At 44.7% G+C, this 265,724-nt stretch overlaps 4 protein-coding genes, 1 long non-coding RNA gene and 2 pseudogenes across 15 annotated transcripts; 5 read left to right on the top strand and 2 right to left on the bottom strand.

Annotated features, from left to right (window-relative positions):
* Positions 1–22,850: 22,850 nt before the first annotated feature.
* On the bottom strand, positions 22,851–37,383 carry LOC132239964 (uncharacterized). Of its 4 annotated transcripts, XR_009454200.1 has the most exons (4): positions 37,251–37,383; positions 34,242–34,320; positions 25,094–25,192; positions 22,851–24,625 (listed from the first exon to the last, which is right to left on the bottom strand). It is a non-coding gene; the product is annotated as an uncharacterized LOC132239964 (long non-coding RNA). The 4 variants fall into 4 exon arrangements; XR_009454201.1 differs by having other exon boundaries at positions 22,851–25,192; XR_009454199.1 differs by lacking the exons at positions 22,851–24,625; positions 25,094–25,192 and adding an exon at positions 27,224–27,527.
* INO80C (INO80 complex subunit C) lies at positions 37,124–51,689 on the top strand. 4 transcript variants are annotated; one of them, XM_059707094.1, is made up of 5 exons: positions 37,143–37,484; positions 43,807–43,917; positions 45,340–45,451; positions 46,289–46,356; positions 51,314–51,689. In XM_059707094.1, exons 1-5 carry the CDS (start codon positions 37,326–37,328, stop codon positions 51,443–51,445), a joined length of 582 nt encoding a protein of 193 aa, XP_059563077.1. In that variant the 5' UTR covers positions 37,143–37,325; the 3' UTR covers positions 51,446–51,689. The 4 variants fall into 4 exon arrangements, with proteins under 4 accessions (XP_059563079.1, XP_059563077.1, XP_059563078.1 ...); XM_059707095.1 differs by lacking the exon at positions 37,143–37,484 and adding an exon at positions 37,643–37,776; XM_059707097.1 differs by lacking the exon at positions 37,143–37,484 and adding an exon at positions 37,827–38,391.
* A 12,978-nt stretch (positions 51,690–64,667) lies between these two features.
* Positions 64,668–196,304, top strand: RALGAPB (Ral GTPase activating protein non-catalytic subunit beta). Of its 4 annotated transcripts, none has more exons than XM_059707091.1 (30): positions 64,668–64,900; positions 113,397–113,612; positions 117,692–117,894; positions 122,906–123,069; positions 123,998–124,184; positions 129,292–129,423; positions 131,682–131,860; positions 133,045–133,193; positions 133,318–133,534; positions 137,002–137,203; positions 139,899–140,066; positions 140,590–140,704; positions 141,087–141,234; positions 142,922–142,986; positions 144,173–144,302; positions 146,669–146,802; positions 153,334–153,516; positions 154,777–154,928; positions 160,172–160,359; positions 162,895–163,001; positions 164,780–164,932; positions 167,664–167,873; positions 171,167–171,325; positions 176,822–176,987; positions 179,695–179,817; positions 181,610–181,746; positions 186,107–186,215; positions 187,017–187,095; positions 191,596–191,744; positions 192,213–196,304. In XM_059707091.1, exons 2-30 carry the CDS (start codon positions 113,427–113,429, stop codon positions 192,404–192,406), a joined length of 4,488 nt encoding a protein of 1,495 aa, XP_059563074.1. In that variant the 5' UTR covers positions 64,668–64,900; positions 113,397–113,426; the 3' UTR covers positions 192,407–196,304. The 4 variants fall into 4 exon arrangements, with proteins under 4 accessions (XP_059563074.1, XP_059563075.1, XP_059563072.1 ...); XM_059707092.1 differs by lacking the exon at positions 64,668–64,900 and adding an exon at positions 105,295–105,565 and having other exon boundaries at positions 146,681–146,802; XM_059707089.1 differs by lacking the exon at positions 64,668–64,900 and adding an exon at positions 105,296–105,565.
* Positions 122,596–122,739, bottom strand: LOC132240391 (small nucleolar RNA SNORA48; annotated as a pseudogene).
* On the top strand, positions 149,645–151,335 carry LOC132239057 (small ribosomal subunit protein uS3-like; annotated as a pseudogene).
* A 2,127-nt stretch (positions 196,305–198,431) lies between the features above and the next one.
* Positions 198,432–206,525, top strand: ADIG (adipogenin). The gene is made up of 3 exons (XM_059707088.1): positions 198,432–198,960; positions 202,705–202,831; positions 206,180–206,525. Exons 1-2 carry the CDS (start codon positions 198,834–198,836, stop codon positions 202,815–202,817), a joined length of 240 nt encoding a protein of 79 aa, XP_059563071.1. The 5' UTR covers positions 198,432–198,833; the 3' UTR covers positions 202,818–202,831; positions 206,180–206,525.
* Positions 206,526–211,812: 5,287 nt separating this feature from the next.
* Positions 211,813–241,264, top strand: ARHGAP40 (Rho GTPase activating protein 40). 2 transcript variants are annotated; one of them, XM_059707086.1, is made up of 15 exons: positions 211,813–212,045; positions 221,929–222,104; positions 224,610–224,830; positions 225,368–225,443; positions 226,055–226,203; positions 227,876–228,041; positions 229,121–229,212; positions 229,626–229,703; positions 230,055–230,214; positions 230,968–231,050; positions 232,691–232,897; positions 237,039–237,179; positions 237,953–238,122; positions 239,296–239,351; positions 240,567–241,264. In XM_059707086.1, the coding sequence occupies exons 1-15, from the start codon at positions 211,900–211,902 to the stop codon at positions 240,656–240,658; spliced, it is 2,013 nt and encodes a 670-aa protein (XP_059563069.1). In that variant the 5' UTR covers positions 211,813–211,899; the 3' UTR covers positions 240,659–241,264. The 2 variants fall into 2 exon arrangements, with proteins under 2 accessions (XP_059563069.1, XP_059563070.1); XM_059707087.1 differs by lacking the exon at positions 211,813–212,045 and having other exon boundaries at positions 221,999–222,104; positions 239,299–239,351.
* Positions 241,265–265,724: the final 24,460 nt, after the last annotated feature.

Genomic DNA, 265,724 nt, shown 5'->3' with positions numbered 1-265,724 from the left:
ATCTGTGCCCTGACTAGGGATCGAACCTGCAACCTTGGCGTGTGAAGAGGACACTCTAACCAATTGAACTACTGAGCCAGGGCTTGTGAGGCTTTTTTACTGCAAGTTCTGTGATGCATTTATAAATACAGTGGGGCCTTGACTTACGAGTGTCCCGACTAACGAGTTTTTCGAGATACGAGCAGTCTCTCTGCCAATTTTTTGCTTTGAGTTGCGAGCTAAAATTCAGATTACGAGCCAGCTTCAGATACCCCACCGCTAGTTGGCGCAGCGAACATCACAGTGAATGCCACAACATCAGCCCAGAATCACGTATCTCACTCGGTCACTTCTTTATTTGACATACGAGTAATCTGAGTTACTAGCTCCGTCACAGAGCGAATTAAACTCGTAAGTCAAGGCCCCACTGTACATGTATTTTAAATTTGTATTCAGCAGGTTTAGTTTGTTTCTTTAGGAGAGTTATTTAAGGTATGTAGTAAATCATACTGCTCATTTTGCCCATTCGTTCTCAGAAGCACAGCAACTTCTACAATTCAGAGAAAAGAACATATTAAAAAGTTGCTACTTTTGACTACTTTCTTGATGCATCTCACAATCTGAACAGATATGTCTTTAAGAGGAAGTGCTTGTGATTCTCACCCTTAGTTCCTCCACTTTTTTGTCCACCCAGTCTCCCTGACATCAAGGTCTCAGGTCAGCAAGACAGAGTTCCAAAAGCAGGGAGCAGCAGGAAGAACCAATACGTAAGAGTAAGTAACAGGAACAGAGTGGCATGCGAAAAGTCAGAAGCAGGAGGCTAGCCAGATAAGACAGAGGAGTGAAAGGTGAGCATCAGGGACTGTGGCTGCGTAGAGTGCCACAGGATGGCCGTCCAGTGCTTGAGGTCAGTTTCATGTCCCCACTTCTTTAAGCTGTGCCTCTGTATCTTTCACATTGCGTCATGAGAACCGCCACTTTGAATGTTGCCAGCAGAGCCATACCTCCCATGGCTAACACTGTCCTCCATTAATGCAGCCAGTCAGAGCTGCTTCAGCTTTGCCCTGTTGACTCATTTTGAGTCATCATCTTAAACGTCACCATTCTCCTCCATACCTAATACTAATTCATATCTCCCCCCTTTCTTATCTTACTGGATGCGTGTGGGGGTTTTTAAATCTGAGTGCATGAACACACATTTATCACTTTACTTTGTTAGTTTCATCTGGCCATTCTAGCCCACAAGAACTTTTAGTCCTGATTCTGTCCACATTAGAATTTACTGGTTTTTCTTGTCGTCTGACAACTTGATGAGTACTTCACTATCTATTCATCCAAATCACAGATAAAATATTTAGCTAGATCAGGCTTACCTCTTGAAATGTGCTTCCACGCTGATGTTGATGCATTACCCAATACCCTATGGGTATGATTGTTCAACCAGTTATTAATGAACCTTGTTGTACTTGTACCAAGAACAAATCTGCATGGATGTCATGTATGTTCTTGTCGGTAGCCTTGTTACAAGTGCATGTTTTGTTGACCCACCAGTATAGCAACCTTCTCAAAAGAGTGAATCCAAGACCAGTTCAACAAGACTTGTTCTCAGTACAACCATTTTAAAGCCTAGCAATCTCTGCAGCCTTTTTCAAGTGACTCACCAACATCCTTTTATTAACCCTAGAAAATGACCCAAGAGTGCCATGAAACTCACCAGTTTGGCGCTTATGGACCATTCCTTCTTTCCTCTTTTGAAGATAAAAAATATTTAATCTATTGAAATCATGTAGCCTACCTGGTTGAGCTCTTAAATACTACATTAGGTAGGCAGCTGTAAAAGGAGGCCTAAAATACAGGGTCTTAAGCAAATTAAGTCTATTTCTCTCTCAAATAAAAACTGGGTAACCACATCTGGTTGTTACGACAGCTTTATAATAACCAGGAACTCCATGTCCTTCTCTCCTGTTGCTCTGGCATTCTTAATGGGCTGCTTCTATCTGACATTTAAGATGGCTTCTCTCACTTCTTCACTGGAGCTAGTGGAAAGACAGAAAAGGGAGAGCATGTTCTTTTTTTAAAAGATTTTTTATTATTGATTTTGAGAGAAAGGGGAAGAGAGAGGGAGAGAGAGAGAGAAACCATTGATGTGAAACATCAATCTGCTGCCTCCTGCACGCCCCTTACCAGGGATCAAGCCCACAACCCGGGCATGTGCCCTTACCAGGAATCGAACCAACAACCTTTGGGTACACATGATGGTGCCCAACCAACTGAGCCACACTGGCCAAAGCATGTTCTTTTGTTTAATGTGAACAACCCAGAAAGTTCAGACATCACTTTGGCTTTTATTTCATTGGTCATGACTTAATCACATTGCCACATCTAGCTGAAAGGGAGGCTGGGAAATAACCATCTTCATTTTGGGTAACCAAGGACCTAGAGTGACCAACTCATCCTGGTTTACCCAGGTCTTTTCCAGTAGCAGTACTGAAAGCCCTGCATCCTGGGCAAACAGGGAGGTTGGTTTCCCTATATCTAGCTAAGATTTGGAAGTTCTAAAGAAAAAAAGAGGGAAATGGTTATTGGTAGACCACTAGGTCATTTCCTCACTTTCCATTTTGTCTTATGGATCCGCTATTTCTTCCTATATGTGAGACCACCTTTCCTCCTTTGTGCCTGAAGAGTTTTCTCCTTGAAATAGAGGACTAAAGCAAAGTAGGTGTTACAGAATCTGCATTGTCCTTATTATCAGTCAACACTGTATCTATTATCCACTCTTCCTTCTCTTGCCTCTGAACATCTATTTGTCTCTTTTGCTGATCTTGGATTTTTTTTTTAAGGTCACTCAGAAAAGAATATATGAAAATGGCTCTGAAGCACATGAATAAGTGCTTAACATCACTAGTAATCAGAAAAATGAATCCCTCAATGACATTCCTATACATCCACTAGAATAATTGAACTCTAAAAGACTGATAATAGCAAGTATGGGTGAGAATGTGGTGCAACTGCCACCTCCCATACACTGCTGTTGAGAATATAAATGGTACACTACTTTGGAAGACAGTTTGACAGTATCTTTAAAAGTTAAACACACCTACAATATGACCCAGCCATTACCCTCTTAGGAATTTGCCCAAGAAAAATGAAAGCTTATATTTCTACAAAGACTTGGTCATGAATACTCATAGCAGATTTATTTGCAATACCCATAAGCCTGTAAACAAACCAAATGTCCCTCAACATGTGAATGGATAAACAAATTGTGCTATATCCATACCATAGGATACTCCTCATCAATACAAAGCAACAAACCATTGATTTACAAAACAACATAGATTAATTTTAAAATATTACATTGAGTAAAAGAAGCCAAACCCCTCCCCCCCCCCCAAAAAAAAGAGTATACAATCCCATGTTGCCCCATGATGCCATTTACAATTCTGCAAAATGTAAACTAACATATACTGACAGAAACAGATCAGAGGTCACCTGGGGACAGGGGAAGAAGGAGAGCTGGATTATAAAAGGACACAGGACATTTTTAAGGATGATAGAAATAAATGGTCAGTACCTGGACTTGATGGTGCTTAATTTTACACATTAAATATGTCTAGGTTACACCTAAGCAAAGTAGTTTTAAGAAAGTGAACTGTTTTGGGCAAAACTAAGATATAGTGTTAGAAATCAAGATAGTAGCCTTGGCCAGGGGTGGGGTTCGGGGTATGCAATGATTAAAAGGAGCCATGACGTTTTTGGAGATGCTGGCTGTGTCCTGTTTTTTTGATCTGGGTGCTTATTATATAGGTGTGTTCCTTTTGTGAAAATGAGTTGAGCAATAGAATTGTGATTGTTGTGCTCTGGAGTATGTATGCTGTAGTTAAAGAGTGTTTACCAAGAAAAAAATCAAGCCCCTTTTGGGCTCTATTCTTCTTGATGTGTTCTTTCACATCTGTCTAACTGTGCAAAGTCACCCCTGGTTCTGCTCCCTTCTTTCCCTCTTCTGTGTGTGTTCTCAAAAAGACTGTGCTTTCAGAGAATAGCAGCTTTCTCCTAGGTATGTCCTTATTTAGTCACTGGAACAATTTGAGGTGGTTAAAATCGAAAAGCCATTTGAGATTGTAGACTCTAAGCTCCTTGAGAGCATGTGTTGGATTCCAACATCTAGACCAGTTTCTAACACATTTTATGTGCTTGATAAATATACTCACTTCATGACGGTCACTGCACATTTTCTTGATATGTTACCTGATATATGTTTCTTTTGAATAAAGCAAGCTCTTCCATCATATTCTGTTTTTAAATTTTATCATACCACCCTGGCTGGGTAGCTCAGTTGGTTGGAGTGTCATCCGATACACCAAGGTTCAAGGGTTCAATCCCCAGTCAGGCCACATACAAGAATCAACCAACGAATGTATAAATAAGTGGAACAACAAATTGATGATTCTCTCTCTCTTTCTCTTTCTAAAAATCAAATAAATAAAAAGGTAAAATATATTTTATCATATCTGTCTTATTTTATTAAAACTGTACATTTCCCTTATTGGTTTTTCCCTGACTGTTAGGGAAACTGAGGCTGTAATAATTTTGTTTCTCAACTACTTTCCTCATGAGAATCATTGGGAACCTCCCGCCCTCTTATTTTTCTTTCTATGCCATATTTGCTTTTTTCTCTCCATCCTCATCCATATTTTGTCTAAAAATCTCTAAGGTACTGTTTAAACTTTTCTCACAAGTGTCTAGGTTACTTTATTGTTTAACATTAAGATTTATTCTACACAGTAGACTTTTGAATCACTTTAGTTTTCATCTTTGTAAATCTCTTTATTTAAAAAAACACAACAAAAAATAGACTTTATTTTATTTTATTTTTCAATGTAGATTGAGTAATATATTTATACCAGGCATGTCAAAGGCAGTCACAGGGTATAAAATAACTACATACAAATGAAAGGATACCAAATCAGATTATACAGATGAATAGGCTCAAAGTTAGGAACTTGGCACAGAGCATCATTATTCACTGTAAAAGCTACAGAGCGAATGCTGAATGTTCAAATCCAAATGATGGCACTTCCCCTTAAAGTAGCCTGTCCACATGACGTCATCATTTTAAGCACAGCAAAACACATTTAAGTTACAAAAGGTGTTTGGAGTGTCCAACCCAAAGCCATCCCCTCCACCATCCCCCACAGCACAATTCCAACGGAGGCCATCATCCCTCAAGAGAAAGACCACAAGACGTCAAGCCGACTTCCCTCCTGAGAAAAACGACACCAGCTTTTTTTTTTTTTTTAATATGTTTTATTGATTTTTTACGGAGAGGAATAGAGAGTTAGAAACATCGATCAGTAGCCTTCTGCACACTCCCCACTGGGGATGTGCCCGCAACCAAGGTACATGCCCCTGGCCGGAATCGAACCCGGGACCCTTGAGTCCGCAGGGCAACGCTCCATCCACTGAGCCAAACCAGTTAGGGCGACACCGGCTTTTTAAATGAGCATTTGGACAACAAAAAGTTGTTCTCAAAATGGAACGAGCATAGAACAAGGTCCCTGCCAGCAAGCGAGAACCGGTAATGGGTCTGACTCTTCATCCAGCGCCATCAGAATCCTGCCGTCTGTCCGTACAGCCACCCTGACCCGGGTCACGCACCCTGTCGTGGTCCCGGGGAGGGGGAGGCCCGCCCTGGAGGACAGGGGCCGGGCTCACTCCCATCCCCATGGCTGGAGGTAGGGCTCTCCTCCTCCTCCTCGCCTAACCCAGCGAGGCCGAGGATGACGACTGCAAGGTCTCCCGTCCAGCCGGCACCGACCACCGCGCGGGGAGCAGGGCCTGCGCGGGGCCCGGGGTGCCCACTGCCCGCTGCGGGCCCCGGGCATAAAGGGCAGGAGGCGCCGGCTCCCTGCCGCGGCCCCGGGAGGGGAGAGACCTCACCTGGCCCAGCCCGCGCCACGCTCTCGCTCTCGGGTTGGCTCCGCTGAGGACAGCGGGGAGGGAGCCGGGCCGGGCAGAGCAGAAGCGCTCCGCTCAGGGCGTGCTTGCCGCACTCGGGGTTCCTCACAGCCGGCCGGACCCCGAGCTGCCCGGAGCCGCCATCTTCCTCCACTCAAACCAAAAATACACTTTATTTTAAAAATTCTCCTGAGAAGCTCAACTAATCTCTGTTCTGCCCTATCTTTGCGGGATCCACTTCCTCTCTAGTTAGGAAGTTCTCATTCTGGCCCTTTATGTTAAGGTCCAGAATGATCAATGCCCCCGTGCCATCTGTTTTAAAACCAGTCCCCAACTTTATTTCTTTCCCAGAGTCCCATAGACAGCTTGCAAGAAGCAGCAACAATGCCATGTATACTCCTTAGGGCTTCTGTCTCCTGCCTAATAATTTACAAACAGTAAAAAATGTTTCTGTTCTCTTTTAAGCAGGGCCACTTGTCTTCCTGTAAGTCAGCACCTGGGGACATCTGTGAGTGGGTTTGAGATAATGTTCACTCAACTCTGCCATATAAGAAGGCAGCACAGGCCATTGATCATGCCTGGATCCACTAATTCAGTCTGTCTGTCTGTCTGTCTATCTATCTACCTACCTACCTACCTACCTACCTACCTACCTACCTATCCCATCCATCCATCCATCCATCCATCCATCCATCCATCCATCCATCCATCCATGTTTCTATTCCAGAAGGTTGTATAGATTCTCATTCAGTTGTATTTCTCCAATACTACACTGGTTCTTCACTTTTTCTTCTCTGCTACTTTTTTGTTCTAGTCAACAACATTTTGATTCAAGGTTTATTTCTATTCACCTCCTCAGAATTTTTCATTTCCTACTTTCTTTTCTTTCTGGAGTGTATATTATTTCTTCCAATGGGTCTAGGAATTTTACCTCATCTGTCAAGTGGCATCAGAATACTATTAAATCATTCTTTAATAGTGGGCAGGGAAAATATGAATTTGGAAACATGAGTATGCCTATTAAGAAAGGAATCAACCTCTGATGGAGGGGAAATGAGGAAGCGATCTCATGACTCTGTTTATTCAGGTGCAGTAAAAAAAAAAAAAAAATGCCTCAGCTCCAGAGTATGTCCAATATTTGTGAGTTAGCTCATTTCAAAGCTGGCCCAGGTGGATTAGGATCAAAGGTCCATGCAGACGGTATTCTGCTGTACTCTGCGTTTCCTTCCGACGTCATTCACACTTCGCTTATTGTCACTCAAGGTCCAAGGAGATAAGCGCTCTCTCAGAAGCATTACAGAGCTGGTCTTTGTCTTTTAAAATGAACCACTGAGTCCTAGCTGGTTTTGCCCCGTGGGTAGAGCGCTGGCCTGTGGACTGGAGGGTCCCGGGTTCAATTCCAGTCAAGGGCACATGCCGGGGTTGTGGGCTCGATCCCCAGTGGAGGGCATGCAGGAGGCAGCTGATCAATGATTCTCTCTCATTATTGATGTTTCTATCTCTCTCCCCCTCCTCTCTGAAATCAAATATATATATATATATAAAATAAAATGAACCACTAATCCTCATGTATGTATATACCTCTAGGTTTGTGAACAATAGCTTAGATACCTTCACAAAGCCAAAGACATATTGTGTAGAAGACAGTGCAATGGCTGCTTTGCTTGGGTTCTGACACTGTGGGCCACAGCCTCTGGCGTGTGCATGCGTGTGAGAGAATGAGAGCCCTGTGCAGGCAGAAACTGAGACATGGCCCTAGCCAGTTTGGCTCAGTGGATAGAGTGCCAGCCTGCAGACTGAAAGGTCCTGGGTTCAATTCCAGTCAAGGGCACATGCCCAGGTTGCAGGCTCATCCCCAGTAGGAGGCGTGCAGTAGGCAGTCGATCAATGATTCGCTCTCATCATTGATGTTTCTCTCTCTCCCTCCCTCTCCCTTCCTCTCTGAAGTCAATAAAAATATATTTAAAAAAGAAAGAAAGAAGGAAGGAAGGAAGGAAAGAAAGAAAGAAAGAAAGAAAGGAAGGAAGGAAGGAAGGAAGGAAGGAAGGAAGGAAGGAAGGAAGGAAGAAAGAAAGAAAGAAAGAAAGAAAGAAAGAAAGAAAGAAAGAAAGAAAGAAAGAAAGAAAGAAAGAAAGAAAGAAAGAAAGAAAGAAAGGATGGAAGGAAGAAAGAAGAAAGAAACCAAAACATGAATGGAGAGAATGCATTGTTACTGTCTCTTAGGTCTGCTCTACTTGCCTTGTCATGGCTTATTGACCTTAGCCAAGACTTCCTTGCTTAACCTTCTATTGTCTGGGTTTCTGTCATGAGTGCCCAAAAGGCCTGGAGCAGCTTGTGTGCCCCTTCTCCCAGTGGGTTCCCAGTCACTGACAGCCCTTGTTAGTAATGGGACTCCTGGGAAGGTGGGTTCAGATCTGGGGCCTCCAAACCTGCAGGCCTGAATTTGGCAGCTCAGACAGAAGGGAGGAGAGGAAAGTAGGCGGCTCACCAAACAGTTCAGACACAGAAATAGTGGCTGCTTCTCCAGCCTCCCGGCCAAGGTCAACTTGGTAAACAAAGCAGTCAGCAGCTATAAAAAGCAAAGTGAGAGCAGTTCACAAGCTTTAAGCAGATCCCTACATGAAGGAGGGTTGTGGTGACAAACCCAGCTGAAAAATGTATTCATCTCATACCTGCACCTTTGTAGCCTTTGACCAACATCTTCCCATTTTCTCCATGAAATTCTTACTAATTTTTGAGCAAGGGCCTCTGCAGATTTCACCCTGGGTCCCACAAATGATGTAGCTGGTCTTGTGAAGGCTCAGATGTAGCGATTTGGGGTGCAGTGGTGCCTGGAAGTGAAGCACAGGCCTGGCAATAGGGAAAGTAAGTGACCAGCATAGGCTGAGCTGTAGGCCCTTTCCCCTCTGCCCTGCCCTGTCTCCACAACACAAGTAACCTCACATTTAATACCGCTCCATGCCCCAGTTTTGTTTTGTTTTTAATACATTTTTATTGATTTCAAAAAGGAAGGGGGAGAGAGAGAGAGAGAGAGAGAGAGAGAGAGAGAGAGAGAGAGAGAGAAGCATCAATTGATCGGCTGCCTACTGGAGACTGAGCCTGCAACCAGGCATGTGACCTGACTGGGAATGGAACTGTGACCTCCTGGTTCATAGGTCGACCCTCAACCACTGAGCCATGCCAGCCTGGCCATACCCCAGTTTTTATACTAACTTTTCCCAACTTTTATCACTTTATTTGGGTTGAAGAAATTCCTACCCTCTACCATTCACTCCACCATGTTCTTTGATTCCAATAATCCTGTTATTGCATGTCCCCCCTTCCAACGCCATTCTTTTCGTATGGGTTGGGTTTGTCACCACTCCTCTCCTTCATGCTTATTGATGGAGTCACTTCTGGACAACCTGAATGGTTCAAAGAAAAGGGGTCTAGAAATTTCTAGAAAATGTTGAAAGTAACCCACAGAAAGGCCAACGGCACTCTATAATAAAGCCCATCTTTCCAGGACTCTGAAGTTTTAGTTAGCTCTTAAATAGAAATAGTCCCTTCCAGTCAAGGAAGGTCTCATGAAAGTCAGATTGCAAAACAAATAGGAGGGGAGGAAAGGAACCCAGAGAAAACAGAGACAATAAAGGAAACTGTAGAAGCTTAAACAAAAATAACATTCTCAAAAAGTTAGAAGAGGACATCTCACTCTGAAATAAAAACAGGAGTCTATAAAAAAGGAATAATCAGGGAACAAGAAAGGGCATTTATAAATTTAAAATATGGTATAACTATAATATAAAAATGTAATAGACTGCATAGAAGATAAAATTGAAAAAATCTCCAAGAAGGTAAATTAAAAAGATGGAAATCAGAAATGTAGGAGAAATAATATGAGAAAAATAGAGGATCAACATAAGAATCCAAGATCTTCTAATAAAAATTCTAGGTGGCTCAATTGGTTGGAGCACCATCTGATACACCAAAAGGTTGTGGATTCGATTTCCAGTCAGGGCACATACCTAGGTTGCAGGTTCGATCCCTGGAGGTGTGCATGGGAGGCAACCAATCAATGTTTCTCTTTCAGATTGATGGTTCTCTCTCTCTCTTTCCCCCTTCCTCTCTTTCTAAAATCAATAAAAAACATATCCTTAGATGAAGACTTAAAAAAATGTAGTGGTTGAAAAAAAAAAATATATATATATATAATAAAAGGGTACTATGCTAATTAGACCAGACATCATTCTGGACATCCTTCCGGACAAAGCTGGGGCCGCAGCGAAGCCTGGGTCCTGGGGCCTGCCGGTGGCTGAAGGGAAGCCCAGGTTCTGGGTTCCAGAGGGATGCCAGTGCCGGCAGTAGGGGGAAGGAAGCCTACTCTTGCATGAATTTCGTGCATCGGGCCTCTAGTATACTAGTATATATATATTTTCATGTTTTTCCTCCCACCCTTTACGTTATTTTGTCACATGTTTTGTTTTACATATACTTTAAACATATAATAAATACATTACTACTATTTTGCTTTATTTGTGTAGATCCAAGTTTCTGTCTGTTGTATTTGCTTGGCTTGAAGAACTACCTTTAATGTGTCTTGTAGAGTAGTTCTGCTGGCAATGAATTTCTGCAGTGCATGTTATCTGAGAAAGTATTTCTTTCTTTTCTTTTTCTCCCACTTCTAATAAAGATATTCTTGCTGAGTATAGGATTCTGGGTTGAAAGCTTTCTCTTTCAGCACTTTAAAGCTGTCACTCCATTATCTTATGAGAAATCTGCTTTAAAACTTATTTTTGTTCTTCTGTATGTAATGTTGACTTTAAGATTTCCTCTTTCTTTTGTTTGAATATGCTATGCCCCTCTCTCTCTCTCTCTCTCTCTCTCTCTCTCTCTCTCTCTCTCTCTCTGTTTGTTTTGGTATGTATCTAGCTTGGTGTTTTCTGAGTTTCTTAGATCCGTGAGCTAGCGTTAGTGCGGGGGTTGGAAGTAACATACATAGACATTGGACTGGGTTTGAGGTGAACTGTGACTATAGTTACCTTCGGTGTACCAAAGCTTCAATTTCCAGTAAGGACACTTTGTGTTTAGGATGAGGGTTGGTTTATCAGAGCAATATCTGTTCAATCCTGAGCTTTAGGTCAGTTGACCATTTCATTTCTCTCCTATTCCTCTCCTAATATTCTGCTACTTATTATTTAAAACCTTTACTGTGGTAGTGGGGGGCATTGAGCCTCAGATTTAGGCATGCACCATGTCTCTGGTATAGGGGTGAGGTGAAGAGCTTTCCCAGTTTTCCACCTGGCCTTTTCCAGCTGCAGTTGTGGGCTCTGCACAATCCTGTCCCTCCCCAGGCAGGGATTTCTTTCCCAGCGGTAGTGGGTTTTCACAATGCCCTAAGGAAGCAGTGCTTGTTGTCTTCATCCCCTTCCCCCACTACACACACACACACACACACACACACACACACACACACACACACACACATTAAGGCTTCTATTTCATCTGAGAGATTGAGGGGGAAAAGATCTAGGCCAAATGTCTTGCCTCTCTCACAAGGGCTGCTATAGCAGACAGAGTTGTGATATGTACTATAGATTAGATAAAGGTATTGTGCTAATATTAAATATCCTGAACTCGATAGCTACAGTAATTATATAAGAAAATAACCCTATTCTTAGGAAATCAACACCAAAAAATTAACGGGTAAAGGGGCAAGAGGCATGTGGCCTACTCTCAAATGATTCAGAATAGAAATAGCTAGATAGAGAATAACAAAACAAATGTCACCAAATGTTAAGAGTACAAAAGAGTTTTCTGCATCATATAATTGCAACGTTTCTGAAAAACTGAAGCTATGTCAGAATAAAACATTTGTTCCATCCAGGATGTAGAGGGCTGGAAGGAGCATCACTCTTGTTCTTAAAACAAGAAGAGGCTAACTAACTTCAAAGTCAAAGCTTTTCTGAAGCCAATTGGAGAGCCCAAGTTGCACAGTAACCAAATAGGAGAGACAAGCACCTGCAGGGAGAGGGCCACTCCCTTGCCTGGGGTGGGTGGACCGAGTACACACCTGGAAGAAGAATTCAGCTGAAGTAGTTGATGTATTGGTGAGTTGATGGGACAGTGTTGAAACTTGCTATCATTCAGGTGATTCTTTCAGCCAAGGTCCCAATTAAACTACAAAGAATCTAGAATTCTGGCTAGAATCAGCAGGCACATCACTCCACTAAAGGGACAAAAGGAGAGCTTAATTGTCAGAACCTGGCTGTGAGGAGAGAGCTCCAGGCAGGAACTGAGACTTTCTGTCAGGAGGTACATAGGGAGGAGAAAAAATACCTGGAATTCACACTCTTCCTTCCTCATTCTAATCTCTTGCTGGTCCCTCCCCTTTGGCTGAGCTCTGAAAGCCAGGGAGCTGGTTGACTTGGGTTGCCTGGTGAGGGGGGAGGAAAGGGAGCAGGGAGAGAAAGGGGAGGACACACAGCAGGGGGACAGAAGGGACAGGCTGGAGAAAGGAGCCAGCAGAAGCTTTCTATTACACCTACCAAGCTGGCAGGTGGGAACAGCTGAAAAGCACAGGAATTAGGTGGTGTTTTGAGTCTGCTTCTTTTTAGCCATATGCCTTTGGGCAAACTCCTTTTTCTTTCTGACCCTATTTGTGCATTTATAAATGCTAAGAGCAGGATGGTTGTGGGTTTTTAATGAGAAAAAAACATGTATGTAAAGTGACTGGTCCAGACTTAACCTCCAAAAACTGGAAACTTAAGAAAAATCACAGTAACCATTACTCTGAGTATACCTCACCCGGCCAGCATGGCTCAGTGGTTGGGTGTTGACCTATGAATCAGGAGGTCAAGGTTGAGTTCCTGGTCATGGCACATGGCCCAGTCGTGGGCTCCATCCCCAGCATGGGGCATGCATGAGGTCGCCGATCATTGAGTATTTACATGGTCTTACCTTTCAACCCAGTAAATTTCATTTCTAGGAATTTATCTTGAGGAGATAATCATTTTAAGAGTAGATAATGAGGTGGTTTATAAACTTGGCTCTGCAGTCAGAGTTTGAAACTGAAATTCCAGCTCTGTCACTATACAGTGGGGCCTTGACTTACGAGTTTAATTCGTTCCGTGACCGAGCTCGTAACTCAAATTACTCATATGTCAAATCAAAAAGTGAACGAGTGAAACACGTGATGCTGGGCTGATGTTGTGGCGTTCGCTGTGACGTTCGCTGCGCCAACTAGCGGTGGGGTATCTGAAGCTGGCTCGTAACCCGAATTTTAGCTCGCAACTCAAAGCAAAAAATCGGCCGAGAGACGGCTCGTATCTCGAAAAACTCGTTAGTCGGGACACTTGTAAGTCAAGGCCCCACTGTATAATAATATTCATATGACTTTGGGAAGTTACTTAACTTCTCTCAGCCTCCCTTTATCCTTCTATGAAATAGGAATGAAAATGTTCCCTGCTTGATAGTTCTTATGAGAACATATGTGAAAACACTGACCCACATGAATACATAACAAAAAGTATCAGTATTTTATTTACAATAGTAAAAAATAGGGTACAACCTAAATATCTAAAAATAGAAAATGGTACACTTATTAAAATAGTATGCACTCATTAAAAATGTTTTAGGAGACTATCTTCATGACCCAAGGTTTTTAAAAACAGGACACAAAAAGCTCAAACCAGAAAAGAAAAGATGAATATATTGAACTTCATTAAAATTAAGAATGCTCATTCATAAAAAATACACCATTAAGAAAGTGAAACAGCAACTACAGATGGGAGACCTGTGTCCAGGATATAACATCAAGAACTACAAATAAATAAGAAGAAGGTAGACAACCCATAGAAAAATAGTCAAAAGATCCAAATAGACACTTCACAAAAAGGATATCCAAGTTGAAAAGTTGCTCAACATCTTTAGTCACCAGGAAAATGCAAACTAAAACCACAATGGGAAACCACTACATACTCAGGAGAATTATTCAAATGAAAAGATCGACAATACCAAATATTGCTGAGAACGGGAATAACTGGAACTTTCATATGATGCTGGTGGGAGGGTAAATTGATTACCACTTTGCATAATGATTTGGCAATATCTACCAAAGTTAAACATAGATTTATCAGATAATTAAGCAAATCTACTCTTGGATATATACCCAACAGACATGCATGCTTATGTCTGAAAAGAGGTACAAAAATGCTAGTAGCTTTACTCATAATAGCCCCAAATTAAAAAGCACACACACATATGCCTCTCCATAATAAAAATAAGTGTTGATACAATGAGATACTGGAACACTCAAAAATGTGGATAAATCTCATAGAGCTAATATTTAGTGAAGGAAGTCAGCTATGAAAAAGCACTTGCGATATGGCTCCTCTGAAATCAAGCTCAAGAATAGGCAAAACTGGAGGGGGCAAAAGGGAGCCTTCTGAAGTTTGCAAATATTTATTTATACATCTGGATGGTGGTTATGTGGGTGTATACCTATGCCAAAGCTCATCAATCTGTACCCTTAAGTTTTGTGTACTCACTGAATATAAGAAACACCCCCCAAAAGAAGTATTTTTTAAAGAAGTAAATAAGAAAAAATGATGTTTACAAGGAATTTTAATACCATGCAGAAAAGATTGGTATGATGCCAAGTCAGAATCAAAATACTATATAGAGAATAATTGCAACATTACCTTAAACATGTAAATGAAAGACTGGAAGAAAATACACTGGAAGGTTAATAATGGGTCTTTCTGAGGGTGGGATTATGTGTTTTCTTTATGTTTTTCTGTGTCTTTAAAACTTTCTTCAATGAACATGTATTACCTTTATAATTAGGAAAAATTATCTCAAAATATTAAAATGCCTTTTTAAAATTTGAAAGCCAGAAATTAGAAGGAAAGAATAGCCTGGCAAAACAGCATTTATCCTAAATGTTTACTGTTTCTGTAATTGCCTCATTTTGAGGCTTTAGATAGAAATTAAAACTAGGTCATATATTCAACAACTTTGAATTGGTTAATTTTCTCTCATTCTTTTACATCGTAGGCAGAAATCATAGGAATAAATGGATCTATAGTTAAGTAGTTAAATATATTTGAGACCAAAAGGATTTTATTTTGCATTTTTTATTAGATGTGCTCTTGTTTCATTTTGGTTATTAATGTGTAAAGCTGAATTAAAGAGGCCTTCTTGGCTTTTAAACATTTCAATGGAGTTCCCATCTGTTAATGAAAACTCGTGTCTCCCCCTTACTTTTGAGGGCCTGAGTTCTGAGTACTCATTACTTTGAGGTTAAGTGAAAATTGTGGCTGGAGGACGCACCCTATCTGAGGAATGCCCAGCCTGCCAGGTCCCAGTGGACCCTGCCTGGGGCAATGTACTCATACTTATCTGATTGTCTTACTTCTAACTATGCTCCAATAAATCAGGGCTTATAACAGAGTCTGCCAGACCTGTGGTGGCCATAAAACCCAACTCTAGGCTGGTCTGTCTTGCATTGTTTCTCTGCTAACTATCTCTCCACAGCCACAAACTCAGCCCCCGCCCCCTCCCCCACTAGAGAAAAAGGACTTCCATCACTAAAACTATAGCAAGAAGACATTAAGGAGAGTGGAGGGTTCAGGCAGCAGTCTTGCTGTCCAGCTGCTGTCTTCTAACAGTCTTTGATACATTTAATGAGCAGTTATTGGGCCCTGTTTTTCCAGGCACTGTACCAGATCAGTGTCATCGACTAAAATTCCCAAAATTCATATCCTCCCAAAATTCATATTAAAGTCCTAACTCCCAGTACCTCAGAATATGGCTGTATTTAGAGTAAAAATTACTTTATGGAGGTAATTAAGTTAAAAGAGGTCATTAGTGTGGGCTCTAATCCAATACTACTGGTGTCCTTGGAAGAAAAGGAAGATTTGGATATAAACACCAACAGAGGGAAGATGATGTGAAGACACTGGAAGGAAACAACCATATATACCAACCAAGGAGTGGCCTGGGACAGATCTTTCTTTATGACCCTTCGAAGGAACCAATCCTGCTGACACCTTGACCCTGGGCTTTCAGATTCCAGAACTGTGAGAAAAATAGACATTCATCCATCTTTATTTCTTAGATTTATAGCCATTAAAATTGTTGTGTGCAAGTGTATACAGTTCTATGAGTTTTAACACATGTACAGATTCATATAACCACCGAAACAATCATAATACAAATAGTTCCATCATCCCGGAGAATGTGCTCGGCTGCTCCTTTGTAGTCAAATCTTCCCTTACCCCTAACTTCTTGCAACCACTTCTCTCTTCTCCTGGTAGGTATAAATTTAACAAGGTCCTCATGACCTTTGTCCTCTGGTGTTACACCCTAAATCATCTTCTCCATCTTGGGTGTGGGCATGACCTGTGACTTCTAGCCAACAGAATATGGCCAACGTATACAGTGTCACTTTCTTGGGTAGGTTGTGTTACATAGCAAAGGTCAGTCGACTGATTAGACTATCCTATATAATAAAAGGCCAATATGCAAATTGTCCCCTCAGGAGTTTGACCGGGAGTCCGACCACTCGATATGACATGTGCTGACCACCAGGGGCGATACGGAACAAAGGAAGGCCCCAGCCAGCAGCCAGCAGTCAGGGGAAGGAAGGCCTCGATCGGCCCTGATCACCAGCCAGGCCTAGGGACCCTACCTGTGTATGAATTTCATGCACCAGGCCTCTAGACCTAGCAGATACTCTCCTGCTGGCCTGGAAGAAGCAAACAATTGTGTGAAACTGCCTAGGAAAAGGCCATGTGGCAGAAAACTGGGCAGCCCTCTAGAACCTGAGGCTGGCCTCCAGCCAATAGCCAGTAAGAAGCCAGGCACTCAATCATAGAGCTGCAAATGAATTCTGCCAACAACTTGGATGAGATTCTTCCCTGGTTGAGCCTTCAGATGAGAGCAGCCTGGCTGACACATTGATTGTAGCTTGTGAGATCCTAGCCATGTGTATTGTTTTAAGCTACTAAGTTTGTGGAACTTTATTATGAAGCAATAGAAAACGAATATACCTCCTTATAGTGTTGCCTTTTCCAGATGCCGTATTAATGGACTCGTGCACCATGTAAACTTTTGAGATTGGCTCTTTTCACTTAGCATAATACCTTTGTAAGTAAATTCATATATATCAAAAGCCATTACTCATTCTGGTTTCGATGAAAATGGCATAAGTACCCTTTACCCTGTTCTTCCCATTTTTGACTAAAAATGACAGCCAAAATATCTGAAGGTGCTATTAAGGACTTTAGAGTGGGGGGGGGGGGGGGGGGAAGAGGGATGGTAGCAGGAAGATTGGAGAGGAAAGCCAAAAGTCCAAATAAGATTGATTCATGGGTGAATTTCCCATGTTTCCCCCCCCCCCCCTTACAATGTCCCCCCCAGGGTCTATAATCAAAATGAGACTGAAACCCAGAACTGTGCTCCGGGGGTGGAGAGAAAGAACTCCAAGAGAAACACTCTCTTTCTGGTCTGAGAATGGAAAGGGGAACCACAAACATCGGAAAGAATAGAGGAACTTCTTGTTTTCAGTTATTTCCATTCTCTTCACCTAACCTTCCAGGCAGCCCTATGGCAGTGGTAGTGACAGCAATGTCAGCAGAAGCTGAACAGGCACCTAAAACTCTGAGGGAAGGGAACCCTTCTCTCTGACCAAAGAGACTATGGTCCAAGAGGTATGGAGAATTTGCATTCCTTTTTTTTATCTCTGTCTGTCCTCCACCTGCCTGGCTTTGGAGATAGACACAGCAATATGCCACAGAGTAGGAAACTGCAGCTTCAGCTTTCTAGCCAGCAGGCTAGAACAGGTCCCCAGGGCCAGAAAATGTCACAGTGATCATGGTATAAAGGAAACTCAAAGAGCAATACAATAAAGTTACATGTGAACACCTTGGTTCATTCCTGAGCTACAGATTCATAGATCTGACCCTAGACAGCATAGCAAAAGCTTTGAGGATTAAACTATAGCCCAGATCTCAGGCTGGCCACTGGAAGGTAGGTTCATAAAACATCTGAATAGCACTTTAAAAACTGGAAAAACTACCCTGACTGGGTGGCTCAGTTGATAGGAGCATTGCCTCGTACACCAAAAGGTTTTCATTTTGATTCCTAGTCAGGGCACATACCTAGGTTGTGGGTTCAATCCCTGGTTGGGGCACATATGAGAGGCAACTGATCAATGTTTCTCACATCAATGTTTCTCTCTTCCCCTTCCTCTCTTTCTAAAGTCAATAAAAACATATCCTTGGGTGAAGATAAAAAATTTTTTTAAACCCCCTAAACTGAAAACTGAGCTGACATAAAAGCACAACTCACTGAAGGTAGCCATTGCCTGCTGAAACAAACAAACAAACAAAATCAATACTCTCCCTAGGAATTAAAGAAGACCCAGAGTCTCAAAACAATATTTAAGATGCCCCAAATGAAAAAGCAGGAAAATCTCGACAACTCACAACGATAAAGATAATCAACCCCAAGAGGACACATAGGATTTGTGACCTTCTGCTCAGCCAGGGCCTGGAGGGGATGCTGCGTTCTGGGTGTCTTATGGAAGGAGTTTTCACAAGCTCCTGCCTGACCCATGTGGCCGGTTCCCTGGGGCAGGTTTCTGGTTTGCTCCTGGGGAACTAATGGTCCCACCTGAAACATTTTCCTCCTCAGTAGTCACAGTTCAGCTGCTGTCAGGGCCTCTCTGCATAAGTACAAATTCAACTTGCCTAACCCCTCACTAAATAGGACAGGTACACTCCATGGAGAAAGCTGTCCTAATATATTTGGAATTAACTAAAGTGATGACATTATATCTAAAATTATTCAAAATAGATCAAAATAGTTTAAAAGAGATATGGCTGTTTTAACACATTTAAGGCTCTGGCCAGTGTTGCTCGGTGACTAGAGTGTTGGCTGATACACCAAAGGAGTCATGGGTTTGATTCCCAGTCAAGGGCACACATCTGGGTTGCTGGTTCGATCCCCAGCCTACTCAGGGTGCATGCAGGAGGCCACCAATTGATGTGTCTCTCGCACATCGATGTTTCTCTTTCTCTCTTTCTTTTCTTCTCCCTCCCTTCCTCCCTCCCTTACACTCTCTAAAAATCAGTGGAAAAAATATCCTTAAGTGAAGATTAACAAAAACAAAACAAAAACACATTTAAGGATATAAGACAGGGGTGGGCAAACTTTTTGACTCGAGGGCCACAATGGGTTCTTAAACTGGACTGGAGGGCCAGAACAAAAGCATGGATGGAGTGTTTGTGTGAACTAATATAAATTCAAAGTAAACATCATTACATAAAAGGGTACGGTCTTTTTTTTTTTTTAGTTTTATTCATTTCAAACGGGCTGGATCCGGCCGGCGGGCTGTAGTTTGCCCACGGCTGATATAAGAGAACCTGGAGTGGGAGTTTTGCTCACACTGACAGTGGTAAGTGATGAAGGACAAGGTGTAGAATGCAGCTTTCCTATTAAAAATACAGGGGAGAAGTGACTCTGAACCACCTTAGTAGCAGTGGGTTGCCATGGTAACGCAGGAAAACTAATCTGAATTAGGAGGCAGTCATACAGGTTGGACCTTACCAGAGGAAAAGGAGATCAGTGGGTGAAGGGAAAGGGGGAGAGGAGGGAGGTATAGGGCTGGGAAGGAGAGGAGGTGGGGGGATGGGTCCTCATAAAGGGAGGAGGAAAGGAAGGGAGAGGAGGAGTTCAGGACCCTATCTAGGTAGCAAGAGCTCCCTCCAGGTTTTTCTCTTCTTCATCATCTTTTTTTCTTTTTAATTCTCTCACTAAGACCGGTACTGAACTGGCAGGTGAGGTTGTTCTCTGTGTCTTGGATTCAGTCCTTCACTCACTCAGCCAGTAGTGACTGCTGTGGCAGTCAGGGCTGCTGCCAGGGCCTGGGACAGGAGTGCCCGTCAGCCTCTCAGATTCTCCCCGGAGTCACTGGCAGCCTGGATCTGGGCTGGTATCAGCTAAGTGCTAGCCCCCAGTTCTGGAAGGCTCTCATTCAGAAGCCGCCTGAGGGCGTAGGTCGGGCTCTCTCTTGTTTGTTTTCAGCTTTAGAAAAGATAAACCAAACAAGAAGTAGAGAGATGTGGTAAAAGTATTTCCAATCTTCTAAAAGCAAAAAGAACATAAGGCCAGTCACCACCGAAATCGCTGCTGGGCTGAGGGGGACATAGAGTAGGAGGAAAGGAAAGGAGATAAAACAGTCTTTCAAGCATGCTATTGCCAGGTCAGGTCTAAAGTGGTGAAAGACAAAAACCAGATCACTTATGTTCAAGACCCGGATCTGCTACTTGCTAGCAAGGTGGGACCTTGGCAAGTTACTTAATTCTTGATGCTTCAGTTTTCTCATCTGTAAAAAAGGAGTAGTAGTAGTTCTATCTTACAGAGTTGCTGAGAGGTTTAAAAAGGATAAAGTGTTAAAATATAATAAGCACTCACTACCCAATAACCCATGACTGGGTATGTTATTGCCGTAATCCATCCAGGGAGCCACAATCAGGCCCTTGGCGATCAGGCAGGATGTCACTGAGCCTATAGAGGAGGCCAGGGGTCACTGCCTTTTGTCTTTCAACTACAAAGGCTGATGTACAGATGGTGAAATATACGGTACTTAGCATCTGGCTGCATAGAGTTTTGTTACCTCTGATGGAGTTAAATGATTATACCATTTATTTATTCTTGTTTTCTTAACAAAAGATCAATCTGTTTAAGAAAACATGAACTTATAGCCTTGGAAAATTATAAATTCCTGCAAGTGGAAGAGGTCAAAATGTAACTTAGTGAATTTATTCAGGAAAATAATTTCTAGGACATGTGTCTTAGCACCAAGGTGCTCTCCAACTAATCTCTCTTCTTTGTGAATTTAAGTCAAAAGATGGTCAGATATGTTCTGATGCTTGTCACTGCTCCAGACCAGAGCCCTCTGAGCACCAGGATCAGGGCTTGACTCCTAGTCCCCAGCACACCACCAGGCATATGTTAGGTGTTCACTAAAAATTCAATACATGGATAACGAAATGATCAAATGTGCAAGATTTCACCTCCATAGAGTGCATCTCTTTAATATTGGCATTAGGGTTCTCAGGTTCCCCAAGATAGAAATCAAAAGGGAACCCCAGCCCTAGCTGGTATAGCTCAGTGGATAGAGAGTCGGCCTGTGGACTGAAGGGTCCGGGGTTCAATTCCAGTCAAGGGCACATGTCTAGGTTGCAGGCTCAATCCCTGGTAGGGGGCATGCAGGAGGCAGCCAATGAATGATTCTCTCTCATCATTGATGTTTCTATCTCTCCCTCTCCTTTCCTCTCTGAAGTCAATAAAAATATATTTTTAAAAAAAGGAACCCCAGATAAATTTCCAGACAGATTTTATTAAGCTTACTAGAGGCCTGATGCACAAAATTCTGCAAGAGTAGGCCTTCCTTCTGGCTGCCGGCACCGGCTTCCCCCTGGGACCAGGAACCCAGGCTTCCCTCTGGCCACCGGCAGGTACCTGGAACCTGGGCTTCCCTCAAAGCCCTGGCTTCGTCCAGAAGGTCATCTGGAAGGACATGTGGTCTAATTAGCATATTAAGCTTTTATTATTATAGATGCTCAAGCTGTTCCAAAGCAGTGCTATTTTCACAGCCATGCTGTGTTACCATTGAGCTGTTGGTACTAAATAAAGTTTCCTTCTTTACTGCACCCACAATTGGACATTCCTGTTGGCATTAAATTGGTACCAATGACCATCGGTTGACACTATTGACAGATAAAAAAAATAAACATTTATTTTAGATAGATGATAGACAGATTTATTATAAGGAATTGGCTCCTGAGGTTATGGAGCTGAAAAGCCTCAAGATCTCCAGTCAGCTGGGACTCAGGAGAGCGGATGGTGTAGGCGCCAGTCTGATGGTGGAAGCTGCAGTCTGAAAGCCTGCAGGCTTGGAGACCCAAGAGCCGATGTTTCTGTTTGAGTCCAAAGGCAGGTGAAGACCAATGTGCCCGGTGTTGTTGGTTTTTCCCCCCTAGTCACTGGCGGGTTATCCTTTTTGTTCTATTCAGGCCTTCAACTGATTGGATGATGCCCACCCTCATGGGGGAGGAGGAGCCATCTGCTTTACTCAGTCTGCAGATTCAAACGTTAATCTTACTCAGAAACACCCTCACAGACACACCCAGAATTATGTTTGATCAAATATCTAGGCATCCATGGCCCACTCAAACTGACACATAGAATTAATCATCACACGGGGTTTAGGCTAAAGACTAAAGAAAGGCCCGGATGCAGCCAGCGACGGAAGGTGTAGACCAGTGAAAAACAGATGTCGAAACAGGAAGGACCCAGCGTGGCCACTGCAGCCCTGTGTCTATTGCCTTTGGCCTGGAGCACTGTGTTCCTATTTTTGAAAGTTCTTAATGGGGGAAGTTCTGTGCAGGACCACATGAGAGGCGGAACCTAAGTGCTGGGTTAAAGCACTCTCTGCTCGGCCAGCTAGATATGGGGCCTTGGAAGCAGAGGGAGTCTTTGAGGCCAGGAACCAGAGGCGCCTTTCTTAAGGGCTCTTTGCCCAGTCCACACAATGGAAAGAGGCTAAAGGAAGTCACTTGGAAAATCTGCACAGGAATTGGGACATGACCCAGGAGGGTCAAGGTCGTCCAGGCTGGTTGGTGCCACATTCAGGGCTGGCCTCAGTGGTCTGCGACCTGGGCAGTAAACACAGGGTCCGTGCATAAGTGGCTAATGTTTGATTGAAAACTCTGCTGTCACTCAAGTCTTAGTAGTTCTGAACAAGAGGGTCTGCATTGTCATTTTGTACTGAGCCTCACATAGGATGTAGCCTGTCCCGGCCATGTGGTCTGCAGCCCTAGCTGGGGAAACCCATGCTAGACTTAAAGAAACAGACGGAGTCCCCTTGGTCCGGACCCATTGCCGGCACAGCACACCTGATCAGGCTGGCTTAGAACTGGGCAATTAAGGACTTCTTCTGCAATTAGATTATGCTAGTAAATTTTAAAATAGAAAGATCAGCCTCTCCTTCCCCTAAACATGAACCTTGTGTGTGGCTCTCCTCCATGCTAGAGTTGGGGGAGACACATGGGGGGATGTGTTGTGGGTGGCGTGGAGCCAGAAGGTGGTCCCTGGACAGAGGCAGGGAGGAAACTGGCTCCAGGAAGTCCTAGAGGAGAAACGTGTGGGTTGCTCTGACTTGCCAGGAATTCCATTATAATTTTCCATATCCTCGCTCCCCCGTGTTCTACTTGCTTTATGCCCAGCGTAAGTCTTCAAGCTGCAAGAAATAGCAGCATTCAAGCATTAATGGAGAAGTTTAAAGTACCTGTATTAAATAGTGAATGTACTATTACTTGGCCACTCTTAAGATATATTTTTCCTGTTTGGCTTCGTGCTTTGTAACATTATTGTTTTCTACTGGTTTGCATATGTATAACAGATTCCTTTTAACATGGTTTTTATGTAAAACGAATCTCTAGCCTACCTGCAAATCTGCTTTTGAAACACAACTTGTTGGTAAGCTGTGCATGCTTAAATTTAGTAGAATACTGGGTTTTTTGCAGTCCCCAAAATAGTCACAAAACAAGAATAGCCTAAATATATCCTTAGGAGAATTACAGAGGTAACCAGTCTCCAGAGGGGCCTCAGTAATTAGCAGATGACGACTGGGAATATTCTGGGTAGAGTGGCTTTATGCAGTTTTCAGAGTTTCTGTTTCATTTCAGGCCATGCAATCACATTTGACTCCATGCCACTTGTGTGAGGTTGCTGGAACAAGCTACTGGTGTCTATTTTGACAGTCAGGAAAACCAAAGCCTTGGATAGATGTGCCCTGACTAGTCTAAGGCCATATATGAGCTGAAGGGATTGTCTGACCCCTGTTCGCCTGAGGATGTGAGGAAGCTAATGTTGCCTTCTGGCTCAAGTAGCCCTCCTCTTTACCATTCTGATCTCTGATTATTTTTGGTTTTGACCTCTTTATCTGGGCTAAGGTTTTGCAAGAATAGTCTCTACACATTTTTTCCTTCCTGCGTTTTCCATTTTTTCAGTCTCCTGTCTGGGCTGGGGTTGGCCCTGGTTCATTTCCCCTTGGGAAGGATGAGCGGGCGGTTGAGTAGCGTAACCTCTAAGTCAGACTGACTCTATCCTCCCAAAGTCTGTGTTCTTAGGTCAGATAGATAGTCTGGAATAAACACGGAGTAAGAAGCATCCCTCAGGATAGGCAGTCTCCTGGGGCTGAAGAAAATTGAGTAGGTCTATTGAGCAGGCTGGCCTGCTGGGGTTCAAACAGGGAATGGCTTTATTTTACTGAAGTTGCATTGCCATTTCTGACTCATCAACATCTCAGCCTCACTTTTACTTTGAGAGCTTTAAAACACCCAGTGCCATGTAATTTAAAATATCACCCTCCTCCCATTCTAATCCTCAAGCTCTCCCCTTCTCTCTGCTCAGGGCAGCTTTGCAGCATCTCAGGAGGAGAGGGTGTGGTGGTCCCCTTGCTCTCCCTCCTCCTCCATCTCTCAGTCTGCTCCAGCAACAAGGAAAGGTTACCTCTCTCTCTGGTCACTGAAAACTCTTCTCTTCCAATGAACTCTCCCGTTTAAGTCTGTCCTCCTCTTCCATCTGGACATGAAGCTGAAGGCTCCTCTCAGACCGAGTTGATTGTGTACGTGTCCTGTAGCAGAGGTTGGGGGAAGAACTTTCATGAAAGAATGAGGCAACTTTGCCAGAGGAAGCACACCAGGGGGAAAGGTGAGAATGGGAAGAAGAAGGCCAGAGTTGCTATTTCACAGTCTTCCAGGTGAGGACTCAGCAGTAAAAAAGCCAGCTCCTCTGGCCAGCCACAGGGGAGTGGCCAGGAGGGCTGAGGGCTAAGGATGATGGCACTGGGTCATCATTAAGGCATGTGTTCATTGGTTCGTGCACAGCTGTAAACCAGGGCAGGTGGGAGTGAGATTTCCATTGTTCTGAGAAAAAGTACCCGGTCAGGTCTTTGAAGGAGACAAACCTTTAATTGAGGAATCACGAGCCATTATATTCCAGGTCTGGGAACAAACACTGGTCCTGTTAGCTGCTTCAGATAATGGGGAGCTGCGGTGGCTGGTTGAGTCCACCCCTCCGTTTGACCAGTCCTCCTGCATACCTGGCATGGTTTTAAGAAGGTGTGTCACTTCCGAACTTGTGACAGTTGTGCCCTTTAGGGTGAGGTGGATCTAAGATGTGAATCTTGAGAACTTTAACTCTAGAAAACAATGAAGAATAAAACAATGTTTTGATGTTCATTAGTTGTGGTTTTAAATAAAAATCCAGCAAGGATGAACAAATGGTAATTGCCTTAGCTCTTGTTATTAGCAACCATAGCCCTAGTGGTCTCCTATCTGAACCCTTTCTTGGGTTTTGGGGTCCCCTTCTCTCTAAAGAAGCTGAAAATGCCAGATCGGCATTCTCCAAGTCTCTTTTGTGCTTGGGCCTGAGCACGGGTCACAGGCTCTATCGCCCACGGCCCAGCCCAGACTTTGATGTAGTGGAGTGTTGCAGGCAGGAGGCTGGCAGAGGCGGTAGGTGTGTGTTGCCAAGCAGCGAGGTGGCTTGCCCACAGTGGCCCAAGCACTGCCTTGCCCTTGGCTCCTTTTGGATCAGGACTGTTCTGCCAGCTCAGCCTTGCTGCCTGGAACAAAATAACACCACTCTGGGGCCAAGAACTCTTCTTGCACATCTTGCTCACTCATTTCCCACGCCCTCTTCCTAAGCCTTTAGCTGGTCAGAGTCCTTGCTCTCGTCAACCTCAGCACTGAAAGCAGTGCATCCATGGCACACGTGTGTGCATCTTGGTGTTTTGTGTCACCCACGGCTGGTCCTGCGCCTGGCACAGGGAGACACCAGAAAGTATGTGATGAATGGAGCACTTCTCATGAAAATCACAAAATGAGCCAAGACCGAGATGGAAGTGTTCTTGGAGATCAGCACTGTTTCTATAATGAGGACTTCATTCCAGAACGAGGGCACGCTTCACTTGGGGTTTCACGTGAGTGTGATTTCTGCCATAGTCCACTGCCTCGCCGTTTGCTCGGGGCATTCATTTGGCAAACACATTATTCACTAGACAGTTCAATGAAAATTTCCCTGATCATTTAGAATATTTGGAACGTTCATTTGCTGCTGGTAGGAAGATGAATTGATACAATCACTTAGCAAAACTTTGGCAATATCTAGTAAGCCATAGCCTATGACCCAGCAATTCCATTCTTGGCATTACCCAACAAGTGTGTACATATGTGCACCAAAAGATAGTAAAATTTTCAATGCTGCTTAATTCAACAGAGCCAAAAGACCCCGGGGACAACCTGAATGTTGAGCAGAAGAATGGACACATTATGGTACACTGTCCCAGTGAAAAACTATACAGCAATAAAAATGAAGCAGTATCACATGACACAAAGCTGAGTCTCACCAAAGAAGAGAGACACAAAAGGAACACAGTGTGCATGACTGCATTTTAGAAACTTCAGAACACATCTCTAATGTTGGAAGCCAGGACTGTGGTAAACTTTGGGGAGTAGAAGGATTGGCAATGGGCTTAAAACAGGGGCTTTTAAGGTGCTGATGGCGTTCTGTTTCTTGACCTGGGTTACCAATGTGCTTACTTTGTAAAATTCATCTGATGGTACACTTATGATTTGTGTACTCTTTGTATGTGAACTATGCTTTAAAAAAAACACACATTTTTTATTTTATTTTTTAAATTTCTTTATTGATTAAGTTATTACATGTGTGTCCTTATTGCCCCATTACCCTTTTAACCCCCCCCCACTCATGCCCTCACCCCCCTGTTGTCTGTGTCCATTGGTTAGGCTTATATGCATGCATAAAAGTCCTTTGGTTGATCTCTCCCCCTTACCCCCACCCTCTCCTACCTTCCCTCTGAGGTTTGATGGTCTGATTGATGCTTCTCTGTCTCTGGATCTGTTTTTGTTCATCAGCGTATGTTGTTCATTATATTCCATAAATGAGTGAGATCATGTGATATTTATCTTTCTCTGACTGGGCTTATTTCACTTAGCATAATGCTCTCCAGTTCCATCCATGCTGTTGCAAATGGTAAGAATTCCTTCTTTTTTACCGCAGCATAGTATTCCATTAACACATTTATTTTTTAAAAATCTCTGAAAACTCCTATAAACAAGATAGTTAACTCTTTTATTTTCTTTTTTCTTTTTTTTACACATAGATTTTATTATGATGGGATTTACTCTGAATCCCCTTAAAACTGATACACTTGGGTCACAAAGAGTCTATAAAAATCAGTGCATGTACTTAATTTTATCCACTTCACCATATTGTCGGACATTTTAAGTGATTTCATTAGTCAAAGAATCCTCTCCAAATTATTTTATAATGTGAACAAGTAAGTCCCTTCTTAAAATTGCATTTTCAAGTGTGAGGCTTCCTCCAAGCAGGGATTCTTAAGCTTTGGGGAGGTTTTTAGTCTTTTGAGAATCTGGTGACAGCCACGTGGGCTCTCCCCGGAAGAGTGCACAGATTCACATATGCACAGAAGATGGCATCAAATTCAAGGTCTGTGAACCGAAGAGAAAGATCAGAAAAGAAACTAGCCCCTGATGAGGCTTTGCTGCCATAGTAAGGGCTTTGATGTCCACTCTGAGTCAGAGAGGAGGCCACGGAAGGTTTTTGTTTGTTTGTTTGTTTTGTTTTTAAATTTTTATTGAATTTATTGGGGTGACTAGTTAATAAGATATGTTTCAAGTATACAATTCCATAATACATCATCTGTATATTGTATTGTGTGTTCACTACTCAAAGTCAAGTCTCCTTCTGTCACTCTCTATCCCCCTTTACCCTCTCCCATCTCCCCCACTGTCCTCCTCCTCTGGTAATCACCACACTGTTGTCTGTGTCTATGTTTTTGTTGTTTTGCTTTATCCCTTCACCTTTTTCACCCAGCCCCCCAACACCCTTTCCCTCAGTCTGTTTGGATAATTCATTTTAGAGATTAAAAAACCAAGGCTAATAAGAGTTTAAAAAAAAAAAAGTCCTTGATCACCCAACGAAATCTCCCAAAGCCCAAACACATACCCTGACCCCTGGACACCAACCCTGTTCCCCTAGGGCCTCACTCCTGGGCACCTGTGATGATTTTAGCTATACTTCTAATATCTTTGGGGATCTGTCACTTTTGTTCTACAGCATATTAAAAACAGACACCTGCTCAGTACATATAAGGGAGAGATACCTAAAGCCAACTCTTTAATGACAAAAATGAAAATCAGAAGGCAGTAACTCAAACTACCTATTGGTCCAGGGCCACGTAGTGCAGAAAAATGCCATAGACACGGCCATAACTCATGAGAACCTCCTTGTATTCGAGCCGAGTACAAATGCTCGGATTCCCAGTCCTTACAGAAAGTTCAGCTCCTTGCTGTAGGCAGGTGGAGAACCAAATAGGTCACTTCAGATAGAGCTCCACCATGAGGTCAGAGTTGCAAAAGTGAACAAAAGCAAAGGTGAGAGGCCAGAAGCCACTCTGCACACAGATCCAGGGGCTGGGCTCAGAGGAGCTCTGGCAGGCGCCAGGCCAGGCTGAGGCACAGCGCCCCCAGGAGCCCTGAGAGAAGTGGGATGGAAATCGGGCAGCTGGACTTGGTCAGAACCCACTCAATATTCAAGTGACCCAGTAAGAGTTAAAAAGGACAGATAAAGAGATCAGTCACAGGGCATCATAAGGAGTTTGGGACTTCATAGAATGAATACTTTTCTAAACTTTAGTGAGCAAAATCACACATTCCATGTCTTGCCTTTCCAAACAATGGCAGGCAGAGCCCCGTCACCAAGCTGGGCTTCCTTAGACAAGGCAGAGGGTGGGGCTTCTGTGTCCCACGGGCCGCTGGGCCTCTCTGATGTCCTACCAGGAAAGAAGGTGGCTGACACTATCCCTTTTGCTCAAAATGGGTCACCCTCCCTCTGTCCCACCCCTGTCCCCTGGGATGGGCGCGCTCTGGGAGCTGGACTGGTCTGTTCAGCTGCCTCTGGGCAGGACCAGCAAGGTCTTGTGAGGACATGGAGTGAAGGGTGCTCTAGAGGAGGCCTCAGCTTCTCAGAGTCTTTTGAGGATTTCTTTGTGAGCTTAGAAAGCAAAGCCTCCATATCACCCCTGTTTTATTCCACAACAATACTGACCCCGAAGCTTTTGGACTGACTTTCTCCAGTACCATCTCAAAGGACAAGCACAGCTGATGGGATCAAAATGTCACGTGTGAATAGAATCAAAGGCAAATCAACAACATAGCAGCCGAGTTAGGACCCACGACCCAGGAGGAAAAAATGGAAGCAGGCTGGTCATTGAAGAAGGCAGGTGTTGTCCCAGCCTGGGGATTAGCAAATTTGAGGTTTGGGGAGAGCAAAATAGGGCGGGAATCTCAGAGAATGGAGAATTATAGTAATTATTCTTGTTTCCTTTCTTTATGGTATGCACAATGAGTAAGTATTAAAATGGTCATTCGTTTTAAGTAATGGGTGGGGCCTCTGGTAAGAGAGGAGGGAAAGAGTGCTAGGAGGGGGGTTCCCCAGGAGGGTAACAAGGATGAGGAAAATACCATCCTGGAAGCAAAATTTTGGCTCTCAGAATGAAAGGTAAGGACACCATTATTTGGGAAGACCGTTGTCAGCATTTTGGGGCCATATTCATAATGTTAATTTAGTGTTTACATAACAGACATAACAGACAGGGTTTAACAAGTGATTCCAGTAAACAAGAGGGTCCTTAACACTAGTTTCTCTCACTCAGACTTTGCAAAGCAATAGTAACTGTTGAGGTCAAAATTCAGAGAGAAGACTGCATGAGCCTGGCCCCAGGTGTGGGTGTGCAAGAGGCTCAATGCCAACACGAGGGGCTACCATCATGCTGTCAACACTGCTTCCTGGATTGAGCTTTGCCCAACCCACCCAAGTGCCCACAGGCAGCCATGGCAGGCCATCAGCACTGCCAGTATGTTTCTCGCAGGTGCCTTCTTAGCCCTCTCTCACGCTACTGGTAAACGTTGGCTTTTCCAAGCTTACCTATGACCCTTCCCAAACCTCTGCCCCCTTTCCTCCACCTAGCAGGTGATCCTCCCTCTACCTTTAGTTAGAAAATCAGGTTCACATAAACCTCCTGCCACCTCATCAAAAAATGGGCCTTCACCTGGACCCACCTTTCCCTGTCCCACCCCAGCTTCTAGGGAAGCAGGATCTCCCTGCCCCTCACTCATGCTCTTCATAGGATGCCTTCTCAGGACTCGATCCCAGTAACAGATGGGTCCCTCGCCTGCACAAAAGGGCCCTCTTCTGTCATGCCCTTCTGCACCAAGCAAGGGGTCTGTGGTGACAAGAACACATGACCATCTGGTACCCCAACCCTTCCTTCTAGAACAGCGGTTCTCAACCTGTGGGTCGCGACCCCTTTGGGGGTCGAACGACCCTTTGACAGGGGTCGCCTAAGACCATCAGAAAACACATATATAATTACATATTGTTTTTGTGATTAATCACTATGCTTTAATTATGTTCAATTTGTAACAATGAAAATACATCCTGCATATCAGATATTTACATTACAATTCTTAACTGCCGGGAGCCGGTCCATCCTTGCTGTTTCAAGGGACCTGGCATATATGGCATACTGTTCTTAATATGTTTGCTCACCTTCTTGGCGCTGTGTTTTAACCAAAGTCACCTCTCCGAGAAAGGTTGAATCCCCAGGTAGGGATTTTCCCCTGAAGTTAGGGAGGGAATAAAACCCCTCAACTAAGTGCCAGGCGGGTGGTTAATCCCTTTAACTATGAACAATCATGCTTAAACTACATAATCTTTTCTCCCTGGAATGGAGATAAGAAACGCCCTAACCTTTGTAATAGAGATTGATAGGATTGAATCAACTGGTATAAATACAGTTGTAACAAGACAGAAAGACTCAGAACTTAGAAGAGAATCAAGAAGACAGAAACTCCACGGAGCCTAGAGACAGAAGAACTTCGCTGGAGAGAGCATGCCGGAGGATCCTGGAGAGGGACTGGCCTCGGAGCCTAGAGACAGAGCCTAGCGGGAGAACATGGCAAGGGATCCTGGACTGAACCTGACTACAGAGATTGGCAGGAGAACCTGACTGGAACCTGGACACTGAACCTGACTGGAGAGCCTGGACAGAACCTGGCTGGAGAACCTAGCGAGGGAACATGGCTACAGAACCTCGTTGGAGATCCGAAGCAGAACCTCTCTGGAGATCCGGGCTAGAGATCCTGGCTAGGCTGCTGATCAACTGAACGCTGTCTCCGTGTCATTCCTTCTTCGCCGACTCCGTCCACACCTTTGGGGACCCCTGGACCCGCTGGGGTTGGACCCCGGCACTTAACAGTAGCAAAATTACAGTTATGAAGTAGCAACAAAAATAATTTTATGGTTGGGGGTCACCACAACATGAGGAACTGTATTAAAGGGTCGCGGCATTAGGAAGGTTGAGAATCACTGTTCTAGAACATCCTCTGGGTACTGGGGACTCCAGAATCTCCTGCCCAAATGGCTCTGTGCCTGCTTTCAGAGTCTCTGTGGGCCTTGTCTCTGGGTTTGATGTGTACACCCCTAGACCCAAGATGTGGTAAAGAGGAGGCTGTTTGTAAGGGTTGGGTAGAAGATGGATGAAGTTGGATATTTGGGTTGGGGTGCCCACACATGTACAAACGTGTCACTTCATGATGTGCAGTGGAGCAAGGGGTGAACGAGAGGGTGGCCAGGCACTGGAATGGCTCTCCCATGCTACCACATCTGGAGCAGAACTCCAGGGATTCTGAGAATTCTTAATCCAACTCTGGCCTTCTGCATTATGGGGGTACGTCTGCCAAGATAGAAAGGTAGAACCTATTTTATTTTACAGTCTAATAGCTTGATTTGTACATTTAAATATTAAGGCACATAAGTATTTTTGGCCTGGGCCCTGCAAATACTAGTATTAGGGCTCGGGCCAGCCCCCACTGGCCCAAGCTCTCCCCTTCCAGACAAGGATTGTTTAAATAACGAGGCACTCAGCAGATCATCTTTTTTTTTTTTTTTATTGCTTAAAGTATTACAAAGGGTATTACATATGTATCCATTTTATCCCCCCGCCCTAGACAGTCCCCTAGCCTCCCCTATCACCCAGTGTCTTATGTCCATTGGTTATGCTTATATGCATGCATACAAGTCCTTTAGTTGATCTCTTACCCCCCTACCTCCTGCCCCCCAACCCTCCCCGGCCTTCCCACTGCAGTTTGACAATCTGTTTGAGGCAGCTCTGCCTCTGTATCTATTATTGTTCAAAAGTTTATAATGGTCTCTATTGTCCATGAATGAGTGAGATCATGTGGTATTTTTCCTTTATTGACTGGCTTATTTCACTTAGCATAATGCTCTCCAGTTCCATCCATGACGTTGCAAATGGTAAGAGTTCCTTCCTTTTTACAGCAGCATAGTATTCCATCGTATAGATGTACCACAGTTTTCTAATCCATTCATCTACTGATGGGCACTTAGGCTGTTTCCAGATCTTAGCTATGGTGAATTGTGCTGCTATGAACATAGGGGTGCATATATCCTTTCTGATTGGTGTTTCTGGTTTCTTGGGATATATTCCTAGAAGTGGGATCACAGGGTCAAATGGGAGTTCCATTTTCAGTTTTTTAAGGAAACTCCATACTGTCTTCCATAGTGGCTGCACCAGTCTGCATTCCCACCAGTGTTAGCCATTGCAATTCGGCAAGAAGAAGAAATAAAAGGCATCCAAATTGGAAAAGAGGAAGTAAAACTGTCCTTATTTGCAGACGACATGATATTAGACATACAAAACCCTAGAGATTCCATCAAAAAGCTACTAGACTTAATACATGAATTTGGCAATGTAGCAGGATACAAAATTAACCCCAAGAAATCTGAGGCATTTCTATACACCAATAGTGAACTTTCAGAAAGAGAGATTATAAAAACAATCCCGTTTACCATTGCACCGAAAAAACTAAGCTACCTAGGAATAAACTTAACTAAAGAGGTAAAAGACCTCTACTCAGAAAACTACAGGACGTTGAAAAAAGACATAGAGGAAGACATAAACAGATGGAAGAACATACCGTGTTCATGGATTGGTAGAATCAACATCATTAAAATGTCCATACTACCCAAAGCAATCTATAAATTCAACGCACTTCCCATTAAAGTACCAACAGCATACTTCAGAGATCTAGAACGAACTTTCCAAAAATTCATCTGGAATAAAAAAAGACCCCGAATAGCTGCAGCAATCCTGAAAAAGAACAAAGTAGGTGGGATCTCAATACCAGATATCAAGTTGTATTACAAAGCCACTGTTCTCAAAACTGCCTGGTACTGGCACAAGAATAGGCATATAGATCAATGGAATAGAATAGAGAGCCCAGAAATCGGCCCGAACCAATATGCTCAATTAATATTTGACAAAGGAGGCAAGAACATACAATGGAGCCAAGATAGTCTCTTCAATAAATGGTGTTGGGAAAATTGGACAGATATATGCAAGAAAATGAAACTAGACCACCAACTTACACCATACACAAAAATAAACTCAAAATGGATAAAGGACTTAAATGTACGACAGGAAACCATAAAAATTCTAGAAGAATCCAAAGGCAACAAAATCTCAGACATATGCCGAAGCAATTTCTTCACTGATACAGCTCCTAGGGCACTTGAAACTAAAGAAAAAATGAACAAATGGGACTACATCAAAATAAAAAGCTTCTGCACAGCAAAAGAAACCATCAACAAAACAACGAGAAAACCCACTGTGTGGGAAAACATATTTGCCAATGACATATCTGATAAGGGCCTAATCTCCAAAATTTATAGGGAACTCATACAACTTAACAAAAGGAAGATAAACAATCCAATCAAAAAATGGGCAAAGGACCTAAATAGACACCTTTCAAAAGAGGACATTCAGAAAGCCAAGAGACATATGAAAACATGCTCAAAGTCACTAATCATCCGAGAGATGCAAATCAAAACAGCAATGAGGTACCATCTCACACCTGTCAGACTGGCTATCATCAACAAATCGACAAACGACAAGTGCTGGAGAGGATGTGGAGAAAAAGGAACACTTGTGCACTGCTGGTGGGAATGCAGACTGGTGCAGCAGATCATCAATGAGTGCTTAAAATGCCCCCAAAACTGTGACAAATTTGGGCAAAGAAACTGTCTCTGCCCAAATGAGCCTACTATCCACAGGTACTTACCACATGGCATAGAAAGGTCTGGGATGGAAGAAATAGGCTGCTGTGAGCACCTCCTTCTAGGGACATTTCACTGGGCTGCCTGTGGGAACAGAGACCAGAGAAGGTTCCCGAGAGATGATATCTAAAGAACAAGGAGGGGTTAGCCCCTCCACACCCCCCAGGACAAGTGCTGCTCTCATACTCTGGAGAGGATGCAATGATCTCCTAGGGCAGTGGTTCTCAACCTTGGCTGCACATTAGAATCACCTGGGAATCTTTTTAAAATCCTGATTTCTGGGCCTCATCCTCTGGAAATTCTGTTTCTTTGTTATGGGGTGAGGCCACAACATTAGTAACAAAGAAACAGAATTTCCGGAGGATGAGGCCCAGAAATCAGGATTTTAAAAAGATTCCCAGGTGATTTTAATGTGCAGCCAAGGTTGAGAACCACTGTGCTGGGGGAATGTGACTACATAACCTATATTTTAACCTGTAGTATGATAAGAAACCCTGTGGTAGAAGAAGAAGACTATCACAGAGAGGACAACTGGTTAGGAAAAAGGAAAAGAAAAGGATGGTGGTGTTCCAGATCCCAAGGGAAGGATTTCAGGAAGAAAGGGATCAGACAGGACCAGGACTGAATTTAGCAATGGGAATCCAGATGGTATTTGATTCCTTAACAGTGGTCAGCAAACTCATTAGTCAACAGAGCCAAATATCAACAGTACAACGATTGAAATTTCTTTTGAGAGCCAAATGTTTTAAACTTAAACTATATAGGTAGGTACATCGTTATTAACTTAATTAGGGTACTCCTAAGGCTTAGGAAGAGCCACACTGAAGAGGCCAAAGAGCCGCATGTGGCTCTTGAGCCGCAGTTTGCCGACCATGGCAGGCTTAACACATTAAGCGCCCAGCCTGTTTTGTCTTCCAGACAGAAAGTATAGTGTCAGTCACCGGTGACTGACAGGGCGCTTAGCGTGTTAAAAGTAGGGAACTGGGCCCTAACCGGTTTGGCTCAGTGGATAGAGTGTCCACCTGAGGACTCAAGGATCCCAGGTTCGATTCCGGTCAAGGGCATGTACCTTGGTTGCGGGCACATCCCCAGTTAGGGGGTGTGCAAGAGGCAGCTGATCGATGTTTCTAACTCTCTATCCCTCTCCCTTCCTCTCTGTAAAAAATCAATAAAATATATTAAAAAAAAAAAGTAAGGAACTGGTGTTTGAACTCAATAAACATTTACTAAGGGATTATAGGAAGGTGCTCAACAGAGCACCCTGTATACTCAATGCCCTCAGAGCCATACGCAGGGTGGGAATAGGAAAGAAGGAAGGGAAGGAGGATACATCAGATGGCAAAAAGCTTTTCATTGGAAGCAGCATCTAAATTGTCGCAAAGGAGCTAAGCAATCCTAAGAGAGGAAATAATGGAAACAAAAATATGATGAGTTAAGAGAACAATGTGTAGTCTCAGAAATAGTTAGTCCCTGGCTGGAGCAGAGGAAATGAAGTGTTGGGAATAAAGGAAGAGAAGTGGGCAGAGCCCAGTTATTAAGGACCTTATATGCCAAGGCGAAGGGCTCTGGTGAATATCAGTAAGTGGTATGATTAGATTTGTGATTTAACCCATTTTGGCAGACAGTGTGACGGATGGCCTAGGGCCGGGGAGGATTAGGAAAAGATGGAAATCCAAACTTCCATCAGGAAGCTATTGTAGGGATCCAGGTGGGAGGAGATGGATTCACTAGGGCAGGTGTTGTGCGGGAGAGGAGTGAGGTGAAAGGGTGGCTGTCTGGAATGGGATAAGGATGGGCCCAGGAAGCCAGGGTCAGCGCCTAGATCAGTGATGGCGAACCTATGAACTCATTTTTTGGGTTGATTTTTCTTTGTTAAATGGCATTTAAATATATAAAATAAATATCAAAAATATAAATCTTTGTTTTACTATGGTTGCAAATATCAAAACATTTCCATATGTGACACGGCACCAGAGTTAAGTTAGGGTTTTTCAAAATGCTGACACGCCGAGCTCAAAAGGTTCGCCATCACTGATTTAGTAACTATTTCATTAGAAACAATTATAATGTACTGATGACTTTCAAGGTACTGTGAGCTGGGAAAGATAAATGAATGAAACATAACTTCAGAGCTTACATTCTACCAGAAGCCAAAAGACATTAAACAACCAAATATAAATCATACAGTTTAAGTCATCAATAACAAGGGGGAGGGTATGTTCCACTGAAGTTCATAAATAGGTTTTAGCAAATCTGTGAACTCCCTGAAATCGTATGTAATATTTTGTCTAGGCCTGTATACATTTGGTGGGGAGTGGGAGAGGGAGGGTAGCCTAGCTTACATGCTCAAAGAGGTCTGTGACCTCTAAAAGGTTAAGAACCAGTCTACCCTTCAAGTCCATTTGGGCTCTACTGACACACAAACTTCTTCCCTGCGAGAAGGCAGTGATCAATGGGAAGGCTAGTAGCTGTCTAATCCACCCAGAATGACCCTACTTTCACCTCTACATACATCAAAAGTGACCCATCTATTTAAAAAAATATATGTATATTTTTAGGGAGAGGGAGAGAGCGATAGAAACATCAATGATGAGAGAGAATAATTGCAGACCCCACACTGGGGATTGAGCCTGCAACCCAGGCATGTGCCCTGAGGGGGAATTGACTGTGATCGCCTGGTTCATAGGTCCACGCTTAACCACTGAGCCACGCCCCCAGGGCAAAAGTTATCCATCTTCTGACTTTACGTCAGAAAAGTCAACAGGGTTATTTTTAAAAACCTATTTTTAAAAATAAAGATGGCGAGATGTTCTATTCCTTGATCGCTGGGGATCTGCGAGCACGTGCCCTTTTGGGGAGTAGCAGGACGCCGCCCGCAGACACCTTCCGGTCCCCACGGAATTGGCTGCACCGAGCTCCGCCTTTTGGATTCCGCCTTTTGGATTCGGTAGAGAGAAGTCAGCGGATGTTCTGCGAATCCAGGCCGGGTTTTCCGGTACTAAGACGGAACTAACCTCGAGCCGGAAGTCCCAGGACCTTTGCAGAGAAAGCAAGGGGGGTTGGGGGGGGGGAGAAGACTCAGGATAGGAATGGCGGCTCAAATTCCAATTGTGGCCACCACGGCCGCTCCGGGGATATCCCGGAACAGCAAGAAGAGGCCAGCCAGTCCTTCCCACAACGGCAGCAGCGGCGGCGGGGGATATGGCCCGGGTAAGAAGAAAAGAGTGTCCGCCTCCAGCTTTGCACAGGTACGTTGCACTCCGACTAGCCTGCGCATGCGCGGTGGCCGAGCGGGGCGGGGCGGGGCGAAGGGAGAGCGCTTGCGCGGGGCCGGGTGAGACGCAGTGAGGGCGCTTTAGCCGGGCAGAGCGAGTCAGGGCGCATGCGCCGGTTCTGGTGGCGTCAGCTCTTTGGCAGGGTTGTTCCCTGGTGCAGATGAAACACTTTCTTTCCTTAGTGTGGACATGTGGGAATTGGGTAAACCTTCGTCCATTGACAGACATTTACCGAGTGTCTGTGAGGGCCAGAGCGCCCCTACTAGTAAGTGTTACATGGAGGAATACTGGGATGTATTGATAAGGGGGGTTTCCCTCGTCCTTGGAAAAGAGCTTTTTGGTCCCCAGCGTCCCGTCCCAAAGTGTGTTTGGTTTTACCGCACGGGGTTGTCAGAGGATTTAGTGAGATCCTGGTCGGAAAGCCCAGAGCACAGCGCCGGCTACAGACTCCCCCGCAGCACGACGATCCAGGCTCTAGAATCCCAGCAGAGAACTCGCGGAGGAGTGGCTTGCGTGGAAGAGTGTGTGTCCTGGCTCCTGCATTTTACTTAAAGCAACTGGAGCGCAGCGAAGGAGTGTGCTACTGTGCCCTCTCCAGCACGTAGTGTGGCATCCTGCACCCGGAAGGATGCACTAGAGATGTTAACTGCCTCTCATTTCTTCCATTGATAGTTAATAGTGCTCCCCTTTAACAATACTTTATTAAGGTATGATTTTTCATACAGTAAAGTGCACAAATTTTAAGAGGTACAGATGAGTGACTTTTTGCATATGTGGCCACCACCCAGATGAAGATCGAGAATATTATTAAGAGCCCGAGAAAATTCCCTGATGACCCTTTCAAGGCATTAATTACTACTGTCTTCCCTGCCTGCCAGAGGTAACCACTATTCTGACCTCTCTCACCATAGATTGACTTTGCGTTTTTGAACAGAATATAAATGGAATTATACAGAACATACCCTTTTGTGTCTGGGTTTCTCTGTGAAACAGTGTTTTTGAGTTATTCATGTTATTTTATCTGTATCCATATACCTGGTATATTGTGTAAACTATCACAACTGATGGACATTTGAGTTATTTACCGTTTTTAAGTTCCTTTGAACATTTCTATACAAGTAGGTAAAGGCTTTCATTTCTCTTGGGTAAATGGGTAGAAGTGTAATCGCCGGGTCATAAGGTAGACATACATTTAACTCAGTTAGAAATTGTTAAACAGTATTTCCCTAAGTGGTTGCACTATTGTGCATTCTCAGCAGCAAAGTATGACTGTTCCAGTTGCTCTGCATCCTCCACCTTTCCTTTTAGCCATTCTGATGGCTGTGTAGTACTATCTCATTTTTTTTGTTTCTCTGATTACTAATTACTAATTATATCAATCCCCCTTTCATATGCTTATCGACCATTCCAATATCAATTGTTTCTAATTGGGTTTTTAAAAATTATTAATATTCAGGAGTTCTTTATATATTCTTGATTGGAGTCCTTTGCCAGATATATGCAGTGCAAGTATTTGCTCCCAGTATGTCCATGGAGCACACTGTGCTAAAGTGAAAGAAATCATGATGAGTAATAATAATTAATATTTGTGGGGCATTTAATATATACTAGGCATGTTCCAATCACTTTCTAAGTACTAACTCATCTAATCCTCAAAACAACCCCTGTGAATTGTTATTCTACAGATAAAAAGACTGGGGCATAGAGAGGTTAAATAACTTTCCCAAGGTCACACAGCTACCAAGTGGTAGAGTCAGGATTGTAACCCAAGACTGTCCAGAGTCCACATTCTTTTTTCATGCTGCCTCTCTTGATATCACTCTTATTCGCTACCTTAAGAAGATATAACTAGATATCTGATATAACCAAATCCATGTGCAGAGAAATGCTTTGGGGGGGGGCGGGGATTTTGTGAGGTCAACGTTTTAGACTTTCCAAATGCCTATTCAAGTTGATAAAATCTACAGAGACCTAATTGACCTACATACTGAGTGTTACATAATAGGCTGATTTGTGGTGGTTAAGCAGTCAACAAAACACGTAAATGGGAGGCAGCTGTGCTTTAGAAGGTTCATGTAGACTGGATGACGATAGACCAGTGGTTCTCAACCTTGGCTGCACATTAGAATCACCTGGGAATCTTTTTAAAATCCTGATTTCTGGGCCTCATCCTCCAGAAATTCTGTTTCTTTGTTATGGTGTGAGGCCACAACATTAATAACAAAGAAACAGAATTTCTGGAGAATGAGGCCCAGAAATCAGGATTTTAAAAAGATTCCCAGGTGATTCTAATGTGCAGCCAAGGTTGAGAACCACTGTGATAGATTCTTCTGTAATTGGAGGCAGCCAGACAATGCTGGACTGATTTGATTTATTCATTTTAAAAAATCATGCTACCCCAGCTTTTAAGAAAAATCATGATAATGTTAAGTTTTAGAAGTTCCTCCTCCCCCTCCTCCCATTTTTAAAGTGGATATAAAAAGTCACCCAATCTTCCCTAGCAACTATAATAATTTGTGTTTTCTATGTATAAATGTAGTTTTTCAGCATTGTATTTGGTGTATCCTGCTTTTCACTTAGCATTATTTCATAAGCCCGTCTCTATGTTGATAGACTTCTCAAGGAATTAAATGCTCTTATTTAATGGATGTTACTGAATATTTAGGTTGCATCTCAGTTTTTTTGTTTTAAGTAACCCTGTAGTTGTAGACTGGGGTCAGCTTTTGAATCTAGAATACTATTAGATAGATGTAAGTAGACATTTGATTTTTTTTTTTTAAGTGATAAGACAAAGAACGTTTGTTTCTCTTTTTGTAGCCACAGACAGAGTGCCCAAGTTATCCTTAAGTCTGAGTCAGTCATGCAGTCATGCTGTCTGGAGAGATGAAGCCATTTATTTGGGCTCTGCAGTTGGGCACAGCTGAGGCCTCACTGACTTGCCTCAGTTGGGGGCCGGCATGGGCTCTTCTTTGATAGCAGGCCAGGTTTCTCTTCCCTGGGACTTACATCAGCTCTTTCAGTGCTGCGTGCTCTTTCTTTCCTCTTAGGGTTCATGTCTCAGGGCGGGACAGCTCATCTCGTAAAGTCTCTTACTGGGATAGTGGTTTATTTTTATGGAAACTATACATCATATTAAATTATATTTTATTGCATCCCTGCCTGACAGACTTGATCTTCCCTTTGACTGAAGGTGTCTCACTCATCCCGTCACTAATAGACACAGGAGTCTCAGCCAAGCCCCAGCCCAGGAGAAGGGAAGAATGAGGGCGTAGTAACGTGGAGGGCGGAGTTAATGAGGAAAGGAAAGAGAAAACCCAATTCTGAGCCGGAGTGGGGTATTCTTTTGGAGCCTGGTCGGAGAGGGAAGTGGAGGCAGGATGCAGGTCTGGAGTGATGAGCTCAGTGCACCTCAGGATGGCTTCCTTTCTCTGCCCCTTCTTCCGCTCGACTCCGTGGTGGAGGGCTGGCCTGCTGACCAGGACCAGCAGGGGAGGGAGTAGCCAAATGAGCAGGAGGGGTCGGTTTGGAAAATCAGTGCATGAGGACATCATCTTCATTCCCTTTTTGACCCTTCGCAAGCGTGCCATTCGGAATGGTGATGCCAACCTCTAGCCCTCTCTTCCCACCACCTTCCCTTCCTCTCAGCAGATGCACCTGTCCACAGGTGCATCCTCTCCCCTGGCAGCGCTCCCAGACCTGCCAGCCCACATGGACTTGCTGAGGTCCCTGCTGTTCTTAGTGGCCTCTGGGGTAGCACTACCTGCCTGGGTCTCAGTGAGGCATTCCTGCCTGTCAGTGTCCTCCCGGGACCCTCTGGGCCTGGAAACAGCCTATCCCTGTATTCCGTCCAGGGCTTCGCTGTGCCTTTGACCTTACCTCTAGGAATCCGGGAAGAGGCATGAACAGAAAGGGACAATGCAGTCATTCAACAGTTCTGGAGAAGGAGATAAAGCTAAGGCCACGGCTTGAGGAGGGCAGCACTGTGAGCTGGGCCTGTTCTATGGAGGTTCTGTAATCACCATTGGAGGCTTGGGGCCTGTCTCTTCATTTCCCTTTAGGATCTCCTCTTTGCCTCTGTAGCACTTCTGTTTGCTTATCTTCTCCCCGATGGAAACAACGTTATATAAGTAGTCATTTTCTTTATGAAAAACGCAATAAAGTTGAAACTTAAAGTGTATCTGGCCCCAGGAGACCTCTTTTATATTCAGCCTGTTTTCCTAAGTGGTCCCTAGCTGCCATGGTTTTCTATTCACTGCATAGTTCTTATGGTAATTTTTCTCTCTCTCACTTAATTTAGGCCACTCTGTAGGCCCAGCCTCCTGACAACCCGCGTCCATTGGTCTTTGCTCGCCGGGTAGTCTCCTGGTGCATCCTTAATGAACTGTTACAGTCCTCAGGAGAATGGCTCCTTGCCTCCTTCTGACACTGGCGGGTGACCTGCTTACCGCATGTGTCTTCAGCCAGTGGACCAAGCTTCCTCCTTTTCCCTTGGACCACCACCTCTTCAAAGAGCAGATGACTGTCACTCTCTTTGACCTGCATGCCAGCTACAGCTTCCTCCTCAGGTTCCATGAAGTCCCTGGCTCATTCGCTGTTAGGTTGGCCTCTAATACCAGGTAGCCAAACTGTTATCAAAGCGATTGCACTTTTTTACATTTTCACAAGCAATGTATGTAAAGATTCTAGTTTCTCTGCATTCTCGCCAACACGTCATTATGTTTTTGATGACATTCATCCTAGCAGGTGGAAATAATATCTTTTGTGGTTTTGATTTTCTAATCGCTAATAATGTTGAGCATCTTTTCATGCGCTTACTGGCCTATGGGAGGAACCCTGGAGAGGAGTCTGGGCAGGTGTTTGAGAAGAGACAGTTCAGAGAACTATTGCAGCAGAGTGACTGGTCCTGTCTCCCCCATGCCAACTTCCTCCCATATGGATGCCATTGCAGAAAGTGCTAGGGGTCGTGGGGTTGGTGAGATGGAATATATATTTATACATCAGAACTCTTACACTGCTGCTAGAATGTAAGAGTGCAACCATTTAAGGAAATGATTTGGCAGTTTCTTACAAGGTTAAACATATATTTACCCTATAACCCAACCATTCCACTCCTAGGTATTTAACCAGGAGAAGTAAAAACACATGTCCTCACGAAGGCTTGGACAGATATTTCATAGCAGCTTTATTTCATCAACAGGAAAATGGATAAACAAATTGTGGTATGTCCATATAGTAGAGCACTACTCTGCTAAGTAGTGTACAAATTCAGAGACATGAACTAATCCATGCAGCAGCATGGATAAATCTCAGAAGCATTATGCTGAGAGCTAAGGAAGCCAAACACAACAGTACATATGTCAGATTCCACTCATGAAGTTCTAGAACAGGCAAAAGTAATGTGGAAATCAGAACAGAGGTTGCCCCTGAGGGTGGAAGGTACTGGCTAAGAAGAGGCATGAGGGAACTTTCTGGGATGATGGAAATGCTCTCTTATCTCCTTGGGGGCATGGCTTACACAAGTGTAATCATTTGGCAAAACCTAGGAAACTACACTTAAGATCTGTGCATTTCGCTCTATGTAAATTATATATCAAAAAACAATTTATTGCCATTTGGAAGATTGGAAATTGCATTACAAATCAGAAGTTATTTTTTACTTGGTCTTGTTTTTTTTCTTTGTGATTCGTAGCTTAAAAGTCTTTTTGTTTTAAAGCACATTGGCCTGCCTGTCAGGGCACTCTGGCCACAGCCAGCTGAGCAACTAGCCTCCTCTCCCTCTATTCTCCTTCCTTAGAATGCCCACGTCCTGCTGTGGCCCTTAAGCATACCAGCCCTAGCCTGGGATCTGGCTGATGAGACCCTTAAAGGGACTGGACCTTTTTTGTCTTAATATTTCAAGACATAGTTTGACATAATCAGCAGGAGTAGGGGCCATGTGGTGTCATGGAGAGCCTGAGTTTTTCTGTATACTGGGAATAATAGCACAACCTTGTAGTTAGTTGTTGTCTGAGTTAAATGAGGCATCGTGGGCAGGACACCCATCCCTGTGCTTGGCACATGGGGGGCCAGAAAGTGTGGCAGCTGGGGTCCTGGCTTCCCCTGGTCTCCTGTGGCTTCTGAACAGCAGGTGCAGCGGGCAGTCTAGCATGTCTTCTGCTGCTGCAGGCCACCTTCTGGGGCTCTGGGCACACCGTCTTCCCCGCATGTCCTGTGATGCCATCTTATGTCTTGTTGAGAGCTGTGGTAGGGAACTCAGCTAAAAGATACTGACCTACTATTCTTACTGTGTTTTAAGGGTATCAGCATGGAAGCCATGAATGAGAATAAAATGGTGCCCTCTGACTTTAGCACAGGACCTATGGAAAAAACTTCCAAACCTTTGCCATTTAAGGATCCCAACTTTGTGGTAAGCATCTAAGGCAGCGGTTCTCAACCTGTGGGTCGTGACCCCTTTCACAGGGGTCGCCTGAGACAATCGGAAAACACATGTATAATTACATATTGTTTTTGTGTTTAATCACTATGCTTTAATTATATTCAATTTGTAACAATGAAAGTACATCCTGCATATCAGATACTTACATTACGATTCATAACAGTAGCAAAATTACAGTTATGAAGTAGCAATGAAAGTAATTTTATGGTTGGGGGTCACCACAACATGAGGAACTGTATTAAAGGGTTGTGGCATTAGGAAGGTTAAGAACCACTGATCTAAGGTATTTGATAAATTACAGTGGGAGGCTGGGGAGTGTTGGGGGTGGGTGGGTGTAAGAGATCAACCGAAGGACTTGTATGTATGCATATAAGCATAACCAATGGACACAAGAAACGGGGGCGACGGGGGGTGAGGGCATGTGCGGGGGAGGGGGGAGGGGGGATAGGGGCGGCCGGGGGAAGGTCAATGGGGGAAAAAAAGGAGACATATATGTACTACTATCTGTAATACTTTAAACAATAAAATAAAATAAAAATATATGTCACACACACAAAAACAAAAAACCAAGCACCCATACTTTGGCTTCTGATCGTGCTGGGCCTGCAGCCCAGGTGGCACTGGTGTCCCCTTCTCTCCAGGTTGCCACCTTCCCTGCCTTGGGCTTTGTGGGAAGGGTGGAGGCAGGAGAAGAAGGGCCCATCCTTTAAGCAAATCTAAGCTATTGTATTGTAAAGTAGAAACTGGCTACTTTTCCTGTCGTTCTCAGGGGACTTACACTGATTCAGCTTATACATAAAAGTTTTTTTTTTTTTTAAATACTGTTTTTAAAATACAGTATTGCCAGTGCCTGCAACAGATTTTGCTCTCCTTTTCCATTTTATTTTGTCATCTTCATCGGACAAAAAGAAGAAACATTTCCAGAAGGTGTGCTATGCCGTGCTTGAGGCATAATTGCATTTTCCAGCATCCCCAGTAATTTGCAAGGCAGAGACTTGTCCTCAGAAGGGAGATTAGAGATGTGGTCATGAGTTTGAATCTAACTTTGTAGTAAATTTATTTTAAAATAATGGGAAATCCCTGAGTGAAGTCTATAAAGTTAGACCCAACAAAGGATGTGATTTTCTGTGTGCATGTAAAAAACATAACCTCTTAGTAGTATTTCTACTTCATCATCAACTAACTCATGGATTTTGACAATCCAAAAGCATTGTTTTTTATAAGGAAGATTAAAGTGCACAATGTAATACTTAAAAAAAAAGGCTTAGGGGTACAAATGATTGCTGACAGAATGAGGGGTATATTACAGTTATGAATAAGCATAAATGTCACATTCTGAAATGGTACTTTCCACTGATTTTTGTTTCTCCTTGTCCATGCTTCTGATCCCAGCACTCTGGCCATGGTGGTGCAGTAGCTGGCAAGAAGAATAGAACCTGGAAGAACCTGAAACAAATCCTCGCTTCTGAAAGGGCATTGCCGTGGCAACTGAATGATCCTAACTGTGAGCTGTTTAGCACCTTCTTTGAGTGTATAATGTTTCCACTGGGAATTTTCTTACCACAAACCTACGTTATTGTGTTTGCATAAGTGGAGGAAACAGTTTTTAGCTTAGGAATTTTATAGTGGTGTCAATATAGGGAGGTTATGTGTACATTTCCTCATAACTGCATCTGTACTCTGTTGTCATGGGTGTGTGGTTTTTAATGTCACTGTTAGCATGTCAATCTGGAGAAACAAGTCCTGATATAATAATATTGGTTTGACAAACCAATAAGAAGTTTAGCAAACTTCTCATTCAGAAGTCTACTCTTAAAATTTATTTGCAAGAACAAGGTTGCCCCAGATTTGGTAGGTTTCCTAACAACCAGCTTAAAGGCAAGCTTTGTTTTACTGTCTGAGCCAGTGTTTTTCAGAGTAAATGCTTTGGGCTACAGCATTTCCAAATCTATGTAAAGTGCTCTTTTACATTCTGTTCAGCTTCATTGGAAAGTACAGGTAAAAGTTTCCTCCAGCTCCTGTCCCACTGCACATCTTTCATGGGCGGGGGTAGGGGGTGGGGGGATGTGACTCAGATGGATGACAAGTGAGCTAGTCAGTTGTCTGGGTGTGGACATTCCAGTATCTGGATGCTGAGACCCAAGCAGTGGGTCATCTGGCACCTCATTACCCTCAGCTCATGTCGCCCAAGACGGTGAAAATGGTTGTGGGCAGACGAGCTTTCCCTGCAGTTCTGCTAGAGTGGATGGTCCCTGGGGGCAGGGCAAAGCTAGCCCTTGGGCTAGAAGGGAGCTGAATGTTTGAAAATCAGTTTAGTTATCTTCTTTTTCTTTTTTTGCAGACTTCAGTATTGATGCTCCTCCATCCTTCAAACCAGCTAAGAAGTATTCTGATGTTTCAGGTCTTCTTGTGAGTATAATTATATCTCTATGCCTCATAACATGGAATTGAAGGGAAGGTTTCACAGTATTGTCTACTTATACAGTGTTCAATATTGACCACCACTGGTCCTGCCCGGAGCCCATATAATTTGAATGGGTAATGGGTTTGTGCTGGAGTGTTCACTTGTTTGTTTCAGAGTGGCTGTCACCTGGGCGTCATGTGGGCAGTCTGGCGAGAGGATTGCTCCAGAAAGGAGACCAAGTTTCACTTCCCTGTACTTATATGAAAGATGCTTCATATATTCTCATGTTAACTACATGAAAAAAAAACACACCCACAAACTTTTATAGTACTCAAGTTTAAAAAGTCTGCATTTTTGAGGGATTGTACTCTTTAAAAAATATTTAAACTTCTCAAAAGAGGCACTATGGTAAAGATAGTGGTTTTCAAACATATTTTTAAGCACCAGAAACTCCTTTCCAAGTGAAATCCTTTACAGAATCCCCTGGAGCCCACCTACCCACTGTGTGGGTCTGGTCCTCTGTCCTCCCCACTGCCCACCACAGTGACCCCTAAAGTGCTTCTAGGAACACAGTTTGAAAACCGTGGTAGGATGAGTGGGACTTCGGCAAGTTGCTGACCCTCAGGAACCTCAGGGAGCCTTGTCTCCTTTTCAGAATGTAGACGAAGGGTGGAACTGTCAGCTCACCTTCATCCTTTTTCATCACTATTCAACTCGGAAAATGGGCTTTTCTTCCTGACTGTAGAACTAATAGGTCACTGCACTTTTAAAAACTCATCCGCTTCATTTAAATGCTTTACATTTTTATGAAAATGTATGGCTCCAACTTCTATAACAAACTGACTAAATGGTACACAGTTTACATCGGTAAGGATTTGAGTTGTTTTTGTAATTTTGAAAATAATATTATTTGTACTCTGAATTTGTCATATGTTTTAGCTTTCCTCCAGAGAGCACACACTCCTCAGTGTATTACAAACTTTTTAATATAGGAACTTAAATATAGTGATTCTTAAAAAACGATAGAAGTGCTGTAAAATGGAACATACCTGCTTGAGTGTACATGTGGGGGGGGGGGTGCGTGCATGTGTGTGCATGCATGTATGCTGGGTTCTTTTTGTATCCACTCATGGCATGTATCTCCTCCTAAAGGTCCCCTGAGAGAAATGTTGTAGCCTTATGCTGTCTCTTGTCTACAGCCTGAAAATAGTTGCCTCATATACTTGACCCTTTTTATTTTTTTTAAAATATATTTTATTGATTTTTCACAGAGAGGAAGGGAGAGGGATAGAGAGCCAGAAACATCGATAAGAGAGAGACATCGATCAGCTGCCTCCTGCACACCCTGTACTGGGGATGTGCCCGCAACCAAGGTACATGCCCTTGACCGGAATCGAACCCGGGACCCCTCAGTCCGCAGGCCGACGCTCCATCCACTGAGCCAAACCGGTCAGGGAAACCCTTTTTAATAGTTGTTTATGGCAGAAGAACTAGCTTGGCACCAGTTACTCTGTTATGGCCCCAAATTTCTCCCTGTACCATTTTGTGCTGAGCTTGTAGAAGCCATGGGTCATGGCCAGACTTGGAGGGTGGTCTTTAAAAATGTAGCTTTATCCTCAGCATTATCAGGCAGTTCATCTGCTGTACAATGATTTTCACACATTAGGAGGCATGAAAGTCATTGTGAGAACCATTGTTCCAGACCCCTTTATGCCACTGGCAAAGGACTTGTCATGTTACATAAAACCTAACACCTCTTGCCCCAATGCATGTAAGATTCAAGAAATTCTGAACATACAAAAACTCTACCATATCATTGAAAGACAAACATAGAAGAATTGGCTAAAAGACAATTACAAGGAGGAGATACACATGACCAATAAGTGGATATTCATGCTCACTGATAATGAGGAAAAGACTCATCAGGTAGGGAAGAAGTGAATATCCTCATACATTGCTATTTGAGGTGGGAACCGACATTGGTACGGAGTCTATGGACGTCAGTTTGGCACTACCTACTGAGACAAGCAAAAGCCTGTGATCCGGCATTGCCTCCCAGACGGCTCCCTTAGAAACAGTGTGCCCAAGGAGCTGTGTGCAGAAATGTTTGGGAGGAAATGGATTAGCAGAATATTGGAGACAACATAAAGGTCAATCAGTGGGAGAAAGGGGAGTGTTTTCATACTAGTCTGTGAGCTTGATATGTATGTAACAACGAGGATTAACTTCCAAGATATATTGTTTACTGAAAGGTACAAAGCAATGTAGGCTGCATAGTACCACCTAAGTAAAAATCAGCACATGCTTACAAAAAAAATGTGAGTAATTTCTCTGGTGTGTTTATGTTTGTGTGAGGTATATGGACACAGACTGGAAAGTACCCACCTAGCAGTGGTATCCTCAGGGGAAGGCAAAAGACTTGGGATGGTAGAAGGGGACTTTAGTCTTATTCGAAATGTTGTCTTTTTTCTTTTCTCTTTTAGAGGAAAATATGTTCATCTGTTACTTGTATAAATTAAAGTTACATAATTAAAAAATAAGCCCAGCTCATGTTTATACTGACCCACCTTTTCCCAGCCAGCCAAGCAACTGTTTCCCTGTGTGTGGGCATGGCAGGGAGGCATGCAGGGTCACATCTGTGTTTAGCTAGCTGTTGTTACACAGCTATGGAAAGCACTAGGCTCTGGGCGAGATGGGGGGCAGTGAGCACCGCGGTCACCCTGCAGCGGGGGAGGCCCGAAATCTGTTTGCTGCCTGCCCTCTTTGCCGGAGGCGGCGGGGGGGGGGGGGGGGGGGGGGTGGCGTCCGGGGTAGATGGCCTTTGTTTCATTCGGGCGCCCTGGATGGAATCCGGAGGAGGTTCTAACTAGGAGTGCAGTTCTTTACTGGTTCAGCTGTGCTGTGTACTTGGCACCCTCCCTTCTGTTCAGAACTCTAGGTCAGGTGCCGTCTGTGCAAGTTCTCATTGGTGACCTTTTTGTTGGTGCCACAGTATCTGTGCATTTTGCATTAGTTATTCAGCAGCCTTCTTGGCAGTGAGGTCTGAACTTGGGCGGGCCGGCTCAGCACAGTTTGGTGGTAGGAGTGAGGTGGCCACAGGAATGGAGCCAGGCCAGGCTGGTTCTCGTATGGAGGCCGGATGATCAAAGCCAGATGCACACGCCTGCACCCCTGCTGGGAACTGCAGGCAGCCTCCCCTGCCAGTCAGATCATCTCACTGCTCATGGCCAGAAGCCTCAGAAGGGGCTTGTTGCTGCCTTTCTGTTTAAGCCTTCCTGTATATTACTGTCTTCATTACATTACTTTCTAGTGTTACAGAAAGGCAGTATCTAGATCAGTGATGGCGAACCTATGACACGCGTGTCAGAGGTGACACACGTGTCATAGGTTCGCCATCACTGATCTAGATCAAGCCAAAGGATCAGAGCTTTGTTTCTTACAGAGCTTTAATTAATCTTAGTTTTTTAGAAATAATCTCGTTTTCCTGACGGGAAGCCGTTAAGTACCTAAGGAGATCCCAGTGGCAGAATTGGAGACTTAGCGAATGAGAAACCTATGACTCAGTTCCCCACAGCTGTTGCTCCTTCACGCCCTCCCTGATTAAAGCAGCATTGCTGCTTCCAGGCCCACAGAGATGAGCATACCATCCACACTTGAGTAACTGGATGTTATGCGTCTAGACTTTAACGGCATCTCATAGTTTTCTGAAAGGAGCTCCAGATGACTCACCTTCATGTCTTCTGTTTCAAAATCTAAGAAGCCATGTGCCTTGAGATGCATAGTGGGTGAACTAGATTGTCCACTCTGCACATGGGAAAACAGAACAAAAGAGAATGTTGGTATGTCAGTGGGAAACAGGTTCTCTTTTCTGTGATGGTCCTAAGTGTTCATTTAGTAGTTCATTCATTCATCTATCATTTGCTGTACAAACACTGCCTGAAGGCCTACTGTGCTCTGCATTGCACTAGGAGCCAGGATTCAGTGATAAGCACAGCACAGGGTTCCTGCCTCAGGGAGCCTCAGAGCTTGGGCGTTAATCAGAGGCTCTTGCAGATAATATACGTAAAAGCAACAGCGATAAGCATCCCATAGGGGACACATGTGGTGAGGTGAGAGGGTGGGGTCCTGACCTCCTGTCGGGGGCAGATAAGGCTTCCCTGATGACAAGACTTTGGGGGCTGAGTCCTATGGGATGAACGGGTGATTACTGAGCATAGTGAGCCAAGGAAAGGGAAAATGGAGCGTAACCAGAGGGAGAGACTTGGAGCCTGGGAATTGGGACAGCGAGTGCGGACATGTAGCTGAGGAAGAGCTGGCAGGGACATAGGAGCCATGCTGAGGACTGGGGCCTTTGTCCCGGAAACAGAGAAGAGCCACTGAGAGGTTTCATAAAGGACACGACCAGAATTGCAAGTTGCAAAGATGAGCCTTACTGTAGTTGCAAGTTGTAGGATGGCTGTCCCTCCTGGTGGAAGAGTGGGTGTTGGTGGCTAGCCCAGCACTGCTATGGAGCCCTGGGAGCCGTGGAAGTGGTACAGGGAGGGTGAGGATGGGTAGGAGAGGGATGCCCTGGAGTAGGAGGAAGGCAGCAGGGAGGGGCATGGAGGTGCTGCTCCCTGCCTTGGGAACAGATCTGCAACATTTGTTTGAAGCAGGTGGGAGATTGAAGGCAGGGATGATCATCATGAATTCAGTTTTGTAGCCCTTGAGGCACCAACCAGAAGAGTCCTAGAATCTGATGTGGTTATTCCTCTTCCTCCCATTCATTCCCTGAAGTCTTAAGTCTGGGAAGATTAACACGTCTTCACCAAAGTGCGCAATTTAGTGTTCTTGGCAACAGAGTAAGACATGATGAAGATGTATTTCACTTTCAGTAAAATAGAAGAAAAAAAATTAAACTTGAACTTAAAATAGTCACCACCAACAGCTCTCTGCCCTTCTCTGTGCCTGCTTCCCACCCAGGCCAACTACACTGACCCCCAGAGCAAGCTGCGGTTCAGCACCATCGAGGAGTTTTCCTACATTCGGAGGCTGCCCTCTGACGTTGTCACTGGCTACCTGGCCCTGCGGAAGGCCACAAGCATCGTGCCCTGAGCCTTGAGAAGTGGCGATGAAGTGGAAAACTTTCCAAGCCAGACTTGGATGCACAGTTTTGTTTCATGGAAACGCTCATTCTGCTGTCAGTCTGGAAATGTCAGCGCTGGGCCTTGGAAAGAATGTTTGGCTTTAAGGTGTGTGTTTTTTCTGTGTTTTCCCTCCAAGTGTGATATTTCCTGTTGAGTTAAATTATATTTCACTTGTTGCCCCAAGTAAAGGCATTTGACAAGAAAATAGGAAATTGTGCTTTTAATTTAACCTAAGTACGCCCCCAAAGTTTTGCTTCAGTGTTGTGAACTCTCTTGTAACACATTTAAAGACTATAGTGAACCCCGACAACAGGGCTGGATTAGGCCGGATCCCAGTGACTCCCTCTTTAGAGCACATTAGTGCTGCTGTTTGATCAGAATGTTGGGAGGAGGTCCAACATTGGGCCTGGAGAAGGGAGGAGGGCTGGGTAACTCGCCTGTCCCCCTTGGGCCCGTCCTCGCCCTGGGCCTCAGCCTCCGACTCAGCCTCTCTCCAGCCAACAACCGAGAGAGACACATGCCTGTTACTTAGCCACCCAGCCTGGCATTTCATTGTAGCAGCCGGGCTGGCCAGAACCCATCCTGAGGTGTGGGTACGAACTGGGACTCCCCTTCAAAGAAGGTCTTTTGTCCTGGTGAGGACCAGCCCCTTTGACTGAAGCCCGCCCCAGAGCGGCAGTGTTTGCTCGCCCATCTTAAGAGAAAAGGACGCACTGGGCCGGGAGGAGGGCAGTGTGGAGACGTGTCCTGAGCCTGAGTCCTGCTCCCGTATCTCTAGGGAGGACAGAGGAACCAGGCCTGGGGCGTCTGGACCAGCGTTGCCTCAACTTTGGGGGGTTAGGCAGGCACGCAGGGAGAGCTCCTCCTGCACCCCTCTCCGGGCTTAGGAAAGAAAAACAAAGCCGAGAGTCAGCTGGGAGAGCAGCCAGTGGGGCAGGTGGCAGCTGCCCGGAACCTGGCTTCCTTTTCTCTGGCCCATGTGGCCTGTGTGTCACTCAGCACCTTCTCAGTAACTAGTGGAGAGAGGGGAGGGGTGCTGTGCGACTTCTCCCTGTCCCCACGGGAAGGGAATGAGAGGTGGGGAACCTTCCCTAAGCCCACGAGCATGAAGCATCTGAGCCTCCCGTGAGGGTCCTCAACCCTGGACAGCATCAGCACCACCCGAGGCCTTGTTCTAACACAGACTGAGGGCCCCACTCCCAGAGAGTCTGGTCCAGTATGTAGGGTGTGGGGCCCAGGAATTTGCATTCTCACAAGTGATGCTGATGCTGGTCCTTAGACCTCACACGGAAACTCACCAGAAACTGAAGTCCTGAAAGGCCAGAGGCTGCTGCTTCGGCTCCTCCAGCTCCTCATTTCCGGCCCCCAGTCAGGCTAGGAAAACCCCAGCTTCCCTTTTGGTGAAACGGAGTAAGCAAGCCAAGGGCCCTTCCTGCTTCGCTTCCACCTTCTGTTATACAATGAAAACTTGGGGCAGGTGCCCTTTTCCCCCCTGGAAGCCCCCCCCCCCCCTTGGATAGAGCCGCACTAATCTTCTAACACTGACCACTGGCCGCTACCTCAGACCTGCCGATTCAGTCTCCTGGGCCCGGAGCCAGGATGGGGAGGGGAGGGGAATCTGCCCTGCTCACGTCCACTGTGGCCCCCCCTGCAGGCCTCTCAGCTTCGGGGTTTGTGCCATGACCCTCTGACAGTCACCTGGGAACGACTAACGTGCAGATTCCTGGGCCATGCACCCTGGACCTGACTAATGCCGGGAGTGGGCCCAGGCACCTGCCTTTAACAATGATCCCAGCTTGACTGTGACGCACAGGAGTGTGAAAACCCCGGCCTCCGCACGCAGGCGGAGGGGAAGCACGTGTGCTGGACACCTGGCTCCCTCCTTTCCTGTTCCCCACCAGGCTGTCCTTGCCTCATTTTGCCAGAGAGCTGAGTTTCAAAGGTCAGGTCGTTTCTCTCACCCCAAGCAATGGGGGAGGGGGGCGGTTTGGGGGGGCAATTGGGGGGCATGGGGGGCAAGCTGAGCCAAACTAAAATTCAGCCTGTGAACAGTTCCAACAATGACCCCTCCTGCAGGTGGGCAGCTCTGTGCCAGTAGCCCTGCTGTCCGTGGTTCTCAGCCCTGGCTGCACATTAGCATCACCTGTGCTTGGGGGAAGGCGAAGGGAGATAGAAAAATACCCAGGGATTCTGATTCAACTCGCCTGAGCTGGGGCCTGGGCGTAGTCGTTGTTAAACTCCCCAGATGATTCTCACGTGCAGCCAGTGTTGAGAACCCTTGCTAAGGGTAACTACAGAGTATTTCACGCGGGGTACATTTTCTTCACGGATCAGCTGTCTGTTTCCATCCTGGGGCCATGGACAATTTGGAAAGGGTTTCCGTGTGTGTGTGTGTGTGTGTGTGTGTGTGTGTATGTGTGTGTTTAAAATGCGTTTTCACACAGCCTCCCAGAACTGGACTTGGAAACATGAATGTCACTAAGGACTCCTCCCTCTTCCATCTTTACCCGCCACATTCAGTCAGTCCCCAGATTTGCTCTTTTCTTACATTCCTCTTCTGTCTGCACCCTTCCTCCCTGACTTAGCACATCACTTTCTGCCTGGACATTCTAGTGCAGTGGTTCTCAACCTTGGCTGCACATTAGAATCACCTGGGAATCTTCTTAAAATCCTGATTTCTGGGCCTCATATTAGAATCACCTGGGAATCTTTTTAAAGGAATGAGGCCCAGAAATCAGGATTTTAAAAAGATTCCCAGGTGATTCTAATGTGCAGCCAAGGTTGAGAACCACTGTTCTAGTGCCTCCTAACTGCTCTTTCTGATGGTCTGACCCCACTCCTCCACCCTCTCCTCTGCCATCAGAGGGCCTTCCCACAATTTTGGGTGAGAACTTGTCTTTGCCCGTCATGGCATGTCCACTGGTGGTTTGCCACAGAGACCTTGTTAATTCTGGCATTGGCCTATAGGATACAAAGGCTAAACTCAGCCTCTTAAAAGAGAAAACAATTAGCTGAAAAATCAGATTGTTTTCTTTTTTAAAAAATTCTTTACTGTTTAAAGTACTACATATAGTATTACATATGTCTCCTTTTCCCCCCATTGACTTCTTCCCAGCCACCCCACACATGCATATAAGCATAACCAATGGACACAGATTGTTGTCTTAAGGCCAAACTGAGGCCCAATCTGCTCTGAGTGGAGCTGGGCTCTTCCAATAACCGATACTTGTCTTCGCTGGAGGAGGAGAGCAGGGTGTTATTGGGCACAGTTAGAGCTACCTGTAATGTTGGACAAGTGCTTTCCAGAGCTGGGAGCAGTCCATGTGGATGAGGGGGACCCATTTTGCCCCCACCTCCCAAGTTAAAGCATGCATCCACCTGGATTTTGAGTATATTTTGTAATTGTGCCAAATGTGTTTTCATTGAGAAATCTCTCATTTCTGAATCCCTAGCCACTGGAAAGAGACATCAGACACTTGATGCTGTTTCCAGTGACCTAGAATCGCTTAGTGTAGTAGAAATAAAGGGCAAGGAGAGAAACTAATGGTGTGTGGAGTAAAGAAACCTGACCAAATAGGACAGATACCTTGGGAAGAGATTGGAAACAATGTCCTCTTACAAATGCATGAAATTACTATTGTTATTTAAAGTAATGACCTGACAGGAATGTGTGGGCCCTATTTGGGTTCTTATTCAAACAAACAAACAAACAAACAAACAAAAAGAAAAAAACATTTTTGAGACAATTGGCAGTTTGATATTTTGATGATACTTAGGAATTCTTATATTTTTAGTTGTGGCAATGGTCTTGCAATGTTAAAAGATTCATATCTTTTAGAAGCACATCCTGAAATATTTATGGATGGAATGATATGATATCTGGGTTTGTTTCAGGATAACACGAGAGAGAGGAAGTGGATAGGAGTAGTGTTGAAACAGATTGGCCATGAGTCAGTAATTGTTGAAATTGAGTGATGAGTACATAGAGGTTCATTATACTATTCTACTTGCATGTGTTTGAATTTCTCCATAATAAAAAGTTTTTTAAAAGCACATGACGTTTTTATTACTAAAAATTGTGATAATTTTTACCTAAAATTGGTGGTCTGCATTAGCTTGACGCGGCTTGTGGATGCTGAACTTTGAGAAATGCTGCCTGAATGGTAGGAGGTCTTAAATAGAGGGGACACCCAGTTCCTAAGGCATTTCACAAAGACTAGGATAGAAGGAAAGGACCACAGGCAGGTGAAGCTGTTCTCTGGGTGTTCTTCACAGAGGTCTTCCTTGTGTGTTCTGTTGGCTGTATTTCCTGGGTAGAGGTTGGCATGGGAGTAGAGAGACCAAAGACATCAGCTTCGAGTTTCTCCTGGGGTATAAATAGACGATACTGGAATGGGTTTGGGATGCATTAGAATGACGCACTGTGGTTTGAGAAAATACCTGTCGATCTAGTTCCTGGTAGAACTTGCAATGTTTGTACATCTACACAAAGAAGGAAATTGGATCACCGAAGAACTTAGCACATGGACAAACTTTTAGTTCAAGGAATTGCTTTCAACTGTTTATGCTTTTAAATTAAATTTTAACTGCTTATATGTTTATGCCTATATTAAGGAATTGCATTGAAAGAGGCGAGGAGACTCAGCCCTATAAAAATACCCCATGGGCCCCCCACTGCTCCGCAGGGTGCACTTCTTGGTTGGCACACAGAGCCCGATAGCCTGGGTTTGACTCCCCTGTCTACGATTGACTAACTCCGTGTGGTCTTGGGAAAATTACTAACTTGCTCCAAAATTCTCAGATTCCTTATCTGTAAATGAACATCATCATGGTATCCACCCCCCATGATCGCCAGGATCAAATGAGAAAATGTCAGAAGAGCATTTAATCAGTCCCTTGCCCACATGCCCAGCCAGTAAGAAGTATGATCACTCATCTTCGTCTGGTCTCGGCATTAGAAAGGCGGATCTTTTCCTGACTCACCAGTCGATGCGCACCTTCTGCCTCTCAGTTCTTCCTTTTCTGTGGCTCCTAGGACTCTTGGCTCCAAATTGGCAGCCCACGTGTAGTAACTAAGCAACATCGTAGGATCGCCATTTCTGTGTGTTCCTCTCATGGCCGGCTCTACCTGCTTCCCCTTGTCGCCATTGCCTATCTTGGTCATTTGGTCCACCTTTTATCCTGTGTATTTTTATAAGCTGGCTTAGTGTGTTTATGGAGCAGGGGAAGGAGTAAATAACTAGCTAAATAAATAAGTGATCTGTGACTAAGGCCAAGGGAAGGAAGGAGTCACGGGGTGGAGTGTAGAGGGCTCGGATGAATGAATGAATGAATAAGAGAGGAGGACCTAATAGAAGCCACCCACTGGGCCTCTTCAAAATCATTATTGCTTTTTGCCTTCCTTGGTGTTCATCATGTCTGCGACTGTTGTTTTCCTGTAATACGGGGCCATAAAACCCTTAAAAACAGAAAAGGGGCAAGATGTCTGTTTTAGTGGCAGGGTTGGGTGTGAAAATGGGGCACCTTTCTTCCCCCTGCAAACACAGAACCTCTGGGTTCAGCCTGGTTTTCTTCCATGACTCAGTGGCCTCCATCCACTGGTGTTTCTGTCCCAGCTGCAGACAAAGCCTTTCCCGGGAAGAGGCAGTGTTTTCCTGGCCAACAGGATGCTGACTGCTGACAAGCGCACAGAATGCACCTAACACGCCACCGTCCTCTACTCAGGGTCAGGAAGATGAGTCACCTGCACCAGCCTGGGCTCCTCCGGTCCTCAGATCTTTCCAGTGTGGATGTAAAGGGCACGGCCTGGGGATTGGCAATGTGGAAGAATGCAAGAGCTTTTTTCAGGGACCTGAGGCCTCAGTGACTGATATCTCCCCTCATAACAACTGGGGAGGAAACTGCTAACTAGAGATAAAGATGAGAGTTTCTGGTCTTTTCAAAGGAAAAGTCCCTTTAGAGACAATATCAGAGCTTGAAAATGAGGTGTCTGGAAAGTACACATTAGTGCAGTTCCCCCAAACTTCTTGCTTGCCTGTCTGGAAGGTTTTGTAAAGAAACAAAGTCCTAAGTGTCTGGGGACACTTGTTACCTTTTTTCTCTGAAATTCGATGCTGCCATTTCTTTGCTTATGGAGTGGCAGAGGGCCAATAGCTTTTGCCTCAGCCTCAGGGGTAACCATGGCTATAGGAGCCAAGGAGCAAGGCAAGACAGAGCATTCTAGGAATGGACTGTGCAGGTGGGGACGTCCAGACGGACGCTGGGCCTGGGAGAGCAGGGGCAGGTCCTCATGGCGGCGCTGCCTGGGCCAGGGGAAGGGGGGCTGAACCACCTGGACATGCTCTCAGAAAGCTGATTCCCTAGGCCTACAGTGAGGTTCAGCTTTTATTTGTAGAAAGCCTTTTGTTTCTTTGTTTTCCTCGTTAATCTTTTTTCTCTAATTTAAGTGAGTAGGAAAAACCCCCACTATACAAAAAAGTCAGACTTACACATTAAAAACCATTGCTAAGTGAATAAAAAAAATCACAAAACCATAGGTGGACCCCATTTTTATAGTAACAAAAAAATCAATAAGAAAGGAGTGGAATTGGGGTAGGAGTGATGAATAAGGGAACTTAAACTTTTTACTCTGAAACCTGGAATTTTTGGAAAGAGCACATAAAAGTTTTAAAGGGGCAGAAAACTCAACCTAGAGTTCTGGGGTGGGAATCTTTCCTCTGGAACTCAGGCTTGTCCTGGAGGCCCAGGCTCCTTCCTGGGCTGCCCCAGTCCCCAAGGAACACCCACGCCCTGGCCCGTCCATCAGGATGGGGCCCTCCCTACCCCACCGGGTCAGGCATGCCAGCCTCCTGATGGCGCAGTGGCTGCACATCACGCATGGAAAGCACTGCTCCCCACCCTCCACAGTCTATTCCGTGTGATGCTCACTACAGGCCCGTGAGGTAGGTATGGCAGCATGTCCATTTCACACCCGAGGAACCTGAAGTTCAAGGAATGAACTGCTCAGCTCCAAGGAGGCATGGAGGGCAGTGAGCCAGGCCCCCTCCTGCCACACACAGGGTTCCTTTCAGTCCTTGCTTCCTTTGGCAAGACAGGTTGGCACTGAGCTACCTGAGGAGGGTGGGAAGGAGCGCAGGGACCCTGCCTGGCGGTAACGCGAGAACGCCGGAATTGGCCTGCAAGCGTATATTCCCATGGAGCCTTCTGCAGTGGTTGACTCCATGTGCAACTTGGCTCGGCCACAGTACCCAGATTTTGAGTCAAATACCAATCTAGATGTTGCTGAGAGGGTTTTGGATTTTTCTTTTAGATTAGATTAATATTTAAACCAGTAAACTTTGAATAAAGCAGATTACCGTGACATGAGTGGGCCTCATCCAATCAGTTGAAGGCCTTACTAGAAAAACACTGAGGTTGTATGTCTCTGGAGAACCCTGACCAATACACTTTCTCTAAAGATGATTGGGTGAACACGTTTATTTTAAACTACCTTTCCTGACATTTCCACACCTAGCGGTGAGGCTTGCACATCTTACATGCTTCATAAATACTTGAGTGAAAACCAATTGCTAGACTAAAAATGCTCGATGGCCTTGCCAGATATTTAAACTATTATTTTGTTCCCTTATGAGTCATTGAATCTAATGGAAAGGAATAGAAATTGTCTTGATTAAATCAGGAGAGGGAGGGTAGGAGCAATGAATGGTGAGGTGCCTTCTATTTCTGAAGATTCTGTTACCTACCCTCACTCCAGAAACCGTAGGTTTGGTTTCCTCTTTTAAATCAGAGAAAATGGGGACTGGCAAAGCCAGAAGAAGGCACCATTGCCTTTCACTCCCTCCGCTCCCTCCCCAGGGTACCCTGCACCTCTCGCTGTGCAGGCCCCTTCTGTAAGGAGGGGCCCAATCTCATTCTGTCCACCCACCGCCTCACCATGAACAGATACTCCCTTGTTACCATCTGAGACCAGCATGAATGTACTGAGTGCTTTGCCTAGCAGTATTTGCATTGGGAGAAGAGCCCAAAGAAACAGCTCCCAATAGGGAGCATCATTGCTTCCATTTTAACCATGAGGGAAACTGAGGCTCAGGGATGTTGGACGGTCTTCCCAGAGGTCATGGGCTGAGCAGTCCAGAGGCTGTTGGAAGGAGAAAGGCGCCTGGAAGGTGTGCGTGGGCTTCTCTGGAGTCCCCATTCCCCGCGTCTCATCACTTCTTGAAGAGCAGATCCTCGTGAAGGGATTGAGACTTTGCATCCTGGCTTCACCATCCTCACAGCTACATCCTGAATAGGAAAAACTGCTTCTTAATTCCCATTTAAATTTCTGGCCTAATATCTCCTTTCAAATAACTTGTGTCTAACACAACATTTCATTTCCCACTATGCGGTCAGCTCATTTATTCCCTGTCCCGTGTCACTTGGAGAGTCCCCTTATCCCTCAGCACTTAGCAGTCACCTCCTCCAGAAAGCTTCTCTGTCCCTTCCCTGCCCTGCACTCCCCCAAGCACTGCTAATGGGGCCCTGGCAGTCTGCAGGCTCCATGTGCTCTTTGCATGGTCACCAGGCTGAGGGAGCTCAGAGCAGGGAGTCTGACCCCGAGCAGTGGGACAGCTTGGTAAACGTGTGTTGACTAAACCAGGGAGATAGTAGAAATTAGTAAACTAGGGAATATTCCTTTGTAGAGGGGGACATGACTAGAAATTTCTAATCATCTTGCCTGATACATAATGGATATTAAGTGTTTATAGAATAATACTTAGAAGTGAGAGCGTTGTACTTAGAATAAATACCTTCTTACCTGAGTTATACAGTAGGAATATGTGTCAGTGTCACTGTCATTTCTGAGTAAAAATGTTAATAGCCGTGAAGAGAATGTTTTCAACCTAAAAATTTTCTCCCATAAATTTTATAACACCGTTGGCATTCTTGTTGCTTATCTCGATTCTCATAATTAGTATGAATTTTAGCCCCAAATTATGCATTGTAGGTATTTTCAACTTAAAATTCCATATGACATTATTCCAAGGGTTTGCCAGTCACTTAAGATAAACTAGAGCAGCGGTCGCCAACCTTTCAGACCTCACAGACCACCGGTTGGCAACTGCTGAACTAGAGGCCTGGTGCACGAAATTCATGCACAGGTAGGGTCCCTTGGCCTGGCCGGTGATCAGGGCCAATTGGGGCCTTCCTTTGTTCCGCGCCACCCCTGGTGATCAGCGTACGTCATAGTGAGCAATCGAACTCCCAGTCTCCTGGTTGAACTCCCGAGGGGACACTATGTATATTAGCCTTTTATATATCTACTAGAGGCCTGGTGCACAAAAATTTGTGCACTCGGGAGGGTCCCTCAGCCTGGCCTGTGCCCTCTCGCAGTCTGGGACCCCTTGGGGGATGACCACCTGCTGGTTTAGGCCCCCTCCCTGGGGAATTGGGCCTAAGCTGGCAGTCAGACATCATTCTGGCAGCCTGGGAGCCCCCAGGGGATGTCCACTTGCCAGTGGGGAGCATGCCTAAACTGCAGTCGGACATCCTTAGCGCTGTTGAGGAGGCGGGAGAGGCTCCCACCACCACCGCTGTGGCTGACAGCCGTCAGCCTGGCTTGTGGCTGAGCAGAGCTCCCCCTGTGGGAGCGCATTGACCACCAGGGGGAAGCTCCTGCATTGAGCGCCTGCCCCCTGGTAGTCAGTGTGTGTCATAGTGACCAGTCTTTCCCAGTCTTTCTGCTGTTAGAATATGCTGTTTGCATATTACCCTTTTATTATATAGATAGAGGCCTGGTGCATGGGTGGGGGCCGGCTGGTTTGCCCTGAAGGGTGTCCTGGATCAGGGTGGGGGTCCCGGTGGGGTGCCTGGCCAGCCTGGGTGAGAGGCTGATGGCTGTTTGCAGCTGGTCACACCCCCTTCAGGTCTGGGGTCCCCACTGGGGTGCCTGGCCAGTCTGGGTGAGGGGCTGACGGCCATTTTCAGGCTGGCCAAGCCCCCGGCAATGGAAGCTCCCAAACTCTCCTTTTTTTCTTTTTCTTTTTTTTTATTCTGGGATTTATTTACCTTCTATAATTGAAACTTTGTTGCCTTCAGTGGAGCTGAGAGCCGGCTCCTGCTCGCTCCAGCTCCGTGGCCACAGCCGGCTGAAAGCAGGTATCTGGGGTTTATTTATCTTCTATAATTGAAACTTGTTGCCTTCAGTGGAGTTCAGAGCCAGCCAGGAAGCTTGGCTTCCTCCATCACTGGAGCAACCAAGCCTCCTGCTTGCTTCAGCTCCATGGCTGCTGGCCGCCATCTTGGTTGGGTTAATTTGCATATAGTTGCTCTGATTGGCTGGTGGGTGTGGCTTAAGGCATAGCAAAGTTACGGTCAATTTGCATCTTTGTCTTTAATTAGACTAGATACTAATAAAAGGGTGATATACAAATTGGTCACAACGCCCTCATAGTCACAGCCGGATATGCTAATTAGTCATGACCAGTATGCAAATTGACCATCACTCCAACACAATAAGAGAGGGATATGCTAATTAGCCCTGGTATGCTAATTAGCCATGGCCAGTATGCAAATTGACCATCACTCCAACACACAAGATAGCCGCCCCTATGTGGCCACAAGATGACCGCCATAAGATGGCCTGCAGGGGAAGGCAGTTGGGGTAAATCAGGCCGGCAGGGGAACGGTTAGGCATTGATCAGACTGGCAGGCAGAAGCGGTTAGGGGCAATCAGGCAGGCAGGCAGGCGAGTGGTTGGGAGCCACTCCCTGGATTGTGAGAGGGATCCCAGATTGGAGAGGGTGCAGGCTGGGCTGAGGGACACCCTCCCCCAGTGCATAAATGTTGTGCACCGGGCCTCTACTATAGAAGATAAGATCCACCTGATTGGCCTCAAAATTTCTGGTCAGTTCAACAAATTCAAAATTGCTGCGTTTAGACATTTGGCACTACCCTGTTCATTTTTCATTCATTCATCCATTCATGTGGAAATGGAAGTTCCTATCATAGGAGTGTTAGTAAGGTGGTCAAGGAGATAATCAATAAGCAAGAAAAAGAAGGTCGGTAGTGTACCGATTGGTGGACAGTAGTGCAGGGACGAAACCTAAATGCACAGTTGACTTGTGTCGAAATGGTGTTGTAATAGTTAAGGAAAACTAGGTAAAAAGGAGTGGGGCCCAGCTGGGCTGGATCTTGAGCAGAGTGCAGAAAAGGAAAGGGGCTAATTTAAGTATGGAAATTTTCTTTGGATAATAACTAGCCATTCCATGTAGGCAATACAAATAAATCTGTAGTAATTTTGAAAAGTAAAGGGACAGCAACAAGATGGCATGGTGAGTGGCTGGTCCCTCAGCCGGCGGAGCTGGAGGAAAGGCAGCCTGCGGCCTCTAGCAGTGACTCAGGCAGGAGGAATGTAGCCAGGCTGCCTGCAGCTGCGATAAGGAGGACAGGATGGGGCGCTGCTGGGACATCCTGGATCAGCCTGGGGATTTTCCATGTAGGAGCACTTATGGAGGCCAGAGCCAGAGCCCAGGAGAATTCTGGCCTGCATGCCAGGCAGATCCTCGAGTGTGCGCCAGGAGAGAGGAGAATTGCTAACCTCCATCACCAAGGCACAGCAGAGACTGGGAAGGACACATAGCTGAGGTCCAGGGTGCTGTGCCTGGCTCACATTTTAAACGTAGCCTCTGTCACTCGGCAGATCTCAGCGTTCATAAATGACTGCCACCTGAACCAGCAACACCCCCTCAGGATCCCTGGGCTCCTTTGCACCACGGGCAAACCCTTCCTGGGCATCCACTCACCGGGCTCCGGTGGGACCAGGCACAAGGCACCGTCTTCCCCTCAGAAGCAATCTCGTTCCCCGGGAAACAATCTTGACTGTTTCTCTGGAGGCACAGGTTCCTGCCTCCTCTTTGCTTCTTTTTATTCCGTAATGGAGTCTGCAGCTCCCTACAACCTAAAACTGTTCTAAGATTTTTAAAGTATATTTAAAATATAAAGGCTTTAAAAAAAAAAAAAAAAAAGAAGAAGTCATTCTACAACCCCCAGTGGAACAGCAGCGGCTGAATCACATATGATTGAAGAAAATCTTACAGATCCTAAATGCTGCTTTTCAAATTTTAGGCACAATGAAGTATCAACTAGTTATTAAGTAAAAACACGTCTGCTTTAGCCTTCTTTACTGCTACTTTCAATATCTAGTGTATGATCCACAAGAATTGCTATTAACACGTACTTTAAACATTCTGATTTGACTCATTTCTAATTCAGAGTAATATGTTCCTTGGTGTGACTTGAAAAGAAGAAATGGTTTTTAACATTGTTTCTCCCTTAAGAAGTAATATTATTTGCAGAATTTCCCTTAAAAGCATTTTTGGAAATGACTCAGAATGCTCACTGACTCCACTTCATTCTACCTTGCAGAAATTGTGATAATGAAGCAGCAATTTCCCGTAATAGCTAGGTGCAGCAAACCCCCAAACAAGTAGATTGCGTATCTTATTGTGCATATGCAAAGTCTGGCCAGTTCTTAGAGTAATTTGTGAGGCTATAAATATGTTTTACTCTAATTTTATCCATCATGTGTTTTGTGTGCTGTTGTTTAGGGGGATGGGAAGATTTGAGAAGGGGAGAGAGATGCTGTTGAGGGGAAGTTTGGGGAAAAGCTCTTCTTGTTCTCAGTAGAAATATCTCAGATACAATGTCAGTGCCTTGATTGGCCTATTAGTGGCACATGGATGATGATACCTTCATGTAATCAAGTTATGAAAGACTTCCTGTTGAATGGAAAATAAGTGGGCCAGGGAATGCCTTTGGAAAATTAAAATATGCACCATGAGCCCTGTCACTGCTGAAATCCTAACATCTCACTTTGTTTTACCTGCCATCTCTCTGGCTCTCTTGTTTCCATAGTTTCTCATACTTCTTCACACCACAGTCTGCACTCTGTTGCCCACCCTTTGCCACTTTCTTCCTGGTTTCATTTTCTTTCCTGCCCAGCCCATACCACTCACCATGCATGAACCAGGACAGAAATAAGGGAGATGTGCTCCTCGTTGAGTTAGCAATGGCTTTGGCCTCTCCAAATGAAAGGATCAAGAAGCTCATGAAACAATCAGCCAATCAAAAAGCTGCAGAGCACCTGGTGACCTCACCGTCTGAAAGCTCATTTCCGAGCATGGCCCGCACCAGAGCAATGGCCTGATGAGATTCCTTTTGGGGGCAGTTTGCTCACTTCCCCTCCACTGGTAATCAGTGATGGAAGGATTCTCAGTGTGAGCGAAACCTGGCTGGAGGCCCACGTGCTGCTCAGGCCCATGAAACAAAACCTTCGTTTCCCAGAGCCATCGCCTCACAGCCAGGCCTCACGGGGAAGTAGGGAATGCTGGATTTGGAGTCTGAGGATCTGGGATGGAGCTCCAGACATTTACTTATTAGACAGGTAAAGGGTGGTTACAAAAATACTCAGAACTTTTCATGGGCTCATCTGAAAATGAAGGTCATAATAACCGCGGGGTGTGGAGCATATGGAAAATTTCATGTAAATGTGCTTTGTGAGATGATACAGACATGAAGTACCTTGGTAGTCAGATTACTAAATACTAGAGGCCTTCCTTCCCCTGGCTGCCGGCACCAGCTTCCCTCGCAGCCCCGGCTTTGTCCGGAAGGTCATCCGGTCTAATTAGCATATTACGCTTTTATTATAATAGATTACAAAAGATGCTTCTTGAGCAAGCGGAGGTATTATGCAGGCAGTTTCAGAGCTGCCTGTTTCATTGCCACATTCACAATGTGATTCTTAAGGCCTTTTATACCTGGAACTTGGCTACCAATTGAATATTTAAAAGAAGTTTGAGAAAACCATGGCCAATTGGTATTTAGAGAAATGTTATTAGAGGTGTAGGCTTTGTTGACAGACAGGAAAGCTCTTGAATTGGTCAGGGCCTGAAACATCCTTCCCAACCTGTCAGTCCAGTGGTTCTCAACCTTCTGGCCCTTTAAATACAGTTCCTCATGTTGTGACCCAACCATGAAATTATTTTCGTTGCTACTTCATAACTGTAATGTTGCTACTGTTATGAATCGTAATGTAAATATCTGTTATGCAGGATGGTCTTAGGCAACCCCTGTGAAAGGGTCGTTCGACCACCAAAGGGGTCGCGACCCACAGGTTGAGAACCGCTGTGTCAGTCTATCATTCTAAGTGAGAGAAAAGAGAGGTAAGAGTTGATCAGGTGTTTTAAACAGCAGGAGTGGGAAGCTAGTAAATGCTGGGGACCGCTGCTGTTACTCAGGCTGTGGTAGTCATCAGGGCTGTTCATTCTTTCATTCTCTAAATGGTGTACTTTGATGAGCTTGAGTTTTAATTCTGATGCCCTTTTTCTTGCACAGTTAGTATTTTTTGTGTTCTAAGAAATCTTTGCCTACGTTAAGGTCATGAAAATATGCTACAGTTTCTTCTAGATTCTAGAAGCATTATAGCTTCCCTTTTCTACTTAAGTTTATTGTCCATCTTGAATTATTTTGAGTATGATGCCAGGGTTTGGATAAATGCATAATGACCAATATTCATCATTATGGTACCATTCAGGGTATTTTCAATGCCCTGAAAATCCTCTGTGTGCTGCTTATCCCTTCGTTCCTCTCAACTCCTGGCAATGTACAAGTCTTTTGCCTCCTTGGTTAAATTTATTCCTCGGTATGTTGCTTTTTATGCTATTGTAAAGGAATTGGTTTCTTAATTTTATTTTCAGATCGTCCATTAGCACCAACATAAACATGATTCCTCTACCCCAAAGTGTTCCCCCAATCTGACCCATTTTGTCAAGTAGTATTTTTAAATTTTAATTTTTCAATTGTTTGCCACAAGTGTATTGAAATACAATTTATAATTGTATATTGACGTTGTATTCTGAGACCTGCTAAATTCACTTAGTATTTCTAAGTTGCTTTAATTTTTCTTCCCATTCTTTATGCCTATTATTTTCTTTTTGCCCCATGGTCCCAATAAATAGTGAACTTCAATGCATGTTGAATAGAAGTGGTGAGAGTGGGTAGCCTTGCCTTGGTCTTCATCTTAAGGTGAAACTTCCAATACTTCGACCATTATGTATGATGTTAGTTGTAGGGTGTGTTTTCTTTGAAATGCCCTCTATCAGGTTGAGTTAGTCTCCTTTTATTCTTTGTGTGCTGAGAGTTTTTATCACGAAGTGTTGAAATTTGTAAAATGTTTTTCCTGTATCTATTGGTGATATGATATGATTTTTCTCTTTTATTCTGTTAATGCGATGAATTATATCGATTGATATAAAACAACCTTACATTCCTCGGGAAAATTCCCAAGTTTTGGTCATGTTGTATTCTCCTTAAAAAAAAAATGCTGGGTTCAATTTGCTAATATTTTGTTAAGGATGTTTGTGTCTGTTCATAAGGGATACTGGTCTGTGGTTTTCTCTTCTCATAATGTCTGTCTGGTTTTGGTATTAGGATTGGATTGGCCATTTTTTAAAAACTGGGAAGTGGTTTCCTCCTCTCTTCTTTGAAATAGTTTGTATACAATGGATATAATTTTTTCTTGCAAGTTTGATATAATTTGCCAGTGAAACCATCTGTGACTGAGGTTTTCTTTGCAAAAGGTTTTTGTTGTTGTTGTTATTAATCCTCACCAGAGGATCTTTTTCCATGGATTTTTAGAGAGACTGGAAGGGCGGGGGAGAGACAGAGACATCAATGTGAGAGAGACAGACACATTGATTGGTTGCCTCCCGCACAGGGCTGGGGATCGAGCCTGCAATTGAGGTATGTGCCTTTGACCAGAATCAAACCCGGGACCCTTCAGTCCAAGGGCCAACACTCTATCCATTGAGCCAAACCAGCTTAGGCTGAAAAAGGTTTTTAATTACACATTCAATTTTTAAAATCAGCATGGGGATTTTCTATTTTTAAATCTTCAGATTTTCTATGTCTTCCTGTGTCAGTTTTGGTAAGTTGTGTCCCCCCTCCTCCCCCAAAGAATTTGTCCATTTTATCTAACTTTCAATATTTTTAGCATAAAATTGTTCAAGAACCCTTATTAACCTTTATTAATCCTTTCTGTTTTCAGGATGGGTATTAACAATCCCCTTTTATTCCTGATGTTTGAAATTTGTGTTTTCCCCCTTGTTAACTTAATATGATGTCCTATTCTATTTAGAACCTTTTCTTTTTTTAGCATTCCTTGTAGTGTGAATTTGCTAGAGATGACTTTCAGCTTTGTTTATCCAAAAATGTCTTTATTTGTCTTAATTTTTATAAGATATTTTTTAGTTTATAGATTCTAAATTTCAGGTGTTTGGTGGGTATTTTTTTTTCAGCACTTAAAACATATTGTTTTATTCTGTCCATTGTTTCTGATGAGATGTCAGGTTTAATTTTGTATGAACATGACATGTTTTTCTTCTGACTCCTATTAAGATTATTTTTCTTTAACTTCATTGTCAGCATTTTGACTATACAGTGCCTGAGTGTGATTTTTCTTTATATTAATTCTATTTGTGACTTGCTCAGCTTCTTGGGTTTGTGGGTTTATATTTGTTTTACTTTGTTTAATCATAACCTGTCATTTAAAGCTTGGCTGCCTCCCACCAACCTTGTCTTCCTCTATAGCAGGCCTGCTCTTCTACCTACCGCTCCAGACCAGGTGCTTGCCTCAGCTGGGACTGTTGGTTCAACCATGAGGGGCTCATCCCTGCCTGAATTTCAGTTAATCAGGGCTGCCTTGCATCCACAACTCATTCACTAAATAGAAAAGCATGATTCTTAGTTCATCTAGACCAGTGATTCTCAACCTTCTGGCTCTTTAAATACAGTTCCTCATGTGGTGACCCCCAACCATAACATTATTTTTGTTGCTACTTCATAACTGTAATGTTGCTCCTGTTATGAATCATAATGTAAATATCTGATATGCAGGATGGTCTTAGGTGACCCCTGTGAAAGGGTCATTCGACCGCCAAAGGGGTCGCGACCCACAGGTTGAGAACCGCCGATCTAGACTTATCTTGCTGCTACCATATTAATGAAGGCCTTTTGTATCTAATTCATCCTAATCTTGAAGAAGAATTCAATGGTAGTATCATGAAAAAGTGAGGACAGTAATCTCTTGCCTCTTCTCCTGAGAGCTCATGCAAGTGCCACACAGCCCCGCATATGCATAGTGTTCACTATTATCTCCCCTGCCCAGGTGAGGGAAGTGGGCAGAGGATGCCTGGCCTTCTCACATGCAGGCCAATGGCTGTCTATGCTGCACCATGGCCTACCCTTCCTTCCCGCCCAGATCTTGAGATGGAGGGCCAACACACAGCTCCTGTACTGGCACATCAGCTCAATTTGGAAAGAACGTATGTATCATAACATTCCCCATTCTCAACTGAGCTTCTGCCAGGGCAGGGGCACTCAGAATGCTCTGCCCCCTTTATGGCCTCAGCCCCACCCAGAGCAGTAGACATACTTGATGAGCAGACTAGAACCAAATTGATGCTAGGGGATCCCCTGACTTTTCCTAATTAGGGAAGTGGCACACCAGTTTCTGGGGAGCTGCTATGGACTGAACTGTGTTGAAGCCCTAAGGCCATGTGACTGTACTTGGAGATGGGGTACATACGGAGGTAATCAAGGTTACATGAAGTCATAAGGATGGGGCCCTGATCCCATAGGATTAATGCCCTTATATGAAGAGACACCAGAAAGCATGCATGTTCTCTCTCTCTCTCTCTCTCTCTCTCTCTCTCTCTCTCTCTCTCCTCCACCCCTCTCTCTGTCTCTGTATGGCAATGAGGAAAGGCCATGTGAGGACATAGTGAGAAGGTAGCTGTCTGCATGCCAGGACGAGAGTCATCACCAGTAACTGATCCTGCTGAACTTTTTCTTTTCTTTTTTAATTTTTTGAGAAAGAGAGAGAAACATTGATGTGAGAGAAAACGTTGATCAGTTGCCTCCTGCACATGCCCCAGCCAGGGATCGAACCTGCAACCTGAATATGTGCCCTGACCTGGAATCAAACCCACCACCTTTTGGTGTATGGGATGTCGCTCCAACCAACTAGGCCACACTGGCCAGGACAGCTGAACCTTGATCTTGGACTTCCAGCCTCCAGAACTGTGAGAAAATAAATTACTGTTGTTTAAGGCCCCAGTTTACAGTCTTCTGTTATGTTTCAGGAGCCACTATGAGACTGGCCAATATAGCCTGGCCCCTGCATGGATTCAGGCTCTGAGGCCTCCAATTCTGAGAACAGTGGTCCCTTCTGCGGTTCCTTGACCCAGGGCTGCAGGCCTGGGTAGGCACCTCTCCATGGCCTGCAGTGCTGACTGAGCACCTATAGTTGGGTTTTTTGAAGACCCTCTGAAAATGGGTTCTACTTTCCCCCCGCAAGTTGATAATCTTCCCCAGAGACTGCGCTGAAGTCTGCAATGACACTTCCTTCCTCAGGCCCCTCTCCTCACCTGAGAGCACTGTGAGGAGACGGTGGTGATCCTGTCCTGTGGTCCCCTGGGACACTGAGGAAGCCCAGGGAACCAGGACCAAGTCTGAGCAGGGGCCCACTGGTCACTGCTTGGGGAGGAGCACTGAGGCCTGCCCACGCACACGTCACGCCCTCTCCCAGTTTCTAGTTGCTGAGGCTGAGAACCTCTGGGCTGGGAGACGCGGTTCCTGGCTGAGGGTGGCGGTCTATGGCACCGAGATGGAAGCTGTATTTCCATTATGGACGCTGAGGCCTAGTTGGTTTAGCTGGCTTAGCTTGGGCGGGGAGGGGGGGTGAAGAGGGAAAAAAGGATGAAGTGGAGGAGAAAAAAGGGTCAGGAAGATGAGTAGGAAACAAAGCACAGGAACTCCTGTCCCACAGAGCCAGGCTGGGAGGGGACATAGGTGGCACGGAGTCATCTCTCTGGATGATGCTTCAGATGGTGGGACATGTGAGTTCTCAACATCCAGTGCCTCGGTCTCCCAACATCCTCACCGGTTTTGGTGTTGGGCTCAAATCACAGAGGAGAGTGTTCATGGAGAAAAGTCTTTAGGGCCTTGACTCATTTTGGATTGTTTGGGAAGGTTTTTCAGCCCCTTGTGTTTTTTGAAAAAACAGCACAATAGTCAGGCTGACATCATCTGGTGTTAACGGGAACGCTCTAAACATTTCCACATTGAGTCAGGCCAGAACATCATTTTACAATGTTATTTCATCGTTGCTTCCAGCATTCACCTAATCAGAACAAATGTCAAGCAAATGTTCAAAGTAAAAGAAACCAATGTATTAAGAAATAAATGCATTTATGGTAATGATAATAACAACAACACCCTCCTTCCCTCCCCCCCAACCCCTGCCCCCGGGGCAGGCTAAGTACACAAGGCTCTGGCCTTCTTCCAGGGCCTTCCACAGGGCTCAGGAATGTTTGTGCTGTTCACTTACACAGCTGAGCTGGCCAGATGCCATGACTGGCAGCTTTGTTTATTTGGTTTTCACTTTTCATCATGAAATACAGTCCTGTCTTGATTCTCTTGCCTCTGGGGCTCTCTGAATGTTTCTAACTAGAATCCTTTCAATTCATTTGCAAAAAGGCTCCGTCCCCTGGGACTGGTGGGTGCCTGGAAGCACTGTATGTGTGTTGGGGGGCGGAGGGGGGGGCAGTCTTTGTGGACTGTGGCTCTGCTTCCTTAGGTCATGAATCAACAGAGTTTCTGAGTTAAAACTCTCCGGCACTGTAAGTTTTATTTAGGGGCAGCACTCATTTGGTTTTTGAACTCAATGTGTTTGCTTGTGAACCTAGCAGATGGCTTCGTCTGTTGAACTTGTGCACAGGCTGTGTCTCACTATCACAATCACATTGTGCAGTTCATGGGCACGTTGGCCTTTGTGTGATCTCAGGATCCCTGCAAGCTTTCCCCTGTGGAGGCTGTTGGTCAGAGCCTGACTTCAAGTCTGGAGCCCGCTTTGGTGCTCCTTATGCCGGGTCTGGCCCAAATCAGGAGGACAGCAAACACAGTACACCAAAAAAATAAATAAGCCCATTGTACAGTATATTAGAAGGTAAAATGCTGTGGGAAAGATCAAAGTAGAGCAGGGTAAAAGGCGTTGGATGGTTTTGAGTGTGTGGGGGAGAGTTTACCGTTCAAAATAGAATGGCCAGACTTTCTTTAAAAATGAAACATGCAATTATCATGTGACCTAGCAGCTGTACTCTTGGCTGTTTATCCTAGAGAAATGAAAACTGTGTTCATACAAAAACGTATACATGAATTTCCATAGCAGCTCTATTTGTAATAGCTCCAAATTGGAAACAACCCATCTTTCATTGGGTAAATGATCAAACAAATTAGCAGTTCCTCACCGTGGAATACTACTCAGCAATGAAAAAGAATGCACTATTAATATACCCAACAATCTGGATGAATCTCCAGATAATGATTCTGAGTGTAAAAAGTCAGTCCCCAAAAGGTTACATACTATATGATTCCATGTATTTAACATTATTGAAATGACAACATTACAGAAACGGACCACAGAGGACCACAGAGGTTGCCCAGGTACTGGAGGGAGTGAGGCCAGAGGGAAGAGGGTGTGGCTATAAGAGGGCAGGCTGAGGGATCCTCGTGGGGATGGAAATGTTCTGTCTCTTGGCTGTATCATTGCCAGCATGCTGGTTGTGCTATTGTATTACAGGTTTGCAAGATGTTCCCACTAGGGGAAGCTGGCTAGAGGCCAAGGAGATCTTTCTGTATTATTTCTTGCAACTACATGTGAATCTACATTTGTGTCATGATTTAAAAGTTTAATGAAAAAATAGGGTGGCCCAGTTGGGCCCATTGAAGTGACATTTTGAACTCAGACTTGAAAAAGGTGGAAGAGACAGACGTGCATTTATTTGGGTAGACAGTGTTCCCTGGTAAAGGTCCTATTGCAGAAGAGCATGTGGCATGTTCAAGGGGCACCAAGGGACAGTGTGAGTGAAGAGGAGGGCATAGGAGGTGAGTCAGAGGGGTAGCTGGGGCCAGACCCCAAAGGCTCTGGTGGGCACAATAAGGACCTGGGCTTTGACTTTGGTGGTCAGGGGAATGATCTGAGAATAACAGAGTAACATGGGCCAACTTCTGCTTAACAGAGTCTGTGACTTTACTAGGTGTGTGTACACTTAGATCGTTGGTAGAGTGTGCAGGAGCTTCTCTAAGAGGCATGGGTCACTCAAGCCTACACTGGCCACCTATGGAAAGCATAGAACACAGTTGAGGATGAGGGTCATAAAGATGAAGACTGAGGAGCTGCCCAATGATAGTGACCTTAAGCTGCAACGTACTCATAAAAATGACCTTGATGGTGTCCAGAGTGTTTGCATGTATGTCATTGAGGCTTTCATGTAGCAGTGCATTCTGTAGAGGTTTTAAGCACTTGGTCAGGTATTGGGGACCAGTGTCTAGAATCAGCAGTACATGGGGAATAAGACTGGCATAGTTCTTATACTCAAAGAGCTCACCATGACAAAAAACAAGTGGGCAAACAAATAAAATAGTGACATCATAGTGAAGGTTATGAAGCAAGCAAAGAATGGGCTGGGGATGGTGTATAAGGGGAGGGGAACAATAATGCTCCCTTAGGTAAGGTGACCCTTAGGTTGAAACATAAAGTGGGAGGAGTCAGGTTGAGCAGAGGAAACAGCCTGTACAAAGGCCCTGAACTGGGGAGGAGATGGGACAGGGTACAGAGACACAGGCAATGCCCCCATCACACCATGTATCCCATTTCCCACGTGGCCTCCTCCAAGGACAACCCTTGGTGTCTAAGACACCCACCTCACACTCCTGTCATTTTTCTTACTCAGAGTCAGAGAGTCAGGCTTGGCTAGTTCTTCAATAGTGCCCAAGAAATAGCGGTGATTGCACATATTTTCCTCTGTAACATACCAGATGCTAGTAAGTATGAGAAATTGTGGGACATATAAAAAGACTGTCTTTTTTAGTCCAGGTCTATAAAATGTGCCTGCTTCCCAAAGCTGCTGACCCACGCATGGTATGACTATAGACCAGAAGAGGATATAGCAGCCAGGTTGGTGTCCCAAGCCATGGGAAGCGTGATGATGGAGTGAACCAGCTTTGACAAAACATGCATACCGTATTTGTTAGCTTCCTAGGGCTACCATAGCAAAGTACCACAAACTAGTGGCCTAAAACAACAAAAATGTATTCTCTCACAATACTGGAGTCCAGAAGTCTGGAATCAAGGTGTCATCAATGACATGTTCTCTCCAAAGTCTCTAGAGGTGGATCCTTCCTTGCTTCTCCCAGATCCTGATAGCCCCAGGCAAACCTTGGCTTCTGGCTTCACTTCAGTCTCTGCCTCCATCTCCACATGGCCATCTTCCCTCTGCTTCTGTGTGTCCCTGTGTCTTCCTATGGTGCTTTCCCCATGTCTGTCTTCACATTGTATCCCTCTTCTTATAAGGACACCCGTCATATTGGATTAGGACCCCCCCCTAAATGACCTCATCCTAACTAATTATATCTGCAGTAATCCTATATCCAAATAGGTCACAATCTGAAGTATTTGGGGTAGGACTTCAACATATCTTTTGGGGGGAACACAATTCATCCTGTAACAGGAAAGAAATAGTGGTTGGAAAGGACTGGGCAGCTGTGGAATCAAGCCGCAGATCTTACCCAAGAGAAGCCTTTCTGATCTCTTGCCCACAACCTGGATCTGCTAACTCTGACTCACTCCCACTAATATCTTTTAAAACATGCTTTATTCTGAGTGCTTCTATTTATTATTGATTTAATGTAAAACGCACTTGTATGCTCCCAAAGCTAGGATGTTTTTATTAATGGTTGCAGTCATTTATGGTCGCACAGGCCTGAATGACTGGTCTCCCCATCCCTCACTCCATGGCCATCACACTTTCCAACTGGGAAGTAAGACAGGTAAGGCCAGGCCAGATCATGAAAGACCAAGGGAGCCGGCAGGACCTGGACTGGCCTGGGAAATAAATAAATAAATGTAAAACTTTTAGTTCACAGAAAGCATGATCCAGAATGTAGAGAAATCTCAGAATAAAAGATCAATACAAAATATCAATTTTTTCCTATGTAATTGCAATGAACTGTCCAAAAAACACATTTTAAAAAAAAAAAAATCCCAATACTATCCAAAAGGATAAAATACTTAGAAATAAATTTAACTTAATAAGTGCAAACCTTGTACACTAAAAAGTACAAAACATTATAAGAGAAATTAAAGATTTAAATAAATGTATGTGTGTTTTATCTTTATGGATTAAAAGAAACAATATTTTAAGATGGCAGTCCTCTCCGAATTGACAAATGGAATCCCTATCAAAATCCCAGCAGAATTTCTTGTGGTAATTGACAAGACAATTCTAAAATGTATATGAAAATGCAAAAGACCTAGAATAGCCAAGACATTTTTTTAAAAGAACAAATTTGAACTTACTTACTCAAAGCCATGGTAATGAAGACAAGGTGGGCCTGGCACAAAGATAAACATACAGATTAATGGAGCAGAACTGAGATTTCAGAAATAAGCCCTTATAGTTATGGTCAATTGATTTTTAACAAAGGTATTAGTTCAGTTGAAAAAGAATGGTCTTCAACAAATGTTGCTGGAATAGTTGGATATCCACACACAGAAAAATGAACTCAGACCCTTACTTCACAACATACACAAAAATTAACCCAAAATAAACCATCGGCTTACAAGTAAGAGCAAAAACTATAAAACTTCTAGAAGAAAACATTGCAGAAAAATCTTTGTGACCTTAGGTCAGATAAAGCGTTCTTAGGTATGGGACGTAAAGCACAGTATGATACCAAAAGAAGTAATTTATAAATTGGACTTCATCAAAATTAAAAACTTTTGCTCTTCAAAAGATAAAAGATGTACCACAGTCTATGAGAAAATATTTGTAAATCTGTGTCTGAAAAGGGATTTGTATCTAGAATATGTAAAGCACTCTTACAATTCAATAATAAGTCAAAGAGCTCAATTAAAAATGGGCAAAAAACTTTAATAGCTATTTTACCAAGAAGATATTCAAGTGACTAATAAGGGCACAAAAGTACATGTCTACACAAAGACTTGTCTGTGAATATTTATAACTGAACACTGGGGGCTGACTCTATACCTGTTCTTGCTTCTACCTATACTACCTAGCGCAGCCTGATAGGTACATTTTGGCTGGTTAAGACTGAGCACTCCTACTTCTCATTTCTGTCTCTTTGAAACAGAAAAATATGCTTTGTCACCCTTGAACTGTCTTATAAAGAGAAGGAGAGAGAAATGAGAGCATTTACTATGACTGAGCTCCATTCCTGGGACTATTAAAAATCAGTGCAAAACCACAGTAGCTTAGGAGGAGGGAGAAATGTGGTTTACTAAGCTTTGCTGAAAAGAAGGAATTTCTCTCATGGGACAACTTGCTTGGAAATGGAAGGAACTGCAGTTAAGACATGTGATTCTCATTACCAGCTACATCCTTTCAGACAGGAGGCAGATATAATTGGAGCCATTTCTATTTTAATTATAATTCTTTGGCTTTAAAAAAATTGCCAATGGAAATCTGCAAGCCACCACAAATGCCACCATTGCAAATTCCCTGGATTTTAATGTGGCCTGGATTTCCTTCAGGAAGGCTGAGGCCACCGGCCACAATTGATATTTGTTGTTGTTACAGACCTAAAGTTTTCCCCAAACAAAGAATGACTGAGCCCTTCTCTCTCTCTTCCTCCTTCTATTTTCCTTTTGAAACAAGGAGGCAGATCTTTTAGATTTTGCCACCCTTCCCCTACAGAACACAATAGAAGGAAGCCTTTCGTGCTGAAGGACAAGAGAGTGCAGGCTCACAGGTCTTCCTTTTGTTCCCCCACTATCTGCCCAGAGGGAGTCTCCAACCTCTCCAGAGTCCCAGGTTCAGGTATAGTCCTGAAAAGTGCTGGAAATTCAGAGACAGGCTCCTTATAAAGTCAAAGAGCACAACCAACACCTGTAAAACCTCTGGAGTTAAACCTCATCTGAGCTGTTTCCCACTCACTACCTTTTAAGTGTCTCCTGTTAAATATGAATGAGAAACCAAGAATCACCTGACAATAGAAGAAAGCCTTTAACATGAAATCTGAAAGTCAAATAAATAAATTGAAAAATGAAATTTGGAAACAAAGACCATGCAGAGAACAGAATAATATTATAAAAATATAATTAATACCCAAGATAGAGGAGATATCACATTTATTAAATAAGACCAGAAGGCTTTAAAAAAGAAGCATTCAAAAGATAAGAAAGAGTTCTTAAAAATTTAAAATATGATATCAGAAATTAAAAATTCAGCAGAATATTGAAAAGATAAAGTTAAGGACATTTCCAAGAAAGAATAAAAGATAGACAGATAGATGACAGACAGAAACAGGAGAAAAAATAATAAAATTAGGGGATTAGTCCTGGAGATCCAATATCCAAATAACAAAAACTCCTGAAAGAGAAAACATAAGGAAGAGATCTCTTAAAGACAAAATCCAAGAGGACATACAGATGGCCAATAGACATGAAAAGATGCTCAAAGTCACTAATCATCAGAGAAAGGCAAATTAAAACCACAATGAGATATCACCTCACACCTGTCAGAGTGGCTATCTATAATAATAGAAGCATAATATGCTAATTAGACCTGTTGGTCCGGACAAAGCTGGGGCTTGGAGGAAAGCCCCAGTCCTGGGTACCAGAGGGGGAAGCCAGGGTACCAGAGGGGGAAGCCAGTGCCAGCAGCTGGGGGGAAGGAAGACCTACTCTTGCACGAATTTCGTGCATCAGGCCTCTAGTCATTAATAAATCAACAAATGACAAGTGCTGGCGAGGATGTGGGGAAGAGGGAAACCTTGTGCACTGTTGGTGGGAATGCAGACTGGTGCAGCCACTGTGGAAAACAGTATGGAGTTATCTCAAAAAGTTAAAAATGGAACTGCCTTGCCCTAGCCCCATGGTTGGCAAACTGTGGCTCGAGAGCCACATGCAGCTCTTTGGCCCCTTGAGTGTGGCTCTTCCTAAGCCTTAGGAGCACCCTAATTAAGTTAATAACAATGTACCTACCTATATAGTTTAAGTTTAAAAAATTTGGCTCTCAAAAGAAATTTCAATCGTTGTACTGTTGATGTTTGGCTCTGTTGACTAATGAGTTTGCCGACCACTGCCCTAGCCAGTTTGGCTCATTGGATAGATCGTTGGCCTGCAGACCAAAGGTCCCAGGTTCGAGTCAAGGGCCCGTACCTCAGTTGCAGGCTCCTCCCCGGCCCAGGCCCTGGTCAGGGCTTGCACAGGAAGCAACCAATCGATGTGTTTCTCTCACATCGATGTTTCTCTCTGTCTTTCCCTTTCTCTTCCACTCTCCCTTAAAAAAAAATTAATGGAAAAATATCCTCGGGTGAGGATATTAAAAAAAAAAATGGAACTGCCTTATGATCCAGCAATTCCACTTCTGGGAATTTATCCTAAAAACCCAAAACACTCTTTCAAAAGAATATTTGCACCCCTATGTTCATTGCAATGATATTTATAGTAGCCAAGATTTGGAAGCAGCCCAAGCGCCTATTGGTAGATGAGTGGATAAAAAAAGCAGTGGTAGCCCTGGCCAGTGATCTCAGTGGTTAGGGCATTGGCCCACACAAGGAAGGGTTTCAGGTTCAATTCCCAGTCAAGGGCACATAACTGGGTTGCGGGTTCACTCTCCATTTCCAGTCAGGGTGTGTTTGGGAGCAACCAGTCAATATCTCTCTCTCACATCGATGTTTCTCTGTCTCTCTCTTTCTGCCCCCCTGACCAGGAATGGGAACTGGCAGCCTTTTGGTGCACAAGACAACCATTGACCAACAAACTGAGCCACACCAGCCAGGGCATGAGAAAATCTTAAAGGCAGCTGGGGTGGGGGGTGGAGGGATAGTATGAACAGAGAGACAAAGATAAAAATGGCAGACTTCTCACTAAACACAATAGAAGTGAGATGACAAGGAGCATCTTTCAGCCTTAAATTCTGTACCCAATGAAAATATCTTTCAAAAACGAGGGGGAAATAGCCCGGCCAGTGTGGCTCAGTGGTTGAGCATCAACTATGAACCAGGAGGTCATGTTCGATTCCCAGTCAGGGCACCTACCCAGGTTGTGGGCTTGATCCCCAGTAGGGGGCGTGTAAGAGGAAGCCAATCAGTTATTCTCTCTCATCACTGATGTTTCTGTCTCTCTCCCTCTCCCTTCCTCCCTGAAATCAATAAGAAAATATTTTTTAAAATGAGGGGAAATTAAAGGTACATCATCAGACCTGCACTATAAAAAATGTTAAAGGACATCCTTCAGGAGGAAGGAAAAATAATGTCAGAGGTAAATCTGGATCTATGCAAAGGAGTAAAAAGCATGGGTAAATATATGAGTATAGTGTAAGGGCCTGACAGGTTGTTTTTCTTATTGCAATGCAAGTGCCTGAATTAAACTCTGTATTGCTGAAACATCCACTTTGCAGATAATAATCTCGAATAAACACATTGCCAACCACAGGACTAGATAAAGAGCCAGCCCACAGCACCCCAAATTTTCTTTGTTTTAGAGCTCTGGTTGATTTAGACAACTGATTGTTTGGCTGCTTGTTTTTCACTTCCTGCGCTTTAATTTCCACTTTTATGTTTTAAATTCACCAATAAAGAGTGAACACTTTGAAACCCTAGGCCCTCTACCTTTGGCTTCAATGAAACAGAACCCAAGTCTCACGTTCTCTCTCTACCTGCGGCATTGCTGTGTGACCCCGGGTGTGCCCTGGTACCCTTCAGGATTTGTGAGTAACAAACCTGTCTTTCAAAGTTTCCTGATGATTATTGATGAGTGCATCTTGCAGTCATAATAAGAACCACAGGGCCGGTCCAGCCATAACATTGGTTCCAAAGGGGAGATGTCTGCGGGGTGTTCACTGCGCCAGGGTGAGTGCCGCAAGCATTGCTGACTGATAACATCACTATCCAGAGGCTGACACTGGCAAGAAACAAAATGATTTTACTATATATGTATTCGTATTTACATCTCTTTTTAAAATAAATGATGATTTAACAAAAGTAAGAGCATTGTATGATAGGATTTATAAAAAATGTATAAAATGGCCCTAGCCTGTTTGGCTCAGTGGATAGAGCGTCAGCCTGGGGACTGAAGGGTCCTTGATTTGATTCTGGTCAAGGGCATGTACCTCGGTTGCAGGCTCCTCCCCAGCCTGGGCCCTGGTCAGGGAAAACAAAATAAAGCAGGAGGCAACCAATTGAAGTGTTTCTCTCACATTGATGTTTCTCTCTGCCTTTCCCTCTCTCTTCCACTTTAAAAAAGATCAATGGAAAAATATCCTCGGGTGAGGATTAACAAAAAAACAAAATAAAACAGAGAAGTATAAAATGGATGTCATAACTGCTAGCAGGGAGAAATGTAAGTAAAGTATTGTGAGATTCTTATACTATATGTTGTCACAGAATTCACCAGGCGACCTAAAAATACACAGGAGCACCTGGAAATACAGGAAAAACCCACTATTTCCAGATGTACCGTGACTCAGGGGAGCCTGTTTCCAAATCCTGAGCAAACCGATATGGAGGAAGCTCTCTCTTTATGCCCTTCGGTTTCTTTGTCCCCCAAATAAGGATCAGACTTCCGGACCTTTCATGGGCTTTGCAAGAAGCCCTGTGTGTTGGGATGGGGGCCACGAGACCACACGTAAAGGCCTGGCCTGGTGCCAGCGCTGATAACCCCTCCAGGGGTTGTGTATTGTTCATGGTTTATGGCCTCTGTAAAATGGGAGTATTTAGGTAAACAGGTCTTGCAAGACCAGATAACTAAGGAAGGGGTAATGCCTAGACTATAGGCTAACAGGAATGTGCATTAGGGATACTGATTAACTAGGTAGAGAGTCAGGCTGCTAGCCACCCCCCCCCCCCCGCCCCCCAAATGTCTTATTTTCCTCATCATTGTGAGGTAATATAATATCACTTGAAAGTAGATTGTGATAGTTAAAGATGCATAATATAAATCCTAAAACAACTACTAGATATTAAATTTAAAAAAATTCATGAACTTGAAGACACAACAATAGAAACTGTCCAAAATAAAACACAGAGGAAAAAGACTGAGATAGGTGAACAAAGCATCAAAACTGTGGGATAATTTCAAGTGACCAAATAGACCCACAGTTGGAGTCCCTGAAAAAAAAGGGATAGAAAAAAAATCTGTAAAAATAATGGCCAAAATTTTTCTGAATTTGATAAAATGTACAGACCCACAGGTCTAAAAAACTCAATAAAATCCATGCACAGACACACACAAAAAATTACAGCAAGGCACATCATAATCAAATTTCTCAAAACCAATGACAAAGACAAAATCTTAAAGATGGCTGGAAGAAAAAAAGACATTACATAAGACAAAAATTGATGCCAGATTTCTCATTGGAAAAATGCAGGCTAGAAGACATTACAGTAACATCTTTAAAGTATTGGGGGGAAATCTGTCAACCTAAAATTCTTCATTCAAAAGCAAAATAGAGCTTTTCCAGACAAACAAAAATGGAAAGAATCCATCTTTAGTTGCACATACTAAAGAAATGTTTAAGGAAGTCCTTTAGGAAGAAATACGATAACAACAGATGGAAAACTGGATTTACTTGAAGAAATGAAGAACATAAAAACAGTAATTGCATGAGTAAATATAAAGAATGTTTTAATCTTTTAAATCACATTACAAGATAATCGACTCCTTAAGCAAAAATAATAACGATAGGAGAAGTCATGTGAGGATGGAGGAGGGGCCACATGAAGATTGAAGGGATGTGGCCAGGAGCCCTCGGAAGCTGAAGAGGCAGGAAGGACCCTGGCCTGGAGCTCTTCGAGGGAGCACAGCCCCAGACACCCTGATTTCAGATTCTGGCCCCAGAACGGGGAGAGCACATGTTCCTGTTTGTTTAGGCCAGTCTGTAGTTATTGCAGCAGCAGCCTCAGGAAATAGACCCCTCCTTGCCCCTCCTTTTGTGGCTTTGACCGGATTCTGGGAACAGCTGAGCCCTGTAGACTCACAGGGGAGAACCCCTAGCCAGTGATGGCGAACCTATGACACTCATTTTTTTGGTTGATTTTTCTTTGTTAAATGGCATTTCAATATATAAAGTAAATATCAAAAATATAAGTCTTTGTTTTACTATGGTTGCAAAAATCAAAAAATTTCTATATGTGACACGGCACCAGAGTTAAGTTAGGGTTTTTCTTTTTTTTTTAAGTTAGGGTTTTTCAAAATGCTGACACGCCGAGCTCAAAAGGTTCGCCATCACTGCGCCTAGACCTGTCACTGCAGGGGCTCACAGGGAGATCCATCCCTGTGTCTGTGCCATGGCCCTGTCTCCCGCTCCCCCAGGAGCATCTCGGTAGTGACATGCAGTGGGCACACCAGGGCAGGCTGCTTGGTGGGAAGTGCAGGCTACATGGCTCAGGGACTCCTCATCCAAGCCCCCAGCTGCAGGATGATGCAGGGCGCTCCCCAGCCCCGCCCTTACCTCCCAGGCCCTCCCCCAGATGAGTCCAGCCTGGGCCTCCACTTCCTGGAGCACCTGGGTTGACAGGAGCCAGCAACTGGGTTGTTGTGCCCATATTCTAGATGCTAAAACTGAGGCTCAGAGAAGGGGACCAGAGGTCTCTACCCCCAGCCTACCTCCCCCTAAACTCAGCCCAGCTCACAGGTGGCTCCCCCAGCTGCCATGGTGTCCAAAAAGGAGGAGGAGGAGGAGGAGGAGAAGGAGGAGGAAGAGACTTCTGAGAAGCAATCCAAAAATACACACCAACTGGCCCCTCCTTTCTCACTCCCTCTCTCCAGCTTCAAAGCCTCTTTTTGTGCAGGTCGGTGGGGGCCTCTTCCTGGCCAGGCAGCCGAGAGCAAAGGAGGTCAAGGAGGCAGAGGGTCCAGGGAGTGGGTTCTGGGATCCCAACCTCACCCAGCAGATTTCCTGGACCTGGGCTCCGTCGCCCTCCCACAGTTCCTAGACCAGGCAGGCTGTGTCCTGCCTCCCTGCCTTCGCACATGCAGTTCCCTCCACCTTGAATGCCCTTCCTTGCCGGAAGCCGGTCCATCCTTGCTGCTTGACACAGTCGCTGCAGGAAAGAAACATCTGCACAGCATATGTTTCAAGGGACCTGGCGTATATAGCATACTGTTCTTAATATGTTTGCTCCCCTTAGCGCTGTGTGTTTTAACCAAGGTCACCTCCCCGAGAAAGGTTGTTTCCCCAGGTAGGGATTTTTCCCTGAAGTCAGGGAGGGGATGAAACTCCTTAACTAAGTGCCAGGCGGGTAGTTAATCACTTTACAAACAATCATGCTTAAGCTACATAATCTTTACTCCCTGGGATGGAGATAAGAAACACCCTAACCTTTGTAATAGAAATTGACAGGATTAAAATCAACTGGTATAAATACGGATGTAACAAGACAATAAACAGCAGAACCTCTCTGGAGATCCAGACCAGAACTTGGCTGGAGATCCTGGCTAGGCTGCTGATCAACTGAACACTGTCTCCGTGTCCTTCCTTCTTCGCCGACTCCGTCTACGCCTTTGGGAACCCCTGGACCTGCTGGGGTTGGACCCCGACACTTCCTCATCCTTCAAATCTCAGCTCGGCTTTAACTCCACTGGAGAACCTTCCCCGAGTCACTTGGGGCTCCCCCTGCATCCTGCACCCACCCCAGTCACAGCCGTTTTCTGGATGATGCTCTCACGGGGCAGTGAGGTCTTGGGGATGCTAGCTTTGCCTTTGTACCCCAGCCCCTGGCACAGACAGGTGCTCATAAATCTGGAAGGAAGGGAAGGAGGGAGGGAGGGAAGGGAGCAAAGAAACACCTCTCATAGGATTGTAGAGGATCTGGACTGTGAGCACCTGGTACAGCTGGGCACGGAGTGAAACCCACTCCCTTATTGCCTCTTCCACTTGAACATGGGCTCTAGCACCTTCTGCCTCATCTGATTTGGAGCCGGCTCAGCGGTCATCTCCATACCCGCAGGTTTGTGTCTGTTGCCCATTTGGATGCAAGGTAATGACACCAGGATGCAGACGTGCACTAGTGTGTTAGGGAGACAGGCCTCCATTCTCGGAAATCCAGAACTGTAAACTTGCAAGGGCCTGAGAGCTGATCTTAAGCAGGGATTTTCAAACTGAATACTTTCTGCACACAAAGCCTTACCTGAAGGCCATTATATAAAACAGAAGGAAACTAAACAACAACAACAAAAACACACCATATATTGTGAAGTTTAGAAGTAAAACATATGACAATAAGACACAAAGACCTGGAGGGGAGAGATAGAACTATACTGTTGTAAGGCCCTTATAATGTCTTTGAAGTAGTATAATATCCCTTGATACATTAAAGATGTATATGGTAAACACTAAATAAAGCACTAAAATAATATAAGAGTTACAGCTACTAAGGCAACAAATGAGATAAGATGGAATAAAGAAATACTCAACCCTAAAGAAAGCAGAAAAAGAGAGAGGTGAAAGTCCAAAGAAACAATGGGACAAATAGAAAACAAATATCAAAATGAGAGACTTAACTATAACCAACCAATAATCACATTACATGTAAATGTTCAGATTGTAAAAAAAAAAAAAAAAAAAAGCAAGTCTCAACTATAATTGATTAGAATGCAATAGCAAAATGATCTCTGGAAAACCCCAGATATTTGAAAATTGAATATTTGAAAACTGGCAAATATGCACATGAAAAGATGCCCAACACCATTAGCAAGTTAATTAAAGAAATGCAATTAAAATCACAAGATACCTCTACACTTATTAGAATGGCTAATGATTACAAAGATTGACCGTACTAACTATTGGTGAGAATCAGACTAACTGGAACTCTTGTGGGAATATAGAATGGTACAAACACTTTGAAAAATAGTTCAGCAGTTTCTTAAAAAATTAAACATAAACCTACCACATGACCCAACCATTTCATTACTACATATTTACCCAAAGGTAAATAAAAAAATGCACGTGCCAAAACTTTTACGCAAATGTTTATGGCAGCTTCAGTTGTGATAATCCTAAACTGGAAACAAATAAATTGTCCACCAACAGGTGAATGGATAAACAAATCATGGTATATCCATAAGGTGGAATATTACTCAGCAATAAAAAGGAATAAACTGTGGATTCATGCTACAAGATGGATGAATCTCAGAATTAGTATAGTAAGTGAAAGAAACCAGACCCTTCCCCAAAAAAGTATCAATTGTGTGATTCCATTCATTAAAAATTTTAGAAAATGAAAACAACTCTATCTGTAGTGATAGAAAGCAATCATTTATTGCATGAAGAAAAGGATGTAGGTGTGGGCTTAACTCTATAGGGTTAAGCCTCAGACTGACCTGTTGGCAAAGTCACAAACAAGTCCCAGCTTAGAGGGCACAGTCCTCTTAGCATAATTAGGCTTGACCTTATAACTGCTCCCTAGATCTTACCTGGGAAGCTAATGGACTGAGGGAAGTGCAGCAAGAACAAGAACAAAAACAAGTGAAACTCACAAGAACAGTGTAAACAAGTGAAACTCACAAGAACAGTGTAACTTTGGTAACCACTATCTGACTATAAAATAAAGGCTCAGTTTGCCTCAGGATCTTTCTCTGTGGCCTCAGCCAGGCACAGGAAGATCCACGGAGACTAAAGAGTTCTGAACGCTGTCTCCATGTAAAACATTCTTCGCCGACTCCGTCCACACCTTTGGGAACCCCTGGACCGCCGGGGCTGGACCCCGGTATGTAGGGAGGGTAGGAGAAAAGTATTACAAAAGGACATAAAGAAATTTGAAGGGATGACAAATTTTTCACTATTTATTGATGATTGTTTACAGCTTCATCCATATGCCAAAGCTTACCAATTTTTACACTTTAAATGTGTGCAGGATCTTGTGTGGCATCTTTATTTCTATAAAACTGTTAAATATGAAATACAGGAAGATTTGCATAAATATACATGGATGTAATGACAACACTTTGAGAAGTTGTTTCTTAAAAAGGAAGAAAGTAATTTAAAAAGCCATCTATGGGAAAAAACCTTTGAAAGGGAACTTCTTTATTTTCCCTTCCATTTCCAATTTACTGTCTCACTCCGGCTCCAGAGAAACAGATCACAAAGAGGAAATAAGATTGGTTGCAATTGGATTTTTTTAAAATGATAATTCAATAATATTACCTCTCAAGGGATTGAAAGTACAGTGCCCACTGAAGCTGCCTGGCACTTATCTAAATTTCATTTCACTCATTGTTAAGTAGCAGGAGACAGCATGATTTATACCCCTGTCAGGAGAACGAGGAAGACTTGTAGTAGTAGTATCCTACTAAGGAACAAGTCAGAGATGTTACAAAACACATTCAGTATTTCCCATCACCTGTAGGATGAGATCATTCACTATCTTGCTCCTACTGACCATTTCCAGCCTCAATTTTCATTCCATCCTTAGTAATTATTGCTTAGCTTCATCCAAACAGATTGACTCATTGTTCCACCAGTAGACCTTGAGATTTCCCTACCACCTGCCTGGGAAACATCCCTTGCTAATGCCTCTTTACTGTTCTGCTCAACCCTTACCCATCTGCTGTGATCCTATTATATCTCTTATCCTCCCACTTATGAATGGCTAGAGCATTTGTTGTCTATACCATCATTGGCTGATAGTTATTTTCTTTCAGCATGTTGAAGATATCATTCCATTATCTTCCAGATTCCATTGTTTCTACTTAGAAGTTGGCTGTAAATCTATGGCTTAATATCGTTAATCAATTTTTGAACATTCTCAATTATGAACTCTTCAAATACTTAGTGTTTTTTGAAGCATGGTGTCATTTGATCACATTTTAACCAAGACATTCACCATCCTGAAATCCTTCCCTGGGAGTCTCTATTCTATAAAATATGCTCATTTCTTCCAAATTAACCTCCTTTGTCTGTAATCAGCAAGTGCCAGACTCCAGATCCTCTGTGCCCTGGGAGCTGGTGTGAACTGCTGATGGTGTCCCTAACCAACAGATACACTGCCTATAGCTAGCTTCTCTACTCAAACTGGGATCATCACACCCACTGACCCATTAGGATGTGCATAGAACCCTTGGCTCTTTGCAAGCTTCTTAGAGCTCTAGGGTGTTTCATGTTTTTAAATCCAACACAGTTAACTTTTAGATGTTGCTAAATTTTTAAAAAGATTTTTCAATTCCATTAAGATTTTTTTGAGTTATTGTCTCCTCTTTCCTTGTTCTTGATTTTATTTTTTGCCATTAGCCTGCATTGCTTTTAAACAATCCAGATGCTGTCCTCTCCTAACCCAGACTGTCCTGGGTGGAACTTTGTCTGAGAACCACTGGTGCTGTGATATGTATGTGATCAGGTGCCATTATGGTCTTATCTGAGGCAGAACTCTGTGCGAGTTCCCACCCATGGCCTGATTTGTTGTCACGTTGGCTTTAACAGCTATAACCATGGAGCATTTAACAAAAAGTGGGCTTTTTGTCATGCCCAAACCTCACCCGTTATAAAAACACCTTCCCTGCAGTTATTCCTTCATCTCTCCCTGCCCTTTCTCAGCCAGACTTCTTGAAAGAATTGTCAGCATGTACTTCTTCCATTTCTTCACACCTGGCCTGATTGCAATCTGCTTTCTGTACCCCACGCTAGACTCCCTAAACGTCTTTCACCAGCTCCTGCACTTGCCCCCTCTGGTCTCCTCCAGCATGCAGGGACAGCATCCCATACCACAGACCCACCCCTTCTCTTCCCCTGCTTCTCTGCGGTCCCTCCACTCTTTCCACCCCCTCCTTTTGTTCCCTCCCAGTTTTGTTGATGGTCCTGAGGGCTTTGTCCCCACTCATTCTTCAGACTCTTATGGCTTTGCTGATCCCCCTCGTGGGGGAGAGCTGGGGATGAAGAGGAATGCATAGGTCGGTAGAGTGGGCCAGGCCTTGGATCAGACCCTAAGCAGATTGCTGGGGGAAATGAAGGCAGCTAGAGGAGAGTGGGGACACTAAGAACAAGCCTGCCGCTTCCAGATGTGATGCCCAAATACTGATGGGTCAGTTTGGCTTGCGGATCCAGAATAGGAGAAATGTAAAGTATACAAGGCAAATGTTCCCACAGATCAGTGGTTATAACATCTGATATTGCATGCAAGCACAGAGCAATATATCAACCTGGAACGCTGAGTAAGGCTTTGCTGTCTTGAAGTGCCATGAGGAGTGCAATTTATATGTTGAGACGTCCCCTCTGGGGGAAAGAACCATGCAGATGTGTTTGTTCCAGTTTGCTTTATACATGCGTATGTGTATGTACAGAGGAGGGACAAAGGCCACTGCCCTTCTGTGGCTGCTGGTTCCAACACCAGGACCTAATAACCACGACGATGTCCAATTGCCAGTCTCAGCCTGGAAATCTTCTCCCTTCCTGTCACAACTTGCCCTCCTCCCCGGCAGAGCTTGCAGCTGCCTTTCCCAGCAAGTCTCCCACCACCTGGTGCTTGCCCCTTGTGCAGGAACATCTGGTAATTCCCACTTCCTTCTGCGGTGGCTCATACAAACCCCCTTTCTTCAGCCAGTCTGTAGGCGTTTTGAAGACAGGGCTTGATCCTCAAGGCATCCAGCAAAGCACCCCACCTGCTTCGAGCACTGGGTATTTGTGAACCGAAGTTTGCCTGTCAGTTCCTTTAGGAGGGCAAGGATTCCTGCAGAAGGTTGGCCGCTCACCCCAACCTCAGCCACCCGGTCAGTAAGAAGAGCCACTTGAGAGCACTGATGTGGCTCCTTACCAGCCCCATACCAGGCAAGTAATTCTCTGCTCCAAATGCAGGAGAAAGGAGAGAGGGGAGCACTTAGGCCATCCTATCTCTTGCTCTGCAGCACATCCAGCCCACGGGAATGTGGGGGCCAAGCTGTTCTGGACTGGGGCCATGTAATGGTCCAACCGCGGCCAGCTTAGGCTGGGCATGTGTGTGTATGTGTGTGTGTGCGCTGGGGGCAGGGGAAGAGTTACTATAAAATACCATTTTCCCATTGAGTTCTTCACCCCACTTTCCAGAGAGTACCCTTTGTGCTCATGTAAGAACTTTGAGTTTTTAGGGTGATGGTTACTTAACTTTGATAAATAAAAGAAAAAATATTTTTTAAGCTCTCTTAGCAGATTCCTTGTATCTTCTAGCGGTTCTGATTCAATAGGGTTTGGGTAGCCCTAATATGTTGTAAATGTTTCCCCCCACGTCCCGTGTGGTTCAGGGTTCAGGATCTGGAAGAGGAGCCGCACACAAATGAAAAAGAAGAGATAAGAGATAATTGGGAAATATTGAGGGGCCAGGTGAGTAAGTCCAACTCAAGGGGAAGGACTTCCACTGGTGCTCAGGCCTCACCAACCTTTTATTGGTTTGGGATACACCCATAGCCCTTAGGCAGGCAATTTCCAGTAACAGGCAGACTAGCCCATCAGCAAGGATTTACATAATAGTAAATGGGGAAGTTGCTTCAGCTACCATTGTCTGGACTAACAGTGGGTGCACAGCCCTGACCTTTGCAAGGGCTTCAAGGATCACCAGCCTTCTGGGTTCCTTGTCCACACCTCTCTGCCAGTGAAGACAATAGGCGGCTTCCCACACTAATATATGAATTTTAATAAAGCACCAGATTATTCTGATGAGGGGAGATCATACTCTGAGAAAATTTGTTCTAGCAATTCCAAAAAATTTTACCGCAAGAGTCTAAGCTATGGCGTGGGCCAGGGATGCAACCTGTACAGGGAACTAGAAGTGTGACTTGTCCAGTTCTGACATTTGCATTCTAGTGTCCTCAGGCAACTCACTTCTTTGTGTTAAAGATCCAGTGCTTAATCACTGGATATTACCCTACAGCATTCCAGTCATTCCTACCATCCAAATTCATTTCTAATCCATTTCTTCTCCCTTGAAGTTAAGCTCCCTTAAAGTTCAAGCCCCACGGACTTTACCACCCGTGACCCTGCTTGTAGCCAACTTCTACTTACCTCCTCATCCCACAGTGACTTTAGCACGTAACTGACCTGGTCCTCTGTACACCCTCCTCCTGTTGCTCTGCATCAAGATGAGCCACCACACTCTGGTTTCTCAGTTTTTCATCATCTCAACAACCATCTTCTCCCTCCTCACACGTCAGTGGCCCAACTCCAGATCTTTCCCAAATGAACGCACCGCCTTCAGAAGCTTGCTTGGCACCTCCATCTCCCATGCTTCCCAGTCTCTACAGAATCCCAGCTCCAGAATAGAAATAAATACATTTTTATCCACCGGGTGGTTTGTCATAGCAACCAATACAACATGCTTTGACCCATATTCATATCTAGAAACCCGAGTGTGAGCAGGAGTGGCAGCGACTCCTCTGGCTTGGCCTGTGTGCTCACGTGTCTGGGGCTGACTCCCTAGATGGTGAAGCCACTGCATGCAGAAAGGAAACCACTCGCTGTTTCAAGCAGAGAGGAGCCGTGTACCAAGGTGTTGCAAGAGCTGGGGTTGGGCAGGGGTTGCCAGCTGAGAAAAACAAATTAGGGAACCTCTAAGGGCTGAGTTATAAAACATGATCAGCATGCATAGCCAATCACATTTGACAATCTCAGAGGAAAGACCTTGAAGGAGCCACCCAGAGACCATTCAGTGCTCACTTGGCAATCCCACTTGAGTTTCATAGATAAAGAAATAATAGTGATAGGAATAATGATAACAATTAGTGTTTCCTTTTAATGTAAAAGGTTTCCTAGATACTTCGGAAACACAACCACACTTATTCCTCAGGACAAACCTATGAAGGTAATTACTGTTATTACCTTCACTTTCCAGAAGAGAAAACAGACTCACGCGGTAAACTCACCTGCGCTAGGCGCCTGGCCAGGACGGGCAGTGCCAGGAGGAGGGCCTGTGCATTATGCTCCTGGCCCAATGTGATTTCCATTCCACTCCACCACACAGCAGATAAGCTCAGTCAGAAATGCTCTAGTAAAATGAGATTTAAGATCAGAAAGAATGGTGCATATCTTTTCCCCTTTTCAAGTTCAGAGTCCAAGAGCAGAGCCTTTGCTTTGAAAAGACTTGTGGTGTTAGATTGAAATGCCAAGGAGAGAGGGTGAAGAGCAGACCACAAATGGAAAAACAGAAGCTGTGAAAACAGTGTCCGCCAGGGCATCTAGGCTCAGACAGAGGCAAGCTGACGGGCCAACAGATGCGAGACCCTGGGGAAAGGAGAGTGGCAGTTCCCGCATTGGGAGACAATGGGTCCTGGGGAAGAAAAGAGACCTAGAGACCAGGGAGGCCAAGTGATAAAACGAGCTGAGACCAGGGAGAGAAGTCAGAGTTTAGAGGTCCTGGGCAAGAAGGCAGCCTGGGCTTGATATTGGAGAACGAACCCTCAGATAAAGGGGAAAGGGCTGAAGGAGAACACCAGCCTCTTAGCGGAAAGGGCCTTGGAAAAGCCAATGGCTCCAGGACAAGAGGGTGAAGTACAGCTGCAGAAGGCCATGGGGATGAGGCCGGTGACTATCACGAGACTTGAGGGACAGAGCAAGCTGCAAGGGGTGAAGTAGGGAGAACAAAGTGCTAAGCGAATTTGAAAGGGATGCTCAGGAACTTAAAGAGAGACCTCCATGTCTGCCCAGTGTCTGCAGGCAGAGTCTCGGCTAAGAAACCTTCTCCTCTTCATCATCACTCTGAGTCTTCTGGTGTCCTACTTCCTGCATCCCCACAGCTCCCCTGGGCTGTGCTCCCACTCTTCATCTCCCATGTGCATGCAGCCTATCGCATCCCCACTGCTCATCCAAAAGCATTACTGACCGTGCTGCTGGGTGTGCTGCCACCCCGCGTCCCCCAAATCCCCTCACAGCACCCTCCCCCACCATTCCACCCTCCCAGCAGGAACACCCCCAACTCATTATCTGTGGATTCCTTGGGTCCTTGGAATGTCCTTCAAATATATGATTGTTGAACCCAGTGTGACACCACTAGATTGTGAGTGCTCTGAATCATGTCTTATTCATCTTGCACGGTGCCCTGGACCGCAAAGATGGTCATTTAGATGCTAACAATAGCAGTTTATCAACTCTACCAAAACGGAAATAGCTGATAGTAGTCTGTTAATTGCCAAAAGCCAGTGCTGAAACAATCAGTTAAAAATCATATTCATCTTGTGCCCTCTTGTGGAGAAGAAGGCAAAGAACATTTAGTTCTTTCCTTACCACCTTGTTAGAACTCAAGAGGTATAATTCTTATGGAAAATATGGGTATAGCCAAAATCTATTCCTGGGAGTCACTAATGCACTTTTTTGAAATTGCTATACCTCGGAATGTTCTAAGTGCCCCTCCAAAGCCAACAGTGCCATCTTGCTAAGGAGCCCCAAGTCCAGACCAAGCCCCATGTGGGTCCTGTTAGCCAGCAATTTCTACCTTAACATTTTATAAGTCGGCTGAGGGATGTGGGGGCCAGGGCTCTGGAAGAGGATGATGGTGGGATAAACATAGGGACAGAGTCGGGCTGAAGTCTTGAGGAATGCCAGAGTGCCTTGAGCTCTGAGGGGGAAAGTACACCTGGTCAATTTAGGAAGATGGTCTTGAGTCGGGGTGGGAGTGGGGTGTTTGAGGAACAGATGCTCTTGGGCGAACTGGGGTGGGGGGCTGGGGAGGGAAGGGAGGGGGTTAGGCAAAGGCTAGGTGTTGGGTTATGGCTACTGTTACCATGAGGTAGATGTGGTAACAGTAAAGGCAGATGGGCTAACCATGCACATGCTTCCCTACCCTGTGGATATGCGTTACTCTGTCCTCATTTTTCAGGTACAGTCTACACAGAGGACCTCCCCCAAAGGCCATGGGAAGCGGGGAGTTGATTGCCTGTCTATTCCATCCATTGAAACAGAAATCACCTTGAGTGGGCTGAGGTGGAAGCTAGGTGGTCAGGCCTGTCTTTGTGAATTCAAGACCTTGGTGGACTCTGTCAGTGGGAGGCCTTCTTGGTGTCTAGAGCAGCCGTGGGCAAACTACGGCCCGCGGGCCGGATCCGGCCCGTTTGAAATGAATAAAACTAAAAAAAAAAAAAAGACCGTACCCTTTTATGTAATGATGTTTACTTTGAATTTATATTAGTTCACACAAACACTCCATCCATGCTTTTGTTCCGGCCCTCCGGTCCAGTTTAAGAACCCATTGTGGCCCTCGAGTCAAAAAGTTTGCCCACCCCTGGTCTAGAGGGTCTACTCTTCCACTGGTTGAGCTGCGGGCCTTATTTCTGCCCTACCCCTCCTTACTTCCGACTCAACCATTTGCTCTCTTAAAGATCCCCACCTGCTCCAATCCTCTGCGTCAGTTCCATCCAGCCATGGCCTTAGTCCTCTAGTGGAAAGTGACCACATTTGCCCCAGCTTGGCCAGAGGTCCTTTTCAGTGAAGTTTTGTTGTTGGTTGTTGCCTCTTTGTTTGACACTAACCGTCCCCTTTTATTTCGAAGCAGCTTCCATTCAGTTTTCAAGTAGCAGTGTCTGCACCCCATTCCCCTCCCTTTTAAAAATATTTTTTTTATTAATTTCAGAAAGGAAGGAAGAGGGAGAGAGAGATAGAAACATCAACGATGAGAGAGAATCATCAATTGGCTGACTCCTGCACACCCCACACTGGGGATTGAGCCTGCAACCTGGGCATGTGCCCTGACTGGGAATCGAACCGTGACCTCTAGTTCATAGGTCAAGTCTCAACCACTGAGCCATGCTGGCCGGGCCCATCCCCTTCCCTTTTATTCTGCTTATTCTCCAGGATTTTCTTGACCTTCCATCTCAATCCTATAGCTCTCCGATGCCCTCTGCCTCCCTCGCCCTTCCTGACCCTCAGCCCCAGCGAGTCTCCAGGGAAGCCGTGCGGGGCTCTCCTCCCTGCCTGAGCTCTGCCTACCCACCCTCATCTCACACATCGCTCCCCACAAGTACCGTGGACCCAGCCACTGCACCTCATCAGGCTCCTAGACAGGCTCTCCTCTTCCTGGCCTGTGTGCCTACAATGCATCCTCCATTGCAGACGCCCGCCTGACTCAGCTTGTGTCACTTCCTTCAGGAATTCCTTCCTGGCTGAACCACCCAGCCTGGATTCCCTGCCCCTCCTTTCATTCCTACCACGTCTCAGTTATGTGCAGGCACAATTCTAGGAACTGGTAAACACAAGGCAGAAGAGCCAATCCCTGTCTTCATGGTGCTTGCATTTTAGAGACGGAGACGTACCATACACATAATATGCTACAGAGGGCTAAGGAAAATATAATAAAGCAGAAAAGCAAGACAGGAAGTCTGTGGGCCTGGAGGAGCAGTGTTTTAAGTGAATGCTGGGAGGTGTGTGATCTGAGTAAAGTGAGGGACTCTCACCTCTGGGCGTTTACTGCAGCCTGTGCAGCCTTCATCACAGCTTGGACTGCGATGGTAGGAAGCTTTCCTCTGGGATACCAGCCCGGGGAACTGGGGTGGTGGTGAGAGGGGTCGGGGGGGGGGGGGGGGGAGGGAGCACCAGAGGCCTCTGAGGCCACCGCAGTGCTGCACCTGGTGATGAATGTCTGCCATGTGGTGAGTCTGACAGCCCAATTGAGTTGGGATTAGCTAGTCACACCAGGCTGTGCATGTCTTGAGGTCAGGTTCTATACCTGTCAGTTGCAGCCCCCTCATCCTCCTTTCCCTCCATCCACAGCTCAGTAGGCTGGGGAAGCCGTTACCTAAGAGCAGGCCTAACCCATGACCTTGGTCTAGGACAAGAGCAGCGATAAACAAGCCAGGCAGGTTTTCCTTTTGGGTAGTTCTGAGTATGCCAAGAGCCTGAGTAATAGGGCCAGACACAGAAAGAGACAGGAATTGAGTGCTTTTAGTAGCAGAGTCCAGAAGTGCAGAGCATGGAGCTCCTGTTGCAGGCAAGAGAGCCATTCCTAGAGCTCTTATAGGGGAGGATGACATTCCAATTTCTGGACCACGTTAGTGCTCTGCTAGCCCTGGCTATGAGCAGCACTCAGACTTGCCACGAGGCCTGGGGTTCAGGTTTTCTTGCATTTTTATAAGGCATGGCCACATGACCAAAATTCCTGTCTTCCTTTTCTTTATGAGCTCTCACGCTCACCACAATTGTGCCATTATTAGAGGGAGCTAAATGAGTTTGCTCATAACAGCCTAGGGTGTTAGTTGCCAACACAGCTACTTACACATGCGAGGAGCTCAATCAGCCTTTAAGAATGAGGAATAAAGCCAATGGTGGCCTTGATGGTGTGCACCAGGAATAGCTCGCCAAGATCTCTCTCTGCCCATGACTACAACTGCCATGCCACCAGGATACCTAACTCTGCCAGCACTGGGAAGCAGCCTAGTGAAATCATTAAGAGCCTGTAGAATTCTGATGTCCCTTAACTGCTATGAAGCCTGGGGGCATGTTCTTTTGCCTCTTTGAACCTGAGCTTCTGGCTCTCTGATTTGACCATCAGAATAGCACCTACCCCAAATAGTGAGGATTAAATAAAATGACGCACATTAAATGCATAACACAGTGCCTGTCTTATACTGAATGTTCAATAAATGTCATCTATTTTTATTTGATGAGCATGTCTAGCTAGTTGATAGTTAAAATGAGAACAAATATATAATGTCATTTTGACAGACTCATCTGTTAATGTGACACCATGAATACTTTTTGCTAATTTGCAGACATCCCAGTGGGGCTGGTGTTAGGCATTGCTACCATTGGTCAAACTTTTATTAAATGCCATACATTGTACTAAGTAAACTCTTATATATAACTAGAGGCCTGATGCATAAAATTCATGCAAGGTTCTCAGCCCTCGCAGCTTCGGCTGCCTGGCAGCCCCACAGCCCTGCCCACTGGTCGTTCCGGAAGGTCATTCCGCCGTCCGGTCTAATTAGCTCTTTATTATATAGGATTACTTAATATAAATCAAGTAGATTTAATTATCCTCCATTTCATAAATGTGGAAACCAAGGCTCAGAGAAGTGAAGGGACCTGTCTCACTTCTAATGAGTGACTCAGCTGGTTTTCCATTTCCTGGCATATTAAATAGTGAAAAATGTTGCAGGCTGATTTCATAAATAGCATGAGTATACCAGGCTGTCAGATGCTTGTTTGTATTAGAAAACTGGGAATTGGGATATTTTACTATTCCCTCCATCTGCTTCCAAGTATTGCCCATTATCCAGTCTTCCTGAGATAGTCCCCATCTAAATCAACAGTCTTGAGGATTGAACTTGTGAACCTGACACAGAGACAACAGGCCTGTTTCAGCCAACACCGAAATACCAAGTGTCTCTCTCATTACTGTTGTGTCTGACCTGGGAGTCATCCTGGGTTTTCTGAACTTGAGGAAACCTCCGCAAGGTATTTCTGAAGTGGCCCAAGAACCAAGATTAGGGCCAAAAAGAGTCACAATCCCATCAGAAAATTAGTGGCTCTAGCTGTTTGGCTCAATGGATAGAGCATCAGCCTGTGGACTGAAAGGTCCTGGGTTCAATTCTAGTCAAGGGCATGTATCTTGGTTGCAGGCTCAATCCCGGGCCCCGGTTGGGGCGCATGCGGGAGGCAACCAATCCATGTGTCTCTTTCACATCGATATTTCTCTCACTGTCACTCCCTCTCCCTTCTACTCTCTCTAAAGTAAAAATAAAAAAAAATCAATGTCCTCTGGTGAGGATTAACAAACAACAACAACAACAAAAAGAAAATTGGTGCCTGCCAGAGGTGGGACTTAGCAGAATTAAGCTAAGAGAAGAGAGAGCTGGAAGAATGGAGGTTCATTTGTCCATTCAAAAAATATTTGTTAGGTACTGTGTTGACAAGTGCATAGATCATAAATGCTATCATTCTACACCCCAAGCAGCTGGATCTTGCCCTAAACTGGGCATGTAGCTCTGAACAAAGCAGAGAAGGGGCCTCGGTCTAAACAGTCCAATAGAAACACAATGCAACCTACCTATGCAATTGAATATATGTCTGGTGGCCACACTGAAGAAATAAAAAGCAGATGAAATACATTTTAGTAATAAGTTTAATTCACTACTTCAAAAAATTGTCATTTCATCACCTAATCAATATAAAAATTATTAATGAGATAGTTTACATTTTTTTTCTCCCAAATGAAGTCTTTGAAATGTGTACATTTTATGCTTCTAGCACATCTCAGTTTAGACTAACCACATTTCAAATGCACAGTAGCCACATGTGGCTTGCAGCTACCTTGTTGGATGTCAGAGATCTAGATGACATCCTAAGGGTTGAAGGCTAATTCCATTGAGTAAGAGTGTTGTGGGGATGCCTCCTTTACAGGAAGGTTGCTTCACCTTGTAAGGGCTTGAAGAAGCTGCTCCAGTCTGGGTCCCCACTCTCAGGTATCCCTCTTGCCCATTTGGCAGAGAGGGCCAGGCAGATATCAGGTGTGCCGGATGGAGCCCTGCATCTCATTACAAAGCCTTCTGGAGGCAGGGTGCCAAGTTCCTACTGCTTCTCCACTGGAGTTAAGCCCCCACCTACTGGAGTTAACCTTTGTGTGCCCAGAGTTGTTTCCATTCAGTCCCTGCTTGTTTACTGAGCACCTACTCAGTGCCAGCTTCTGTGCTGAGCACTGGGAACACACACCAGTGAACATAGACAGTTATCTTATTGTCTTGTTATGGTAATCAAGTAATCCACAAATGAAGAAATCATTAAAATGGACAAATGAAAGGGTACAGAGACTGCACAGGGACACTTGACCTCTTGGAAGGTCAGAGAAGGTCTCCCCGAAGAAGTAGAATTAACTGAGCAAAGGAGGCGTGGCCCATGTACAAAAGCAGTATGAGGGATGCAGGGAGGAGCTCCAAGAGGGCCAGTGTGGATGGCGTACAACACTAAGGATTAGGGCCGCAGTCTGGAGTGGGTGTGAGACCGCTGGCTTCAGAGTCACAAAGACCTGGTCCAACTAAGCCGTGTGACTCGGGAGATAAGTTTCAACTTCTCTGGGCCTCAGCTAACTCCTTTAGAGGAATGTGGTAAAGGTGAAAGAGCGTGACATATGAAAACTCTTGCTGTAGCAGATGCCCTGATTCATTGTTAAATTATTGATTTTTGTTATTATTTATTGAATGTTCGTCTGTACCATATTATGATGGTGGGCAAGACAGTCCTAGTATGTGCAAGGCCTTGGGCAAATGTTTTTCCCATGTCTATATAAACAATTTGCTTAAAGGTGTATTACAAAATTCATGAGCCCATGTGGAGTATAGCAATTTTTCAATGGAGATTTAGAATGATGAGTAGAGAAGAAGTACTAGGACTTCATTTACTGTCCTAGCATTGTACATGAAGATTCTTGGTAGTACCCAGGCACCATCTCTTCCTGTTCAAGTCTAGAAACAATCTCTTCTTTTTAAAAAAAATATTCCCTCTGTCCCATAATAATAGTAGCAAGTGAATATTTAAACGGGAATTATTGGCGAATGCAGCTGTAAGTTATGTTGTAGCGCAAAATTGCGAAGCCTTCAATCAAAATCAATGTTTCATGACATCTGTCATTTGTTTTGACACATCTTTCAATTTTTAGGTTAATCTAATTATTACAAATTATAACTATTTTTCAAATTTCATCCACCGATCGCAATCAATTGTTTTATTTCAGTTGAATATCAACCCATTGTAAAAGTAAGATGAAAAAAAGAGAGTTTTCAAGCAAAGATCGAGCTGCGATTGTCCAGCTCTCGATGCATCAAAAAAAAGGGAAAAGTTGCAGAAAGGTGCAATTACGTTAGCTGCAAAACAATTTAAGTGCAACAGAATGACCATATCAAGAATTTGGAAACGTGCTTCCAAAAATAATTGTCAAGGAGAATCTTATGCTAATGTTGATTCTTTGGAAAAAACAAAACTGTGGATGTAAATGCAAAGATTATGGAGGAAAACTTGGAAAACTTAGACATATTCCTCTTAGCAGAAGAGGCACCATATTAGCCTTTGATAATATTTCTCCCGAAATACTGGATAATACGTTTCTGTCACTTCAACAAGTTATGCTGGAAGCAATGACGAACAATGGCTCCAATAATTTTAAGCTCACGCACATAGGGAAAGCAAAGCTTCGCAGCCAAGGGATCCTACCTACAAGTTTAAAAGGCGGTAACAAAATTATTGAGAAATCCAGAAACTATCTGAACACTCAAAATAAAAATTAGGAGTACTATGTTTAATTTATTGTTTAATTTAATCTAGTTTTTTGATAATAAATGTTGCGTTCTATATTTTCTTTTGCTACTATTATTATGGGACCAATTACATTCATCAACTGCTACTATTATTACGGGATAGAGGGAGTATATTTTTATTGATTTCAGAGAGGAAGTGAGAGGGAAAGAGAGACAGAAATATCAATAATGAGAGAGAATCATTGATCCGCTGCCTCCTGCATACCCCCTGCTGGGGATTGAGCCTGAGCCTGCAACCTGGACATGTGCCCTGACCAGGAATCAAACGGTAATCTCCTGGTTCATAGGTTGACAACCAACCACTGAGCCACACCAGCTGGGCTCTTCTTTATTTTTTTTAATTGTAAAATGTGCCCTTCTTACTTATGATGCTTCATCATCCATTGGTGATAGTCCCTTTATACTGGTTTCCAATGACTCAAAGATTTTTACTGTTCCTCATTGATGAGAACTTATCTCATCTAGGTAATATCTAGGTAAGATATTATAAATCTTACCTAGAGTATGCAGGAAAATGTGAGTGATTATTTTCTGGTCATGTTAAATTTACCATTTCAACTATTGTTTCATAAACATATACCAATATATCTTCCAATCATATCTTGAATTCTCTAGCTCATAATCACTGCATTTCTAAAATAGGGTTGCTTTGCCTGGCTGGAGTGGCTCAGTGGATTGAGTGTTGTCCCATGGACCAAGAGGTCCAGGGTTCAATTCCTGGTCGGACACATGCCTGCATTGTGAGCTTGATCCCCAGTAGGGAGCGTGCAGGAGGCAGCCGATCAATGTTTCTATCTCTCCCTCTCTCTTCCTTTCTGAAATCAATGAAAATATATTTTAAAAAATAAAAATAAAATAGGATTGCTTTCAATGTTGAACACACTCCTGCCTTCCACACAGCACCAGCAGTGGGGAGCACAGGAAAGGGGTGCATGAGCAGAGTGAAAGTGATAAGAACAGTCCTATTCATACAAGATATTCCTATCGCTTGTTCTCTGTGGCTTAAGACGGTTGAGAACACCATGTTATCGAATTGATTGGAGATAAGAAATTACATCAGTAGGAAGAGGACACTGGCATTGCTGAACAATGTCTTAAAAGTCCTTGGAGAAGATTGGCAAGGCCACTCCTGCCAAAGGAGGTGAAGTGACCGCCCTGGGGGCCAGCTGGGGAAAGGAGTAGAGTACATGGAGTAAAAGATGTTTGCTGCCCTCTCCCACATTATCCTGGCTAGAGTGGCACTGTGCAGCTCAAGTCCAAGTGTCTGTAGTAGACTGTTGGTAGCTCAGAGTCTTAAACTCACCCTGGTTTCAATGTGCATGAGAGTCACCAAAATCAGTATGTAAACACCATTTTGGCAGTCCAATTTCACACAAGCTGGTGAAAGAAATACTGCACTGGCTAGCTAGAGTGAGTTCCTTGCCAGGCTGTCCTCCTAGAACCAGAGCTGGTCTTAAGACTCCAGGATGATTCCATAGGCATGAGTCCTGGAGCTTCTTAGGGTATCTGGTCTACCCCACATAAGTGAGAGAAGGCTGGAGGTAACATAGAGAGTTGAACAACTCTCCAAAGAAAAGAAATGGAGAATGAGGCTCACCAGGATGGCCTTGGTCTGGGACAGGTTCATCCTATCTAGATGGCACTTCTACCTCTGGCCAGTACCAACCACTGGAGTGAGACTTATAAAATTTTGAGGTACAAATTGTTGGCTAACAAGACCCACATGGGGCTTGGTCTGGACTTCGCACTCCCTACCAAGATGGCATTGTTGACTTTGGAGGGCACTTAGAACATTTTGAGATATACCAATCTAAAGTGCAATACTCTTTAAGGCACAGGCTCTGGGCAGGGGGCCGCTTACCTAGTTCTAAGGACAGTACTACCACTAGCTACTGGATATTATTCACTAAGATTTAACAGTAACTGCCGGGAGCCGGTCCATCCTTGCTGTTTCAAGGGACCTGGCATATATGGCATACAGTTCTTAATATGTTTGCTCACCTTCTTGGCGCTGTGTTTTAACCAAGGTCACTTCCACGAGAAAGGTTGAATCCCCAGGTAGGGATTTTCCCCTGAAGTTAGGGAGGGAATAAAACCCCTCAACTAAGTGCCAGGCGGGTAATTAATCCCTTTAACTACAAACAATCATGCTTAAACTACATAATCTTTTCTCCCTGGAATGGAGATAAGAAACGCCCTACCCTTTGTAATAGAGATTGATAGGATTGAATCAACTGGTATAAATACAGATGTAACTAGACAGCAAGACACAGAACTCAGGAGACAGAATTCAGAAGACAGAACCTACGTGGAACCTGGAGATGGAGGAGCTTCGCTGGAGAGAACATGGCAAGGGATCCTGGACTGAACCTAACTGCAGAGGTTGGCAAGAGAGCCTGACTAGAACCTGGTGACAGAACCTGACTGGAGAACCTCGACAGAACCTGGCTGGAGATCCTAAGCAGAACCTCTCTGGAGATCCAGACCAGAACTTGGCTGGAGATCCGGGCTAGAGATCCTGGCTAGGCTGCTGATCAACTGAACGCTGTCTCCATGTCCTTCCTTCTTCGCCGACTCCGTCCACACCTTTGGGGACCCCTGGACCTGCTGGGGTTGGACCCCGGCAAGTAACAGCAATGAAGTGGGTTCAATACTGAGCCAATGAATGTTCCATCTATCCATTCATCCACCCAACCATCAAACAAATGTTCATTGAGCACCTACACTGTGCCAGTATTGTGTTAGGTTTAGGAGAAAGAGAAGTGGGTCTTCCCAATCATTATCTACCCCATGTTAGTTCTGCATGATAAAAAAAATGGTGAGGGGAATCAGAGGGAAAAAAACTAGATACAGATGATATCCCTCTCATATAGCTGTTCAGCTAACAATTGTTCTCAATTATGGCTGTTGAAAGTTCAATTACTATGATTATAAACAATTTACCCCCAAACTTAGTGGCTTAAAACAATGACAATATTTATTTTGCTCATGAGTCTGCTATTAGGGCTGGGCTCAACAGGTTTAGCTTGTCTCTGTTCTGCTCAGTGACAGGTGGGGTGGCTTGAAGATTGGGGACTGGAATCATCTGAAGCCTTCCTCATTCACATGTCTGGCCATTGATGTTATCAGCTGAGACCTTAACGCAGGCTGTCAGCTGGCACACCTCCACATGGTCTCTTCATGTGTCCTGGGCTTCCTCCCAACATGGTGGCTGGGTTTCAAGGGTGAGCCTTGCAAAAGGGGGTAAGTGAGGTGAAAGCCATATCCTCTTTATGACCTAGCTCTGGAAGTCAAATAGCATTACTTCTTTCCTATTGGCCAGAATAGTCATAGTCCCCAACCAGATTCTAGGGGAGGGAACAAGGGCCCCAACTCTCAGTAGAAAAAGTGTTGGTTACATTGTTTTATTTTATTTATCTTTTAAAAATTGATTTTAGAGAGGAAGAGGGAAAGAGAAACATTGATGTGAGAGAGAAACGTTGATCGGTTGCCTCCTGTACACACCCTGCCTCCCAACATGGGATGGAGCCCGAGACCCTTGGGTGCCCAGGAGGATACTGCAACCAACGGAGCCACACGGGCCAGGGTGAATGTTGGTTACATTGTAAAAAGAACTGTGGGATGGGTTATATAGATTGGTGTGACCAACTTTGGGGGAAAAAATATGCCACAAAGGATTAATACAACTGCTCTATTTTTTTCCTTGAGTGTAATGCCTTTTAATACATAGTAATAGTACACAATATAAAGTGATATTTTGATATTACAGTTTCAAACGAAGACACTCCCCCAATATGTCCCATGTTTCTAGTTATAAATTATGATGTGGAACAAATTAGAATTGTGTACTGTGTTTGGAGAATCCATAATATTTTACTCTGTATAACATTTCCCATATCTTCAGTCTATTGTATGTGCACTATTTACCTACGTTTCAAAGAATTCTGATATTTAGTCTTTAATTTTCCCTAAGGTGTGTGTGTGCAACTTTATTTTTATGTTGGTTTAAGTGAAGCTAAATAAAAAAATTTTAATTGGTAAAGGTGCAGAAATATAAATAATATCACCTTTAAAGCATGACTAGCTTGCACCTTTCCTCTACCAACCCCCACTAATATTAAATCTTATCTTCCTGGCCAGTACAAGTCCTTATACTTTACATTTTATGTAAAAGCCATATTCTTAATTTAAAATTATTTATTGTTTGCTTTGTTTCATTGATATAGTTTTATGTTAAAAATACTTAGGTGTCTTGGGTTGGAACTGAACACATTTTTCCCCATTAACATGAATGGAAATATATATATGGACTTTTTCATTTAACCGTTTTGCACTTAGAGGCAGAATTTTCAGGAATGAATTAAAGTAACCTGGTGTGAGATAGATGTATTTTCATCTTCTCCCCAAGAGCTTTTAAATAACTTCCGAGTCCTCTGTGTCTGTCACTTTTTCAATTTCCATTGCCCGCGGCTCTTCCAATTTGTCAGCCCCTTACCTATCTGATATATTATAGGTGTGTTAGTATGGGAAGACTAAGGGAAAGCCCTTGAAGATAAAAATCTATCTCTGTAAACAGAGGGCAGGAAGAGACTGAAGGAAGAAGCTGGCCACTTCAGTCTGATAATTAATAGAGTTTATTAAGGGAAACTTACATGTGAGGCACATCTTGGGTGTCTGCAGACAAAATGGTGTCTGCAGGCGCCAAGAATTATATAGGACAAGGTGGAATTGTCACTGAGTACTAATACGTGAATGCTACCAAGTATGGGAAATTACATGCTTGATCATGTCAGGACAGCAGCCTGTTCCAGGAACCAGCATATAAGGAGGCAGGGGAGGGGTTCACTCTTGGTTTATGTAAGAATGAACATCCATTACGATCAGTCTCCAAGGGAGGGGGGTTTGAGGGACACAATCTCCCCCTTTTGGCTCCTGGGTCAGGTAGCAGTCATACCTTGGAACAGTCTCTTCTTCACAAGGTGTTCAACATTTATTATGTTAGGAATGCATCTGGTTCAAAGTAACAGAAGACTCAACAAACTATGGTCTAAAGATTTCCCCCGCTTTTCCCTCTCAAAAAACAGGAAGGCAATCCAGGAATTGTATAGCCACTTGAATATATCTTAAAGAACTGGGCTTCTTTTATCTTTCTGTTCCACCTCTTAGCATAGTCCTCCACATTGTGTCAAGAGGGCTGCTACACCTCCGTGTGTTGTGTCTTAGTTCCAAGCATGAAGTAGGAGAAAGGTGAAGGTCACCAACGTCTCTAAAAAGTCCTTTTCATCCTGGAAGGGAAGTTCTCCCTTGGGCCTTCTGCCTACATCTTATTGGCCAGATTTTGTCTCATTGCCACCCTCAGCTGCAAGGGAGTTTCGGAATTGTGTGTTTGCTTTTCAGCCTCTGTAGTTTAGAAAGGCCAGAGATAGTGGTTGGAATTGATACTGAATGAGCTTCTTAAGATATCTGTGACATGATGTTTAATTGAAATGCATTGCTTTGATCCACAAAATGTTCTGAATATAGCCCTGCTCCTGTCCTGGAACATTTTACTCCTTGTTCTTCTTCCCTCCTCTAGCCACTTTCCTGTTGCTGGTGGGGGGTGATGCAAAATCTTGAAAAAACACACTTCTCCTCTATCCTTTTTAGGAGTGTAACAGTTCCCTTGTCACTCCTTCCACCTCTCTTCTAATTGAAGGTAAGGAGGAGGAGTCGATATCCTCCTTGCTTCCCTCTGCTCTTTTGAGACAACTGTGCCTTGAGCACTACTCAACACCCTGGTCTCTTCGTCCCTGGGTAGCAAGGACAGTCTCAAGGCCAGGTCCTCCCTCCCCTTCTCTCTCAGCCCATTTCCTCCTTTACGCTTCCAAGCACTTAAGCTGTACTTCTCTGAAGGTATTTATTATTTTCTTCGTTGAAGCTGAAACCACATTATTGAAAGTGGCATTGTTTACAAAATGTGTGGTGCATTGTTAGGTGCTCAAACTGGTAACTCCTGCTATTACTATTAATAATGTCTTATCGCCTATATCAGACTCTGCTACTTAATGAGAGGCTCTGATCCAGGTCTCTGATTCATCTTTGTAACCCACATTTGGCCTGGAATTGAGCATTGCAAATAATTAATGCTATACCGGCAGGTAAAGGACAACATTACGAAGGAAGGGTGCTGCAAAGGGGTATGCGAAATTTCAGAACCTGGGTGGGAGCCAGAATTTTGCAGAGAAGAGCCAAATTCCGTCCGCACCTACAACCGGCAAAGTCCGGATGGATTCGCAGGGACGCAGGTGGAGCACCAGCCGCCAGTATCCCGATGAGGTCTGCGCATTCGTCATTTCACTCCTCCCCCTCCACTGGATCCGGAAAGGGAGGAGGGAATGTACCCCGCGCGGCGAGCTGGGATAGCTGCGCACGCGCAGCTTCCGGCTCCGTGTCTCGGGAATTATTTGACGCCGCCGTTCAGGACTCGCAGAAGTCTCTGACCAGGCGCGCAGCGCACGCGCAGTGGCCCACTCGGCTGGAGGAGCTATTTGACGCTGTCGCCTCTGGCAGTCGGAAGTTGCCTGAGCAGAGCCCAGCCGGCCGGCCCGACCGGCCTTCGTCGTCCCCAGGCGCCCTCAGAGAGTCGCTGACCGCTGGACGGACCGACCGCCTGAGGACAGTTGGCCGGGGCAGCGAAAACGCCGGCCCTATGGCGCCCGAGGCGTGAGGCGGAAAGCCGAGTGCGGCTGGCAGTGGTGGCGCCCGCCCCAGCAATGCGGGCCCCGCCCGTCGCCTCAGGTAATCGGGCGGTCCTCCCCGTCGCTGCCGGACCTCCCCTTCCCTCCCCTCCTGGCGGTCCCGGGACGGCCCAGTGTGTTTCTCGGCCCGGGATGTTTCAAGTGCCCGGCCTTCGGAAGCACATCTTTTTTTTGTGGGGACTCACAGGGTCCGGGGGAACTTGGCCCTGGAGTCGGTGGCGTCGGACGGGTCTGTTGAAACCCGGTCTGGTCCCGGGGAGCTGACGCGGCCGGGGGAAGCGCTCTCCGGGCCGCCGGGGGCAGGGGGCGGGTCTGGAGCGGAGCTGGACAACTCCAGCGAAGAACTCGGTCCCGCAGAAAGGTTGGTCGAGTTGATCCCTCCCCTTGGGGACGATGCTGCCTGGTGCACAGTGACACTCGGATGAGGAAGCGTTAATACCGAGAATCAACAACTAAACCTTGTTCAGCGCGTACTGTATGCCAGGCCATTGCGTTCGCCGCATCTAACTTCACAGCAACTCTTTTAGGATAGAATTGTGATCCTCGTTTGACTGGGGAGGCAACTGAGGCCCTGGATGGTTAGGTGACTTACTTGCCCAAGGTCACTTAGCTGGTCATTTGAACCCAAGCAGTCCGAATCCAGAATCACGCTCTTAAAACGAGGTCAGTGTCTCTCCAACTTTGCTGCAGGTTAAAATCGTCTGGGGGAGCTTTTCAGAAGTCCTGATGCCTAGAGCAATTAAATCAAAATTTGGGGGAAGGGGTGGGTGAAGCCAGACATCAGTATTTTTTTTTTTTTTTTAAGATTCCCATATGATTTCAGTGTGCAGCAAAGTTTGGGAACTGCTAGGTGATTCTGCATCGCGAAAGATGTTTCAGTGTTTCTCTGTTGAGGTGTGTAGGAGAATTACCTGGGAATTTGTTAAACATGCAGTTCCACCTGCAAAAGTCTTTTCGCTGGGCCCACTGACGACGATGACTATTCCTTGTTTAAAGTCTGTTGGGGATGGGAAGTAAATTTCTCTGCAGGATTTCTGAGTTAGCTGGATCTTTTAAAGTATATGCATGTCATGCAAAACTGTTTGCAGCTTTCCAGAATATGCAGTACACATAGATCTAGTGTCTCTAACATCTGGGTCCTCTCCTGATATGCGATTCCTCGGCCTAGACTGTCCTCCAGGCTTCCTCCCCACTCCACCCAAATGCGCACACTTACGCTCTCTCTCATACACATGCATATATCCTTTTCTTCCCGTCTCTGGCTGCTGCGTAACTCCCAACATTCCAGATGCTCTGTCTGTGACCCCCTGTCACCTTGGGTCTTTCCTATCTGCTCTTTGCATCATCACACTGGAATTTACCAGTTATTTTTCTGTGTTGTGTGTTTCTCTCTCTTCTAGATTATGAGCAACTCGAACCATATGTTCTCCATCTCTATTCTTCCCAGTGCTTTGACATACAGACTCACAAAGATTTTACTCAATGGAATGTTTGAGTCCTTTTTATGTGATAGACTTCATGCCACAAATAGTTTCTTCTGTGTTTCCATTTTTGCAAAAGGTATTTGGTAGTTCTTTTTAAAAATATATATATTTTATTGATTTTTTACAGAGAGAAAGGGAGAGGGATAGAGAGTTAGAAACATTGATGGGAGAGAAACATCGATCAGCTGCCTCTTGCACACCTCCTACTGGGGATGTGCCCGCAACCAAGATACATGCCCTTGGCTGGAATCGAACCCGGGACCCTTCAGTCTACAGGCTGATGCTCTATCCCCTGAGTCAAACTGGTTAGGGCATGGTAGTTCTTTTTTTTAAAATATATTTTATTGATTTTTTACAGAGAGGAAGGGAGAGAGGTAGAGAGTTAGAAACATCAATGAGAGAGAAACATCGATCAGCCGCCTCCTGCACACCTCCTACTGGGGATGTGCCCGCAACCCAGGTACATGCCCTTTACTGGAATCGAACCTGGGACCTTTCAGTCCACAGGCTGACGCTCTATCCACTGAGCCAAACCGGTTTCGGCGGGCATGGTAGTTCTTAATGTATATTGTTTTATTCTTTTTGCTTGGAAATACTGTAGGTTCACTAAGTTATCCATCTAGCAGTTGAATAAACTACTAGATCTTACACTGGCAACGCACTATGTAGGATTAACTCCGTGCAATCAATGTTGGTTGAATTTTTTTTTAATTGATTTTTTTTTTAGAGAGAAAAAGAGGTGGAGGGGAGAAACATTGATCCACTATTCCACCCATTTATGCATTTATTTGGTTGACTCTTGTATGTGCCAGGGCATTGAACCTGCAACCTTGGCCCATTGAGATGATGCTCCAAACAACTGACCTACCTGGCCAGGGCAACATTGGTTGATTTTGTTTTAAAAAATATGTTTTTATTGATTTTTTTAAATTTTTAAAAAAATATATACTTTATTGATTTTTTATAGAGAGGAAGGGAGAGGGATAGAGCGTTAGAAACATCGATGAGAGAGAAACATCGATCAGCTGCCTCCTGCACACCCCTTACTGGGAATGTGCCTGCAACCAAGGTACATGCCCTTGACCGGAATCGAACTTGGGACCCTTCAGTCCCCAGGCCGATGCTCTATCCACTGAGCCAAACCGGTTAGGGCTTTATTGATTTCAGAGAGAAGGGAAGGGAGAAGGGAGGGAGATAGAAACATCGACAAGGGAGAAACATCGATTGGCTGCCTCCTACATGCCCCCTACTGGGGATTGAGCCTGCAACCCAGGCATATGCCCTGACAGGAATTGAACCAGTGACCTCTTGATTCATGGGTCAATGTTCAGCCATTGAGCCAACCTGGAAGGGCAGTTGATTTTTAATATTTGACTTTATTGCAATCAGTTCTTTAGTGGAAACCTTATTATTGTCCCTAGGTCTTTGCATACGTTCCCCACCTCTTTGTCCAAAATAGTACTTAGTTGTCATCCATTAAATACTAGAGGCCCGGTGCACGAATTCGTGCATCAGTGGGGTCCCTTGGTCTGGCCTGTGGGGTCAGGTCGAAACTGGCTTTCCAACATCCCCTGAGGGGTCCTGGATTTCGAGAGGGTGCAGGCCAGGCTGCGGGACCCCACTGGTGCATGATCGGGGCCGAGGAGGGATGCAGGAGGTTGGCCAGCGGGGAGGGACCACGGGAAGGCTCCAGGGCGTGTCCAGATCGTCTTGCTCAGTCCCGATCAGCCGGACCTCAGCAGCAAGCTAACCTACCAGTCGGAGCATCTGCCCTCTGGTGGTCAGTGCACGTCATAGCAAGCGGTTGAGTGGCCTTAGCATATCATTAGCTTATTACACTTTGATTGGTTGAATGGCCGACCTGCCAACCGGACACTTAGCATATTAGGCTTTTATTAAATAGGATTATTGCCTTGTTGGTACTTGGTAAATCCTACTAGATGGAATTGCTGTTGGAAATAGTTGATCCTATTCACCAGAAGAGATGATAGAAGAAGTCCTTGATGAAGACTAAAACCTTGATGTCAGAGTTGACAGGCTTAGTATATATTTAGTGCATAATGCCTTAATACTATTGCCCAATGTATTTATAAGTTTTAAAGGAAGGCAGGACACTAATTCAGATTGTATTTGTTCTTGACTGGTCTTAAAAGCATGTAAAGTTTATAGAAGTGAAGGGGTAGTGTGTGAAGGTCATGAAGAGGTTTTTAGACAAAGATTTTTTTATAGCAAATATGGCAAAGTATGACAAAAACACATTTCATATAATGACATTCTTTGCAGCAAAAGTTATAAAAAGATTGTTTTGGTTCAGAGTTTTACTGTTTCTCAATTTTTAGGCAAAGGTTAATGTAGAAACTGATGGGACAATTCATGTTATATTCAAACCTGCCCTTGTTTCTCTGATCTGATATGGACAGAGTATCCAGTTCTGGCCTCAGCATGTGGAAGAAACTTAATCTTTAAGCCTGAGGTTTAAGTCTCTAGTTGATCTCCAAAGTAATAAAGGTGAAAATTTCACTTGCTCAGTTAAAGACCAAAAGTGACTCTAATCATGATAGCCTGAAACCTAAAAATGGAATCTATTTAATCTGAGATTCCTGTCAGTGTTAGCAGGTGTGTTCCCTGGCATGTGTAAAGACCTTTTAGATAGACAACATGATTTCCTTTAGTGTAAGGTGGTTAAAGTTATAGAATTAAGATATTTGGAGTTTAATTATAAGTTTTTATAGGTGAAGAAAGTAGGAAACTTGCCCAAGATTTAAATGGTTGGCTTCTAGCACATCTCGAACTAGAAAGCAGGCCACTTTTCTTTGGGTGCAGTGTGTCCTTCCACACCCATTCCTCCCATGTGAGAGGATATCTTTGTGTGTTGGGTTTTTTGCATGTGTTTTGTGTGTGTGTGTGTGTGTGTGTGTGTGTGTGTGTGTGTGTGTGTGTGTTGGGGATGGGGGAAGTGTACAGAGTAGTCTGCTGTGTTTGAAATATTCAGTTAGATGTAAAATGAGTGCTTGGTGTGTACCACGTGTACTTTGCTATATAAATTGGGATACCAAGGTAAAGAAGACACAGCTCTGTCCTTAAGGAGTCTATAGTCAATGTTGTAATGAAAATAAAAGTATAGTACCTGTCAGCTCTGTCAAATAGAACTTTCCACAGTGATGGAACTGTTCTATATTTGCACTGTCCAATATGGTAGCCACTAGCCACATGTGACTATTGAGCACTTGAAATGTGACTAAGGAACTGAATTTCTAATTTAATTTAAATTTAAGTAATTATATGTGGATTGGCTATTGTATTGGACAAGCAGATCTGAGAAATAAAAGATGAGAACTGTGATAGTGCTGTTGAGGGGAAGGTAACGGGTATTCAATTTATTTTTTATTTTGGATAGACTAGTAAAAACTGCCTGTTTCCACAATAGGGAGGAATGTAAGCAGAACCTGTCTGTCTTTCTTGTTATTCAGGTGTTTGATAGGATCCCTGATAGTTAGAATCTGGTATATAGGTGAATACATTCCTTTTTAGCTAAACTTGATTATTTGCCTTGTAGGGTCAATAGGACTATAACAGAAATATGAATTATGAACCTTTTGCCTTTATTAGTCATAAAGTTATATGGATGACCTTGAGTGGACGTATGTGCCTTAAAATCCAGCAAGGTTTGTTCATTTACTCAGTGTTTTGGCATTCTGTAAGAGAAAGGAGGCATGCCTAAGAATATGTACATTGTATTTGTACATCTCAAAGTTTTTTGCCTATTTAAAAGCAATTTTTAAAAAATTGATTTTAGAGAGGGAGGGAGGGAGGAAAGGAGAGAGAGAAACATTGCTGTGAGAGAGAAATATCGGTTGGCTGCCTCCCACAAGCGCCCCAACCGGGAATTGAACTGGTGACATTTTGGTGCATGGGACGATGCTCAACCAACTAAACTGTATTGGCCAGGGTGACTTTATTTGATCCTTCTCCCAAGTAACTTTAGCTAGGTACTGCAGTTATTCTCCCTATTTTACAAATGAGAGAACTATGACAAAGAAATACCAAGTTTCTTGTCCAGGGTGATATAGTGAGGAATGGAGTCAGAAAAAAGAAAAGAACATTGGACTTTGAGGCATTTCTTGTCCCAGATCTACTGTTACTTGATGTGACCTGAGCAAGTTATAACCTTACTTTGTGTCCTCACTGAGTGGCTAGTGACATCTGTCTTAATTTTCTTGGCTTGTTATTGGAATAAAATGAAATTACATGTGAAAATTCCTTGAAGTATACACAGCTACATTGTTATTAAATTAGATCTTGAGTTTTTCTGTTGCATGTTGCTGCCTTCATACCTCATCACACCAGTTATCATGTTGAATGCTATTGTATTATGTTGTTGTCATGGATTTTGCTTGTCTTCCTCACTAGGAAACCTTCTTTTGGGCAGCCATTGTGTCCTGTTTATATCTTCAGGACACAATGGTACTTACATTCTTTAAAGACAATACCTGACATATAGCAGGTGTTTAAAAAATGTTTGTTTAATGAGATAATTGATGTCTAGATTTACTTTACAAAGTTTTAAAAAATTGTTCTCTGTAATTAGACTTGAAGCTCCTTGGGAACAGGGATGATATTTCTTCATTGTTACATTCCCTGTGCCTGGTGTATAGAAGGCATGCAATAAATATTGGTTGAGTCAATTGATGTAATTAATGTCAGCCTGCGGTCTTAGTGTGTCTACCACTGTATTGATCATTTTGGTAATTTGTCAGTTAGGCCAAACCTTCATGTTATTCTGCGGTAATACCTACAAGCCATAAGCTGTTACCCAGCACACAGTCACCTGGTAATAGAAACCTCCAGAGAGATTACCTAGAAAATGGGTGCATGTAGAGTTGGGAAGAAAATTAAATGATCTGCAAGGAACATCTTCCCCTTCCTCCTCTCATATTTACTTCTGGAGCTTTGAAGGTAGAGACTTCTTTACTAGCAGCTCAGGTTGTTAGCTGACTGCCTTATTTGGGGAGGAGACTCATAGGATCCTTAACATAACAGTAAAAGTTCTTAATCATCTGACTTCAGTCATGTTTTCATATCTCACTGCAGTGTCTAACCCTCCCCATCCTTTTCTTCATCTTTCATGCTAAGGAGTTTGACCTTCATCCTGTCGGCTCATGATTCTCTAATACCATATCCTCTTGGAAAACACTGATATTACTTGAGGTTTTCTAAGGTAAAATTAAACAATGCTAGTCTCTTCCAGTTTGAAGAAAATTTAGGTTAAGGTCTAGAACTTTTTAAAGATTAAGTGTACCCATGTATTTTGTTTAAACACTGCTGGCTGGGCAAACATTTCAGAGCAAGTAGAAAGTGGAAGTTAACAGAAATGAATTGGAAAGGGCTAACCTACCTTGATTCTCTTCATAAATATATGGCATTTATGATTGTAATATTTATATTGCATTCATATAGATGTGTTTTCTGTGACTAAAATTTCTCATTTGTATGATAGACTTAGACATCATTTCATGGAGAATATATAGCTTGGGAGAAGGGAGAAGCAGTACCTGCCATGGGGAATGTACTAGTATAGGAAAGGGAGAGACAGAGAACATGCCATGGTTACAAACATGGTCTCTGGAACCCAGCAGATGTGGTTCAAAACCCAGTTCTACCACATTATAGCTCTGAAGCCTCAGGTAAGAAGCAAACCTCTCCATGTCTCAGTTTTTTCATCCGTGAAGTGGAGATAATAATACTTAATATTCATAGAGTTGTTTTGATGATTACATGAGTCGTATGTAATAAATGCTCAGTAAGTGGGAGCTCTTAATATGTTTTTTAAAGGACACTGTGACTTCTAGGTGTTCCAGTACTGGAAGTTTCTGTGCCTCTACTGCAGGGAATAAAATATTCTCAAAGAATATTGTGTCTGATTTGAGGACATTGATGGGAAATTACAGGGGTGTGTTTCCAGCATGTACTAGGTACCTGGCAACCATTAACTGAAAAATCTGGGTCTTCGTTTCCTGCTTAAGGTACTCCATTCTTTCATCTTTTTCTATCCTGAACATAGTGTGAGGAGGATTCCCTCATGCTATAAGTGTGCCAAATCTGATCATTTATCACCTTGCACAGTGACTGTCTGTCTGTTAGGAGGGCTCTTTTGGGGAGGTGTTTGGGCAGCTAGCTGCTTCTCAGGGATTGCCTTCCTATGTGATCCCACCATGAGGCTATTTTTAGGACATTTCTCAAAACTTTTAGATGTGTTTTATTCTCAGTCGTCTTCAGGCAATATTTGCAGCTTCTTTATCTTGCTTTGTAGGGTAAATATGTATTTTACTTCCTTTTATTAATTTGCAACAGTATAATTTGACATGTAATTCTATTTTGTCTTTTCAGGTGCCATTTGGATAGTACTTTAGCGGCACGATGTACTCTGAGTGGAGGTCCCTGCATTTGGTGATTCAGAATGATCAGGGTCACACCAGTGTTCTGCACAGCTATCCAGAGAGCGTTGGACGAGAGGTGGCAAATGCAGTCGTCCATCCTCTTGGGCAGGCCTTAGTAACTTCTTCAGTGGCTAGTAGTGAGAGTTTGTTAAAAACTGACAAAGAAGTAAGTTTCTTCATTTCATTCTACTATGTGAAAATATAACTTTATTAAATGAATTTGACATCTTTTTAATGGATTTCTGCCCAATGCAATGTGACTTCTCTATGTTGACCTTATTTGGGTAGTGGCATGGACGCTCAGGGTTTGTGGCAGTTGCAAGGAATAGGTTGTATCATTGGCTGCTGGGACTTCCTACTAGTCAGACTCAATTCTCCACTTGAGCTATAGGCCCAAGACAGAGACTTGAGTGTCAGGCCCTTTCTCTTAAACCCAAGGCACAGTCTACAGATTTATATTCAGAGTGTGTTTGGAAGGTCTTCATTTCTTTCGGAGGAGCATTTTTCTCTCTTCAGAGTATCCTAATAGAGATTTATTCCAAGGACCAGCACTTGTCATGGTGCACTCTCCTCTTGGTGTATTTATAATCCCTTGCTGCCTTGTCCTGGGAAGAGATGGCACATGAGTAGATAGGGGTTCTCTGGTGCAGCCCTTGTTTATTCTTTTTCCCACCCTCAAAAGAATATGAGAGAGTAGCCCTTGAATCTAGTGTCCTCTAGAATTATACAGTTAATCTACGATGTGAAGATATCACCAATTATATCTTTTCCTTTGTCTTTGGTAAGAGGGACTTGTAACCTCTTTTAAAATTCTTTCTCTTGTGCAACTAAATTCTGCCCTCCACCCTATTTGTCACACCTTCACTGTGCTGACTTCTTTAATACTTACTGCTTTTTTATTTTGCATCCTCACCTGAGGATATGTTTATTGATTTTTAGAGAGAGAGAAATGTCGATGTGAGAAAGAAACATCAGTTGATTGCCTCCCATATGTACCCCAACTGGGGATTGAACCCGCAACCTAGGCATGCTCCCTGACTGGGAATTGAACCCACAACAATTGATGCTCCAACCAACTGAGCCACCTGGTCAGGACCATTGCTATTTTATATATTACACTAGAGGCCCGGTGCACAAAAATTTGTGCACTCGGGGGAGCGGGGGGGGGGGGGGGTCCCTCAGCCCGGCCTGTGCCCTCTCGCAGTCTGGGACCCCTCGGGAGATAACGCCCTGCTGGCTTAGGCCTGCTCCCGGGTGGCAGAGGGCAGGCCCAATCCCTAGGTGCAGCCCCTGGTCGGGCTCAGAGCAGGGCCGATTGGGGAGTTGGGGCACCGCCCCCTGTCATGCACAGAGCAGGGCGGATCAGGAGGTTGCGATGCCACCCTCAGTCATGTTCAGGGTAGGGCCAATTAGGGGGTTGAGGCACCGCCCCCTGTCACACTCAAGGCAGGGCCGATGGGGAGGTTATGGCTCTACCCCATCACACAGAGCAGGGCCCGTGGGGGGGGGGGGTTGGGGAGCTCCCCCCTATCAGGCACAGAGCAGGGCTGCTCAGGGGGTTGGGGCCCCGCCCCCTGTCACACACAGAGCCGCAGGGCGATCAGGGGGTTTGGGCGCTGCCCCCTGTCACGCTGATCCCGGTGCCAGGAGGCATATTACCCTTTTACTATATAGGGTAGAGGCCTGGTGCATGGGTGGGGCCGGCTGGTTTGCCCTGAAGGGTGTCCTGGATCAGGGTGGGGGTCCCCACTGGGGTGCCTGGCCAGTCTGGGTGAGGGGCTGAGGGCTGTTTTCAGGCTGGGAGTGACTGAAGTTCCCAACCGCTCCTTTCTTTCTTTCTTTTTTTTTTTTATTCTGGGCCAGCTTTACCTTGAGGCTTGGCTCCAGCTCTTAGGCCTCCGCAGCTGAAAGTAGGTTTCTGGCCTTTGCTTACAATGTTGCGAATCTGCTGGCTGAAGTCCGGCGGTATTTGTTACAATGTTTCTTAAACTGCCCACTCAGAGGCCTGCAGCTGCAGGCGGGGAACGTTGGTTTCCTCCAACGATCCTCCGTCACTGAGGCAAGCAAGCCTCATGTTAGTTTCAAGCTGCCTGGCTGCCGGTAGCCATCTTGGCTGACAGTTAATTTGCATATCTCGCTGATTAGCCAATGAAAAGGGTAGCGGTCGTACGCCAATTACCATGTTTCTCTTTTATTAGTGTAGATTATATTGTTACTAGAGGCCCGGTGCATGACATTCGTGCACTGGGGGAAGAGAGGGGTTCCTTAGCTTGGCCTGCACCCTCTTGCAGTCCGGCACCCCTCGGGGGATGTCTGACTACCGGCTTAGGCTTGCTCCCCACAAGCGGACCTAAACCTGCAGTCAGATATCCCCCAAGGCAATGGTTGGCAAACTGCAGCTCGGCAAACTGCAGCTCACGAACCACATGCGGCTCTTTGGCCCCTTGAGTGTGGCTCTTCCACAAAATACTGACTTCTGTGCATGAGCCACGAAGTTTCAATCACGCTGTATGTGCGCGCCCACACGTGGTATTTTGTAGAAGAGCCACACTCAAGGGGCCAAAGAGTCACATGTGGCTCACGAGCTGCAGTTTGCCGACCACGGCCCCAAGGGGTCCTTAGTGATGCTGTGGAGGTGGGAGAGGCTCCTGCCACCACCATTGAGCTCGCCAGCCATGAGCCTGAGCAGTGCTCCCCCTGTGGGAGTGCACTGACCATCACTGAGCGCCTGCCCCCTGGCTGTCAGTGTGTATCATAGCAACTGGTCATTCCACTGTTTGGTCAATTTGCATATTAGGGTTTTATTATAAAGAATATTGCTGTTAATGGCATGTTGAGAATAACTTCATATTTCCAGTTGGAAGACGGGGGTTCAAATTTTCAGCTCTAACATTTCCAAACCAGTGACTTGGGCCAAATTGCTTAATCTTGCTTAGCTCCAGTTTTCTTATCTATAAAGTCAGGATAGTTTACCCTCTCACACAGGGTTATTTTGATTATTAGATGATATTTATGAAAGTGCTTCATAAACTGCCAGGATTATACAATTGTCAACTGCCTTCATAGTAACCCTATTTAAAAGGAATGAAGCTTATCTGGCATGACTTGTTCTTTTTGAGCAGGCTGGTTCCCAGTGATCATGCTTCCCTTTTATAAGTGCTCACAGATCATCTGCTTAGTAATTTGTCCCAGTTTTGTCTGGAATTCACTTAAACTTTCCATTCTACAGTACCTGGAATGTAGTTTCATCCTCTTTTGCAAATTGGGCTGTTTTCTCTTTCTCATCATACCTTATTCATTCTTCATGACTGTAAGCAATGGTTCAGCAGTCTTTCTGGTAAGTTCTTTCAGCCTCTAGGACAGCCGTGGGCAAACTACGGCCCGCGGGCCGGATCCGGCCAGTTTGAAATGAATAAAACTAAAAAAAAAAAAAAAGACCGTACCCTTTTATGTAATGATGTTTACTTTGAATTTATATTAGTTCACACAAACACTCCATCCATGCTTTTGTTCCGGCCCTCCGGTCCAGTTTAAGAACCCACTGTGGCCCTCGAGTCAAAAAGTTTGCCCACCCCTGCTCTAGGATGTGATTCAAATGGGTCGGAAGGCTGTAACTCATTTAGTGCAGCTAAGTGCCTTGTTAATATCTTACCCAGCTTTAGTACCTTCTCACTTGTGTTTGTTCTTACCTTTCCATTTTAAATATTATTTTCTTTAGCAGAGAAAATAGTCACAAGATATGAGTTGAGCAGTTCATTTTCCTTTCTGTTGTTAATGTTTCATAATCTGGAAATGGAATGTGATTGAATTTGTGTACATTATTTCCTAAATGGTACATGTCCTCTCATGTAATTAAGTGGAGAAAAGTATCAAAAGTTTTCTATTTCTTTGCCTCCAATCTCTGTGGAAAATCAAGGTGTCCTGCCTGTACTTAACTTTTTATTTTCAGAGCAAACAATAATAATATCTAAAGGGTAAATGCCAATATAGGCTTAATATTTAGAAATAAGTAATTTATTTTCTTCTTAAATCTTTTGCATGGGAAATGTCTAAGTATGCCTTATACATGGAAGGTACATTCTTTAGAATAAGTTTGACATATGTGTTGAGATGAATATATTGTCAATTGAGAGGGTTTTTTGTCAATAAAAGAGGTTAGCATTTTAAATCAGTCTATTGAGATATAGATTGGAATGTGTGATAATTTTATATGTATATTTTCCTTTCTTTTTTTTTTTTTTTTAGGTAAAATGGACCATGGAAGTAATTTGCTATGGACTGACCCTTCCATTGGATGGAGAAACTGTAAAATATTGTGTTGATGTATATACAGACTGGATTATGGCTTTAGTGTTGCCGAAAGATTCTATTCCGTTGCCAGTTATTAAAGAACCAAATCTATATGTTCAAAGTATACTAAAACACCTGCAAAATCTTTTTGTACCAAGGTAAGCTATACCTGTCTATCTGGCCTTTTATCAAGATCATAGTAAAATATTCATAAGTTTTACTTTTTTTGTATTACAGGAACTGATTTCATTGTTAGTCCTTTGAACAGTTAACTTTCATTACTTGTTTAAAGAGTATATTAATATGAATGTTAGGAGAGATGGGCTTATATGTTTAAGTGTGTGCCCATTTTAAAGGCTTTTGGCTTTTCTTCTAAATCTGATAGCTATTAGATATTAAAATACTGTGAACCCTTTCCTTTCCACTCAAAAAGACATACTTTTAGCCTATCATAATTTTTGTTTCCACTTAAACTAAAAGCAACTAAGCCTTCTATTCTACCTTAAAATGAATCTTTCCTAAGAGAGAATGAAAACAGTGAAGTAAGCAGACTTGACATTATTATGGGCAAATTTATAGTAGGTAGTCCAAAAGAATATCTTGACAGTTTGTTATTGATTTCTCCCCATGTCTGAGGCAAAGTCCTTAATATTGTAATGTAGGATATGTGCCTTACTTGTTCTTAAATTTTTTATTCCAGCTTTTAAAAAATTATGTCATTGTAAAGAATTTGGGAAATATATAAATTAATGAAGAAGCATTAGTTCTCTACACATTTGTGGGTATTTTCTGTAAGAAAAATAGATTTTTAGCTATTTTTTGTCTTTGAAAGAGGCAAGGGGGATTAGATCCTTTTGGAAAAGTTAGAGCTTTTGGTCTGTTAGATGGTGAGGGACTTTGAACCATCCAAAGCTCTGTAAATTTTAACTTTTTAAATTTAGAAGCAAGGTTACTTTGGGGAATTGGAATTAAAAAGAAAAAATATCCATTAAGAACTCTAGTGTCTAGGATTAAGAGTAAACTCCTTACCTTGTGTGATATGCCTGTTGTAATCTGGCCCCTAGCCAGATTAGCTGCTACTAAATATGCATGAGCTCTTTGGTCAGACTCATAAATTAAACATTCCTTAAAGATCTTCCCTATTATCACCTACTCTTTCGTCATTCTACTCCTCCTTTCCCTCTCCTAGCTGTCCTCATTGCATTTTTGTTGGTTTATCTTCTAAAGAGAAGCCTTACCTTACCATCGAGGCCCATAGTAACCAAACCTGGTGTGAACCTGTATGGTACTTCCTATGTTACTCTTATATCTTCCTGAGGTTTTAAAGTGTGTATGTCTCATTTCCCCATCTAACCAACTTAAGAGCAGCTACTGAGCTGTACATATTTTAGGCTTCTACAGTGTCTGGTGCAATACTGATATTACCTTTAGTGTGAATTAAATGCTGGTTGCTTGTGTTTATTGATTTCAAATGGAAATAATAACAGGAAATGGTTGGCAGTAATTTGCATATTGTTTGTGGCAAAACAGGTTCTCAAATAGTTTTAATGCTTTCTTGTTATCCCATTTAGGAGACCAATTTGCTGGCCTTTTTGATTATACATGGGACAATTTGATGAGTTGTAAATCATTGCGTCTTCTTCTCTGTACCCTTACTACCTCTTAGTGTTCAATCTGTATTGATGAAAAAGTCAATGTCATTTGAGTTCATTAGGCTTTTGCTTTTTTCTTTTGAGAATCATGACACCTTACAAATGATTCATGCTACAATTTGTAATTAGCTTGTTTCTCAAAAGTGTGTGTGTGCATACTTCTGAGAGGGTATTAAACTGAGTTTTAGAGTTCTCCTGGTCAAGAATATCTTAGAGAGCTGAATAATTCCAGTGCTAAATATTGTGAGTTATGATCTCATTTCCCATTATTGGAAATTAAAATTTTTTTTGATTCAGATAGTTCAGAAAATTGTTACCAAATTTACTTAGTGGTTTTTATAAAAAGTGACACTATAAAAAGGAAACTGCCTTCTTTGTAAGATTAAGTCAGAGTAGATATAATCTTTCTCTTTTGCCTTTCTCTTCCTTTTTCTGTCATAATTGAGAAAAAAGTGAACCATTTTTAAAAAATGGTTAGGGTTTTGATCTATTGCTCAGATATTTATACTGGACTTTGAAAAACATAATATTCTTATAAAGCTGTGTAGTTGGCAAAGTTTTCCATAAAGCACCAGGTAGTAAATATTTTAGGCTTTGTGGGTTCATATAGTACCTACTTGTTGTAGAGAAAGCAGCCACAGACAGTATATAAATGAATGAGCATGGCTGTGTTCTAATATAACTTTATTTGCAAAAAGTAATGGCAGGGCTAGTTTTGATTCATGGGCCACAGTTCACTAGCCCCTGTTCTAGAACAGTTTTTCTGAAGAGCACAAGTTACTTTTGAAAATATTGGGAAAAGTCTCTGGTGTTTAGACTTTTCTATTTTTTAGTAAAGATTACCTCATTTCTCTAAGCTTTAGAAACTTGGATGCTACTGAATTGACAATTCTTGAGGGCTCTTGACTTTTCCTAGGTGAATGTCTCATCATTTTGCTTTAGGTTTGACTTCTTTTGGGAAAACTTAGTGGTGTCATTTGTTTGCAACTTGAGGGTAAGTTTTTTCTGGGTCATGGCTTAGAATCTGAGAATGTCTATTCTAAGGTTGGGGTAAGAGTTCTAGGGGTACTCGCTTGAGTTTCTGGATTTCTTGAGGAGGGTCTGAGATTTCCTACTCTGATTAAGACATATTTTATTAGTTCTTTATGACATGTCATAATATATAAAAATTTGGCTTTAAGATTTATTTCAATAACTAGGGGCCCAGTGCACGAAATTCATGCACTGGGTGTGTGTGTGGGGGGGGGGGGGGAGTGTCCCTCAGCCCAGCCTGCACCCTCTCACATACTGGGAGCCCTCAGGCGTTGACCCCCATCAACCTCCAATCGCAGGATTGGCCCCTTGCCCAGGCCTGACGCCTCTGACAGAGGCGTCAGGTCTGGGCAGGGGACCCTCATTTCCCCCCATCACTGGTTCCGCCCCCAGCCCCTCCGATTGCTGGCTCTGCCCCTTGCCTAGGCCTGATGCCTCAGCCAGAGGCGTAGACCCCCATCACCCTCTGATCACCTGATCGGCCCCTTGCCCAGGCCTGACGCCTCCGCCAGAGGTGTCAGGCTTGGACAGGGGACCCACATCTCCCCCCGATCACTGGCTCTGGCCCCCGCCCAGGCCTGAGGCCTCTGGCCCAGGAATCATGCCTGGGCAGGGGACCCCCATCTCCCTCTGATCGCTTGCTCCACCCCCCGCCCAAGCCTGACGCCTCTGACCCAGGCTTCAGGCCTGGGCAAGGGGACCATCATATCCCCCCAATCCCTGGCTCAGCCCCCCGCCCAGGCCTGATGCCTCAGCCAGAGGAGTTGACCCTCATCACCCTCCGATCACCAATCACCGGATCGGCCCCTTGACCAGGCCTGAGGCCTCCGGCAGAGGTGTCAGGCCTGGGCAGGGGACCCCCAGCTCCCCACGGTTGCAGGCTCCGCCCCTGCCCAGGCCTAACGCCTCTGGCCTAGGTGTCCGGCCCGGGCAGCGGGGACCCGCAGCTGCAGCGGCCCCGCGATCGTGGGCTCCGCTTTAGGCCCAGGCAAGGGACCCCTAGCTCCCGGGACTTCCAGCTTCGACCGTGTCCAGCTCCCATCGCTGGCTCCACCCCTACTTCCTGCTATCACTGGCCAGGGCGGCAAAGGCGCCTGATTCTCCGATCATGGCTGGGGGGCAGGGCAAAGGCGGCCCCAGGGCCACCTTTGCCCTGCCCCCCAGCTCTTAGCTCCCCCCTGGGTTTCCGATCACTGTCAGTGGCAGGGGGCTTCTTCCTGCTTTCCCTTTCGCCTCCCTGCATTGTGCCTACATATGCAAATTAACCGCCATCTTGTTGGCAGTTAACTGCCAATCTTAGTTGGCAGTTAATTTGCATATAGCCCTGATTAGCCAATGAAAAGGGTATCGTCATACGCCAATTACCATTTTTCTCTTTTATTAGTGTAGATATTAGTTACTTGTTTTGAGTTTCATATAGGAAGTCTGGAAGCCAACTCACCATTTGCTTATGCAGTGGGTTTCCTACTATTCTCAAAATTCTAACATGGTCTACTTTGGAGAGTGGGGATAAGGGTTTGGACTTGGGCCTATATCTCCTTTCCTCTTCAACCCCAGCCCGAATAGTTTGACTATTATATTCCCGTGGAAAAAAATGATCCTGTGCACTAAAGAGTTATAAAACTGTTCTTCTAGGACATATGAGAAACTTTGGAGCCCCCATTTTGGGTTAAGGTGCCTTTTTTATTAGAATAGCAGTAGCAGGTCCTCATCTCTGAGGCAATTACCTGCATACCTCATGGGTTTTAGGGACCTGTTAATGATATTCCATTGGGTCCATAGGTTCTTTGCTAACAGACATTAACTTCATAGGGACTGTGAGCACTATGAAATCCCATGCAGTATTTTCATGAATGTGCATTTAAAATTTTAAAAAAGAATACAAAGGTCTTTCTGCTTCAGTGTGTGCAGCAGGAGTGGTTGTGGGTATTCGCTCACTCATTCAACAGAAACCTATCACATACCTTTTGACACGTGCCAGGTATATTGTAGACATAGAAAGTCCAGAGGTGAAGCTTACATTTCTAGTATTCCCTCTCACCCCAGGAGCTTTCAAGTCCTCATAGGAGTGGTAGCTTGAGATCCCAGAGTGCTGAACTATATGATGGGGAGATCCCAGAGTGCCGATCTATATGATGGGAAGAAGTAACTTTGTTGTTGTTGTTGTTTTTTTTTTAATGTGCCTCAGTCATGAAACAGCTCTGGCTACCAACACAGCATCAAGCTAGGATGAACTAAGGATTGTACATCTGCTTTGCACCTGATTGATATAAGAGCAACACCACCAATCAGGTGTCTCCTTGCCCATCTCCAGGGGGTTGTTGTTGTTTTTAAGAAGTAACTTTGAACTGAAGAGGTTGTGCCTAGTCCTTAGGTCTGCTGATTCTCTATTATTGGACCATTGCTGTGTCCATAAATTGCCTGTCCTTAAACTGTTGCTTTCTCTTCTCAAGGATTGTCAGTGATATCTGTCCATCTTCTTCAGACAGGAACAGGGCTCCAGTCAGATCCGACTATGCTTACAGGTCCTGAGAGCCATTCAGAAACTGGCCCGCGAATCATCCATCATGGCCCGAGAAACCTGGGAAGTCTTATTGTTGTTTCTTCTGCAGATTAATGACATACTTCTAGCCCCTCCAACTGTTCAGGGTTTGTTTATCTTATTTTTTCTAATTTATTTCTGAGCTTCAAATAGTTTACTTTTAAAGTCATGAATAGTAGACTCTGGGGATTTAAAATTTGGCATGACAGTTGACAAACCAAGGTTAACAATTCTTAGAATAGAAACCCTGAAAAGCATGATATGAAGTTATTTTATCTTCAGTGATGGTAGGGTGAATTAATATATTTTTTTATAATGATAGGAACAGTAGCTTATCTATATCTATATATATAAAAGCCCAGTGACTGTTACAGCAAAACCACCGGTCTCTATGATGCGCACTGACCACCAGGCAGCAGATGCTCAATGCAGGAGCTGCCCTCTGGTGGTCAGTGCACTCCCACAGCGGAGTGCCACTCAGCCAGAAGCTGGGCTCACAGCTGGCAAGTGCACTGGCGGTGGTGGGAGCCGCTCCCGCCTCTACGGCAGCACTAAGGACCCCTAGGCGGATATCCCCCAAGGGTTCCCAGGCTGCGAGAGGGCACAGGCAGGCTGAAGGAACCCCCCCACACCCCCAGTGCACGAATGTTGTGCACAGGGCCTCTAGTAGGTTTTATAAATACTTACTCTGTAGAATTAATGTGAGGATTATGGGAGGTTGCTCATCTTAGGCACTCATTCTTTCCTCTCTCCCCAATGTGCTCCTGTCCCACTTGCTAGAAGATTAAGATCTTGGATAAAAACTGAGCAGGGTGACTTGAAAACTTTCAAAGTGATAACTGGTTAATATAGCTATGATTTCCTTCATAGGCATTCCCAAGACCCTTTTCTTGTTCTTACTATTAAATTGTTTGAAAGTAAAAACTTACCATTGCAGTTATTTTAATTTTTTGACCAGCCCTTTTAAATCAGTGAATTGAAGATTCTGCTTTAAAAATAAGTATATTAAAGATATGTTTTCTTTTTGTTGGTAAGGTGGACTTGCTGAGAATCTGGCAGAGAAGTTGATTGGTGTTCTCTTTGAGGTTTGGTTACTAGCTTGTACTCGGTGCTTCCCAACACCTCCATATTGGAAAACAGCTAAGGAGATGGTGGCTAACTGGAGGCACCACCCGGCTGTGGTGGAGCAGTGGAGCAAGGTCATCTGTGCACTCACTTCAAGGTAGGTTATTGTCATTGACTTACCTTCCTTCATCCGTCTTAACTAGTTCTGTCTTTTTTGGATTCATGGAATACATTGTAAAAAGCCTATACCTTGTGTCTATTATTGTGGTACTTTGATACAGAATCAAGCCAATTTTATTGTGTTTTTATTTTATTATTATTTTTAATCCTCACTTGAGGATATTTTTTCCATTGATGTTTAGAGAGAGTGGAAAGGAGGGAGGGAGGGGGGAGAAAGAGAGAGGGAGAAACATCAATGTGAGAGAGACATATTGATCGGTTGCCTCTCGCACTTAGATTGAACCTGCAACCCCGGATGTGCCCTTGACCAGGAATCCAACCCTTGACCCTTTGGTGCATGGGTCAACCCTCTAACCACTAAACACACAAGCCAGGGCAAATGAAGATTCTTTTTTAAACATAGTCACAATACCATTATTGTACAAAAAAAATCTTAACAATCCTATCTAATAAAAGAGAAACATGGTAATTGGCGTACGACCGCTATTCTTCCCATTGGCTAATCAGCGAGATATGCAAATTAACTGCCAGCCAAGATGGCGGCCGGCAGCCAGGCAGCTTAAAGCGAACATGAATGAGGCTTGCTTGCTTCAGTGACAGCGGACTCCAACGTTCCCCGCCTGCCTTGCCGGCCTCTGAGCGGGCAGTTTAAAACATAGTTACAAATATAGAAGCTAAACAAAACCCCAGAAACCTGCTTTCAGTGAGCTGGAATCTCAGAGCTGGAGTTGATACAGAGTTTCGATTATAGAACCCAAACAAGTCTGGGCCCGAGGGTTTCCGCTTTCCCAGCAGCAGAGGCCTCAGAGCTGAAGCCAGAGCTAAAGCTGGCCCAGAATAAAAAAAAAAAGAAAAAAAGAAAAAAAGGAGCGGTTGGGAGCTTCAGTCACCCCCAGCCTGAAAACAGCCCTCAGCCCCTCACCCAGACTGGCCAGGCACCCCATTGGGGACCCCCACCCTGAAGGGTGTGTGACCAGCTGCAAACAGCCATCATCCCCTCACCCAGGCTGGCCAGGCACCCCAGTGGGGACCCCCACCCTGATCCAGGACACCCTTCAGGTCAAACCAGCCGGCCCCCACCCATGCACCAGGCCTCTATGCTATATAGTAAAAGTGTAATATGCCTCCCAGCACCGGGATCAGCGGAGCTGCGAGGCCTCCCGGCACTGGGATCAGCGTGACAGGGGGCAGCGCCCAAACTCCCTGATCGGCCCTGCTCTGTGTGTGACAGGGTGCAGTGCCCCAATCCCCCCCCCCCCACGGGCCCTGCTCTGTGTGTGACGGGGTAGAGCCATAACCTCCCCATCAGCCCTGCCCTGAGTGTGACAGTGGTGGCGCCCCAACCCCCTGATCGGCCCTGTTCTGTGGGTGATAGAGGGCGGCGCCCCACCCCCCTCACACCCCCACGGGCCCTGCTCTGTGTGTGACAGGGTAGAGCCATAACCTCCCCATTGGCCCTGCCCTGAGTGTGACAGTGGCGGTGCCCCAACCCCCTGATCAGCCCTGTTCTGTGGGTGATAGAGGGCGGCACCCCAACCCCCTGATCTGCCCTGCTCTGTGTGTGACAGGGGCGGTACCCCAACTCCCCTATCGGCCCTACTCTGTGAGTGACAGGGGGGAGCTCCCCAACCCCCTGATGGGCCCTGCTCTGTGAGTGACAGGGGAGAGCTCCCCAACCCCCTGATGGGCCCTGCTCTGTGCGTGACAGGGGGTGGCGCCGCAACCTCCCCATCGACCCTGCCTTGAGTGTGACAGGGGGCGGTGCCCCAACCCCCTAATTGGCCCTACCCTGAACATGACTGAGGGTGGCATCGCAACCTCCTGATCCGCCCTGCTCTGTGCATGACGGGGCGGCGCCCCAACTCCCCAATCGGCCCTGCTCTGAGCCCGACCAGGGGCTGCACCTAGGGATTGGGCCTGCCCTCTGCCACCCGGGAGCAGGCCTAAGCCAGCAGGGCGTTATCTCCCGAGGGGTCCCAGACTGCGAGAGGGCACAGGCTGGGCTGAGGGACCCCCCCTCGCCCCCCCCCCCCAGTGCACAAATTTTTGTGCACCGGGCCTCTAGTTATTTAATATTAACCATTGAATGTTCAAATGTCCCTGAATGTCTCAGTATCCTTTTCTTTTTTTATAGTTGGTTCTATTGAATCCAAAAACAAAAAAAGGTTTAGATACTGTGTTTAGTTGACATGTTTCTTAAGCCTATTTTAAATTATAGGTTTCTCTTTCTCATTTTTATTTCTTTGTACTTTTTTTTTGGTTGAAGAAATTGGGTTGCTTGTTTTATAATGTTTCACATTCTGGATTTTCCTGATTATGTTCTACGTGTGTTAATTAACATGTTCCTTTATTACCTGTATTTCCTGTCAACTGGGAATTAGATCTAGAGATTTGGTATGATTCAGGTTTGATTGGGGGCGCACAAATAATTTGTGGGTATCAGGAGGTAAATTGCTCTTTTTCTGAATTAATAAAATATTTATATCTTTATCACTATTTAAACTAAACAGTGAACATTTGGAATATTCTGTTGATTCTGGTAGTCTTGCTGAATGTCAATATTATACCCCTATTTTTAAATAATACTTTTATCTTGACTGTAAAAGTAATACATACTTATAATTAAAAAATTTGGAAGGTGTATGGGGAAATATTTATCACTTACAGACAACCAGTGTTACAGTTGAATGAATTTTTTCCCATTTCTTTTTTAAAAAAATCAGTTTGAGATTTATTCACTGTACTATCTGCTTTTTTTCATTTAATGTCTGATTTTTATCATATATGCCTTTTTTCATAGCTATATCTTGAGATCATATTTTTAATGGATTTTTAGTTTTTCATGGAATTAGAATTCATTTAATGATTTTCCTATTTTTGCTCTGGCCAGTGTGGCACAGTTGGTTGGACATTGTCCCATGCACTGAAAGGTTGCCAGTTTGATTCCTGGTCAGGGCACATACCTGGGAGGCACGCAGGAGGCAGCTGATGGATGTTTCTCTCCCTCCCCCTTCTCTCTCAAAATCAATAAAAAAATCTTAAAAAATAATAATTTCCCTATGTTTTTTTTTTATATTGATGTTGTTACCAGTATTTTACCTTAAAAATGTTATTGATATGAATGTTTTATCCATTGTCTATGTGTATATTCTGGTTATTTTATTAAGATCTAATCTCCAGATGTGTAATAAAGGGCTTTGAACAGTTTTTAGTGCATTTGGAATATTACTGTTAAATTAAGTAATTGAATTGTTGAATTACTTTTAAGGTACACTATGAATTCTCAACTTTGTGTAAAGCTATTTAACAGTTATTATTATGAACAAATTATGGCTTAGTTGTGTTGAAGGAATTTGCAGTGAGATAAATCTTTAAAATAATATAAATAACTTATTACTTATATAACTAGATAATTATATAAATACTGAGGCCCGGTGCACGAAATTCATGCAAAGGGCTTGGCCCTCGCAGCCACAGCTTGCCTCAGCCCTTGCAGCCCCAGTTTCATCTGGAAGGTTGTCTGGAAGGTCGTCCAGAAGGTCGTTCAGCTGTCCCATCTAATTAGGATATTAAGCTTTTATTATTATAGATAATTCCATTATGTGATTATCATTAAACTAGAGGCCCGGTGCACAAATTCGTACACCAGTGGGGTCCCTTCACCTGGCCTGCAGGATTGGGCTGAAACCGGCTCTCCAACATCCCCAAGGGGTCCTGGATTGTGAGAGGGTGCAGGCCAGGCCGAGGGACCCCCACCAGTGCATGCTTGGGGCCGGGGAGGGATTCGGGAGGTTGGCCAGCTGGGGAGGGATCACCGTAGGGCTTCAGGGCCTGTCTGGCCTGTCTCGCTCTGTCCGATCGGCCGGACCCCAGCAGCAAGCTAACCTACCAGTCGGAGTGTCTGCCCCCTGGTGGTCAGTGCATGTCATGGCGACTGGTCAACCAGTCGACTGTCTGGACCCTGGTGGTCAATGCATGTCATAGCGAGCGGTTGAGTGGCTTTAGCATATCATTAGCTTATTACGCTTTGATTGGTTGAACAGCCGACCGGACACTTAGCATATTAGGCTTTTATTATATAGGATTATTATTTATGTCATTTGCAATTATTTATAAACAAAAAGTTGAAAATAATTTATAATTGTATAAGTTAGTAATATATAACTTTAAATTTATGTTAAATACTACAGCGTTATGTAATTGTAAATCTATATCTATATCTATATCAATATCTCTCTCTATATAAGCTGAATGACCGGAGCGACTGGTCGCTATGACACGCACTGCGGCCGGCCAACCCGCCCAATAGGGGTGGGGCTGGCTGGCCAACCTCCTGTGACCCCTCCCTCCAGCCAGCTGGCCCCAGTCAGCCCCAATTGGGGCGGGCTGGGTGGACCCCACCCATGCACGAATTTGTGCACCAGGCCTCTAGTATATAATATAAAGCTATCATTTATAAGATAAAATATAAAATTTATGTGTAATATTTAGTTTATACAACTTATAATGTTATAAATTTAAATGATACGTAGTTATATAAGTTATAATTTATAAAATATAGTAAAATATAAATATAGCTATTATAAATAATAAACAAATAATAAACAAATGAATAAATGTTTTAAAATCCTTTTATAAACTAGAAATTTGGCCCTGGCTGGTTTGACTCAGTGGTTAGAGCGTCAGCCTGCACACTGAAGGGTTGCGGGTTCATTTCCCGGTCAAGGGCAGGTACCTCTGTTGCAGGTTTGATCCCTGGCCCCTGATGTGCGGGAGGCAGCCAATTGATGTATCTCTCTCACATGGATGTTTCTCTGTTTTTCTCCCCCCCTCCTCCTCACTTCTTCCACTCTCTCTAAAAATCAATTGGAAAAAATATCCTCGGGTGAAGATTTAAAAAACAAAAAAACAAAACTAGAAATTTGCTTCTAATTTGTTTTATAAACAAGGGTTTTATTTATCTTACTTCAGTGAGATATAAATACATGTTTCATCTATTTTCTCTTGTATTTTAATGCTTAAACGTATTATTCATTCTAGTTAAGAAATGAACTTAGTTGTGTGCTTTTCTTTTTTTTTTCTAGATTGCTACGCTTTACATATGGTCCTTCATTTCCTCCATTTAAAGTTCCTGATGAAGATGCCAGTCTGATCCCTCCTGAAATGGATAACGAGTGTGTTGCACAGACATGGTTTCGCTTTTTACATATGTTAAGGTACTGTTAATTTAGTTTTCATGTGCTCTTTACCCAGTAAGTGTCTAGGGCAGAAACCATGCTATAACTTTCTTAATGGATTTCAGAGTGTCAGGTGGACCCAAAGTGGACAGCACACCCATCTACATCATGTGCTCTCTGCTCTCCCCGTTCCATAGGGTCAGGGTATGCTCAGCTGCTCTTGGTCTGTACTCTCTAGGAGCATGTTTCCTGTGGTATTTGCAGTATTTTGTTCTCTTGCCTGTTGTTACAGCCTAGATGATATTTTTCTAGGAATTTGTCACATTTTGTGGGGCCTAGAGACTACCTTGTTCCTCTCTGTGACCTGCACTGACGGTCAATATGGTTCTCAGAGCCTTTCCTCTAGTAGCCTTGTTTAAAATTTTGCTGAGGGATACTATAAAATTTCAGAGGGATAAATTGCTACTTTCTGCTATATCTTTCTGGTAATTCTATTCAATTCAGCTTCATTGCTTCCTACCTTTCTCTCTACTAGCCCTATCTTTGTGCTCTATGGAACTTTTGTTCTGTTGTGTACTGTCTTGATTCTTAAACATTTTCCTTGCATATCTTTTCTTTCTGGTTTGACTAGCCTTATTTTTCTATTTGTGTACTAGTGATTCTAATTTATTCTGTATGACCTTTTTATAAATTAAGAATGTTAACCATTTTCTATCTGTTTTTTTTCCAATTTGTTTTTCATCTTTCAGTTTATATTCTTAATCTATTTTTCTGTAATTTTGTGTTTATTTAAGATTAGAAGTGTTTTCTGTGTTCTGATTTTCATTGGAATGTCTCTACTACATGAAATTTTGAGTAGAATGTTAGTTGATATTAGTTTTTGTTTGTTTTTTATGTTCCTGGTTTCCTAAGCATTCAAAAAATTTAAAATTTAAAAATGTAAATGAAATCAGGAAGAGTACTGAATTTTATTCAAATCATATTTTGGGATTTATTTTAAATGATTAAAAGTTTTTTCTTTTTTACCTGTTGATGTGATATATTAATTTATATTAATTTATTTCAATATGGAGGTTCTGTTTCAGTAAATCTAGGTAGAATTTGAATTTTTAACAGGCTCTCTACTTGTGTCAGATATACAGAGCATTGGGAACTGTAGGAATGCAGTTACCCATTCTCATTTCAAATTTTTTTTACTCTGTTCTCTAATAATTTGTGTACCAGTAAAATAATTTCAGATTTACATGTGGAGAAGCTGGTATAAGCTTTCTGGTACTGCTACTAGACTTATCCCCTCTATCCCACATGATGAATTATAGTTCTATGGATACAATCTACTAACACTAGAAGCCCATATATATGGTCCCTTGTTCCCACTTGCAATTAAGAAGAGTCTGAGTGGGTAGTAAAAGAGGTTTCAAAGGGCAGAGCAGTTATAAACCATTGTTTTGTATTTCTCAGCCTAGTTCTTTTGACCTCATAGTGGAAATTCTTTCCAGGTACTGCCTGTAGGTTTAAACAATATCACTTTGAGTTGGCGAGGCCATTTAATGGATAGCTAAGTAGCCCATTTTGAGTAGAAATCTAAATCTATTTTTTAGTGGAAATATTTAAAATTATTTACACATAAAATATATGTTGTTTTGAAATATATGGCTTTAGTACATACACATGAATACAAACAATCCAAATTTTAAAATAAGTGAATATGTTAGTATTAAAGTAAAATTTTTTTCCTTGGAGTTATTGATTTATTTACAATTTTTATTCCATTGCTTAATTCCAAACATATTAGAAAAATATCCATGTATACTCTTAAAAATTTCTAGTCTCATTTGAGTCTCATTCTTTGAATAGGCAGAGTAAGTTCATGTAAACATACTGCAGGTCTTCTGTAAAGAAGTGCTGATGTTTGAGTCCCTAGCCTGTTAACCCTTTGTACGCCATAAGCGTCTGTAGACACAAGCAGCGGACCTTCCCCACACACCATGCGCGTCTATAGCCACAACCTCCCATATCAACTCTGGTCGCCAGGTTTAAAATCAGACTTGTTGGTGACATCTCTGGGTTTGTAAAGAAAATTATGGTAACTTAAATTCGTAAATATTCCAGCACATATGAAAGAAATGGGGATGGTTTCTGTTTTGGACGCGTGGCAGTTAACTGGTTAAATACAGATAAGCCTCCTCTCTGAATTAAATAGGGATAAACAGCCCTGTTCTTAAAATTGATTGCATGCAGTTTATTGCTAAAGAATCTTTTAAATGTTTAATTAATTTTTCTCTCTCTTTTGATAGTAATCCTGTGGATTTGAGTAACCCAGCCATTATAAGCTCTACTCCCAAATTTCAGGAACAGTTCCTGAATGTGAGCGGAATGCCACAAGAATTGAATCAGTATCCCTGCCTTAAACATCTGCCTCAAATATTTTTTCGTGCCATGCGTGGGATCAGCTGTCTGGTGGATGCATTCCTAGGTGAATTTTGTGTATGTTGCTAGATGTTTGAAGAGCTAGTTTTATTTATTTATTTATGTATGTATGTATGTATGTATGTATGTATTTTAGAGTCTAGTTTTAGGTACTATTATGAAAGCCCAAGAAAAGGATGAATGGATTTGATTATAAATAACAAACTAGGAAAATTTATTTGGAACAAATATAATAGAGGGTTTTTGTTGTCTTTATATGAATAGACCAGACAGTGCTAAGAAAAAGAATAAGAACTGGTAAATAAATAGACAAAGGATATGAATAAAAGATTTGCAAAAGAAAACTGTTCATCCTTACTAGTAATTCAAGAAAATACAGATTCAAATGTATTATAGGAGGCAAGTTAGACCTTTTATGAACTATTTTGAACTGCTTTTCACATTTTAGGACTATGAAAAGTCAGAATTGTTTTTACCTGTTGAAAGTCAATGATATTTTAATATATCACTTTCTAAAGCATTTGTTATGTGTACGTGTTACTATAATACATACATAATATACAGGGTGGGCAAAAGTAGGTTTATAGTTGTAATATAAATAATACAATAGTTAATAAATAGTACAAGAATACATTCTGTGTTTTGTGTACTCACAACTGTAAACCTACATTTGCCCATCCCTGTATTAGGTCAAATTAAGTTTGACTATCATATAACAACTAAAAATACCAGTGTTTGAAACAAGATAGTTTACTTACACGTGTTTTAAACCCAGGGCTAGGCAGTACAGGGCTACTATAGCAGTTCTACCGTTGTTAGGCACGTGCATCTTGTGGCTTGGCTCTCTATCCCTTCTGCACTCTCTCATGGGCCATGATAATTGAATGAGTTAGTTCCAACTATCCTCTTCAGGAATTACAAAGGAAGGAGAGCCTACACTTGATTGGTCCTTTTAAGGAGATTCCCAACATCACCCACTTTTCTGTGGTCAGAACATGGCCACATCTAGCTGTGAGGGAGGCTTGAAAATGTAGTTGTTGATTCTGTGGAGCCAGGCCGAGCTAAAATTTGTGTTCTATAACTCAGGAAGAGAGGGCAAATGGGTATTCGGAGGATACTAGCAGTCCCTGCTGTAGTCTGTACTAAACATTCACTGGTGTTGCTTGAGGAAGATTTTCTGACCACATATTTTGAACTATGAAGAATAACTCCATTTGTCTTTTCTTAAAGGCATTTCTAGACCCCGATCAGATAGTGCTCCTCCAACACCCGTGAATAGATTAAGTATGCCTCAAAGCACTGCTGTCAGTACCACCCCACCACATAATCGAAGGCATCGGGCAGTTACTGTGAATAAGACCACCATGAAGACAAGCACAGTAAGTTCTCATCACCATTATTATGCTGTATAATGTTGACTTTTCAATCTGCTGTCCTTTTTTAAAAGTCCTGTTATTTTTCCAAACTTTTCATGAGTGTGCATATATTTTTGTGTCCTAATAGGTTAGTACTGCTCATGCCTCGAAAGTTCAGCACCAGACATCCTCCACTTCTCCTCTGTCAAGTCCAAATCAGACTAGTTCAGAACCCCGGCCACTGCCTGCCCCTCGGAGACCAAAGGTTAACAGCATCTTGAATCTCTTTGGATCATGGTTATTTGATGCAGCATTTGTTCACTGTAAACTTCATAATGGGATTAACAGAGACAGCAGCATGACTGGTAAATATTGCTCAAGAAATACGTTATCATTTTTTCTTTTCTTTCTTTTCTTTTTAATCTTTCCTACCTGCAAGATTAATATGTATCTTGAAAAGCTCTCTGTCTCTGACAAAGCAGTGTCTTGTTTTTAACCCCTTCCAGCTGAACAATTTTGGAAGTTTTGCTACCTGTCCTTTTTATGTTTATTTTATGAGGTTTGGCTTTTTCTGGTTTTATTAGACACACTTCATGTTAGCCATTTTTGTTGTTGAATCAAATTTCTTGTAGTAGGTGACCTGGAAGTTCCCTTCATGTCAGCCAGGATAATACTATTTATATCAAGAATTAAATATTTTAATGAGAAATTTATTCAGAAGAAGTGTTTTCTTAGATTTTGACAACCATTCACTCATTAGTACATATAAATATCAGAAAACTTCTGCTTCACGAGACTCTAACTTCTCAGGTTTTAGTATAGAGAAATTTATTTCTAGTGTACACTTTCAAAAATACCATTTGTTCTGAAACTAAAAAAGACTGGTGGACAGTAACTCAACCCTGATAGCTTTACTTAGGTTTTATTATAGAAACACCATCTAAATAAAATCTGATTTATTTTTGTCATCTTACCATTATATTTGGAAGTAATTGCATAGGGTGCAGGATGAGATGTAGGGTAGTGCAGAATGTACTGAGGGAGGACTATTTATGACATATCTTATAGAGCTGAATAATAATAATGGCTATCATTTATTGAGCTGAATTACTCTGTGCCAGGCACTGTGCTATCTGCATTAGTGAGTGTATTGGTTGTTTGGTAAGAAAGCACTTTTCCACTGGTGTTGGAAATAGCTTGATGAAAAAGGAGGCTTAATTGCATTAGTTTATGCCTCTCTAGGGAGAATGTTAATTCCAAAGATAAAACTAGCGTCCACAAGGATCTCTGCTTTCTTTCACAAATGCATTTTTGCCTATTTGTATCATTTCAGAACTAAGGTCTGTGTCTGTTAGCATTATATATGTATAATTATTTTGGATATTCTTACAGATCTTTTATGTAATTTAGAAAAGTTGTGACTATAAAGACATTTTCAGGAATATAATTTGAGATTGCATGGTTGAGTTTAGGGATTCCTTTATTTTTTTTGTTCAAATTTAAACACTTTGTATCCTACCATTTTCATATTATCTTTTATTTACAAGTTTAAAAGTGGTGTTTATTTATGGATAAGTAAATGTACTTATGATGACTAAATGAAAACTTAAAAACCATTTTTGGCTTATGTTTTCTTACGTTCATGTGTTTATATTTTTAGTTTTCTGAATTATGTTTATATTTATTTATATATTCTAGAATGAGTCAGACATATTTTTACTTTTATTAAGATGCAATTTTTACAGTGTAACTTTTGGATATCAAGCTGTTGACACTAAAATCTCTGAATCCAGAGTGGTTCAAGCTGCTGCCTCCTTGGTGGGCTTGCTTAAAGGGAATTTACAGATCTTCCTGTTCTCTAGGGATTTTGTAACAGCTTTGCTCACCCTCTTGTTCCAAAAGATAGAAGTTAGAATTCAAATCATATTTGGACAACAAATTCTTACTTTTAATTCTTAACCATTTTCCTTGGTGGGGAAAGGATAGAAACTTCTCTTCCCTGATTGTGTTCAGAGATGAGAAAGGCTGTTCCATTACCCAGGAAACTGGAAGTGTCCAGATAATTGAGTGTGTTAGAGTGCTGTTGGGTGCCACTTTTGAGGTCCCAGGGGGTGGTGGGAAGTTTGGAAATACTAACACTGTTAGTCTGTTTTCTAAATACTGGCTGTCATCAAGGAATTCTGCCATCCAGTTCACCTGTAACTTAAAATGTTTGCTTCTATGAACTGGTTAGCTTTATATTTACTTGACAGTACACTGTGCTTTGTAAAAAGTAACATTGAGCTGGGAAGGGTTAATGAACTAAAAATGTAATGCACGTTATGGGCAGTTCAAAACCTCAATTCTTTTGTAGTTGTGTAATTTTCTTTGTTCATTTCTTTTGCATGATACAAAAATTATATTTTTGGATCTGAATGCACAGTTTCCTATGTTTTTGAATTAGCTTGTGGTATCATAACGCTTTTAATCTAATTTTTAAAAAGCTAAAAAGCTTCTTAACTTACTGTACGATTTCACCATCTTTAAAGTATTTTATAATTACTGCTGTCCTTTGATTTGTTTCCATTTATTTCTATTATCTTGCAGCATCTTTTATCCAAATTCTTCTTTCTTATAAATCTTGTAAGTAGGAACCAGAAGCTTCTCCTTAATTGCAGTCATGTTTTTATTTTTTTCATAATTCCATTAAAAAATTTGATTGTCATTGTCTCTTGTAGTTTTTGCACTTGGGAAGAAAAATACTTTTCTGTGTTTTGAATGGGGAAGATTGTTGGCAAAAGCAAATTAATCTGCCTGAATCAGTCCCATTATTTCTGTATACTAGTCTGGTCATGTCATGAATTCCAGGATTTTGCACTAACTGTGTTTTGGCTTTTTTTGTTTGTTTTTAAGCTTTAAGCTTATTTTTATACAGATTTAATGTTTGATTTGTATGCATTTTGCATGTAGTGTTTTTTAAATGTATTATTGCTGGATAGCTTATTCAGGACTAAAAATGGCTCATGGGAAGTTGCATAAAGATTTATACTTGACTCTGCATTCTATTAAAAATATTACAAAATAATTTAAACATTTCATGTAGAGTGATAAAAGATTTCAGAGTGGTTTTCAATACACTGTGAAATCTTTTATTAAAAATAAAAGCAACTTTCGAAGGGCTTCTGTTTCAGTGACAGTGAATGACCGTGATAGATAATCTTTCTTACCAATCCAATTTTCTGATCTATCAACCTCCAGTTAGCTGCTGTCTATGGTTTTTAAAATTCATTCTCATTTTGCTTGGTTGGGCGATTCTTTGGTGTGTTTTGGAGTTGGGTGGGTGGTGGGAATGCTCTTTCTTCCTACCCATTCTCATCCTTACTTTGCCCTCTCCCTAAAATATACAGACTGGCATGGGATTGCCCATTCAATAATGATGTTTGTCTGGGGTAATGTGGAAATTGCAGTAGCTATTTGTCTTAATGTTTAAGCATCTTTCTATAGGGGAAGTTAAAAACAGAATAAATAATAGAAAAGCCAAATTTTGTATTATATATCTGTACGAGTACAGATATATATAAATGTACTTTGATGATTGAAAATTCAGTTGGAAAATACTTCTAGTAGAATTTGTTAAACTGACAATACCACTACAGATTAATTGTTACCCATTTTCCAAGAAGATTACAGAGAGCCCTTAAAAAAATTAAGACATAGTTGCTAAACGAAAGAATTATTGGATTTTATTCAAGTAGCTATTAAATGACACCAACATTTGATCTTTGTGTCCAGGGTCCCATGAGCCTGCTTGCATATTGACAAATATAATAAAACCCTCCTTTTCTCTCCCCAGCCATTACAACACAAGCTAGCATGGAGTTTCGACGGAAGGGGTCACAAATGTCTACAGACACCATGGTTTCCAATCCCATGTTTGATGCAAGTGAATTTCCTGATAACTATGAAGCAGGAAGAGCTGAGGCTTGTGGGACACTGTGTAGGATTTTTTGTAGCAAGAAGACTGGAGAAGAGATTCTGCCAGCTTATTTATCCAGGTCTTAGAATTTTTTTATTTTTCCATTTATGTAGTTTGGGTAGTGAAACTATATTGTAACATGCCTTGGTAGGCTGAATTGATCAGTAAATGTTGGTTTGAAATACCTGAAAATGTCAGTAAGTAATCAAAATTTTTGCTTGAATTCTTCCATTTTACTTGCCATATTAGATTTGGTAAAGACCCTTAAGATCCTTTTAATTTTAGAACTATTATTTATTCTATTTTATTTGACTTATAATTTTGGAGAGATTTGGATTATACTAATTAATTTTTAGCACAGTATTAGACACTGTAGATAGTTCACAAATGTTAACTGTAGATCCTGCCTTTAAGGAGCTTATTTTCTCGAGTGAGCAAAGCCATGTACACAAGTTACAATGATCCAGTAGTAATAGGAAGTTGGTAGGAGAAAAGCACACAGTGCTGTCACCATTCAGAGGAAGAAGCACCATACACTTACCCTGGGGGTTCAGGAAAGAGTTACAGAGGAATGAATGAATGTGCTGGGTCTTCAAAAAGATGGGTAGTATAAGCAAGTTGGGTAGGGTCATCTTATCCAGATTTATGACTTCAACCAATTTTCATGAATGCCTCTGCCATCCATTCAGTTAGTTGCTCATGCCAGAAACTAGGAGTCATTTTCGTCTCCACTTCTCTTCAGGTACATCTTTAGTTGGTCTACCAACTCCTGACTTTCAGCTACTTAATACTCTTTCTAATCTCTCCACTTTGTCCCAGCCATGACACTTTAGGCCTTTTACATTTTTATGAAATTAACTTGAAATGGCCTATTTTTGTTGCCCATCTCAACTAATCATTCGCACATCTGCTGAAGTTATATTAATATCAACAAGAGCATTCAGGTGTCTGTGTATCTGCTAGGTTCTCAGGAGAGAGGTTTAAATGTACTATCAGAAGGAACAAAGCATATAGATATGAAACAGAATGGTACATTCAGGGTACTAATCAGGAGTATCTTAATAGGCTCTTAGTTTTAGGAGTATCTTAATAGGCTCTCAATATGACTTAAGCAAAAGGAAAATCATTTATGATAAACTAGTACCATTTAATACATTCGAAGGTCAGGATATGCAGCAGGGCCTCATGACGGGCAGGAACCAGCATCTAGAAAGTGTTCAAGGAACAGAATGGGTTTTCCTCCTTTCTGAATTTTCTGTCTTCATGGTCTTCAAGAACTGCTTCATTGTTCTTTGCAGATCAGTTTCTTATATTGCAGTATTCTAAGTTCTCAGTTTCATGGCCTTTGTCTAGGTGACCAGCAGGGCCAGTTAGCATCTCTAAATCCTAATTTCAAATTCCTGAGAAAGAGAATCTGATTAATCAGGTGTCTACCTCTGGTTTAGTCATCTATAGCTATAAGAGTGGGTCACATGGAATGCTGGCACCCCTTGTGTGGGAGGGAGTACATTTCTCAGGAGGGAGAATATTGGTTGGGGAGATACCACAAATGGTAGCAGCAGCAGGAAGGATGAAGGTTATGACCATGGGCTTTCTGTCTGGTCCATAAGACTGGATAGGACCAACCAAAAAAGCATATTTGTGAGGGGGCCAATGATGAGCTTAGTTTTGATCTTGAAGTGTCTTTGGGGTATTTATCAACAAGTATTTATGCCATATACTGCACAAGGATTACTGGAGTACATCAATAGACATGTCTTGCCCTCAGGTATCCAGTATACTTTTGGCTAATAGATCTGGAGCTCAGGTGAGAGGTATGGGGTAGAGACTGAGTTGATTATATTCAGTGGCTTAAGTAGTGTTTAAAACCAGGCTAGTGGAAGAGACAGCTTAGAAAATTATCTAAGGATGGCAGCCTGAGGAACACCATTACTAGAAGGCAGGCGGAGTAAGAGGATTTATTAAAAGGAAATAACCACAGAGGCCAGAAGAATAAGGAGAGAAGAAGGGAGTAATCAGAGGTTTGAGTGCTTTAAAAAGGCAGAGTCAATTAAGACTTAGGCATGTCTTCTGGTTTTAGCAATGAAATGGCCTTTGTTTATTTGCTAATATAGTTTTAGTTTGGTTCTAGGGAGAAAAGATGGATTGAAATGTGTTGAGCAATGACCAGGAGGTGGGGAAGCTGTTTCGGAAGAGTTTTGCAGAGAGGAAAAGTGCCTTATAGTAGTAGAAGAGTATACCAGTAGAGTTGCTCTTGAACGATGGAAAATTGAATGCTTAGTTGATTGCAGGTTAGAGGAGCAGGTTAAAAGTCAGGTATACTCAATGTAAGGTACACTTTAGGTATATTCCTATACGGAGTCTTATATAACATCATGATGAAGGCAGGGTTGAATGAGGTTTCTTTCTTTGTATTTTCCAAAATTATGGGTCACAGAGAAAAAGGCACATTTTTAATACAGTAATTCCTCCAGCTTATTGATAATTACTGCAGCCATTTGCTTTGTTTTGGTTGCTTTATTTGTAGGCACCTGTAAATTTGAGTTGTAAGGATTCAAAAAGGTATAATAAACATGAATATTTTTTTCATTAGGAAAGATAATTTTGGGTCTTAGTGTTTTTGATTCAGAATTGTTCTAACTTCAGTAATACCTTTAAAGGTTAGAAGTAGTGAAGAGTGCAAAAAGACTTTCGGGTGAGTTTGTAGAAAATATTAATAATTATGGAAACAACTGACCAGCAGTTTGTTTAAAATTTTTTTCTTGCTTTCCTAGATTTTACATGCTTTTAATTCAAGGTTTGCAGATAAATGATTATGTGTGCCATCCTGTCTTGGCCAGCGTTATTCTAAACTCCCCTCCTTTGTTCTGCTGTGACTTGAAAGGGATTGATGTTGTGGTTCCTTACTTTATTTCAGCTCTTGAAACCATTTTGCCTGACAGGTAAGTTGTCATTCTATATTAGCATATCATTTGTTGGGTTTGGCCTGGTCTGTTTTGGTGGTTCCTCCCCAGTTTCCTAGTTTATCATGTTCAGTTGTCTTCATAGCCCAAGGAGACTTAGGCCACATCAAATGAGTGTAGAATATTCAGACCCACCTCATCCCTGAGCTCCTTCAGTTCTGATTTGTCCATGGGCATGTTTAATCTTTTGTGGCCTGGTTTGGAGGTGTAAGAGCAACCCTGGCCTAGAAGTCCTAAATTTTTTAGAGTAGGCCTTACATTTAAAATCAGTCAATCAGATTCTAGTTTAATTCCATAACAGCAGTTTAACATAGACACACACACACACACACACACACACACATTATAGAATATAAACTAAGTGGAAAGTAGGTACTGCAGTCTTTATGAAACCAAACCCAGTGCTTGTATTGTGAAAAATTGGCATAATGTATATTTGGTAATAGCTAAAAACATACTTTAGTTTGGAAATACTAATAGCAATTTTTTTTTTTTTTTGCAGAGAACTCTCCAAATTCAAAAACTATGTAAATCCAACAGAATTAAGAAGATCTTCCATTAATATCCTGCTTTCTTTGTTGCCCCTCCCTCATCACTTTGGCACAGTCAAATCTGAGGTAATGTTTTATTAAATTTTTTTAATATTCTATGTTCTGTTTTGTGTGCAAATTCGAGTCAAATTATCTTTTAAAAATGGAACAGGAGCTTTTAAGAACATTTAAAAAAGTATTTTAGTGAATCAACAAAGTTGATTTGTTGTGGAAATTTCTTCTGTTCGCGAGCATGCCTCACCTACCATTTCAAGTGGTGGTAGGCTGGTGACATCTGATAACATAGTATGCTGTTGAGTTAGCAACAGACCTAGCACAGTGGCTAATATTAGTCAGATTTAAAGCTTTGCTTGTTAGACTGATCTGCTCTTTGTCCACTGTATCAGTTTCTACATGGGCATAGTGTACCACAGCAATCAATGTTAAATATTATTTGTTTCTTCCATAGGTGGTTCTGGAAGGAAAGTTTAGTAATGATGACAGCTCTTCTTATGATAAACCAATAACTTTTTTGTCCCTGAAGTTGAGACTTGTGAATATACTAATAGGTGCCTTGCAAACGGAAACAGACCCCAACAACACTCAAATGATATTAGGTTTGTGTTCATACATTGTTTTTGTAAGTGAAAAACCAGATAATTTTGACCCAGACATGCTGAGGAGGCAGTCTGGGTTGGTGATGGGAGGCTAAGTCTAATATAGCTCTACTTATTCTGAATCAGAAGCAGACTTTGTTTGCTTTTATATGTGAAAAAATGTAAAGGCGTGAGATGAGGTGAGAAGAGCATTCAGTTGTCTTGGTAAGTCATTTTTGCTTAGTGTCATCTGTGTTCTTTGTTTTTCTCTTTCCCTCTTGTCCTTCTCTCTCTCTCTCTCCCCTCTTCTCTTTCCCGCCCCTTTCTTCTGTTTCCTTTCCTCCCCCTTCTGCCTCTTCCTCTTGCCCGTTGCCTGCATATGAAAGTATTTTGAGGTGGGTGTAATTCTGGAAGCTGTGTCAGAACTCTGCCAAGAGGAACATGAAGAGTAGCTGTGCTTCCTCCCTTTTTCCTTACTGTTCCCTACTGTCTCCTAATCATATTGATTGCCTCTTAAATGGCTCCTCTTCATTATGGCCACTGGCATATTTTAAGCCCTCATTACTCTCAACTTGATCACTGCAACTCTTCCTTACTGTGCTTTCTGGCATTCATCTAAACAAGCCAATGGCATGGTCTTAGGTACAGGTACTCTGTGGGGAGTGGGATACTAAAGAAGTGAATAGTGTGGCTTTTGCCCTTCAGCAAGTCTCACTGCAGAGGTTGGAATACCCTCACAAAGTAGTCAGATAATAGTAGAAGGCAGTACTGATTGCATGTCATAAGGACATCAGCATGTCCTTAGTATTGCGAGAGAAGAAACCAAAAGATCAAGGAATACTTCATAGGGGGAAGTAGAAGTTAAATTGGATTTTATAGGGTATAATTTGAATAGACAGAAATGATGGTAGTAGTGGTTGGAGTTAGTGCTCAGGAAGGATAGTATGTTATATAGTGTGAAGGTGAGATAAGTAGAGAAGAGTAAATCCTTTCATTTTTGGAAAGGAGTTGAAGGAATAGAGGTTAAATCTCAATCTGAAAGAGCCTTTAACTTGTAGTGTTTTAAGTTATTCAAATAACATATCACTTAAAATCAGATAATTTCTGTGGTTGATAAGAGTGTTTAGTTTTGCTTTCCCCTTGTTCTGAAGAGCTCCCTTATACATTCCAAGGAAGAATCAATTGGTATTCTTGCCTTAGATTGGCAAAGCTGTATCTGTTCTGTCTTTATCCTTTGTGGACAAGAGTACTCTCCCACTGGGATGAGAAAGCAGTATGCTAGGCTCACCATCTTGTTTCTGTCCTAGCCTTTCTAGGGCTATGAGTTCCTTGATGATAAATACATTATATTTTGAAGGCACCTTGCTTTCAGCTTATGTAGCCATAGGCAAGCCCTGAAATTGAGATATTAATGGTTGGTCTTTCATTAAAAAATATCTGGTAATGGTCATTTTTATATAAAGCAAGTTTGACCTTCAAATTTATTTTAGAAAAATGTGGTTTTGAAACTTTGGGGGCAGATCAGAATTAGGGCATTTTAATGGAGTATCTTTTCTGACTAGTCAACAGGTTTATTGGTAATTTTATGGAAATTTCAGGAATGCTCTATTAAAAATCATGTTTCTGCTATTAATTGAGTTATTTTAGCCATTTTAGTATTCTTGTCAGGTATTTAAATAAAATGCTTTTTTTTTTTAATCTGTTGCAGGAGCAATGCTAAATATTGTTCAAGATTCAGCACTTTTAGAAGCCATTGGTTGCCAAATGGAAATGGTAAGATTACCACATATAATCTGTCAGAAACTATCAACTTCTGATTAAATTTCATTCTAAGATATCGTCCTCGTGATTTTTAAAGGCATTTGTTTGTAAATTCAGCTTATTGATGCAGAAGGATTCTATTTTGAAATATCAGATATTTTGAGGCTTCTTACCTTTCAGTACCTCATCAACTATACATCAGGTTCCTGAGAGATACTGCATGAGAGAAATTCCAGCAAACCCAGTCTTTATTGCTTAAAGCTCTTACTTCTTTTGCTATGCTGTTGAATTGGCTTGAATAATCTAGAAAAAGCCCCCTACTCCATTTCTTCTATCCCTAGTAGATATAGTGCTAGCTGTTAGCAAGCATCTAGTTGACTCCTTTTCATCTCATCAGCTCTTGCAAGGCCCTATAGATCAAAGTTTGAAGGTTCCCCAGAGCACCAATGCTCCTAACTTTAAAAAGTTTTCCAGAGACTCCCCGTGTCCCCTGCTTCTGTCTCCAAGATATGTGATTCCTATACCCGGAGTAGAGGCAGTGGAGTGGATAAATTAATGGAATACACTAGATTGGTGGATGTAGGATGAGTGATCAAATTATTATTAAGGAAGTTATATTCATGTCACATTAGGTGGCTAATAATAATAAACTGATCTGGATATAATGAATTGTGTTCACAAAGGAAAAAATGAGGGAAATCTTTAACAGATACGTTTGTTAGCTCCTAAACATATTAGGAGTTAATCTTTAAACTAACCATAGTATTTTTTTTGTATTTTATGGTATAACTACATTTGAGAGTTACTGTTTGTTTGTTTGTGTTTTGTTTTTTTAAGATTGTATTCCTGTTCTGAAGTTTTGCTTGGGAGGCACCTAGGGTATTTCTTGAAGGATGCGGAGTCATTAGCTAGTGAAGATGAAAAAGGTCCTTGGCTGGCCCTTTGTAAATATCCACCAAAGAAGACCCCAGAATAGGCACCTGTAATCGTCAGACTCTTCCTAAACTTTCAGTAGATAGTGTCTATGCAAAAACACTACAGCAGTTTTAATCTCTTGTCACTTTTTATCTGTATCAGTTTGTGCTATTTAGTTGGCACATTTCATTTTATCAGTATAGCTTTTAATGATTGACCTCTATTTATACTGGTAAACTATGGCTATAGCCCTAAAATATTTGATTCATTTTTATTTGACTAGGGTGGTGGAGAAAATAACCTGAAGAGTCATAGTCGCACTAACAGTGGTATTAGTTCAGCAAGTGGTGGAAGCACAGAGCCCACAACTCCTGATAGTGAAAGACCTGCTCAAGCTCTCCTAAGAGATTATGGTAAGCCATGTTTGTTTTTTTTGAAATCCAAAGTTTATAGAATAACTTTTAATGTCTAGGTATATAAAACAAATTAGCAAAACATTTTTATGGTCATACTTTTTTATGTATTTAAGAATAATAGAGAGGCTATTAGTGTAAAGATTAAGAAAATGCAAATAAATCTTATAAATTTAACTCTATAACTTTTAGTAGTTAGATTCTGGGTAGTTTTAGATTTTATAAATGATTATAATGGGTGGTCAGGAAACATTTCCGAATTCTGTACCAGAGGCTGGTAACACAGAGTCAAATAGGATGTGGCAGAGTCAGTCAGTACATCAGTTATTGCAGTGTGGTAAGGATGAGTGGTGGGAAATGCATGAGATGGGAATCCAGAGGAAAATCTCTGTCTTTGTGCTTAAAACCTATATACCTTACTATATATCTGGTTAGATTCCTCAGTCACAAATTTTAAGTAAGCGTAAGGAAACAGTTGCCAGAAGAACATCCTATTGAGTGGTGTCCTTTACCTTGGACAATTACTTTATGGTTCTCTGAGTTTGTGGGTACCTTTATGTTTTTATACACAAACTAGGGGCCCAGTGCACGAAATTCGTGCACTGGGTGTGTGTGTGTGTGGGGGGAGTGTCCCTCAGCCCAGCCTGCCCCCTCTCACATACTGGGAGCCCTCAGGCGTTGACCCCCATCACCCTCCAATCACAGGATCGGCCCCTTGCCCAGGCCTGACGCCTCTGGCCTAGGCATCTGGCCCGGGCAGCGGGGACCCACAGCTGCAGCGGCCCTGCAATCGTGGGCTTCGCTTTAGGCCCAGGCAAGGGACCCCTAGCTCCTGGGACTGCCAGCTTCGACCGTGCCCAGCTCCCATCGCTGGCTCCACCCCTACTTCCTGCTATCACTGGCCAGGGCGGAAAAGGCACCTGATTCTCCGATCATGGCTGGGGGGCAGGGCAAAGGCGGCCCCAGGGCCACCTTTGCCCTGCCCCCCAGCTCTTAGCTCCCCCCTGGATTTCCGATCACTGTCAGTGGCAGGGGGCTTCTTCCTGCTTTCCCTTTCCCCTCCCTGCATTGTGCCTACATATGCAAATTAACCGCCATCTTGTTGGCAGTTAACTGCCAATCTTAGTTGGCAGTTAATTTGCATATAGCCCTGATTAGCCAATGAAAAGGGTATCGTCGTATGCCAATTACCATTTTTCTCTTTTATTAGTGTAGATAATAGTGTATTGAATCTGTAAGTGTTAATCCAACCAGATTGAAATGAAATTTAGATCCTTAGATGTGAGTTTAATTTTTTAATCATAAGCATCCTCAAGCATGTCAGATATAAGGCATTATGTAGATAGTAAACACATTTAAATACTGCATTTATTTAAATTGTTGTCTTACTCATTATGTTCATGGGTTTAAGTATATTATAGGTGAAAATTTGTTTATTTTTCATGCTTTCTAAAACACTTTTACACTAAAGAAATTTTTGCATTGTATGTGTTCTAATTTAAGTGTTTGAAGTGGTTATTGTTTGTTTCAGCATTTTGAACTGGTGTTAGTGAGGTCTGCTTCTAATGTTGTAAAATATTTTTTACTAAGAAATCCAGATTTGTGTTAGTGTCGCATGAATGTGTCTCTTTAATGATCATTCCTTTTTCTGTTGTCACTGCCCACTTTCTGATAGGATCGACAGGTATAATGTCCCTAAAGCTTCCTTTATCAATTTAATTTAATTTGTCCTTATTTATTATCAGCCAAGTAGTAGTTGCTTTTAAATATAGAATTGGAGGCCAAATAAAAACACAATCACTTGGTTATTTAATTTTTTTAGAAGTATCAAAGTAGTCTTAAAGAGTTAAATGTTACAATGTGTTTAAAAAGCAATGCATGTGATTTTTGATGGTTTAACCCCTGAAAATAATTTTAGTAGATGCTTTAGGATAATTCCCCAGCATCTGAGAAAATTCTGAGATTTGAATTTTTCCCTCTATATAAAATTCCAAGGAAATAATTGATAGCCTTTCATTGTTTGTTTTTTTTTTGAAAATGTAACTCTATGAGTTAATGTAGAAATTTAAAATTTTATATTGTTACAAGAATGATACTGAAATTACTAAATCCCAGTGGATGTCTATATGAAAGTACCCGAGCTGGGAACTAGAAGCTGCTCTTGTCTGGTGTGTGTGCCCTGTGCACTGTTTTTCAGTCAGGCTTGATGCTCAGGCCAGTGGGGCGGGGAGCATAGCACTGTGTGGGTGCCCGTCATGCTCACTGTGGCTACTGTGGTCTGTGCCTGGTGGAATGCTGTGCTTCTCGTTACTAATGCTTAGTTGTTTTCCCTCCCTGTGGGATGTGGCATTGGGGTTATATCCTAGCTCTTAATACAGATTCAGCTGCGGGGCTACTGATTCGCAGCATTCATCTCGTCACCCAAAGACTTAACTCCCAGTGGCGACCAGACATGAGCATATCACTGGCAGCTCTGGAGCTCCTCTCTGGCTTGGCAAAGGTGAGAAGGACAGTTCTTTAATGTTAGCCCAGCAGCCTTGGACCATGGCTCTATTTTCTGTATTTCCTGACACCTTGGTATGGATATCGCAGTGTTGGTTTATACTCAAACATAGTTTATATTCAAAGTGTGCAAGAGTGAGCCTCCAAGTGAGATTTTACAAAATTAACTTCACTTTTTTTTACTTAGTATTTTTGATACTACAGTGGGGCCTTGACTTACGAGTTTAATTCGTTCCGTGACGGAGCTTATAACTCAAATTACTCGTATGTCAAATCAACAGTGAATGAGTGAGACACGTGATGCTGGGCTGATGTTGTGGCGTTCACTGTGACGTTCGCTGCGCCAACTAGCGGTGGGGCATCTGAAGCTGGCTCGTAACCCGAATTTTAGCTTGCAACTCAAAGCAAAAAATCAGCCGAGATACAGCTCGTACCTCGAAAAACTCGTTAGTCGGGACACTCGTAAGTCAAGGCCCCACTGTATTTTAAAATCTTCAGCATGGCATTTTGTACCATTATAGTATAGGATCATTTAATTTTAATAAATATAAATTTGGTAAAGAAAGAGTGATTATTCTAAAATATGCCATTTGGGACTGTGACTCTTCCATCTTCCATTATTAGAGATAGGTGAAATTGGCTATACTTTTACTTTCACAGCTATTATTCAATTTTGTGGAACCTTGGAGTTGGGTGGCCATTTGTACTCTAAGGATTTTCTTTTTGATTGAAGTGAAATTTACAAAATTAACCATTTCAAAGTGAAGAATTCAGTGACTGTTAGTACATTTGTAATGTTTAACAGCCACCTCAAAACATTTTCATCACCCCAAAAATAAAATCCATACCTGTTAAGCATTTGCTTTCTGGTCTCCCCTCCCCACAATCCCTGATGACCACCAGTCTCAATGGATTTACCTATTCTGGACACTTCATATAAATTAAATCACACAATATGTGATCTTTTGTGCCTGGCTTCTTTTACTTAACATGTTTTTGAGGTTCATTTATGTTATAGAATATGTTAGAATTTCATTTCCTTTATGGCTGAATAATATTCCATTGTATTTATATATATCAGTTTGTCTACCCATTCATTTGTTGATGCACATTTGAGCTATTATGAATAGTGTGCTATGAACATGCATGTACTTTCATCTGTTTGAATACCAATTTTCAGTTCTGTTGGGTATATACATGGTAGTTGAATTGCTGGGTTATATGGTAATTCTGTATTTAACTTTTTGAGGAGCTGCTAAACTGTTTTCCACAGAGATGTAGGGGGTTCCAGTTTCTCCACATCCTCACTCATCATCTAAGTGTTTTCTTTTGTGTAAAACAGGTAGGATTATCTTGTGTATAATAATTCCTGGTGGTGTGAAGATCAAATGAAATGAGAGGAAGTATGTAAAACACTTTGTGAATAAAAGGGTGATATACACACATAAAGAGATACTGTCTGAGATGATAAAGTTCAAACCCTCCTTTTATAGCTGTGGGGACAGGTGGCAAAGGTTGTGACTTACTTAAGTCCTGAGAAACAAAATGGGCTAGAAAACTTAAGATGTTCTTACCACTCTTAGAGCTTACCTCAAAGATTTTTAGGGATAGGTGTAATGGCCATAGTGTTGTGAGGAGCAGTTACTGATGTAGAAAGTAAAACTAGCCATTCATGAGACTTGCAGGACCACACTGTCCTTGAGGGCAAGGTACTATTTTCTGTGACATTCAGATACTCTCAGTAGTTAGGAATAATTAGCCCTAGGTGGAGGGCTGCTCTAGACCTCTGTAACAAATCATAAAGGGCAACACTACCTGATTTCAAGACTTACTATAAAGTTGTAGTATTCAAAACAGTCTGGTATTGGAATAGGGTTGGACAAATTGATCATTGGAATACTATAGGGAGTCCAGAAATAGAAGTACATATACACGAACATCTGATTTTTGATAAAGGTGCAGGATAAAGGAGAGTCTTTTCAACAAATGGTGCTGGAACAATCAGATCTACTAATTTTAAAAAACCCAGGTTCCGTAATGACCAGCTGAAGGCTTGACCGAACACCGGAAGTCAGTCCTGCAGTCAGTGCTGATTTGCCGTGGCGACCCAGCACTGACTGCCGAGGGGGCTGTGGATCAGGCCCGGAGAGAGTTCCAGAGAGAGAGGCAGGGTCTGACAGCTGTTGATCAGTTGTTGCCTCTCTCTTTCTCTCCGGGCTTCGCCAGCAGCTGTGCCTCTGTTTTTCTCTGGGCCTCCACGGTGGCTGCTGATCAGCCCTGCCCCTCTGATCAGGCCCAGAGATAGGCCCGGAGCATATGGCATAGAAACCGACCAGTCAGAACCAAATCTGGGTGAACTGTGAGGAGCCAATGGCTGCCTAGGAGGCGGAGTTTTTAACGCTGACTGTCATAGAAACCAACCAATCAGAACCAAATTGGCCAGCAGGGGAGGGCAGTTAGGGGTGATCAGGCAGGCAGAGGCAGTTAGGGGTGATCAGGCCAGCAGGGGAGAGCATTTGGGGGTGAGATCAGGCTGGCAGGGGAGGGCCGTTGGGGGTGAGATCAGGCTGGCCGGGGAGGGCAGTTAGGGGCGATCAGGCAGGCTGAGGCAGTTGGGGGCGAGATCAGGCCGGCAGGCAGAGGCAGTTAGGGGCGATCAGGCAGGCAGACAGAGAGGTTAGGGGCGATCAGGCAGACAGGCAGAGGGGTTAGGGGTAATCAGGAAGAGGCAGTTAGGGGTGATAAGGCAGGCAGGCAGGTGAGTGATTAGGAGCCAGCAGTCCCAGATTGCAAGAGGGATGTCTGATTGGAGAGGGTGCAGGCTGGGCTGAGGGCCCCCTCCATGCATGAATTTCATGCACCTGGCCACCAGTCTATATATATAAAAGCCTAAGTGACCGGCTGACCATCCGGTAGCTATGATGTGCAGTGACCACTAGGGGGCAGATGCTTAACGCACAGGCATAGAAACATGGAACAGACTGATGAATCTCAGAGGGGAGGAGGGAGAGTGGAGGGTGGGAAGAGATTAACCAAAGATCTTACATGCATACTAGAGGCCCGGTGCACAGATTCATGTACTGGTGGGGTTCCTCGGCCTGGCCTGCGGGGATCGGGCCGAAACCGGCTCCCTGACATCCCCCGAGGGGTCCCGGATTGTCAGAGGGGATCAGGCCATTTAGGATAATTTAGGATAATTATAGACCTGTAGATATATAACTGTATATAGACATAAAACAGATGAAGTTTTATGAAGTGGGCTAGGCTGAGGGACCCTACCAGTGCACAAATCTGTGCACCGGGCCTCTAGTTCATATATAAAAAAAGAACTGGTTCATACCTTGCACTATGTACAGAAATTAACTCAAAATGGATTGTATCCCTAAATAGAAAACCTGAACTATAAAACTGCTAGATAGGGAGAAAATATTTGTTATTTAATGAAGATTTAGGTTATACAAAGATTTCTTACATATTGCACCATAGAAAAGCAAACTATTAAATTTGACTTCACCAAAGTTATGAACTACTGTTCTTCAAAAAATACTCTTAAGAGAATGAGATGACAGAACACAGATTGGGAGAAAATCTTTACAAAATATATCCAATGAGGGACTTATATCCAGATTAATAAAGAACTCTCAAAACTCAGTAATAGCCTTTGCTTTTGGGTACATGATAGCAATATAGTCGTGCAAATTTCCAAGAAGAGAAAGTTTGTTGTTGATGGCATTTTCAGAGCTAAACTGAATGAGTTCTCACTTAGAGGCTTGCTGAAGGTGCTACCCTGGAATTGAGATCTGACTTATATCAACCAGCATATAAATTATTGCCTTGGTCTCTGGGATGCAGAATGTTCTTTGTGAGAAGGACCAGTGAGACCAGTGAGTCCAGGAATTGACCCATGTAGTTTAGAAGTTTAGTTTCCCTGAGGGCTTTGTTGTAGAGTTTTATGAAGTTAAGGTAGCCATAAGAGGTCTGTGTGCCATTGCACAGAGTCTCTGCATTACAAACTTCCAGGAGGGGTTGCTGTGTTGAGAGCCTGCTGAGGGGTACTGCAGTTCATCATGGAGAGTGGGGCCAAGGGCTACAAGGTCCTGGTGTCAGGGAAACTCCAAAGACAGGGCAGGGCGCTGGATCCATGAAGTTTGTGGATGGTCTGATGATCTACAGTGGGGATCCTGTTAGCTATATCAGTACCACCATGTGCCATATGTGCTTAGATAGGTGTGCTAGGCATCAAAGTGAAGATCATGCTATCCTGGGACCCAAGTGATAAGATTGGCCCTAAGTCCCTGTCTAACCACATGAACATTATAGACCCTAAAGATGAGATACTATCCACCATCTCAGGACATAAGGTTAGGAAGCCAGAGCTACCTGCCATGCTCCAGCCCGTTCCTGCTGCACAACAGATTCTTCTTAGCAGCTGGGTCTGGATAGTGTGGTTCTTGCTTTGTAAAGACCTTTAATAACATCTTTTAAAAAGACAAAACAGTAATAACAACAAAACCCCTCTTAATACAACAAACAACCCTAGGGCGGGGGGAAAAAATGGACACATATGTAATACCCTTTGTAATACTTTAAGCAATAAAAAAATAAATAAATAAAATAAAATAAAATAAAAAGTAGGAGAACACAGGCTTTGGGTTCAAAAAAAAAAAAAAAATACAACAAACAACCCAATTAAAAAATGGGGAAAAGATTTGAGCAGACACTTTACCAAAGAAAATATACATATCGCAAATAAGCACATGAAAAGATGCTCAATATCACTAGTTATTAGGAAAATGCAATTAAAACACTATGAGTTACCACTCCATACCTATTAGGATGGCTAAAATTGAAAAGACTGACCATACCAAATGTAGGTGAGGATGTGAAGGAACTGGAATTTCCAGTACTATTGAAGGGAATGTTAAATGGGACAGCCATTTTAGAAAACAGCTTGGCAGTTCCTTAAAAAGTTAAACATACGTCTATCATATGACCCAATCACTCCACTACTGGGAGCATATATCCATACAAAGACTTGTACATGAATGTTCATAGCAACTTTATTTGTAACTAGAGGCCCGGTGCACGAGATTTGTGCCCTCAGGGGGCACGGGGGTTGGTCCCTCAGCTCAGCCTGCGCCCTCTTGCAGGCTGGGAGCCCTCGGGGGATGTCCGCTTGCTGGCTATTCCTGGGGATTGGGCGTAAGCTGGCAGTCAGACATCACTCTCGCAATCTGGGGCTCTCATAGTTTGGGACCCCTCGCTCCTTACCATCCGCCTGCAGTGGAGGCAGGAGAGGCTCCCGCCACTGCCACTGCGCTCGCCAGCCAGAAGCCAGGCTCGCTGCTCCTTAGCACTGCCTTAGAGGTGGAAGAGGCTCCTGTCATTGCTGTTGCGCTTGCCAGCCTGTGAGCCCAGCTCAGGGCTTCTGGCTGAGCAGCACTCCCCCTGTGGGAGCACACTGACCACCTGGGAGCAGCTCCTGCGTTGAGTGTCTGCCCCCTGGTGGTTGGTACATATCATAGTGACCGGTCATTCTGCTGTTCAGTCGATTTGCATATTGGCCTTTTATTATATAGGACTAGAGGCCCGATGCACAAAATTCATGCAAGAGTAGGCCTTCCTTCCCCCAGCTGCTGGCACCAGCTTCCCTCTGGCCAACGGCAGGCTCCTGGGACCCGGGCTTCTCTTGCAGCCCCGGCTGTGTCCAGAAGGTGGTCCGGAAGGATGTCTGGTCTAATTAGCATATTGTGCTTTTATTATTATAGATACCCAGAATCATATGACCAGAAACAACCCAAATGTCAGTCAGTGGATGACTGGATAAATTGTGCAATAGCCGTGCAGTAGAATACTACACAGAAATAAAAAGGAATGAGCATTTGATACACATACCCAAAATTGTGGATAAATCTCAAAATAATTATGCTAGTTAACCTATAGTGATAGCAGATCATCAGTAATCTAGGGAGAAGGATAAAGGGAGTCGGAGGAAGAATTACAAGCTACATGAGATTTTGGGGGTGATGGATATATCCACTATCTTGATTGTGGTGATAGTTCACAGATATATACTTATGCCGAAATTTATTAAAGTGTACACTTTAAATATGTCTAGTTTACTGTATGTTGATTATACCTCTGGGCAGCTGCCCATAGAACTTTATAGCCCCATAACATCATTGTGGGATTGGGTTGGGGGGTTCAAAAAATGTATATATGTTCTATTGCCAGCTATTCTTTTGATCTCTGGCAATGGTGAGTAGATGCATCCTATGAGTTTAGGTTTTAGGACATGAAAAAGTATACTAAAATGAAATACTACTTTAAGATTTGAAAAATGCCCTCTATTTTTATATAGAGTATTATAATACCTATGAATAGTCTGATTTTCTATATAAATAATGTTTTAGAAGCAAGGTTTCCTGTGGTGTGTTACATTCTCAGAAAGGCCAGGCCTCAGTGCAGATGCTTTAAAACTTGTATAATGGTTCCTGGCTAACTGTGTTCCCCATATGAATATGCTCAGGTGAAGGTGATGGTTGATTCCGGAGACCGGAAGCGAGCCATCAGTTCTGTGTGCAGCTACATTGTGTACCAGTGTAGTCGGCCAGCTCCTCATCACTCCCGTGACCTGCACTCCATGATAGTGGCAGCTTTTCAGTGTCTCTGTGTCTGGCTGACAGAGCATCCTGACATGCTTGATGAAAAGGTTAGTTTACTACATCTTAAAACAATAAATAGAAATAAAATATATGTTGGGAAAATATCTTTTAAAAGAGAATATATAAATGTAAGTACTATATTGCATACTTTAAACTGAATGTACTTGTTATATTTCAATAGAACACTTATCCTTTTGAGCACAATTCAAAAACTGTCATACTTATATTTGGTTGCAAATGAACCCATAGAGAAGTTCTATTAAAAGAAGAGGACCTTGACTCATTTATTTGAGTTCTTTCTTTTTTTGTTAATCCTCACCTGAGGATATTTTTCCATTGATTTTTGGAGAGAGTGGAAGGGAGGGGGAGAGACAGAGAGACAGAAACATCAATGTGAGAGAGACACATCGATAGGTTGCCTCCCACACATGCCCCGACCAGGGCCGGGATCAAGCCTGCAATTGAGGTACCTGCCCTTGACCAGAATTGAACCCGAGACCCTTCAGTCCATGGGCCAATGCTGGCTAGGGTGGGAATGTTCTTTCTTAAAAGGGTGATAGCTTTGAGATGGCCAGAAGGCACTTTGGTAACCCATTACCAAACCAAGAAAGGCAATTGATAACCAGGCGACCAACCTAAAGCAAGGCTGGTCTGCAAAGGTTGCTTGTATCTAAAAATTTCATTTCACGCATGTTTCCCTGCTTTTGTGGGGGCACAGATATCTAGGCTGCTTTCTCCGCCATTATTCTATGTAATACTTTTTTTATGGGGAGGCAGGCAGGCAGAGTGAATTCACAGTGAAAATAAAAGAAGAGATATCAAACATAGTGGATATTTATTTAGAGCCTTATGCAGTTTAAAAATAATTCTGTTTATTAAATCTTAGTCATTTTCATTAAGGCTTCTAAAGTTATGATACCAGAAATTGCTTAAAACTGTCAATAATTGATGAACTTCCCTTTGGATAACCTAGCATGTTTTAAACCATCCAAGTTTAATAGATTACAGTTACATTTCTTTCATTTGGGCTTTCATGATTTATAGTCTGAGGTAGTTTTGTAAGAACTATAACTAATAAAATTGAATTGAATTTATCATTACTTGTTATCTAACTCTCTGAACACTCAAATTTATTTCTTTAAAAAAATTGGGGGGAGTTTATTATTATGAAATTTATATATACCTATTAAAGAAAATGAGAAAGAAACTAGAGCCCCACTACCAGAACACAGCCACTATTAACATTTGATATTTTTCCTTGTCTTATAAGTGTATTATAAAAACTGATTTGCCTTTCCTGCTTCTAGGACTGTCTTAAGGAAGTACTGGAGATTGTGGAACTGGGTATTTCGGGAAGTAAGTCCAAGAGCAGTGAGCAAGAAGTCAAGTACAAAGGAGATAAGGAGCCAAACCCTGCTTCTATGAGGGTAAAGGATGCTGCTGAAGCCACCCTAACATGGTATGAAAGTGACTGCATAGGGAATATGCCTAGAAATTTGTTGGGGTTAGCTGTAATCCTTGTTTTTTCTCCTCCTCAGTTTTTTAGCATTAAGTGGTGCAACCCCTTTAGGATACCTTTTCTACAGAAATAAACTAGGGAAGAAAATGTCTTTTTTTTTGAAAGAAAGAAACCAGGAACTTGGGCCTGAGAGTTGAGGTCGTTTTTTTTATGTTGATTGACATTAATTCAGGTCATACCATGTTAGAGTTGGAAAGGATTTTGGAGAGCCTAATTCCACATCCTGACTTGATGCCTGCATCCAGAGACAGGATCTGTCTGGGTCACACTGTCAGGTCTCTTACTTTCTAGTTCAGTGGCCTGTATTCTCTGTTACACCATTTATATTATACTATATTAAAGGTTCATTCATCCAAGTTTTAGGAACTCCCTCTTATGAACTGGTAATAGGATCACAATGAAAAATCAGATTTACCATCCTCAAAGAGCTTCTTATCCACTAGGGAAGGTAAAATATAAACACAAGTAGCTGTACTATTAACATGGACAATAAGTGCTCAAAGAGAAGGAAGTACAAATAAAATGCTGGGGAGTTGGAAGGAGGAAATGAATACTTCCAGATAAGGGCAAATCGAAATAAGATTCCTGGGGAAAATGACATTGGACCTAACTTTTAGAGGATGAGTAATGTTTGAGCTATAAGCCAGACTCCAGGTTGGGTAAGTCAGCAAGAGAAGATTCCTGTTCAGTATTTTAGTAGTGAAGGAATAGAGATAGGTTGGTAAAAAGTAACAGAAAGAGTTGAGAGACTTTGCATTTGGCTGATAAGTGATATAAGTAGAAGGATGTAAAGAAGGCAGTTTAGGCACATTTATGAACTGTGAGGAAGAGGTAAGTGGTGAAGATTAGGTTGAATCAGTACAGATGGAAAGATGGTGCTTACCACAGGATAAATGTAGATGAAGACCCAGACCAATAAAAAAGCAGGAAGGAGCAATGTCATGTCAGTCTGGGTTGGCTCATCTTGGGCTTAGTAATGTGGTAGATAAGACTGCTTGAAGATATGTACATAAATCAGCCCTTACCAAGATCTCAGAATCTTTTGAGTTCAGTAGTGTGTTGATAACTTAGGATACATACAATAAAGTTGGATTTTTTTCTGTTTCTCATGGGTTTAGGTCATTCAGTAGTTTTAAAAGAGTACTGGCTTTAGTTTAGTCCTGTTACTATGCTAATGCTGGCTCTTAATGACTTTTTGAAGGTTTGGCTAATAGCTAGAAAATCAGAAAAATATGAATGAGTACTAGAAATAATAAGCGTTCAGAGAGAAGACCACAGTTGAGATTGCCGGGATGGTTTTTTCCTCTTGGTGTACTAATAGAAATATATTTAAAAGCATTATAAAAGAAGAGAGCCCTGGGATGCGACTCCCGAATCTAGCCTTGTCTCTACTGGCAACTTATCCAGTCTTGAAGAGTGCTTTGAATAGTCTTATCATCATGAAATATGTCCAAAACCAAATTCTCTGTTCCTTTACAATTATAGCTTTATCTCCGTATCACTGCTGTTTTCCAGTTATGCACACAGAACTTTGGCTTTTTTTATTTATATGTCATTCCCCATATGAAGCTAGCGACTGAGTCTAATAAACTTTACTTTCGAAAGTGTTTCCTCCATTTTCTCTAACCTCAGATAGCATCTTGGCCGAGACCCTTTCTTCTTGCCTGATTTTCTTGTTTTCAGTCTCCTACCTTTCTAGTTCATTTTGCATTCTATTGCTGAACTTCTTATTCTGCTGCTTGAGTGATAGAAAACTGAATATTCTGTGAATGCTGCAGTCTGATTTTCAAGGGCCTCTTTATTCTTCCCCCACTTGAACTGTCTGATCTTTCACAGCACATCCATTTTGCCATGAAAGCCACTCATGGCCGTGAACAGGGCATACTCATTCCTGTCTATATACGACCCCTGGTTTTCAGGACTTCGCTCTTCTCTAGGCCACATCTTCCGTTGGTCAGTGCTCACCTCAAATCTAGCTACCTCCATGGGACCTTCTTTGGTTGTTCTGCTTCTGCATGATGACTCTTTTCTGTACCTGGATGCTCATTCAGTCTGACCCTACTGTAGAGCATGGAATTCTCATACCTGGTTATGTCTGATACATGCCAGTGTTCTTCTCAACCTGGGTAGAGGCCAAGTTTGTTCTTCACACCATGCACCATGCACCATGCTGAGCACACAGTAGACAGTAATGGAGTATAGATTGCCTGCTTGGGTTTTCTCCCTTGGTGTACTGATATAAATCCAGAATTAGGGCTCTTGGAAGTCATTTCAGCAGCCCCTCCGCTTAAGTCACTTTAAGACAGACTTGTTATTTAGCTTCTGATTCTGGGATATCTGACCCCCAAGGTTACCCATTTCATTTTAATTGTTAAAAATCTGATGTTTACATTGAACTGAAATCTCTCCCACTTTAACTCCTACTCATTGGTTCTGATTCAAATTTTTTTTCTAAACAGTATGTCTGAAAGACAATGTTCGTTCTCTGATTCATTTCTTCCAGTACTTTCAACTATTTTTTATATGACAGGGGAACCAAGTATCTTTGTCGTCCTGGTCATTCTCCTCTTAATGGCGTAGCTTTGACTATGCACCTCTTAAAGATCATTTGCTGAGTATAATATGCTAGATGTGGACTGATATTTTAGACTCTGTAAAATATTATATTTTCATTTAAATGTACTTGGAGACTACATTGGATTTTTGGCAACCTATTGATTTGCATTAATTCTGCAAAATCTTTTTTTTTAAAAATATATTTTATTGATTTTTCACAGAGAGGAAGGGAGAGAGATAGAGAGTTAGAAACATCGATGAGAGAGAAACATCGATCAGCTGCCTCCTGCACATCTCCCACTGGGGATATGCCTGCAACCCAGGTACATGCCCTTGACCGGGATCGAACCTGGGACCCTTGAGTCCGCAGGCTGACGCTCTATCCACCGAGCCAAACCGGTTTCGGCTCTGCAAAATCTTTTGAGTCTTTCGTCTGTTGGAGGGCATTTGCATGCAATGTACAGAACTTTATTTTATTTATTTATTTTTTAAAGTATACTTTATTGATTTTTTACAGAGAGGAAGGGATAGGGATAGAGAGTTAGAAACATCGATGAGAGAGAAACATTGTATCAGCTGCCTCCTGCACCCCCCCACCCCCCCACTGGAGATGTGCCCGCTACCAAGGTACATGCCCTTGACCAGAATCGAACCTGGGACCCTTCAGTCCGCAGGCTGACGCTCTATCCACTGAGCCAAACCAGCTAGGACAGAACTTTATATTTAAACCTGAAATTTTTTTCCTGTAAGGTTTGCTTTATTTATTTATCTATCTTCCTATCTATTTATTTACTTATTTTAGTCCTTTAAGATTTTTTTGGATCCCAGCTTTGGTATATTAACTCTGCAGCTCAACTTTTGGTCAACTACAGATTTAATGAGCCTACCTTGTGTGTCCTAATCAAAGGCATTGATAAAAATATTGAAGGAAAGGTAAACTCACAAAGCACATCATAGGAAATTTGCCTTCAGGTCCACAGGTATTTTAAAATCTTATCTGTAGGTTTATCATGATACACTCAAATACTCACATGTCTTGATTTCAAAGTAATTCTCTGCCTTTCCAGTTTAATCACCATCAAGAAGAGAAAATGTAGTTAGGCTGGTGAGATTTGATCTTAGTGACCTATTCCCTGGTGAGCAACCTATTTGATAATGTCTTAGAACCTTGCATAGAACACAAGCAAGCTCACATGATTCATATGCTTTGTGACAGCCATCTTCATCCCGTTTTTAGAAAACCAAAGCCACATGTTCCCATTACTGGTATGTTACCTATGATTCACAAAACCTTAGGCTTGATCCATCATGAAATTTTCCTGGTCCTTGAAATTCTTAGATAGTCCTCCTCTTAGGAAGAGAGAAATAGAAGGAAAAAATATATTGAGCAATGTTGCCTTTCATTATCAGAAATGTTTGAGTTCAAGCATTAGAATTAAAGAGAAAAGGAGATGCTACTCAAGGTGAGGATTGAGATGATAAAAGTGGTGTTGGGGAATATTACCTTTCCAAATGAGTTACATATGAAAGGTCAGGTAATAATATTAGGACCACAAGATAAAATCTTATGTTTTCATTACAAGATACATTCTCTCTGTGCTTCAATTTCTTCATTATAAAATGGGAATAATAGTGCTATCTATCTCAGGGTTGCTATGGTAACTAAATAAAATAATATGTGTGAAGTATTATGTATGTTATTTGTTGAATGTATGCAAAAATCTTTATGAATATAAACATATCTGAATGTTAAGGCTTGATCAGTTGAATTCCAATGTCCAAATCAGTTCTTTTATATATTCTCATTTGATAATTATAACAGTTTTGCAAAGTGTAACTATTAATGAATCAAATTTCTTATCTGGAAAATGAGGACAATAGCTACTCTGGTCTTTTAAATGATCACTTATCTCTTCTGAGCCTGAGTTTCCTCATCTGAAAATTTGAGCAGGTTTGGTTTATCCTTTTCTAGCTCTAGAATGCTTTAGCTAGCATAATTTTGAAAGATGGAACACACAAAAATTTTTAATGTATCTTTATCTTTAGGTGCTTTGGAAGTGTAGTTGATTAGGTTCCCTGGGTAGCAAACTCCGAGAGGGAAATTTGCTTGCAAAAAAGTTTATTGGAAAGTGCTCTCAGGATCAAGCCCTATGAAGGAGAGAAGGAAGCAATATTCCTTCACTCCCTCATAGGGAAGAACTAAATTGTGATGCAGTCACAACAAAGAGATCTGGAACTGAGTTGGCACTTCAGAGTTTTCTGAAATTGGGGCAAGAGGACTGAAACTTTATACCCCTGCATCAGCCATTCGTTGGGTATGGACTGGCCCAGGAGGTAGCTGTGATCTTAGGTGAGGTGGTTCTTGTTGGCCCAGGGCACCTCTTGGAAAGAGATCAGCTGAAAGTTGTGGCCACCATCTTCCTGCAACTAGGGGAGTGAATCTTTCAGTGGAGGGGGCAATCTGGACGGCACATCAAGGCATCCACCACAGGGAATAAATCTGACCCGCAGAGTGGAAGCATGGCCAGGTCGATTAAAATCAAAAGTGCAGAAGGACACATTAATACATGAGGTAAACTTAAGATTTTACTGTGGGAATTAACTGTTATCTTTTGTATTCTCCATAGTATTATGCAGTTGCTTGGTGCATTTCCTTCACCCAGTGGTCCTGCCTCTCCTTGTAGTTTGGTGAATGAGACCACTTTGATTAAATACTCCAGGCTGCCAACCATAAACAAGCATAGCTTCCGGTACTTTGTCCTGGATAACAGTGTCATCCTGGCAATGCTGGAACAGCCTCTTGGAAATGAACAGAGTAAGTTTCAGCACTTTGGGCTTTCTCCACAGCTATATCATCATATTCATCAGTATGAGAAAGCTATTTCCTTCAGGGAAGGAAAGAATGCAAATTCTAAGCAATTGTGAATTTGTCAGAAAGATGTCTAGCTGTGGGATAATAACGAATGAAAAACGGAAGGTCAGAAAATGGAATATACAGTGGGGCCTTGACTTACGAGTTTAATTCGTTCTGTGACGGAGCTCATAACTTAAATACTCGTATGTCAAATCAACAGTGAATGAGTGAGACACGTGATGCTGGGCTGATGTTGTGGCGTTCGCTGCGCCAACTAGCGGTGGGGTATCTGAAGCTGGCTCGTAACCCGAATGTTAGCTCGCAACTCAAAGCAAAAAATCGACCGAGAGACAGCTCGTACCTCGAAAAACTCGTTAGTCGGGACACTCGTAAGTCAAGACCCCACTGTACACATTATATAGAATCTTTTAGAGGCCCTTAATGTGTATCTGGAATATCAGAAAAGAGCTCTATAAGTTTTATAAAATATTTATTTTAGTGGGCCATTTTCTGTTGTTCTTTTTTTACTATGTTTAAAAATCATTATTACTTTTCCTTTCTTCTTGAACTTTGGATCCTGCCCCACTCCACAGTGTTCTATTTCAGTCACTGGTCTCACCCTTAGAGGTGGAAATTTGAGGAGTCATCTTTGTCTTGCCTGTTTTTTTCTGTTATTCCCTTATATAATTGATTTCTACCTACCCAGTGACTCTTTTCTTTTTTCTTCTGGAGTTGGGCAATTATTAAAGGCCCCATCTATTCCATATTAAACTGCTCTCCCAGTATATTCAAATGCAGGGCCTTATTATTTCTTACCTAGATTATTGCTGTGGTTTCCTGTCTGGTCTGATACACTCTCCTTCCAATTCCGAAATTTGTTACCCTTGTCTCCATCCTTCTTGCTGCTACCGTTGTATTCATCCTCAGATACAGATCTGACCATGTGCCAGTGCCCTGAAAACCCTTCAATGATTTTCTGTGGACACAACATTCACTGTTTTCCTCTTCTTCCTCCCCTAAATATAAACCATCTCAAAGTATGTGATTACCACTATAAGCAAGACTACTGAAAATACATTTTTTTCCTGATGTATGTAAAGCCAGTATATAAAGGAAGCATGTTCTCAGACTCTTATTGCTAGAAAGGCGGAAGAAAGTGAAGGTTACAGAATCTGTGGGCATACAGGGACCCAGGGAATCACTAGTACAGTTCCCTTATTTACAGGTGAAGAAACTGAGGCTTGTCCACTTGAGTAGTATGACTAGAACTAGAATCCAAATTTTCTGAACCTCATACCGTCCCTTTGTTATCATTGCCCCTCAGTGATAGGGTTTTCTTACTTAAAGATTTGCCTTCTTACCTTCACAAAGGTGAACGGGTCTTAGAGTCCTATGCAAATTCTTGAGAGAATATATAAGTAGGATCTCATAAATCCATAAAAATTAGACATTTCCCCGAAGTTCAAGGGTAAATGAATATCATCATAGGTTCCCATTGTGTTGTGGTAAGATACAGAGATTTTAATATGGAATAGATGGGGCTTTTAATAATTGCCCAACTCCAGAAGTGCTGATCCCAAGTCTTCTCTTTTCCTTCTCTATCCCAGACCTAGGTTTTGCTTGACTCTTATTCCCTGTCTTCTGCCTAATATTATGATTCCTTCTACTCCTAAGCAGCCTGCTGAGGAGTCTGTAAAATCCCATTATCCCCTCTGGGTGTCCTGGCCTTTTCCAGATTTTTTAGGATTCCCCTACTCTCATTCCAAGCAATTACATTTCATCAGAAGTCTACCAAAAATAAAAAATAAACTATTAGGATTTACAGATTTACAAGGATATCTTAATAGTTTATTCTAATAGCTAATAGAGGAAATGAGAGAGAATTGTGAACAACTTTGACTCCCCCATTGGAGACTAAGAAAAGAAGAAGGATCTGGGTTACTCAGGAAGTCCATCCTGAGTTCTTTACCTGCCTTTCCCTGCCCCTGAACTTGCGGTGGGATGGAACAGTGCCTGCCTTCAGTGGACAGTGGTACACAAAGACATGGGTGAATGTAGCAGCACTGCAAGCAACCAGTCTAGTCTGTCTTCCTGCACTTGGGTTATTCCCAACATTGGAATTAAAAATACTTGCCAGGACAGTGTTTCTCAAAAATGTGTATGTGTACCATTGGAGGTATGTGAGATGAAGTTAGTATTTTATGTATTTTTAAATGTGTTAAAAAATACATAATTAGCACACCAAAATTATGATTTTCTATTTGAAGTAGAGATATACAATTTCCTTTGAAAATAAATTTAAGTTAAAAAAAAAAAGGAAAGAAAGTGGTTCATATAAAATAAGACTACATGGATATGAGAAACCACCGAGGTGGTACACAAAGGATGAAAGTTTGGGCAACACTGTATTGGGCTTTATTAGAAGCTCTGCAGTTGATAACAGGTGTATTTTAAATGATTGTCTGAAATAAAACCTTTTACATCTTCTTATTCTAGATGATTTTTTTCCCTCTGTCACTGTGCTGGTTCGGGGAATGTCTGGAAGACTTGCATGGGCACAACAGCTTTGCCTTTTACCCAGAGGAGCAAAAGCAAATCAGAAGGTATCCATCAGAAGTTACAGGGAAGTGACTAGGCATGAGTGTGTGGATATGTATGTGTGCGTGTGCATGTGTGCACACTATGATTTAAAGGTTAAAAAGTTCCCACAAAAGTTGCAGAAAAAAATAAATATTTTTGATCCTAACCAGGGTCTCAGTCAGGGGCTTTACATCTAAATGATCTTAGGAGCCTAGACTTTTAGATTCACTAATTACTCTTTAAAGACATCTTCAAGGCAGATGTATTTTTAAAAAGCTTTCCAGGTGTTTCTGGTATCCACTTATAATTAAGAACTACCGTTCTGAATAATTGTCCTCCCTTCCCCCCGCCCCCGCCCTCCCCCCCCCCACCCCCCGCAATGTTAAATAAATATAATAAAACTCAGGTGCATGCCATATATGAAAAAAGTTTGGCTAGACCTTTGATCTCCCTGGTAACAGGACTTGTTTCAAATGATTTATTCCCATATAATTGGTAATGTGCTCTCTCATTTTCTTAATATGCTGTATAATTGAATGAAATCTTATTTTCAAGTGGCACATTTTTTTTTTATATAATATATTTTTATTGATTTCAGAGTGGGAGAGAGAGAAACATCAATGATGAGAGAGAATCATTGATCGGCTGCCTCCTGCACAGCCCCTACTGGGGATCGAGCCCACAACCCAGGCATATGTCCTTGACCGGAATCGAACCTGGGACCCTTCAGTCCGTTCTATCCACTGACCAAACCAGCTAGGGTGCAGTTTATTTTATTTATAACATTTGTATTTTTGTGAATAAAATTTGCTCATGGGAGAAAAGAATTAGAAAGTTCAGATAATGAAGAAATTTTAAATCACCTATGTCCTCTTTGGAAGTATATAGCCACTGTTAATATTTTAGTGGATTTCCTCCCAGTCTTTTTTTCCTTTCTGTACACAATAACACTTAAATAGAATCTGAGTCATTTTTTATACTGCACATTGTAAGTTTTTACTTATGTTACTAAAAATTGTTTAAAGCATGACTTAATAAAATTTCACTAGCATTTAAGGGCAATTAGAGTATGTGTCTAAAACCATTTAATATCTTATATGTCTCTGTTGAGTGAGATGTGTTCATCTCTCTGAGAGGAGCACATGCAACATCATGAGGCTCACATTCTGTCAGTAGTACTTAAGCATTGAAGACTGAGAAGAAAGGAGATTAGGAAAGGACCTGAAATTTGTTGATGGTTTAATATGTGCCAAATACATTTTTATTTAATCTTTACATTCTTTTTAGATATAAAAACAGAAGTCTCACAGCTTGTATATGTTAAAAGTAGGTATTTAAAGCCATGAAGACCTAGATTTAGTGCCCATACTCTTTCAGTTAAGCCATACTAAGATTCTAATTGAACTCCCTGAGTAGTGATGCCCAGTGGACCTAGATTGTACTTTATTCTATGGAATGATTTGAGAAGTCTTGGGGAAGAAGAAAGTTTGAGCCTTAAGCTCTGAAATGCCTCACCCATTGGCTTTCCAACTGAACATAGGAGATTCAGGCCTGGGCAATAGAGGTCTACAACCCATTTATCAGTCACAAAATTATAATAATTTGATGAACAATCTTACAAATATATAATAGAGTGCACCGGTACACAGGCTATTTGTCAAAGGTAATTGCAGATTCTTATTGAGTTCTTGTGTTATGTAATCCTGGAGAAACATAGGCATCTAAGAGACCAGGGAAATAGATGTCATTATAGATGGCACCAAATGTAATAAACATAATGTTATTTGTTTTATTTTAACAGCTTTTTGTGCCTGAACCTCGTCCAGTTCCTAAAAATAATGTTGGATTTAAATATACTGTGAAACATCGACCATTTCCTGAAGAAGTGGATAAGATTCCCTTTGTGAAAGCAGATCTGAGCATTCCAGACTTGCATGAAATCGTCACTGAAGAAGTAAGATGAATTATTGTCAGCTGTTGTTAAGAGAATGACTATAAACATTCTTAAACAACTTCCAGGCTTAAAGACACTGCCTTTTTTTAATGTTACTGGAGGCGATTCATAAGATGATTTGGATCTCTGTCATCCAGGAGGTTATATAGTAAGACAAGTATAGAGTGTGGCTGACTGAACAGAACTGGCATCTCTTAGAGAGAGGTCACTGGGCTGCATAGGCTGGTTTCAGTCATGTGGTGACATGATCAGACTCTAATGGAGGATATTTGGAGAAAGGAGACCAATTCAGAGACTATTATGACAATCCAGGCAGGAGAAAGGAAGGACTACCTCACTGGTAGTGAAAGTTAAAACATTGGAATGGATTGTAGAGGTAGGTCCAAGCTGTCTTGATGAGGGAAGGAAAGGAGCCAAAGAACTTTAGATTTTTGAGCTTGAGTTTTAGTTGTGTTATAATTGAAGATATTGGTACCATTTATAGAAATCTGGGCATGAGGAAGAAGACAGGAAAAACATATTTGGCTTTAGATTATTTCAGATAAGTAATTAGATTAAGTAATTGATATTTTAGTTCAAAGGAGAAGAATTTTAAGAAGTTGGGGATAGAGGTATGTCAGGGCATGAGAGACTAGAAGGGCAGAAATGGAGGCTGCCTACCTTATCAAGTGCTGGGGAGATAAGGGAGAAGGAGCACTAAGAAGAGGCCCCAGGCCGGAACTGGTTTGGCTCAGTGGATAGAGCGTCGGCCTGTGGACTGAAGGGTCCCAGGTTCGATTCCAGTCAGGGGCATGTACCTGGGTTGCGGGCACATCCCCAGTGGGAGATGTGCAGGAGGCAGCTGATCGATGTTTCTCTCTCATCGATGTTTCTAACTCTCTATCTCTCTCCCTTCCTCTCTGTGGAAAATCAATAAAATATATTTAAAAAAAAAAAAAAAAAAAGAAGAGGCCCCAGGATTTTGGCATGAAATTGTACCTGCCTTTTGAGAGTAGGTTCAAAGGAGTATTAAAGTTGGCAACAGAGTATAAGGAGCTGTGGAGTGAAAGTTTAATGAGAGGCAGTGAATATAATCCATACTGTTAGCAGTAAAGGGAAGGATACAGAGTGGATAAAGCCTAGTAAGGAAAGGCAAGGCTAGGTTTTTTCTTTTTCTTTTTTTTCAAATATATTTTTACTGATTTCAGAGAGGAAGGGAGAGAGAGAAAGAGAGGATCATTGATTGGCTGCCTCCTGCACTTCCCCCACTGGGGATCAAGTCTGCAACCCAGGCATGTGCCCTTGACCGGAATTGAACCGGGACCCTTGAGTCTGCAAGGTCGACGCTCTATCCACTGAGCCAAACTGGCTAGTGCTTCTTTTCTTTTTTAAAAAAAATTCAAGGATAAGAAGAAAATGAACATGCTTAGTGGTCAACAAGAAGGAACCAGCGGAGGAAGTCTGTGTCTGCTAACACTCTAAGATGGGCTAGCGAAATGATTAATAGAGTACGGCCCTGGAGGTAGTAGGGTCAAGAGTCTATATTATTGCATCCAGACAGGATACTTCTGGTAAGACAGGAGAAAAGGAGAGAGTAGGTAAAGGTTCAGAGACATTTAGAGGTAGAAAGGAGGAAAATTTAAGGAGTTTATGTAAACTTTAATCTTAGTTCTTAGCAGTGAAATAGGGAATCAAGGATGGCTCTTAAAATTGCCAGGCAGCCCAGGTAAGGTTAAGTAGCATTGTTTGTAATGACGTTACTTACTGTGTTGTAAGTAACTTCAAAAGTCCTTAGGATTTGGAGGCATAAGCAAAAAATTTGGTGTGGAGATTAACAGGAATGAGACTATGGGAAGATAAGGAACAACAGCCATTTCTATGCTTAAAGGGTATTAACATATTTGGGGGTTTAGAATTGTTTGGGAAGTAGATGAAGCCAGAGGATGCTAATGGCCTGGGAAAATACAGGGATGGGTTGGATACCTCCTAGTGATGGAAAGTGAAGGTGTGATAGCAGGAAAGGGGGCTTATGATTGGAGAAAGGAATTTCAGAATTATAACTCTTGAAAGTTCAGCACATCTGAGATACAAAAGTGTGCTTTATAGAGGGCCAAAAGTTATCAGGATTGAGCAGATTGTAGAAGTGCAGAGTGGGGCAAAAGTAGGTTTATAGTTGTATGTAAAACACTTTATTCTTGTATTATTATTTATTATTGTATTATTTTCCATATGAACAACTGTAAACCTATTTTTTTCCCACCCTGTATAAGCCAGGTTGTTAGAAAGATCATTGCTCACCAAAGAAGGTGAATTTTAAACTAGACTTGATTGGAAGGGAATCGGAAGGGTCAGGGGAAGTTCAGAGTAATTAGTGGAGTAATCCATATGGATAAAGACTTCAAAACATGTGGGGGGTCACTGCAAAATGAAGATAGACAGTGGTCTGGAAGAGGGATGAGAGTAACAACTCTGCCCCTTTTCTTGAAGGGAAGCAGAGACAGTGCTTTCATCTACAGGGTGAAGATTGAGAAGCAATTCTTGAGGCTATAGGAGAGTTTTTTTGGTATTTGTTTTAACCTTGAAACATGTTTGCCTGGTTGCATGCACTGTATTGAATTGAAACTCAGTGTTGGTCTCTGAAAATTATCTTTACTTACTTTGTTGCTTGTAGCTTTATTTTCATTTTAGAATTAAGAATGATCCTATTTCTTTTATAATAGTTTGAAAAGATTAAATATTTGGCTTATTTCAGTTAGAAGAGAGACATGAAAAATTAAGGAATGGAATGGCCCAGCAGATTGCTTATGAAATACACCTTGAACAACAAAGTGAGGAAGAATTGAAGAAGAGAAGTTTTCCTGATCCAGTTACGGATTGTAAGCCCCCACCTCCTGCCCAGGAATTCCAAACAGCACGCCTTTTCCTTTCACACTTTGGATTTTTGTCCTTAGAAGCATTGAAGGTAATTTTCCTAAACTTTTATGAGTAAATATATTTGTAAACTAGCATTTAGCTATTGATAGCTAAAACATTTTTATGAGAATAGAAAGAATTTAATACATCTAGCTCTGAATTTTTCAGGATAATGTAGGGCCCATATCACACACATAAGTGACACCTACAGATAATTAGAAAAAGAATCTTAAAAATTTTTCCTTAGTAAAATTTATTACTGAAAGGATGGGCTGCAGTTGATGCTGTACTTTAAAAAGGAACAAATATTTGTGAGCCAAGGACTGCTTATGTTGTGCATTTTCTAAGATCAGACTGTGTAGGTTTGTGTCCTGGCAGCACTACTTGCCAACTATGTGGTCTTGGGCAAATTGCCTGACTTCTCTGAGTCTTAGCTCTCTTTTACAAAATGGGGGTAACAAAAGTATCCACCTCACTATGGTCATGTTAAGATGCTTCATGTAGTAACTACTTTGCATAATCTAAGTCAGCCTGTAAGGTAAATATTGCCATTCTTAATTCTAGTATCCTTAAAACAATTTTACAAGGGAAGTGATGCTGTCCTATATTACAGATGTGGAAACAGAATATTTTTAAAATGTGAAATCCGTCTGCCTGTGGAGGATTTGGGGTTTGCTGTACCAAGACCACTTTGTTTTGAAAAGCACAACTGAATGTTGTCAAGCAAGAAGTTGCTTATTGCACAACTTGTCCCTTGCCCTTACTCCCTAGCAACTACTTGGTTAAAGGCCATTTAACATTTTTAGGAAAGCAGGGAGAACTTTGTGTCTGATTTTGGATTTCAGCATATAGATGGAAAATGTTTTATTGTTGTAGAAAAGTGAATTGGTGATGGGGAGTATGAGCATAAAAACTTTTAAAATGCAGAAGAAAGGAGAAGGGAGGAAATAATGAAAAACACAGTGGCAGGAAATAATGAAAAATACAATGGCAAATATGGAAGGCAAGGAACAAAGATACATCCTACAAATAATTAGTGATATTCCTAATGAAGAAAACTGAACAGAGTCAAAGCAATAATAAAAATATACTAGGAGAAAATTGTTACATCCTGTGGACTGAAGGGAGATGAGAGGAGTCCTAATAGCACTGTCCCTGAGATTGTAATTTTCCATTCATGTTACCTGTTTTAGTTAAAATTTTTAAGCTTTCAAAAAAATAACGTTCATGCTTTGTCATCTGTGTCAGAACATAGGACAAAGAAAGTTTCCTGGTTCATCTTATGAACCTCAGCATATATCTAATCACTTAAACCTGACAGCACACATACAAAAAAGCTATAAACCAGTCTTACTTATGAATCTATATACAAAAACATGTATATGAAGGAGAATGTTAGTCAAACTGAATTTAATAGCATATCAAGCAAATTACCTTCCACAACCAAGTAAGATTTATTCTAGGAACTCAAGGAGAGTTAGTTATTGGGAACTACTAATAAAGTTAATTAAGAGAATAATTTAATTGTATTAGTAGATTAGTCATTAAAACAGTCAGTATTTACTAGAATAGTATTCATTCTGATTTAAAAATACAAACAAAAAATTAAAATTAAATAGAACTAGTAATGTAGATCTCTCTAACTTGTAGCTCATGAGAAACTGGAAGTACCCCTTGTTAAAATCAGAGGCAAAGGGTATCGACCTTGACTGCTATATTATTTAGTCAATGAAATTTTTAAAATTTAAAGTAATTGTAGATTGCCCTGGCCGGGTAGCTCAGTTGGTTAGAGTATCGTCCCAGTACAACAAGGTTGCGGGTTTGATCCCTGGTCAGGGCACATACAAGAATCAACCAGTTAATGCAGAAGTGAAACAACAAATCTATTTCTCTCCCTCTCCCTTCCTCTCTCTAAAGTCAGTTAAAATAAATAAAGACAATAATTATAGATTAATAGTTGTAAAAAAAAAATGTATAGGAAAGTTCTCCCAATAGTAACCTCTTACATAGATGTAGTTACATCAAAACCAGGAAAGTCAATGAAATATTAAACTAAGGGGTAAAAACTATTGAAAGAAGACAGGTCATAGGTAACATGGCGTTTAATTAGACAATCATAAGAGAATCAATAAAATGGTTAAATGAGAGAATTAAGAGCACCACACAAAAAAGTACAAAATTTAATTACTATAGCTATAATGTCTGGTTAAAAATACAGTGTAACTCTGACTGGTTTGGCTCAGTGGATAGAGCGTCGGCCTGCGGACTGAAGGGTCCCGGGTTCGATTTCGGTCAAGGGCATGTACCTTGGTTGCAGGCACATCTCTATTAGGAGGTGTGCAGGAAGCAGCTGATCAATGTTTCTCTCTCATCGATGTTTCTAACTCTATCCCTCTCCCTTCCTCTCTGTAAAAAATCAATAAATATATATTTTTTTAAATATAGTATAAAAATACCTAATTTACAGTTGCTGATATTGATAAAAGTTACCCTAACAAACTTCACAGGACCTAGAGGAAAAATTTTATATAAGAGATATAAGATGTGCATATGATGCTCCTGAATTAGAAGGTCATCCAGGAGAAGAAACTAATGAAATAGCTTACTTAAAAGGAAAAGAATTTGGAGGCTTTGCCCTACAAGCTGTATTACAGTATGCTACAACTCCACAATTCCTTATTCATGATTTCAAAGTCAAAACTCAGAACCAGAAGTTTGTTTGTACATTTGTAGCAAATTCAATTAGTGGCAAAATCTGGCCTCTGTTGACATGAGGCTATTTGTAGTCTTTACTTATTTCACTTAGTGTGAATAATCAATGTCTTTGGTTATAGGGTGCTGCCCAAGCCCTTGCTAGAAATGTTATGTAATAGACATTTGTGTTTAAGTTTTTGTTAGATACAAATTTTTAATTCAGTTGGATAAATACCAAGGTGTGCAATTGCTCTGTTGTATGGTATGACTATGTTTAGCTTTACAAGAATCTATGCCAACTGTCTTCCAAAGTGACTACCATTTTGCATTTCCACTAGCAATGAATGATTTTTAAAAAAGTGCATTGAAAAGTTTTCTAGAAAGCATGATATGTTATAGAGAAAATAAGATGCAAAATTAAATGCATATGATCTCAATTATCTTTAACAAAAAAAAAGGCAAATGCAAGAACTGGAAGGAAGTACACAAGAATGTTCTATTGTTTCTTTAGTTTAAGATTATGGTGTGCTTATTCCCGCCACTTTGTAAGTTTATATTTACTATTTATTAAACCATGAACAAGTATTGCTTTTATAATCAGAGTAGTGAAAAGAGGAAATAATTTCTTCTTTCTTCCTTTGGTGGTAGGAACCTGCAAATAGTCGTCTACCTCCTCACCTTATTGCACTCGACTCCACAATACCTGGATTTTTTGATGACATTGGGTATCTGGATCTCTTGCCATGTCGTCCTTTCGACACAGTTTTTATTTTCTATATGAAACCAGGTCAGAAAACAAACCAGGAGGTAAGATTTCTGAATTTGAGGGATAATTTGTATGGTTATGAATATAAAAAATTGTACATGGCTTGTGCTTATCCATAGTAGGAGATGAGTTATATTTGATGCTTAAAGACTTGTGAACCAGTTCAGAGACTGAATTAATGAAAACTATGGTGCTTGGAGTCCCAAGTCTTGACTCTCAATGAATTAATTTAGAGCCAAGCTATATAGCATGTCTTTCTTCCTCTTAAGAAATTCAGATTCATAAGACAAAAGAAACTAAAATACGAAAGGTTAGCCACAAAAAGCTAAAGCTAGGCCTGATTGCTTTAGAGTAAAACAACACAACAGATATTTACTGAACATCTTCCCTGTGGCTTAACATGCCAGAGTATAGGCATGATTAACAGTCTTTCTTCCGAAGGAGCTCATCTTCCAGGTAATCTCAGAAGCAAATAATTTCAGTTGAGTTATGCATAGTGTGCAGTGGAGAAAATAACACCTGAAATAGCGGATAAAAACAGAAGACTAAGTAAAACATGGTTGTCTACGTGTAACAAAGTGAGTAGGAGAAGAGTGAAGAAAACTGTAAGATAGGTGAGAATGAAAAACAGTGGACAGCAAGAGATTTGAAGTGTTTGTTGGAAATGCATAGTAGAAACATGGAATAGGCAGGCTTACCAAGTGTGACTAGGAAAGGGCCAAAAGAAGATTTGTAAAATACAGTATACAGATGTGTAGGGCACTGTGACTATAAGATTTGGAATTTTACTGTAATCATTGTAAGACCATTAGCTAATCAAATTGAGAACACCTTAAGAAACTTACCAAAGTCACAAAACATTTATACTGTTAGCACTATTTCAAATTATTGGAGCCCTACTAGAAAAGGAGATTGATTTATGAGAAAGTTCTCATTTCATGTAATTGATTCTATAAGTATTAACAGTTTGCACCCTGGCCGGCTTGGCTCAGTGGATAGAGCGTCAGCCTGTGGACCGAAGGGTCCCAGGTTCAATTCCGGCCAAGGGCACATGCCTGGGTTGTGGGCTCGTTCCCCAGTGGGGGGTGTGCAGGAGGCAGCCTATCAGTGATTCTCTCTCATCACTGATGTCTCTATCTCTCTCTCCTTCTCCCTTCCTCTCTGAAGTCAATAAAGAAATATATTAAAAAAAAAAGTTTGCAATCAGTTAGGTACCAAGGTTATAGGTGTGAACAAACTCTACAAGGTTTCTGTCCTTCTAGAACTGCTGTTTAATGGGAAAGACAGATGATTAAATGAACAATCATAGAAAAGTGTGCTCATAGGAATATGTTATAGGCTCCATAACAGGAACACCTAACCTGGTTTTAAGAAGTCGTCCTTGGAGGAAAGACATTTAAGCTGGTATTTGAAATAAGCATTGACAATAGATAAAAAGTAGAAGCAGGTTGTCACTAACCAAGTAATAGCATATATAAAGGCTCTGGAGGTAAAAGAGAACTCTGTCTTTACAAAATTCATTGAGGGTTTAATATGCTTGGTTCTTGGGAGAATGTAGGCTTGTGGTAGCCAGGAATGAGACTGTTGGACTCAAGTTTTTTGGAAGAACCTCAGTAGAATTGGGTTAATTGCAGGGATTGGGGATCTGTTTCGAAGGAAGTCTAATGCGTGGTTTGTATGAAAATAGTAGGACTATTTTTCTCCTTCTTGTACAAGAAGACTCAAACCCTTAAGGTAATTCAAACTATTTTAGTTTTCTTAGCTGTCATGGGAGTGAGGGCTACTATGAAACAATGAAGATTGTCTGAGGCCTCTTTTATAATGGCTAAGACCTAGCCACAGGGTAGGTTGAGAATAATTTCTGGCTGCCAGCCAGTGGCCTTCAGGTTGAATTTTATTCACTTACTGCATCTTTTTTTTTAAATATATTTTTTATTGATTAAGATATTACATATGTGTCCTTATCCCCACGTTGCCCCCTACACCCCCCCCCCCATGCCCGATCCCCTCCGTTGTCCGTGTCCATTGGTTAGGCCTATATGCTTGCATATAAGTCCTTTGGTTGATCTTTCCCCCTTAACCCCACCCTCCCCTACCTTCCCTCCAAGGCCCGACAGTCCAATCAATGCCTCTCTGTCTCTGGATCAGTCCTTGTTCATCAGTTTATGTTGTTTATTATATTCCACAAATGAGTGAGATCATGTGGTATTTATCCGCTCTCCAGTTCTGTCCATGCTGTGGCAAATGGTAAGAGTTCCTTTTTCTCCTTCCTCTTCTTAAAGAATACCTTTCAGCATTTCATATAATGCTGGTTTGGTGGTGATGAACTCCTTTAGCTTTTTCTTATCTGTGAAGCTCTTTATCTGATCTTCTATTCTGAATGATAGCTTTGCTGGATAAAGTAATCTTGGTTGTAGGTTCTTGCTATTCATCGCTTTGAATATTTCTTGCCAGTCTCTTCTGGCCTGCATGGTTTCTGTTGAGAAATCAGCTGACAGTCGTATGGGTACTCCCTTGTAGGTAACTGACTGTCTTTCTCTTGCTGCTTTTAAGATTCTCTCTTTGTCTTTTGCTCTTGGCATTTTAATTATGATGTGTCTTGGTGTGGTCCTCTTTGGATTCCTTTTGTTTGGGGTTCTCTGCACTTCCTGGACTTGTAAGTCAATTTCTTTCACCAGGTAGGGGAAGTTTTCTGTCATTATTTCTTCAAATAGGTTTTCAATATCTTGCCCTCTCTCTTCTTCTGGTACCCCTATAATTCTGATGTTGGTATGCTTGAAGTTGTCCCAGAGGCTCCTTACACTATCTTCATATTTTTGGATTCTTTTTTTTTTTCTTTTTCGGTTGGGTATTTTTTGTTTCTTCATATTTCAAATCTTTGACTTGATTCTTGGGATCCTCTTGTCTGCTGTTGGATCTCTGGAAATTATTCTTTATTTCAGTCAGTGTATGCTTAATTTCTAGTTGGTCTTTTTTCATATCCTCCAGGGTCTCACTAAATTTATCGACAGTTTCCATAAAATTCTTGTGTGCTAGATGTTCTGTAGGGCCCAGTGGTTCAGCCTCCCCAGTTACCTGAGGTGGACACTCTTGGTGCACCCCCTTGTGGGCTTTGTGCACAGTCTTGTTGTAGTTATGCCTTGATTGTTGTAGGATCACCGGGAGGAATTGACCTCCAGGCCAATTGGCAGTGAGAATCAGCTGTGTCTGCAGTGGGAGAACTTCTGTGCTGAAGACACCCTTCTGGGGCAAGACTTGCTTCAGTGGGGCTTTGGTGCTCACTGAGTCTGCGCCCTGAGTGTGTCCCTTATGGATCTGAGGAGTTGTAGTCTGGATGGTCCCCCTCTGACCACTGGGTACACTGGCTCTTGGATCTAAGGAGGTGCTAATTTAGCCTCTGCCTGAAGTTACCCAGCAGGAGCTACGAAGAGAACTGCAGATTCCTCTTCCTTTTTTGGAGTTTGGAGGTGCCCTGATGAGGCCCAGCTGTGAGGCAATGCAAGCTGCTGTGGGGCCTTGGGCCTTCTCTTGGAAGTTCTGGGTCTGTCTGGCCCAGCTGCAATTTGTTAGGTAATTTTCAGGTTGCAAAGGGCCAGGGCATTCATATGCAAAAGCCTCCACCGCAGCCTGGTTGGGGCAGGGTCTCAGGGAATCAAAGGGCGGAGCAAGCAGATATGGCTGGTCCTCAGCCCTGACCTAAGGGGCCGCGCATCTCAGTGTCCCGATAATTGCTGCAAGCACCAGTGAGGGAAAGCGCCCTCAAGTTCAGAGTTCTGCCCGCTGCCAGACAGTCCAGTTTCTCCCCGTATGAGTCCTGGGTCCCCAGAGACTTCCCGGAACCGGAGTTCAGAGTAGTCGGGAGCTTGTGACTCCCTCCTGATTCAAAAAGACAGCCGAATCCTCAGGTACCAGCCCTTTTCCGCGCGCACGCGCTCAAGCCTCCGTACCTTTGCACTTTACTTCCGCAGCTCTTCTGAGTCTCAGTGTGCTTTTCTCTTTTCTTCTAGTTGTAGAATTTACACTCAGCCAGCCTTCCTGTAGTTCTGGATGATGTCCGTTTTGTCTTTTAGTTGTATTTTTGAAGTTGTTGTGGGAGGCAGCAATTCCCCGGTGTTTACCTATGCCACCATCTTAGTTTCTCCCACTTACTGCATCTTGACTCAATTTTCAGAAATGATTTATTTAAAAGTTTCACTTATGAATACAAATTTTAATTGGAAGAAAACTTGAACTGGCTGTCAAATCAGTTTCCTGGCACTTATAAGAATATATGAAGGGATAGGAGTAAACAAAATAATTACGTTACTAAAAAGTGTTTAAGAGATGATGTGTTTGACAGAAGATGGCCTGGCATTGGTACCCAGTGGATTGAGAAATAATAGATTAACACCCCATATTTTGATTTTTTCAGGCCCCCTGACGATCTTGACATAGATTAGCATTGTATGAACTATATCAGTGGTATGTGGACTGGCTGCATCAATCTCAGGGCAGGAGGACTTCTAAAAATAGTAATTCCAGGATACTACCCCTGCTGATTCTGATGTAGAAGGTCTGGAGTGGGCTAAGAGAATCTTAGGTTTAAGAAATTCCACAGGTGATTTTGGTACATTCCCTCTGTCTTCCCCACCCCCCATTTAATTTGTAGAGGATGTCACATTTCCTCTCTTTAGTGTAAGGTTTTCAACAGCATAACTATTGCTATTTTGGGCAAGAGAATTCTTTCTTAAGGGATCTGTCCTGTAAATAGGAATTAGCAGCATCTTTGGCCTCTACTCACTAGCTAGATACCAATAGCTCCCCACCAGCTGAGATAATAAAAATGTCTCCAGACATTGCCAAGTGGTCCCTGGAGAGCAAACTCACTCCTGTGAGTACCACTGTTTCAGAATTAGGAGCTTTTCTTTTGTGGACCAGTAAAAGTCCAGTTATTAAATTTGGTACTTAATGAAGAAGAGAGAAGGTTATAGTCCTTCATTTTTTTCTGGAATGACTGCATGCTCTTCTTTGGACTAAGAGACGGATGTTTTTATGCTCTTTTATTATACCTAACCTTTATTGAATTTTTGATTTGTATTTTTGATAGCATTTGTCAAGATTTATAATTAAATGATCACATACAAAGGTAATGTTTTTCACTAACCAGTAATCTCTGTGAAGGCAGGGACAAAGTGTTTTTTGTTTACTTTTAATAAACAAGTCTGGTTCAATAATTGTTTTGCTGGGGGTGGGGGGAAGCTAAGGGCTTTACTTGCTTTACCTCACTTAATCTTCACAGTCATCATTATTATCCCCATGGTATAGATGAAAAATCTGACACAGTGAGGTTAAGAAATTTGCCCAAGGCCCAGCAAGGATTTGAACTCAAATCTACCTCAAAAGCATGCATTTTTTTAACTACAGTTGTATATTGCCAAGTTTATTCTGAACTTAGACTTTATTTGTCAAATATTTCCAAACTAACTGATTTTTATGAAGATTCATTTTGATATGCTCTTGTTTCCTTTATTATAGCTGATGAATGATATGTATTTCAGATTTTAAAGAATGTGGAGTCTTCCAGAAATGTTCAGCCACATTTCCTAGAATTTTTGCTCTCCCTTGGCTGGTCAGTAGATGTGGGCAGACATCCTGGTTGGACTGGGCATGTTTCCACCAGTTGGTCTATAAACAGTTGTGATGATGGCGAAAGACCAGAACAAGGTAAAACTCATTAAGCTCTTTGTTTTTTTCTTGTTTTGTTACTCTTTTTTTTTTTATTATTTCTGAAAGTATTGCAGATGTCCCCTTCCTCCCTGCCCCACCTTTACTATGAGTTTGTAGTCTTATTTTTAAAACTAATAAGCAGAGATATATAAAGGAAAATCTCCATCCCCTAATCCTAGTCTTCACAGGAGGTCACTTAATAATAGTTTGTATATTTTACCAGACATTTTTGTGCATAAATAAATGTTATACCAGTATATAAATATAGAGTTAATTGATATAATGATCACAAACATAATTTCTTTTTTATAGTGTGAATAAACAAATTTCATTTTCTGTAACAGTATTATAATAAATTTAGATTATCTATAGCAAATAACACAGTTTCCTAACAAATGTATTTTGCCTAATAAATACAGTTTTCTATTAACAGGTGTGATTTAGAGACTTAGTGGCTATCATTAAAGGTTACATTCTTGGGACATTATATAAAACCCTTTGTAGTTTAAGGGACGGAAGGGGACATCTTAATATTTTCTATAATTGGGAAATTAAAAAACAAAAAACTTGAAGTGAACAGCTGACTATCTCTGAGAGATTCACAGGCCCATCTCTACAAATCCTCCTGAAGAACTCTAATGAAGATAACAAATACCAGAGCAAGTTTAAATTTAAACTGAAGACCTTTGCCCCACCTGGCTAGTGTTCTTTGTTCTGAGGGCTTCTGCAGTCACTGGAAAGTTAATGTTATCTCTTTGCAGTGGGTAATGCTTGTGTCCAATGCTTTGAATAATCAGGTTCTTCTTTAACATGATTATAGTTTCTCAAGATTTCCATTGAATACCACTGTGACTTGTGATCTGCAATTTTTTTCTAATTTCAACTAAATTTGAATCAAATTATTTGAGGATATACTGTAATTTTAATTCTCACATATTCTTATGAACTTGAGTATATTTATAGACTAAATTCCCATAATTAGAATTTATAAAGGATATGCATATTTTTCAATTTGATAAATATATCAGTTAGATGCTTATGGTTGCAAGTAACAGAAAACATGACCCATACTGGCCTAGATTTTAATGGTCATCTATTGCCTCATGTAACTGAAAGCTGCAGATTACTGTACAATTTTGTTGTCACTTGATCAGCACTCTTGTTCTATTTCTCTTCAATTTTCTTTTAGCTCAGCCCTCCAAGTGTTGTCTTTGTTCCCAGCCTGGTTTCTCTCATAGTGCAAAAAGGCAATTCCAGGCTTTACATTCACATACCACATTAGCCTGAATAGGAGAGATTAGTTGAACTTCTCTATTCCCAAATCCTGAGATACTCAGGGATTGGACCACCCCAGTCTATTGCTATGGCAGGAGAGATGGAATGACCCTCAGAAGAGAGCTATAGACAAGGTAGAACTTGTAGTGAAGAGACAATCCTGCCCACAGTTCACACCTGCTACACAGAGTAGGGGTGTGAAGCAATAACCATAGTATCCACTGCAGTAGGTACAAAATGCCTTCCCAGCGTCTAAACCAGGAGTCAGCAAACTACAGCCCATGTCTGTTTTTGTAAATTTTTATTAGAATTTTAAATAACTTACAGAATACTTGTTTATTTTTATTTTTAAAATATATCTTTATTAATTTCAGAGAGAAAAGGAGAGGGAAAGAGAGAGAGAAATATCAATGATGAGAGAGAATCATTGATTGGCTGCCTCCTGCACGTCCCCCACGGAGGATCAAGCCTACAACCGCAACCCAGGCATGTGCCCTTGACCGGAATCGAACCTGGGACCCTTAAGTCCACAGGCTGACGCTCTATCCACTGAGCCAAACCAGTTAGGGCACAAACACTTGTTTATGTATTGTCTTTGGTACAATAGCAGACTTGAGTAGTCAATGGCCTACAGTTACTCTCTGATCCTTTACAGAAATAGTCTGCTACTCTGGTCTAAATTTTCTGTTTGTCACATCCTCACCAACATTAGATATCTTTCAATCTGTTAGGTGAGAACTTTTCTATTTTAAAGTATGATTGTTTTTAGCATCTTTTAGCATGTTTTTATTTTTTTCCCCTGAGAACTGCTTGTTCATTTCTTCCCAACTTTTTTCAGGTTGTTGGTCTTTTATGTACTACTGATAGGACATTTTAATTGTGTTCATTTTAATGGAGAACTATACTAACTCTCAGGAATGCTACTTTTATTAATTCAATCTTGCTGGCTTAGAACAGATACTATTACTAAAACTTCCTGACCATTGGGGAAGGGGAAACAGAGCAGAGCTGAGGAGCAGTGGAGAGAAACCAGGAACTAAAATGCCTTGAAAGCAAGCATACACACGCGGACACTTGCCCGCTCCCTTCAGAGGGATTCTAGTGGTCTTGTTTCTTTTGATCATTGCCTCTTCCAAAAAGACTGTTTCCTTAATCTGCTGCATACAGGTGAACCAAAGGCCCTGCTAATCAGAAGTGGTCTGACTAGAGAAGTTTCAGAGATTATGAAATTAAAATTTCATAATTTCAAGTTCGTGTGAAGACATTTAAAGAACATGTAGAATTTATTCTTCTTATACACTAATTGGTTCTTGTTGGAAATGTACCTTCTATTTATTATCACTTTCTTAACCAGTTAAAATTTCACAAAGCAGGATAATATTTGTTTTTTTCACTTGTTGGAGCAGTAACATAATGTTCTCATTCCTAGATGAAGTGATTTCCTCTGAAGATATTGGGGCTAGTATTTTCAATGGCCAGAAGAAGGTGCTGTATTACGCTGATGCCCTTACAGAAATATCTTTTGTGGTTCCTTCTCCTGTGGAGTCATTAAGTAAGAGCATTTTTTGTATGGTGCTATTTTAAGATCTATTTTTGTATTCACTGGTTTGTGCAGTATTATTGCATTGGGAGAGATTCTGAAGTCATCTAAGGCATTCTGCTTCTAAAGCATGCTAGCTTTTAGATTATGCAAAGGTACAAGATGTTAGCTCCTCTTAAATTTCTAATGAAAAGTAGTTAAAGACAAGCAGACTGACCTTCTAATTATATTCTTTAAATAGTGAAGGAGACCCACTTCAACCCATATTTTGTTTTTCTTTAATTATAATCAATACATAGGAGCCTTGTTTTTCAGTTTATTCATTTCACTAATTATGTGTGAGCCCCCACCTACTTCCCTATTTCCTGTGAGAGCCTTTATATGGAACACAGAGAGTCTTACAATTGGAAGGCTCTCATGATGGCCTCTGGCTTATCTAAAACTGAGCAGGAGAAACTTCAGCAGCCTAGAAAAGATGGTGATCAAAAGTGTTCTTTGTAAGGATCAGGGATGATCATTACTTTTCAGTCAGAACTCAGTCTTATTTTTCCTAGAACCTTTGCTTCTTACAAATTAATCCCATATCTTTGTACCTGATAAAGCAGTGGGTGGAAGGTTTACCCTTTTCTTCATTGAGGCCATCTGGAGAATGGGATGCCACACATCATCTTTTCACTGTCTCATCACCAGGATGATGACTTTTTGGGTCCTACCTTGGTAGCCTCCTAACCTTTTACTTGGACCCTTGATTTCCCACTCTAGGCCCCTCCCTATTTCATACTGTGGGGCCAGTTGTGTCTCTGGCAGGAGTGGCCTTCCATGATCTAAGTCAGTATCTTAGCAGCTGTTTGCCTTCATGTCAAGGCTATGATCTACCACCTAATTCTAGAAGCCAGGCCCTCTCTATCCTCTCTGGGCCAACTCCCTGCCTGTGTGTCTGGCCCAGCCTGCTTGCACCAACCCAGTTCTCCCACAGCCTAGATCCATGTCCTTATAGCAGCTCCCACAGTACAGTCTTCACCTCCTGTCATGAAATATCCCCTGTGCCAATTGTGCCCCTGCTCCAAATCAGCCTCCTCCTATTTCTTGAGAGTTGTCTTCCTTTGTTTTTTATAGTTCTCTGTGTGTTTGCCTCCAATCAGATCATTCCTAATCACAGAGACTAGGATTGCCCAGTGCTGCTTAGCACCATGCTATATGGTTGCTATATAATCAGAATAATTCAGAGAATAACAGATGGCTTTTATTATATCTACATCTGAAAAGTGAAATATTTTCAAATCTTACTTCAGTTATCCTGTAGGGCAGGAGCTGGCAAACTATAGGACACAGGCCAAATTCAGAATGCTAAGAGCAGTTTTTACATTTTTAAAGGATTATCATTAAAATACAAAGAAGAATATGTGATAGAGGCCTATATAGCCAGCAAAATCTAAAATATTTATTACTTGATCCTTGTAGGGGTGAGGAACTTTTTTTCTGCCAAGGGCCATTTGAATATTTATAACAACATTCACAGGCCATATAAAATTGTCAACTTAAAAATTGGCCTGCTGTATTTGGTCAAACAATTGACTCACTCCTAATGCCTTGGCAAGTACAGACCAAATGATTTTGAGGGCTTTATACAGCCTGCAGGCTGGACATTCCCCACCCCTGCTTTATAGAAAATGTTTGCCAACCCATGCTGTAGAAGTAATGCTTTGCTTAAGTGACTTAGGTTAGACTACTAGCATAATTAGTTTACACACTTTTGCTCCAAACAAGTAGTAGGTATTATAATTTTTTTTTTCTTATGCCATAGCTGATTCATTGGAAAGTAACATCTCGGACCAAGACAGTGATTCAAATATGGATCTTATGCCAGGAATTCTGAAACAGCCATCCTTGACACTTGAGCTTTTCCCTAATCACACAGACAATCTTAATTCCTCACAGAGGGTAAGTCACTTCGTTGTTAGATCTCCAAAAAGTTATAGTGGGGGTAATTATAGAATCATGCCTACAAAGCTTTTGCCTTTAACCCAGAGAGTAATCAATAGTTGCACTGATTCATTAGTGTCTCCATTTTTAAAAGCAAATTCTCATGGTTCTCTTTTTTTAGCTTGCAACAAATAGTTCACTCTATGACAGGCTTTGTTTCCCTTGATTTAGCCATTCTAGTACCATGTTTGGTTCTCTCACCCATTTCTTCTTAAGCCTACGTTTTTATTTAGTACCAGAAATATCCACTAAAACTGGAGCAGTGCCTCTACAACTCACATCTTTAATCGTGCAGCATTCAACTTAAACAAGTCTGGCTATATACAAATGGTAGCAATTTGGAGAACAGCTTAGTATATGAATGAATACACTGAGTGAGGTACACAGCAGCTACTACAAGAAGAGAGCATTTTACTTTTTTCTTACCATATCAATGGATGTTATGTCTTTATCTGTGTTTTCTCTTCATGTTACCTGTTTTTTTTTGTTGTTTGTTTTTAATCCTCACCCAAGGCTATTTTTCCATTGATTTTTTAGAGAGAGTGGAAGAAAGAGGGAAAGAAGAGAAACACATCGATTGGTTGCCTCCTGTACGTGCCCTGACCAGGGCCTGGGCTGGGGAGGAACCTGCAACCAAGGTATGTGCCTTTGACCAGAATCGAACCCAGGACTCTTCGGTCCACAGGCTGATGCTCTATCCACTGAGCCAAACCGTCTAGGGTCTCATGTTACCTCTTAAGCCTTACTGGAAAGTGACTAAGTAAGTAATATCAAGAGTACAGAACTAGTTCACAGTATAAGAAGATTGATTTAAAACAAATAAGCCTAGCTGGTGTGGCTCAGTGGTTGAGTGTTGATCTATGAACCAAGAGGTCACGGTTCAATTCCCGGTTAGGGCACATGCCCAGGTTGTAGGCTCGATCCCCAATAGGGGACATGATGTGCAGGAGGCAACCAATCATTGATTCTCTCTCATCATTAATGTTTCTCTCCTCCTTTCCTCTCTGAAATCAATAAAAATATATTTAAAACAAATAATAAAAGAGACAAAAGAAGTGTAAACTTGACTGAAGCCATTCTTCTGTTGTAAGGATTTTAATTTGGCTCCTTCCATAGTGAAAATGATCAACACTAATAAAAGAGAAAAATGGTAATTGGCGTACGACGATACCCTTTTCATTGGCTAATCAGGGCTATATGCAAATTAACTGCCAACTAAGATTGGCAGTTAACTGTCAGCAAGATGGCGGTTAATTTGCATATGTAGGCACAATGCAGGGAGGCGAAAGGGAAAGCAGGAAGAAGCCCCCTGCCACTGACAGTGATTGGAAACCCAGGGGGGAGCTAAGAGCTGGGGGGCAGGGCAAAGGTGGCCCTGGGGCCGCCTTTGCCCTGCCCCCCAGCCATGATCGGAGAATCAGGTGCCTTTTCCGCCCTGGCCAGTGATAGCAGGAAGTAGGGGTGGAGCCAGTGATGGGAGCTGGGCACGGTTGAAGCTGGCAGTCCCAGGAACTAGGGGCCCCTTGCCTGGGCCTAAAGCGAAGCCCACAATCTCGGGGCCGCTGCAGCTGCGGGTCCCCGCTGCCCGGGCCGGACTCCTAGGCCAGAGGCATCCTGCAGGGGCAGGGGCAGAGCCCACGCAATCGCGGCGCCCCCCGCTGCCACTGCAGGTCCCCGCTGCCCGGGCCCGACGCTTAGGCCAGAGGTGTCAGGCCTGGGCAAGGGGCCGATCCTGCGATTGGAGGGTGATGGGGGTCAACGCCTGAGGGCTCCCAGTATGTGAGAGGGGGCAGGCTGGGCTGAGGGACACTCCCCCGCCCCCCCCCACACACACACCCAGTGCACGAATTTCGTGCACCGGGCCCCTAGTTCTATATAATAAAAGCATAATATGCTAAGTGTCCGGTTGGCCGTTCAACCAATCAAAGCGTAATATGCTAACGATATGCTAAGGCCACTCAACCGCTCGCTATGATGTGCACTGACAACCAAGGGACAGACAGTCAACCAGTCTCTATGACGTGCACTGACCACCCCAGGGCAGGCTCTTTGACTGATAGGTTAGCTTGCTGCTGGGGTCCGGCCAATCGAGACTGAGCGAGATGGGCCAGACATTCCCTGGAGCCCTCTCGGGGTCCTTCCCTGGCTGGCCAACCTCTCGTGTCCCTCCCTAGACCCGATCGTGCACTGGTGGGGTCCCTCAGCCTGGCCTGAGCCCTCTCACAATCTGGGACCCCTCAGGGGATGTTGGAGAGCCAGTTTCGCCCAATCCCGCAGGCCAGGCCAAGGGATCCCACTGGTGCACACATGCACTGGGCCTCTAGTTCTTAACCTAAGTATATGGGAGGAGTTTTCACCTTTAAAATTGATTTAGGCAAAAAAGTTAAGTTGTATAGGACACTTTGAAGTAGACTGATTTTGAAAATCAGGAGTTGCTATATTTAAAAAGATTTTACAGAATACAGTTGGGAGATGAACAAGTCTATTGGATGGTAATGCAGGATTTTAGCCAGATCTAATAGTCAGTGATTGGCTGTTCTTATACTCATTTTCTGAATGCCAGCATAGTTAGTTATTCCTTAAAATCCAAAGAATGAAAACTCTTAGAGCACTTTTTATTTATTACATACTGAATTTTTAAATAATTAACAAACTAAAAAAAGAAAAATCATTATCTCAATAGATGCAGAAAAAAACAGTTGAGCAGGAAAAAAGTCAGTGTATTAGGCAAAATTCAAAGGTGACCCCCAATGATTCTTGCCCTTGTAGAATGTTATCCCCTGCCATGTGGGTGGAACTTGTGAATATGATGAGATAGACTGTGATTATATTACATTTTATGCAAAGGGGTTTTGTGGATGTGACTAAAGTTACTTTGAGGTAATCAAAAGGGGGATAATCCAGGTAGGCCTGACCTAATCACAGGAGCTTTTCAAGTCTAGGGCTGGAAGTCAGATGTAGGAAGTCAGAGATTCAAAGCTGATTAGGAGCCATGATGCTAAAAGAATAGTGTCTGAGAGTGCCTGGGTATCTGTCACTAATTTGGGGAAAATCTCTCGGTCATTCATTTTCTGTGAATGTCATGATAGAAATAAGAATTTGGGGGAATTGTTATGGTCTCTGGTCATCTGGTAAAAACATGTATATTTTTGTGTGTACAAGCGTTATTTTTATTATTTTATCTTCACCCATATATTTATTGATTTTTTTAGAGAGAGGAAGTAGGGGAGAGAGAGAAAGAAACATTGATCGCTTGCATCCTGTATACTGGGAATCGAACCTGCAACTTATATATGTGCCCTGACTGGGTACCGAATGTGCAGCCTTTTGGTGTATGGGATGACGCTCCAACCAACTGAGCCACCCAGCCAGGGCAAGCATCATTATTCTTAAAATTCAACTTCAGTTTGGGATTTTCCCTTCTTTCTGTACACATAGCTTTGTTGCAGGGGTGGGCAAACTTTTTGACTCGAGGGTCACAGTGGGTTCTTAAACTGGACTGGAGGGCCGGAACAAAAGCATGGATGGAGTGTTTGTGTGAACTAATACATGTTAACACTGCTGCTGGTTAAGGAGCGGAGGGGAGAGCAAGAGAACCCTCCGCTCTTTCGGCTCCGCGGGCCGGATAGAACAGCCGAACTGGCCGGATCCGGCCCGCGGGCCGTAGTTTGCCCACGGCTGGTTTAGGGCTTTAGCATAAACTCAGGTCTGATGCATGCCCTGAAAGTAGATGAGACTCAGAGTGCCATTTGCTAAAGGGGAGCCTCAAAGTTCTGTTAGCCTTTCAAAGGAACTTACAGCTGACTGGAAGGGCAGGGAAGCCAAAGAAAACTGTGCATGATTGTAAAGACCTAAGCAACATTTTTTTTCTTTCTGCTAACAAGACAAAGGAATTTTGGGGGGCTTCAATTGTAATTGGTATGAGAACGAGGAATAACTGGCTGGTGGGACATTTAAAAGATAAGGATTTCCAGGCAAATCAGTGATGTTACCATGATGAGAAAAGAATACTGCTTTCTGGCCATATAGATGAACTCAGATCATAAATTTTCAATTATTAATTGTCAGTTTAATATAGTTTTTTCTCCCTTGAGGATTTTTTGTTCTTTATTTATTTATTAAATTTATTGGGGTCCTTTGAGGATGTTAGGCCTTCATTCCTCTGTTCTAGGTTGAGACTTAATAAAGATAACTGATTTCCCAAGATCTGATACTTACGTCACTGGGCAGCTTGAGGACTGTATGATTATAGTTTAATTAAGCCAGTTCTTTTTTTTTTTTCTTTTTCTCCTCTCCTGCTTTTCTCTGCCTCATATAGCTCAGTCCCAGTTCCAGAATGAAGAAGCTGCCTCAGGGCCGCCCCGTGCCTCCCCTTGGACCTGAAACAAGAGTGTCTGTAGTCTGGGTGGAACGCTATGATGATATAGGTACTATATTATAAGGACGTTGTCTATAAATAAAATTAGAATGACCATGACTTTCTAAAGGTCTAAAGGGAATGGCAGCATAGGCGTGGTGTGGCGGCCAGAAGCTGGGACAGGAATTCAGCAGACCTGGGTCTGCATCCCAGCTGCACCACTCAGTTTCCTTAAGCTTTGGAGTATTTATCTGTTCAATGGAGACACTCGTGTTCCCTAGTTCATAGTTGTGAAGATTTGATGAGACTAGTGGATATGAAATCTTTAGTTTTGCTTGGTATGGTATGACAGTTAATGGTCTATTGCCACTTGGTCCCACTCACCCCAGGACTTTGGGGAAGGGGGAGCACTTCCCTCACCTTCTTACCTGGAACCCTGCTATCTAGATTTAGTGTAAAGATTAATTTATTCTTAGGAATTCTGCTATGGATAAGTTCTTCGTGACTTTTATATAAGCAACATAAGAATCTTAGAAATGCATATTTAGCTTAGAATCTCATCTGGCTCAGAGTTTGTGGGAAAGTGTGATAGTTGCTTTCCAGCCCCTCCACAACCCTTTCCAAACCCTCAAAGACTACAGATCACGTTCTCTAACAACTCTCTGCTTTAGATGAACTTAGCAAAAATATGTGTTGAGGGAGAACTCTTTATTTGTGAGGAATAGTTTATATTGTAAGATTATATTGTAGGATAGCATAGTCCAAATATTTGTTGCCTACTTGTATAGAGAGATTAGGAAATTAGATTTCCTATTATTTGTTTGGGAAATAGAAGGGAGATATTAATTGCAATGCTATTATTTTCTTCCAGAAAACTTTCCCCTCTCAGACCTGATGACAGAAATCAGTACTGGTGTGGAAACTACTGCAAATAGTAGCACTTCTCTGAGGTACACTCTTATTTGCTTGAAGTTTATCAGCATGTCTTTTAGAATATGTTGATTGCAGTTTAATCAGGAAAGATTTATGAAACAAATGGGATGAAGACAATCATAACCAAACAATGGGGGAGGGGGGGAGGACCAAAAGACCTTTGTAGATAAGTGCATAAGGTGATCAAATTAGCAGGACTTTTAAAAGGCATAATTAATTGCTGTTTTACATTTATCTGCAGCAAAAAACAAATGGAGATGTGAAGGCATCTAGTGTTAATGAAAACTGATAATAGGGTAGCAATCTATACTAATAAATGGGTAATATGCTAATTAGACTGGGTTGACCATCTTCCGGTCATCCTGACAAAGCCATGGTGGTAGGGGTCGAGGCAGAGGCAGTTAGGGGCAATCAGGCTGGCAGGCAGAGGGGTTAGGGGTGATTAGGCAGGCAGGCAGGCAGAGGAGTTAGGGGCGATCAGGCAGGCAGGCAGGTGAGTGGTTAGGAGCCAGCAGTCCCAGATTGCAAGAGAGATGTCTGACTGCCAGTTTAGGCCCAACATCCCCCAAGGGGTCCCGGATTGGAGAGGGTGCAGGCCAGACTGAGGACCGCCGCCTCCCCCCACCCCCCCCACCCCCGCATGAATTTTGTGCACCGGGCCTCTAGTATTAGATAAAATAATGGAGTTAAATTGGTCAAAACATTCTGGACAGATAGCAGTTAAAATATCCTCATCACATGAGCTATTTAGTGGAAAAATATTTTAAACTTTATTAAAAAATTGTTAAGATTTTTATTTTAGTGGCCCATGCACAAACAGGATAAGAAGAAAATAATATGATTGCCAGAATAGTCACAATGTATCTGTATAGGCTTTATAGTTTCAAGATTTTTTTGCTTAACTGTTTTTGGCTTAAACAAATAACTTTAAAATAATTCCAAGGGTACAGTTATCATCTTCATTTTGCAAATGGGATAAAATATTCCTCATCATCACATATTCAATTAATGAAGGATTTAAGAATCTAAATCCAAATGCTAACCTCATCTCTCACATCTCACAGAGCTACCCTTGATATCAGGCTAAACCTGATATTTTAACTTTGAGTAAGTTCCTTCAGTGTACATGATCTGGTTTGTATTGCGTGTAAGATTAATTTAGTCTAACATTGTTAGATTATTGTTGTAGAATGAAGTCAGTAAAGATAATTTATCATATTTTAAAATTTCTAGAAGAGGTCAAGTCATTAATAAAACTTTGTGTTTTTGGCCCTAGCTAGTGGAGGATTGGCCCGTGCACCAAAGGGTCATCATGTGTTTGATTCCTGGTCAAGGGCACGTACCTGTGTTTGCAGGTTCTATCCCTAGCCCCAGTTCAGGGATCTTGTGGGAGGCAACCAATTGATGTGTCTCTTTCACATCGTGTTTCTCTCTCTCTCTCTCTCTCTCTCTCTCTCTCTCTCTCTCTCTCTCCCCCCCCTTCCTCCTCCTCTTTCTCCCTCCCTCCCTCCCTTCCACTCTTTCTAAAAAAAAAAAAAATCAATGGGAAAAAATACCCTCTGATGAGGATTAACAACAAAAAAGGAAATTTTTTTTTTAATTTTTAAAGTTATTAAGCATATTCTAATGTCTAACATGGTACAGAGTAAATTGTCAGGAGCTGTTTTTTTTATGCCAAGGTATTTTAAAGCAATTTACTAGGTGTATCGGTTAATAATGCGGATTTTTTTCAATAGATGGAGTTACACATATGTTGATATATGCGATTTGATATGTATGCTATTTTGTTGTATTGACAACAAGCTTCAAAACTTCATATGTCAAATTTGCTGAAGGTGTTAACATCATAGATATTTTTACACTTAAATATGTCGAATTTCGTGCCAAAAAAAGATTTGCAGGAAGTTTTCATTCATTATTTTGAAAAAAAGTGCTGCTGAATACTTCGGGAAGCTTATGGTGAACATGCTCCATCTCAAGATACTTGCGAACGTTGGTTTAAAAGTGATGGTTTCAATGTGAAAGACAAAGAACGTCCAGGTCAACTGAAAAAGTTTGAAGACCAACAATTACAAGCATTATTAGATGAAGATGCATGTCAAACTCAAAAACAACTTGCAGAACGATTAAACGTTGCTCAGCAAACAATTTCAGATCGTTTACAAGCAATGGGAAAGATTTTAAAGGAAGGAAAATGGGTGCCATATCAACTGAACGAAAGACAAATGGAAAACCGAAAAGTCATCAGTAAAATGTTGCTTCAACAGCATGAAAGAAAATCTTTTTTGCATCACATTGTTACTGGCGATGAAAAATGGATTTATTTTGAGAATCCCAAATGCACAAAATCATGGGTTGGTCCAGGTCAACCGTCAACATTGACTGCAAGGCCAAATCACTTCAGAAAGAAGACAATGCTCTGCGTTTGGTGGGATCAGGAAGGTGTGGTGTATTATGAACTTCTAAAACCAGGTGAAACCATTAATACTGATCACTACTGACAACAAATAATCAGTTTGAACCACGCTTTGATTTTGAAACGCCTGGAATGTGCCAGAGGACACTGCAAAGTAATTTTGCTTCATGATGACGCACCATCACACACTTCAAAACCAGTTAAAGATACATTAAAACAGCGGTTCTCAACCTATGAGTCGCGGCCCCTTTGGGGGTCGAACGACCCTTTCACAGGGGTCACCTGAGACCATCGGAAAACACATACTAAATACATAATTACATATTGTTTTTGTGATTAATCACTATGCTTTAATTATGTTCAATTTGTAACAATGAAAATACATCCTGCGTATCAGATATTTACATTACGATTCATAACAGTAGCAAAATTACAGTTATGAAGTAGCAACAAAAATAATTTTATGGTTGAGGGTCACCACAATAGGAAGAACTGTATTAAAGGGTCGCAGCATTAGGAAGGTTGAGAACCACTGCATTAAAAGATCTTGCCTGGGAAGTATTAACCCACCCGCCGTATTTACCAGACCTTGCTCTTTCGGATTACCATTTGTTCCGATCGATGGCACATGCACTTTCTGAGCAGCACTTCAAAACATACAAAGAAGTGGAAAATTGGGTCTCTGAATGGTTTGCCTCAAAACAAGAAAAGTTCTATTGGGACAGTACCCACAAATTACCTGAAAGATGGGGGAAATGTGTAGCTCGTGATGGATATTACTTTAAATAAAGCACTTTTGGTGTTTTTCTTGAAATTATCCTGTTTTCTTTGTTTACAAAATCTGCATTATTAACCGATACGCCTAGTAGAGATATTCTGATGTTCTAAGTATTTGAGTATACATCTCTAAAAATTTAGAACATTTTTTTAAGTAGATAAAGATAACATCATGATAATAAAGTTAATAAAAATTGCTTAATTTCATCTAGTGACCAGTATACATTAAAATTTCTCTATTTTCCCTAAAACATCCTTTATAGCTCATTTGTTCAAACCAGAATCTATTCCCAGACCTTGCATCTAGTATTAATTCCTTCAGTCTCTTTTACTTCAGAACAGTCCTGTTTTTATTTTTCCTGAAGAGACTAAAATAGTCTTCATGAGATGGATTTTCTAGAACTTCTTTGAAAGGAAACATTTGTCTCATACTCATTTTTGTTAGTGTTTTAATATTTTTATGTCAAAAGTTCTAAAATATTAGACAGTTTGTATTTAATTAGTACATTAGCAAAGTTTAGGATTTGTCTTGAGGCTAGAATTAGTATAGGATTGATTTTTAGTTAATGTCTTGAAAAGGCGACTCACTGTTGCTTTGGCCAACATCACTTTACCTATATAGAAGGAAAGCTCATTGTGTTGCAAAACAATTAGAAGCAAACAAACAAAACACCAACGCTGACATGTAACATCACAGAATCTCACAGGCATCTCTAGATGCACTGGCATATACCTGACTTGTGATGTGTCACTCGGTCTCCCAAAGGTATGATTGCTTTCTTAGCACCTGTTCCTTGTTCAGAGGCTTTAATGGCTTTGGCTCAGCCAAGATGTCGCCATTTATCACCTCTGCCCAGGAGTCCCTCCTAACCTCCTCCCCCATCCTCTGAAAAAAAATTTTATCAGGGGTTCCCATGAGTCCCATTTTTGCTCTGAGGTGCCAGTGTTGACTGTAGTGGGGTTCCCTGCACTTGTCTCAGCTCACTTTTGTTCCTTACAATGAAGAGGAACTGAGTGCAAGTCCCCATAGCTGGTTGCTAGATTCATAGCTCCCCCAATAGATTTCTCTGGCCTTTTCTTCCACTCCATGTCCCCAGTGGTTTTCTAAGCACATTTTTAGTGCCTTTTTTGTCAGTTCAAAACACCCAGCCCCAGTGATGGGTATTTAGGGTCAGGTGTTGGGGTGTTTCATCAGGGGCCTCCAGGAAGAGGCCTCAGCAGACTGACCCCTTGGCTCTTATCAAACTCTTCCTGAAAACAAGTCACTGGGTAGTCTTATATTACACATTACTACTTGGGGTAAAAAGTGTTTTCCTTTTTTAAGATCTACCACTCTTGAGAAGGAAGTTCCTGTCATCTTCATTCACCCTTTAAACACTGGATTATTCCGGATAAAAATTCAAGGAGCCACTGGAAAATTTAACATGGTCATCCCTCTTGTGGATGGGATGATCGTCAGCAGGCGAGCACTCGGTAAGGTCTTCACATGTGGTTGAAGGGTTGTCGTGTCTTTTTTTAAAATATATTTTTATGAGCCAAAATGAAGTAGAAATAAGGAAATATGTTACTAAATAGGGCCCACATGTAGAAAAATTCTGTGGTCTTGTTCAAAAGGAAGCAAACTTTGAAGTGTGCTTAATCTAGTAAGTATGAGTAAAACTATAATTCACAAAAGTCCAGTATTAGAAAATGAAGATAGCTATTTGTAATCCAGGGCAGGAACTGGGTCATCAGACCAGATTTTTATTTTGTTTTTCCTTGTCTTTGTATGTTTCTTTTGATAGTTTTATCTTCATCGAGCTCTGTCCGTCTCTCTGGGGATGGGAAGAGCTTCGCAAATGGGCTGATAGTTTGAGTTTGTGGAGAATAGTTCACTTCAGTACTGAGAGTTCACCTAGCTGACTGATGATTCACATTGTTTTAAAACCTTCTGTTTTCAAGGTTTCCTGGTGAGACAGACTGTAATTAATATTTGTAGAAGAAAGAGGCTGGAGAGTGACTCCTACAGTCCACCACATGTCCGCCGGAAACAGAAAATCACTGACATTGTCAACAAGTACCGGAACAAGCAGTTGGAGCCAGAGTTTTATACTTCACTTTTCCAGGAGGTTGGACTCAAGAACTGTAGTTCTTAGACTCTTGAACTGTCTAGAACTCTTCAACTCCAGTTTGGGGCTATAATATCAAAGTAAAACAATTTGATAGGTGATCACTGTAAAGATAAAAACAAATCACTCCCCAAGAGCTTACTGTTTAATCACCAGTATAGAAGAAACACATTTAAACCCTTCTGATAGAAGACTTCAGCTTTCTAGTGAAATGGGCTCCAGACACAATCATATTCCTTCTGGTAATGATGATATACATTTTAGCCATAAACTTTCTTTTAAAAGTGACAATTTTAGTTAAATCTGAGCCTTTTGAGGAGAAAGGCTTTTATGCATCTCAGTTAAACACTTGCATTGGTAGTATCAAATTTGCAAATTAGAAGTTGAAGATAATTTTATACCTCACTTTTTAGGAGGTTGTGTTCAAAATTAAAATCTGTCTCAGAATCTTCAGGACCTTTGAAGACTCAAGTTGATAGCATGGAGGAAAAGGAAAGAAATCTCAACTTTCTGCTCACTCATTAGGTCCATTTGTCATCTGTCTGTCATCCAGCTGTCCAGCTGACAAAAAGGACTTGTTTTTGGCTCAGATATGAAGTCTGGCATTAAAATCTTTCATATTTTCTCTCCACATTTCAAAAAGTTGTTATGTTCATTACTGCACAGACCTGTCTGAAAGCCTCATTTCTGGGCAGCCCAGGAGCAGATCTAATATGGAGGCATGGCCCTGTCCTTTAATAGGGGGACAGAAGGAGATTGTGGGGTTAGAAGTTGTAAGACAGCAGTGATGCCTCCACTCTCTCCAGTATTGTCTAGCTTGGTGACACAATGACAGGGTAAAGATTTGTAATTCCTTGGTAATTTCTTGGTTAAATAGTAAGAAATATAAATTCACAACAAGGGTTAAAAATTATTTGGTTTCATTCATTGTCTCTTATTTCAGGACCAAGCAGGAGACTGCAGTAGTTTATGAAGGATTCTAATTTGGGGTTCAGGAAATAGCCTCTCACCGCTACTAATTCAGATCTCTCCCAGAGAGCTACTGGATTTCATCACTGTTGACAAACATTAGTGACCACCTCCTTGGGTGGCTGCTGTGAAAAATGGCTATTGTTGTCATATTTTCTGGACTTTGCCAGCTGAAGGCACAACAAATCCCAGCCCGGGTTTTGGAAATACTTGTTACCTCGCTGCTACTTTTCTGCCAGGGATAAATGTTTTGAGGTGGCCAGACCCAGAACATCGTTACAAGGATTCCTGTTACAGCTCTAGAGTAGACACTGCTTATTTCTCCTATTCTTATGCACTTTCCTCTTTATTAAGATCATTTTATGTTAAGAAAATAAGTGACATTTAAAGTCCAAAAAGGAGTGATCACAGTAGTATAAGGGGTGATTTCTCACCTGAAGTCTGATATCAATAGATTCTGTAGGTTAGGGATGCAATGGTCTGTTTGGATTGATGTTTTGATAATGAGGGGGCAGAGGATAGTGTGTAGGGCCTAATTCCCTGTGCAGATACTTCTGTTTCAGAAGTACGTATTTTGTCATGTATGAGCAAGAAATGTGGGCGGCTCCTGGTTTTAAGTTTGCTATACTTTTTTCTTCATGTTTGTTTTAAGCTCAGGTAAAACCTATGACTCCATTTTCCATTCAGGGTATGATGTTATTCAGTAATTGATTTTCTTTGTAATCTGGGCAATAAATTGGTGTTTCCAGGTGGTAGCATGGAGGAGGGGTATGTATGATAAAGTTTAGGAAGTTCTACTCTAAAAATGTTTTAGAAGCTCAGCAGATATAAGGCGAGATTTAACAGTTTTCATGGAAGTTCCAGATTGACCGTTCAAGGGGAAAATGGGCCCTTGTTCTAGTGGTTGTGAACAAAGAAGGCTATAAATTGATGTGCAACTTATAACATTCCAGAGGTTAAAAATAGCTGATGTAGGTGTACTTCCTCAGTGAGATTTTTCAGATAAACCTTTTACCTTTGGCTTAGTTTTACTACTGTCAGCAAAATGTACTGTGGTGTGCATGTTGCAGGTAGGCTTCCTGATCCTGTAGTTTGCTACAATTTCTGGCAACTCCTTGTAATTCGAATGGCTTTGGTAAGTGGACATCTGTGTTCAATGGAATTTGTGACCTGAAAGATCTAATGGTCTCCCAGGGAAGGCGGGGTGGATTCAGGACTATGAAGTCCAGTATGTAAGGCACAAACAGTACGAGGTACGCGACCTCGTCAGGTGCTGGTCCCTTCTGTTCAAAATAACATCTACTTTAAAAGGAGGTGTGGTAAGAGCCTTGCACCTTTCACTAGAATTACGGGTTTGAGTTCATGGTCACTAAGGTCACCTACCTACCTTTGTTAAAGTCACTTTGAGTAGAATAATGGCAGAGGAGCATATTTAGTCCCTAGTAACAGTTTTTAGAAGTCTACTTTATAAGCTTGCTAGCGTGCACTCATAACCTTTGGAGGGAAGCCGGGACCACTTGGGCCTGTGGCTTAGTTTAGTTGCTGTATGTGACGGGTGCACCGGGAGGTGGATGAGCGTGGCATTCATGACAAGAAAAGCATTACCCCAGGGACAGAGTCAGGTAGTTCCTCATCCTTCTAGCTTGCGCTTGGTGATGGAGGCTTTCCTCTTCCTCTCTCTGGAAGCACTGAGGACAGTAACAGGGCTTTTGCCTTTTTAACCCTTTCCTTGTTCAGCCAACTTTCCCTTTTGTTCAGTGCTTCCCCCTAAGTTCCCCCTTCTCCTGCCCATTGGCTGTTTGACAGGAGTAGTTACATTGTGGGTTGACACTACTCAGACACACACTCACACTCACACACGCGCACACACACGCGTGCACACACACGCATCCATGCTGCTCACCATTTCCAGGTCCTCTACTTCAGGGCAACCCATTCTCCTCTGGCCTCATAAATACAAAAACCTACAGCTTTGGCCAGAAATGTCGCGAGGTCTTCACAAACGGTTACTTCTACGTGCACGGAGGAACTCTGTCAGGTTCTGCAGACTGCTATTTAAAAAGGCAGAGTCTTAAAGAGTATTTATTTTTACTGGAAGGTGAACTTTACCCAAAGTGGGAGTCGGCATTTCTCAGAGGCTTGGTTTGTAAAAAGTAGCTGGTAAAAAGTGTAATAGAGATAATTTGACACTCCTGCTGGCAGTAGTTCTCCATTCAGCATTTAAAAACCCATTCAGGTTATATCTTCCTTAAAAAATGGTTCATATGTTTACATGAAATGATAAGTTGCATTAGATGGTCTGTTTTAAGGATTTCCATGACAGCCTCTTTTCCTGAGACAGAGAGATTGGAGGTAGTCCACCCGCTCAATGTGGAAGCAAACGGGGGTTCTTTTCTTGGTAGCTAAAGAAGCCATGTACTTACTGTATAGTGTTTTTCTCAAGAGTATCAACTCATGTTCTTCAGATGCTTTTCTTTTTTTATAATGGTGAGGGAAGAGGTATAATTTGGGATTCCACAGTGCCTTGCATATAGTAGGCGCCCAATAAATATTTGTTGAAGCAAACCAAGTTTCCCAAGTCCTTGTCTCTTGCAGTGACCAAGAACATCTTTCTCCTCCGAAGGGCTTGGCAGTTGTGGCTAAAAGATAAGCAGTATCATTATTTGCTTGAAACCATATATACAATTTGTATGAATTTCAATATGTTGCCAAGACATAACCTTTTTCTTATTGTATTTTCTGTAAATATTTCTGGCTCTGAACTGTAAAGTAAAGGCGAAATGTAAATATGAAGGCGCCGTGTCCCTCGCCTCCTGTGTTTTCTCTTCGTTGGTTAGGGAGGAAGGCCCAGAGGCTTGTTTGTATTTATGCCGATCCTTTGTCCCGAAGAAACCCATGGAATATTGAATGTAATACATTTAGTCAATTAAATTTTAAGGAGATTCTTATCTACTAATGTCGTGTGTGCTTTTGGTCCTAGGCCGGGGTTTGACTCCTGTGTGGGTGTTCTAACTTACTCTTTCCAATGTTAGATCTGGGAGGTTTCCTCCTGGTTTGGGGGAGTCTCATCAAGTACTCAGACTTGGTCAAAGTATTTGGCTTTGCGCTGGAAGGAGCTTGTGTAATGAAGTCCCTGCCAGCAGAGGCCACATCCCAGGAGCAGCAGTCCCGAGACACACGGAACGCACTGTGCTCTCTGCCCACAGAGGACTGAGCTCTGCCAAGCTGGCCAGTCAGGAAAGTGGGGGAGGTTTGGCTGCAGAGGGTTCCATGGGGCCAGATTAGCATCTTAATGCCTAGATGACACATGGGTGGTCATACTGCCTGAAGTGGAGATGGGTGCCTTTGCCTAGAGCCGCCCCCTCCAGCCTGGCACTGATTCCATGTGAAGTTAGTGTGCGGTCCCTGGACTGTGCCAGGGAGCCACCTTCCTGCAGTTGTGTCCACACCTGCCCACCCCAGGACCTCCAGCCAGCCCTGGGGGCCTAGGAGGCTTCTCTCTGGGCTGGCTGCACAGTGGCCCTGTTTTGGGATCTGACAAGAAAATGTGTGTGTGAGCCTTTTTCACCTGGCTGTCCTGCTCTCTCTGACCCCAGGCCCTTCAGGACCCGGTGCCAAGAAATCACTCCCAACCCAGCCCACCTAGTTTCTGGTCTTGAACTCTGGGTCTTGAGTGGCACAGCCCATCAAGGCACTGCTTCTTGGATACACATTCTAATACCATCTGCCCAGACTTCCTCTGAGAACTCTGGTTGTCCCACATCTGGGCTAAGGCTCCCTTTACACACACTGGCCCTCCAAGCCCCAGCTCTCCCCACACTTTCCTCCTCTCTAGCTATCTATTTAATTAAGTAATCCTCACCTGAGGACATGTTTAGAGGAAGGGGGGGGGGAGAGAGAGAGAGAGAGAGAGAGAGTGAGAGAGAAACATCGATGTGAGAGAGAAACGTCCATGAGTGGTACATGCCCTAACCAAGGATGGAACCGACAGCCCAGGTATGTGCCCTGACAGGGAATCGAACTGGCAACCTTTTGGTGCACAGGACAATGCTCAACCAACCGAGCCACTCTGGCCGGGCTCCCCTCCCTTATTTGTCTTGTGGCTGGCCCTCTTGCCCTTCTCCCCAGGCTGGTGGCTTCCTAGAAGGGGGTCCTTTCAACCCATGACTCCTTCTACGTCTACCACCCACTTTGTGCAGCTGCTCCCCCAGCCTGGAACTGGGTCTGCCCAGCTTTCCAACCTGTGCTCCGTGAAATGCTGTGGTCTCGAAATCAAGTCTGCAACAGAATGGTTGCCCATTAATGTGTTGAGTCCTGAGCCTCAGCCTCTGGAGGTTCTGACTTCGTAGAACAGGGTGAACATGGGAATCAGCATGTTTCCCAAGTATCCTGCATCCCCCAACCCACCTGCTGGCAGTGGCAGGCAAGTGGTCCAAGGACCCTCTTAGAGAACACCGTGCTGCTGCCTCCCTCCCACACAGCAGCCACTTGTGTTGACCTCCTGCACCCACCAGGCTCCAGCTCAGGGACTATCAGGCTCTGGGAGTTCCCGAGTTCTGAGCCTCCTGCCCCAGGGCCTGGCACCTGGAGGTTCACTTCATGAATGAAGGAGGGAATGAGGGGGGTGGGAGGAGGTAAGAATGGCATTTGAGAGTATTCTGCCCACTTGGGAGATGAAGGAACAAGGTTAAAAAGCCTTAGAAGCTCTTCACTGACCTCCCTAATAAGGAGAGGTGCCAAAGCTTCCTGATTAAATAAGAATCATTTACAGAGGGCCTACTATTTGTTAGAAAGTTTTTAAGTGTCAGCCCAGTGACCCAATCTGGCCCACCAGACTTGTTTTGTTTAGCCAACAGTATTTTAATGTTTGATTCAGTATTTTTAAATTGGCAGATTTCACATAAAAACTCCGATGCTTTGGCTGTCTTGGAAGTCAGAAGAGCTGGCTGTACTGGACCTGCACTTCCCACACATCAGTTCCTGGGACAGCTGTCTGCTTTGTAGGCTCTACGCTCCATCCGGTTTGCAGTCCCCACCACTCCCACAAAGTGTAAGTGTGGGCACATGGAGCCTGAATTTTGGGATCAGGGACCTAGCTGGCTCCTAGAGGATTCTGTGACCTCCAATATATGAACACCCACCTGCGGGCAGTGCTTATCCCAGCATTTGCTTTTCTAACTTTTAGCAGCTTGGTGAGGAAAGAATTATTCCCATCCTACAAGAGGATCCCGGAGGTGGCACATGAACCCAACAGCAACTTAGCAGGGAATCAAACCCAGGCCTGCCCGGGCTTACTCTCACTGCCCCGGCTCCTGACCATTCATCCAAATAGCTCTCCCTTCCCTGAAGGACACTGTAACTTCCTTGTTGCGTCACCAGCTCAGTCACAATTGGTTTGAGAGCAGAGCGTGGCCCAGCCTACCAGATCCCCAGGGCAGCCCTGCCAGCCCAGCTCAGGCTGGCCCGGTTTGGCCTCACACGCACCATGAAGTACCCTCTGGTGCCGCTGATGAACGACCTCACGTTCTCTTTCCTGGTGTTCTGGCTCGGCCTGCCCGTGGCCTTGCTGTTGTTCTTATTGATCGTCTGGTTTCGCTTCTTACTTAGCCAAGGTGAGCCACCCAGGCTGGGCCCTAATCCTGGAGCTGGGCAGGGGTCTGGAAACCACTGCGGAGAGAGGAGCTTCTTTGGGGGCATTTTCACTGCTGGCTCAGAGCCAACAAGCGGTCACCTGAAAAAGAAAATGACTAATTTGGTAGTTCAGTTTCTTAGAGTGCAAGGGTGAATCCCTGAGTTCGGCCGGGAAGCAGTATGTGTGTGTGTGTGTGTGTCTGTGTCCCCTCAGGGCCACGGCTGGCATGTAAGGTTTTGGTGCTAGCCATGGCCCTCGGAAAGTGGTGACCCCTCTGGGCAGATGAATTAGTAGAAGGTGTCCCTTCCTGTGAGTGCAGCCAGGGCACAGGCTCTGAGAGCAGAGTGTAGGCTGGGTTTCAGTCCCTCTCACCCTTCAGCTCAGTGCTCTTGTGCAGTAAACACTGCACAGTGGGAGGTGGCAGCCTTAGGCATTTATCAGGGGCCAGTGACCACTCACCCTTTTCCCCTGGACCATACATCAGGGAGGACCCAGTTTTTCTGGGACATAGGGTCCTGAGCTCAGCGTGCTGGGGTGGAGCTGGCCCCTGGAAGCTGGGGGTGGGTAGGGATGCAGCTTGGCCATGTGGCAGGAATGACACCCTGCCCGTCCTGTCTCCCTGGGCTTTTCCTCGGGACAGCTTGACCTCCCACCTCCTGCTCCTCAGCCCCATGAACTTTGGCCAACTGGGCAAGCAGGGAGGGCAGAGTGTGCTGTCACCTCTGGTCAGATGGCATTGAGACCGGGTGAGCAGTTCACCCCCTAAACTACCCCATGATTTCAAATGTGGGGGTCATGGTGTAAATATTGGGAGCTCCTGGTGAGAGCTTTTAGAGAATGATCTCCTCATTCCCAGGATACACCGCGGCCCTCAGGCATCGGGCAGTGGCTGGTGGAGTCAGCATATGTGTCTGTGTAATGGCTATAACAGCCGTCGGTCTGGAGTCTAGGGGATGTGGGCCCAGATTCCAGCTTTGCCCCTCAACAGTTCATAATGACAGCTGGGCTTTTCTGAACCTGTGCACTAGGACTTGTGCTCAGTACCTGATGCGTAATGTTTCATTTAGTCCCAGAATAACCATGTGAAGCAGTCCTTACTGTACGACTGAGGAAACAGGCTTGAGAGAGAAGCCACCTGCCCGAGGTCACGCACCGAGGGAGTAGTTAAGACTCTGGCACCTCCCAGTGTGTAGCCCTGGACAAGCCCTCCCGAGCCTTGGTTTTCTCATCTACAAAATGGAGATAATAATGGTCCCTGACCTTTTGGAGAGATGCACAGCAAGGGCGTGGCACACAGCACAGGTACACATAGTAGGTGCTTGCAGGCTGAGAAATGATCTAGTCCATATTGGTTTTGTCAGGGTAGGAGGAAGAATAGCAGTGGCTTTGAGTGGCATCTCTGGAAGGGGAAGGGACATCTTCCCTGAGGTCTAAGGCTCTGATTTCCTCCAATTCATTCTCCTTGGAGGCCCTGCTTGAAAGCTACTTGCATCTGCCCTGCCCCACCCCTTCTCACCTTTCTCTTGAGAGGCAGTTTACCTGCTGACATCTCACCTGAAACAACCAATAAATAATTTTTTTGTTAATTTTTTTGGTTAATCCTCACCAGAGGGTATTTTTTTCATTGAGTCTTAGAGTGGAAGGGAGGAGGGAGGGGGAGAGAGAGAGAAACATTGATGTGAAAGAGAGAGACATCAATTGGTTGCCTCCCAAACGTGCCCCCACCAGGATTGAACCTGCAACCCAGGTACATGCCCTTGACTGGGAATCGAACCTGCAGCCCTTGAGCGCACGAGCCAACGCTCTAATCACTGAGCCACGCCGGCCAGTGTTCTTTTGTTATTTTTGCCATGAACAGAAACTGCCCTTAAAGTGAGTGAGCGGCCCTTCTTCACCGTCTCTGTCTTCCTGGAACTCTCAGTATTACTACGTCTGTTCTGTCCTTGTGCTGGGAACTGGTCCAAATCCAGGGTCTGGGCCTGCCAGGGTTTGGTGGGGGCTGGGGCTTGCAAGACCCTCCTCTGTGGTTTAATATCTGTTGTGGATCTCTTTATTGGAGTCAGTTTGGTCTGGAATCCAGTGGAAAGCAGACAAAGTAGCTCTGACTCCCCTCCACCCCTGCCTGGCCAGACTCCACAGGGCAGTTTCAGGGCACAGGAGGCCAATGTGGCCAAGGAGTATGCAGTTTCCCCAGTCGAGGGGGAAGCAAGTGGGCGGAGAGAAGGAAGCTTTCTGGTGAGCCCTGGGAAGCTGGCCATGGGGACAGCATTAACCGCCTGCCGTTATATAGCGAGAGAGGACCAAGCCAGGCGTGTCCTTCAAGGGGAAGACCCTGGAATTTGCAGGAAGAAGAGGGGAGACCTCCAAGTAAATGGACTTAGGGCTAAAACAGAAGTGGGCACCATAGGCTATGCCTGTTGAGGGTCCTGACCGCTCCTCAAGCTGGTCCTTGGAGTGAGTTGTTAATTTCAAAGCTGCCTTTGAGGTCCCCGACCTCAAACAGGTGCACCCAATGGAACACATGGCACCTAGTACAGGAGGCACATTTGAGTCCAGCAGGACCACTTCCTGGCTGTGAGCCTTCCCCACTGTAGAATATGAAGAACATCGGTAATTGCCTCAGGAAGTCGTTAAGAGGGTTAAATGAGAAGAGGTATGTAAAACATGTAACACATAGTACGTGTTCAGAAAACAATCGCCATATCTAGTGAAGATCAGCCACTTCAAGCTATGGCGCTGATTTTTAACTGATAACTGCCAACACTATTGAATGCCCGTTTTACAAATCTCACTTCAGTTAACCCTCATTATAGAAGAAGCTATTGTTGTGCCCATTTTACAGATGAGGACAATGAGGCTCAGTCTTTTCTAACTTCGGCTCTTGGTCTGCAATCTGAGGGCCTTTTTCAGCCTTCTTTACTTCTTTGCAGCTGGTGAAATAAGAGTCTATGTAGTAAGAAAAATAACAACCTCCTCTGCCCTCTAGCCTTTCTCCCCTTGCCTCCCAAGGTAAGCCATGTGAGCAAGCTCATGCGCCTATTTAATGACACCTGCAGGTTTAAAATAAATGGAGGAAGGAGTATTCTTTGTTTTCCTATTAATAAAAGAGGGGGGGGGAATTCTATCACATAGATTCCTCTGAAGTTTGCTTGAAACACATAGACATCCTGCAAGCAGAAAGGTACAGACCCAATGCAGTTACTGTAATAGCTTCATGACCTGCCACCGGATGGACGGGCAGGCCTCCATTAGGTGTGACTGTGCCACTTTGACCAACTGGAACTCTCATGGTGGACGTGCACACACATGGTTTCTAGGGTGCTTTGTTGTGTGTGTGTATTTTACCACAAAACGGCTGCAATGGAAATCATTGTACCTGTATACTCAGATGTTTGTGAATGAATGGACTGTGGACAAATGGATGGTTGGGTTTGTGTCTCCTCCGTGCCTGCTCCTGGACCGTGCCCAATGCAGGTAGGCCGTTTGCTCATCTCAGGGTCCTTCCCTGTTTAGTAGTGGACAGGGCCTCTTGGTGAGTTACAGAGCAACCTTTTTGATCCCTGGTCACCATTCCAGACCCTGAAGTCTTCCCGGGTCTCAGGGCTGGCCCCCTGGCCTCAGACGAGGCTGCAGGGATGCCCAAGCCTGGCAGGGGGCTCCTTGTGGATCAGGGATAGGAGACAGGAAGTGACCCTCCAAGAAGCCTTGTCTTACTGCTCCACAGATTCAGAGGAAAATGAGTCGGATTTGTGCTTTGACTGGGAGCCATGGAGCAAAGGCCCAGCCGAGTGGGACAGTACGCTCCAGAGCCAAGAGGAGGAGAGGCCCGGCCAGTGAGCCAGTTCTGCCAGGTGAGGCCCTTTTTGGGAGATGGCGGGGGGAGGAGGGGGAGGGCGGCCTCAGAGACTGTCCACAGCCTCGGGCAGCTGCCAGATGGACAGCTGACTCCCTCCGCCATTGCAGAGCTTGCCATCTCTGCTGCGTCGGAGAACCTTCTGCCTCATTGTGTGGGAGACCTGTTCTTGCCATGTGGGAGCCACCTTACAAAGGTCCCCCACCCCATCAAAAAGCTACTAGACTTAATACATGAATTTGGCAATGTAGCAGGATACAAAATTAACCCCAAGAAATCTGAGGCATTTCTATACACCAATAGTGAACTTTCAGAAAGAGAGATTATAAAAACAATCCCGTTTACCATTGCACCGAAAAAACTAAGCTACCTAGGAATAAACTTAACTAAAGAGGTAAAAGACCTCTACTCAGAAAACTACAGGACGTTGAAAAAAGACATAGAGGAAGACATAAACAGATGGAAGAACATACCGTGTTCATGGATTGGTAGAATCAACATCATCAAAATGTCCATACTACCCAAAACAATCTATAAATTCAACGCACTTCCCATTAAAGTACCAACAGCATACTTCAGAGATCTAGAACGAACTTTCCAAAAATTCATCTGGAATAAAAAAAGACCCCGAATAGCTGCAGCAATCCTGAAAAAGAACAAAGTAGGTGGGATCTCAATACCAGATATCAAGTTGTATTACAAAGCCACTGTTCTCAAAACTGCCTGGTACTGGCACAAGAATAGGCATATAGATCAATGGAATAGAATAGAGACCCCAGAAATCGGCCCGAACCAATATGCTCAATTAATATTTGACAAAGGAGGCAAGAACATACAATGGAGCCAAGATAGTCTCTTCAATAAATGGTGCTGGGAAAATTGGACAGATATATGCAAGAAAATGAAACTAGACCACCAACTTACACCATACACAAAAATAAACTCAAAATGGATAAAGGACTTAAATGTACGACAGGATACCATAAAAATTCTAGAAGAATCCAAAGGCAAGAAAATCTCAGACATATGCCGAAGCAATTTCTTCACTGATACAGCTCCTAGGGCACTTGAAACTAAAGAAAAAATGAACAAATGGGACTACATCAAAATAAAAAGCTTCTGCACAGCAAAAGAAACCATCAACAAAACAACGAGAAAACCCACTGTGTGGGAAAACATATTTGCCAATGACATATCTGATAAGGGCCTAATCTCCAAAATTTATAGGGAACTCATACAACTTAACAAAAGAAAGATAAACAATCCAATCAAAAAATGGGCAAAGGACCTAAATAGACACCTTTCAAAAGAGGACATCCAGAAAGCCAAGAGACATATGAAAACATGCTCAAAGTCACTAATCATCTGAGAGATGCAAATCAAAACAGCAATGAGGTACCATCTCACACCTGTCAGACTGGCTATCATCAACAAATCAACAAACGACAAGTGCTGGAGAGGATGTGGAGAAAAAGGAACACTTGTGCACTGCTGGTGGGAATGCAGACTGGTGCAGCCACTATGGAAGACAGTATGGAGTTTCCTTAAAAAACTGAAAATGGAACTCCCATTTGACCCTGTGATCCCACTTCTAGGAATATATCCCAAGAAACCAGAAACACCAATCAGAAAGGATATATGCACCCCTATGTTCATAGCAGCACAATTCACCATAGCTAAGATCTGGAAACAGCCTAAGTGCCCATCAGTAGATGAATGGATTAGAAAACTGTGGTACATCTACATGATGGAATACTATGCTGCTGTAAAAAGGAAGGAACTCTTACCATTTGCAACGTCATGGATGGAACTGGAGAGCATTATGCTAAGTGAAATAAGCCAGTCAATAAAGGAAAAATACCACATGATCTCACTCATTCGTGGACAATAGAGACCATTATAAACTTTTGAACAATAATAGATACAGAGGCAGAGCTGCCTCAAACAGATTGTCGAGCTGCAGCGGGAAGGCCGGGGAGGGTTGGGGGGCGGGAGGTAGGGGGGTAAGAGATCAACTAAAGGACTTGTATGCACGCATATAAGCATAACCAATGGACATAAGACACTGGGTGATAGGGGAGGCTAGGGGACTGTCTAGGGCGGGGGGATAAAATGGATACATATGTAATACCCTTTGTAATACTTTAAGCAATAAAAAAAAAAAACGAAAAAAAAAACAGTAAAGAATTTAAATAAAAAAAGAATGCATTTAACAGCAAAAAAAAAAAAAAAAAAAAAAGGTCCCCCACCCTTTGCTTCTTGGCCTCACCTCCTGCAACTCTCCCTGGGGTCTTTGCCCGATGTTTGTAGGAGGGATAAAATAATACTGATAATAATGCCAGCTGATACTCCTTGGGTACCAGGCCTGTGCTGAGCATTTCCCTCTCACACGTGCATTTATGAAAGCCCACAAGGAGGATGGTGTATTGGTGTCCATTTTACAATCGAGGACGCAGAGCGGCAGTGCCACAGGTAACGTGCCCAGTGTGAAGGAGCCCCGCAGCTGTGCACATCAGGTGGCCTCATCCAATCCAATGGGGCTAAACGCCATCTCCCCGCCAGGGACCCCAAATGTGTGTATCTCGCCTAGCCTTCCTTCTGAGGACGGGATGGCTTATTCCCTTTGCTAAACCCAACAAAGCAAAACCCAACACGTGACCTGCTAACTTCGCTCCATCGCCGTGAACAGCACTCCCATTGCTGGTCTGGCTGCACGAGCCCCATGCTGGGGGTCAGCCTCATGGCTCTCTTTGCCTCCCACCCCACATGCAGTCCCACCCCATCCTCCATCTCCTTCATTATCTCTCTCTTCCCCTGGCCATCAGGGCCTGCCCTCCTCCGAAGTCTGCCCCTGCAACATGTCATTACCCCATACTCTGCCCCGTGGGTCACAACTTGGAGCCCCTGCCAGTCCGAGTGGAGGAGGGAGGTGGGGCTGAGAAGCATGGACCCTCATGTGCCCTCAGTTACAGTGATTCTTAGCCTTCCCAGGTCACGACCTTGATAGTTGAGGCCCCTTTCCCCACAGTCCTGTGCATGGGGCCAACTTCGCGGGGCGTGACTTGTGTGGGCACATGAGGTCCCATGTTCAGCAGAGCCCATCTTGGTATAATGCTCGGCTGTTGCTGTCTTGAAATTTTTAATAATTTGTAACAAGGAGCCCACATGCTCATTATTCATGAGTCCCACAAATTATGTAGCCTGTCTTGTTTGCATAGTTAGTGGGGTAAGAAAAGGAGATAGTCAAACTCTGCTCGGGGACCCTGTCCATTTACACAGAGCACTTCCCACCCCTCCCTCACCCCCCAATATCTGTCCCTCTCTCTCATTCCATTGTCATCCCTAGACCCAACCTGCCAGTTGCTCCCAGCTTGGTTTTCCTGGAGTCCGCTGGGCAGTGGCAATGGCCGAAGTGGATGGGAGAGACTCGCCAAGGAGGGGAGAGGACTTCAGCGACTGAGGCGCTTTTCTGGGACGCCCACCTCATTCGCTCCAAAGTCTCCGGAGGACCCCCAGGTCTCGGGGAAGAGCCCGCAGCTGTGAAGACGGTATAAGCAGTCAAACGGGGGAAGTTGGCCAAATGAATTGAGAAGAGGTCCTCGGGCAGGGCTGGGCCTGAGCGTGTGGGTCCATATTAAAGGCAACAGGGGCTGCCTGAGCTCAGGAGACCCTGATGCGCGTTCTGGGCCTGACCAAGTCCATTCATTCACAAGCTGTGGGGCCTGGGCCTCCCTGGCCCCGACCTGGGCCTCCTGACCCCATTTGGGAACCCAGACCCTCCTTCCTGTCTGTTCAAAGGGCTGGGGGATCTTGCTCTGAACCTCCATTGTCTCATTTCAGACTCACTCCTCAGCCTTCAGGCTGATTTTAACAATGTTGACTTTATAAACATCTTCAGAGTGTCTACCATACACCTGGTTGTTTTAAGAAGAGCTCACATTTAATGAGTGCTTACTATGTCCCAGGCGCTTTTCTGTGTACTTCACACACATTGTTTTTAGCCCTCACAAGAATTCTATCAGGTGGGGTCACAGAGGGGAAACTGAGGCACGGTGCAGTCAAGTAACTTGTTGAATTGCAATGGTGGAGTTGGGATGTGAACCTAAGCCCTGCGGCTCCAGAGATGGCCCTGGCCCACTGGGCCGATGGGTCACCAGGTTGGATTGGGGCAGTCATGGGGAGACACTTGGAAGAAATCCCAATCTGTCCTTGTACCCCCACCAGCCCCGCAGAGGCAGCAAGGGTGGGTGGGCTGTAGAGGGGACAGGCCTTCCTGAGTCTCACCAGGTGTCACCTTTGTCCCCTCTTTCCCTGCAAGCAGAAAGAAGGGAGCCTGAATTATTGGCTGGTCTCCTGGAGTCGGGTCTCCCCTGCTCTGCCCTTGCTGCCCGTTAGTCTGAACGATCCATCCAAAGCACAGATCCAGACACGCCATCGTCTCCCTGCGTAGGGCCCTCTGAAGCTCCCTACGGCTCTGGGCTAGAGCCGGGTTCCTCGCGTGGTGGGGAGCCGCCCTTTGGGATCTGAGCCACCGCATTTGCTGGGTGAGGTTTCTGTGCTCACCAGCAAGGCTGCCGTGAACGCCCTTGAACTTGTATCTTTGCACACAAGTGTGCTGCTGTCTGTGGGATAAATTCTGAAAGGAGGACTTGTTGAATATAATATCTGTGCCTTTACAGTTTGCAGATACTGCGAAGTTGTCTTAACAAAAGGTGGCACTGAAAATGTGTACAAAAGTGCCTGTTTCTCCTGGCCTCTGGCCCATGAACACCCCCTAAATCAGCAATCGCCAACCTGTGGGCCACGGACCACTGGTGGTCCCTGAGGTCTGAAAGGTTGGCGACCGCTGCCCTAAATAACGCTCACACACACACACCCCACACTCACCACACTCACACACACACACACTCATACACACACACACACACATACACTCACACACACTCATACACTCACACACACACATTCTCTCTCTCTCTCTCTCTCACACACACACACACACACACACACACACAGACACACACACACACACCCCTCTCTCTACACACGCTTTGTTCTGGCTGATGAGCTTTGTCGCTGTTTTTCTGGGAGCTTTCCTGGTGTTGAATAAACATTTTTGATAACAAACTTCCCCTGTGGCTGAAGCTTCCTCCTGGCTTGTCTGGCATTTTCTCCAAACACCCTGCTCCCTGTCAGCCACTGCCCTTCCCCCCCCCCATTGGCCATTGTTCAGCCTCCATGCTGACCTAGAAAAGCCAGGTGAGTCACCCCACACCGCACCCCCTGACCCTCCAGAGGAGCCAGAGGAGCCTTGGGGGCTCAGACCCCAAGGGGGAGCTGGCACAGCCGGTCCTGCAGGACATCTGGTCGCACTCCTGGGATCACCCAGCAGCAGGCAGGGGCCACAGCTCCTCAGGGCCACTGGCAGGTAAGTGGTGAGGGCTGTGAGGAGATGCCCTCCTGCTCTGAGTGGGGGCTGAGACCCTGGGTATGGATTGGGGCCGCCTTCCTGGCATTTTGTCCTGTGAGGCAGGAGACGTGTGTGTCTGACAAACACACCTGTGACCTAGTGATAGGCCCCCCCGAGAGGCATCGTCCCCATCTTAGCAGCCCGCTGAGTGCCTGCCCAGTGCTGAGTGCTTCCCATGTGTTCTCTTACTTGCTCTTCATCACAGCCTCTGTAGTAGGTCACAGTAACATTTTCAGATGAGGAAACTCAGGGTCATTGCGGTTAAGTCTACTGGCCCCAAGTCGCAGAGCCTGGAAGTGGCCTATTTTCCGGACTCTTAACTGAGACGCGTTTCCCGGGATCCACACAATACCCCGGGCTCTTCCTGGACTGGAACCGTGCAGCTTCCCGTTGTGCTGTTGATGTTTGCAAAAATATGAGGAAACTCAGAACAATAGTGTGTGTGTCTCCCCAGCCCCAAGAGCTCAGGGATCTGAGAGGACAGTCCTAGGGTGAGGTGGGGACGCTGCTGGGGTTGGCAGAGACACGGGCTCCATTCCTGCCCTGAGCCCCTCACCCTCCCACCACCATCCCCTCAGGCCTTGTGTCACCATCAGTAAAATGGGACCATCTCCAATGTATTTGCTTCCTGTGGCCGTCACTCACAAAAGTACCACATATGGGGCAGCTGAGAGGGGGGATGTCGAGTCTCCAGGTCTAGGAGCTGGAAGTCCAGAATCAGGGTGCAGGCAGGGCGGGGCTCCCCCCGTGCTGGGAAGGGGAGAACCTTCCTTGTCTCCCCCAGCTGCTGGCAGCGCCATCCTCACGGGTCTCCCTATGTGTCACGCTGCCTTCCTCTGCACATGCTGCGTCCCAGTTCCCTTTTCATAAGAACCAGTCATTGGATCAGGGCCCTTGAACTTGATTACCTCTGTCGAGACCCTACTTCCAAATGTCATGTTCTGAGGTCCTGGGGTTAGGATTTCCACAGCTAATCCTGGCAAGACACAGGTCCACCCCCAACACCCTCTGCGAGGACTGACTGTGGGAACACACGCAGAGTTCTGAGCACAGTGCTTGGCTGGCGCTTTATAATGCTCCATGAATTGTTGCCAAAAGCAAAAAGCTGAGCAACCTGGACATACAATGTTTGGTGTACATCATGTGCCAGGCACAGACTGGGCATGCATTATCCCTCTGATCCTAACAACTACCCCTGGTGGCAGGCAAGGTTTGCATTGAAATGATGAAGCTGGGACTCAGAGAGGTTAAGGCACTTGCCTGAAGTCACATAGCCCAAATGGCAGAGCTGAGGATGAACTCCAGGCCTATGAGACTCCACTACATCACACAGGGCAGGAGAGCACTATAGTGGGGAGTGGGAGCTGCTCAGGGGTAGAAAGGCAGGGAGGGAGTGCTGAGCACATAGCACGTGATCCTGGCGAGCCTCCTGGGTCAGAGGGGCAGGGAATGCTCTTGACGATGGTGAGTGGGTGGGCTGGATCACAGGCTGCCTGGCGAGGTGCTGGCAGGTGGCCAGGTGCAAGGCTGCCATGTCTGAGTCACTCCACTGCGACCTAACCGGCCCAGCCGATACTCCAGGGCTGGGACCCGGCTGAGGAATGTTGCCCGGAGCATGGACACACTTCACTTCATTCTCAGTGCACACAGCTCTCCAGGAAGCCAAGAGGTGGTGCTTCCTTTAAGAAGCTTGAAAGTGCAGTTTAGTCAAGATTCAGGCTACTCTCTCTTCCTCTTGCTTGCTTTCCAAGGGTTCCCTACACCTGAAGGAAGTGATGTTAGGTTTTCTATGCTGGACTAGAAGTTCATTTATTCAGGTACTAACATATTGACTTACTCCAGCCTCTATCTATTCATTCATTTACTTATCCACTCATTCACCTAATGGTTCACTGATTCATTCATTCATTCATTTACTCAAGTACTCATGCTCGCACATTCATGTACACAGCCATTCACTCTTCCACCTATCATCCATCCATCCATCATCCATGTAGCCATCATCCATCCATCACCCATCCATCAATCATTCATCCATCCATCCATCCATCCATCCATCCATCCAACCTTTATTAAGCACCTACTATGTTTTCCACACAAAGCTTCTCATGCCTCCCAAACTACTTTTTCACCCTCTTTTACTGCTACTTCCACTTACATATTTGGAGGGAGGACCTCTGTGCCAATGGAACCCCAGACACTTGGCCTCCTGGTGGTGTGGTTTCAGGATCTCCTCCTCAGGAAAGGCGTGGGAGAAGTGGACAGCCAGTCATCTGTACAGCCCTAGTCTGCACATGAGAGCAGTGATGGCCGCCTGAGACTCGGGCTCCTAAAGGTCCCTGCCCATCGTTTGGTGCCAAGACTATGCATATTCCTGGGCGCTGTCGCTCTCGTGGGGCGATGTCCAGTTGTTGGGCTCCATTTCTTGCTCCCCCCAGGCCAGAGCAGACCACAGTGACCCGTGGCTTTGGGCCCCTCCTAAGGAGCATCCTTGGGCTGCTCTTCTTAAAGGCAAGTATGCCGAGGGAAGGGCAGCAGGCGGTGGGTGGAGGGGTGGATCATGGCATTCTGTCCTGGCCAGAGGGTAAGGGGAGGGGCTCCTGGCCCATACAGATGCGGAGGAAGGACAGAAGCCAGGGAAGCCAGGAGGAATGTCCCTTCCTCATCCCTACTTCACAGTCAGGGCTAAAGGCCAGTTCCCAGGGGGGCTCTTCTGACCCCCACAGCTGGCCCCTTGCATTTCCTCCTCCCTTAGCATCCTTCCTTCCCCCACCCAAGCCCTGCCCTTTCTCACCCCCCAACACATTCCTGCCTGCTTGCTTTTCTGTTTCCTGGCAAAGTCCCCATCCCCATTTCACAGAGGAGGAGACCAAGGCTGGGAGAAGGTGGGAGACCGCTCATAGTCCCGGACGGTGTGGCCACTTGGGGGAAGACCCCCGGGTCAGGGATGCTTTTCCTGTCGACAGAAGTCATATCTTTTATTTATTTCAAAATTTTTTTATGGATTTCCGAGAGAGAGAGAGAGAGAGAGAGAGAGAGAGAGAGAGAGAGAGAGAGAGAAACATCAGTGATGAGAGAGAATCATTGATTGGCTGCCTCCTGCAAGCCCCACACTGGATATAGAGCTCGCAACCCGGGCTTGTGCCCTGATTGGGAATCAAACCCTGACCTCCTGATTCATAGGTCAACGCTCAACCACTGAGCCACGCCAACTGGGCAGTCTGGTCTTTTATTAATGCAGTTTTACCTACAATGAAAGGCCTATGGGTAATAAAAATGGCACTATAAATTATAATTTATGGCTGTTTTTTAAAGGTGCCATTTCCACTTGACCATAGTGCAGGCAGGTGGGCAGGGCTCAGGTGTGTGTGTGTGTGTGTGTGTGTGTGTGTGTGTGTGTGTGTGTGTAGGTGGCTCTGGCTGAGCCAGCCCCACCTGGGAGGAGGTTGGACCTCTGCCCTGGTTAGGGGGTGTCTGGGAACTGGGCGAGCAGCCTCTCTCCTGCTCACATTGCTGCCTGAGTCAGCCCCACAGCAGCGGCAGCGGCGGCGGCAGCAGCAGCGCGGAGGCACCTGTGAGCTGTGAGGTGCCAGCTCATGGCAGAGCCTGCCCTTCTCCCCACCACCCAGATGGGGAGGCTGGCCCCCGTGTCCCTGGCCTCACCGTGTCCCAGGATCCCACGAGCTCACATCGCCAGGCGGCCGGGGCGCTGTGCCCAGTGCCAGACTGACCTGGGCTGCAGGTACAGGAATCACAGGAGGATATGGGGGAGGTTTGGGCTACTGGTGTCTCAGGGCCAAGGCTGAGGAACGAGGGGACCAAGTTGAAGACCTACCATGTGCCGGGGGTGTAGGTCTTTCAGTTCTTACATCACCCTCTGAAGCAAGAATCCCTCTCCCTTCCTACAGATGATGAAACAGATGCTCTGAGAGGTCTAGGAAATGGCCCAAGTGGTGGGGGTGTCCAGCTTGGTCCATGGGACCCCAAGCCCAGACCCTTCCTGGGACACAACACTGGCCTGGGCTCCTGCTGCTGGCTCCTGCAGGGGACACTGATTTTCGGGTTCTTAGAGATGTGAGTGATGCTCAATATGTGCTGTTTCCCCTTTTTTCGAATGTAGAGAGCTGTAGGCACCCCAAGGGTTGTTTGGGGTTCAAGGTTCAGGATCTTAAGCTATGAGATCTCGGCTGGATGAGTGTGGCTGTGTGGTCACCTGGCTGACAGCTGTATCACTCTTCCTGCTCAGGTACCTCTCTGACAGTCAGACCAGGATTTTTTAAAAGTCATTTCTCCCCATGTGTGATTACAGCATATCACAAAATGAGTATTATAGAAATTCCAACAGTGTAGACAGAAATGTGCCTATTCCCCAGCACTGACTGCTGTTAAAGTTTTGGCATATACCTGGGAGAGCCTTTTGACGTACGTGAACCTATCCCTGTAGAGTTCTACACAAATGAGACCATGCCCACCCTTAATTTCTTAGTTCCTTGTAATCTCCACGACCCAGTGCATTGTGGGTGCTCATGAAATGCTTGCTCAATGAATGAAATGCTCACTGCCTCTACATGAAGTCCCGTGATGGGCACGGGACATGAGGATGAATAAGATGCTCCCAGCCCTCGGGCTGCCACAGGCTGGTCCAGGAGGAAGACCTAGGACTGGTCCACTGCAATACGATGCACTAAATGCTCATGAGAAAGGTCTGAGCAGGGGTGACTAGAGTCGGTGTTGTCATCAAATAGAACTTCCCACAAAGTGAGTGGGACATAGGCTCTCTATGTAACTATGAATGAACAAATGAATTTTGTTGCATTCCCTTTGTTACTTTAAACAAAACAAGCAAAAATAACACTCTGACTTCCAGAACAGTAGTCTTATTTTTCAATTATAGTTCACATACAATAGAATCAATCAATGTTGCCCTTGGGAGAAGTCTTAATGACTCTGTAGGGCTTCCATCAACCTCACTCCTAAATAGAAATATATTTTCTGTTTACTCATGATTGCTATAAAAATGCAAAAAATAGCAAGTGAAATCCACTTCCCCCTGCCACTGCCAACCCACAAGAATAGCAATTGTGAACAGTTCAGTATAAATCCTATAAGATTTTATGCTTCATAAATATGTATTTATATCTGTATGTAGAAAACATATATGCTCTAATCCATGTGTAGAACACATATACTTATAGCATTTTGTATTTAATCTCCATGTGATACCTTTTCATGGAAATATAGAGATCTACATTGTTCTCTGTAAAGGCTGCGTGCTTTTCCATTTTATGACTGAGCCCTGCTTTTATTAACTAGCCTCCTGAGATGGACCTTTGGTTGTTTCCTTGTCTTTGGGAGTGGGCTGCTACCTGTATAAATTATACTGCATTGTCTTGGACACATGTCTCTGAGCACTTATCGTTATGATAAATTCCGATTTAGAATCTTTGAATCCAAAGGCATATGCTTTTACTTTGGAACATATCACCAAATGGTTTCCCAGGAAGGTTGTATCCAATCACAGACTCACCTACTGGGCGCCAGCTTTTGTTTATTTATATTCTTGACATTCTTGCCAGGACATTTTGGCTCATGTTAGTCTTTGCCAGTTGCATCTTGTTCTAACTCACCTTTCTTCCTGGGGTGGTTGGCTGTCTTTCACATGCTGAGTGTCTGAGAGATCAGGGAGGCGGGGAGGCCCATAGGTAGTCTAGTGCAACCATCACATTCCCTTAACAATTGGTTAAGCGACTTGGCCGACTGCACACAGGGAGTTTGAAATAAGTCACTTTTACAAATTTAACATATTTTACTCATGTGTAGCCATCACAGTTAATGTCAACCTATCTCTGTAGATATCATGTACCTTTAAACCTCCAAACACCCCCCTGTATGGACCTCAAGCCCAGAATGGATCACCCACATACAATTTAACTGTATCAGTGGTAGAGGACAGACTGCCACTGTGTGTCTCAAAGCCCAGCCACACCACTTAGCAGCTGTGGGATTCTGGGGAAGTTACCTGACCTCTCTGAGCCTCAGTTTCCTTTTCTGCAAAATGGTTGCAAATGACAGTTCCTACCTCCTAGAGGGAAAAATGAAACGAGTGCTTGCAAAGATAGCGCAGTGCAGGTATGGGGAGTGCGCACTGCGCGCCAGGCATTACCGCCCAAGGGGAAGATTTGGGAGCTGACACCAACAGCACAGGTTTGTTGCCAGGTGATCACATGAACTCAGGCCTCCTGAGGCCTCGGGATGGTAGAAAGGTCTGCATTTGAGCCCCAAGTCACTTTCACTTACTGCGCCTCTCTGAGCCTGTTCCTTTATTTGCAAAATAAGTCTTTTTTTTTTTTTTTACTTTACATTGTTTTTTATTTTTCCATTACAGTTGACATACAATATTACATTAGCTTCAGGTGTACAACCCAGTCATTCTAATCGTAGTCACGGTCAAGTCCTCCGGGATCTCCACTGCAGAACTGCCACCTGGGTGCTGCTCCACCGGAAAAGCCCTTGCAGGCAAATTCTCTCAGGAGGAACCGGCCCTTTCGCCCGCACGCCCAAAAGGGCAGGTCTCTTCTGACAGGGCTTCCTGTTTCCTCTCTGGCCGCCCTGCTGAGCCGAGGGAGAAGGCTCTAATTACACGGAGGGTTAGGCTGCCCCCTTCAGGCCCTGGGCTTCTCCACCCCTCCAGCTGCCCCCCCACCCCTCCCCACCGCTCCGTTCCCAGGTATTGCTGACGCCACCCAGGTTGGCCGGCTGATGCCCATAGCATGTGAGAATTTCATTTCCTTGCTACTTGCCAACCCCGGGTGTTAGCAACCTGACGTTTGCCAATCTGATGGGCAAAAACATTTAACTGTTTTAATTTGCATTTCCACAATGACTTGTGGAGTTCAACATCTTTCCATATTGAGCATTTTTGTATTTTATCTTCAGTGACTGTTGATTCATATCTGCTGTTTCCCTTTCTATTGGATTTTGGGGGAGTATTTTTTTTTTCCTTACTGATTTCTAGGAGCTCTTTATATAGACTAGATAGTAACACTCTTTGTTGTGAATATTTTCTCTCAGCTGATCACTGGTCTTATTAATCTGTCTATGATGTGTTTGTTATACAGACGTGTTAAATTTTGATGGAATCAAACCGCAGGCATTTTTCTGTGATCGCTTTTGGCTTTTATTTTGCTTGGGGGGATGATTCCCTCCACCCCTCATTTCTCCTGGGCTTCATTCTCATCAAACCCCAATGCAGGCTCCTATCCACCAGGGGAAATTCTTTTGTACTCACCACCATCATGACCTGCTCCCCTTCCTGTGAGCTTTGCAATCTCCCTTCCTCTCTGATGTTCCTTAAAATCTGGGTTCCAACATCGCCTCCTCCAGGGAGCCTGCTCTGCTCAACCCCATCCCACCCTGGTCACTGCTCTGTCTGTTGGGCTGTTGGCCTCATAATTGCTTGGGACACAGTGTTGCTTTTAAGTATCTGATAGGGCACTTACTATGGGGCAAATGTTTTGCATGCATTGCATCCTCACAACCTTGTATATACAATTATCGTCATCAGCACTCCCATTCTGTAGGGTGGGGAGGAAAGGCTAAGATACTTTCCCAGGCTCACACATCCAGAAGACAGACGCAGACCCACAAAGTCTGACGCCAGGGCCTGGGCCCTTGGCCTCTGTGCCAAATGTCTTGTATTGCTGCCCTAATTTAGGGTCTTAAACAATCCAAATGTATTCCCTCCGAGTTCTGCAGGCCCGAAGGTCAACATGGGCCTCCCCAGGCTAAAAGCGGGATTGTGGTTCTTTCTGGAGAAGCTGGGGAGAGCCCGCTCTGTGGCTTCCAGAGGCCCCCTTCCAGCCTCAAAACCAGCAGTGGCAAGGTGAGCCCTTCTCACGCTGCCTTCTCTCTGGCCTCCACTCTTCTGTCTCCCTCTCCTCCATTTAAGGGCCCTTGTGATTTCACTGGGCCCACCAGCTAGTCCAGGATGGCCTCCCCTGCTGGGAGCCGGTCCATCCTTGCTGTTTCAAGGGACCTGGCATATATGGCATACTGTTCTTAATATGTTTGCTCACCTTCTTGGTACTATGTGTTTTAACCAAGGTCACCTCTCTGAGAAAGGTTGTTTCCCCAGGTAGGGATTTTCCCCTGAAGTTAGGGAGGGAATAAAACCCCTCAACTAAGTGCCAGGTGGGTAATTAATCACTTTAACTACGAACAATCATGCTTAAGCTACATAATCTTTACTCCCTGGAATGGAGATAAGAAACGCCCTAACCTTTGGAATAGAGATTGATAGGATTGGAATCAACTGGTATAAATACAGATGTAACAAGACAACAGGACACAGAACCTAGACACAGAACCTACACAGAACCTAGAGACAGAAGAACTTCCCTGGAGAGAACATGGAAAAAGATCCTGGACAGAAACTGGCCACAGAACCTAGAGACAGAACCTAGCGAGAGAACCTGGCTGAAGAACCTAGAGACAGAACCTGGCTACAGAACCTGGATAGAACATGGCAAGAGAACCTGACTAGAACCTGGTGACTGAACCTGCCTGGAGAACCTGGACAGAACCTGGCTGGAGAACCTAGCGAGGGAACATGGCTACAGAACCTGGCTGGAGAACCTGGAGAACCTAGCAAGAGAACATGGACACAGAACCTGGCTGGAGATCCTGACCAGAACTTGGCTAGAGATCCTGGCTAGGCTGCTGATCAACTGAATGCTGTCTCCATGTCATTCCTTTTTTGCCAACTCCATCCACACCTTTGGGGACCCCTGGACCTGCTGGGGTTGGACCCCAGCACTCCCCATCTCAAGGTCAGTTGATCAGCAACCATAATCCCTCCTGCAACCTTAAACCACCTCCCCTCATGTAACATAACAGCCACAGATTCCAGGGATTAGTACCTGAGCATCTTTTATTGGCGGGGACTTGGGGTGGGGGGTTGGGGCGGGGCAGATTCTGCCTACCACAGCCGCGTTTCCATGCTGCTTCTCCAAACCATGGTCAACTGCCTCTACCTGGCCTCATCCTGCCTCACCCCCTCAGAAGCTGCGGGTTAGATGGGTGACTCGGAATCACCCAGAAGGCTTGTTTAAACCCCGACTGCTGTGCCCACTCCCAGTTTCTCATTCAGTAGTTCTCGGGCAAGGACTGAGAATTTGCAGAATGGGTCCACAGATCCAGGTTTTCCAGTAACCGAATCAAGCATCCAGTATTGAATGGAAATTAGCTAAAATGAAATAAAGTAAAAAAACTCAGCTCCTCAGTCATACTGACCACATTCCAAGTGCTCAGCAGCCACAGGGACTAGTGGCAGCTGTCCGGGCCAACGCCGTATGTACCTCTGACTCAGTGACTCAGCCAGAGGCCCGTTTGGAGGGGCCACCACCACTCAGCTTCCGCCAGTTGTCACTTAGGGGCAAGGGCCCAGGATTATCATCTCTTTTGATTTCGTTGTGGTGGAGAGCATTGGAATTAGCGGGTTTTAAAATGTGAGACTTCCTCGTGTCCAAATGATGGCAAGCTATTTGAAATGTGTTAAACTTCAGTGGGGTGGCCTCTCTGCTACTCCACACAGAGATTGGCTGGTCCTGATCTTCCGGTCGGGTACATTTGTCAACTCAGAGGTCATGGGCAGAAACCTAATCTCCTTCAGTCATCTCAGAAATGCAGGCTGCCCCTCCCAGAAGTGCCAGGTGAGAATTTCGATGCAATCCATCCATTCCCTCCCCACTCCTGAGAACTCCTCTGCAGGTCTCTGAACCCAGCCATGTACCGAAGCTCCCCACAGTGCCTCCCAGCCTGGCTGCCCAATGCGGTCGGCTGGGCAGCTCCAAGCAATGCCGGTGCCCAGCTCCCATTTCCGGTGCTTTTGCTGCCCTTGGTCTGGGGCATTGCCTGGGCCCTGGGAGTCTGAAAAGCAGCTGGGTGGTGCAGGTGCACACTCAGGGTTGAGACTCACTGGCCTGTGGGCCTGGTCTCCACACCTGGAATGCAGCTCCTCGGCTCAGCAGGGCTCACGCATCTCTGGCTCTCGCCCACCTGGCCCAGCTGCAGGGAGCACCCACCCCCGTGCCTTCCTCCGTCTCCTGGCCCAGCCCCAGGTCTGAGTCAGGAAGCTTATACACAGCATATGTCAAAGTGTTTTTACTGTTGTGGTCCAGAACACAAATAGTCACACTCGAAAGTTCTGTGACCTAGAGTCCAGCTCTAGTGGAATTATGTGGAAGAAATGCGGTGCGTGTCGCTGAACAATTCAAGAATGAGCACGCCCCCTGAATGAGCCAATCCGTCTGGTGGTGTTTTATGGAGATTTTAGGAACTCAGTTAAGATGATACTGAAAAGTGTAAACACAGAGTTTGCCTTTCATATCTCATTTCTGCCCAGCCCCCACCCCAGCCCCGTGGGATCGCTTCACAGGTGGCAGGGTTGCTGTGTACTGATGCTCAAGTTGTGCGCGGCCTATACTGTTACATCCAAAGGGGCACCATCGCCCATCAAAATTGAAACAAAAAAAGTGGGCTGTTTGTGAAGCTCAGAACAGATTTTGTGGATGTGCTGGGGCCCATTCTCTGACTAAATGGGGGTCTCGTTGCCACACTACAAAATGTGGGCTTGGAACAATGACGCCTTTAGAACTGTTGGGGTTTTATTTCCTTTCTGGTTTTTCCTGCGCCCCCACCTGATCTCCTCAGAAAGTTCACCCAAGGCGGCGATTGCCCTCCTCTCACTGCTTGGCTGTGAAAGCGGTGACACAGTTGATCACTTTTGTTTTGGTTTACTCACTCTTTTCATTGCTGTGTCACAAAAGCACTCAGATGCTGGTAATTTCCAAGCGAATGACAAAGCCACGGAGGAAGCCGAGCTGTGCCCCAGCAGGGGGCAACCACATTCGCAGGAGGCGTGCTGACAAGCAGTTTCCCCAAAAGTGTAAATAGAGCGGAACAGCCAACTACATAATGAACTGGGAATCGGTCTCCAGTTCAGCTCCTGCTGGTGGAGACGGCCAAGCTGTTGGCGTGGACAGGCTGTGTGCCCGGCCTCCTCCTCTGGGCTCTTGGCAGGCTTGAGATTTCTTTGCTTGACCACATCGGCGTATGTTTGGGGACGGAAGTGTTTATAATTTGGAGTCGAGCCCAGTATGTGGGCAGGACACTGGGGAAAAGGCACATGGGTACATGGGTGAGGTGCTGGCGGGACAGGCCACCTGCAAAATGAAACGGGGCCTTTGTTCAAAAATTATCACGCATTTCGACATGGCGATAGCAGAGCACTAGCCACGCCGGAGGCCTCCTGGGCAGGACCGCGCAGCCCCACATCCACGCCGCTGGCCTCGGTACTAACCCACCTCCAGAAGTTGGGGGGACATCTATGGATGGGGTCTCAGGCTGTGGGGAAAACAGCCTCAGGGACCCAGGGCACAGAACCCCACAAGACAAAGACCGGGCAGGCAGCAGGAGCAAAATTAGCTGCCTGTCCTGGGCCACAGACAAACAAAAACAACCAAATAGCTCCAATGGAACAATCCTTTTTGGAAGACGATTTGGCAAAAACCCTTTGGCTCAGCAATCGCGCTTCTGGCACTCGCTCTTCCACGGTCACCTCTGCCCAGAGGGCCACGGCAGTAAACGCAGGGATGCTTGTCGCAGGGCCACTTGTGATACAAATGAAAACACGCAAGCGCCGGTCACAGGGGGTGGGTGAGAACCCCGCCGCAGACCGGAGCAGGGTGCTTCGGCAGCATGCCCTGGGTGGGGGACCCCCAGGGCCCAGTGTTAACACTTGTTTCTATGGCCGTGTGTGGCACCCACTCTGGCCGAAGCCTGGGTCCCCCTGTGTGACTGCCCACTCCTTGAGGAGACTGACTGTAAGCCGGGTCTGGAGCAAGCTGTCTGTACCCCACAATCCCCACCAAAGTCCCGGGTGCTTCCGCCTGCGGAATAATTCCTGTGGCTGGAGGAATGCGCACAACGGTGCTTTTGTTTTTAACTAACAGCTCTATTGATAAGAAAATGGTGCACCATACAATTGACCCATTTCAAGTGTACAGTCCAACGGTTTTTTGTATACTCACAGAGTTGCGCAACCATCATCACAATCAATCTTAGAACATGTTCGTCACCCCCAAGAAATGCCGTCCCCAGGAGCAGGCACTCACACAATGGCTCTTAATCCAAACCGGCCTGGACCTGTTTCTGTGACGAGGCTGGGGTGGGGTCATGCCTGCTACACAGAGCGGGGTGAGTGGGAAGGAGGCTGGGAAGGCAGCCACCGTGGTCACCGCCCCTGTGCTCCACCCACCGGGCTCAGGCTCGGGGTGACATCCCTTTCCCACCCCTTGCCCAACAACGCTGACGACCTCCTGCATTTGCCTGGCTTTCAGAGATGCTTTCCCTCTCTCACCAAGTCTCATTTTTTAAAAATATTTTTTTATTGATTTCAGAGAGGAAGGGAGAGGGAGAGAGATATAGAAACATCAATGAGAGAGAATCATCCATCGGCTGCCTCCTGCATGTCCCCTACTAAGGATCGAGCCAGCAACCCCGGCAAGTGCCCTGACTGGAAATGGAACCATGACCTCCTGGTTCATGAGTCATTACTCAACCACTGAGCCACGCCCACTGGGCCCTAGTCTCATTTTAAGACCGTCTCCAGTGCAGCAATCATGGGCCAGATCGGCCGTAGAGGGATGTGTGGCTGGGACTGGGGAAGCCCAGCCTTAGCAGAGGGGACAAATTATGCAAAGACATGGAGGTCTGAGGGAGACTGGGGAACTTGCAAACTTGCAACTGGAAAATCAGTTCCTGTGGGGAAATGGCCAACGCTGAGGCCCACGCATGTCCGCCAACCTCACACTTCTGGCAGTTCTTTCTTTACTTCCAGTTTCTGTGACGAGGCTGGGGTGGGTCAGGTTAGAGGCTGGCATAGATTCTTTGTGGATTTTCTCTTTCCCTCCCTTAGAATGAATTCTTAATCTGGAAGTGATATTCATATGTTTGTCCTTTTTGTTAGCACTTACTCAATATTTGGTCCCTCTTTTTTTCTTTTTGTACTTTTAATTTTTGCTCCTTTGCATTCTGTGAACTGGCACTTTGGTCTGCTCAGATCTGGCTGGAGAGCAGGGGACGAGGTGGTCACATGTTAGAGACAGGGAAACCAGGGCTGTGGGAGTCAGACTCACAGATAAGGGGGTGCGGGTGGGGAGGAGATAACTGCCATTTGGGGTAGAAATTCAGTGAGATGAGTCAGGCGCTGCACTGTCATTTCCTCTCGTGTCCTGGTGTTTAACTCCCTCTCATCAATGTTCACTCTACCCTGTGCGGGTCCAGGATGGCTTGCCTTGCCCAGGAAGGTGGGACGAAGTGGTGCTGCCTGGCCTTTCTCCACCCTCTGGGCATCATCTGTGTCCACGCGATTCTCAGGGACGATGGGTAACGTGGTCAGTTTGCGAGCCTGGCCATGTGTCTGTCCCCCCTGGGAAGTTTGCTCAGGAAGCGCGCCCAGCTCCCAGGAGCCGCAGACAGGTTTCTGGAGAACCTCCAAGCCCCGGACAGACCCCATCGTGAGCGGGGCTCTGCCTGACTTCTCTCCTCCCTCCCGCCTGCTGCAGCTCTGGCCCCTCGTCCCGCCCAGTGAGTCAGCTCCCGCAGAAGAACCCGCTGCGAGCATGCCCTGCCGAGAGCTTGTCCCTGGATGGCTTTTGGATGGAGGTGGAGCGGATCCAGCAGAGGGATGAGCTGAGAGAAGAGGACTGCGGCAGCGGGGGCGAAGGCCGGCCCCCAGAGGGTGAGGAGTGCTGGCAGGGGCTGCTGGGCAGAGGGAGGCCCCTGTGGCAGGGGAGACCTGTGCAAGCTCCAGGCACAGACCGTACGTGCAAGGGCTTTATCTCTCTCGGGCTGTTGCAGTAGCTTCGTCCCTGGTCTCCCTGCTCCCCCCTCGCTCCCTTGTCATCCTAAATGAGATGACGCCCCTCCTTAGATTAGGTCACTCAGCACACGTGTACAATTGCCCCTTTCTTGCCAGGCACTGTTTTAGGCACCAGGGATACAACCGTGATCACAAAACAGTCTCCCCGTGGAGCTAACATTTGAGTGGAATCCTAAATCCTTTGCTCAACATCCCACAGGTGTCCCCACCTCTGTCAGCGTGTCTGTTATCCATACTGCATAGTCAGCCGCTGCAAACTGAGCCGTGTAAAGCAACCATCATCATTATTCTAACCGCGTCACAGTTCCAGGGGTCGGCAGGGCTCCGCTAGGCGGTCCTCACTCTGGGGCTCCCGTGGAACTACAATCAGAGGGTGGCCAGGGCTGGAGTCGTCTCAAAGGATTTCTCACTGCTGAGTCTGGTGGTGGCTGTAACATCAGCTGGGCCTCATCTAGGACTGTAACGCCTGCTGTTTGCTTCTGTGTGGGCCTGGGCTTCCTTACAGCTAAGCAACTGGGTCCCAAAAGCGGGAGGAGAGAGAGACAGAGAGAGACAGTGAGAGAGAAGAGGCAGAAGCCGGCTCTTCGTTCATGACCCGGCTTTGGAAGGCAGGCAGAGGCACTTCTGCTACACCCTGTTTTCCTGCGCCCAGCCCATATCCCAGGGGAGGGAATTAGATGTACCTCTTAATGGGGTGTGTGTCAAAGAATTTGGGGACATGCAAAACCTACACATCACAGGTTACAAGGCTTTACAAAATCAGCCCCAGGCCCCTCTGCCTCATGCTCTCCCACCGCCTTCCTATGTCTCCGCTTCTGCCTCCACTCAGGCCTCCTTGCTTCCTTGACCAGGAAAGCACACTCGAGCCTCTGAGCCTTCGTCCTCACTGTTCCCTCTGCCTGGGGCACCCTTCCCTCAGGGATCTGCCTGGTTTGTTCTCTCCAATCAGGACTGGGCTCAAATGTCACTTCCTTGGAAATCTTGACTTCCTTAAGTAAAGCAGCACCCCGCCCCTCACTCTCTAGGCCCTTGACCCACCTTATTTATCGTTAGAGCACATCCCGTGCCTGATATGACACAGTGCGTTTATTTGTGCTTTGTCTGTGTCCCCCAGTAGAATGTAAGCTCCAAGAGGTCTGGGCCATTGCCCATCACTGCTGTACCCTCAGGCCTAGAACAGAGCCAAGCCCATTCTTGTACTCCTCACGTGTTCGATGAGTGAGGGAATGAAAGGGCATGGGCACAGAACCCTGGATTTGGCCTATGAGTCAGCTGTGCTAGCCCATGGTGTACAACATGTGTGGTCATGGGGGAGACTCAGATCTCCTGGGAACCTTCAGGAAACACTGGTGTTTGGAAGAGATCCTGTGGTGAGAGGAGAGAAGTGGGTCCTGGCATCACAGTGGGATCGGTGCCTTCACCAGCTGGCACAGGTCAGGGGAGGACCCACAACGTTGTGGCCGCCCTGGCAGCCTTTGTTTGGTTCCCAAGTGCATGGGGGATGCGGTGGGGAAACGTCTGTGCATGGCACAGCTCAGGCTGCCTGCCATGAAAGCAGTTCTGATATTTTGAACCACCAGCACTTGGTTGACTAACTGGTCAAACTGGGCACCCCAGCAAGCAGCTCTCACATGGGTACAGCTTCCTCCCCAAGTTCTCGTCCGTTTTCCCCATAATAAGACGGAACTCACCAGTGTTTCCCAAGTGTGATCTGAAGACTCCATTGTATTAGAATCATCTGGGCAGGAAGGCGGGAAGGCAGGAGTTCAAGTTCAGGTTCCCAGGTCCTGAGCCTGAATTTCTAGGGCAGAATCTCTGGAGATGGGACCCAGGGACCTGCAGTCTCAACACCAGCCCACAGTTTGGAAGAATGGTTTTGCTGTAAGACCATGACCGTTTCCTTACACAGCACAGTTGAGGGGATTATTCCAACACAGATAAGGTCTTGAATAGAGTGAGACTTTCCAAGGGGACAGCAGCTGCTTGCCCGTGCTCTCCATGCTGGGCCCATGTGACCCTGTGGTGATCTCTGTCAGATTTGGGAGGGGGGGTGAGTCGTTGGCTACATTCCAGAGTCAGAACATGCAGGCGCCCCTCCTCAGCCTGCTGTGTCCAAGAGAATATGATTGTATAGGTTTAATTCCAGATACTGGTTAATGCCAGCCATGCCCCCCAAATTCTGATAGTCTGTTAGGTCTTCTCCACATTGAAGAGTGTGGTTGGTGTTAGTGGGTCTCGTGGTCAGATGTGTGGGTGTTTCTTGCACTCAGGTTGAGTGTGTGTTTCTGCATGTGACTCGGTTAGTGTGTGTGGCGGAGAGTGTAGTTGTGAGTGTTTATCTGGATGGTCTCCCTCTATCGGCAGAAGGAGAAACTGAATCCCAGTGGCTGCAGGACACAGGCCTGTCGGACCTCCTTGGTGGCCTGGGCTTGGACAGTCATCACCGGGGGCTCCTGTCCACCCTCACACAGACCCAGGTGGCCGCTGTGCGCCGCCGGCTGGACATCTACGCCCGCTCGGCACGAAGACGCCCCAAGGCACCTGTTAGAGATGTCAGGGACATCTTTGGGGGCTTCAAGGCAGGGGTAAGTCCGCAGCACAGGGTGACTGCAGGCCCTGTCTGCTGGGCCCATTCACACCCGCAGTGAAGCTGGTCCTGCTGCGAGGCTGTGCTGGCGGTGCCTGCAGGCCACCGTGTCCCCAGCTTGCAGGCAGGGCTGTCCGCAGTGTGTGCATTTCCTGTTGCCACCACGTGTGCTTGCCTGGGCGTAGGTTCTCTCTCTATATAACTATTGTTGGACAATTATAATATGTTTTTATCAGTTGTATATCCTGCCGACACTTGTAACCTGAGAGGTTACAGGCATTTTATTCTTTCTTTTGTACTTGCTGAAGTGGCATGACACGTGCTTAATGCAATAGGCATTGAAGGCAGAGAGGCCTGGGCCAGCGCTACCCCCCGCGTCCCCCCCCCCCCACACACACACACACACAGAACCTGGGGTCTGGGGCAAGATCTCTGCGCTTCAGCTGCTCCATCCGTGAAGACGGGGTCACGAATGGCTTCTATTTCCCAGGGTTGGGAAATAGAATTAATTGGAAATTGTCTGTAATTTGTTTAGGAAATGCCTTCAGAGAATGGGGATTCAGGTATGAAATGGACGCCGCTCAGTTCCGGGAGCCCTAAGTCTCCTCCAGGTAAGTGGCCTTCATTTTCCTGGGCCCTGGGAGTCCTCCAGGCTGCACAGGGCTGCTCTGTGAGGTAAGGAAGGTGCTGGTTCCTTGCCTTCCCTGCTCCAGGGCAGTAGAAAGAAAGCCCAAGGGACAAGGTTGGCTCTTGAGTGGGTTTTCCCATCAGACCCATGGACCTTAGCCTGGAAAATTACTTCCTGGGGCAATGGGCCTTAGCCAGGAAACGACTTCCTGGGGCAATGGGCCTTAGCCAGGAAACTACTTCCTGTAGCAATGAGCCTTAGCTAGAAACTACTTCCTGGGTCAATGGGCCTTAGCTAGAAACTACTTCCTGGGGCAATGGGCCTTAGCCAGGAAACTACTTCCTGGGGCAATGGATCTGATCCCTAACGGTATTGATTTGGTCCTGGGGTTTTGATCCTGGGAAATCACTTCTTGGGGCAAAGGGCTTGAGTCCTTAGATTAAGAACTTGCTTCTGGGGTCACGATCTCAGCCCCCTGGTCTTAGGCAGTCCCTACTGAGAAGGGCCGAAGCCTGAGAAATTGCTCCCTGGGCTCTGGGCAGGAGGCAGGGAGGCGGCAGGTGCTGACTGCCTCTCTGTCCTGTTTCCCCGCAGCAGCAGAGCCTGAGGGGCCGCAGGCACCGGCTGGGATGGAGCACGCCTTCCACATGGACTCCGCCTACTCGGAACAGGCCGCACTGCTCCTGCAGAGGGGCAGGCAGCCCCCGGGGGACACCTGTGCCTGGAGCAAGGGGTCCCTGCCGGTGAGGATGCCGCCCAGGGGTCTGGGCCAGGCCCCGCTGTTCCTCTCTACTCCTTAGGGAAAGTGCAGTGGCCTCTACTGCAGTGTGAAGGTGCTTTCATTCACGCAAATAGGATTTTTCTATTTACTTTGAAATAATTTTAGAGTCACAAGAAGTTGCAAAAATAGGAGAGTTCCCATGTGCTACTCACCTGGTTTCTCCCAGGGATAGTCTCTTATGTAACCATGGTGTGTCCAAGTTTTTAAAGACTGACTTTCTAAAGCATCACAGATATTTAATGTTCAACATTATCATATCTTCTATCCTTGATGATTTGATTTTCCCGTTAAATTATGAGTGATAATAATGAATAATGCTGAAGATACCACATATAGACCTTTTACCATAGACCGGGCATATGCCAACTACTATACATACATGATTTAATTTCATCTGTTACGTTAACGGCAATTGTGTAAATACTTAAAAATAGTGATAGTTATAATAATTGAGGACATGCCGAAAACGGTTTGGCTCAGTGGATAGAGCGTCGGCCTGCGGACTGAAGGGTCCCAGGTTCGATTCCCGTCAAGGGCATGTACCTGGGTTGCGGGCATATCACCAGTGGGAGATGTGCAGGAGGCAGCTGATCGATGTTTCTCTCTCATCGATGTTTCTAGCTCTCTATCTCTCTCCCTTCCTCTCTGTAAAAAATCAATAAAATATATTTTAAAATAATAATAATAATAATTGAGGACTTACTTTGTCAGGCACTGTGTTTTTATCACTTTATCAAATTTAATCTCCCCCCAAAACCCTGTGAAGTGGATACTGTTATTAGCCCCACTTTACAGGTAAGAAAATTGACACACAGAAAGGTAAAATTATTTACCCAAACTCACAGGTAAAGTCAGGATTTGAACCCAGGAAGTTTGGCTCTACGCACCGTAGACTAGCACGGGCTGTCTGATAGCCATAACATTACAACCTGCAACCACAGCACCCTTCCTTTCCCTTAGCACTCGAATGGGCGCTGGGGCATAATCTGGTCAAGTCCTCCAGGCAAATACGAAGCACATTTGCCCCTCCCTCTTGCTGTTTTTCGACTTTTCACCTATGGCAGTGGGCATGAAGCGGGGAAGGCGTGGGGGGGCGGGGGGATGGAGGGGGAATATCCCTGTAGATCCCCACTCTTGCCTCTAGATGGCGTGGTCGAGCATCATTTATTTTTCAATCAATATTGAGGAATAGGAGCATTGGGTTGGGGTATGGCAGAGGAAGGATAGGGATAGGTGGGGCGAGGAAGAGCAACAAAGGATCAGAATAGAAGCAAAATAAGAGGCCCGTGGGGGTGATCCCTCTCCTCCAGCCCTCAGGTGGGAATACAGGCAGTAAAGGGAGCTTCCCACTACTGTTATGTGCTTGGCACCCTTTATACCCCTTAGCCCATTTTACCCTCAAAAACTATGAGATAAGCACTGTTGTATGATTACAAATGGGGAATTAGAGGTTCACAATGTGAGGTGGAGGTCAGGTGGAGGTGGGACTTGAACGTGGGATGAAGCCCTGAGCCCCTGCGCTCATCCACTCTGCTCTTTCTCCCCCTAACCGCCTGGGGGTGGGATGGGATGGGGGCAAGGCCTCAACACACTTACAGGACATCTGGCTTGCTTGTCTCTGCTTCCCTCCCTAGAAGTTTAGGATCCCCAAGGGCAGACTTGGCTTGACGAGGATTGGAGACCTGTCCTCGCAGGACCTGAAGAAGATCGCCGCTCTGGCCCTCATCGAGCTGACTGCGCTCTGCGACGTCCTGGGCTTGGACCTGAAGAGGAGCAAGGCGGGGAAGCAGAAGGCAACAGGTCAGCAGTCCAGCACTTCAAAGCCCTGTGACTAACGTCCTAGCTTTCTCATTGAGCGAGTTGCGTAGGGAATCTTGCACCAGAATATGCTTAGCTGCTTTATTTCCTTCAGTTCTATGAACTTGTTCTGCATCTGAAAACAGTTCCTGCTCACTGTAGGAAATTTGAGTAAAATCCAAAAAGGAAAAATATAATTCAGATGTAAGCCCTATTTGCTTTTAGAGTATCATCTTCCACCCCCACCCCATGTATTTACACCCTTTTTTTCACTTTATAGTATAGAATTATGGACATTTCTGAGTTTTCGTCTCATTCAGCTATTGCCACAATAGTGCTATATAACAGGCAACCTCAAAACTCATGACTTAAATCAACAATTGTTTACTCTTGCTCAGATGTTGGTGGGTGTCCCCAGATTGGGCTCATTGCTGCACATTCAACTTTGAATGCATCTTAGATTGTTTTAGAATATACTGGTGAAGTGCTGGGTATATATTACCCTTCAGTAGTGTATGAGACTGTTCATCTCACTGCATCATTGTCAACATGACGCATTGCAATTTTTTGTTTGTTTCTTGATAAAGACAAGAGGATGATGGATGGGTAGACCAGGAGAAGGGGTTAGGTAGAGAAAGGGGTGGGCAAGTGAACGAGAAGGAAGAACATTGCCGAGTAGACTTGGAAAGATGAGTTTATCTGAGAAGCCTGCAAGGCAGGATGGTTGAGAAGACCTGGGAAGTACATTTCATTGGAACTTGGTCCACCCCTGCTGAGCAAAATCCTCTAGCCCAGACCATTGTGACACTTGGCACCCAGTGCTCCCGGGGCAGCAGCACCTTTTCTTTCAACGCCTCTTTATCCAGCTGAGACGTTCTGCTCTGCGATGCATCTAATGTTCTCATTATTGCTGAGGCCTTGTGTTCTGCTTGAGAGCAGGTGGAGCTCAGCCACCCTCCAGAGCTCAGGCCTCACACAGGGAAAGGAGTCTGATTCTAGTCGCCCAGGAGATGTTGCAGGCTGGAGCCCAGCTGTCATTCCAGGAAGTGAAACACCCCTTCTACTCTTTGGACTTCCCGCAGAAACTCGCCTTTTTGGGGTGTCCCTCGAAGCCCTGCTGGAAGCTGACCGCAAAGCCCTCCCCAGCACCCAGGTGCCGCTGGTACTTCAAGCTGTAAGTTGTCCCCAGATTGGGCTCAGTTAGCCAGCCAGAGGCTGGCCCTCGGCACCCTGATGGCTGGCCTGGGAGATACGATGTAGACTTCAGAATCAGGAGACCTGGGTTCCGATTCTGGCTCTGACACATGCTAGCTGAGACTTGGGTGGATTTTTGAGCCTCTCTGAGCCTGCCTTTCAGTGTTTGTGAAGTGGGGTTAGAATAACAGTATTCTCTTATTAGAGACTGAATGAGAAAAATGCATATTTAGGAAAAAAAGCTCACAGAACAATGCTTCGCTCATGGAAGTGGCCAAGAAAGCCATTCTTTGCCTCTCTCTGCCTTGTTTTTTTGGGGGGAGACAAACACACCAGTTTGAATCCCACTTTTCAGTGGTTGATGGTTTAAATGGTGGTTTCTTTTTCTCACAGCTGCTGTCCTGTTTGGAAAAGAGGGGCCTGGACATGGAAGGCATTCTCAGAGTGCCTGGATCGCAGGCCAGAGTCAAGGTAATGGCTTGGCTTCCCCCACCTCGCTGAAGTTGCAACTCCCAGCATCCTCACATGTGCGTTAATCCTGAAGAGAATCCAGTTCATGGCCTGTTGGTCTCTGTTTGGGTCTGGAATTCAAGAGGGTTTGAAAGGCTAGAGGTGGCACAATATAGCATAGGCTTGAGACTGTCAACATTTGTTGAGTGACTTACACACATTAGGCCCTTTAACCCTCACAAAACTCCTATGAGAAGAGTGCTATTATTGTCCCCATTTTGCAGATGAGGAAACTGAGGTCCAGAGAAGTGGTGGAGCAACTTTTCCTGGAGCCTTGAGCCAACTTCTCATTAGTGCCCCTCTTTTCTTCAGGGGCTGGAACAAAAGCTGGAGAGAGATTTCTACACTGGCCTGTTTAGCTGGGACGAGGTTCACCACAATGATGCGTCCGATTTGCTCAAAAGGTTTATCCGGGAGCTGCCGGCACCTCTGCTCACTGCTGAGTACCTGCCGGCCTTCGCCGTGGTGCCCAGTGAGTGTCCCAGCCCTTTGCATTTGGGGAAGAGCTTTTGATGGCCTGGGAGGGAAGGTGGGAAGATGGCACTACCTGATCCCTGCCTGATGGGAGAGGAAGGGCATGTGTGTGTGTGCATGTGTATTGTGTGTGTGCATGTATGTGTGTGTTGTCTGTGAATGTGCATGAGTGTGCGTGTGCAGTGTGATGAGGTGAACCAATTGCATTTCTGACCCTGGGATATACCTCTCAGGCTGCATGTCTGAGCGTGTGTATGTGCATGTGTATGTGTGTGTGTGCATGCACACGTGTGTGTTATTTTTTATTCACACGGTATAGCGAGCCTCAAGACCAGCACTGGTTGGGGCTCTGTCTGAGCTAACACTAGCCCAGGAAACAGTTCTAGGCCTTATAAAAAAGGGTTTCCTGTCCTGGCTGGTGTGGCTCAGTTGGTTGAGTGTTGATTCATAAACCAAGAGGTCACTGGTTCGATTCCCAGTCAGGGTACATGCCCAGGTTGTGGGCTTGATCCCCAGTAGGGAGTTGTGGGAGGTAGCCAATCGATGTTTTTCTCTAATTATTGTTCCTATCTCTATCTCTCTCTCCCTCTCCCTTTCTTTCTCTCTCAAATCAATGTTTAAAAAAAACATTTTTTTTTTTAAAAAAAAGGGTGTTTTGGAATCTCCCCTCCCCCAAGAAGGGGGCTTCAGACTGAGGGAGAGTCTCTGGCCTCACTGAGAGACTGAGGCCAAGTCTGCCCTCTTCCCGCAGACATCCCTGACCTGAGGCAGCGCCTGCAGGCCCTCCACCTGCTCATCCTGATTCTCCCGGAACCCAACAGGAACGCCCTGAAGGTGAAAGCTACCTCCAGCTGCCTCCACGCTGTCATCTCAGCCCACAGCCACAGTAATGGCTCCAAGTGTGCCCGTTCATTCATTCATTCATTCATTCATTCATTCAACAACTCTGCCAGGAGCTGGGGTGCAGTGATGACCAACAGTGATGGCCTCATCTTTCCTGAGACCTTTTCCCTAAAGAAAGGAGATGAGTCCTGAGAGGACATGGTGCTCACTGGAGTGTGCACTGCCCAACATCATTGTTGGTCTCAGGGAGAAGGCTCTCTGCCCAGATAAGATGGGTGGACACTGAGTCAGCAAAGTAAGGTTAGGATCATCCCTTCCTACAGGACTTCTCAGAGCCTTGATATGCCAAGGCTTTGCGAATCTCTGGGTGGGACTAAAGTGTGTAGCAGTTCCTGAGTCAGGTGTCCAGGGACCTCTTTTGTTATGGAAAGCATTGCATTGCATGGTGTTCCGTGGAGCACTAGTTTGGGAAATACTCACTTGGGGAACTCCCACTGTGTATTATGGGAGCGGGTATTCAGGACTGGGGGCTGGGGCTGGGGTGCAGCCCAGGCTGAGGTCCCAGCACCCTCCTGGCTGTCCTTGGGTCAAATCCAAGACATACCACTAGGGTGTGGCTGTGAGGAGACCCCAGGTCTACTGGAACCCTTGTCTGATGTGGACACAGGAGGCCCTAAAGGAGTATTTATAACCAGATAGACCTGGGCTCAAGTGACCATCACGCCTTGCGCCTCAGCTTTGTTGAAGAGACAGCCTCTTTGAATTTGTTTCCTTTTCAGTAAACGTAGGCTAATAATACCATCTGTGTGATCGTTTGTGGAACACAAGAGCTAATACAGAAGGAATCACAGAGTAGATGATATGGTACTTAGCAAGTGTTTAATACATTTCCTCCCTCCTCCTATCCTCCCTCCATCCTCCCTCCCCCCTCCCTTCCTTCCTTCCATCCACCCTCATCCACCAACCATCCATCCATCCATCCATCCATCCATCCATCCATCCATCCATCTTTCCATCCTTCTATCCTCCCTCCTTCTGTTCATCCTTAATGTCTATGTGGTCTTGGGCACATTCTCCAAGCCACAGTTTTCCTTCTCTGTATAATGGGCACAAATGGTAGAACCTACTTTAAAGAGTTGTAGGAATTAAATGAGATGATAAATGCATGTAATGTGCTAGCTAAGGGACCAGGCACACAAAGAACACTCAATAAATGGCAGCTATTACCACCATCTCCCTTCCTTCCCATTGTCTCTGCTTCCCTGTTCTTTCCCTTGCCTTTTGGGCAGATTCAGACACCCCAGATCCAGGTGAAGGAACTGTGTTGGGCTTGCCAGGAAAATACCCACTCCCCAGAGTGGTGACTCTTTTCTGCCTAGAAGTTGAAGTTTGACCCGGATGTCTCATTAACCTCTGAGGGAGCAGGGAAGGGGGAAAGTTTTGGCCATGTTTTGCCAGAAACAGACAGAGCCTCTGGTCACAGAGTGTGCTGATGGCAAAGCTGAAACAAACCCCTCTTCCAGCCCTTGGCTCCTTGCAAGGCCCCCAGGTGCACAGCAGGATGTTCTGGGGAAGGTGGGGCACAGGAGGGGTGTGCTAAGACTTGAGGAAAGTTCTGTGCCCTTCCCCAGGCACTCCTGGAATTCCTCAGGAAGGTGGTGGCCCAGGAGCAGAGCAACAAGATGACACTGTGGAATGTTTCCACGGTAATGGCCCCTAATCTCTTCCTTCACCGAGGGCAGCCCCCCAAACTCCTCAAGGGCAGGGAGAAGCAGCTGGCAGAGGGGGCCGCCGAGGTGGTACAGATGATGGTGCACTACCAGGATCTGCTCTGGATGGTGAGTGCTGTGGGCCAACTGTGAGGGGAGGGGACACACTGTCCATCTGGGTAGTAGGCACAGGCCCTTTTTCTCCTCTGGGTACAGCTGCCCTGTTGTCCCTGCCATCCATGATTGTGGGTACTGTCCTTTCAGATCCTAATTGTGTCTCTTCTGAGACCTTTGTTGGCTCCTATGTATGACCTATGTCTTCTTTTTCCCCTGCCTTACTGTCCAAAAGGTGTCCACACTCCCACACCTCCCAGCCAATCTATGGCCATCTGGTCTACCCCAGGTTAAGGGTGTTCCCTGAGCTCCCACAAATGATTCCTTCACTTCAAAGCTTTAATGATGTTGAAAAACCCACCCTCACCCCTGTTCCACCACAGGCTTATGGACACAGGGCCTGCCTAAGACAGAGGCCTAAGCCAGATAACCAAGACACCCCCTTTCCCTATGAGCCTTGCCCTGTGTAACAATCTAAAGCAAGGACAAGGGGCAGGGGTAGGGAAAGAGGTCCCTCTGTGGTGTGGACATGCAAGACCTGCTGACAGTTGGGGGATGGAACAGAAACACCAAGTCCCCTGCAGCACTTGAGACTCCCATGGATGCAAGATAGCACTGCCCAGCACTGCTGCTCAGGGCACTTCCCTTAGAAATGTGTAGCCTCTTTCTTCCATCTCTCCATTCATCCTTCCATTTAGTCATCCACCCAGCCATCCACCCATTCACTCACTCACCAATCCAGCCAGCCAGCCATCCACCAACTCACTCACCCACCCACCAACCCATGCATCCATCCATCTACCATTTAACTATACATCCATGCATCCATCCATCTATTTATCCATCCATTCATCCATGCACCCACTCACTCACCCACCAACCAATCCATGCATTCATCCATCCACCTACCCACCAATCGATCTATCCATGATCCTTTCTTCCTTCCCTCCCTCCCTTCCTTTCTTCCTTCCTTCTTCCTATTCTTCCCTCCACCCATAAAGTTATTAAGATAATTTTCAATTCCAGAAACCAGAAAGTGAAGCTCTCTGACTCTTCTCAGTTTCTCCCTCATCACACCCAGGTGCCCTTTGTGTTCTAAACACACCAAATGCCAGCCGGTTCTCCTCACTCATCCTGCACTTCACACCTCTGAGTTTTTACTTATGCAGTTCACTCTGCCTGAAATTCCCTTATTTTTTAGAAAGGATGGAAACTGGTAACCTCTGCTTATTCTTTTTCTTTTCTTTGTTTGTTTTTTCTTTTTATTGAATTTATTGGGGTGATACTTGTTAATAATATTATACTTCAGGTGTACAATTCCACAACACAATCTGTACACTGTATTGTATGTTCACCACCCCAAATCAAGTTTCCTTCCATCATCATTTATCCCCCCCATACACTTCTCCAATTCCCCCTACCGCCCCCGCCATAGCAATTAACACACTGTTGTCCATGTTCATGAGTTTTTTCTCTCTTCTGTTCAACCCCTGCAACACCCCCAGTGCTCTATACACCCCGGCAACAGCTGTCAGTCTGCTCTCTATGAATCTGCCTCTATTTTGCTTGTTAGTTCACTTTGTTCATTAGATTCTACATATGAGTGAAATCATATGGCATTTGTTTTTCTCTGACTGGCTTATTTCACTTAGTACAATATCCTCCAGGTCCATCCATGCTGTTGCAAAGGGTAAGATTTCCTTCTTTTTATGGCCGAGTAGTATTCCATTGTGTAAATGTACCACAGCTTTTGTATTCACTCCTCTACTAATGGACACTTGGGCTGCTACCAGATCTTGCAATGAACATAGGGGTGTTTATATTCTTTCGAATTAGTGTTTTCTGGTTTCTTCAGATAAATTCCCATAAGTGGAATCTCTGGGTCAAATGACAGTTCCATTTTTAATTTTTTGAGGAACTTACATACTGTTTTTCACAGTAATTGCAACAAACTGCATTCCTACGAACAGTGCACTAGGGTTCCCTTTTCTCCACATCCTCGACAGCACTTGTTTACTGATTTATTGATGGTAGCCATTCTGACAGGCATGTGATGATATCTCATTACTAGAGGCCCAGTGCATGAAATTTATGTACTGGTAGGGTCCCTAGGCCTGGCTGGCGATCAGGGCCAATTGGGGCCTTCTGGCTGCTGGCTGCCGGCTGGGGCCATCCTTCATTCTGTGCTGCCCCCTGGTGGTCAGTGCACATCATAGCGAACAATTGAACTCCTGGTCGAAGTCCCAAGGGGACTTTTTGCATATTAGCCTTTTATATATATAGACTAGAGGCCCAGTGCATGAATTCATGCACCAGTGGGGTCCCTCGGCCTGGCCTGCGGGATTGGGCTGAAACCAGCTCTCTGACATCCCCCAAGGGGTCCTGGATTGCAAGAGGGCACAGGCCAGGCCGAGGGACCCCACTGGTGCACATTTGGGGCTGAGGAGGGACGCAGGAGGTTGGCCAGCCAGGGAGGGACCGCAGGAGGACTACAGAGCATGTCCAGCCCATCGTGCTCAGTCCCGATCAGCCATACCCCAGCAGCAAGCTAACCTACTGGTCAGAGCATCTGCCCCTTGGTGGTCAGTGCATGTCATAGCGAGCAGTTGAGTGGTCTTAGCATATTATTAGCATGTTATGCTTTGATTGGTTGAATGGACAATCGAACGACCAGACACTTAGCATATTAGGCTTTTATTATATAGGATGGTTTTAATTTGCATCTCTCTAGTGATTAGTGATGTTGAGCTTTTTTTCATATGTCTATTGGCCATCTGTATGTCCTTTGGAGAAGTGTTTACTGAGGTCCTTTGCCCATTTTTTAATTGGGTTGCTTGTTTTTTTGGTGTTAACCCTCTGCTTATTCTTCAAGACCTAGTTCAGTGATGGCGAACCTATGACACGCATGTCAGAGGTGACACGCGAACTCATTTTTTTGGTTGATTTTTCTTTGTTAAATGGCATTTAAATATATAAAATAAATATAAAAAATATACGTCTTTGTTTTACTATGGTTGCAAATATCAAAAAATTTCTGTATGTGACACGGCACCAGAGTTAAGTTAGGGTTTTTCAAAATGCTGACACGCTGGTCTCAAAAGGTTCGCCATCACTGACCTAGTTCAACAGTCAACCCTATGGAAAACCCCTGCCTCTCCCCCATATAGGCCTGTACCTACAGCCCATAGTTCCTGCCTTCTCTGTGCCCCTTCAGCTCTGAGGTCATGTGGCTACTAAATCACGTCTATATATATAAAAGCTAATATGCAAAGTGTATCCTCGGGAGTTTGACCAGGAGACCGGGAGTTCAATCACTCGCTATGACGTGTGCTGACCACCAGGGGGTGGCATGGAACATGGCGGGTGACCAGAGGCAGCAGCGGGGCACTGAGGGAGCGAGGGAAGGAGGAGGCGGGGAGGCGGAGAATCTGATCAGCCCTGATTGCTGGCCAGGTTAGGGACCCTACCTGTGCACGAATTTCATGCACTGGGCCTCTAGTTTGATTATAACACTTTTTATTGAAGGGAGTTTTAAAAAGTCAAGAAACGCCTACATGCCTTCTTGCTGTAAAAGTTTTAGGCAACATAGATGTAGATACACAAAATGGGAGAATTCCCCCTCCCTCTTCCTCCATGTGTATCATCCTGTTCAGGCATCATAGAGCCAGTAAGCAGAGGGGCCCAGAACGGAACCAGGCCTGTCAGACCCCAGAGCACATGCTCCTCATTCTCAGGGTCACGGAGACAGGATTCTCCTGACACCCTCTGCCAGCTTCTGATTCCAGAGGAGTATGGGTCCCTGTGGGAATTTGCCAACGCAGGGCTGGCTGGGGGTTCTCTGAGCATTGGCCCACTCCAGGTGTGTTTGGGGACACCCCTGCCTGAGTGTGCCCATGAGCAGCCATGCCACAACAGGTGTGGGAGCCTCCAGCCAAAGCCAAGGGTGGGTTCTCCGAGTACCTACTCCATGGCTCTCTTTAGGGGCCAAATGGCCCCTCTCTTCCCACCAAACTAGTGCTTCAGTTCCAAGTTCCACAAATATGTATTGGCAACTCCGTGTGCGGTGCCGGGACAAGGAAGATGCCACAGGGACTGGCGGGCTCTGCCTCTGCCGGCAGCCCCGTGCTCCCGCTAAGACGCGATTCTCTCCGGCCAGGTCTCCTCTTTCTTGGTCGCCCAGGTGCGAAACCTGAACGACAGCAGTAGCAGGCGCCCCCAGCTCTGCGACGCGGGCCTCAAAACCTGGCTGCGAAGGACACACGCAGACAGGGACAAGGCGGGGGATGGCCCCGAGGCGGTGAGTGCCCGCTCACACCCCAACCCCAGACGCGGGAGAAAGAGGCGGCGGGAGGGCACCTAGCGCTCCCGCATCCTCCGGGTATTCGCTGCCATTGCGCTTCCGGTTGCAGCCACCAGGGGTCGCGCCGGCCCCACCGCAGGGAGCGAGCGAGAAGCAGGTGTCTTAGAAACCGGGGAGATGACAACGCTGAGGAGAGGGAAATGGCGTGGTGCAGGGACTAATAGAAGCTGTCTTCCTGCCCCATTTTAGGCAGCCCTTTGTGTGCCTGGCGGAGGGTTGGGAAAGTGGGAGTCGCTTTGCGGGGTGTGGGGTGATTTGGACCAGGAAGGGGTAATAGAAGGAAAGGGCTTTCCAAGAATATTGAGTGCTCCTGGGAGGAATCCTGAACAGGGTCCTTATTAGAGTCCCAAACAGAGAAATTGACCTGTGTCGCGTTGTGCATGATGTGCATGGGGGATGAGTATTTATATAAACCAATGTGCGTGTGTTCGTAGGTGCATTTCATGCCCTCCTGTTGTGTGTATCAGTATGAACGCATCTACACGCATGTTTCTGTGCCTGTGTTTGTGTATGCACACTGTAGGGGCGTCATGTATGTGGACAAGGTATGATCTGTGCATAAGCGGCTGGTGTATATGTGTACGTGAGCATCTTTTATTTTTAGTGTGGGTATTTGTGTAAGTGCACGTGTGTGCATATTTATGTGCACACATTTGAATTCCAGATATGCATGTGTGTGCCCATGCCTATGGAGCTTTCTCTCTCTGCAGACTCCCACAGTGGCAAAGATCCAGGTGGCCTGGCTTATCAAAGATACCCTGGAGGTGCCCCTGACCCCCAGCACCAAAGTGGCTCATGTCCTCAGGCAGTTCACAGGGCGCCTCAGCCCTGGTTTACAGGGTCAAGAGGGCAATGAGGACAAGGACAGCCTCCTCCCACGGTAAGGGGCACCTCCCCGAGACAGGAGCCTCTCTCCAACAGGGAGCAGGGAGCAATTCCGAGGAGGGGTCCCCGCTCAGAGCCGAAGGCCAGCAGGGGAGTTGCACAGGCTGTTGACCTTTCCCTTTCCGGGGTGGTCAGAACTGGGTTCTCCAACCTTCTCAGAGAGCCTCTTGGCTTCAAATAAAGTGATAATAGCATTCATTTATTCCGTTTAACAGGTATTTCATGAATGCCTGCTATAGACCCTGTGGAATGCTAGAATCACAGTGAAAAGCGCAATCAGGGGCCCTGGACTTACAAGTTCATAGCCCTGTGGAAGAGATAGACATGTGTCAAATAGCCACAAAGTCAAAATCAGGCAGTTCACAGGGCAGGTCACAAACTGTATTCAGTTTTATAGGAAATACAGAGAACAATGTGAATGTAAGACAAGGCACTTGGTATAGTCTGGGGAATGAGGTAAGACTTCTAGACACAGAAAATTGCATGTGCAAAGGTCCTGAGGCCGCGTGGCCAAAGAGCTGAAAGAGGATCAGAGGGGCTGATATGCAACTGTCATTCCAGGATGCAAGGAACAGCTTGAGCTCAGGTGCCTCCATGTTGGACCGAGCAGTGTCAGTCATTAGCAAGTGTCTAGTCCAGTTCTTGGACTAGTCCAGTTCCTCCTTGTACAGATGGGAAAACTAAGGCCCAGAGAAGGGAAGAGGCTTGCCCAGAGCCACAGGCAAATTGGGAACAGATTGTGGAATTGAATTCATATGGTAATTACATGATACTTATATGATAACTATAATTATCATACATAATCACACAATTTTCACAACTCATTTTAACTCAGAATTTGCCCCTCACAGCAGGCTCCTGTCCCCACATGTCACTCCTCATCCCGCCACTCTCATAGCTTCCATTCTGATACCCAGCAGGTAGGGGCCTTGTGGTGGGGGACCCATGACCAGCCCTCCCCGAGGCCGTCCACCTGCCTCTTCCATGTCTCTGGAGCTGGGCTCCTTCGTGGCTCCAGCTTTCTCAGGAAGGCCCTTATGCCTCATCTCCCAGCTGGGACCAAATATTAGTGAGGACGGCCCCTCCCAGGCCTGGGGTCTGGAAGCAGTTGCTGGTCCTGCAGCCTCGAGCAGAAGAGGCCGGTGAGTCTCTCCTCTCTGTCTTGCAGCAGCAGGTTGAGGAAGACAGCCGACATCGTCCTCTGCGAAGTTGGAGGGAATCTCAGTAAGTTCCCAGTGGGGAGTGGGTCTGAGCCCAGGCCCCTGCAGCTCTCCGACCATCAGGGCTCACTGGGCCCCTCTCAGGGAGGCCAGAGTCCACCTTGGGTTGAGCCTTTCCCTCAGGCCTCTGTCTCCCAGGAAACCAGGTAGAACCCTGCTGTGAGGTTAAAGGTCAGCTTGTGGCCACGCCTTAGGATTCCATCTTGGAGTTTGGAGTATGGCCTGGAGTGACCTCTGGCTTGGAGAGGGCAGGATTTTTTGCCTAGTGCCCTGCTTTTCAGCACCACTGCTCTGGGCCTGTGGCCATGGATGCCTTAAGGCAGTGGTTCTCAACCTTCCTAATGCCGCGACCCTTTAGTACAGTTCCTCAGATTGTGGTGATCCCCAACCATAAAATTATTTTCGTTGCTACTTCATAACTGTAATTTTGCTACTGTTATGAATCGTCATGTAAATATCTGATATGCAGGATGTATTTTCATTGTTACAAATTGAACATAATTAAAGCATGGTGATTAATCACAAAAACAATATGTAATTATATATGTGTTTTCCGATGGTCTTAGGCGACCCCTGTGAAAGGGTCGTTCGACCCCCAAAGGGGTCGCGACCCACAGGTTGAGAACCGCTTCCTTAAGGAATTCTGCAAACACATATCCAGCTCTGAGGCCCCTGGCTCTGTGGGAACCAAGAAGGACAGCTGTCCTCAGCTGCATTCTTTATAGCAGCAACTCTCAAACTTTAAGGGTGTGTCAGAATCACCGCAGGGCTGATAAGACTCAGGTGGCGGGGCCCTGAGAATCTGCATTTTAACAAGTTCCCAGGAGCTATTGATGCTGCGTTGAGAGCCACGAGGCTTTGGGAGTAGTCAAGCATTGAGGGGGTGCTCTTTAGGAAGAGCCTTGCAACGGCGGGAAGGAGGAGAAGGGGTGAAGTCTAGCCTTGGCCACAAGGGGGCTCTGGAGCGCCAACTGCATCAGCGTAGAGGTAGGGAGGGTGGTCGTCCTACCTCTGTGTCAGTCATTGGCCATAATCCCGCCCCGCCCCCAGGCATCTGACGTCAGCGGAGGGCAATTCTGAGCCAGGGGTAGCTGTGAGCCACAGCAGCCAAGGTTCACACAGGTGCGAGGGCGGAGCCTGGCCGGGTGAGGAGCTTCGGGTGGGCCAGCAGCATCTTCCAGAGACACCCCCTCAACCTCCTTGTCCCTGCTTCCCACAGGTGAGCATCGCCTGGACCCAGACGCCTACCTCTTAGACCTGTACCGCGCCAACCCCTATGGCGAGTGGGTCATTAAACAGAGCCCCACCTAAGCCTGGACGGTACGGAGCAGCCCTGGATGCCACAGCCCGCCCCCCGGGCGGTGTAGCCAGCGCGGGAGCACAGCTGCTGAGGGGAGGTCTAGCTCCTCCTCCAAGCGTCTTCTCTGCAGTGCCCCTCAGGTCCTGGAAGGGCTCTGGCTGGCCGGCTCCTCCCCCAGAGCCCTGGGGGGATGCTTTCAAGTAGCCCTACAGCGAATGGGGGGCAGCCCGCGAGCTCTGTGGCCAGCCCCTTGCACTGTCTGAGCCCCCTGGAAAGTTGAAGGGGGTTGGGCCTCAGGCAGTGCAGGGCTGACACTGTGGCCAAGAACAGCCCCGGGAGAACTGGAAAGAGAAAAACTGTCCACAGCTCTCAGTGTAGCTTTGCACAAGCTTGTGATTTTATAATATTTAAATTCTGTTGGAACATTAAAGGCACAAGTTAAATGTCACTTTTACTTTGTTCAAGTTTTTTTCTCCCCAGCCCTGCTCTCATGGGTGTTGTTCTGGCAGTAAGTTAACATGGGCGCTTAGGGAGGGGGATGCCTTGTTTCTCAACGTGGTCTGGCCACACCTTGAACCTGCAGCCACCTGGAGTGGCTGGAGGAGAACTCAGAATGGGGGGGGGGGGGGGGGATGGAGTCATGACAACAGTTGTTGAAGGGGGGGGGGGCTGCTGCAGGGACAGCTTCTCTGAGAGCCTGTCTCCACCTGTTATCTGTTACGTCCCAGGTCTCTCCCTTCCTCCTTTCCCCTGTTCTGGGTCTGTCTCCTCAGGGCAGATGAAGCCTCATTCATTCACTCATTCATTCATTCATTCAACAATGGATTTATTAATCCCTTAATATATGCCAAGGGCTTTACAAGTTTAATTTTCACAATAATCCAGTGTCTGTTGTGTTCCCCCAGAAGCAGACCCTGAGATAATGATGCAAGTATAAATAGTGATTCCCAGGAAACACAAGGGAATGGGGAGATGAGATAGAGAAGTGGAGGCAGCCCATCAAAGAATGCATGATCAAGGAAGTTACCACTGTGGGCAACCAGAGCTTAATTTTGCTGGAGAACTCTGAGGAACAACGTAGAGGATATTGATCAGAGTTATTCCCACCCAAGGGGAGGAGTGGGGTATTTAATCATCAACTCCTGTGAGTCATTGGTTGAGGGCTCCTCCTGAGGAGGGTGGGTGTTTGTTCCCTGTTCCCCGGCACTGTCAGCCTTCATGAGTGCAGGCATGGTGGGCTCCAGGAGCCAGAGAAAGCGCCCCGGTAAAGAGATACAGATGCTGACAATTAGAAGTTGGCCACTGTACACTGAAATAGTACTAGCTGAAGGGTACTAGTTGTGCATTCCTAGAACCTGCTTGACCCTGTAAGGTGATGACCATGATGGTGGTGATGCTAATGCTGATGATGATGATAGTGATAGCAACGGTGATGTGGTGGTAATGATGATGATGGTCATTGTGGTGGTGGTGGTAGTGCTGGTGGTGGTGGTATGGTGATGATGATGATATTGATGATGGTGATGCTGATGATAGTGATGATTATGGTGTTGATGACGATAGTGATCAGGATGGTGTTGACAATGGTCCAAAATTTTAGTGTCTTCTATGCTTTCTTGTACTTCTGTCTCTCCCTTCTTGCCCTCTTAGCTATCCTCTGTAAAGTGGCCCTTTTTAAAACAAAATTCAATTCTACTAAAATTCAACCCTACAGAAAACCTTCCAGAGGGACCCCATACCACTTAAAATAGTGTCCTTACCCTGACCTATGAGGCCCATTTAATGTTTCTGATGCCCTTTCTCTCACGCTGCCCCTCACTGTGCAGAGTCCGCCACGTGAGCTTCTTTCAATTCCTGACACCAAGTTCATTCCTGCTTTTGAGCTTTTGCACTTGCTGGTCTCTCTGCCTAGAACACTCTCCCACAAGATACTCCCATGGCAGCTCCTCTCACCTCCAGGTCTCACCTCAGATGTCCCTTCCTTCAAGAGGCCTTCTCTGACCATGCCATGCCGGGGTCCAACCCCAGCAGGTCCAGGGGTTCCCAAAGGCGTAGACGGAGTCGGCGAAGAAGGAAGGACACGGAGACAGTGTTCAGTTGATCAGCAGCCTAGCCAGGATCTCTAGCCCGGATCTCCAGCCAAGTTCTGGTCTGGATCTCCAGAGAGGTTCTGCTTCGGATCTCCAGCAAGGTTCTGTAGCCATGTTCCCTCGCTAGGTTCTCCAGCCAGGTTCTGTCCAGGCTCTCCAGTCAGGTTCAGTGTCCAGGTTCCAGTCAGGTTCTCCTGCCAATCTCTGTAGTCAGGTTCAGTCCAGGATCCCTTGCCATGTTCTCCCGCTAGGCTCTGTCTCTAGGCTCCGAGGCCAGTCCCGGTCCAGGATCCTCTGGCATGCTCTCGCCAGCGAAGTTCTTCTGTCTCTAGGCTCCGTGTAGGTTCTGTCTTCTGAATTCTGTCTCCTGAGTTCTGAGTTCTGTGTGTTTCTGTCTTGTTACAACTGTATTTATACCAGTTGATTCAATCCTATCAATCTCTATTACAAAGGTTAGGGCGTTTCTTATCTCCATTCCAGGGAGAAAAGATTATGTAGTTTAAGCATGATTGTTCGTAGTTAAAGGGATTAATTACCCGCCTGGCACTTAGTTGAGGGGTTTTATTCCCTCCCTAACTTCAGGGGAAAATCCCTACCTGGGGATTCAACCTTTCTCGGAGAGGTGACTTTGGTTAAAACACAGCGCCAAGAAGGTGAGCAAACATATTAAGAACCGTATGCCAAATATGCCAGGTCCCTTGAAACAGCAAGGATGGACCGGCTCCCGGCAAATTCCCCCTTTTTTATTTTTTAAAAGCAAGCATTAAAAAGAAAAACCTGAAACGCTCTCTTGTATCCATTTTAAGAGTAGGATTGGCGCTTTCTGCTATTACCTGAGTCCTGATCTATCACCCCAGGGAGAGCTTGCCAATCCTGCACTTTCCCGGGGTGGAAAGGCTGCAGTGGGGTTAAGGATAAGGCTCCTTGGGCCTACCTTCTCCCATGCCTCTACATTTACCTTTCCGGCACCTTTCCTTCCTCAGAAAAGCATGGACATACTTCTTGTATAAAACGTTCTGTCTGACTGGGAATAACCTTAATTCCTCTGCTAGCAAGCACATATGTTAAAAGATCAATACAGAGTCTTTTTTCTTTAGACTCAGTATGGCACATCTTCTTAATCTAAGAATCAATACAGAGTCTTCTTTCTTTGGACTCAGTATGGCACAACTTCTCAATCTAAGTTCTGTACTATCCACCTTCTTACCCTACTTATCCTCTATAGGGGGGTCTGTAGCACCCTGGTGGAGTCCTATCCGTCCCGAGTGTGGGGTTCTCAATGGGGGGGGGCTTACCTAAGGGAATCCTGTTCCAGGGGTTCCCAAAGGTGTGGACGGAGTCGGCGAAGACTATCCACCTTCTTCCTACGGTGGAGTCCGATCCGTCCCGAGTGCGGGGCGCTTACCTAGTGGTCCCTGTTCGGGCGCCAGATGCCGGGGTCCAACCCCAGCAGGTCCAGGGGTTCCCAAAGGCGTAGACGGAGTCGGCGAAGAAGGAAGGACACGGAGACAGTGTTCAGTTGATCAGCAGCCTAGCCAGGATCTCTAGCCCGGATCTCCAGCCAAGTTCTGGTCTGGATCTCCAGAGAGGCTCTGCTGTTTATTGTCTTGTTACATCCGTATTTATACCAGTTGATTTTAATCCTGTCAATTTCTATTACAAAGGTTAGGGCGTTTCTTATCTCCATTCCAGGGAGAAAAGATTATGTAGTTTAAGCATGATTGTTCGTAGTTAAAGGGATTAATTACCCGCCTGGCACTTAGTTGAGGGGTTTTATTCCCTCCCTAACTTCAGGGGAAAATCCCTACCTGGGGATTCAACCTTTCTCGGAGAGGTGACTTTGGTTAAAACACAGCGCCAAGAAGGTGAGCAAACATATTAAGAACCGTATGCCAAATATGCCAGGTCCCTTGAAACAGTAAGGATGGACCGGCTCCCGGCAATGCCACTTGAAGTTTTGCTCTCCTTCTCTCTCTCTCCTTAATTAATTAAATTAGTTGATTATCATTACCTGAAATTATTTTATTTAATTAGTTTTTTTATCATCTGTCTCTTCGACATAAGGCAGAGACCTTGTGGGTTTTGCTCACCTTTGTGGATATGATGGCACATAGTAGGTGCCCCATAAAATCCATCAAATGAGTGAATGCATTTGAATAGCTCTCTACCCCTCTACCTGTTTCTTCCAGAAACTGTTGTCCTCACCACCTGACTTGGTTTGAGGTGTGAAAATGAGGAAACGCTCCTGAAGTACCTATAGCAAGTGTGCACCCAGTGCTGTCATCATTATTATGAATTATTAACAAGAGCCAGGCAGCCTGAAATGGTGACTAATGACAAGATCGGCCCCATGGTTCCCAGCACCATGCTTGTCCACTGGCATGCCTCACGCATCAGTTACAGAGCCAGCATGACAAGGAGCTGTGTGGATAGAGTACAGTTCTTAAACCTTGGCAGGGGGAGGGGCAGGTGTCCTGGTGGGTGCCAGGAACCCAGGCCTGGCTGTGCTAACTTTGCACGCAGAGTGGGTCTGCAGCTATCAGTGAGGATCCCAGTTTAATCACATGTCAGTGTCCCCATTCATCTTCGCGCTATCTGGGGGCTCATCTTTTTCCACCCTGTGGCATCATGGTGATTGATGATCCTGCGCCAGTGCGCTGCTGGGTTAGCACAGCTCACAGTGGGTGCCCAGCTTCTCCGGGCTCTGCCGTCTGGGGCCAGCTAGGGCTGAGAGCATCTTTCTTTTAAGAAGCCTGTTAAGGACTAAATTGTGTCCCCTCCTCCCAAGTTCATATGTTGGAGCCCTAACTCCCAAGGTAACTGTATTTGGAGATGGGGCTCTTACAGAGGTAATCAAGGTTAAAGGCGGTCATAAGGGTGGGGCCCTATCCCATAGGACTGGTGTCCTTACAAGCAGACTATGAGACGTCATAATGCTCTTTCCCTGCACAGAGCGGAATGGCCCCGCGAGGACACAGTGAGATGGCAGCTACCTGCAAGCCACGAAGAGAATCCTCCCCGGAAACCAAACTCACAGGACCTTGTAGACCTTGGACTTTTAGCTCCCAGAACTGTGAGAAAATTAATATCTGCTGCGTAAGTCCCCTTGAGCAGACTGTGACGAGCCCTTGCTTCCTCCAGCTTCCGAGAGAGGAGGGTGGGGGTTGGAAATATGCCTCTGTGGGAATGTTTCCTTGAGCAAAGGCAGACATGAGCCCTGCACAGAGGAAGTACCTCCCGGGTATTCAGACACGCAGGCTGAGCACCTCACTGCGTCAGAGAAGATCCTGGGCAGAGAGACCTAGATGCTTGCAATAGGAAGCCCTCAGTGAGGACCGGAACAGTGGGTGCCCAGGAATGTGGTGGGAGAGAGGGGGTGTAGCACCTGCTACAGAAGACCTCTCTGAGGAGGTGACCCTTGAACTAACATCAAAATGATACAGGGCACAGACCTCAGCCAAGGCTGTTGCTGTTGAAGCAGCATGTGCCCGGGCAGAGGCTCCCTGGGGCAGCCTGGCCTAAGGGAGGTGTCAGGACCCCGCCCAGAGCTTTCCCCTCCTGCTCTCCCCACCACCGTCATCCATATCCTTCCCACCCTTTGTCCGCACCTACAGCGCACCCAGTGATTGGCTCATCAGGAGACTGTGGGAGGGTCTTTGGGGGTCAATCTCGGAGTCTTTATCCACTCATTGGCCCTGAGAGAGGTGGGGGGGGAGGGACGCCGCCTGCCTGAGGGATGTGAGAGGCAAGACTAGTAGAAATTCTGCAGCCGCTACTGCCCTCGCTTCCCCAGAGCCGGAGGAGAAGGGGAAGCGCCTCCCTGGCCACTCAGTGGTGCTCGCAGGCCGCAAGGGGCATGTCTCCTTGTGGTTCGAGGTGGCCCACCCCGCCAGCAACCCCAGGGAGCCCCAGTCCAGCCTAATGGCCAAGTCAAGTGGGAGAATGGTAGTGAGGTGACCCAGTAAGGCTGCTGGAGTCCTGTCTGAGGGGTGTCCTGTCTGTGGTGGCCCATCAAGGACTCAGGGAGACAGCACTGAACACTCCTCAGAGGAATGCACTCCCGAGGCGAGGGGAAGAGGAGCATTTGAAAGCCCATTCCCACCCGTTATTGGCTGAGGGTTGTTTTGCAAGTGTGTGCTGGGGGGATGCCCCATTTCCTTGGACTTGATGGAGTATAGTGAACTTGCAAAGCACACAGTGTTACCTCACTTATTCACAATCCAATCCACCAGAGTCCCAGTCCTCAATAATTCCTGCAAACCTAGGAGGCTAACCTAGGGTGCCACTTCCCCCCTTTGAACATTGCTCCCTCAGCCCTTCTCCCAGCCCCCAGCTCCCCAACTCAAGCAGCCCTGGGCAGCAAGGTGTAGTATCTCCAGGAGGCTTCCTTGGTGGGGGAGTGCCCATACCACCAATGCAACCCTGCCCTAGTCCCAAGAAGCAGAGCAAGCCCCTCCCATTTGCCCCATACCTGCCTCCTGGCTCGCCCTCCACTTTGGCCCCAACATTTTCTGAACCTACTCTGTCCTCTCTGGCCTCTGAGCCTTTGCTTATGTTGTTCCCCTTCTGAGAAGGCACCTTCACTCGCTCTCTGCCTGTTGACAATTTTCAACATGCAATCAACAAAAATTTATATTCCGAGCCATGCACTGGGGACGGAGCATTAATCAACACAGACCTTCCTTTCAGAGTTTACAGTCTTGGGAAGGAAGAAAGATGTTAAAATACCCATCTCACAAATTGCTTTATAAATACAATTGTGGGGAGTGAGGCCAAGGAGAGGAGCCACAGATGCAGAGGGCAGGGGGAAGGGAGGAGTCTGGAGTTTCCCAGGAGGCCTCTTCCGGGAGTGATGATTAAGCTGAACTTGAAAGATGAACAGGTGAGAGGTGGAAGGGCATCGGGCAGTAAGAACAGTGTGTGTTTGGCCCTGAGCAGAGCAGACACTGAGAGGCTGGTGTGGAAGTGGACAGTGGGCAGTGGGCAGTGGGCAGATTGGTAGGGACTGGAAACGGATCCTAAGAGATTTGGGAAGACCGGGAGTGTTTAAATCTACCAAACCACCCCGCTGGGAATTCGGAGACCGCCCCAGCTTTGCCCTGACAGCCTTCAGTAGGGTCCCAAATCCCCTGCATGAGCTGCCCTGCTGACGGCGCCAGGCCCTCCAGAGGCGTCTCACATGTTCTTTGAGGCCTTCATTGAAGTCCCTCCGCTGAGAAGCCTTCTACCCTGGAAATCAGAAGAGCGCTCCGCCGCCCACGTCCTGCCCAGCACTTTCCTCTTTGGCATCTGAGGGGCACTGGGAGGAAGGCAAACATTCCACAGGCTGCCGCGGGGGACAGGGCAGCCCGGCTCTGACTGGGGTGGAGGGGGAAAGGGTGCTGCCTGGCACCAGGCTGTGGACAGGTGACTTTCCCCGGCCATGTCCAAGGGTCCATTCCTCCTGCCTGTCCCTCACACCCGAGACCACAGAGCACATGTAACTGGGGCATTGAGGAGTCTGGAAAGAACTCCACCCACAGACTGAGAGGTCCTGGGTCTTGGTTTGCAGGCCTGGATAGGGAGCAAGAGGATGTCGCTGCTGAGCTTTGCAAGTGCCTAGAACCAGGGCTGGGCTGGAGGGAAGGAGAATGATTCCTGACAAACCCGTCCTGCTGCCCCAGCCCCCTGCTGCCCCCAGCCCCGGGGAGGGGGGGAGGCGGGGGCTGCTGAGATGCCCTCTATTGAGAATGTCACCCCACCCACCACTTTGCATTCTGGGGGAAGGGAATGGGAGCCACTTGTCATTGTCCCTGAATACTGGCTGGCAGGAGGCCCAGGGAGGGGCCTCCCCAATAGGAAATCTGCAGCTGCCTGTCTTTAAGGTAAAATTACCGTAATTACTCCAATTACCAAATCCATCAAGAGCTTTGGACTGAGGAGGCCCGTGAACAATCGGATCTGAGAAGTGTGACTCATGCGGGTGGGGGCACAGAGCCTAGGAGGGGGCGGCGATTGATGTTAGACTAGGCCCTTGATTGGGGTGGGGGTGGGGAAATGCAGAGAAATCATGATTCGCTGAGACCCCACTTTGCTCCCTCCGTGAGATTTTTCTCTGGCATTGAAAAGAAAGAAGGCCTCTGGCTCTTCTGTTTCCCAGGACTCCGAACCCACCAGCTACCTGACTTGGACCTCTACCTCCTCCGAGAGTCCAAAGTCAGAAAACCAGGAAGGAGGCTGGCATCTCCTAGCCTCTCGCTCGGCGCCAGGCCCTTCCCACCCAGGGAGCAGGTCTGGTCCGGTTTTACAGATGTGGGTCTTGGGCCTTTCCTCTGGGCCTGGGTGCTCTGGGGGCCAGAGCCTGGGTGCAATTTGCCTCTGTACCCCTCACCGCAGCGCCACCCCATAAACCTGTGCTTGGTGCACACTCAAGAGATATTTGGTAAAGGAAATTAATTTGGTGTGTTGTGGTGAAATCAGCTAACTGGACATGGCCCCTTGAATCACTGCATCTCCCCCCTCCCGTGCCTGCTCCATCCAAACTGCAGCCTGGACACTGTACCTCCATGGAATACAGTTGTGACCGCCGGGCCCAGCCCGCTGAGACAGAGGGGTGGCCCTGATCAAATGATTTCCATGCTGTGGAGTTATGTATGCTTCACCACAGTTTAAAACAGCCGTGGGCAAACTACGGCCCGCGGGCCGGATCCGGCCCGTTTGGAATGAATAAAACTAAAAAAAAAAAGACCGTACCCTTTTATGTAATGATGTTTACTTTGAATTTATATTAGTTCACACAAACACTCCATCCATGCTTTTGTTCCGGCCCTCCGGTCCAGTTTAATAACCCATTGTGGCCCTCGAGTCAAAAAGTTTGCCCACCCCTGGTTTAAAATATCCACGTAACATTTACCGCTTTACAGTTCAGTGGCATTAAGACATTCACATTGTTGTGTGACCATCACCACCAGAACTCTTTCATCTTCCCCAATAGAAAACTCTACTCACTAGAGGACCCCGTTCCTTCCCGCCCCAGCCCCTACTGTAACCACCATGCTGCGCTCTGCCTCGAGGAATCTGACCACTCCAGGTACCTCTATAAGCACAATCACACAGTATATTTCCTTTTGTGACTGGCTTATTTCATTAAGTATAATGTCTTCAAGATTTATCATGTTGGAGCATGTATCAGAGTTTCCTTTCTTTGTAAGGCTGAGTGATAGTCCATTGTATGGGTGTACCACATGTATACCATCCATTGACGTACATGTGGTCGTTTCCACCCTTTGGCTGTTGTGAATAATACCGCAGCATTGGTGTACACGTATCTGTCGAGTTTCTATTTTCAAGTCTTTTGGGGCTAGACCCAGGAGTGGAGTTGCTGAATCACATGGTTTTTCCATGTTTACATTTTTTTAAAGAAACCACTATAGTGTTATATATATTTTACTGCGCTAAAAAAAATAACCCCCCAAAATGATGTTATTGGTTACATGGTTTCCCTCATACTCTGAATAAAATGGACATTCCAAAAATGGGTGCCCATGGCCTCTGGCACTCCCTGGTACCCTCCAGGCCAGCGGTTGCCAACCGGTGGTCCACAGACCACTGGTGGTCCCTGAGGTCCTAAAGGTTGGAGACCGCTGCTCCGGGCTACTCAGATACTTCTTTGAAAAGCATGGCTATCATTCATTCACTCATTCATTCATTCATGCATACATGCATGCATTCAGTCAATAAATACAGGGTGGGGCAAAGTGGATTTACCTTACTTCAAACAAAGGGTTAAAAATAAGGTTCAGGTTAGCTTGTTGTTAGGAGTAAATGAGTTAATGCCTGCAAATTGCTCAGATTGGAGCCTGGCACAGAGTAAGTATGCAAGTAAATGGTAACCATGGTAACCTAAAAACAAGACTTTTGCTCAGTAAATGAGGCAAGAGAGAGAAATAAACACAGAGGGCACACACGGGAAGGGGAGGGATGAAGGGAGAGGAGTAGCAGACACTGGGGTCAGTGGCTCTCTCTTGGCTCAGGGCAGGAGCCCCCATCATATGTCAGTGTCTTCTGGGCTCAGGGACAAGCCACCTGCTACTTAGTCCCTGCTCAGCCCGGTCCTGGTTTTCTTCGTCCATTCACTGAGCATGCACACTGGGCCACGGCCAGTGCAACAAAAGACATGAATAGCTGCTTCCACTTACTGCTGAGTCTTGAACTTTTAGGTTGAACCAAATGAAAGAGCCAATATTGGACCAGCTTTCACCCAGAAACGTAACCTGATGCGTGATTGATTTCATCCTTATGAAGAGATACGATTATTCTTCTCTTTGTAGCTGAGAAGACTGATGTTCGGGAAGGTGAAGGGACCAGCCTAAGGTCCCACAGCTGTAAGTGGCTGGATTTGAACCTAGATCTGACTCTGAAACCCGGATGTTACACGTTCCTTGCACTTAAAGGCACTCTAGTGGGGAGATGGACACATTAAATGTGTTTCTCTGGGTCTCCCCCCAATTCCTGAGCATCCCCCAAGTCCCCAGATGGGCTTCCTGCAGCTCTTCAGCCTCTAGATATGAGCAGCTTTGACCTTCCAAGGATGCCAAAGGTCTGCCACCCCCACACAGGGCCCCCCTGCACCGTAGGGCATCTCACCCTCGCCTGGTTTGCTTCTCCAAGCCTTGGGGGCCCTGTGGTACGGGCCGTGCGGCCTGGGCCCCTGCTCAGGGCTGTATTTGTGCTTCTCTCTTGCCCCAGGAGCTGGCCTCATTCTGCCCATCTTGTCCTCACTCTAGGCCAGCCCCTTACCAGCCTTTTCCTCCTTAAAGCCTCCCTCCGAGTTCAGGTTTGTCTTTAATTCTCAGCTCATTAGCAGATCAAAGAGGATGGAGATGACCTGCGGCCAAGAGACCCTGGGGCAGCCCCCTCCTCACTCTCCAAAGGTGCTCCCGTTGGCAAGAGAAAAGGGACTCCCTCTCTGGTTGCTCCTTGTGGAGCCAGAGAGGGGCTGGGACCTGGCTCCAGTCTCCCCCACCCCTAACTGGGCCGGAGATGCAGCTGGTGGGGGCTGCGGCCAGGCGCTGGGAAGCCGCAGCAGCCCCCTCCTCCAGAGCCTGAGCAGGACAAGGACAGTTAATTCCTCTGGTGTTATCAGCTGGGCACAGGCGCTGGTTGCATAGCAACCCAGATTGCTCTCTGTCTCCAGTGCTCAAAAAAAAAAAAAAATCAGCATTTTCCCAACTCTACATCAGTAGATGGAAATGGGCTGGGGGCAGCCCAGACTCCCTGCCCCCAAGTGTGGCTCATTTGCAAGAAGCCTCAACCCCCGTCTCTTGGCAGGGCCCTCACTCTTCAGCCTGCTCCTCACTCTTGCCTTCCACAGGTCAGGCTGGGGGCTGGGAATTCACCTATCACCCTCCAGCTGCAGCATGGAGCTGGGTCAGGAGCTAGGACTGGGTTTGCACACAGGAATGCTTGTGTGAACTGGGGGAGCAATGGAATTGATTTACTCATTCATTAAGAAATTGTGCCCTGGCCAGTGTGCTCAGTGGTTACAGCATCGGCCTGCATACCAGGGGGTCTTGGGTTCGAGTGTGGGAGGCAACCAATCGATGTTTCTTTCTCTTTCTCTCTCTATCTCTCCCACCTCTCCCTCCCTTTCACTCTCTTGAAAATTCAATGGAAAAATGGCCTCAGGTGAGGGGATTAGGAAAAAAATATTGAGCACCTTCTAGGTGCCATTCCCTAAACTCCCCAAATTGAGTGGGTTAAAACGGGCTGCAAATTCTTTGCTGCTCCTCCCATGGACAGGCGTAGTTTATTCCCCTTCGCTTTGAATCAGGGTTGACTCTGGCCTGTGTGGCCAGTAGAATGTGCCGACAGTGACACTGTGTAACTCTGAGCTGGGTCCTAAGAGATTAGCAGCTTCTACCTTTGCCGCTTGGAACGCTCCTTCTTGGGGCCCAACCAGCATGAAGTGAGGAGGTCCAAGCAGCCCCGTGGAAACGCCCTCCTGAAGTCTGTGTCATTTGCCAGCCATGAGAAAGCCATGTGACGCCATGTAAGCAGAACGCTGACCAAATCCTAGACCCCCAGAACCACGAGCAGATAAAACCATCCCTTTTAGACAGTAATTTTTGGAGTAGCTTGTTACGCAATAATAACCAAGACACCAGGAGAGCTTACTTCTTCATTCATAGACTCTCGGATATTCAGGAACATGGTTTAAGTGCCTAACGTATGCAGGCCCTGTGCTAAGCTCCAAAGCAAGATGCCACTCAGGAGAGCCGATGTCTACAAGGCTGAGGGGCTGGGGGTTCCGGGAGACAGCACAGCGGCAGGAACGGAAGCAAGAGCTCAGGGACCGAGGGGATGATGAAGTACTAGCAATTAGCAACTAAAGGGGTCAAAACAGGAGGTGGGAAGGCAACCTCAGTCCCTGGGCAGGAAGTTTGAATTCCAGTCCGAACTCTGCTTGGAAATGGCTGCCTGGACCGTGGTGGGAAAGGCTCTGAGGCTCAGTCTGAGCTCCAGGGCCGAGAGCTGCGGCTGCTTCGTGGCTTCTGCAGTGGGCGAGGCAGAGCATCTAGGCACGGGTGTCATACACGTGCCCTCTGAGCACCGGCCTGTTGGCCTCTGTGAGTAGCTCCCCTGGGCCTGCCTGGATGGGGAGTGAGGGGCCTGGAGCAGAGGGGGCCCGGGCATGCGTTCCTACCCTGAGCCCGGCATAGACCAGCAGGGCAGCTTCAGCGTTTGTTTTATTTTGGTTTGTTCAGGTGTCCTAGTCAATTCCGTTCAGAATTCCGTTGTCTCACCCTGTGTGTTTGGGTCAGGCTTTTTTGACTCTTGCTGCACATTGAAACCACCTGGTGGCTTTTTTTTTTTTTTTTTTTTAATCCTGATCTTGGGCAACTGGCAGGGGTGGGGCAAAGGTGTGGTGTGTAGAGGGCATGGGATGGGCTGGGAGGAGATGAGGCTAGAGAAGTGTGGTCCATGGACCAGCAGCATCAGCAACCTGGGAGGCTGTAAGAAACGCAAATTCTGGGGCCTTTCCCCAAACCTACTGGGTCAGAAACACGGTGGATGGGGCTAAAGCTGGTGTTCTGAAAGCCCTTGGCTGGGGGAGGGCAAAGAAGAGAGCCTTGAGAGTCCGATATGTGGCGTGGAGGTACGACAGGGAGTCAACAGGTCTAGGACCACCCCCCTGCTGCCTCCAAAGTCTTCCTCCTTCATGGGGGCAATTTCTCAATCCCTTTTGGCAGCATCTATTCTAACATCTGTCCTTGTCTCTCTCTCTCCCACTCGAGGACACTTTTGCCATGTATTACAGCATCAGCACAATGACATAATCACGGATAATTGTGGGCAATTCCCTTATTCATGTGCCTGTGTTATGCACCACTGTCACACCAAACCACTCCTACAGTTCAGCCCCTGAGCCCTGATTTCTCAGAGAGATGGCCTTTCATGGAGAGGGCTCGGCCGGGCATGGATGAATTTGCTGATGGGACATTTATGGAGAAGAAATCTCCTGGAAGCAACCACAACCCCTTCACCCAAGCCTTTGACTCACTCATTCTCAGTCTTGGCCTTGGGTTGCCACTTCTTCCATGAAGCCCTCCCTGCCTGCCACTCCCCACTCAACCCTCATCTGGATTATGCCCCCTCGACCTTTCCCATTACAGCACCTCTGATGCTGTCCTCTTGTTTAACTCTCTCTTTCTCTACCACAAGGCCGGGATTTTGTGCATCTTTCTCAGCGTGACATCCCCAGCACCCTGTCCAGTGTCACCGCCATTCCAGCAGCTGGTCATTCCAGTATCCACCAAGGGGCTAGAGGGCACCGTGTCCTTTAAACTTGATAATGGCCCTATGAGGTGTGCACTACTGTTTTCATCCCTGTTCTACAGATGAGGAGATTGAGGCACAGAAAGTAAAGTACATTTTCCAAAAGCACAGTGCTGGTGAGCCACGGCAGCCTGACTCCAACAGACAAGCACATTTTGTTTTTGTTGGTGTTGTTGGTATTTTTGGTATTGTTCCAGGGAGGGAGGAGGGAAGGAGAAAATGAGAAAATTTCCTGAGCATTTTCATTGCCCTCAGAGTCTGCAGCCCCCTCTGACCACTGGTGTGAAGTCCTGGCTACACTCCCTTCACTCAGAGGGGAAGGCATTGGTGGTATAGTGGTGAGCATAGCTGCCTTCCTTCACTCAGAGGGACCCTTAGAGGCCACTGTGTTTGGGGGACAAGGAGCAGTGTTTCTGTCTAGGCCCGGCCATGGTCCAGGGATCTCAAGAAAACTGTCCCTGTAGGGCCCTGGGCTAGCAGCTCTGACTGACAGTACCTTTCAGCTACTCCTCGCTCAGAGCTGCAGCTATTAGGGCTGCAAATTAGCATCGTAATTGCCTTTTAACTATTCATAGCTGGAAAGAGACCAAGCTGGCCCCGCCTCTCCTCCGCCGCTCCCAGCTCAGCAAGCAGCACTGGCCTCCCTCCCCAGCCGGGAACACCCTACACCCCGTGCCCACCCTCCCATGAAGACTGTTCACCTGCCCCAGCCTCAGTCTCTCCACCGCCGACATGAGGCTGCAGATCCAAACCTCAAAGTCTTATTGTGATGCAGGTAACATGCCCGGCACAGTTCCCGGCACAGGTGAGCTCGATTGTATTCTCGTGCTGTGTCTGGAGACGCAGGGAGGGCAAGGATATGCAAGTCAGCAGCATGAGCAGGCCCAGCACTCAAGTCCTCTTCACTGAGCTCCGGGCTCTCTTGTCCCACCGTGTCATCCTTAAATTTACCTTCCCTGCCTGACAACATGGCTGTACTCACGTGAGCAGACAGTAAACAAGACCTTGCCTAAAGACTTCTCCTTTCTTATCACGGGTGATTTTTACTATAAAACATTCGCTTATTAAGAGGGCACTCACCTCAGTTGTGTTGCAACCACTGGGTCGTCTGTGTTGCCCACTATAAACGTGAAGATACCACAGAGCTAAGGAGACTGGTGCTGAGGCAGCTGCCTGGGTTCAAATCCAGTTCTGTGACTCCCACAGTGTGACCTCGGGCCAGTTACTTAACCTCTCTGTGCCGCAGTTTTCCCCTCTGCAAAAGGAGGGTGGAGATATTGCCTTTCCTGAAAGGTTGTTGTGAGGGATAAATGGGTCAAAATATGTGTGATATGTGTGGTGCCTAGAACGGTGCTAAGACATAGCACCAGGTGTTTGCTGTTATTATTTATTAGGCACCTTTGTTACTTGTGTGGCCTCTAACCTGCATTTAAGGGGGAGTTTCTACAGTGATGACCAGGGAGATGCTCTTTGTCACCGTCACAGGGACCAGTGCTTTCTTGCCCTTGGCTTCCACTTGAGTTGGACAGCCAGAGCCTACAGTGCCAGCTGCTCAGCGCCTGGGGCTGGATTTGGGGGGTGGGGGGTGGGAGGTGGGGAGAGAACGTGGAGGGAGATGCAGGAGAACCTAGGACATGAACAAGAAAAAGGCGTCCCCTGTTCTCATGAAGATTTAAAGAAATAAAAATCTAATTTCTAATTTAAATACATGCCTTGAAACAGAAGGAAATGCACAGGGTAATGTAGAGACTAACAGGGGGTGGGAATTCCACTTCCAATTGGATGGTCAGGGACAACTTCTCCTTTTTTTCTTTTTTGTTTTGTTAATCCTCACCTGAGAATAATTTTTCCATTGATTTTTAGAGAGAATGGAAGAGAGGGAGGGAGGGGGAGAGAGACATCCCACAAGCGCCTTGACCCCCTGACCCACGACCCATGACAGCGGTGGGGACTGAACATGCAAACCAGGTAGGTGCCCTTGACCGGGAATGGAACCCGAGAGCCTTCCGAGCGGGGGCGCGCTCTAACCACTGAGCCACCGGCCACGGGAGGGAGGATGTCTTGAAGGAGGTGACGTTTAAGCCGAGATCAAAGGAGCCAGCCATGCAAAGAGCAGGCCACAGCTTTCCAGGCAGAGGGAACAGCAGGTGCAAAGACCTGAGGACAGGGCTGGCTTGTCCATGGAGCAGGAAGGAGGACGCTGGATGTGGAGGCTTCTGAAGGGACACCGGTACCGGGTGGGCTGGAGCGGTGCAGGGCCGGGTCGCCCCGGGTCTCATGGGCCACGGTGAGGAGTCAGGGTTTATTCAACCCAAGTACCCAGACAGGACACTGCATGTCGGAAACAGTCAAAGCTGGGCCCCGGCTGGAAGGGCCCTGGGCCTTTTGGGGGCCCCTTCTCAGATCTGGGGTCCCCTAGCTGCTGTCCCCCTTCCGCTCCCCAGCTCCCCAAGTGCGGGGCGGGGCGGGAGGGGGTGCTCACGCTCACGGCGGCCCCGCGGTCGGCGTCCTCGCCCCTCCGGCCATCGTTCCATCCCGACGCCCCCATTTTCTCGGCGCCGCCAGCGGGTGCAGAGCCGGCGGTTACCGCTGCTGATCGCGCGGAGCGAGCGCCGCGGGGCGGGGACTGAGGCCGCGGCCGCCGGCCCCATGACCGCAGCGGCGTCCGGGCGTCCGTCCACTCACCCGCGCTCAGGCCCTGTCCGCGGAGACCCCTGGACCCGAGCCCCCGCTCCGGACCCCCCTCTCCGAGCCCCTCGGCCCCCGGCCCCCCGCGAGCGCCCGCCCCGCGCCGGCGCAGAGCGCGCGGAGGCCCCAGAAGCTGGGGTCCGGGGACACGCGAGCGGGCGGGCAGTCCTGCTCCCGCAAACGGGGCGCTCGCGGCTCTTTCTTCTCGAGGCTCACGGGCTCCCCTGGCGAGCGCCGTGCCCCGGGGATGCCTTGGGCCCTTTTCCTGCCCAGGGTGGCGGGGGTCCCGGACTCCCCGCCCAGTGCTCGCCTGCTCCGTCCGTCCGTTCCTTCATTCAGTGCGGGCACCCATGTCTAAGACTGGGGGTTCTCCGGAGCCCCAGCGCAGGGCCCCAAACTCAGCCTGTGGGGTCCGGAAGGAGGAGAGCCCACCGAGCCTGGAGCGGGGGTGCGGTCAGGGCTTGGAGGGCCTTGAATTCCAGGCAAAGGACCTGGGGCCACCTGAGGGACAGGGGTCCGCAGGGAGTCTGGGGGTGGCGGCGGTCAGGGGTGTCTTGATCACATTTGTGTTCTAGAAAGATCCCTCTGGTTTAGGAGGGCTGGAAGGGAGGGGAGGGGAGACCAGGGAGGAGGCCACTGCTATCGTGCAGGTGAGGGAGGGTACTGTGACGGAGGGGGGACCTGGGGGGACAGAGAGGAGAGACTCAAAGAGCTACCCAGGAAGTAAAGTCCGCAGGGGAGGAGGCAGGAGGAGGTGAGGGCCCCTCAGGATTGGGACTTTGGTGACCACGCCTGAGAAGACGGAAGGCGCAGGACCTTCCCCATTGCCCCCCCCCCCACGCCCTCCCCCTGCCCGTTTTCTTCACAGCAATGACCACGGAAGCTGTATTTGGACTTGCCCTTTGGTTTCTGGTCTGTCTTCCTGGCCGGACTCTGAGCTCCAGAGGACGGAGGCCTTACTGTCTTCTCGGCTGTGTCCGCAGGGCTTGGCTGGTTGAGATTTGGCCAATGAATGTAATGAACGTCTGAGTGAGGCAGTGTAGGGACCAGGCCTCACAGGTTTATCACTGTGTGTGTGTGGGGGGGGGGGGGGGGGGCCAACACTCAATGGCAGTTTCTTCTAAAAATGCATGAATGAATAGGCAGTTGCTTCAAAACCTAGCAGATAAAATCTAGTCAGAAGGTGAGAAGTGGTGCCATGAGATACCATCAGGACAATAGATGAGTAACAGCTGGTGTTCATTGAGCACCTCCTTCACCCCAGGGCTGTGCCACCTGCTGCAATGAGTTATCTCATTTAGCCTTCCCACCAACCCTATGAAGTAAGCGTTGTTGGTGGCCCCATCACACAGATAAGAAAACTAGGGCTCAGAGAGGTGGAGTAATATGCCCAAATTCACAGAGCTAGCAAAGGGCAGGGCCAGAATCTGAACCCCAAAAGTTGGCTGCAGAGGCTACACTGTTACCCAGTCATAGAACAGTAGGTGGATGCCATGCTTGTTGGAAAGGGCCAAAGGCATTCTCACAGCCACATGCAAGGTGCCTCTGGCTAATGTGATCCCTTCTCCAGGGATCAGAAGCCCCATGTTGCCCCCAGAAAGGCCTGGAAAGTCAGCAGAAGTCTGAGTGAGAGGAAACACTGGCACCAACCAAGTCAGCCGGCCCGGCCTCCATGGGACCTTCGCTCCACTTCATGTGCATTACAACATTTACTCTGCACAGTGAACTGTGAAATCCCCATGGTTATCATCATCCCCATTTTCCAGGAGAAACTGAGGCACAGTGTGAGGTTGGCCAGCTTATCTAAGGCCACACAGCTATTCTGTAGGAGAGCTGGTGTCCAAACGAGGCAGGCTGACTCCTGGTTCCACATTCTGTGCTTTCTCTACACTGACCACAGCGGGAGGCTGGGTGCGGCCAGGCCCGGCCAGCCAACCATTCTCTGTGCCAGGTGATGGCTGCCAGGTGTGGCTGGGGCAGCATTTGCTCTGTGGCATCCTGCCTCTGCTCCAGTGATGGAGCAGCCGCCGGGAGCATGGTAAACCCAGCCGAGGCTGAACCAAGATAGCAATCGCATCCTCCATCCCCTGTCATTGGACATCCTGTATTCAATCACCCACACATTCATTTCTTTTCATCGTTCCCTTCTTGACTGTGATAAAGTCAATTTTATAGACTTTAGAACGTGCATTTCATCTGAATTAAGCATGCTGGAGTCGATCAGTTTTGTTGGAAAATGGGCTGATAAAGGAAGACATATTTCAATGATCCCCTTCCTTTTAACTGATTGTTCTCCAGCACACTAAGTCTCGGTCAGGGAGTGTGCGTATGTGACAATCTGCATACCCATTCTGGAATTCTGGATGCTTGGAGCATTCCAGAGTGAGGATAATGTAGCATTACCTTATTGAGGATTGGTTATCAGGTATGTGATTGTGCGTGTGTGTGCAAACCCATGTGTGTGGGCCCATTCTGTGCTGTTATGGATGTGCATGTGTGTGTGCATATGTGGTACAGGCTCTGTGTATGATTTGTGCATGTCTCTGCCTATGTGTGCACAGTCACGTATGTGTGTGCCTGTGTGAAGACAGGAAGTGGGACACTTGGATAATGGGGGAAGCCCCACCACTGCCTCACCTGCTCTGACAGCAAGATGACTGTGTGTTGGCCGAGGACTGGCCTTCACAGGAAGGACCGCCCACTGGGTGGCCTACGGAGCCCTTGTCACAGCCTGGGGTCAGCTGCTTCTCTGCCTCAGATGTCTCTCGCGTGGTCAGGAGGAAACAGTGACAACCTCAGTTTATCTGTCTGAAGGGACAGCGCAGCCCTGGCCCTAGATTATCCAGGATTCTAGTGTCTAGATGGGGTGGGATCCTCTAGGCAAGTGGTCAGCAAACTGCGGCTCATGAGCCACATGTGGCTCTTTGGCCCCTTGAGTGTGGCTCTTCCACAAAATACTACATGCGGGCGCGCACGTACAGTGTGATTGAAACTTCGTGGCCCATGCGCAGCAGTCGGTATTTTGTGGAAGAGCCACACTCAAGGGGCCAAAGAGCTGCAAGGGGCTCACAAGCCGCAGTTTGTCAACCCCTGCTCTAGGCCACTCGCTGCTTTTCTTGCCTCCACCAGTCGGGGAGAGGTGTCCATCGTGCAGGTGGCCAGCAGTTTCCACCTGGTTCTGCTAAGACCTTAGGAAAGTCATTTCACCTCTCTGAGCCTCAGTTCTCTTATGAAGTAGAAAACCTCACCAGACTGTTAAGAATGACATAAAATTAAATCCTGTGCAAAATGGGAAAATGCCCTCTGGTTGGGCACCTCCTGAGGGCATGGGCCATGTCTTCTTACCTTTGTTCCTAGTCCTTTGTAGGAGACCTGGCGAAAGGCAAGCTCTCAGTTCATGGTTCCTGGAGGCATGAATAAAGACTAGTGTCTGAAACACAGGGGGACACAATAAAAGTTTGATTTCATTTTCCTGTGCTCTAGAGCTGAATTTCTCAATTGTGTTCCATAGAGTATTTTACACTTCCTTAAGGATCAATAGGGAAAAAATCATGGTGAAGAACTACTCTATAGTTAAATAATTTTGGAATGTGGAAGCCCTTAGAGGAGTGGTTCTCAACCTTGGCTGCACATTACAATCACCCGGGAATCTTTTTAAAATCCTGATTTCTGGGCCTCATCCTCCGGAAATTCTGTTTCTTTGTTCTGGGGTGGGGCCACAACATTAATAACAAAGAAACAGAATTTCCGGAGGATGAGGCCCAGAAATCAGGATTTTAAAAAGATTCCCAGGTGATTCTAATGTGCATCCAAGGTTGAGAACCACTGCCTTAGAGCTTTCCAATATTAATTAATTCAGTACACTTTTATTGAGCATCTACTATATGTCTGGTACGGTTCTGGGTGTTTGGGATAGATAGAGATTTCTTTAATGAAATATTTTCCAGTATTTCCATATCTCCCCTCTCCCCCGTTTTTCTGAATGAAAATGTAATTCTGCCTCATTTAGCATTACCTGTCCCACACCCGACTCAAAGTCCCCCCAGAAAGGCTATGGAATATAGTAACTAAAATAACCACTTCTACAGCCAGACTACTTGGGTTCTGAATCACATCCCCACTGCTTACTAGCCATGTGACCCTGGGTAAGCCTCAATTCCTTCAAGTGTAAAATGCTAATAATAGCAAGGATTAAATAAGATAATGCTACATCTCAAGTGTCCAGTAGTATTCCTGGTATGTAGTAAGTATTCTTTTAAATAATATTTATCACCATAGATCTCAAAATCTACAAAATAACGGCCAGTTCCCCTACATAACTCCTAATGTCCTATTCACCTCCCCAGAGTTAATATCTGATCATTCAGAACCACTGACCAACCTCCATGGCTCCCAAACAGCTCCTGGTTGGTTTATACTTTGCTCATGTGCTGCTGCTGCTGCTTCTAAAATGTTCTCAGTGATGCCCACCTAGAAGACACAGCTTCCAGACCCATCTTTGGCATCTCCTCCTCCATTAAATTCATACTCATTGCCTGACCCTCTAGCCCCAGTGGCTCCACTAGCTGGTTACAATTGCATGATTTACTCAGGCAAGGCCAGTAGAAGAATTACCCAATCAGCAGAATCACAATAAACAATTGTTGGTTTTTGCCTCTATGTTTTGAACGTGGCTTATTATACAGCAATGCACAACTAATACAAACTTCTTGAAGCCAGCAGCAATTGGCTTCTATTCATCTTCATCTTGACTGTTGATATGCAGAGTACATAGGCTATAGCTAGAGCCACTGATGAAGCCAAGAGACAGTGAATGCCCTGTATTATCCCTACTTCGGATGATAGCTGGGGTCCCTGAGGGGCCTCCCCTAAATCATCAATGGGAGGACCCTCATGAGAATGGAAGTTGTCTGAAAGTGTACCTACCAGCAGGTCAATGACCGATGCTATGAACTGTCCAGGGGGTTGACGGTCTTGTTCTAGGGAAACCCAGTACCATTTTCTGTACCGTGTCCCTGCTGCCCCAAGGCTCACCCTGCGTAACCCTTGCCCTAGGTTTGACAGCATCTGTTCAAATAAAATGTAAGTAGAACATTTGCATCTTCACCCTTCTTCTCCCTTCCACCCTCCCTCTCAAGAACCATCTGACCATTATAATAAAAATCCAGCTTTATGTAAATACCCTATCCTCCAAGTAATAAATGCCATTAGCTGATCCTGCCTGAGCAACTGCAGGCTTTTAAACATCCATTTGAAAATCTTTGAAAGCTCTCTCGAGGCTCTTGCTCATAATTCACTAAGTGGGAGTTGGTAATAACTGTGTTAAATGGCCAGGCCCAGCGATTCGCAGGAGGTGTATCTGTTTGTGTGTTATCGGTGGTGGTGGTGCATGTGCTGAGAAGAGGATGCTTTCCTTCCATGCTGATCGGTTACTTATTTTTAAGAGTCCCCCTGGGAGCTCACAGTACTTTGATGAGCTACTAATGAAAGAGCCAGATCTGACAATTAATTTCCACAGAGTTATTATTTATTGTTTTGGCAACAATTCTCTGAAAAGCCTTAATACTCACCTTGGCTTCCCAATGGTTGAAGGGAGCCATGAGTTGAGGGAAGAAATGGATTCCACTTGTTTATTCATTAGTCATGTATTGAGCACCTACTGTGTGCCAGGCACTGCGTTAGATCAAGATTCAACCCCTGCCTTCAGGGATCCCTTAGTCTGGTGTGTGTGGGGGGGAGGGCGGGGGAGGCGCGGGGGCGGTGGAGGGTGGAGTAAGGCAAGCAAGTGTATAATAGGTAGTTACATACAGTGTAATACATACTATGAAGGGCACAATATAGGGTGCTATGGGAGTATGTGGGGCACAGAACACAGATTTAAAGGGTCAGGGGAGGCTGCCAAGAGGAAGAGTTCTTAATGATCACCTAGTAGCAAGATAAAAGAAATGCTCTAGGAAAAAACATCAACATGTCCAAAGACTTTGAGAAGAGAATGCATAGCCTGAAAATTTTGGCGAGAAGGTGGAGTACTAAGAATTCTCAGTCACTGCTGGTGGGAGTGTAAACTGATAAATTTTAGTAAACAGCAAAGTGAGAGATATGCAAGCCCTGTGATGAAGCAATTCCATTTTTTTTCTAGAGACATTCTGTACACAACATAAGGAGACATACAAACAATGATAATACCAGCATGGTTTGTAAGAGCCAGTAAGTGGAAACAACCCAAATACTGATTAAAGGTAGAAGGATTAACGGTGGTATAATCATACAGCAGAAAACTATACACAAGTGAAAATAAACTACAGCTACACATAGCAACATGGATAAATCTTTCTTATATTGACACTGAAGAATACATACAGCATAAGTCCATTTTTACTAAATTAAAAGTGGGCAAAATCAAAACATTGTTTGGGTATGCATATAAAGGTGGTAAAGCTATAAAAGAAAAGGAAATGATTGACAGTAGCAGGTGGAATCATGGTTTGTTCTAGGGAGAGGATGAGGGCATGATTCAAAAGATCACATGGAGAGTTTCAGGCAATGTCCTATTTCTTAATTTGAATGGTAGTTACACAGCTGTTTAGTTTAGAATTATTAAATAACTGCACATTTATATCATAAATTTTCCTAGATGTGTGGTATATTTCGTGATTTTTGTTAAAAGGGCAGTTATTCTAGTTACACCCATTAGTTACAGCCTGGTGTGCTGATGGGGGAGGGCTGGAGGTGGCTCTCGGGAACTACAGCCAGGAGCCAGCATCCTGCTTTGTTGTGTGCATATGTGGACCCCAGACAACTCTCACAATGGTGGTACCAGGGCTTCCTGGGACCCGAAGACCTTGAGAGTTACCTTAAACCATTTCCATGGCTCAGTCTTCAGAGAGTCCCAGGTGGGCTTGGGTGTAAGTTTCACAGGTTTGAAAGGAGCCAGGTGATGCTCTGGAAGAACCAGAGGAAATATAGGACATTGCTTTGTCTTTTCGCCTGTAAGTTCCCAGGCCGGGCTAGGATCTAGAGGTGCAATCTGATTATGAAATCCAACTTTAAGGGCCTGTGTCTCTCCTACATGAGCTCTGAGTTGGGTGCACTAGAAAGGACATCACATGAGGATCTGGTGTAGTTCTGGGTGACTGTGAATCCGTCACATAAATTGATCTTAACTCAGGGCGGAGGAAGGAAATGAGTGTTCCAAGGTGGTCAGAGCTGGAAGGGATCTGAGTGATCCCTGAGTCCAGCCCTTAATACTTTCTGGCTCTTGATTAAGTCTAAAGTCAACTTTACAATTATTCACTTATATGAAAAATACATTCTTTTGGAACAAATCATATACTTTGGAAGTAAATAAAGTAGTATAGTTTTCTCAACCCTCTTATAATCTCATCCTATAACCTATTAATCAACATTAATAGCCTTGTCTACTTTCTTCCACATGTCATGCCAAGCTCATACATATACATGCAAACATAATCTGGGGCTTTCTTCTTTTTCAAAAATGGGCTAATATTGTATCATTAATTCTGCAACTTGACATTTCACATAACAATGTATTATGGACATCATTCAAGATCAGTGCTTCCAGATCTAATAGATCATTTTCATAGCTATGGAATATTCTTCAATTTGGATGTAGCATAATTTACTCAACCATTCCCTTGTTGATAGACTTTTAAGCAATTTTCTATTTTTGCACTAACAAATAAATGTCCATTGTTTATATCCATATGTCTTTTTAAAAAAATATATGCTTTTTATTAATTTTAGAGAGAGGAAGAGAGCAAGGGAGAGAGATAGAAACATCAATGATGAGAGTCATTAATCTGCTGCCTCCTGCATGCCCCCTACTGGGGATCGAGTCCATTCTGATACTTTATCTAAATGTTGTGGTCATTCACACTTTTATCAACAATGCAGGGGATTTTTGTATGCCCACTCTCTTTCCAACAATGGCTGTTATCAATCCACAGGTTTTCTTCCTCCCAATATGATAAGCAAGTGAGCAAAAGAAGAAAAAATAGAAATAAAAACAAAGAAACACTACCAAAACCCCCTTATTGTTATTTTTATTTACTTTTCCTGGTGACTCTTTTTAAAAAATATATATATATACTTTATTGATTTTTTACAGAGAGGAAGGGAGAGGGATAGAGAGTTAGAAACATCGATGAGAGAGAAACATCGATCGGCTGCCTCCTGCACACTCCCCACTGGGGATGTGCCCGCAACCAAGGTACATGCCCTTGACTGGAATCGAACCTGGGACCCTTGAGTCCGCAGGCCGACGCTCTATCCACTGAGCCAAACCAGTTAGGGCCCTGGTGATTCTTAAGCTTGATTACTTCTCAAATATTTGTTCATCATTTGTATTTTCTTTCCCAGGAAATGCTTGTGCATATCACTTAGTTATCTTTGTACCAGATGGTTGGTCTTTTTATTGTTGTTTTGCAGAAGATCTGTTTACATTAAGAGTACCAACCCATAG

Source organism: Myotis daubentonii, chromosome 8, assembly GCF_963259705.1.
Source record: "Myotis daubentonii chromosome 8, mMyoDau2.1, whole genome shotgun sequence".
Taxonomy (NCBI): Eukaryota; Metazoa; Chordata; class Mammalia; order Chiroptera; family Vespertilionidae; genus Myotis; species Myotis daubentonii.
The sequence above is the reverse complement of the archived record's forward strand: the minus strand, read 5'-3'. Positions and strand labels throughout refer to the sequence as shown.

Coding starts and splice junctions, on each gene's coding strand:
- INO80C (XM_059707094.1), top strand. CDS start 37,326: ATGGCGGCTCAAATTCCAATTGTGGCCACCACGGCCGCTCCGGGGATA. Junction 43,918..45,339: donor TTAAGGATCCCAACTTTGTG/GTAAGCATCTAA, acceptor TTCTGATCCCAG/CACTCTGGCCATGGTGGTGC. Junction 46,357..51,313: donor CTGATGTTTCAGGTCTTCTT/GTGAGTATAATT, acceptor CTTCCCACCCAG/GCCAACTACACTGACCCCCA.
- RALGAPB (XM_059707091.1), top strand. CDS start 113,427: ATGTACTCTGAGTGGAGGTCCCTGCATTTGGTGATTCAGAATGATCAG. Junction 160,360..162,894: donor GCCTCTTGGAAATGAACAGA/GTAAGTTTCAGC, acceptor TTCTTATTCTAG/ATGATTTTTTTCCCTCTGTC. Junction 176,988..179,694: donor TGGCGAAAGACCAGAACAAG/GTAAAACTCATT, acceptor TCTCATTCCTAG/ATGAAGTGATTTCCTCTGAA.
- ADIG (XM_059707088.1), top strand. CDS start 198,834: ATGAAGTACCCTCTGGTGCCGCTGATGAACGACCTCACGTTCTCTTTC. Junction 198,961..202,704: donor TCGCTTCTTACTTAGCCAAG/GTGAGCCACCCA, acceptor ACTGCTCCACAG/ATTCAGAGGAAAATGAGTCG.
- ARHGAP40 (XM_059707086.1), top strand. CDS start 211,900: ATGGCAGAGCCTGCCCTTCTCCCCACCACCCAGATGGGGAGGCTGGCC. Junction 224,831..225,367: donor TTGGGGGCTTCAAGGCAGGG/GTAAGTCCGCAG, acceptor TAATTTGTTTAG/GAAATGCCTTCAGAGAATGG. Junction 239,352..240,566: donor CGAAGTTGGAGGGAATCTCA/GTAAGTTCCCAG, acceptor TGCTTCCCACAG/GTGAGCATCGCCTGGACCCA.